The 282,768-nt window shown below is 30.7% G+C and overlaps 3 protein-coding genes and 2 long non-coding RNA genes across 5 annotated transcripts; 3 read left to right on the top strand and 2 right to left on the bottom strand.

Annotated features, from left to right (window-relative positions):
• Positions 1-18,213: 18,213 nt before the first annotated feature.
• Positions 18,214-22,145, top strand: LOC126750642 (uncharacterized). The gene is made up of 2 exons (XR_007665778.1): positions 18,214-18,387; positions 21,913-22,145. It is a non-coding gene; the product is annotated as an uncharacterized LOC126750642 (long non-coding RNA).
• On the bottom strand, positions 21,859-36,653 carry LOC126750641 (uncharacterized). The gene is made up of 3 exons (XM_050460294.1): positions 36,486-36,653; positions 22,226-22,427; positions 21,859-22,057 (listed from the first exon to the last, which is right to left on the bottom strand). The coding sequence occupies exons 1-3, from the start codon at positions 36,501-36,503 to the stop codon at positions 21,900-21,902; spliced, it is 378 nt and encodes a 125-aa protein (XP_050316251.1). The 5' UTR covers positions 36,504-36,653; the 3' UTR covers positions 21,859-21,899.
• A 13,386-nt stretch (positions 36,654-50,039) lies between these two features.
• Positions 50,040-276,500, top strand: LOC126750177 (uncharacterized). Its single transcript, XM_050459707.1, has 6 exons — positions 50,040-50,517; positions 208,846-208,969; positions 228,616-228,851; positions 236,189-236,322; positions 275,697-275,871; positions 275,931-276,500. The coding sequence occupies exons 1-6, from the start codon at positions 50,475-50,477 to the stop codon at positions 276,110-276,112; spliced, it is 894 nt and encodes a 297-aa protein (XP_050315664.1). The 5' UTR covers positions 50,040-50,474; the 3' UTR covers positions 276,113-276,500.
• On the top strand, positions 172,947-173,701 carry LOC126750178 (uncharacterized). The gene is made up of 3 exons (XR_007665632.1): positions 172,947-173,018; positions 173,369-173,434; positions 173,490-173,701. It is a non-coding gene; the product is annotated as an uncharacterized LOC126750178 (long non-coding RNA).
• A 1,329-nt stretch (positions 276,501-277,829) lies between the features above and the next one.
• On the bottom strand, positions 277,830-278,588 carry LOC126750568 (uncharacterized). Its single transcript, XM_050460216.1, has 2 exons — positions 278,059-278,588; positions 277,830-278,004 (listed from the first exon to the last, which is right to left on the bottom strand). Exons 1-2 carry the CDS (start codon positions 278,586-278,588, stop codon positions 277,830-277,832), a joined length of 705 nt encoding a protein of 234 aa, XP_050316173.1.
• Positions 278,589-282,768: the final 4,180 nt, after the last annotated feature.

Below are 282,768 nucleotides of genomic sequence, written 5' to 3'. Positions count from 1 at the left end.
CTCCCACCGATTCTCCGTACCGCTCGCAATGTGAATTTAATTTCGGCTTGCTCGCAGTGATCTTTAGCAAGGGCTTGGAGATGAGTAGGTTAGCCTCGAATCAAGTATTGGAATTTTACGTGAACACGAAAGATAAAAATTTATGTTGTTTTTTAACGTGCTCATAATCGCAAGTCAAAAAACAATTTTAATATGCTCAAATCTTAAAAACCTTTGGTGAAAATGAAATACAATATTCTTAAATAAAATGAAAAATAACTCTTAAACAAAATAATAATTATTCTAATTAAATGGATTATTTAATCTAAGGTGTTCAAATACACCTCCTTGTTGGGCTTCACAGTATTCCAACCTGTCGTAAAGTTCTCTACGTACATTGGCTAACATTTCAGGTGTAATGGACCTAGAAATATTAATAATTCTAAATCGCAATTCGTCCAAATTAACGGCTCTTTCATGTCGGTGTTGGTAAAGAATTTCCGTCAAATAGCCCCATAAGAAGTAGTCGCAAGGCGTTAGATCTGGAGATCGCGGAGGCCATGGTATGGTATCTCTTGTGGAAATAAGCCGTTCAGGAAAAGTGTTTGTTAAATAGTCCTGCACTTGTCTAGCGTTGTGAGCGGGACATCCGTCTTGTTGAAACCAAATTTCCTCAAAATTAACATCCAAGTTTCGTACAGCGGGTATATTTTGTTACACTAAAAGTAAATATCTCTTAAAGTTTAAGGTACCATCAATAAAAAAAGGCCCTACAATGTGATTGGCTAAAATACCAGCCCAAACATTTACCTTTTGCGGGTATTGAGTTCGTAATGGTACACTCAAATGTAGATTTTCCCGAGACCAATATCTCACGACTGAAGAATTATGTCGACCTAGAAGAGAAAAAGATGACTCGTTTGTAAATAAAATATTATTTGTGAAGTCATTTTGATCAATTTTTTCTCTTAAGGTTTCACAAAACTCCAAGCGTTTTATTTGATCTTCTGGAAAAATTTCTTGAGTGTTTTTAATTTTATAGGCTTTGTACTTATTTCTTTTCAAAATATAACGCACTGTACGACTTGGAATATCAAGTTCTTCAGAAATTTGGGAGCTAGCACAAGGTTTACTTACTTCCACAAAAGCACACACCTTGACCTCCTTTTCAATCCTAGCATCAGGTGTTCGACGAGGTTCCTGATTGCCACTAGAACATTTTGCACACCGATTTACACATCCCGACTGCTCAAACTTATGCCAGATATTATAAATTGTTTTAGCAGTAGGGACTTGCTGATCAGGATATGCAAATATAAAACGGCCGACAACTTCTTCTGCACTATCCGCATGACAATACCATTTAATGATATTAATCTTTTGATCAACAGTGAAAACCATTTTTATTTTATTACTGTATCCGTCTTCGTACCAAAGGTTGAAATAAATTGTAAACATGATCGGTTAACACGTACATAGGTATGCGAGGAATTGCAACCAAACTTTAACCGGACTGATAAGCGCAACGACGACGCGATCGCCGCCCAGGATGGAGCCAAGTTTGTTCTCGCTCTACTCCGTCTCGTTCTTACACATTACGCAAAAATCATATTCGAAATTTTTCAACCGCCGAACGTGTATAGATTTCAACTAATGTTAGGTCGCGCGTGTACGAGTGCCTGCGACAGAGCACCGCCCCGGCGATTAGTAAACATCTGACTTTCGTGGGAGCTGGGAGCTGCGTCGTTTGGCGACAAAATGTCCCAAAATATTACGCAAAAATCTAGGCATTTTTAAAATATTTATTCTAATGCTGGTTTTACAGACATGACAATGTGTAAAACCCGCATAGAATTGTAATCTTAAAATGTTTAATATGCTGTGTTTTGCATAATGAAAATTAAAGCGTTATTCTAATAAAAAATAAAATATCAACTCTGATAAAAATATAATAAAAAATCAGAAATAAAAGTCTAATGAACAAACTTAACAACATATCATTTTTTAAATAAAAGGCTCAATTAAACCGCCTTCTTTCGCTTAACAAAAACTTAACCTATCGTAAAAGCTATTTTGCACCTCCAAAAGAGTTTCAGGTAAAATGGAATTGGCACCTTCGACAATTTTATTTCGCAACTCCTCTAAATTTATTGGCCTACTAAATTAATGCTTGTAAATGGTCTGCTTAAGGTAACCCCACAGATAAAAGTAATTTGGAGAAAAATCTGGAGATCTAGGAGGCCATTTAATATCGCCAGTCCCACTAATAAGGTTAGGAAAAGTATTTGTTAAAAATTCTTTTACCCTAGTCGCGTTATGAGCAGGACAGCTGAAAATAAACCGATCCCAGGTCTACATCAAATAGGATTTGAATGGCAGGAAGAACTTGGTTTTGCAGCAACTCAAGGTACTTTGGGGCGTTTAAAGTGCCATCAATAAAAAATGGCCCTATAACATTGTCGCCCAAAATACCTGTCTAAACATTCAAATTCTGAGGATACTGGGTACGAAACTGAAAACTTCTGTGCTCGTTTTTTTGAGACCAATAACGAACAATGGAAGGATTGTGTTTGCCATGTAATGGAAAAGAAGATTCATCAGAAAACAAAATATTTTTTTAAAAATATTCGTTCAAAAAAATTCGTTAAAAATATTCATTTACGTTTTCGTTCGTTTTCAACACAGCCGACTAACTTGCGACAATTCATGACTTTAACAGAAAATAAAGTAAAAAAAAATATTTTTTAAATTTTATGTATTACAAAATTACAAGTTTTGTTGAAACTGCGTTCCCCTGGCTCTTATACATGCCCTACATCGCCGTCGCATTTCTACTGTCGTAAGGCGAAGTCGCATCTCTTCTCTGACGGTTAGAAAAGCGGCATTGATTCTTTGAATTAAGTGGTCTAGATTGTCAATTTCCACCTCGTACACGAGTTCTTTCGCACGTCCCCATACGAAAAAATCGAGAGGGGTTAAATCAGGGGACCGTGGAGGCCATGCGATGGGACCTGCTCTTCCGTTCCACGAATTGGGAAAAGTATTGTCCAGAAATTCTCTAACGGCGACCCGATAGTGTGCAGGACACCCGTCATTCTGAAAGACGATTGGTCTTCATTAAATATGGGTATACCAGCCAATAATTGTGGGAGATCATTTTGTAAAAAATGTAAGTAATTGTCCCCGTTGAGGTTTCTCGGCAAGTAGTGTGGACCGATGAGGTGTCTCCCAATCACACCTGCCCAAACATTAATACTGAATCTTGTTTGGAAAGTCTTGGCTCTGGTCAAATGCGGGTTTACGTTTTTCTTTTCCCAATAATTTAAATTATGTTGGTTAAATATCCCCGCACGTATAAATGTTGATTCATCTGTTCATAAGATGCTTTTTAAAAAGTGTCCATTTTCAACGTCTGCGTGAAGCAAAAAGCGGCAAAATTGTACCCGTCGCTCATAGTCGGCTTGTAGAAGACCTAGAATAGAGTATCACGATGCCAGTAAAAATTGCGGAATTAAGTTGTTGATGTAGTATGAAATTACCTTGCACTGGGGTGTAATGGAAAGGATGCCTTCATTCTGCCTTGACAACTGATCATGCTTTCCATGTAGAAATGTTCAGATCTGTAGCTACTTACCTTGTACTAGTGGTGGGATCCTCATCGAATGCGCGAATTACGTTTTCATCTACAGCAACATCATACTGCCTCCGATTGATCCTCGGTTCTTGAAAATTTAGGTTGCCTGTTTCCCTTAATCGACGAAAAGTGTTGTGGTGGGGCACACGTCCATTGGGGTATTGCTCCTCATAAATTCTTTGTGCTTCTCGCGTATTACCATTGGGTCTTCTATAAGCAAAGACAATATCGGCGTATTCTTCGGTAGTGTATGCAGCCATTGTGGCGATAATGATACGAAAATAAGGAAAGTCACAAAAACAATATAAAAACTCAATTAACAGCAACAATAACAACAGTAATAACAATAACAACTACAGAAACGATACAATACTAAATTAACGACTTGGGTAAGTAAGAAAGCTAAAAAGTTACACCACGACAAATGTCAAATGACAACAACAATATGTAGCACATATTGTTGTTATCACAACAACAATCCCATAGCATGTTCCACGATCTCCTCATTTGACCACTCAAAGAATCGATGCCGCTTTTCAAACTATCAGAAAAGAGATGCGGCTTCGTCTTACGACAGTGGAAATGCGACGGCGACGTAGGGCATGTATTAGAGCCAGGAGAGCGCCGTTTTAATAAAATTTGTAATTTTGAAATAAATACATAAAATAAAAAAAATATTTTTTTTGTCCTTTAAAGTCATGAATTGTGGCAAGTTAGTCGGCTTTGTGTTACACATCGTATATCATTGAAAAGAGTATTAACAGGAGATGTTTTTAAAAGTACCTGAACATCTTGATAGATTTTAGATTTTTTTTGCGTCAAGTTAAAGTTACCTTTCATAACTTTTTTTGCTACTTGTATTAACTTTTTGAGCTCAAAACGAATTATTTCGGTATTATTTGTACTTAATATTGATTTTTTTATATTCAGGATACATTACAGACTAAATACAAATGTAAAAAAAGCGTGAAAAATATGCTGAAAAAATTTAAAGATGTCAAAAGGAATAATTTTTTGAAAATCCTGAAAATAACACAAAAACAATGATATAAAAAAACCCGAGACTTTTAGAACACAAGTTTATTAAGAAAATATCTTCTATCTGAGCCTATCTATATGCCCACCAAGTTTGGCTAACCTTCCGCCAAACACCCTGTATATTATGTCTGTATATTTAAGGACGCAGCAAATTAATAATCACGTTTTCATCCCCTTCCCTCATATAAACTATCTAAATACGTCAGCGGTAGCACGACAGCGAGGGGGTTAATTGCAAAATTCTAAAGCACTGTGTATTTACCATTCGTTATTCTTTGGGACAGCTTAATGGCCATGGAGGAGCCATTGTGAGGTTCCGCACACGCGACTGTTAATGCTCTGTATAAATGGAGCTGGACCGCATCTCACCGTATATATAGTTGTGTATAGTATCCAGTTATCCAGTAGAGAGAGCAAAAGACTAATGGTTTACTTGGAGTGCCGATCCGTGTTTGCTGGCATAGCATGATTCCCTGCTCCTTTATTCTTCTTCCGAGTGTTTTTGGAGCATACGACCAACTTTTAAGTGTTTAAAAAAAAGCAGAAATCTAAAAATAATTTTTATTCATTGATTTAATGAAAATTAGTACAAGTCGGTAATCATATATAGGCTATGCAAATATAGAGCGTGCTACTTTTTACGCGCTTCATTAAGTTATTTTAAACTTTTTTTTTTAACTGGTTTATTCTATATTTTCTTACAATATTTTGTTGTCTTTGTCTCTCATTAATTTAAATTTAATATTTTTTCTATTTTCAATCATTTTATACTAATTTTATTATAACTAGTGGTATATTTAATATTGTTTTTATATCTTAGTGGGATAATAAAGACAATCGTGAAAAAAATCAAAGACAAGTTGTAAGAATTTGTAAATATGGTTTCACACTTTATAGCAACAAAATTGCTGTGTTTTTAGAAATATATCAGTTTTGTTGCGTATGTTGTTATTTTTGTTTTTTGTAATTATAACTTAAAAGGTGTTAAACACGTTAAAAGCGACCACCTTGTATATTAAGTTTAAAAATAAAACAATAACTTAAATGACTAATACTAATCAAAAAATACGAGCAATGCACAAAAAGCAATAAATACAAATATTTTAAATTTTAATACAATTTACAAAGAAGCATTTTCGCCATAAAACATTTCAAAAAAAAAATAAAACAAAACGAATTGATAATTGCTTAATAATTTTTATATAGTTTTCAACAACTTACTTAAAATAAATCAAATAAAATAATCGGATATAATGCACAATGAATATTAAATATTTAAACTAATAATTAAAAGAAAATAGATATAAACTACTACAATTTTTTTTTGAATCCCCTATTGAAATTCTCATTTTTTTCTTATTTGCTTTATTGGTAGTCATTTAAAAATAAATAAAATAAAATTTTAAGTATAGTAAATATTTATGTTTTTTTTTGCAAAAGTTATTATTTTTTGGAGGAAATAAATAATTTGTGCTCATATAAGGGATTGTAATATCAATAAATATCTTTAATACAAAAAAACCAAAAAGCATTAAATTAATTAAAATTTTTGAAGACTGTGTAACTATAAAAATTCAAAGTATGTAATTAAAAATCCAAAATATAAATTGAAAGAATCGAAATTAAATCAAGTTTGTAAATAGAAATTTATGATTTTTTTCCGTAAATTTAGCTTAAATTTAAAGATAAAAAATATTTTAAAAAAACAATAAATAAAAAGGCGAAATGTGTATTATCAAAATTAACATCTGATTTTCAACTCTGAAAAATAAATACAGAAAAGGGCAAACTAATTTAACTTAAACTAGGCATTTACAAAACAATAATATCAATGAGATATCAGAATATTACAAAAAAAATTTAAATAAACTAAAGAAATTATACTATTTAGGGGAAAGGTCCCTATATTGGACCACCTAACAAAATACCTCTGTAAAATGACATTTTGTGAACCAAATTGTAACAAGAAAATTACATACATAACTTTAGGCCTGTTATAAATGTATAGAGCTTACAAAACAGGCTAAAACCTGTTCCTGTGATTAGCAAAAAAATCAAATCAAAATAGAGTCATTGCTCCAATTTAGGATACTGGTTTCCTATTTTGAACCGCAAGTTCCTTAAATTAGACCATGTCTATGTTTTTTTTATTTTTAATGAAAAAACGTTTATTAAACTATTCAAATACAGTACAAAACTAAATGTAATTCTGAGATGAATTTACTAATATACATATAAGCCTAAAATATTGGGTATATAAAAGAAAAAAATCAGTATTGCGACCAGTGGTGCACTTTAAGTGTGCCCACTTTTTGCACAAAACACAGCGTATCCACTCTTCCCCTGGACCAGATTGCAAAAATGGAGATAGGCAAACGAGGCAAAGGCACTCTTCGTCGTCCGATTCCGATTCACTTGATGACTTTTGCGGCAAACGGCGTTTTCCCTTATCAGATTTAGATGCAGAGGACTGTCCCTTGAAGGTCGGCTTTGAAGAAAAAAATACCTTTTTAACGGTTTGAGGAGGTGCCACTTTCTTATGTTGTTTTTCTTCAAGGGCATCCTTGTAGGGGCTACTAGTTATTATTGTCGTAGACTGAAAGCTGCTGTGCGCGATTTTCGCTTTAAAATTGGTAGAGGAGATATTTCAGAAATGGATTTTCTTTTTTGGGGCGATGGCGGTGGCTTGGAGCATGCGAGCTTTACCGATATATCTGAGGATGTGGAGGCATGTTGGGATAGGCTGTTGATGTTAGTAGAAGTAGGGGAGACCGGGGCTGGTTGTTACAATTTGAAGAAAAATACTTGTAATTTTGTTTTATTGAAACTTTATGAACATCTTATAATAGTTTTATTTAGCTTATACTTTTATGTAACTAACAAATAATGCAAAATAAATATATATCAAACACAAAATAAACTGTCAATGGTTATAACAAGTAACGACAAATGTAACAACCAACCCCGTAACGGGGTATATCCTTCGGGTTGGTTGTTACACCATTAAGCATCGTCATCTGAGTCACAGGTTGATACATACAAAGAACAAATCGGCATCTACACTGAGACTATGAGCCCATTGGTGACATTAAAATTTGGTACATCTGATCCATTCTTTAGCCGGCTTTGATTTTGAATAAAGTCCAAAGCAAACCAAGCAAAAGGGGTCATTTTCATCACCACTCGATTCGCCTTCAGCAGGTTTTTTACACTTTTTTATTTGTTTCCTGTAAGATTCTTCTTAACTCTGATAATTTTTAACTCTTATTTCTTTTTTCTGGCATTTCGTTTTTCTTGTTCCAATTCAAGTTCTGTTTTGTTCGGAGTATTGGTTAGAATAGCGGCTTTGCGCCCTTTACGACCTCTGAAATTAGTTTTACGAATTCCAGCTTTTGGAAATGGACGTATATCTGAAGGGCTAAAAAAAAAAGAGCGTATTACTTTTGGTATCCTGTGGACAATCAGGCCTCGGCGATATATCACGTGAATAACCGGGCTTTGGCGATATATCATGTGAAGAACCAGGCTTCGGCGACTCAACTCTAGTTGGTATTTGGAGGATGTTAGATTTGGAATTAGGGGCAAAATACGGCGGGATATTTGAAGTAGTAGGGGATTTTGAAACGGCAACAACTTCAAATTCCTTAGGGTCAGGCGTTTTTAAGCCATCTCTGGAGGTTTCAATATTATTTATTGGCTTCTCTATAACAGTTTCTTCATTTCCGGAAGGATTATTATCATTTTCTTGTGATTCTTGATAATGACAGGATCAGGGCGATCAGTTACAGAACTAGAGAGGAATTCATCATCATTAAAGATGTGCCTATTCAATGGATATATTCCTGCAACTCGAAAACCTGACTGAATATTCTTTGGTGTCGCTACCAATGGTAGAGCATCACGCACAATACCAGGTATGTCGTAGATTGACATGGTTTTGCCGTTTGTTTCTTAACCAGGAGTCGCACAAACTATTTCTTATATTTACTTATTATATTAACATATTTCTTCAGTGGGCCATAGAACCTGTCTAAGGACTGAAGTTTATGGGAACAGTGTGGAGGTAGAGATAAAATTATAACACCATTTTGCCTACAAATATCTATTCCTCTAATTGAAAGATGTGAGTCGTGATTGTCTAGGATTAACAAAACTGGTCGTTCTTTTGAACACCTTTTATGGTTTATGAAATGTTCAAGAAATTTGACGAAGTCTTCTTGGATCATCCAGCCTGATTTGTTTGCAGTTCCAATACATCCGCTTGGGCCATTTGCAACAAAATAACTATTATAATTTTTTCTAGGGAAAACAAATATTGGAGGAACTGTATTTCCACTAGCACTTACAGCCAGGGCTATTGTAACTAAAGCACCTCTTTCGGCAGAAGTCACACTCCCCACTTGTTTTACACCCTTATTCGCTATTATTCTGTCTGGTTTTTGGACCGTAATAATCCCCGTCTCATCCACGTTGTAAATATCTTGGTATTCAAATTTGTACCTATCCATGACTTCCTCCAACAGATCAAAAAATCTGTATACATTTTCCCGATTGAAGCTCGTTGCTCTGCTCAGACTGGTTGCTTCGGGAGTCCGCAAAGATAGCTTTGGATGACGCTTAAGAAATCCAGATAACCAGTCTCCTGAGGCCATTGAGTTTTCTTGCCAAGCTTGACGAACTTCAACGTTGTTCTTAATAGCCAATTCAAATCCCAATCTTCGGACTTCTTTGGTTGACAGACCAAAATACATTTTAGAACACTCTATTAAGTACTTCTCTAGCTCAGCTTCCATCGCATCAGATAAAATTTGACGGTTCCTTGTATAGCTAACCGTAGAATCCGGATCATTTAGCTCTATAAATTAAAAAAAATCTCATCCTGACGGTGTTTAAACCAACTGTAAAAGTAGTTCATTTTTTTGGAATATCTCTGTAGGGTCATGAAATTTACACCATATTGTTTAGCAACCGTCTTAAGAGATCTTTTATTTTTCAATACTTCTTTTGCAGCACTACGAAAGGTGTCTAGTGGTATACGTCCCCTTTCCGTTTTTCTTTTGAAGTGTCTCATATTATCGCCTATCAAACAAGATAAAATGGTCAAAGAATTGTAGTTGAAACAAATTCGGGGTTGGTTATTACAATGTAACAAATTACCCCGTTGACGATGTAACAACCAACCCCGTTCGTATATTTTAGCAAACGAAGCATCTCAAACCCAACCTTATTATTAATCCGAAGAAATGACCGGACATTAATATTACTTATATTTAGATGTATTTTCTTACGATATAGCAAATCTATTCCACTTACACAGGAAAATTGATAAAATAAATTCGCGGTAAACTAATAATTGCTTTTAAGGCTAGAAAACACATACACTGCATTTATCGAATAAATATGAGCAATGGAACAGCAGAACTACACTGGTCGGTTTACCGGCGCACAACGAATTGACAATTGATGTGATGGCGCTGCATCGATGTTGGCGCGCGATTTAAACTAAGTGTAACAACCAGCCCCTGTAACAACCAACCCCGGTCTCCCCTACTCTGGGACATTTCGTTTACTGAAGAGGTAATGTTGTCTTTTGGCGCATTTGTAGGCTCGATGTTCACATTGGAAAGGCAAACGAAATCACTGTCATCAAACACATTTTGATCTAAAGGCCATATGCCGCATTTTCGCAAATCCGCTTATAGCATTTCCCACCGATGCGATGTAGCTTTTGCATATGCTTCTCCCAGTAATCTTGATACCTGAAATTGCGTAATATTTTGGGTAGAGTGCGCACGAAGCCATTTATCTCCTGCTTGATTGTAATATGAACTAAGGGGCTTAAAGAATGAGACGTTATAGGGTTGCAACCTGTGGGTAGTGTGTGCTGGTAGTGACAACATGATGATTCCATTATCCCTTGCTAAAGTTATGGCTTCTAAATTTTTTGTATGGGTGGTATGTCCATCCGTTATCAAAAGTACTTTCTTATTTTTAGATGGCTTCGCAAAATTAATGAAATGCCTTGGACATTTTGCGAATAATTCAGTCGTTATCCAGCCCGATTCTGAGCAAGCAAATTCTGTTTCTGGAGGTGCGCCTTCTAGAAGTTCATCTTTGAATCTTATTCGCTTGAATATAAGCATCGGTGGGACATACATACTAGCAGCATTAATGCAGCAAATACATGTCGTGTTTACTCCACGTTCTCCACTTGTAAGAGATCCTATTTGATGCTTACCCTTCTGTCCAATTATTTTTTGCGGTAAAACTGTAGAAAAGCCGGTCTCATCGATATTATATATCTCCGACGGACCAAACTTATGTTTATCGTAAAGAGCAGTGAGGCAATTAAAAAAAGCTTCAACTTTTTCCTTGCTGAACCCTACAGCACTCGCCGCTGAAGTTGCCTCCGGCTGGCGAAGCGATAGCTCTTTGTGTCTAGACATAAAACAATAATACCACTTTTTGCCCGCTCGGCCATTTTTAAACCTGAGCGGAATTCCATTCGCTTTGGCGACATCGTATGCGAGTTTCCTTAAATCACTACGAGTGATTCCAAACAGACTTCTTTCAAGCTCTAGAACATGCTTTACTGTTTCTTCCTCAATTTCTGGTGAAAGATCTGCGGCTCGTCCAAATTTTTTTCACTTCCATGAACATGCGTTTTAAAGTTGCCTTTGGTATTTTATACCTTCTAGCTATTTCGTTTAAACCTATACCTCCATTTTCATGGGCAATTAAGGCTTGTTTCATATCTTCCTCGTTCCATTTTCTATATTTTCCACGTGGTGACATATTTACCTTGAAGAAAAAAAAAAGTTGATTAATTTGGACCGGTCCAAAATAAGAATTATTAAGTGGTTCAATTTAGGATATTATAACTTCACTTTAAAATATTCGTTTTTAAAACGGTTTTGTTGTGAAAAACAAGTAAACAGAGAAAGACTAAAAATTATTTTTACAAAAATTATTAGAAATTATAAGAAAAAAAGCTAATAGCATGATATTACAAATAATACAAACATTGCTTTAAGGGTAATAATTTTTAACCATAATTTATTCTAAAATGCATCGCAATCAAAACTCAATCATTCAGGACTAAAATAGGTATGTTTTTTCATTTTATTATGTATTAATTTTGTATGTAAGTCTTTTTAAATAGAAGCAAACATACTTTTTTCATACGTAAATACTAATAATGACGGGACACGTATATAGTGTTACACACTCTGAAAATTAATAAAATTACAGTTACAAAGCGATTTTAAATAAAAATATTTTAAAAATTTTAATTGAAAAAATAGTCTTATTAAAAAGTTTTAATGAACGACAAAAACGGTACAAAACAAAAATAAAACCAAAAAGTTTGAAAGTATAAGTTTCTAGGAATAAAATTAGCATAGCTATTGCAATACACTTTTTTGTACTAAAAGACAAATTAATTTATTCTATGTATCTTAATATTATATCTAGCTATTTCGTCACTATTAAAACTCAACAATTTAGGTTTAACAAATATAAAAAATAAATATATAAAAGGTTCTCCGGTGAATAATACAAAAAAAGCAATACAGTTCAGATATAATATATTCGAATTATAAAAACTGGAAAAAATGCAATTGTTATAAAAATGAAAAGAGTGAGAAATAACAAAAGTGGCAAAAAAAATGAATAAAGTTTCTTTAATAATAGAAAATAGTGTCTTTTCTAAATCCAGATACTTATAAGGGACGAGTACATAACAATATATACACTCCGAAGTAACCGAAATATCCCGGATTCGGATAGTTAGAATTCCAAGTTGGACCGTCTCCAAGAATACTTAATTTAGGATTAAAGTGCACTGAGGTTTAACAATTCGACAGTAAAATATACGGACTTTATTTCACCCCAGAATCGCTGTTTTATTTACCCGCCAACTTAAATATGAGTTATAGGAGGAAAGTCATAAAAAAAGACTTAATGCGAAATTTGTCAACCCCTTAAAACCATCCAGTTCAGCAAATACAGTGTATGGGAATATATCTATATATATATTTATAATTTAAGGAATCTGCTAATATATAGTAGAGGCATAACGTAGAAATTAGATTTTCAAAGGGTTTAGTAATTTCGCATAAATTGGGGAAACTTCGGTTGGTCGTACATAGCAAACTCAAAACAGGGACTAATGAAATTAATCAAACTACTTAAGGGAACCATGTCGCTTAATGACCTTTAAATAGAAATATTAAAGATGACATTTTTGATATGTAGCCTTGACCGTCTATCGTGGGTAAACTAAATTATTTTCGTGTGGAAATTTGACAACGTTAAAGTCTATATATTTTAGTTTGAAATATATTGGGTAAAGCGGCCATTTGGCAAAATGGCGCTTTTCCACATTAAGAATTTGACCAATTGTTATATGATCATCATTTCGAACTTTTACTGTCCACGGTTGAATAACATCCTCTCTCAAATTTTGCTAAGAATTTTGATCTTGTGCAGATTGGATCCAGTGTTAATCCTCTTTAATGCTGGTTCCAGAAAATTCGGATTTTGTTTGCCATTCTATAATCTTTTTTCGTCCATCTACCATCTCTCATTCTGGTTATGTGACCTGCCCAGATCCGTTTCGGATCTAGAATAATTTCATCGTCGGCTTATACTCCTGATTTGTTTGATTTGTACCATAACACCATCATTTTTAGTTCCATCGCCTGTATTTTCTGAGCATTATTCTTTGTTAATATTAGAGTTTCTGTGCGCTATGTGTCAGTACAGGAATGACTTACTGGAAGTCTTTTCTCTTGCTAGATATTAGTAGCTTGGACTTTGGTACGGTGCTTAAATTACCAAAAACCGCCCATATTAAACCTATCCTTCGTCGAATGTCATGTGTTTGGTTATCTCGTTCAATGTTAATTTTGTGTCCTAAATGCTTCTATACATATGTTTGTTCTACACTTTGGTTTTTAATTTTTAATGTGTCACTTAATTAGAATATTAAAAGGCTAGAATTAGTAAACAAAAACTTAGTTTGAGTTCAACATGTGCACAGGAGCAAGAGGGGCATTTTGTTTACAAACATATTCATCGCTTCCCTGTTGCCAAGTTTACACGGATTTTTAAAAGAGGAAGTTTTCAGCTATATATGAACACATATAATAATGTTAATTTAACTTATTGATATCAGATTTTGGTTATGATGTTAGATTTAAAAAAAAATTAACATTCTTATTTCTAAAACCACTTCTAAAAAATTTGAAATGCCAATACCGCAGGCAAAAGCTGATGTCATTTTGCAAAATGTCATCTTGACAAACGGCTTTGTGTTTACATTTGGCATTCGGCAGTTGCAAGTTCTGTGTTTTTTCTTTAGTTTTAGGTTGAAAGAAGAAAAGGGTCGAGTCATTTCAGTATTTTTGTGAACTGTTACGCTAGTAAAAACTTGTGCTGTTTGTTTCGCACCATGGGAAAAAGGCGATTTAAGCCAATCTTTTTACAAGTAAATATCGATATTGTCATAACATCATATCAAGGGACAACCGTCGTCATAAACGTAGAATAATAAAACTTTATTAAGAAATCTGTAATAATTACAAAATATTTAGTTTACATAAAAATGCTTTTTATTAGATAAATACCTTTACTCTAATGAAGTACGTTAAAAAATACATAAGCAGTTAATAAACGGTAATATTATTTATAATTTAAAGCATCATCTATTAATAATAAATATTTATTATGTAAATATTTTTTGACGACGTCACTGGTAAAGATTACTTGTGTCGGTGCAATCAACAATGCGTTTGAGCGGTGTTGCGATGTTGTTTCGTTTTTTCTCTAATATACGTTATCTACATTTATTTAAATTTGAATGTTGGCTTCTTTATACATCTTATCATATTTTATGAAAAAAACGCTTCATATTTTATTAAAGAGGAATAGTATTGTTTTGCGCCTGTCAATAAGTGACAAATTCGCCATTTCTACATAAGCATTTGGCATCATTGCATCAGAGATGTTGAAAGCAAACAAAGGGCCCATATATAGTTCCATGGCACTGCCTTTCAATGTTCTAAGGTCACTTAGTACCAGATTTGTCATAAACTGTACTTTTGTTTGCTTCGTTGTCTAGCTTTTCTAGCATTAATCTTGAATATTATCTGATATCAACATGATGTCATATATCTGCAGAGAATAGTTGATTAAGTCTTTCTGCATCTATGTTGATCTGTTATTGATCTGACTCCACAACAAACTGATCTTTTTGTTTTCGAATTGTAAGTTCTTAAAAACGCTGCTAAATATACAGGTCAGCAATAAATGGGCCATAAAGCATTTTTGGGTTAAACTCATGAAAATATCGAGCCAAATAGGCCTTAGTAAAATATCGCTCATGAAGAAAAAAAATGTACTGTATTAACAAAAATTACAAATTTACAGAAAAACCAATACATTATAAAATGTTTTAAAAACGCTTCAAAAAATACCAGAAGAGACTTAAAAATAAAAAGATCTGCTACCAAAAACAGAAATTACAGGAAATAAATTAAACAGTAATAGAATAAAATAAAGTGTATTCCAAAATAGGAAAATGACGTTAGGTTAAAAGGTAATAACAGTAATTTTAACTTGCCCTTGAACTTTTTAAAATCTACTATTTGCCTGATACGTACGAAATTTGAAGCATATCACCCCGATAAAACATTAATTCTTCAAAACCTAAGCTTTAATGTAATCAGAATACTTATGATTCAATAATATGGTAGTGTCATCCACAAACTACATCACTTTGCCCTGCAGTCTCAATTAGCCTAAATAATTTATCTACAGCAAAAATAATAGTGATCCCATAACACTCAACAACACTTAGGCCGGTCGCACACTGCACGCGTTTTCGTACGAAGTTTACTCTAATAATTTTTAAGTGCATCCCTGATGTTGTGGGCTCTCGTTGTGGTTCTATTCTCTCCTGCAGTCATAAATCTGTTTTTAATTTTATTTTGTGGCAGTGGTGTTTCCATAGGCAAATCATAAAAACGTTCCTTATCGATTATAACGTTATGAAGTAAACACATACATTTTATTATGACATCAGCACGATCGGGATTTACTTCAATTACTTTTAATAATAATCTCCATTTGCTGCTCAGAATACCAAAGGCACACTCAACAACTTGCCTTGCATTTGTTAAGCGTTTGTTAAATATTTCTTCTTACGGTCCCAAATTTCTTTGGGGATAGGGACGCATGAGATATGTCTTTAACGGGTAAGCTTCATCACCAACTAAGAAGTGAGGCAAAGTTATGTTAGTGCCTGGTAATACTTTTTCCTGGCTTGCATTGAGAGCACCATTTTCCAATTGTCTTGAGAGATTTGAATGAGATTTGAATATTCCACCGTCACTCTCTTTGCCATAGGCTCCCACATCTATAGTAATAAATCTGAAGTTTGCATCTACAACAGCTTGCAATACAATTGAGAAAAGTGATTTATAATTACGAAACATGCTGCCAGAGTGCGCTGGCGCGTTTATCCGTATACGTTTACCGTCAATGCTCCCAGAACAATTAGGAAACCTCTATTTTGTCCAAAAATCATTAGATATATTAACCATGTTTTCATTTGATGGAAACTTTATATGAATTTCGGAAAGATTTTCCCAAATAACGTTACAAGTTTCATGTACAATACAACTAACAGTATTGTCTGAAATTCTAAATGAATATCCAAGAGTCTTGAAAGATGAATCTGTCACTAGGTACCTGTAATAAAAGACAAATTTTATTTTATTTTTCAGTTGATAAGCTAAAAAAGAAATGGCGAGGTCTACGAGATACTTTTGAGAAGGAGCTCAAAAAAGTCAGCAACAAAAAATCTGGCCAAGCAAGTACTTCAGATCCCGATTCCAAATGGCCATATTTTCAGCTTCTGCTATTTCTTCGAAGTACAATGTGTAAAAGGGAGCTTAAAAGTAGCATGCCAGACACTTGCAACAGTTCGGATGGAGAAGATAGTTCAAATACAAGTAGCAGTTATATGCTTTCGCCGTCCCCCGGTCAATCTTCGGAACCGAGTAGCGAACAAATTCCAAAGAACTTTTAAATCTCCAATTAGAAAAAAAATTAAAATACGTCAGGCAGATGAAATCGATTCAAGACTATTACAAATTGAAGAGGAAAAGTTAAAGTGCCTTCAAGAGACTGCAAATCATCCTGATGCCCAATTTCTAATGAGCCTTCTGCCGTTTTTAAAAGATATCCCAAATCTTCGCAAATTATGGTAAGATCAAAATTGCAACAAGTTCTTATAGACGAACAAAATGCTGTACCTCCTATGGTAGTGCTTGATCAATCTAGTGACTCGACCCAGTTTAAAGTTGATCTCAGTATGTCACAAAATAATTCAGCACAAGGACTATCGCAAGAATATATTTGTCCACAATTCTCAACAGGTGCTCTCCCTCAGTATGCAATTTAATCCAAACACCAGTAATTAATATAATATGTAAGTTATGTTTTGAATAAAGAAGTATGAATAAAAGAACTATATTCTACTTCCTTACCTCAAAGTTACAATCAATCGTTCTTCAGGTGATATTGTGTCGCAAAAGTTACTGTATTTAGTCACATTAGGTCTGATAATGTTCAGAATATATTCAAAAGTTTCTTTCTTCATATGTACGTGTATAACCATGATACAGTAATTGGTCATTAGATAAGTCTTTCATAATATGATGAAATTCACCAAATTCCTCTCTTTTCAAATATATTTCACGCATCCACTCGGTTCTTCGATAGTGACGACGTCTCCGCAGTCTCCGAATTAGAAGAGAATTATCTTGAAGGTTACAAATTCCAAACAAAACAAATAAAAAGTAAGAGGGTTTAATGAATACAATGTCACCGAAACACTGCTTATCCCCTATCTTATTTGACGGAGAAAAACGTATTCAGTGTGCGCACTTAATTCGTACGACTAGCATCGTACGTTTACGTACGATACAAATTCGTATCTAATGTGCGACCGGCCTTATGAGATCTAGGAATCATACAAACACCCAGATACTGTAAGCCTGTGAGCACGATTTGATATATAGGATTCCAGGCATTGTGTTACAGGCAACAATCAAATGCCTTGGATAAATCACAAAACACTGCCGCTGCTGACTCTTCAAAATTCAAGGACACATAGACATATAAATAAGATGACAGATACAGACACGGATACTACGGATTACAAATTAAAGTAGTCATGGATACTTAACAATCATTAAGCTAATGTCCGGCATATTGACATTACCTTTGATACTTACTAATTTTCAAGTCTTATAACGTTAGTAGTAATAGTGAACTGGGAGATATAATTTGCATCTAAATTGAAGTAAATTTTGACAGTCGTAGAGCATCAAGACCATACCGGTAACAATATCCAAATAGAAGGCACCTGAATCGAAGTATTTTTCAAAGACTCATCAGGCGCGCTTCCTTTTGTCCATATTTGCTTCAAAATCACAATCACAGTCTCACATTTAATTATGAAATCCTTTTTATAAATAAAGAGACCTTCATCAGTCGAGGTGTGCTTAGTTGCCAAAATAATCATACGTGGTAATTGGAAAACCTTCACTTAACCAGAGAACACCATTTTCAGCAGGAATTTTCTATTAATATCTGGTGTGGAGTCATTTTATTAATAGACCAATGGTTGGTGATTTGATTATTGGACCCTTTGAGTTACCCGCAAGGTAACCAGTATTAACAGTTTTTACAAAATGATTTGCCGAATCTACTGGATAATGATGTTCCTTTAAATTTATGACCAAACATGTGGTATATGTACGATGGAGCGCCACCGCATTATTCGGTTGCAGTTCGCAATGCTTTAGATAAATGATTGCCTCACAGATGGTTTGGTCATGGCAGCACATTTTTATGGCCTCCGCATAGCTCGGATTTTAATCATTTGGTTTTTTCTTCTGGGTTATATTAAATTCTTAGTTTATACAGGAGAAATCCTTATACGAAAGTAACTATTAGGTAAAATTCATGATTCCATCAATGATATAAGTAATGAACAAGGAACTTTATTCCAAGTAAGGGACTATTTGATGAAAAGGTTAAGAAAACGCTTGAAAGTGAATGCCCATTTTGGCCTTTATTAAAGTGGTGTTTTCCACAATCTTCTTCATTATATATTATCCATTTAGTGTATTTTTTTGACTATGCAACAGAGTATTAATTATTGAAAATATCGAAATAAATGTAGTACACTTTTTTTCTTAAAAATTATCATTCTATTAGTTACTTTACTAAAAAAAAACAATACTACTTACTAGTAAGAAAATTATGGCATGAAACACGTGTGAATATGGTATTACCTGAATATGGTATTATTGACCTTATGTTAAAAAATAGAATAAATGTATATTTCTTATCTATTGATATATATCTATTCAGATATCTCAATAACAACTTGAGATATAGAGAAAAAACAGATTCGAAACCTACATTTTAACACCCTGTATCCTAATTATGAGCAATATTTTACTAAGGCATATTTGGCACAACATCGATACTTTCACAAGTTTAATCTAGAATTTCTTTTTGGCGCATTTTTTTTACTGACCTTTCTTTATACGCTAATTGGTAAACTTTTTGACACAAACTTACCAACACTCGCTAACCAAAATACCACATGGTACCGTTGACCGATAGACATTATTTGTAATTAGAATATTATTAATAGTTTTCTCACAATATACTGTAGCGTTTTTCGCAAGTGTGAATTTAAACAATCGAAAATAGTCGACTAATTTATTTACACACATCACTACGAAAGCACGATCACTCACTACTACTAGAAATATTTATTTTTACTGGATTTATGTACGACTATTTAAATCTCGCGCCAATATTCCGAAGTTTAATTGAATGAACTGAACTTACGGCTCCTTATATATCAGCTGAACTATATTTCAGACTATTTTCGCCAACATTCTAGATATCGTGCGGTATGTCACTTCTCTTTCCTGAATGACGGTCTATCAACTGGTTTCTCGGTATTTACAATATCTTTACAATACGTTATTTTAACGGATTCACTATTCAGGGTGTCCCGTAACTTAGTGGACATATAGCAACAGCATATTCTTTGACTGAAAATATTACGATTTGACTAAATTTGTCTAGTCCGAAAATTAAAAGTAGCCGGGATACAAAATCTTAAAGTTTTAATTTTATTTTCATTATTTCTTAATAATTTATATAAAAAGAATCAACACAAAATAGGCAGTAGAGAGTTTTTCGTGTCGAGAAATTCGAATTCAATATTAATTCATGTGTGAATCCTAGAGGCCGCTCTCGGCGACACTCCGCTTAGATAAAAACGTGTCTAACTTCTTTGTGCCTTAGTGTACATGAATTTATCATAAAAATCTTAAAATTTCCATCAATAAAACTTAAGAAAGGTATAACTTTGTCGAGTAGCTCAGAGGAACCGTTTTTGAGATAATTGAATTTTAAATTTCCAATGCTTCAATTTTTTATTTTGTTCAATTAATGAAAAGTATTCAAATAAGGTGTCCAGCATAGTTATGTGTTTTGTAAAGACATAATATTTTAATTTATTTGTTAAATACAATAATTTATTATAAAATAAATAATATTATTTATTATAATATCAATCAATACATAGAAGAATATGCAAAAAAGACAAAAGGGTAATATCAACAGCAATGAAAATTTAATTTTTTTTCTCTTACAGCAAAGGCTCAAAGTGGTCTTCGTTACCTTCAATACCCTTAGCTACCCGTTTATTAAAATATTAAAGAATGTGCTGTTGTCTCAAAATAAGTTCGAATTTTTTTCCCATAGCTCTTTCCGAGTATTGATTGTGTCTTGATAAACAACTGATTTCATGTATTCTCATATTGCAAACTCAAGGAGGTTGAAATCAGGGCTGCACGGCGGCTAACGCATTTGGTTTAAACGAACGATATAGCAGTGGTTAGAATAATCTAAATAGAGTTTACCGTTTTTAATTCGGTGGTAACTTTATTGAGCCCAGAAATTAAATACCAATACTGCACACCAAACATTTATTTTGAATTCATGCTGGAAGTGCTGCATGCTGATTATTTCTGAAATTGAAAACTCCTTTTCTGGTAAAAGTCGCTTTATCATTGAATAAAATCATATTTAAGAAAAATGAATCTGCAGTTTGCTAGTTGTGACAGAACCGAATAAATTCAAGTCTCCTTTGTAGGTCGGATAGTGGCAAACTTTGAATAAGAGTAAAGTGGTAAGGATGCAGTTTTTTTAGAAAATATTCGAGTTGTTGATTTAGGAACTGTGGTGTGGTGAATCACATGTCTCGTACTAGTTTTCAGATTTTCAGCAAAACGAACTAGTATTATTTCTTCTTGCTCGGGTGTGATAATTTTTTGTAGCCCTCTTAATTTTCGTGAAGAAGTAAAAGAACCATTTTCTCCAAATTATCTGATTTCGTACAGATTTTTGAAAGTTTTGAAATTAGGATGCCTTCTATTTGCAAACATGTATCGCCATCAATAACGTGTGGTGTTCGGCACCAAGAAGTGGTGTTTTCTTATAATTTTTGTTAGTTTCGATTAGCACTGCTTATAGATAGCTTGTAAATCTTTTTGAATAATTTACTTCTTAATAACAAAAAAACTTTGAGATTTGTATTTTTTCCAGAGACATTCGAGAAAAAAATGAAAATCGTAAAAAAACATAATTTTTTTATTTAAGCCGCATAAAAACTTAAAGACTCAATTATGTCTGGACAAATGTATAACTTTTTAAAGTAATAATAATTGAAAAGCTGAGATTTTCATGACAAACTCATATATATTGAAGCACAAAAAAGTTGTACACGTTTTTATCATCGTATCACTGACAACGCCTTCTATGTTCACACAAAATTGACCATTGAATTCGAATATCTCGCCCTCATAAGCCGCAAACTTATTAAACTAATGAAAATAACATTGAAACTTTAACACTCTGTATATTATATTGTTAAATAGTTTTTAAATCGAATGATTTATTTTAAACACTCGAATCCAAAAAGCGACTTTTTCAAAAGCTAACTATTGCTCACAGGTCTTCATTTAATATCGGTTTACTAGCTGCGGCATAAACCTATTATTATATTATAGGTCTTTGTTCTAGTCAAAGTTATAAAAAAAATGCAATTTTTCTTACAAAATCATGTATTTACAAAAAAAAAATTAAATTACTTTCCGTAGCCTCCTCCGAAACCACCTCCAAAACCGAAACCGCCTCCAAAACCACCACCGCCTCCGCCGCCACCACCGCCACCACCTCCGAATCCACCTCCATAGCCGCCTCCTCCTCCATAGCCACCTCCTCCGTAGTGACCTCCACTATATCCTAAAAGAAAACAATATATAAAATAAGTTTTGACACAATTAAATATTTAAATAATTTTTTGATTTTGATTAAACATTTTTTATGCAGATTTGTTATTTTTTAATTTTAGCAGCTATAAAATATGGAAACCAATACCAAATAAAATCAAATTTTGCTTTTTCTACTAACCTGGATGATATCCTCCTCCATAACCGCCACTATACACCTTTTTCACAACAAGCACCGTAGCAGGTCGTTGGTAATATCCTCCACCGTACCCTCCACCATAACCGCCTCCATAGCCTCCACCATAACCGCCTCCAAAGAACTTCTTTTTAAATGTAGGCGTTGCATGGGATAATGCCACTACCAGAAGTAGTAACGTTAACACCTGAAAGAAATTTAAAGAGGTCAAAGGATGTTTTGTTTGTTCAATAAATAATGTTTTCTCATAAGTTTGTTTAGGTTTGTTATGTAATAAGATCGGAACATTTTGTATGTACTATTGATTTTGAAAATGGTGTTATATTAATATGTTTAAATCAGTGTGACATTGAAGACAACATGTATTTTGATTATGTGAAGAACAGGAAAATCTGAAAAAAAATTTTTTTAATCTTTTGGGAAGTGTTGTTATATTCAACACGTTTAGCTTCAAAATGTAGTATCGTGGCGTAAAAAATAATAAATGTATAAAAAAAACCATAAAATTATTAGATCTTATTTAAACGAAACCACATTTAATTTGTTGACTTAAAAAAACGTAACGACGAATTTGACAAAGAGTAATTTATTTTGAATTTCAGTTAGAACGTTTCGGCAGAACATTATACTTTTTTGTTAATTGTGACTCCTTCTGGTTTGTTTACTACCTCTAGATGATGAGGTTTTGCTATACATATGTAAAGTATGATTCTTATGGTTCTAGATTGCTACACTCGAATCCAAAAATAAAATGGCGGCATATTGAAAGTAGTCATATGACAATTTTAAAACACCGCAATTTTGATAATGATACATGTCAAGAAAATAAGAATGTGACTTTGTCACTCATTTTAAGAGTAGTTTTTATTGATAAAGTTAGTTTTTCCTAGCTCTAAAGCTTGGACGATTGATTAATCTTGTCTACTTCGGAATGCTTAAATTTGAAAAGTCGCGTAAAATATTCCAAATAAAAAAGGCAATAATTATGCTAATTAATATATGAGTAAAAGCTCTAAATGAGTTCAAATCTAGAGACATCACATTATCAAGAGTTATTAAATTAGATTAGATTAAATAGTTTATTAGTAATAATATAAAAACAAGTACTTTTACAAGGCAAATAAAATTTGTAATGAAACTTAGAAATTAGGGATTAAATATTTAAAAAAAAAGTTTCTACATAGTATTTGTACATATACATATAAAAATATAAAATAGAAATAACAAAAGTTTAAAATTTAAATCGATTTTAAATTTAAGTATTATTAGAGATAAAATTCAATTAAAATACACTTTCAAAACACATTAAAAGAACTAAGACAAATTAAAATTTGATTCAATATACTTCCCAAATGAAAAAAAAAGGTTTTTCTAATTTCTTCGCGAAAAACTGCTGTTAACGGTAAATATTCATAATAATAGCGATTTAGGAACTTTTTATATAAAAAAAACAAATACCAATTTAGGTAAAGAGTAGCCAATTTTTCGAATGTCCAATGCCGCCAACCTACTATTTCATTTTGACATATTTTATGAACCATTTGGGAAATATAAAAAAAATATATCTAATGTAGAATATTTTTAAGTTTTTTTTTTTTTTTTTTTTTAAGTTACCTAATGTGTTATCTGGGGGGCGGAGAATTTATTTTTTTAAATTTTGTAATATGTAGTGCTTACTTATTGTGCTTATTAGCCATTAAGGACCAATTGTAAGCATTTAATGGACTTTATGTCTGTAGATTGCATAAATGAATAAATAAATAACCAGGAAGGAAAAAAAAAGAAAAGGAAAGGAAAAAAAGAGAATTATACAAATTAGGTTCAGATTTTGCTTGATGTGCAACAGACACTGCATAATGTACACACAGGGTAGAGTCATTATTAGGTTCAAATTTTGCTTGATGTGCCACAGACACTGCATAATGTACACACAGGGTAGAATCATTATTTTTAAAGATTTAAAAGAATTTCGACATTCATTCCTATAGCCAAGACCAGACATGATGCGTATGCATTTTCTTTCTGGTTCAAAAGCTTTTTTCATATGGCAGAAATAACCCCACGACAGACTGGCATCCGTTAAATGGGAATGGAAATTGCTGTGGTAAGCTGTTAAAAGGGTTTCTCTAGAAGTTACCTGAACAAGGTTTCTAAAGAGCAAAAGTTGTTGTAATAATTTTTTTGACAGATTAATTAGATGTTCTTCCCATGTTAAGCCCTTATCCAAGAATACACCAAGAAACTTCCTATTCTATTCACATTGAGCTAAAGCAAATCACTAACTTATGTTGTTATTAGAATGGCGTTTAATTTTTTTTCTTATTATTGAATTTAATTTGAAATAAATTGAATTAAGAACACTCAGAAACACATACAATGTGAACAAATACCAACCTATTTTTTTACATTTTTCATATTTATCAGTTTAGTTTTACAAAATCTTTTATTTTTATTTTTTATTATTTATCGCCTTGAAAAAAAGTTCTAATTTTATACTTAAATTTAGAGGCTAGAAAAATACCAACATAAGATGGCGATTAAATTTCCCGTTTATTTTCTGCTTGCTTCTTTAATGTGATTCAATATTCTCTAATCACAACTTTCCTTCCTTTCAAAGAGTATAAATCTAAACTTCTTCTAATCCATTTATATTTATATTCCTCCCTTTGATAACGAGATTTAAACGCGATCAATCATTTTTCTGGACTCTCTCCTAAATCTTTTGCACACAACCAGATGAAGAGGACCAGCTAAAAAATCAGTATTTCAGAATGGGTCAGACAAGAGAACAATATGGAATCTTAAAAATGTGCGATCTATGAATAAAGGCAAGTACCTTTATAGCTCTAGATGCAATTTGATTATTGTAACTGGAGAATGTAATTCTAGAATTTATAATTAATCCAAGATCAAAAATACCGATTTTGGAATCGTCTGTTAATTTCGTATATAAAGTTAGTAGGGTCTCTTTGCCATATAAATATAATTTTGTAACACTTGTTTATATCACACTAATTTCATTCTCCACACACCAATTAAAAAAATAATTCCAATTGTTGTGATGGCAAAGAGAATCCGACACGGTCCCAATTTCCATAAAAACCTTACATCATATGCAAATCTCAATGCTTTACTATATCTTAATCTAATAATCAAATGTAACAAAAATTTAAAAAATAACGCAGAACCATAGTAAGAGCTCTGGGATACTCCAAACAATGATTTCACATATTTAGATGTATACTATCCATTTCTAATTGTTGTTGTAGTTTCCAAACAGATATCAGATAACAGACTTATTTTATCATGAAAGAAAGATAATAGACCTGGTCAAAGGCTTTAAAAAAATCGGTATAAACCAAGTCAACTTAAAAGCCCCTTTTCTTGCAACCAAAATTAAATTTCAGACAAATCTTAATCAAGCTTGCCAGTTAGTATTTCGTTAATGAATATAAGCCCAATAATCCCTTAGCATTTCAAAAAACACCTGGCTAAGTATCCACGTCTTGAATTAGACTTACAGAGTTCCTGGATTCATAAGCAATTTTATTTCCTTCATGTCATTATCATCATGAAAAACTGGACTTAGGATGCAGCTTATTTAATTTGAAGACCCGTACAGTTTCATGAGACTCTCCACTTTACGTGTACTCACTATACGAAATGAGGTGATTTGTATTTGCAATAATGGTGATTAAAACGTCTAATTGTGCTGTTTTTGGTAAATTTTTTCTTTCTTGTCTGCAATAGATCTATCAATCGTAGTTAATAATTCTAGGGCGTATTTATGATTTAAATTCATTCCCGGATATCTTTCATTAAAAATGTATCTGTTTTTCAAACGTGTTTTTTCAACTCAATTCAGTTTCTTTTTCCAAAAAGTTGCAGAGAAATTTCAGAATAGATTATATTAATGCCACTACACATTGGAACCACTATACATTATCAATAATGACAATGTATACTCATCATGTACGTGGGTATGCCCTTAGAACTTTATGGAATCGATTCATTTATCATTAAACCTCTTCTCACATCGAGTGCAATTGTTATGACATGTGATTTATGCCATTGGCTCTGATGAACCTATCGAGTTTTCGAGAAAATTCGAGATGTTGAGGACTGCGTACAGGATGGGGACTGATAATGAGAATCTGGGAAATAATTACAGTTTGCTAAGTAACATACAGTTCCTTAGACCAGAGCAGCTCATTGATTTTTAGGCTAGCTATTGGCTTTTAGGCTAGTGGCTGGGTAAAAATTGGTTATAGAGACATGGAAGGAAGTTGGAGAGGCGACTGCTCAGGAGTGCATAAGCAAGAGGAAGAAGGAGAAAATTAATTGGTCTTTAATAACCAGTGGGGCGGGATTGGATAATCAGGCTCGTCAGACCTATATGCAAAAAAATGCCCATTGTTCCTTCAATTAAATTTATAATAAACAATATTTTAATAACGTATAAATTAAAATGTTCTAATAACAATACACTCACCTTATACCTATGCCAAATGGTAAGGACATTTTTGTTGTACTAAATTGAATACTATTAAATTTATTCATTTATGTGTAGTTTCAAAAAAACGATGAAAACAGAAACGAAGATAAGAAATATCATGAAATATCAAAAATGTATTTGTTATTCTTGCATATTTAATATTTTATTAGAATTTTCTTAAATTTACATTATTAACAGATTCGCTTATACAATATAACATAGCTATTTTAAAAATAAACTCTATTATTATCTAAATCGCTATCAATATTTGTAAGCAGTTGTTATAACTGTGCAAAAAATATAAATAATTTTATAAATTCAACATAAAAGTAATCCACTAGGTACATTAAAAAATCTTAAGAAAAATATTAAATGCTGTCTTAATATTCTAGATGGTTTAGCAAGAGATTTCTTGGGTAAATTAGTCGGAAAAGTAAGATTATTCTAGTAGTAGTACATTTATTATTGAGTGAACCGTTAAAATGATCAAAATTTCCTGAACCGATTTATCTAGAAAAACAGTTTTTGTAAAAAATCCTATTTAACCCAATAAGCAGTTTTAAAGTTTAATAAACAAATCTGATTAAATACAATATTTATTCTATATAAATAAACGACGTAAAAAAACCCATACGTGTAATACATACGTAAAACAAAATCTCTGCGAAGAATGGGTATCTTGATGGTACTAGACTTCCATAACCTTGAGACAACATTAATGGTCATCATGTTGATAAATTGTTAACACTTAAAATGTTTACTCATAAAAAAAAGTAGTTTTCTTTTTTGTATGTTGAGGTGGGCAGTACCATACAAGTAATAATTAAATGATTTAGCACTTTTTGATGAAGCGGTTTTTTTATTTCATTATATTCTGTAGTCATATAATCATCATTATTTCTTTATCCTAGGCAACTTTTTACTTTAAATTTTTTTGTTTATTTTTTCTAGAAAAGAATTACCACTTTTTTAAATAAATACCCTGCAACCTTATTCAAGGGCTGAACAATAAAGTTTTCCAATTACAATTTATTTAATATCAACTTAAAGATATATGTTTGTTATAAAAAACCTCCGGATAATCTTATTTTTAAATCTTTATATTTTCACAAGTAAATCCTGTTTAACCCAACAATCATTCTTATTAAATAAATAAATAAAAAAACCCACAAAATTATATAAAATTAACTAAAAAAACCCATGTGTGTATAAATGACGTAAAAAATATAAAATCTCTATCATGAATGGGTACTTAATGGTACTCTACTCCAATCACCTTGAGACCATGACAATGGTCATTATTCTGATAAATTGTTAACACGTTAAGAGTTTTATTTTATGAACGAGACATATGGAATTTTTTTGTGTTTATGGGCAAACAGCCAATGTAAGTGATAATTACATGATTTAGCATTTTGTGATGAAGTGTTTTTTTTATATAATTCTACTTGAAAGAAAATCTCAGAAAAGCTTATAACTGCTGAATAATTGTGGTAAACAAAATATGTGTGATGTAATTGCATGGCTTTAAAATTCCAATAATAATAAAATGTTGTGTTTTATAACAGTGTCGTGCTTATAAATTATATTATTACATCTTAATTAGAAATAAAATGCAATTATTACTTTTTTATTGTTGACTTAATTTTTGCTTTCTAGCGCTAATTAAATAAGAGAAAAGGAAATTTTAAATTGTTTTGTCAGATTTGATTTAGGAAAACGTAGTTTCTTATTATTTTTTATTATTAATAATTTTTTTTTTCTTTTGTATTTAAAGCCTTAATGTTAATCGCGTTATATTGCCCCTAAAAATTGGGGATAAAATATAATTTATTGCAATCTAGTTTCAAAAAAAAAATCACATATTTCCGGAGCAATTTTATTAAAAGTAATCTCTATAAATCTTTTTTTTAATAATTTTCATGGCTGCTTTTTTCGCCATATATGTTAGTTGGTTCAAATTTATCATAGCAGATTAAAATAGTCATTTGAGTTGGTTTTTCAACAATGAATCAAACTTACGGGACATACAACTCCTAGTGTGTTCTAATATTTTTTGTTTCTCTTTTGGTCATAAATAAATAAATAAAAATTAGACCGAATAAATTCAACTAACTTTTTTGATTTTAAGAGCTACGAAAAAACGATATTTGAAAATGAGATATATGAGTCTGGAAGTAGAATTTAGAAAACGCAAATTCTCAAAGCTTTCATATCATATGCAACTACATCTTATCAGTTTCCAAATATTAAGATTTCAGAAAAAATCCTCTCGTCTATTTGTTTTAGGCAAATTTGAAAATAGTTTTACCACTACCCAAAACTCTTTATTTCGTTCTCAGCATCAAACTGAGTTTTAATCTTCTTCCGACTTTTCATTCTCTCAAATAAAGATACAAAATTTTGTGATTTATGAAAATAAAATTTCAAATATTGGTTAATAGTAGCGATTTAATCGAAAGAATATTGTTTTATTTATTTAAATTAAAAAAATAAATAAAATAATTACGTAAGTGATTTTTTAATATTTTTTTTTTGGAGAGGGCAATTTTTTAATAATTTTTTTTGAAATTTTGCAAAAATTTGTAAAATTTACTTAATAGTGACAATTTTTAAAAAAGGATAATAATTATTTCATTATTCCTTTCAATTGAACTAAAACTGTGTTTTAATTTTCCTGAAGATATATAGAAGAAGATTGTTAATGTTTACTACAAGCATATCGGAAACTATAGAAGATACAAAAAAGTTTAAACAACCAAAGAACTATAGTACTCACGAAATTAATACTCTAGTGAGTATTAATTAAAAATAATTTTTTTAAATGCAAATATTAAAAAACTGATTTATTGCATTTTTTAAAATAATATTGCATGCCTTCGTAAGGGTTATTCCTTTAAAAGAAAGAGCTTTATAGAAAACTGATAAGGAATTTCAATTTATAATAGACATATAATTTTATTTCAATTTTCACTCCATGTACTAACTATATTATAGGGTTTAATTTTTTAAGGGGCAATTGAAATAATTCTTCTGATGTACGTTGGAAGCCATCGTTATTAATAGGAATAATTTTATATCAGTTTTTTTAAGGATCTATTACTCACAATACCAATTCTTTGTCTATTTAAACTTATTTGTGAACTCTTTTAAAGTCTTTTTAAAGTTTTCGAGATCTCTGTACGCAATTTTAAAGAAACATTCTTTATCCTAATAATATTGGTTTTTTTTCATAAGTGACTAAATAAATAAAAAAATTAATTTATGACATAATTTTCCATTTTGTATTAAGTCAATCATAGTATATTGTATACCTAGTAAGAAAAGCTTAACATTTCCGGGCGATCGTAAAAATTACGGAGTCCGGGAATGTGGCTTTTCCTACGAGGTCTACATACTATTTTTCCGAAAATCGGGAATCATTAAAATTACGGTAAATTATTACTAATCATGTTAAAAATTTCAAATCAACATTATTATTTTTCCCTTAAATAAAAGAACCCATGAAACATTGTTTCGTAACTACGGAAACGAAGTACATAATTTTAAATTGTCAAACTTGACGAGTGAAAAGTTTATTTGTAAGTAAGTAAGAGTGTAAGAGTGATGTAAGTAAGTGTGATGATGACTGTTCCATTTCTGGAACCCCCCCAGAACTCACGGAGGCAGTGAATGCTGCATCATTGGAATTGTTACCGGTAAAATCTAGAAAGAAGTATAACTATGCATACAACCGCTTGATGGACTACCGTACGAATAAAAATGTAACTTCTTTCTCGGAAAATGTTGTAATGGCATACTTCTTGGAGCTTGGTTCCAAGATGAAATCTTCAACTTTATGGGCCAATTATTCAATGCTGAAGGCAACCCTTGCAATTAGACATGATGTGGATATATCTAAATATTCAAAACTTCGGACATTCCTGAAACGGCAAGCATTGCCTATAAGCCAAAAAAATCCAAGATTTTAACTAAAGAAGAAATAAACACATTTATTCAGGAAGCTCCAGATAAGGAATATTTAATGATTAAGGTAACTTACAAAACTTCAAATTATATTTGGATTCTTTACATGCTTATTTATTTTTGTAGGTAGCTGTAATATTTGGAATTTCCGGAGCTTGCAGAATGGACGAGCTGGTTAAAATGACCGTACAAGATATACAAGACCTACTATCTAAACTTTTAGTTACCATACCGGATTCAAAAACCAATACATCAAGATCATTTATAGTAAACGAAATGTACTTAAATCTATACCGCAAGTATGTCTCTTTAAGACCAAGAGACATGAATACCACTCGGTTTTTTTTAAGTACCAAAATGAAAAAGGTTGTAGACAAGTAGTAGGAATTCACCAATTTAGAAATATGCCTAAATTAGTGGCCAGTTATTTGAATTTGCCAAACTCAAAAGAATATACCGGCCACTGTTTTCGTCGGTTTTCTGCCACAATGCTTGTTGATTCTGGTGGAGATATTACTAGTTTAAAGAGACTGGGTGGATGGAAATCAACAAACGTCGCTGAAGGATATATAGAAGAGTCTCTTACTAATAAGGAAGAAGTGGCAAATAAAATTTTCACAGCAGAAAAAAATGAAGAAAGTAAATCTAATATTTCTAATACTGCAGTAACGCCCAATATTAGTTATTGTCATACAAATAAAATTATTAGTTTGGAAAATATTCAACAAAAGAATGCTATTAGTTCCCAAGTTCTTCCAGTTTTCAATACTTGTACTAATTGTCAAATAACAGTAAATATAACAAATAATAAGTAATATTTTTAAAATATAATGTTAACCTTGTTTGTGCTGAAAGTTTTAAAAATAAAATTGTTTAGGAAAAACCTGTTCGCATTTATGTTCTAAAGTTTACTGTATGGAAATAACATTTCCTTACAGTACAGAAATGAATATTTCCTTACTGTTATTTTCGGTTGCCAGGCAACAATCAAGTTGGAGGAAATATTGACTTTTTCTTTCAAATATGTTGTCAAAAATGTTATTATTTCTTATCGATTTTCGGAAAAATACATAGTCAAAAGTTTACTGAATAAAATAAATTTTATTGAAATTATTCATTTGGGTGTAGGTAGGTAGGTAGCTGTGGTAAAGACTTTGAAAACATAAAATTCTTACAATAAATTGTAAATAATTATGAAGCTTGGTAATGTACAATATAATAATAATTTACATAGTTACAGACATAAGAAGGTAAAGAAATTTGTGTCGTATATTTGTTTATGACATATTGTAATATTAAGTACATATTTTAAATACTAAAATTTTTCGTTGTATGTCTTGTTAATTTGTAGACTTTCTGTGCATACTGGGTTAAAAATAAAAAAAAATATAAATAAAAGAAAATCTGGATTTTTTGATACAGATTTTATTATAGATTTACAGTCTAGGACTTGTAAAATAAAACTAAGGCTTCAAATCAGCGTTTTAATAAAAAATTTGCAGCTCGCAGCAGAAATGAGATAATGGAATGAATCAAAAATCGAAATGTTTAGAATATATCAAAGATTACAAGGAACAGTATGTAAACAGAATTATCCACCATAATTTTCCTACAGGGTCTTTTGAAATTACGAGAAAAAACAACAGTTTGTTTTACTCCTGTATAATATAGCCTAATCGAAAAATACTACTTTACAAAATGATTTTAAAAAATCACAAAAAATGTATCTAAAAACTGATGACAAAATCGTGAGAATCTGATAAAAAATAAAAAATTTATAAAACATCAAACTTGGCCAATATTTCAGGGTGGCGGAATTTTGTGCCGGCGAGTGTATATTAAACTCGAGGCAAAAGTAAAAACTAAACTATTTTTAAATTAGATTATTTACAATTTGTTTTTCTTATCAATTTGTAGATTTGTATATTTGGAAAGACAAATTGAAATAAATAAAATTAAAATTAAAATATACAAAAGTAATATCTATGTTTTATTAAAATAGTATATTTACTAAAAAATTTAAAATAAAATTTAGGAATTTTAAAAAACTTATATAAAACAAATTTATAATTACATTTTTTAAACAAATTATTTAAAATACATAGGATGCGACTAATATAAGAAAAAATTAAAAAAGTTCCACGCTACTTTTGATCACCTTGTGTATGCAGCAACATGTAATTTTTTTTTATTTAGAAATAATTAATTCTAGCAACTTTTACCAATAGTATATTTTTTTCAATTGTTCAAGTGAGTAATTTATTTATAAACATTGAGAAAAATATTGATGTAATTTTTTTTAAATGAGATGAAAACATTAATAAAGCTTTTGACTTTTCTTAATTTTCTAAACAAAAGTTGTTATAATAAATAATCAAATTAATTCAAAAGTGGTAATGAAAGTTTACGTAAAAAAGGATCCAAGATATAATTATATAACCTCTTTAGTCCACACGACCAGCCCGCTGTACATTTTTCAAATTATATTAGTACGGGCTCACGACGACTTAACGTGATTTGGAGCCCGCCGTGCAGCGGACTGGACGTGCATACAGTTTTGTTTTGACGGAACAGGTGTTGTCTTGTAAATCATGGCGTCGTATTAGAAACTAGGTAATATTTGCATTATTTTCGCTTCTTTTGATAAGATACTGATTAAAATCAAATAAATTGACTGCTATTTAGTAAATCAACAAATATACGTACAGAAAATGTAACGTCGCTCTACAGAGTGTTCGGCTTTTGATTTTGTGCAGTATTTTGGACGTCAAGACTGTATTTGGTTCAAGTTTTTACTTTTAACCCAAAAATTTTAAATTTTATTGTTGTTATTATTTCGTCTTTTTTTTAAGGTGGTATGCAACCACTGACGGATAAAGATCTTGAAGAGATTCTAAATAGCAGTGACTTCTACTTGAGCGATGATGATGAGGAAATCACCGCCGAAAACAGTGAATCAACTGAGGCAAATGATAATGAAGACGACGAGCCGGCGCCGGCAGATTCGGTTTCTGATACCATTGAAGAGGAGTCTGATGACGATAATGTTTCCTTATCCAGAATAAGAGAGCAGGTTCTCAAGGAGCAAACAAAAAATAAAACCGCAGAAGTAAAATGGAAAAGAAATGTTTTTGAAAGTCGAGAAGATGTCTACCTTGATCCGGAATGGCAGTTACAAGATCATCATGACTTTCCAGATTATTTTTCGGAAAATTTATCAGAACAAAGTAATATTCGTGCCATGCAAGCAAATGAAAAAAACCACTAAAGTCAACAGCCAACTGGAATACATATTTTAATGGGCATTTTTGGACTTTCAAGGTTGCGGTTGTATTTTATAAAGGGAATTGAAATATCTTGCATTACTCAGCTACCTAGAGACCGTATTTTTAAATTAAGAAATTTTCTACATGTTGTTAACAATCTTAGTGTTTCAAATGAGGTAAAGCAGTCAAATCGGCTATGGAAAGTTCAACCTATCATCGATGCGATTCGTAAAAAGTGTATTACTTTACCAAGGAGTAAAGAAGTGAGCATCGTCGAGCAGATGATCCCCTTCATAGGCAGTACTGCTCTCCGACAGTACGTTTAACAAGGCAAATCCAGTAGGACTCAAAAATTTTGTTTTAGCTACACCTTCCGGACTGGTTTTAGATTTTATGATCTATCAAGGTGCAAAAACTTGGCCAGATGGCTCCCGATCAAAATTTGGGAATAGGTGGATCGGTTGTAAAGAAGTTTTGAGAAGATTTGTCGCCAGGGCACATAATTTATTTTGATCGTTTTGTACTGGATCATTTACTAACAAAAGGAATTTTGGGAACAGGGACAATTATGAACAACAGAATTCCGCGAGATCTTAGGAGCAAAATAAAAAATGATAAAGAGCTCCTCTCGAATGGTCGTGGTTCCTTTGATGAGTTTGTGCGAGAAGACAAAAAAATGACCATTCTGAAATGGATGGACAATAGATCAGTAACAATGGCATCAACGTCTTCAGGCTCTGCGCCAGTAACAGAAGTACTCCGATGGGACAAGAAAAATAATAAGTACCTTCTTGTTTCATGTCCAAACTCTGTCACTAGTTACAACCATTCTATAGGAGGAGTGGACATTTGTGACTAATATCTTACTATCGCATTTGTATACGAACAAAAAAATGGCCGGTAAGAGTTTTCTGGCATTTTGTGGACTCGGCAATTACAAACTCGTGGGTTGAATACCGCCAAGACTGCTTCGCTCGTGGAGATAGAAAAAACTCTATCATGGATTTACTTGAATTCAAACTGTATATCGGGAAATCTCTTGCCCTTGGGGCACAAGCAAAAGGTTTTCAAGATCCAACTTCTTCATTAGATGAAGAAACAAGTCAACCTGCTAAAAAATGCAAGAAGTCGGAGATGCCACCAAGAGATATCAGAACCACTGGTAATGAACATCTACCAATATGCAGTGTTAATAAGAAAAATTCCTATATGCGCTGCCGTTACCTTTTTTTCTGTAGTAATTTTTTTTTAATTTTTTTTTGTTTTTTTTTAATCCTAATAAACCTATTTTATTAAAAGTTTCACAAAAAAAAAAGTAAAACAATTCCTTGGGACTGAAGAGGATATAAAAATAAATTACACTATTAAGGTTTTCGAACATCAGAAATAACGAAGGAGCTAAATAAATAATGTAAGAAAACCCAATTAATGAGAGTTTTAAATATACAGGGATTAAAGAAAATTAAAATTTTTTTCCAACTTTATGCAAGTTAATTCAATATACACAGATAAGTCAGGATTATATAGCAACAAATACAAAAATACAAAACCCACAAATATTTAATTTTCAGTACACATGATTGAAATTTTTTTCTTATTAAAAAAACCTGAATTAAACCTCTTTATGACTTCCATACGTAAATATTTCATTACTGGTTGATTGCAGACGGTCTTTTTATTTAGAATACCCTTGTTATACCTCAAAAGGAGTCAAAAAAAAACACAATCTCTCTATATATCTCATATTGTTGTTGAAACCGAAATGTTTTAAAAAGGTATGTATTATTAAAAACATAAAAAGGGTTTCATAATATATTTTCCCGCATATAATTTAATAAGGTTAAGGTTTGATGTAAAGTTAAGGTTAAAATTTGATTAGGATAGAATATTAAATTTTATTTATTCATGCTCCTCATTCAATTATGATGTTAAACATTTCTTAAATGCTAAAAAACTTAATAGACTTGAAACCTTTTGTTTTCGAAGACTTGTGAATCAACTCTTAGATACAATTTATCAAAAAAGTAAATGATTATTGAATTTTCAAAAATTGGTTATCAATATTAATATAAAATATTTTCTAAATGAAATAAATACCTCATAATAAATCTATTAATTCCTCTTAATAGGATATATTAATGTAAACTTATTTTTTAAATTAGGTAAATATAATAAGAAAATATATATATTTTTATGATTGGTCATAGAACTAAGCTGAATAAATTGAAAATCACAAAACTTTCTAATAATGTTTATTAACTTCTTCGTGGTGTCGCAAGACTAATGAAAATAATTAAAATAAAAGATGATAATAATAAATAAAGTATAGAAGTAAGTAATAATTTAAAAAAGTTTCTAAATATACAAAGTTCTTTGATTTATTAGTTGAATTTTAAGAGTCCAAAGCCAAAATAAGACTTGCATTTAAAATTACTATAATTTTTAAATCGGTGAAAGATTCTTAGCTTATTGAATATAAGAATAATTTAAGAATTATATAAAAATTCTCAAAACTTACGCATTTAAAACTCGCCATGATTCTCACAAAAACTTCACTAAATAATTCAAAAAAGTAATGCCCATCCGATTTTAATTTACTCGCTATTCTCGCCGGTACTGAACTCTACAACCAGGATATTCTGATTCTTATATTAACCGACACCGCACCTCCTTACACGAAGGACAAGACAACGATGGAAAAAAATTACGTCATAAGGAAGATGACCCATCTTGGGGATTTTCGCTAACGGGTATATAATTTTTGATTCCGCGCGCTTTGTTTAACATTGCGGAACGCCGAATGATTATAAATAGAAGATAAATAGGATTTTTTTAACGATTTAAATAAACAGAAGATGATGAAGTTTCATATAGGTAAACCCGCAATGGACATGAAGAAGCTGCTGAATGAATTTTTTAGATGTTAATTTTGTTTGTGTAATCGGGAACCTTGGTGTGGTCTATCGGTTGCAGAATAAACAAAAGATATCGTTTTTGTGGTTTAACACCTTTGTATGTTACTCAATTTTAAACAATATGATTTTTTCTAATCATTGTGTTTGTGGTCCTTCGAACAACTAATTGATCTTTTTACTATTGTTGAAGAATAATTGGGTACATACTACTGAAGAAGGCAATGTCGAGGAATTTTATGATGACTGTGCTGCTTATATAATCATCTTTAATTAATATTGATCATGATAAGAGAAGCTGATCAAAATAAAATTTCATAACAAATAAACAATTCCAAGAAACTTTGTCCAATCCCTGGAATAAAAAACATTTTTTTTTAAATTATTGGAAAACACAAAAAAATAGACAAGTCAATTGGATTTGTTACACTACAACACAAAATTTAATTTTAGAGAATTGATTTAACCGACACATAATTTTATTATTGTAATATAAGTGTTAAAAGGCAATAAAAATATTGCACTGTGTTTTAGGTTCAATTATCGATTTTATTTAAAATCGATAATCAATTTTGTGAAGACATTTAATCCCAAAAACAAACTCATAGGAAGAATCTCTAACAACATAAGAAACGACATTACTGGTTTAATGGGATACTCGAGTGTAATAATAAACTCTGGATATTAAAACAACGGGAATGGTTTCTTACATTATATTAATAAAAAAACAATTTAGAAAGTCTTGAGTCGTATTTTTTTAAAATTTTCTAAACAAGAAATAGAAGTATTACTAGTTACAAATTATAATAAAGGTAAAAAACTTCATGGAGGCTCAACAATTCAAGTATACAATGACTGTCAAAATTTTCTAGTAAAGAAAACAATAGTTGGAGGATAATAAGTTAACTGAAAGCAATTGTAGAAAACAAAAAAATGCACACAAAATCCTAATAATACGATTTACCAACCAATTATAAGTATTGTAAAAATAGACAAACAGGATTAATACAAAAAGTTAAGAAAGAGTATTAGAAACTAGAGGAATAGCTGAGATTTCCCGTAGAAAGTTCAAAAAAATTTAAGAGAGTGGTAGACAGATCTTATTCCTAGTTAACAAAAAGGCATTACATTAGAAGTTAACCTATAACGATGTTTGGGAGGCTTTGTATTCTCTGAAGAAGTCGCTTGTCGAGGTTTTAAGAAGCCTAGCCAACCATAAACTCGCATGTGCAAGGGATGAGGCATTATCATAATATTGGCAACACCGCGATAAAGTTTTTTCACTTACTCCGTAATCAACACGGTAACGTAAGCACACGGCATGACATTTCTTGAGAGGCATGAAAAATTATAGCAAATCTTCTGGAACAGTGGCCTGTCGAGTATATAATGAGCCGCGTTCTCGCTGGGTGGCTAGTTCAAGTTCACTTTGGAATATTGGGGCGAAACTACGATGTAAATAAATATTTCTGGTGGTCTTAAATTATCGTGTTTAATGGCAAATAAATCAGTTTGCTATTTGTATGTATCAATCACCTAACGAACGGGTCAAAAGGCTACAGTATATACTAGAAACCTAAGAAACCATAAAATATTTCTTTTAAATTACTTTAAATCCTAAAGCATGCAAACATAGAACGATATTATAAATACAATAAACTTACAGCAAAGGCCTAGATTAGAATTGAAAAATGTGAAACAATAAAATGCACACAAAATCCAAATAATGCGATTTACAAACCAATTATAATAAGTGCTGTAAAAATAGACAAACAGGATTAATACAAAAAGTTAAGAAAAAGTATTAGAAACTAGAGGAATAGCTGAGATTTCCCGTAGAAAGTTCAAAAAAATTTAAGAGACTGGTAGACAGATCTTATTCCTAGTTAACAAAGAAGCACTACATTAGAAGTTAACCTATAACGATGTTTGGGAGGCTTTGTATTCTCTGAAGAAGTCGCTTGTCGAGGTTTTAAGAAGCCTAGCCAACCATAAACTCGCATGTGCAAGGGATGAGGCATTATCATAATATTGGCAACACCGCGATAAAGTTTTTTCACTTACTCCGTAATCAACACGGTAACGTAAGCACACGGCATGACATTTCTTGAGAGGCATGAAAAATTATAGCAAATCTTCTGGAACAGTGGCCTGTCGAGTATATAATGAGCCGCGTTCTCGCTGGGTGGCTAGTTCAAGTTCACTTTGGAATATTGGGGCGAAACTACGATGTAAATAAATATTTCTGGTGGTCTTAAATTATCGTGTTTAATGGCAAATAAATCAGTTTGCTATTTGTATGTATCAATCACCTAACGAACGGGTCAAAAGGCTACAGTATATACTAGAAACCTAAGAAACCATAAAATATTTCTTTTAAATTACTTTAAATCCTAAAGCATGCAAACATAGAACGATATTATAAATACAATAAACTTACAGCAAAGGCCTAGATTAGAATTGAAAAATGTGAAACAATAAAATGCACACAAAATCCAAATAATGCGATTTACAAACCAATTATAATAAGTGCTGTAAAAATAGACAAACAGGATTAATACAAAAAGTTAAGAAAAAGTATTAGAAACTAGAGGAATAGCTGAGATTTCCCGTAGAAAGTTCAAAAAAATTTAAGAGACTGGTAGACAGATCTTATTCCTAGTTAACAAAGAAGCATTACATTAGAAGTTAACCTATAACGATGTTTGGGAGGCTTTGTATTCTCTGAAGAAGTCGCTTGTCGAGGTTTTAAGAAGCCTAGCCAACCATAAACTCGCATGTGCAAGGGATGAGGCATTATCATAATATTGGCAACACCGCGATAAAGTTTTTTCACTTACTCCGTAATCAACACGGTAACGTAAGCACACGGCATGACATTTCTTGAGAGGCATGAAAAATTATAGCAAATCTTCTGGAACAGTGGCCTGTCGAGTATATAATGAGCCGCGTTCTCGCTGGGTGGCTAGTTCAAGTTCACTTTGGAATATTGGGGCGAAACTACGATGTAAATAAATATTTCTGGTGGTCTTAAATTATCGTGTTTAATGGCAAATAAATCAGTTTGCTATTTGTATGTATCAATCACCTAACGAACGGGTCAAAAGGCTACAGTATATACTAGAAACCTAAGAAACCATGAAATATTTCTTTTAAATTACAAAGTGCCGACGCCCCTCAAAAAGCGTCTACCATTTCCGAAAACACCAGAAAAGAGAATTACGCCTAAAAGAAGTTTCAAAAAAATGTGCCAAAAACAAAAGCCAGAAAACGATAGTTCTTCTGAGTCAGACATTGAAGTTCCCTATGATCACGAAGATAATGACCCAGGTGATACAGAAACAGAAGTCAATTTAAAGGAAGGAAAATATGTTATTGTCAATAACATATTTCAAGAATATGTTATTATTGTATGAGGAAGAATATTACCCAAGCAAGTACTACTTACATTTACACACATTTTATTTCTCAATCCATTTATCATTTTTTACCATAGTGCATCCCATGTAAATGTACTAAAGACAATACTTACCATATTTGCGAGTTGGTTAACATAACTATTTTATTTTAGAAGCGATCTTAAAAAAAGAACCATGCTGATGTAAGATCTATAGTTAGAGCTGGAGTAGGTTCGTGGAAATGGCTAGTAAAGGAAGATGAGATACTATTTCATAGATGATATAAAAGCAATAATCAGCAGCCCAGTGTAAAAATATAGTAGAGGGTATTACAGTGTGCCGGAAATGGCTAATTTTGAATAAAATGTAATGCCTTATATTTTATATTTAAAAATGCAATAAAATTTTATATTTTTCTTAAGTGTCCATTACTGCCCCCAAATAATATCCATTACTTAGTCAATTATGTCCATTATCCTAGCATTTGCCATTACTTTAATTTTTGTTAAAATAATAATAAAAGTTGCTAATAATACTGTATCCTCCAGTTAGTACACTAATAACCGTATCACCTGCTGTATCAAGGCAGCTGATATCTTAATTCATATCTCCATAAAAGGAAATTAAATTATAGGATCTCTTCCTAGTGTCCATTACTCCCTTAACTACGCTACTTTCATAACATCATTCATGGGGGAACCGTCGCCATAAGCGTAGAATAGGGGATCTTAGAAATAAACCTAAATACAAACTTGAATGTGTATGTGAAATACGAGTATAAGTCAAACAAGAATATGTTTTTAAATCTAAATATTTTTTCTTAATACTTAACTATAAATAAACTATAAAGAAAAGAAAACTAAAGTTTTGTCCATGGTTTTACTAATAGGACTTATTTTATTGTTTGTTGTTGTTGTCTTGGCATAAAAATTTACATGTAAATGTGCATAATATCTAAGTACACCTATCTATAGTTATTAGGTATTTTCAATAAAGATATTAGGTAGATTAATTTGTGATACAGCAATACTGCCCCTTTAAAGAAGTCAGCACCCTGTATATATTATCTGATGTGATATAAAATAAGTGATGTAAAACTGATATTTGTTTAATACAATAAAAATAATACAAAATGTAAAAAAAATATCTTAAAACATGAATTATTAAGATAATAGATTTGTATTGTATATCGAATTTACATAAAAAATGATCCTTATAAGGCAGGTACCTTTATTCTAATAAAGTGCGTTAAAAAACACATAAATAATTCATAAACTGTAATATTACTCATATTTAAAGCATATTCTATTACAATAAATATTTATCATAAATATATTTTTTGCCGACGTCACTGGTAGTGTTTACTTGTGTCAGTGGCATTGACAATGAGCGGCGTTGCCATGTCATTTTTATTTAAAATACATCATCTACATCCCTTTAACGTTAAATATTGACTTCGATAAAGATTATCTTATCATAGTTTATTTAAAACAAATGTTGGCATCTTTGGATCAGAGATGTTGCAAGCAAACAAACTGCTCATAGTTCCACAACATGCTACTTCTAGCCTTTCAATATCCAAGACTATATTACGCAAATATTTTAGACAAATATTTTATAGCTAGTTGAATCTGTGCTACTATTAAAACTCTTTATTTTATTATCTACACGTGTTTTGCCAACGGAGTTAGCATCTTCGGGAGAAGATTATTTCTAAAAATCTTAATGAATTTCTTGCATGAACTTTTTTAGGAATAAAACTAAGAAAGTTAATTTTCTCATAAGCGAAACATGTATCGAGAATGAAATAAAAAATTGTGGTTAGTGGTAAAACTGTTTTGTAATTTTAGTCACACCAAAGATTCCAATGCTAGAACTAGATATTTTGGTAGTTGTAAGGCTAGTAAGATGATGTTTATCATAAAGTATTCTTAACTTGATAAGATAAAATAAAAAATAATTTTTTATTCAAACTGTCCAATTTTTATTTATCCACGACCGAAAACCTTATATAGAAGCTGAAGCTTAGCAATGGTCGTCAAACCAATATTTTTACATTTCTCACTGAGCTGAGAAAAATTTTATTTAGCTTAATATTTAGATAAAAATTAAAATATATAATTTATTTAAAACCAAAATTTTAAAATTATTTACTATCAAAATATTGTAATGATATTGTAAACACCTAGAAACCAGCTTCTTCATCATTTTGTAATGGCACTAGTAGCAGCCCCCCACGAAGTTTTGAAGGTTAGCGAGAATCTTCCGGAACAGCGTTCTGCCGAGTATATAAGGAGCCGCATCGCTGATGGAAGTCACTTTAGTGGAGTTCGGAATATTAGCGTGAGATTTAAATCAGACATAAATAGTTGTAAATAAATACAGTAAAAATAAATATTTCTAGTAGCCCCAAAACGTTAATTTCTTTAGTTAGGCTTGCGCAGGATTAAAGTTTAAAGATTTATTTTAATAATTTTTAAACATTTAAAATAAACAAAACTTTTAAATTTCTTAAATAAAACAGAATTACATGTTTGCATAACTTTTGTCGACACATACAGTATTGAAGTAAATAAATTACGTATAAGTAGTGTTTATATTCATTATTAAAGAAAAATAAATAAATTATAGAATGCACTGAGAGATTCATTTAAAACTGAATATTTTGAAAATATTCATAAAGTCTTATTCATCAGTTCCTAGGAAAAAATCACCGACACAATAAATTAAATACAGAATTAATTCACACCAGCAGAGATAGGGAAAACTGGACAGAAAGAATATTTATACACATTGAATAATCATTGTAATAAAATTTTTCACAAGAAATCAAAAGACATTTGCATTTGTAAATATTAGATTTTAACACAGGTAATAAGCACTCACACTAAGTCGGAAGAGTCATTTTGGAAGTAGTTATCAATAAAGTAAAAAGCCTTTAAGTAGCTTTTAACCTTTCAATTAAATTGCCTGGGTTCTAATACCCTTACATTAACACTTTTACCAGAAGAAGACAAAATAAAAACAGCCGATCTTATTAAAGAGAATATGCTAATAAAGAATAAATTCTCTGTATAAGTATTAAATCAGATATTTATAAAAAGTTGGTTATTCAGGTTATTTAAATTTAATATAAGTAATATTTAAGGTTGTACCTTGGATATATTAACAAATCAAGCAAATTAAAAATAATAAGCGCTGAGCCATCTCTTTCATTGTCATCGGGCTTGCTCTTATTCATTTAGACTAACGTAGACAAATAAAGTCCCCCAAGGAAAAGTGGTCTTATTAAGTAAAATACTGCTTTCCGCAATAACTTGCACAACCTTAAAAATTACCACCCATTAGCGCAAAGGCGACTTTCACTTTTTCACCACCTGGATACCCAGTAGGATTCTCCATTTTTTCCACAGCATTGGATGGGGATTATGTTTGGCACTAATCCGGCAATCTTTCAACTCCGCTTTGTTTGATCTGACCGAAAGAGTGCTTTTGTTTACAGAAAAATAAGGGCTGACATTTCGCTCGGTCGGAAAGTAAAAATAAAACGACAAATTTCAAGCTGATGGCGATTTGATTGAACCGGATTTCTTGCTAGAAGTCTTCCTTTGATGTGCTTAAGAGAGTTCACTGCATCTAAGTGGAAAGAGAATTACACAATAACTTCTACCCACTTTAAAGTAATTTTTTAAGAGGATTTTTTCGTTAAACTCACATGACTGTGTAATGGATTTGTTTATTTTTAAGTCAGTTATTTTTATGCGATGGAAGATTTTTATGTACACAATTTTTTACTTACAACTTTTTAAAATGCAATTATTGGTTTACCATTTTATTGAATTAAATAACATTTAAATATGCTAACTTCAATTTTTTAGATAGGCGAAATACACTAAAGAACATCACATACAATTGGCTTCTAATGCAGCCTTGACTTTTTAGAAAATTTTACGGCGGTATGAAATCTCGGCTCTTTTACCATGATTAAAGTAACTGATTATTTAAATTTTTATATATTGGTATTACCAAAGTTTTTATTATAATAATATAAAATAATAATAATAAAATGCTGTTTATTTCAAATGTAATTTTATAAAGCAGTTATAACTGTAATTGGAAACCGTATTTAAACCGTATTATACTTGCACACCAACTTAATAAAAGACCACTACTAGGTGGCCGCCATTTTGCATGATTATGTCCTTTCGATGTGGGTCACTTTGACAAATTTCAGTGGTGCCAATTGAAGGGAAACAGAAAAATTAAAGTTTTTGACAGGTTAAGTTTACAAACACTAAATTAAAACTTACATTTAGTTAAGAATTTAAGATAGATGTATTAGTTATGCTGATATTTTTTGTGCATTTGTATATCTTGTTAAAATTTACAAAGTTTCAATTAACTTACAGGGATAGATGCATGCACTTTAAAATATAGCTTACCAAAATACCATAAAAATGGTGGTCCTTATTTAAGTTTATGAAATTAGAAACAAAGGTTATTAAAACTCTATCACTTGGTTTTTATTATACAATTTCAACAATTTTAATCTCTGTCAATGAAAATGATCAGAGCATGAATGAACGACATAAAATTATGTAACTAAAAAGTATGTACTTTATGGTTCAGATAACAAAAAAAAATGAGGTAAAGAATACATATATACAGGGTGGTCCATTTAACTTGAGACATCGCAATATCTCGAAAACTAAACATGTATCCAGAAAATTTTTCATGCGAAGTTTGAATGGTTTTCAGTGGGCCATATAATGACGTCATTGGTTTGACCTTGAGTGGACGTCTTTAAGGTCAAATGAAGGTCAATTTTACTTTTTTGCATACAAACCTCTATATTTTTAATAGTATCTGACTTAGCGTTAAAAAATAAGTAACTTTCATTTGATACTTTTTTACATGCGACCTCTTCTTTTCAAGATATTAATTCTTGTTTCTTTTACGAATTTTTTCCTTGACAATGATATTTGCCCTTGTAGGTAGTATCTGATGATCTATCAAAAGGAGTGAAAGTATCTTATGATAGAATTTTATTATCAACAGAATCGAAAACTTAAAAATAAAACGTATAAAGTTCAAATAAAAGAAATTGAAACAAAAAAGTCAGAAAATTATTTCAATAAATGTTCAAAGTATTGACCTTCCACTTCTATACATTTTTCGACTCGCTTTCTAAACGATCGATGAACAGAGTGCAGCATTTGTGGAGTTATCCCCCTTAAATCTAAGGGCGTCAAATCAGGTGACGGTGGCGGCCAGTGGACTGCTCCACCACGACCTAACACATATTTAGTCTCACTTCAAAACACACATCTTCCAAAAATATTGGTAGAATCTCCAGCAAAAAATCATGGTATTTTTGGTCTGTAAGGACACCATCAATAAAATAAGGTCCTAAGATTATATCATTGATGATGCCACAACAGACATTCACAGACCATGGCCGCTGATGTTCTATCGCTCGAAACCACCTGGGATTTTCAACTGCCCAATAATGCATGTTATGACTAATACATAATTTAATTTTACCCTATAATTTAGTCTCCATCCGTACATTAATATAATAACATGTAGGTCAAGCTTCTTATTTCATTATAGAATAAAAGCATATAACAACGAAAGTCTAGGTAACAAACACTCATATTAACATTAAAAACATATTTATTCTTTTTTTTTATACAGTAGGTATACCATATAATATAGGTGGACTGAATAATTAATAACAAAAAAATTTTTATTCTATTCTAGCGTTTTGAGAATTAATTTGCGTTAAAACATTTTAAAGTGACACCCCCCATGAGGCATTTACATGCAGCAAAGAAAATTTAAAAATGAAATAAACAATTTTTTCCAATTAACAACTTTCCAATTCAGAAAAAAATTAAATTTCAAAACAAAAAATATTTAAAATTCCAGAACACCCGGTAATTTCCCAACAAACTGATTTTATCAAAAAAATAGTACCTACACACTTGCTATGAAATAATGGACTTACATACAGGGTGTCGGGAAAAAGGAGGCCAATCCGCCGGCCACATATACAGTGGACCAAAATAATGCGACTTTCGTTATGCCAATTTTTAATTGGGCGCTCGGTATTCAATATACAGGGCGTCAAAATGAGAAATATAAAATCGTTTTTTTGAAGTTAGTCGAGTGTTTCATAAGATATTAAATTAAAATTTGGTGTGGGGGTTCTTTGGAACGAGAAATTGAAATCCGTTCACGGATTCGCTATACCTTGCAGAGGGCGCCACCTGCGGTAAATTGCATGTGTTAACAATATCAAAACTTTTTTGTACCCCTGTATAATAAAGTTCTAGTAAAAAATTCTAATTATCTAATCTTTTGTTGTAAAAAAAGTATTCTTAGTAAATGTCGGCCTGAGAATCTGTTTATTAGGCTTCTGACGCTCTGAACGCTTCTGACGCTCTTATCAAGCTATTCAATTACTTCTAAAATAAATCTACATTTTTTAAAAACCTATTTGTATTTGGTGTGTTTTCTTACAACTTAATAAATAAAACCATAATGGCTCATAGACCAAGAAATGTTGCCTTGAAATGACGGATATGGTTTTGATGTTTGGTAAGGTTTAAATATTATTGTAACAGTAAATCAACTTTCAACTAGGAAAATGCTAGTTTAGCACGTAGACGCTATGCCCAGTCATTCCCAAACCGATTTCATCCCAAAACAACAAAAAAATTTAAATTTAATTAACGACCTAAGGGAGACTGGAAGTTTCAGCGAAAGACGGAAGTTCAACCAGCGCAAGAGGAAGAAATTTAAGGAATTGCTGAAGATACTAGTGTTTTGGCTGAACGGGTGGGAAATATTGGGAAAACCGAGACACATAATATTTTATGGAGTCAACAACTTTACCCATTTCATCTTCAAAAAGTATAGGGTCTTTTACCCGACGATTCTGAGGCAAGACTTGCTTTTCGTAGATGGTTATGTGAAATGAATAATACAAGTGTGGATTTTATAAGGGCGATTCTGTTTACTGACGAAGCCACGTTCACGAGAAACGGCATGCCAAATATCCATAACGCACGCATATGGGCTGAAGAGAATCCTAGGGCCATAGTTAAGACACATCATCAAGTAAATTTTAAAGTCAATGTGTGGGCAGGTGTTGTAGATAACTTTCTTTTAGGACCTGTCATTTTACAAGGTTATTTGACTGATGATTCACTTCTGTTGTTTCTACAAGAAATACTGCCCGATTTGCCTCTAAATTTAAAACAAAATCTTTGGTTTCAACTCGACGGTGCTCCGGCTTATTTTGCTATAAATGTTAGTTACTATTTACATTAATTGTTCGCTCAGTTGATTGGTCGGGGTCGAGATACTCCTGTTCCGTGGCCACCCGACGTCCAAAGGTGTATTTGGATTTTTCAGTTTGGGGATGTATGAAAGACTTTGTGTATATGGTTTCGATTTTAAATGAGGATCATTTAAGGGAAATAATCATTGCAGCTGGAGAGCATTTCAGGTTAAAACCAAATATTATTCAAAGCATTAGATTTTCTTTAATAAAGAGGGCTCGTATGTGTATACAAATGAATGGTGAACAGTCACGTAGAACAAATAATTTAGGGTCATTATTCTATGATTTTTATTACAATAAGTAATTTAGCATTAATTAAAAAAAAAAAATTACGTTTATTTCGTTAACTTGTTAAGATGTATTTACATTTTAAAATTAAGATAATCTAATAAACGGATTCTCAGGCCGACATTCACTAAGAATACTTTTTTTACAAGAAAAGATTAGATAATTAGAATTTTTTCATCAATATACTTTTTGAATCAATATACCGCAGATGGCGCCCTCTGCAAGGTATAGCGAATCCGTGAACGGATTTCAATTTCTCGTTCCAAAAAACCCCCTCACACCAAATTTTAATTTCATATCTTATGAAACATTCGACTTAGTTCAAAAAACGATTTCGAAAAACGAGCGCCCAATTAAAAAATGGCATAACGAAAGTCGCATTATTTTGGTCCACTTTATATGTGACCGGCGGATTGGCCTCCTTTTTTCGGACACCCTGTATATGAAACACAATTAAAATATCCTCCATTTTGACGTGTACCCGACACTGGTGTATGGATCACTAAGCACTTTGAACAGAGAACAAAGTGCTGAAAAACTGGGTTCATTTTTATCACATACCTTGAAGGATCATTGATGGGATCAAGTAACACTCGTGGAAATCACAAATCACAAACTACGTTTAAGGCAAATCATTAAACAAACAATTTGAAAAGGAAAATGAGAAGCTATCGAATCGAGCCTAAATGAAATTTACTCGCTTCTGCTATTGGTCGAAGTTCGAAGCAAGTGTTACCACGTGATGTTTCCGTTCTACCTTTAACTGGATCCAAGTATAGCAAATATCGGGTGAAATAATTTGGCATCTTGCAGAGAATGAAGATATAATTTAATTAATCTGTTGTGCATTTCAAGAAAGATAATTTATTCCCGGTAGAAAAAAATGAATTCTTGATTTAAGAAAAATAGATATTTATATGAAAGCACTGAAAATATATTTGTGAGAACATTATATGTAATTGAAATAACAGGAACTTACAGTTGATTTAACTGCAATATTTTCCCTAATGCTAACAATAACTTGTTCTTGAACCATTACAAATTTAATTTGATTTTTTAAATAAGATTTTCTTTAAATATTAAGATAAGCATATATTTGAAAATAAGATTAAGGTGTTCTTATCTCAATGTTGTTACATTAGATTTAAACTTAATTACAGTTATTTCAAGATAATTTTTTCAAAAGTGGCCTTAGTTTTAAATATAGAATAGGATTTTTTTGTGTATAGCAGAGCGAAATTCAAATTTGGCGCCATAATCAAATTTTAAATTACCCGCTATTATGACGGCTAAAACCTATTTTCACTTCTGAATAGTACGACTCCTCGACATTCAGAGGGCGCAACAGTCAATCGGCAGTATTCTATTGGCTGTTGTAGGAGTTTCCTATATAAGAAATATTAATCTTGGCTGATTACAATTCGAACGTGTCCCGGATGTAATTGTACTATTTCTCTATGTGGAGCTAATGTAGTAGACATCAGACGTGACATAAGTGCTGATTTGTGAGGAGATAACGAAATAGAACTGCACACCTACATAAGCCACAATCCACTATCAATCATTACATATTGACTAGAAAAAAGCAAAAGAACCACTTAAAAGCGACTTTCTAGCTGAAAAAAAGTATTCTTTCTGAGGAGTGAAAATCCAAAGTAGTGTTTACTTTGAGGTTGGATCTTTTTGTGTTCTAGTTTATAGTAACCTTTCCATTTTACATTCAAAAAGTGACAAAAACTCGCGAAAACCGTTTACTATCGCCCCCCTTCTCCTTAAAAAATAATTTAAAAAGCTCCGCGGGCAGTGAGCGCTCGTGCTCGCGCTTACGCTTACCCCCGTCTTATAAACGACTCGTAACCGCATAAAAGCCAAATAGAAAACCGAATAAAAAAAAAACCGGCGAGATGATACATTAAAAATTCGCATCTAAACTGCTCGTAAATAAAGTCTCAATTTACAAGTGTATTAGGCTGTCAGACGAACCCTCCCCGGAGCAGGTCCTTCGATCAGCGAAACGAGAAACGAACGTAACGGAAGCCGTCGCGACGCATCCAAGAGAGAGCGCGACCGACCTCCCAGCTACAGAATCCAGAATCCAGTGTAAACGCGACGCTCAACTGGCACGGACCGACGCTGACTTCTGGCTCTGCCGTTTTGCGTGACACGCCCACTAATTCGTTGTTAATATTACTACTTAGCACTATCCGTTTATAATATTATACATTTCTGGATCTCTTTAAAAGATTTTTAAGATCGTGTAAACTATCCAGACGATGACTTCTCAATTGAAGAATTTTTTAGTAACATGAAGAAGCTGATGCCAACAATAAACTTTTAAGTAAAACCGTTGATTAAACAATAACACTCTTAAGAAATTAATTGTTAAGTAGTTAATCTGGAAGGAGCCTGGAAAACCTTGTTGGGATAAGTCTGCAGGTCGATACGTGCCGAAACAATAAAAGGGGCGTGGCGGTCCGTTTTACTGTAACTCGCCTAAAAATCGTGCCGCTAGTGACAAAGTTTCCTTAAAAACGAACTGAACACTATATCCAGAAATAATGTTGGTAAAAGTGTTATCCATCCTACTATTAATTAGTAAAGGTAACTTATTAATAATAATTAGTTTTTGACAGATTCATGAGGTTTCTTTGCAACATCTTAAAAATTTCTCCTCACGTTTCTTAAAAACCCCATTTGTTTTAACAAAGGGTTTCTTAGTTTACACGGCAGACGGAGGTTACGCCCCCTAGGTATATGATAAAAGAGGCGTTGTAATAGGTAAAGTTTTTAATGAATATTAATGCCTCGCAAAAGGGTTAAGCTGGAAGGTGCATTAGTTGTAGTATAAATGCCCAGAAGTTTGCAAGGGTTTTTTGCATGTTAATTTATTCTTTATTACGGTGTGGGGGTAGTTAGGTAATTAAATATAAGGTTGGCTTTTTATGGTTAGGAATGTGCCTTGGGATCACGGTAAAGGTTACGCCCCTTTGGGGAAAATCTGGAAAAAGGAGGAAGGTTGCATTAAGTTTTATGGATACCTTTTGGTTGGCTTTATTCCTAATATAGAAACGTAAATAAAATTTACTATTTACAGACTTATTCATTTATTCATTTGTAAAATTAACATTATCCATATTTTGTCATTAAGAATTGTATTAAGCTTTAATTATGTTTTTACTTAAATTTTAGTTTCTTTTTATTTATTTCCGGAATAAAAATTAGAAAATTTTTGTCAAGATTATTTTTTATCTGGTTAAAAGGTTACTTCTAGGTTAATGATATGTGGGATTAAAATGGTTACGCCCCTTTATGAAAATCTGGAAGAAGTCGGTCTTTTTTCTGAAGACATATTACAACTTACAATTATCACTTTTTTCTACACACCTTAAATTTTGACATACGGCGTAACGATTTGTGTCCCAAACATTTTACTAATTAGGACTATTTTTTATAATAATTATGCCTTTTATTAATCATATCCAGCACCAATTTTATTCAGTAAATTGAGTTGTATAACTTAATGAATAATTCAATGCTATTCAATTAATAAACACACCAGTAGCAATTAACCAAAAACAGGCAGAAAAAAGGATGAATTTAATATATTCAGACTTCTCTAAAGCCTTTTATAAGGTTAATCATCAATCTGCTCACTGAGAATGTCAACCATTTAAGGGTTTAAGGAATACATTACTCATCTTTTACCTCTTGAAAATGACCTTAAATACTATCCTCAAATATCATCTTTTCAGGATTCAGAACTATTGCAACAATATACAGATGCTTTTAATCGGTGGTGTTTTATGAATCGTATAGTTGATACGTGATACTAGAGATATCCAATAGCCTTAAAAAACCCAATTAGGGGCTTTGGTCTTAGAGATTTTATATTGCTGGGCAAGTGAGTATGATTTCTCGTTACCAATATTACCTATGTGAGTAGAGGTTTAATGATAGATAAGCAGATCCAGTGAAGGATCTTAGAGGAACAGACCCCATGTACTACTACAAGCCCTCGTGTACGTAGTAATCGATAAGGGTTATGCCCCTTGGAGTTTTCTAAAGTGTCTAATTGATTTAATATTAACACATATAATTTTATTATAATATATTAATTTTAAACACGTTCTTATTAAAATATTCTTATATTCCAACCTATCTAAGTACAATATTAAACTTATATTATATCTTATATAAGTCTATATTATCATTGTCATAAAATTTGCCATAAAGTACAATAGCTCGTTAATTAACATGACCAATATTGTTTATATTTTTAGTAATTTTTTAAAGGATGTTCTAATTGAATTTTTATATATTATTTTATTCATCTCTATCAATTAAGCTTTTTTTGGAAGGTTACACCCTTTTTAAAGAAGAATGCGAGTAAAAAGCAGGGATTGTTAAAAATTTGAATAGTTCATTTTTCTTTAGAACTTGCCTAAATTTTCCCTGTTTTTTTTACACACAAATTTAATATGATGTTAAGAGTTTAAATCTACACTCAAATATGTAAATATAAATCAAATATGTTTACACTGAAGAAATAAATGCAAATTTTATCGATATAAATTATGCAATATTCTACATTTTGGACTTTTCTAATATAAAACTCAAAATTACATATTTTCTTATAATATTAGACCATATATTGTATAGGTATACACGAAAATCTTGAAAAAAGCTAAAAACTAGGAATAAGTTTTCAGCAATCATATTCATTTAAAAAGAAATAACTATTTATTCTAATTATTATCTTAAACTATAAATAGTATTATTAATAAACTTAAATTATAATTAAAACTTTAAATTTAAAGACAAACATTTAACAATAATATTTTAATTAGTAAATGATATATTGCTAAACTATCTTTTGGCGTAATATGACTAATGTATAAATATAAAAACATACAAAAATACTTAAATATATATGAGACCATCGTGGAAGTACAAATTTTAAAGGTAGTGCCTTTTTTACGGATATTACACATTATCCTCCTTATTATTATTTTTACGAAATATTTAAGTTCTTTTCAGGATGACATTTTCTCATAAGAGGTTTGGACAACGTGTAGTTTAGCTTTAGCAGTAGCAACTCAACATAACTATTTTTTTAAAAGGAATAACATATCATTGGACTATTTGACTATTTTATCTTTATCCTTTTAAAATCTAACCCTTAAAAGTTAAGGAAATTAAACTGGGTCACAAAAGCAATACATAAAATATCTTAATATTAAAATCTAATTTATTATTTTTCAAGTATCTTATATTCTATTAAAAAAAGATATCTATGCATCGTAACCATTTAAGTTATGCGTAATTTTTTCAATTAGCTTAGGCCTATTCGCTTCTTCTTTCGCACTTTTTTAATGAAGTTACTTTTATTACGATAAATTGATTATAATGATAACCGTTATATCTCCTTGCCGAAAATCCAACAAAGACTTATTATATTAAGAACTTACTTATATTTTATTAAACGTTTAATAAATATATATTTTTTAAGAAAAGTTGCACCTAAACCATATCCGCTTATATTACTTTTTTATGCATTGCTTTCTCTTATTTTCAATTGATTTTTTTAGCTGCAATTTTATTTAAATTAAACTGACACTCAAAAGTTAAAGATACGTTTAAAAAAATTGTTGAACTAAAATGTTCGACCTATTGTAAAAAATACCTTGCATTTAATTACTCAGATTTAAGAACCTTAATGTCATTTGTTAACTATTTAATTATAATTTATATTTAAATAGTTAATAAATAACACTTATAATTTATTAACTTATAATTGTTAATAAGTTTTTATTAAGGGTCTTAGCGTAGATATATTTAGCAGCTGTTTTATTTGTAACTATTAGCCCATTTTTCAATTAGACATGAAAATTGAAATAATAGTTGTAGCTCTCTACAGAAAATATTGAAAAAATTAGACATCTTGGATGTTGGTTTCTGGACCACGTAGAGTTTTTTATTTAGGAAAGAACTAATCATAAAGTAGTCTTAACCTGATATTAGGAACTATTTTATAATTTTAAAACTAAACGAAGTTAAAATTTTTACAGTTTTCGTATTTTGACGTTCTCATCTAAACTATGTCTTGTCTTACCGACCGATTAGTCTGACCGATCGATATACAGAAATCTATACAGAAAAGCTTTTTTGTGATTCTTCTGGATGTTTTGAGAAAAACGCTCACATATGTCAACTTTTCGAAAATATCTGTTCAAAGACCTAAAAATTCGATACTGCATTACACTTTAGATTTTTAAATAAAAATCATAATTTTTTTTTATTTTTTAGATTTTCTATAAAGTTTTTAGTAACTTTTGTATGATCATGTTTTTACCTTCGATCTTCAATCGTTGTTTGTTGTAACGAAGCTATTTGATTTAACTTTGTAATGAAATTCTAGAAATGTGATAGTAACAGATTATGTCCACAAAAAATTACAGTCAATATAGTTCCTGTAGTACCAAGACTTTAAAATTAATCAACTCTCCGAATATTAAAATAAAAAGAAAAAACTTCAAGTTTACGCTTAGATTAAAGTTAAAGTAAAAATTAATTTGATTACCATTTAAGGGTTTAAGGAATACATTACTCATTGCGATAGTGCAGTTAATTTCTACCTCTTAAAAATGACCTTAAAACACTATACTCAAATATCATCTTTTCAGTATTCAGAACTATTGCAACAATATACAGATGCTTTTAATCGGTGGTGTCTTATAAATCATATCGTTGATACGTAATACTAGAGATATCCAATAGCCTTCAAAACTCTAATTAGGGGCTTTGGTCTTAGAGATTTTATATTGCTGGGCAAGTCAGTATGATTTCTCGTTACCAATATTACCTATATGAGTAGAGGTTTAATGATAGATAAGCTGATCCAATGAGAAATCTTAGAGAAACAGACCCCATGTACTACTACAAGACCTCCTGTACGTAGTAATCGATAAGGGTTACGCCCCTTGGAGTTTTCTAAAGTGTCTAATTAATTTAATATTAACACATATAATTTTATTATAATATATTAATTTTAAACACGTTCTCATTAAAATATTCTTTTATTCTAGCCTATCTAAGTACTACAATATTAAACCTATATTATATCTTATATAAGACTATATTATCATTGTCATAAAATTTGCTATATTTTTTAAAACTTCATAAGTATAATAGCTTATAGTATTAACATGACCAATATCTACACTCAAATATGTAAATATAAAACAAATATGTTTACACTAAAGAAATAAATGCAAATTTTATCGATATAAATTATGCAATATTCTACTTTTTCTTATCTAGCGCAGATCCATAATTTCATTAATTATTATCAAAAAAAAATAAATACAGAGTTCCGAAAGATTTTGAGTTTTATATTAGAAAAGTCTAAAATGCTTAAATTGCTTTTTAGACTTTTCTAATATAAAACTCAAAATTACACATTTTCTTGTAATATTAGACTATATATTTTATACACGAATATCTTGAAAAAAGCTAAAAACTAGGAATACGTTTTCAGCAATCATATTCTTTTAAAAAGAAATTACTATTTAATATAATTATTATCTTAAACTAAAAATAGTGTTTTTAAGAAACTAAAATCATAATTAAAATTATAAATTTAAAAACTAATATTCAACAATAATATTTTAATTAGTAAATGATATATTGCTAAACTATCTTTTGGCGTAATATGACTAATGTATAAATATAAAACCATACAAAAATACTTAAATATATATGAGACTATCGTGGAAGTATAAATTTTAAAGGTAGTGGCTTTTTTACGGATATTACACATTATCCTCCTTATTATTGTTTTTACGAAATATTTAAGTTCTTTTCAGGATGACATTTTCTCACAAGAGGTTTGTACAACGTGTAGTTTAGCTTTAGCAGAAGCATCTCAACATAACTATTTTTTTAAAAGGAATAACATATCATTGGAGTATTTGACTATTTTATCTTTATCCTTTTCCAACCTAACCCTTAAAAGTTAAGAAAATTAAACTGGGTCACAAAAACAATACACAAAATATCTTAATTTTAAAATCTAATTTATTATTTCATAGGTATCTTATAATTCTATTAAAAAAAAGATATCTACGCATCGTAACCATTTAAGTTATGCATAATTTTTTTAATTAGCTTAGGCCTATTTGCTTCTCCTTTCGCCATTTTTTATTTAAGTTACTTTTATTAGGATAAATTGATTTTAATGATAACCGTTATATCTCCTTACCGAAAATCTGGAAGAAACCTTAATTAACTAATTCAAAAAAAATCTATAATTAATATTTTTCATCGCACAAAGACTTATGATATTAGGAACCTACTTATATTTTATTAAACGTATTATAAATATATATTTTTATATATTATTATCCGTTTAAATTAATTTTTTATGCAATGCTTTCTCTTTTTTTTCAATTGATTGTTGAGCTAAAATATTCGATATATTGTAAATAATACCTTGCATTTAATTACACAGATTTAAGACCTTAATTTAATTTATTTAATGTTTAATTTATGTAATTGAAATAATAGTTACAGCGCTCTAAAGAAAATGTTAAAAAAATTTTGAAAAAAAGCTTCGATGTTGTTTTCTGGACCACGTAGAGTTTTTTATTAAAGAAAGCACTAATTATTAGAATATTTGTCTTATAAAGTAGTCTAAGCCTAATATTAGGAGGTATTTTAAAATTTTTAAAACTAAATTTAAATTGTAACAGTTTTCGTATTTTGACGTTCTCATGTAAACTATATCTTGTCGTAAAGGTCAATTAGTCTGGCCGATCGATATATAGAAATCTATACAGAAAAGCTTGTACCCCTATTTGTTATTCTTCTGGTATGCTTTGAGAAAAACGCTTATATACGTCAAATTTTCAGAGATATTTGTTCAAAGACCCAAAAATTAGATATTGCGTTACACTTTAGATTTTTAAATAGAAATTACCCTTTTTTTTAATTTTTAGATTTTTATAAAGTTTTATATAAAACTTTTGTATAATCATGTTTTTACCTTCGATCTTCAATCTTTGTAAAGCTATTTGATTTGTAATGAGATTCTAGAAAAGTGATAATAACAGATTATACAGGGTGTTACTTAAAGGTATGTCATAATTTAAAAGGGACATTCCTGGACCGATTTTAAGTCAAAAAGTTTATATAAATATGGGTCCTAAAATGCTTAGTTTTTAAGATACAGGGTGTTAAAGTTTTATTTTTTTTTTGTTTTAATAAATTTTTCAAATACGGTTTAAAATATTGAACTGAATTTTGGCACAGGATATTATGGCATTTTTTAGATGTTCACCTACTTTTTTTTAGCAACTAGTGGCGTAGCTATGATGAATTTTTAATACAATTTTACAAAAAAAAATACTACGCCATTGACTTACGAAAAAAATTATGATTTTATCTTAATTACCAATAAACAAAAAATTCCTCTATAACTTTTGCCGTCAATCTTACCGTTTGGGTGTAATCGTTAATTAAAAAAACCTTTTTTATGCATAAAATGCATCTTTAACAATTATGAAAATAAATCAAGTTAGCTTTGCTCGTTGCCAGCAACTGTTTTTTTGTTGTTGTAGACATTATGATACTGACATTAATGATTATTTTTGATTGTGTTAAGTTTGATTTTATTTTCAGTTTTTATTAGGTACATTTTTCAAATATTTATTTTCAAGCTATTTTTTACAAACTGGTGAACAAAAAGCAACAACAATTAAATACAATACATATATACATAATTTGCAACAAATGTTGGAAATGAACACCTCTTGCCTCTATGCAGGCTTCTGCTTTTCTTCTCATAGAATCACGAACTCTTTCGAAAATTCCAGGCGTGTTTCGTATAGTTTCACGTCCGTCAATAATTCTATTTCTTAGTTCTTCTAATGTCACAATTGGTGTCTGATAAACCAATGTTTTTAGGTGTCCCTACAAAAAAAATCTAGGCTATTTAAGTCAGGTGATCTAGGTGGCCAAAACTGTGGTCCTCCACAGCCTATCCATTTATTTCGGTAGACTCTATTTAAATGCTCACGAGCCAATATGCTAAAGTGGGCTGGAGCACCATCATGCATAAACCAAAGTTGTTGCCGTAACTAAAGAGGAACATCTTCGAGAAGCAAAGGCAAATCATTTTGGAGAAAATTACAATAATTCTGTCCGTTAAGGCGTCTTGGTAAAAAAGATGGTCCAATTAAATAATCGGATACGATACCGATCCAAACGTTTATTGAAAATTGTTCCTGAAAATGTGTCTCTGTAATCGCATGAGGGTTTTAGCCCAGTAATGATTGTTATGGAAATTGATTATTGCATTTCTGGAGAAATTAGCTTCGTCCGTAAACAAGTGAGTTGCTACGCTTAGATTTAAGTCAAAATAAAAATTAATTTTCTATAAAGAGGCAGGTCCCTGTGGTAATAAATGATAAAAGTGGTGTCCAATAATAAATCTTTATTATTCATTCAATAATAAAGATTGTGTTCAACTTTATTCCTCACATTTTCAAGCATATATTGAGTTAATTATCTTTAATTATCCGTAATCCGCCCCCGAAGGTCTTAAAGAAATCTCGCTTTGTATTAAAAACATTACTTTTGAAATGAGTAATCAAAAAGTTTAAAGAAAGTGATCTAAAGGACTTAAGTCGGGAGATCTCGGCGGCCACTCAATTGGGCCTTGTTTGCCAATCGACTAGTTCAGGAAAAGGAGGTTTAAAAACTGTCGTACTGGAGCAACATAGTACAATGTTCCACCACCTTGTTGTAAGTTACGTAATTTTTTACTACTATGTTAAACTGCCAGGAAAGGATGATTAACATAGTAGTAAAAAAAGTAAGGAAATAGAATACTATTTCCGAAAATGCCAGACCACATATTTTTTGAGGATATTGCAAGTGAACATTTCAGAACAAATGTCGATTCGAGTCACTCCAATATCGACAGTTATTTCAACAAATATTAAATACCAGATTTAAATTGTTGATTATACATTGGGACATTAGCTTGCAAAACTCCAACCTATACTTCTATTAATATCGGCTTCATAAAACTCAAAGACAAGGTGTATCTCATATGGTTGAAATATATAATTTTTTAAAAATCTTTATATTGTTTAGCGTGTATATCCTGAAGAAATAGCAAGTCCACGAGTACTTCAGGTGTTGTGCTTGCAATATTTCGATAACACTGACTCAAGCTAAATGTGCTTACTGGTATCCATAGCTATTATTTTTTACAATCTATTATCAGTATTAATTTAAGTTAATTTTACTAATCCAGGTATACACAAAAAAAAATATAAAATAAGTTAAAACTTCATGAAAAACCTAAAAATTAATTAAAAAATCCATTAAGAAATTTAAAGTGTAATGCAATGCATATAATGAAGGGCGTCATATTCTAAATAAAAAATTAAAGGGAAGTGACATTTTCATGCATATTACGCCTTATCTTATTTTTTTAATTATAAATTACTTTTATAATATTTAAAGCTAATTTATAATTTACTTCATATTTTACATTGCTAATATCATTAAAAAATATATAAATTGGATTCTTTTAAGTTATGCATAAATTTTTTAAATTTTCCTAAAAGTATGATTTTCTCCTGTAGCTTTTTTTTAATTAAATTATTTGGAAAATTCTTCCCCTTATCAGATCGGTTAAGGACAATGACAAGGGTTATGCCTTTCGTCCAATAATCTGGAGGATACCTTAATTAATTAATTTAAAAAAAACATATTATTTTTTACAATACAGGAATTTAATTTATTAATAGAAGGTGATTCTCTGTTAATTAAGCCGATACCTTTTGAAAACCTAAACAACTTTTTTATATGAAAACAGTTGTTGCATTGTCGACTAAAAAACAGCATACTAATTTGTAAAAATTGATGTATTGTAAATGTATTTTTTATGCTTTTCTTGGTATATATTTAATTATAATACACATTTATGTTAAGAAAATTTATTTAAATCTTACAACTATCAATTTATCATTATTTATGGAATTTTTATTTATTTCTTTAATTGGCTCAAATTCTTGAAATAATTTTTTTTGTACTTTTTTACATATATTCAATGTAAAATTAATTTGTCTAAAATTTTTTGCATATTTTATAGTTTTATTTGTAGGATTAAACGATTCGAAATGTACTAAATATCAATTTTTAAATATATATATGTTTTTACTTGTGTATTAAATTCGTTACAACGTTACCAGTAAAATTTTATTATTTTCCAGAAAATTTTTAAATTTATTTATATTATAACAGCCGTCTTACATTTTAATAGTACATTTTCTAAATAAAATATTTTCATTTATTTAGTATTTGTTCCTATATTTTTGTGGGTAATTAGGATGTGGTATTAGGATATGTAGAAATATTAAATAACTATTTTTTTTTCTTAGCAATAACTTGTAGTTATCAGTTTTTACTTCTTAAAAATTTGTAATGTTATTAGAAAATCGTTTATAATTTAGCAAGAATTTTACAAATATATTTATATCAAATAAGGATGCATATCCTACATCACATGTGAATATGGCTGTATAGAGATAATGAAATGCATGCAATTTTCTATATGTTTTTATTTTTTATAAAATTTATCCATCGATTGATTTTCCAGATTGCTATTAAATAGGTATCTCTCAGAAAGTCTTAAGAATGTTTTGATATCCTTTTTTAAAAATGATTGCCCTGGAATACTGAGCAATTTGTATTTCATGGAAAAAGTTTTTTAAATAGAGAAGAGCTTTAGAGAACTCCTCTATCATAAAGCCGGTTACTAATTCAATAAAATAGAAAAATGTTAACAACAAACTTTTAAAATCACATTTTAAATAAGAAAGAAAAACCGAATTTTCCTGATTATTGCAGACATTTCAATTATATAATTAAACGATCTTTGATCATATTTAAATTTCAGTCAATAATTATCTAATACCCTGCCACAATCTTGTTTTAATTAAGTTGAAATTTGTAATTTTTTCTAAAATATATTGATTTAATTTGATGACGATCCAATTTAATGATGATCGTTTAATATTTATTTTATTAGGAGATATATATTTTTCTGTTTATTCAATATTTGCTAAATTCTTACCAATCACCTTTTTTATTTAAGTGTGTCTCTTCAAGTTACGTCAATTGGGATTCTATAAAGGTTATGACCCTTTTTGATTATCTCAAAATAAGTATTTTTTTTGCTTTGTTTTAGTTTAGATTTTATAGATAATTTTGGGTACAATATTTATAGTTATACAAATATAATTACATTTATTTCAAAAGAAAATGCAAAATATATCAAAAAGTTGTGCATACGGAACCGCACAAAAACTATTTTAGAAAATCGTATATGAGAAGGATCAGCTTAATAAAGGGCTTAATTTTAAATTTTCCAATATTTTGTTTTATTTAGAAACTTCTTCAAGATACTATAAACATGCATTTTTATATCCCTCCTTTTCCTCTAAATTGTGATGCATAAAACATGTAGGTAACTAACTAAATTTTACATATTATTTTTTTTAAACTTTTTTTTAAGAATATATTTAATATTAAAGAAAAAAGGTAAGAAATAAAGAATCACATTATATTAAATTTCTTACTATATTTTAAGAAGTCTTTAAAATAAAAAAAAGGAAGTAATTTCGTTCATGTGCATCAGTGAGGAAATATGTATCTTGGAATGTGATTTTGTATTAAAACTAAAATATTTACATAATATACCTCACTTTACTTATTAGTTTTAATGTTTAGGTTTTATTTTATGAATACTTTAAATATTCTAATAAAATATTCAAAACACTTCAATGGATTGAAAATATAAAAAAAATATTAATAATATGTTGAAAATCTGAAATGACTAAGGATTCGAATGTATTTTAATTTTCAGAGGTTTTTAAATGAAAATAATTAATTGTTGTTACCTAACAAAGGTAAATGTATTTATATATTAACAATCAAAACTTATATTTTGTAATGATGGAAAATCTGAATATTTTTGTTTAATTTCTTACTTAATTTTGGTACATCTCTGCACCAAAAGTTTTTTACTTGCTATTACTTTCATTGCTAATGAAAAAATGCCGTAAATGTTAATACCAAGATATTCAATAGATTTAAAATTTAAAGTTGTGGTGGCTGCAAGTTTTTTTCAACATTAAACTAAGAGGGGCAAGAATGACTGACATGTTGACAAGTAAGTGCAGAAATTTAAAACAGATAAATATCTCACTGGGAGAGTTGTACTACTATGAAGTTGATCAGTTGAAAATATTTAAACCCTTTTAAAAATAATCATAAGAACATAATTTTATACCGTTTTCAGTAGAGTTTTAATGCGCTTTCATATAAACTTCCTATAATACAAACATACAGCATATCTCAGTATAAGAGCTCTATAAACACAGATTGAAATAGGTTCATTTAACATCTCTCTAATTTTCTACATATCATTAACTTATTTTTGAAGTCTACTTTAACGTTCTCAAAACTGGGCTAATTTGCCATTTTTAGCAAGAACGCTACGTACCTTTGTCAACATTGAAAGTGCTTTTAAATGTGTAAACCTATTTTTTTATTTTATTTAGGCCATGAGAGGCGCTTGTTTTAACTTTTTCCCATGTTGTTTCTAAAAAAATTATAGGAGTATTAACCACATAGGATATCACCATACTACTTTTAGCTCGAATATTAGTCGATGTGCAAAGAAAAAAACAAGGGAACTGTTAACTGTGTCTCGTAACTCTTTAACTAACTAAGTAACTCTTCGGAGGTTCTAATTGACATTAGTACATTAGATTAATTAATACATTATTGATCTTTATGATTTGCTGGAAAGTCTTCCGACACAATACCACGTAACGTTTTACATCAAGAACAGTGTCATGAGACACCGTGTCCATTTGCAAGGTACTTGACCTTATTAAACATTTTTTACCTATAACAAGGTGTCTTGTGACTGTTCTTGTTAGTTTCAGAATAGCGTCAGCTGCGCTAATGCCGCCACGCAACCCAAATTGGTTCTTAGGCAGGATAACAGGAATATAAATTAGATTTTGTCTATTTCTGGAAATTCAAATACCACAGCACTATAGTAAACTGCTCTGTCATAAAGCCATTCTACATAAATATCATTATAAAAAATGAACATTTTATAATTTAAACAATTAATATTAATTATAACGGTTCTTCAAATTTTAATATGGAAATAACAAAGGATTAAATTCAAATTATTGAAATTGCCGAATATATTGGCTTTTCCGGAAAAGCAAGCCAATTATACTATTTAATGTTTTTTGATTATAATAATTATATTCAAGCCAATAAATATACTAAAGAGGTTTTCCCGTTCGTTAGGTGTGAATTAAAATAATTGAAAATAGTCAAATAATTTATCTGCACAATTACACTATGAAACACGAGTACTAAGAAGACTACAAGAAAAATTAATTATTACTGCATTCATTTACATTTATGTCTGATTTAAATCTCGCGCCAATACTCTGAACTTTACTGCACTGAATTGACAACTGACTCGCAGCAACGACGCAGCTCCTTATATATTCGGCTGACCACTCCGGAAGATTCGCTGACCTTCGAGACGTCGTGCGGTGAAAGACAATCAGCTGTTCATTGTGTATACAATAAAATATAAGCATTAGAAGCCCTTCTCCACACTAACTTTTAATATAGTGGTTTTTCTGACTTTAGTTTGAAAAAATGCTGAAGAATATTTGGATTTTTACGTATTTACTAATATATAAAAACATGAAAAATTTTCAAAACTGACTGGTAAGATACTGTTTTAAAAATCCAAAGAGTTTCTCAATAGGAAACCCATAATAAACCGATCGCAGCGTTTCATCCGAACCGTAAAAGATAAAGGCGGGGCGAGTGTAAAAAGGGCGAAAAAACTACACATAAAAGGGCGCGCATTGATCACATGTGGCCTGGAAGCTTACACCTAGTAAGTTTAAGAAATTCGCTGAATAGATACGACTAATATTTTCCAATTCGGGAATTCGGGCGACGTCATCGCTCGCAGGGCCATTTGCCGTAAAATACGTATATATCTGGAAGTTGGGACGCGATTTGTTTGTTCGAACTTAAAGTGCCGTTAGGGAAAAGTGGATTTCATGTTTGCTTATACGTTTTCAATTTTCGATATTTGCGTGACGAAAGAGTTCGGTGAGGCGGTTTAAAAATTTGCAGATAGGGCACGCTTTTTAATTTTATAAAGTTTGCACATTCTCAATCACGTTAATGCGAAAACGTTAATAGCACAAAACGCAAAACTGTAGAAAAGCGGCGGGTGTATACAAACTGATAAATCTGCTAGCGTCCTCTTGCTTGTTAACGGAAACTGTTTTAACTAACTTGACGGATTGAGATGTCTGATTGAACCAATCAAAATGGCAGAAAGGCGTAACCAAATTAAGGCGGGAAAATCAAATTTCACTTAATAAGAAACCTCGTCGCATATCAAATATGTTACTGATGGGATATAGGGCCTTTTTGATTAGGTGTTAGCATCAGATATTGATTAGGATGAAATGAAACTAAAACAAAACTCTTCAGCTTTACCTTAGATAGCTAAACAAATTAATGTACTGCAATAATCATTTTCTAACAGTGTACTGCATATCATGAATTTTAAAGTGGAAATAAAATAATATTTTTCGAGGGTTTTGTGTGATGCTATAATGATCTCCTGGTCATGCAATAGACAGCCAGGTATATTAAAAGAGTTCTTTCATCTTTGAGTAATTTATTGGTTACAAAAGTGAAGGTCCATCTCCGATCACCTTTTACAAAATTAACCTACTTAGTTACCTGTAAAGGCATTGGTTTTGTGCCGAGGTTGTTTACACACTCATAGTTGCAACGAAACAGATAGATCAACGCTCTATCTTTTTCCAAAAACCGAACAAACAATAGTCCGCTGCAAGCGTACCATTGTCATGTTTTGACAGGGGTCTAAAATAGTACGCGAGCTTAATTAAAGACTACATATTGTGGTTAGACAACAAGCTTCGCAAATACATTTACAACTTCTAACAGGTTTAAATAATTTTCCTGAAGCATAATTACTTAAAATTATATACAATAATTTGTTATAACAGATAATATATAAATTGGAATTAACTTGAAACTGCTTAAAATTATTTTGTTTTGTAGTGAACTACCTTAACCGAAACAGATTAGAAAATGTTATGAAGATTTTTGTGCTAATTAATTATTACACATCTAAAGACATTACTATTAGGCATTAAGTTAGTAATAATAAAATAAGTTTCTGTTTTCGAAAGAAAAATTACACACATTTTAAAAACAAATTAAAAGTTCTTTGACAGATAATTATCTGAAAAAAATAATATAACTGCTACACAAAATACACTCTTTAAAAATGATAACATCTTATTGTATGCAAATTCAAAAAATGATATTGAAAAAGTGAAAACATTTATAAAAAGTGTATTATACCCTCATTTACAAAGTTGAAAGAGAAGAAATATAGAAACTAACTATAGAAATAAAAAATGATAAAATCATTACAGAAAACCGATAAAAAAATAATAAAATTAATTTACCAAGGCAAACAAATGTTAAAGAAGAGTATATTGTAAATTAAACGAGTTACTATAAATATTATGAAAAAGTAGACAAGTATGATTTTAATATACTAAAGGCCAGTGATTGCATATTTAGATTCCCTCATACATGATTGAATCTTTTTGTCTTGGGGACTCATCGACCCAAGTTAGAATAAAATAAATAAATCTATATTATAATTAAATCTTATTGTATGCATGTGCATTAAAAAAACCTAATTCCAAGACAAATATCTACACAAAATAAAAATAAATATCGTCATTCTGATCCACTCTAGGTACTCAGTTTTTTTAGTATCTATAGCTCTGCCTTGTCGCAGTAAACACAGGAAGTGATACGAGTATAAAATAAAGTCGAAATATAGGTAGTGCACAATTATAAATAAATTTGCTAAATATTTCATGAAAAATAATGACAAAACCAATGTTTAAATAAATATGTATTATAGTGTAAAGCCAGCAGTATGAACGTTATTACAATTTATTGGTGAGAAGTGATCAGAACAAATTTTATAGCTCTAAGTCTTATGAAAATTTACATTGGACATATCACTCAAAATTTCATTGTAATGGGGTCTAAAGAAAATGTTTGTCAAAATCATATTTTAAAATGTACATACTCTTAGATAAATATAAACAATTTAAAATAGCATTCTTGTACTTTAAAGGACCTTTAAAAACCGAAGGAAAAATCAAAAGAAGAGAGAATATCTACTTATGTATAGCAGAGAGCGGCATAGATAGATATACACTGAACAACCCCTAGAAGTTTGATCCCATAGTCCTGAAACACCCTGTATGTTGTTAAGGAAACCGTCACAAAAGGTTGTCAGAAAAAAAGATTACTATTATTGAAGCTTTTTCTAAAAATAGTTAATTAATTTTGTAAGGACTAAGAGTAGACTTAATATATTAAAAGCAACAACTCTCTCAACTACTTTCACACATTTCCTGATTTCATTCTAGCAAAATATGCGACTCACTATTGGGTTATTTACCACTCGACCAGTTTAGAATACTGTCAGATTTACTTTGATATGCCTATAGGATTTTTTGCTACAAATAAGACAAAAGTTTGTAAAAAAAAGGCGACGCAATATTGTAGTAAAAAATACAAAGCCATTTTTTACAGGGTAGGTGCCCCTCTTTATAAAAGGATCACAAAAATTTAATCAAATGGTTTTATTAAAACCTTGCTTATTATAATTAGATGAGGTAGATAAAATATAAATATACTCACAAATTCGTTGTTAACATGTTTCGAGCATAAAGATCATCACTCTCAGGGGTTCTAAAAGGAAGTATAATGAAAGAATCGTTTAATTTTTCTAATTTTTCTTTGGTAATGTTTTTATTATTCCTAGACCTTTTTGGGATTTGGTTTTTGCATTTTATATTGCGTTTCCATTAAAAATTGTATTTGTATCATATGCACGTGAAACAATTTTACCGTCAAACGTAAGCGAGCTTATAGGATTTATATAAGCGTAAAAAAAGGCTTTGACGAACATTGTTCATAATGTTATTTTAGCGATATATTGCATTATATTAAATAAATAGCTTTTAATAAGATTAAGAACCTTACATTTTACGCAATTTTTTTAAAAAAATTAGCAAACTATATTTGGTGCAACCAGGGTCGAACGCTTTTAACAAATCGAGAAAAGCTTTTGCCCTCTATCAAGATTAAATACATTCTAGATAGAATATATTGAGCTTAAGCCAAAAGTAAAACTAGCCTGATTTGATAATTTATCATGTTTAATTTGCTACAATATCAAATGAAATGAGACACTTAAAGTTTGAGAAGACGTTACCCTAATAACAATATTATGAACTGAATATACTGTACCTTGAGAAGAGAACAAAACTTAAATGGACTATCTACAATATTTAGAATATCTTTTTTTTACCTTTACAAACCCTCTTTAAAACGTTTTCATATTAGGATTAATGCGATTTATAAATCCTTCTTCACAAAGCCTTTGGACTTTTAAGGTATTACATAATGCCAGTTCATATAATAGAATGAAAATAGCTTTTTCTCGAAAACCCGTTCTTTTTATCGATATTGATCAAGAGTGCCTTTTTTCGGTTAGGTTTGAATTATTTAAAAACATTTTTTAAAATTTTTATTATATAGGATATAAAAAAAATTGGAAGAATATATTAAAGGTCCGTTCCTGCAAAAAAAAAAATTTAAATATATTTCTATGATTTTTTTATGGAGATTTGTTTACTAAAGATTAAAAATTCATGAAGTTTTAAGTATTTTAAAAAAGTTAATTAAGCCTTTAAATTTAAATAAAAAAACATATTTTTCTAGAGGTGTGCATTAAAGATATAATTTCATGAGAAGGAAAGAAAGCTTCCAACTAAATTTTGCAACTGTATGTTAAACTAAGAAAAGAGGAATTTAAATTCAAACATGTAAATTACTCCCAAATTATTAAGGAATTACTATCTAAATATCTATGTTCGTTGTATGAAGTTCAAAGAACTCCTAAAGTACACGGGAGCTCGCGTTGTTTATATAATTAAATTCTTTATCTTCTTATTTTAGAATCTTTAGATGTTGTTTAAGAAACATAAAAATAAAAAAAAACATCATTATATCTTTTAAAAGGGAAAAGTTTAAAGAGAAAATGGATAATATTAAATTGTAATTTATAAACAATTGATGTACAAAATTAATGGCCTCATAACATAAGTAATTTAATCTTTTTTAAACAAATGTACCATAAATATTTTAAATTTTCTTTCTCAAAACTTTATTTTCTTGGATATATAATATTTGGAAATTTTAATAACAGCATTTAATCATTTTTGCTAACAATGTTTGATTTAATCGGTCTTTTCAAATTTCCTATTGCTTAAACTATTAGTTGAGAATTAATTTTTTTAATTATAATCGTGAAATTAACGATCTTTAAAATCAAGTTCTCACTTTCCTAGATAATATTGTTCTGTTGCTATTTACAACTGTTTATAATAATTACAGATTTTTTGAACTTCTACGGCTTTTAACTTACTAAATAAAGCAGATTCGGTTATATACCTTTAAGGCAATTTTGAAACAAATAAAAATAAGTCGGTTTTTTGATTAATTTATGCAGTAAATTTTCTTGCAAAACTTTGAAATGCAGTCAGACTTCCTTAATTTTTACGTTTCTCTTAATTTTCATATCTAATATTTTCTCCAGTAATATTCATTTTCAATATTACATTTTGATAAATACCAACGGTTAAGTAATGAGCAGTTGCTTCTTTCGGAGGTCAGATGATGTCCAAATAAAATAAAGTTATAAATTACAGGTTTCTTTTTATGAAGAAATCAATTTATTTCTAGATACACAATTTTCATATATTTTATTGCTATCCATAATTGCTTTGAAAGTATATAGACGTGTCTGCTCTATTATGTAAATTAAAAGCTATAAAGCAACGTTCAAAAATTAAATAACTAAATAAATATTATCTTTATTTAGCAAAAGCTATTTTGAATTCTTTCTAGTTGGTCAATTCTATACTGTGGCAAGTTAAACAATAATGTTGAACAGAACTGTAAATGAGGAAGAGCAATGGCGTTTTAAAGTTTTAATATGATATACATTGACAAATTTTTGCTAATTCTTGTGATAAATCCAAGTTTTTTTGAAAATTTTCTCATTACATAATCTGCATGAGCATGGAAATTCAGATTGGCATCGAGAATTGTTCCCAAATATTTAATTTCTTTGGCATACAAAATACTTGTTGCAGTTATATAATGAATATCTTTACACACCACATATAACATTGTATCGTCCGCAAATAACACCACATTACACCCCCGCACTACCTCGTTGACATACAATAAAAATAGTCCATATCGTTGACATACAATAAAAATAGCAAGGGGCCCAAGACCGTTCCCTGCAGCACACCATGCTTTACATTAACACTTTCAGATGAACTATTTTTGTACATGACTCGCTGAACTCTACCACTTCAATACATTATGTTTAAGGCCTAACCGTTCTAATTTCCTAATTAACATTTCTCTACTCCCGGTTTCAAACGCTCTCTTAAAATCCAAAAACACAGCAAGTACTAGATTATCAGAGTCAAGGGCCCTGAGAAAATTATCAACTATATTAATAATGACAGACTCACATGAATGACCCTCACGGAACCCCGATTGGTTAGGTACAACTATTTTATTTATATTACAATGTTCGAGTAGCTGTTCCTTAACACATACTTCAAGGAGCTTCTCATAAATAGGTACGGTGTTAATTGGCATCATCGCAAAGAACCTGCTTAGAGATGCCACTCTCCCCACCACCAACGTTTTTTAGATTTTTAAGTATTTCCTTCATTTTAGTCATCGAAACTTTATTAAATTGTGTCAAGGTTTTCGGGACTGAAGGTGGTTCAATGAAATATGTTTGACCATTTGCTGCTGGTGAAATATCTGCAAGAATAACACCAATACTATTCACGAAATAAATATTAAATCTATGTGCAATATCATCCTCCTGTGTAATGATTTCATTTTCAAACTTTATTTTATAAGGCATGTTTAGGTTTTTTCCTGGCAAAAGCGTCTTCAGATTTTTCCAGAGGTCTTTTTGATTATTTTTATTTAGATCTATGGTATTCGCAAAAAATCTATCCTTTTCTACTTTTATCTTGCTTACTATGTTATTTCTTATAGCTTTATATTCATTCCAAATGTTGTCGTTATTTTCTATGGCAGTCCTTTTATATAATCGATCCCTTTCCTGCATTTGCTTCCTTATATCTTGAGTTATCCATTTTTTATCGGCATATTTCTGTTTTTGTACAATTTTAATCCTTGGGCACATACTGTCAAGAATTGTTCTAATATCTGTGACAAAAGTATTAGCTAGTGAGTCAACATCTGAACTATTTCTATTCCAGTTGCATGTAAGCAGTTCTTCCTGAAGTTTATGGCATTTGTAGGTTTTAAAAGAGTATAACTAACTATATCCATTGGCTGTTCCTTCGATTGATCCATAGAAATTGATATAATAGAATGGCCACTAATTTTAGGAGTTTGATGGACTTTATGCAAAAGAGATTTGTCATTTGAAATTAAATAATCGATCAGAGTCTGACTTCTTTGGACTATTCTAGTTGGAGTCTTAATTATTTGACTAAACCCATAAATCAAAATTAAAATCCCCAAGGATAATGTTGGTGCCATTAAATCCACTAACTTGCTCTAAATATCCCCAAAAAAAAACTCAATGGCGAATGGTACAAAACAGAGCACAAATATTTACCACCACCCATAGATAGCTCAAAAGACAACAACCAGACATAATCATCAATAGACAATACAGACCCCACCTTATATCTAATATCGTTTCTAATAAGGGCCAACGCCCCACCTGTTCTACTGTTGTTACTAGTGCATTGCTCCAAATTGTACCCATCAATAATCAACTCACATGGTTCAATAACCGGGGTTACGTGAGTCTCACTCAAAAGCAAGATCTTAGGCCTCCAGTCATTTACTAGTAAAATAATGTTATCTTTGTTGTTTAGATAACCTTGGCAATTAAAATAAACAATGTTGGTGTTAAGTGCAATATTTAAGTCTAATTGCTACTTAATATATTTATTCCTTTGTAACTCTTTATTTCGCTTATAGAAATCACAACTAATTACATCCTAAGCAACGTGATTGACGTTTAGCCTAAGACCATACTACACAATTGATACACTTAACGCTACTTACATTATATTCTTTAACATCATGGGATCCACTACACTTTGCACACACTTTATTTTCTTTATACTCTTTCAGTAAATGACCATACCGATAGCACTTGAAACACCTTCGGATACCATATTCGTTGAAGACAGGACAACGGTTCCAACTAATGTTCATCTTCTCCTTTTCAATAAACACTGCATACGTGGTAGCATCAACTTCCAAGATCATATTGAACTTTTTGTTTACGATTTTAGTTTTTCTCACAATTTGAATTTTTCGGTTTGGAGATTCTGGAACATTATTTTGACTCTTTATTTTGGCCAATATTTCATTATCTGATAGGTTGTACTCAGACTCATTAATCCCTACCACCTTAATCCTGTGCTCTAAAAGTTTTGGTACCTCAACACTGTAGTTGTCACACATGTTGTTCTGGATCTGCGACTGAATCGAATTTAGCTCCTTCTCATTACCACCCGCCGCCACTTTTAGTTACTTTACCTAGCGATAAACCGGCTCCAATAACAGTAGGATTGACTTTCTTTCTCAAATCCTCCTTCACTTGCTTTACGTCTTTCTCCGGACACTTTTGCTTTACAACCAAAACTTTGCTGTCATTTTTGGTGCCTATTGCTGCAGCATATGGCAACTTGGAGTTCACACTTGATGGGGCTATTGACGACTTACATTCCTTCAGGCTGACAATTTCACGTTTCAAATTCTGGTTTTCGTTTAACAGGAGATCGACTTTTTGATTTAACTTGTTAGTTTTACTGACTAAAAGCTGCAAGGTAGCCATAATATCTCCTACATCATCTAAATCAATAACAATATCATCTGTGCGGCTTCTTTTCCTAGCGCGTTCTGTTTTGTATGCACCATCACTAGATGCAGAGGGATCACACGATTCACATTTCCATGTCGATTTTCTCAAATGAAAACCGCGCATGTCAACATTAACACACTTTCCATGATAATACTTAGCACATATTGTATTATCGACTTAATGTCATCAAATACTAAATTACATTTAGCACAATTACTATCTGGATCACCGTCATTCCTAGTACTTCCTCCAGCCATTATTACATTAGTTAATCACAATTTCAAAATCACCCCGTATATAAAATAAATTTAAGTTAATTCAGACAAATACTGTTTACAATAGAAAACCCGTTAATGTAAACACTGTAATTATCACGTACGTGCACTATATTTATGTTATACTTATTACATCAATTAGAGAAATAAAAATTAAATTTTACTGATTTATGGCAACCGTGATTATAAAATAAGTCAATACTTAGCTTGAAAGATGCAAAATTTTAAAAGACTTCTTTTGATATAAATTATTAATCAAAAACTGTACTTTAACCCTTTGAAACACGCGAAAAACTGTGAATCGCCTATCATACGTGTTAACTGCTTGGACTACTACGAACTACCAATAATGGGAACAAAACCAGAAAAACATTAACTATGAATATTTTAAATAAAGACATTAAACCAGTATAATTGTTTAAAATAGTTTATTCACAAATGGCGATTTTTTTTGTCAAATAATGCCTAATTTATAAAAAAACAAGAATATGATAATAATTGGAAAAAAAATCTTTTTTTTTTCATTTTTTTAAATATCGATAGTTCACGAAAAATTGGCGAAAATTTAATTTACCTTGTTATTCATCCTTAATTTTTGCAATATTTTATAGGAACATTCACTTTTCTGGCACAATGTTCTACACATTATTTCAAATGAGCGTACATATTTTTGGGACGCTTTTAACTATTTTGGAATTAACTGATTGACTATACTATAATTAGCTTATTGTTTGGAAAAAATTGCACGATGTAAAAGAAATAAGTGCAAACTTCCAAAATTCTCAGTACTTACATAAAGCTGCCCTGGACTATTTCTAAACCACCAAATTAATGTTAAGAAGAATAATGTGGTAGTTTTATGTAGATATGTGGTAGTTTAAATAAATAGTAATTCATCATAGTTAATCGATATAATCTTCCTCAAAAATGGGAGATTGAGAAATTTAAATGACAATAATTACCTTGAAAATGGCAAACGTTGTCATGAAAAAGACCCTTTTTAGCAATATGCATTACCTATACCGAAATGTCTTGACATACAGGGTGTTTCACTAAGCGTGGATTGCGGCTTTATATCGACAACTGTTAATTTGACATTATTCATTTTTTTTACAATATAAAAGTGACATAATTATATAGGAAAAAATACAGGAAATTATTAATATTAAAATATTAAGTTCGCAATTTGACCACTATGGGAAGTAATGAAAAGATCAATAATTAAATTCTAATTTTCTCTGGAAAATGTCAGCATAAATTGGTTTATTTTTTAACATAAATATAAACCATCCATCATATTGTTCAAAAATTCATTATACATAATATAATACCGACCTCTTTATTATAGGGAAGGTAGTGAAACTGAAGTTGTTTAAATTGCTATAATTTTTAAAAGTCTTATACGATTTTGTGTAATCAGGTTTGTTTAAAAGTAAAATGTAAGTACTTCTAAATATTATATCTAGTAGTACGCGAAAGTTCTTAAAAAAATTGCTAGGAGGCGTCATTTCAATTAAAAACTTAAAAAAAACTTAAAAAATTAAAAACTTTGATTTTTCCAAAAAAATTTAAATGGCATGATATTATTTTAATAGCAGAATCGAAAAGTGGATTAAATTTACTAGAAAGAAGCCTAAAAACTGTAGTCGTCTATCTTCCGTGTTGCACTTAATATTTTTTATATATTTACCACAGCCTTTTGCAGTTTATCTAGGAAACGGATTAATCCAAATGACATCAAAATAGGAAACTTAAAAACGATAAATTAACGATAAATTTTAAAGTTATCAAAAGATAGTTTAATTTAAACATCATAAACTTATCTAATTTAAAGCAATTTAAAAGGTTAAATAAAATACAAGAACAAAAACTTTAATAAAAAACCAAACCCTACCTTAAGTGTTCGTCATTTTGGAAAATACATTTGTAAATATTTTCCATACGAACGGGAACAGCTCAGTGAAACTAAAACGGTATCATATATCTCTCGTTATGGGTTGTGTCTTGTGTAGAACGTCGTTTCCATAAATAATAGTCTAACACGGTTAGATCGGTAGATCTAGGTGGCCATGGGAAAAACAACCCCTTTCAATCCAGCGATCTGGGTAACTGTTACTTAGAAAATTACGTACTGAAAATGTTCTGAGCAGCTACTATGTTGATACCACATATTTATACTTAGGTCAATGGAAACATCTTCAGTATTAGCAAGGTATTTCGTAAAAAGATAAAATATGATTCAACATTTAAATATTCACCAATAATAAAATGCCCCATAAGTTTATTTTTCAAAACTCTGCACCAGACATTGGATTGTACACCTGTTTTTATCATCTACTTTTCGGTAGTGAGGGTTTATCCGGGATACATGTTACGCATATTAACATTATCTCAACTAGAGAAACTAGTTTCATGAGTCCATATAATGTAAAAGGGAAACTGAAGGAATGCACGCCTCCCATTGTCCTTAAATATATTGCTAGTCGTCAAAATACTTCGCAGCATATTCACGTGTCGCAATAGGAGCATTTACATTGCACAAAACACTCAAAAAATATACGACAAGCATGTGGTAAGCCTCGGCACTGGTGTTATTTTCACAATATAATATCCTGAATTATTATTGATCATAATTCAAGGTATAAATAACATTTAGCCACGTCATATTAATTAAAGTGGATAGAAGTTTGGCGCCCAGCATCTTTTTAAACGGACCATATTTCATAAATATGGCAACTAAGAAAAGAATATTGAATTTTTAGTATTAAAACAATGGGCGATAAACTCTCCTCTATATTTATACCTTTTCTGACAAAAATTTCAATTGAACAAAACTGGGTGGAACATGGGCGCCCAACATCTGAGGATCTTCCAAGGATGATATTTTCATTCTCCATCTTCATATGAGACAAGAATATTCAACTTTTAATATTTAAACAATAAGCCACCTCTACATTACTACCCCCGGGTATTGAATATCTTCAGTACCGTACATTGAAGGAAAGAAATTATGAACTATTGGTTGGTTCATTCAAGTCACTACATATATAACCATCATCGACTTATGACTACACACTCTTTCCTAGTTCATATAATTATCCAATCCTATGATGTATACATCTATAGACCAAACATGCCCAACCTAAATACCATTTTCCTTGAAATTCATATTATTTAATAACAATTAACGAGTACGAAATCCGAAAACATTTAAATATTCACCAATAATAAATGGCCTAATAAGTCTATTTTTCAAAAATCCGCACCAGACATTGGATTGTACACCTGTTTTTATCATCTACTTTCGGCATGTAGTGAGAGTTTACCCTGGATACATGTTACGCATATTAACATTATCTCAACTAGAGAAACTAGCTTTATGAGTCCATATAATTTAAAAGGGAAACTGAAGGAATGCACGCCTCCCATTGTCCTTAAATATATTGCTAGTCGTCAAAATACTTCGCAGCATATTCACATGTCGCAATAGGAGCATTTACATTGCCCAAAACACTGAAAATATACGACAAGCATGTGGTAAGCCTCGGCACTGGTGTTATTTTCACAATATAATATCCTGAATTATTGTTGATCATAATTCAAGGTATAAATAACATTTAGCCACGTCATATTAATTAAAGTGGACAAGACTTTGGCGCCCAACATGTTCTCAAACGGACCATATTTCATAAATATGGCAACTAAGAAAAGAATATTAAATTTTTAGTATTAAAACACTAGGCGATAAACTCTCCTCTATATTTATACCATTTCTGTCAAAAATTTCAATTGAACAAAACTGGGTGCATCACATCTTTATATGAGACAAGAATATTTAACTTTTAATATTTAAACAATAAGTCGCCTCTACTCTACTACCCCCGGGTATTGAATATCTTCAGTACCGTACATTAAAAGAAAGAAATTATGAACTATTGGTTGGTTCATTCAGGTCCATGATATGATATCGATATGATATCATATCATGTCGATATGACATATGACCATATGATAATCGGCACTGGCGTTATTTTCACAATATAATATTCCGAATTATTATTGATAATAATTAAAGGTATAAATGACATTTAGCCACGTTATATTAATTAAAGTAGACAGAACTTTGGCGCCCAACATGTTCTCAAACGGACCATGTTTCATAAATATGGCAACTAAGAAAAGAATATTGAATTTTTAGTATTGAAACAATAGGCGATAAACTCTCCTCTGTATTTATACCTTTTCTGACAAAAATTTAAATTTTGGCGCCCAACATCTAAGGATCTTCCAAGGATGATATTTTCATTCTCCATCTTTATATGAGACAAGAATATTTAACTTTTAATATTTAAACAATAAGTCGCCTCTACTCTACTACCCCCGGGTATTGAATATCTTCAGAACCGTACATTGAAGGAAAGAAATTATGAACTATTAGTTAATAACGGTGTTATTTACTATAGTGTTATTTAATGGTAATGGTATTATTTACCTTCTTCTTCTTCCTCAAATACAATGGACTCGCGTCATTTCGACGGCCGCCCAATCTTGTTGTTTATTATGAACCTACAGTTTAATGTGGGTTCCGAACCACGAGTGTTTTTTGCATGACAAACACAAATAGCCATGCCCAAAATTGCCCATGCCAGGATTCGAACCTGAGACCACATGATCGGATCGTGAACGCTTTGCTTACGGTGCTACCGGGGTCGGCTATTCTTTACCTATTTAAATTTAAAACGTTTAGTCAAAATTACATTAAAATTTATAGTATGAAATAAATATACTGTACAACATAAAACAAGAACTTCTCTGGTCCATGCGTATCATGTTGAAAAAGAAGGATTTTTCAGAGGAATTTTTTACTAAGTAAGTTGTTTCCGGTGGGTAGGGTGTGAGAGTAGTGTTTATAAAAAATGTTTTTATTGCATAAAATAATTGCTTTAAAAGAAAAAAAATAATTTAATACAATACAATTTAATAATGTACTCTTTCAGGTTACAGAAAATTAACTATCATTTATATTATTGTATATTATTCTTTATTATTGTATATTTTTTATTAAATCAAGCTTTTTGAATGGTATTTTTTTAACTTTCCTTAGTATGTGACTTATGATCAAATGCTTTAGGAAAGTTAGTTTGTGGCATCTACTTGCTTATGTTCTTCTATTAGGAGCAAAAGATCAGATTGATAAGATAAGAAATTGTTGCAGCGGATCTTTTATAGTAGAAACCATACTGAAAAATTGATTCAGGTCACTACATATACAACTATCATCGACTTACGACTACACACTCTTTCTTAGTTCAACTAATTACCCAATCCTATGATGTATACATCTATAGACCAAACATGCCCAACCTAAATACCATTTTCCTTGAAATTCATATTATTTAATAAGAATTAACGAGTACGAAATCCGAAAGTTACCTAAGATGCTTGGAACAAAAGATACCCTAGAGATTTAGCAATAACTATTTTAATCACAGAAATATTTAATTTATCAGCTAATTTTTGGCATTGTAGAAAATTATTTCTGATCTCGATTTTCGATACAACTGCTAGTATTTTAAAAATCAGTACCGTATATTTTTAATATTACCATATACGTTTATTAGGTAGGCACTAATGGTTCTTACAAAAAATGAAAAATATACCTTTGTTGCCAAAGAAATATTCACAACTATAAAAAATTAAACTTATAAAATCTATCAATTTGTTGTCAAATTATTTGAAACACTGATGTCTCGATAAATTTAGTTTAGAGGGGAGTCTTATTTGGCTTCCTTATTTTAATTATTTTTTTTCATTAAATATATGTGATAATTATAGGAAAATTGTTAAATATAACAAAATGAAGTGCCCTAATATTGTTAAAAGGTAAAACAATTAAATAAGAGAACTATTTACAGGCCACTTGAAAAAAGTCGAGAAGAAACCAATGGTAATCGCCCTGGACACTCAAGAAAATTAACAACAGATTAAAATCTTAAATCAATAAAAAAATGATTCTTGGTCAAACATCACTATAGATATAGCCATTTTTTTAAATTTCCATTACTACAATTGTTCAAGACTAAAAACTACAATTCGTCCAAGAAAAATCTCTTTTCTTAGTTGCCATATTTATGAAATATGGTTCATTTGAGAAGATGTTGGGCGCCAAAGTTCTGTTCACTTTAAAAAGATAAATTAATTAATATGATGTGGCTAAATGTGATTTATACCTTGAATTATTATTATCCAGTATAGATTTTAAAAATAGACATGCATTAGTTTGAGCGATTTAAGATATGTAAGCAACACTAGTTTATCTCTTGAGTCTTTTTAACAATAAAAACACACTCCAACAATACAACAACAAAAGTGAATTAAAATAATGAATTTGAATAATGCAAAACTAATTTAAAAGGTCAACTGTCAAACATTAATTATTTGTCATTTTAGTTTTTCATCTCCATAAAAACCTGCCAATAAGTTTCCATATCTCTCAAGAATTACCTCAGATAATTGTAATTAGATTAGGATTATAATGTTTCAATGCTATTTTTTTTTACATAATTTGGATTACTTTTCGATTGTGCTATCAAAATTATACCATGCCGTTTATATTTTTATAGAAATATTACAATAATAGTTTTTAATGCAAATATCGTCTTGTATCAATTTTGCTTTCGCGTACTACTCCCAGGCCTAAATTGAACAGAATCGGATACATCTCTTAAAAGTTTACTTACACTACCTTCTCTATTTTATGAATGCCAATGAGTGTTTGAAAAATTGATGGAAAATATTCCCAGGGTTCTAACTATGTTCAAAAAAAAGGTACCTTGGACTGACATTTTCCGGAGAATCATCACTATAAAATGTTTTGTAGTCTAGAAATACACGAGATATTTCTTCAACTTTAAAATAATTCTTGAATCAGCCTTATTTACTCTTTTGTAAAGGGGCAGCGAGACGGTTAATATAGTAACATTTGCCATTAGCTAGAGTGTTTACTCTGGTCACAGATTTTAGGATATTCAGGTCAAAAAGTCACGAACATAATTACTTGCCATGTCTTCAGTCGAATTGTAAAAACATCCTAAAGTAAACGCCAGTATATATAAACATCTGACGTTTCAAATTGAAAATGTAATAATCATGTTACGCACGTCAGTTAAATTAAAGAGCGACAAAACGTTTTCATTAATCGGGAACTGGCAACTATCTATTTAACAACATTTTCAAACAATTCAGTTTTTAATTTCCGCTTTCGAACGATTATCGCACGAATTTTAACATGTTTGATGAACTGGTGAAACAGATTAATATTTGATAGCGGTTAAAACGTTTGAAAAAAAAAGTTTTAAAATTACACTGATGAATTTTCAATTTATAAGCTCGACAAGCACTATAGGTTATTGAGAGATTTTTTTAAAGCTGATTGCAGATATGCTTGTTTTTTATCATGTGTAGAACAGAGACAGGGGAGCGAAACATGGTAATTACCTAAGAATAATTACTATTTTTGTGTTTAATTAAGCAATTCCTGTATGCTCATTTAAGCAAAAAAAAACAATACTTTACTAAAAATATCAAAAGACCAAACAATTTTGTTGGTTATTCTTTTGTTGAAGCTTGTTTATTATTCTGCAGCACACCTCATCTCAATATTATTAATTCCCGTATCAAAAAGGATCAAATTCCAGTCTTATGGAAATGGACAATCGTTTAATCGATGACAAAGGTTTTAAATATGAAAGCAGCTAAAGATAATAAGTAATTTACTCATTTTTTTTAATTACATCTGAATTTTAATCCAGTTTTTGAAAACAGTTTAGTACAATAACTTGTCTTGTAAATTTTATGAATAATATTAGGCATTATGCACGAAAATAAGCTGACTTGACTAAATCGATGGATTATGGGAAAAAAATATAATTAAGAAAATATTGTGTGATTGGCAACAAGTCAATGTTCTTGGGAACCACACAAATTAAGTAAAATCTGTATTGTTGTGACGAATTCATAATGAGTTATTTATTTTATTAATTAAACTGGAATACTCCCTCAATTTTAGTAAAGGAACCAATTTCAAAATTACATAAACTAAAGAAAAGTGCATTTATAATGTTACATGAAGATAAATGCTTAGCTACTTGTTCGGTTGATTTTAATAATATATGCATTCCTTTGCTAAAATGAGAGGTAGAACAGGGTACTCTCAAAACTAATTAATAATTTAAAATATTTGATATTCATATATTTTCAATCATTAATTTACATTAAAATCACACCCTTTTAATTTTAAAGAAGTTACCTTTGAATTTTTTGTTATCTTTCAAAACAGTTTGTCAAACTATTAATAAACAGTGAAATTATATAAAAAAAGTATTTAAAGTATTGTCGAATTAGGAAGGAGTTTTGAAGGAGGTATTATATAGCAGGAGAATTGAAAGATAAGTATATTTTGTTTATATTTTTAATTTAATTTAATTTTACTTTAATTACCTTGATAACGGGAGTATATATAACTAACAAAACGTTGGTTCAAATTAGGTATTTTTGAAAAAAAAAAGAAACGAGCTCAAAGATTAATAGATTAAACCTCAGTTCCCTAGGTATATAAAAAAATCTATTATACCTCAAGTAAATTATTGTATTTAAAACTTATTGAACTTAAATTAAGTATATCGAACGGTCTCATTATTTGAGTTCATATTTCTTTTAAATACGTAAATAAGTCTATTTTCTTCTTTTTAATATTTTTGAGCGTGTGAGATAGTAATTTCTAATTTGATTTTGAAGTGACGTAATACTTAATAAAATAAGTAACTCACACAAATTAAGTATATCGATTTTGATATTTTCGATTATGCCAAAGTAGACTTTGTTAATTAAAAAAAAAAAATACCCCATATATTATTAAATTTTTTGATTCTGCGTGAAAACATAATTTTTTTTTGTATAATGTCCTGTAATCAAGAAGATATTTTAAATTTTAAATTATAATTGATGATCCCCTTTGAGTGGACCTCAGAATACTAGTGCAAAAGCTTGCAAGATATGGGTTAGTTTAAATCCCACCTTGATGGTCGACAGCTTTAAAGATTTTAATTCAGCTTAATTTCAAATGATCTTGAAGTGGTCAAAGAGTGGTTCGCTTAAAACCATTTTTCATAAAACATAAGTAAGACACACATTGTCACAGCAAAATGCTTATGACTAAATCAAAACTTTGAATGATATTTCAGTAACGATTAATGAATCTTGGTCACAGAGTGGTTATTCGAGAGCTTCGATTATATGTTGAGACCTTTCGTCTATTACTGAACAAAAAGTGAAAATAATATGGGAGTTGATTCAGTCAGTATAACTACGAATCAATATTATCAGGTTTTAAGGAAAATCAATTTAAATTATCGCGAGTCTAGTAAATTCTGAAAAATCCTTCTCTTCAATGCCTATTAAAATTGAAATTTACAGGGCTATGTATCCTTGGCTTCAGTCTTTTATATTCCAGTAACTTATTGTAATTAACTTCTTGGCAATGTATAATATTAAATAAATATTGGAAGCACTTTAGCGGTGGTGTTTGGTTATCAATCTAAAACATTTGATTGGACGTAGTATGGAATACTATTATTATTCATTAAACGTAACTAAAAACCACATGGTTGGTTTTAGATATAAGAACCAGAAGCTATGTTTAAGTTTAAATGCTGAATTGTTTTCGATAGACCATCTCATATTTAGGAATAAATATCTTTTATATTATATAAATTAATTAGTCTAATTGCCTATCTACATGCACACGCAAGATATTTTGTATGTGAGGTTGGAAAAAATAGTTTGTTGAAAACTTGATATCTAAGATATTTCACAACTTATCCACATCCATGTTTCATATAATATAAAAAAACTAGATGTAATCATTATATTACATCTAATATATCTATTACATTTAATTCATTAAATATAGTAAACGGAGTAGTAATTAAATAGATGTGGGTAATAATACGAATAAGATAAGCCATGTTCTGTTTTTTTGTCTCAAAATTTACAAATAATTCAATTCAATTTAATTTAATTTAATTTAATCAAATTAAATTGAATTTGCAAAGAAAAAAATAGAGTGTTACTCACTAAATTAAAATGTTATTTTTTTAATAAATAGATACGCATCTCGATTTAAAACAAGCCGATACACATGCCCACTTTAAATAAAGATAATGTTTGTGATGCGTCCTTAAATATATTTTTAACTTCATTGTTCGAGGATTATGACAACTCGGAATATACTATCTTACTAATAAATAAATTTGCCAGTTCTTTTGTGTATTACCAACGTAGGCATTTATTTTATACGTTTATAACATATTATTACATTCTTCGTTGCTTTTATCCTGTCTTTACCCTTAAATATAAAGGGGTGTCCGAAACAAAACAGTCCAACCTGAAAATCTTAAAAAATACATTGTTTAGCCAAAAAAGGTCGAAGACGTCAAATTTAATATTCAGGGAGCCATTTATTGACAAAATCCTCATCCCTTAGAGTGAGAATTTTATTCTCTACATAGCGCTATTTTTATTTTATCAATTCGTGCTTAAGAAATATGACTAAACGTGGCTGAGATTCTTCAAAAGTTTAAATCTTGCAATTTTATTACCCATCAATTTTCCTTTTTTTTCAATTATCCAGGTGTTTCCTATAATCAAAAAAATATATATTTCGAAAATTCGAATTATTTTAACACGTCAAAATATGCAGTAAAGACATGCATATATCGACGCTTTTGTTGGTTTAGTTATTTTTATTTTAGTATGGGTGTTTTGTTGAAGTGAACAGAGAATTAGTATTTGTTTAATCTAGTTCTGGTAATATTGATAGTATTGATAACCATGGTTTATACGCTGCAAAAAAGAATTGAGTTGGTGGGTCTTAATTATAAACAAAATACCAGCAGAACGTGCTTTTAATTTTAATTCTTTAAATAAAAGGATAAACTATCCTTATATAATGCATTTTTTTAACAAAGTTTCAAGAAACGAGGTCGGTATAAAACAGCAAAAATTAGGTTTAGCATCCAGTGAGAAATCAAATGGTAAAAATTGCATTGCAATTACAATACATACATCTGTACATAATAATACATCTGTTCTACCGTTCACAAAAAGTAAACGTTACACTTATATCATGCTTAGAACATCAATCTATCACATCAGGTAAATAAAAATGATTTTGATTAGCGTGTACAATTTTATGAGTAGTAATAAGTTCAGTCGTGAGAGAAATTTACTGTACAATGTCTGTTTGTTGGACAAATTCTCCTTATATTTACATGGTAAAGTCAATAGACACAACTGTCCTTATTTAATTCAATAATCCTCATTTATTTCGAGAAACACATACGCAGCGACCTTAAAAACCTAATGTATCTTGGAAAAAATCATATTGCTTGGAGTTTTTTTTACTAATAAATGCTGAAAAATACTTGGAATTTTTGCAGGACGTCATCTACCCCAGATTTACTTGAATAAGATGATAACCTTCTAGAATATGATTTAATCTTTTAAACAAGATGGAATATTACCACATTATATTACTGCCGCTCGTCATTTTTTAAACGACGCATTTCCTGGACGATGGATTAGTCAGAGAGGTACCGTACAATGGCCTGCTAGATCTCCCGATCTTACCCCTTGGGATTTTTTTATGAGGCCATCTAAAAACTAAAGTTTTTGCCACAATATGCGACGTTTTGAACAATAATTGCCTCCTTGTATGGAGGTCAACGAAGATCATTTTCAACATTTTTAATAAAACTTGTGTTAGATATTTTATTTTCATAATTTGAAATAAGGTTTATTTTTTAAAGTTTAAATTATTTGAAATTTGAATGAACACAAAACTGAAATATCGATGATACACGGCTATACGATTTTGGTCTCTTCAGGTAAGGTTGGCACCCAGTTTTGATTATGCGATAAATAAAAATATCCTCAAATGTTGAATTTAAAAAGCAATTTTCCATTATAATATTGATAAATAATACTCGTATGCAAATATTTACATCAATAATTCAAAATTTATTGAATCCCTTGTCAAAGAAAAAGGGAATTTTCTATTACACATTGAAAGTATAAAGGCGGGCAGATTTGCTTTATTTCTCGCAGATGCTTGTTATGCGATAAATAATTCATGTTTACAGATTATGGATACAATTTACCTGTCATAACATCTTTTAATATGATTTACGCTGAACCTTTAATATATTTTGAAGTATTCAGTGGTTCTTTATTGACGCATAATTTATACATTTTCAGTTTAGTTTAGTGAAATATTTTTCTATAATAATATGATTTTTTTTCTGTTTCTTTTTTCTAATAATATTAATAATTTTTATTTAGCGTGTCATAGTTGACACAACTAGTTCCCTGATACTTATAAATATTATCCATGGATATATCCATATATATCTACTGTGCTATCCTACGATCACTTACTTGTGGTGTGTGTTTTAAAAATAACGAAAAAAATTTGCTCCCTTACATTTTGAAAAAAAAATGGATTTTTCACCTGCTTTCTAAGGATTTAAATTCTGTCGATTGGAAAAAGGTACATACATTAAATACAGTTGATATGGTAGAATTTTGGTATACTAATATTTTACGGTTATTTGAAGTACATGCTCCTATTAACTACTGTTAGGCTAACAAAAGCACCACCTGACGACGACTTCATACTGCATACTCATTGATTGTAGTAATATCAAAAATTTAAGTTTTCGTTACAAAGTATTCGTTACTTAAGATGTACTTATAGTAACGAATACAAAAGCTAATTTTTATTCGTTATTTGGTTTTTTTCGTTTCTGACTGATTTTTTCTACTTTAACCACAAACAACGAATCACGAAAAGCCAAATTTATGCGAACCGAACAGCGACTATTGATTGATTTGGGGTGGACGACGGACGGCGACGCGCGTTATTAATACGTCACAGTTACATTATTTAAGTCTAAAGTTAGATAGCATAGCGTCACTATTATTATTGTTTTTAAGCCTTTTTCTATTATTGTCCAATAACTAAAGTTGTGCGGGTCACAACACCAACCCTTGATTCATCGGTAAAAAAATCATTTGCCCATTTTGATGTTCTTACCTACTCCTAATCTACTTGCGCGATTTCTACAGGAGGTTTGGCGTAAATATTAGTTTTAATTCCTTATTATTTGAGTAGTGAAACTAACGCTATGAACATTTAGAAGCTCAGTTCTTAGCTGGCTCGCAGTAATATTGAGATTTCGTAATGTCTGAAGGCGAATAAACCTATCATGTATGAATTCTGTTGTTCGCTCTTTCTTTCTTATCACCAGTCTATTCAAATTTCTGACATATTCTTCCTATAGTATTATAGGTAGAATCTACAGCTCCTGTGAAATCGCGGATGTCTATAGCACCCTGTATCATCAACAGCTCGTAAATGTTTCACGATTAAGATGTTGCCTTTGCATATTAACTATATTGCACATAGAATTAAAACAAATTCTCACTATACTAACAAACATTGTACTTAAAGAGTTAAAACTATTTATTTATTATCAACAAGAATAACTTAATATGATAAGGCATGTGTAAAGAAATGTCCAATAAGTAACGAACACAATTTGTGTTTTGAAAACAAATTTTTTCGTCCAAAAATAAAACAGCTCTTTTCCTTATCCTCTACAGCATTTTGTTGTATATATTGTAGCCACAAAAAAGCTCAGTAGAAATAGAAAGATACGAGGTAATAATGATAAATAAACGAATTCTGAGATTGAATTTAGTTTGCTCTTGAACTGCAAGTAAACAGTGACGGATCTAAAAAATATTTTTGGGGCACCCTTCCCCCTATCAAAAATTTCGAAATCATTCTCTTAACTGATTAAAATGCGATGATTATTATCAAGACCAATGTCCTTAATAATAATCAACGATGGATCTGAGTTGTTACTTCTGACCTAATTTTTATTGGATTTTTATTGGTAGGTTTAGTACCTTTTAGTCTTTTATTCATTATTTTATGTTCAATATTTTTTTAATATTCCATTTTTATAACCGCGTTTCTTATTCTATAACTTCAAAAATCTGTTTGCAAACTATCCGTTCTTAAAAATTCATGATCTTTATACTTCACGAACTCTCTGCTGAGTGATCTTTCTATTTATATAGTAAACAAAAATTGATTAAGGTAAAAAAAAATCCTGCAGTCTCCCTCCAGTTATTTATTAAACATGATTTAGTTTTTTTAAATCTCAACATGTTTCGGACACAGCGGTGTCTATCATCAGGATTTGATTCCATGTCAAAAACCCTCTATTTAGTATTATTTTTTTTATAATTTTTAATTGTTTATATTTTATTGTTGACAAGGACCAATAGATTTTTGTCCCCTGATAGACATTGAGAACTAAATACTTCTAAACAATCGAAATTCAATCATTTTAATCAGCTATGTATCATACTACATAATAATTTAACATTACATTTATCGAAATAAACTATCTTCAATGCAAATTCATAATTCCGACTCATAATTTATAGGCTTTGTAACAAAAAGTTGGATGTTCTTAAGTGTACTAATAATCAAGATACAAACCTATTTACGTCAACTGAATAGCTATAATAAAATTTAAGATATAAACACAATGCAATGATCCGTAAAAATTTGTACTTAAGAAAACCAGTTGAGCATTTACAGTGTAATATCTTTCCTTCTTTTTTCTTCGCAAGAATATCTAGTATTTTATCACTAGCCACTGTAATATCACGATGAATATTAAGTAGCGCTAACTTATTTAGTGGTTCCTTTCCAGTTTTGTACTCAAATACGTCTTAATTATCCGTATTATGTTGATAATGACTGTTCCTTCGGGACTACCTCTCTGGATCCGCCCCTGCAAGTAGAATACGAATTTGAGTTAAAGAAAAGAACATAAAATATTGTATATTATGAACATTTTCTGTGACCCTAATTAACTATTTATACCATAAAAGAAAATGAAAAGAATTCATGAATAAAATTTAATATTCAGATAAATGCCAGAACATTAAAACAAAATGTTTCAAGAGAACATACAGTCCGCATAAATTCTTGTGTTTTCGCAAAAATAATTTATAATTTATCCGACTATAAACCTTACATTTTTACATATTCCCCATCCGCATCATATTTTTAGGTTTCGGATTTTATTTGTTTTCCCAAATACTGATTTATTTATCCAAAAATGTAAAAGCGACGGAAATTTTCATTTCAAATGTAGTATTTTGGACGAATTTTAAATTTAAATTTATTTTTATAAAGTTCAATTAGTTTTATATTATAACAATGTATTTTTAAATAATATAATAATTTTTAAATAACATATGTATATTGAAGCGGATTTTATCGAAATCCATGCATTAATTAATTACATTTAATTGTCGATAGCTAATTTCTAAAATGTTAGTAAACTTTTAATTATTTAAGCCCAAAATTGAAATAATTTGAAAACAGAAATATTATAAAATAATAATTGTTGAGTTTCAGAGAGAATTTTATTTAAAAATGCGGCTTTAAATTAAATTAGGAGAAATATACTGGTTTTAAAATATAAATAAGTTAATTATCCTCATAGTTTTTGTATAGGTCGCTTAGGTATAAGTTCATTTAGTGTTTAATTTACGATCAGCTTAATAGTTTTACCTAGTCTAGTTTTTAGTTGTTTATATTGCTTAAGAGCCCTGCCCCATCTAAGCCCCTATATAGGTTATTTACGTTACTGTATTGTAAATCCTGGTAGTTACTCAGTGTTCTCTTAAATGTATAGGTCTGAAACGGCAGAAACAATGTGGAAACTTTCCAGTTTTGTAATTTGCCGTTGACAATAAAAAGAGTGTGTTCCGAATTTAAAGGTTAATTTCTGGTATAAGTATGTTCCTGAGTTCCGTTAAAGTTCAATATAATTTAGAAAAGAAAAGAAACACATTTAGTCATATTTGATGTGTTAGTTTATTACTGAATTTAGGGTATACAATTGCGAGATATTAATAATTTCTTAATACTAAAACAAGAATAGTCTAGATTTCAATTACAATAGCAAATTTTGTCAATGATATTTTTTGTTTACCCAATAATAATCACTGTCTTGATCAGATTCTAGTAAATCTAAGTCATTTGATTTTCTTAATCACGAAGTATTTATAGCATTGCTACATTATACGAGATTTTAAAATCATGCAGAAACATTAATTAGATTATTTTTAATTAATAGATCTCAATGCGATAAAATAGATACACATTTTTCAAGAGGTCTTTGGTGCGTAATAGTGCTCCTCAAGAAAGCACATTAGTTCCATTTAGATGTATTATTTTCTTCTCTTCTAATTGCTATAAACCACATAAATGTTGATTTTACAGGAGTTCTTAGAATCTCAAACAAACGTATGTTAAAAATAATCCTAAAAAATGTGTAATTTTTAGAAAGAATAATTTTTCTCTATCTGTTGGGAATCAAGCACTTCAAGTCGTTTAAAAAAAAATCGGAGTTTAGATTAATTCATTAACAATTAAAATTTTCTGGGTCATATATCAAAATAGACATTACCTCGATCAAAATCGCCAGTTATGCGATTCTCTGATATTGTCACATTTTGATCATTGTGATATGAGGTATGTGTCCTGATATCTGGATGGTAAAGACTTGTATAGGGTACAGCTAATGCAAAACTCGTGTATTTGTTTTGTTTATGGTATTAATGTATCATGCCCATGTAGCACATAAGCTTAAAGAGCTCGAATGGCTTACTATGTTTAATTGTCAAAAATTGCATGCCAGTTCTATAAAATATTAAATATAGGACTCTTATATATACTAGAAATTGACTTTTCGTACACACTTTCAACCTTTATAAATTGAAATTTACAAAAAAAATTGCCTAACGATACGTAAGTACAAGTTAATCAATTTTCTCAAAAAATGTTTTTCTTTAATTAATTAATTTAAAAAATAATTAAAATGGCTATATACAAGATATTCTTTTAACCTTCCTTATTAATTAATTTTTAGCTTTGACTTGTTCCCATGGTTTTTTTATATGTTTATATGCATTTACCAGTTTTTACCAATACGTTTATATATGTATATAAATTATTTTTTAATATTGCTTACCATTTTTTCTTATGGCGATAATTTAAATAAAAATTGATAAGAATATTTACTTAGATTTAAATTTCGATATGTAGGTGGAAAATACATACCTTGTGCAAAAGTCTGATACACTGGCTTTTATTTACCTTAATAATTAACTCCACTTGCAAATTTTGTATGTAGATTTTTGTTTTTGTATAGTAAATAATAAACGGTATTATTCATATACTTAGGGAAAAATAAAAAAGGATTTTATTTTGTTTTCATTTGTTAAATTCAAAAATTTTTATGTCGCTGGTACGTCAATTAAAACCACAATTAAAATAATTTTTATTAATTTTTGACTTTCAGTAAAACTCATGTTTAAATATCAGCACAATAAAAACTTTTTAAAATAGTTCATATTAAATTTTCAAAGGATAAACAAATTAATAAAATAGGGTTTTTATAAAGCGCAACAAAATGAGAAAAAATTTAATGATAAATTAATTCTATCGAATATCTGTCTGCTACATAAAACTTTAAAATGAAAAAAGTGTTTATGATAGCGCTTAATTTTCTTGCTAAAAGCTTGACGAAAAAATTGATTTTTTCGTCAAGCTTTATACATTTTCACCTGCAGATTGTTACTAAAAAGCTGTCCAAGGAGTTTTGTTTCTTCCTCCCTTTCAGAATATTGTGGAAATGACTTAGGCAAGTTTCGTTGAACAACTCCGAGGCACGACCAGTTGCAACTTTCTCGAGCTGATTTTTACTTACGAACTCTACAACTTTCTCTTAAGTTCCTAAGATCCCAATTTTGAATGATGGACCTCCGTAATCTGCTGCGTATGTAGATCGTGTAACTTCTCAGTTGTCAACTCATAATTGAGGAGGAACACGATTGAAGAATAGTCTTAGGAGCTTCTAAGGCTGTTCCTGAACAAATTTCATCACATTTCTCTCATCCACCGCCAGAGCCATGGATTTTCCCTTCTCTACTACTAACACTTCGGGTTCTTATCTTTCTAAGACCCTTTCAGCTTCAGACTCAGGTCCCACATGCTCGTTGTTCTAGCCAGATAGGCGTGACGAATAATTCTTAGGCATATCACTATGTTAAAGTCGTTCTTCCAGAAAGCCCGAAGAGTAAATTTGTGTTTTCCATCTTCTCCAAGCAGCACAGAAAAATGTGGTTGGTGTATAACTTCTTAAAACAGAAATTGCCGGCTGATCCATGGGGTGCACGATATCAGTAGTATTGTGAGGTAAAGAGAGAACGTTTATAAAATACAAGTTTTTTTTTAAGTAAATTATTTTCGAGATTTGGAGGGTGAGAAGAGCTTGCACAGGTCGGTTGTTTTACTGTAGATATTTTTTAAACAGTAAATAACTTGACCAGAAGGATCAAACTCTTCCCAAAGAATTTCCTGATGACCTACGGCTTCGGATTTGCTCTTGATGTATGATGTATGATATGAAGTTTGGCAACCTTGGTAATTACATGTCAGTGTAAAGATAAAACTTCATGATATTTTTTATAAAAAGTTCTCTTATATCAATATTGGGACTTATGTTTTAATTGATTTGCAGCAAGCAATTCCAGGTTTCTGGTAAGAAAATCTAATTTTATTTATTACTATTATGTTTTTGTATTGTCAATCTTTAGTCTTTAATAAAATCAAATTCAGTTGATTTTAATGAAGACGTTTCACTTTTTAACTTGAATATTATAAATACATATTACAAAATGTCTGGCCTCTCATTTTCTATTTAACGATTAAAAATTGATTAAAATTTTCCTAAAAATTTTCTTGATGTAAGAGTATGTATATTTTAAATAAAATATTTTTTTAATTTCCTTCAGTTTCTATTACAAGAAAAACATGGAGAGTGACATGCAATATAAATTTTATTAAGACTTTAGAGAGCTATAGAATTTCTTCTTATCAGTTCTCTCCATAAATTTAAATAATGCTGATACTGCTGGCTTTACACTATAATACATTTTTATTTAAACATTTATTTTGGCTTTTTTTTTCATATGAATCATTTAGTAAATTTGCTTCTTCGTTTGCTTTACATATTACGATTAAATGATAAGATTGTCTGCTTGAATTAAATTTGATTTCCCGCCTTAATTTGGCTACGCCTTTCCACCATTTTGATTGGTCCAATTAAGCATGTCAAACTGTCGAGTTAGTTACAACAGTTTCCGTTACCAAGCGAGAGGACGCTAGCTTTGACTTGTCAAAAAATTTCTATCAATTTGTATGCAACCACCACTTCTCTATATTTTTGGGTTTTGTGACCTAACCTAGTGAGGTACGTAATAACGTAATATGTAGTCGTAGTGATACCTCATAAATCTTGTCAAGTCTAGTTAATGTCTTTTGTACTGAATAAACGATTAATAATCGTACTTGTTTTATTTCAGTCATAAATTATACATACTATATGTATACTAATCAAGCATATTAATTAATATTTTTAATTTGGCTTCTTTAAATGGCCAAATTTCCACACAGAATAGCAACGCTGTAAAGATCATACGGAGATATTAACTCGATAAACGTATTTGGCAACTGCGCTCGTTGTTTACGTTTGGATGTGTTCCTTTCCTATAGTATTAGTCTATAGTACTATATTGTATAGTATTGTATAGTATTGTATAGTACTATATTTGTGTTCTGTAAGTATTAGTATTAAAAGAACATTTCGAGTGATTTCAGTGAGTTTTTTTATTAATAAAATTGACAACTTTTACTGAAAAATGATGAAGTCTGAAGTGAGTCATTGGGAATAAGGAAATTCAAATCGGGCCTTTCGCAGGAAAGTTAGCTATCATCCTTATAGGTTATAATATTATAAAAGGCAAACAATGTATCAACCTCTGAACTACTTTTGGTCCAGCTATTAACAATGACTAACTAAATCGATTTATGGTGGTACAAACCTCTACAAATTACATTTTTTTTGTGAAAATTATATAAATAATCAAATGTTAGAGAAATGAAAAAGTAGAAAAATGCTGTTGGATTTGGATAAAACTGTTTTCTATAATAGATAATAAATATCTAAATCAATTTGAGATGGTTGTTAACTTCTACAAACGAAGGTTCTTTGGTAAAAAATTATTGAATTGTTAGATGTTTAAAAAATTAATCAACTAAACGACTACATTTTATGTGATTTTGTAATCATAAAGAAAATTTCAGAGCATTGTTGCTCTGAAATTTTCTTAATGGTATACTCCCAGAGACTTGATTTGTCAAGGCACTTTGAGGTAGTCACCACTCGCATTGGTGCAAAGTGATAGAGTTAATCTATCCTTCCAGAAATATTAAAAAAAAAATTGGAGGATAATCAGGATACTGTATTAGAGTTGAAAATCAACATTAGTTCTAATAGATCAGGTGTAGTCAACGTTTTTTGTGCCGGTATTATTGTAAGTATGGTAAAATCAGAAAGAATATCTTCTGGAGCTGTCCACGTAGTACATAAAGAATTTTTCTTATAATTTAAAAGTGAAATTGAAAGAAATATAAAACGGGATACATATTATTAAGTATACTTATTACGTTTACTTTTTTTTGTTAAGATGACATTTTTTTATTTAGAGTCTTACATCCATTTTCGCTGTTTGTCGACCCGCATAACAGATATGAAGCATATGGAGTTGATACTGGCACAGCGCCTTATCTGTCAGTTTTCGCACCAACATTTTAAATAACAATGATACTTGTGATACAGTATTAGACGCCAAAGCTTTTTCTCTTGGTTTCTTTAGACTTCTTATTTTTAATTTGTAATAATCTCTAGTCTCTAGCGTTCTTTTAAGTCTAATGCTCATTTTAAGTCTGCCGTATATTGGAAGAAACATCACCAAGTAAAAACCAATTTTTTTATGAAAAGCTTAATTACCATCTCATAAATATGTAATTTATCTTATTTTCACTTTTTCTGATGACCTGTAAACTTTTAAAATACTTTATATTTTGATGAATTTTTGTATGTTGAGTACTGGTAAGTTTTCTTAAAATGAACCGATCTAAAACTTGTTGAACTGGATAACTTTGTTTTTCGGAAATTGATTATCTTTACCTACATTTTACACTTATTTAAATCCTATATAATAGAAATAAAAGTGTCGTAGCCTTTTTGCTATGAATAAACTGAGAAAAAAAAGATTTTTAATTTTTTTCTACTACTGTAATAAAAACTCTTTGTTATTAAAAATTATTTTCTACTTTTTAGTTCGATTAGCAAGAAAACCGTTTTTTTATTTTTTTAAATTTATTATTCATTTAATTCATATTCGTTTATTGTACTTTAATCAGCAAAACTTTATGAATTAGAATAGTTTGATCACGATAATTTTTTTATTTACTTAAAACAGATCATGTATCAAATCAGATGGTCGTCATGTAGAACACTTAATGTAAACGTGTTGTTATTATTGCTGTTGTTACTGTATTTTTTTTTTAAATAAAATAAGGATTTTCTATTTAGCTTAAAGTGTATAATAATTTTAAACAGTAAAATTTAGTGTCCAGAAGTTTTTAATTTATTAGGAATTTACATAACATAACATGATGTAAAAATTCTTTATGGGTTCAACCAGGTTAATTACTAATTATATTTAAAAAGGTTCATTCAAAATTACAAAGTATTTAAAAATTTATAATACAGAAGATATTATAAAATAAATAGATAGAACTTTTATTAGGTAGATAACTAAAGTAATATTTCTCTAAGAAATGTGAATGGCAATTATAAATAGATATAAACTGAATTTTTCAATAATTTTTAAATGTTTAGGATAAAATAATACAGAAAAAAACCAAATGTATTTATACAGGGTGTTCGAAAAATAGACGGAGATATTTCAATGGGTGATTCCTTGTAAAAAAATATGATAAAAAGTTTCTATAAACATAAGTCTGGAAATGCACAGTTTTCAAGATACAGGAGGTTTGACATTGACAAGTGTCAGTTCTCCTAGAAAAATAATTAATATTAATAAAAAATTAATGTTAAAAAAGAAAATTATCACCCTGTATTTTGAAAACTGTGCATTTCCGGACCCATGTTTATAGCAACTTTTTCTCATATTTTTTTACAAGATATCACCTATTGAAATATCTATATCTATTTTTCGAACACCCTATATAAATTTTGCAACAAGCGTGGTATATGCATTACTTAAAGAAATGTAATTAACGATAATAAATTTATATAATAAAAAAACTGAGAGACAAATTATAATTATTTGGTCTTAAAAGTGAAGATTTAACAAATGCCATGACAATAAATTATAATATTTTACTGAATTCAATCAACTTCACGTACATACCTTCATTTAAAAGCCTAAAGAACAAATTATCACAAATTTTTTATTAATTTTTTATGACCGTACGAAAGGGAATTCATATTTGCAACGGGAGTTAAAATTTCAAACGTTACAATTTAAATTTAAAATATTTATTTATTGTTCGGCGAAATAATATTATTTGGATGGCAAATAAATAAAATTAAATCTACCAAACGTGCAAACAGTTTATTGCTCTGCAAAACCAAATATCCGAGAATAATATCGACATCCCATATATTTTAATTAATGTAAACTTTTAGAAGATTAAAAATTATAAACAAACATTAATTTTTATTGCACTCTCTTCGATTCTTGTCGTTTGATTGGGATAATTTGGAATCAAATCAAATCAGTTATTAGCAACAATAAAAGTATATAAAGCCTTTAAGTTTAATGAACATTAATACTTTTTTTTATGCTTAATATACAGCCTTTTATGGATAATTATAGTAACGACTCTCCAGGCACTGCATCGATCGATTGTGAGAAAAGTGTAGGTAATTAGGATAAAGCTGAAAAGCCGGAATGATAGCCGAATTGATACCTACAATTTCGTTTTTTTCAAGAAATACCCTATATAGTAAGGCATTATTCAGTTAGTAGAATCTACATACCTTTTGTGTATAATGTCTTATATCTAAGTCTAACCGTTTTCGACATATTTAAGTATTACTGTCAAACATAACTTTTTTCTAAAAGGAAACCTTTCTCATTATGTTTTGTTAGGGTTTTTTGTAGAGAAAAACCAATTTTATTAGACACGTGAAATTTCGATAATCATTAATGCAGAGTGGTTATAAAACAAGAATATGAAGATGAAATTTAATAAACCGTCAAAAGTGACTTTTTTAAATGAAACCCCCAATTTTCATAATTTAATCATATTAGTGTGTAAATAGATATGTAGAAAATTATCTATTTTTTGCTAACATTTGGAATAGCTTGGGTATAACTATATAATAATTATATTTCTTGTTTGTTGTCTAATTTAGTAAATCAGGATCGCTCAAACCCTAAAATAAATAAAAATAAAATTCTATGTGTGCTATTGTACAGATGTACGAAATATCAGCAGTGAAATTTCCCCAGCAAAATATAATATTAGTATACATTTTTAAGAAATACCTACTTTTAAAAAAAACAACCTAGAAAAAATTAATTATTTTAATTTTTTTTTAACTAAAAGTACCTATACTCTTACTAAATATCGTTTAGCAATATATCCAATCTATTAAAAATGAAATTAATGAACTTCTTATACTCGTAAAAGAGGTAAAACATACAGATGTTTTATTTTGTGAATATTGGTTTATTAAGTAATGGTGTTCAAATATGTTGCACGGAGAGAGTTGAGAATTTGTTAAGAGAGTTAGTTTTGTGAAAGTAAATATGTTTGAGTATTTGGCTAAAGAGAGGGTGTTTGAACTTTCAATTATATATATTAGCTCTATTGATTTATATGTTATATGTTTACATAGAGCTCTTGCTGCGACTCTCTGTGACTTTATTTAGATTAGAAGTGTTTTATGATTTAAATTTTTATTGAAAAGTAACTTTGTGCAAATATTTCAATAATTACTTGTCTAATAATCCAGATCAATTAACTTATCTTTTAAGGTTTGGTGGCTCAAATGTTGGGGTTAATGGTCGAACTAGAATAACTTCCGACTCTTCCACTCAAATTGACTATGTATGCCCCAACGTAAACAATGATTTTAAGCGTAATATTATATATTTGTTGTTTTTTTACCATGAGGCTTTTTGCATAAGTAACAAATGTCGAGTGAGGGTCAGGAAGAAGGGTAGAATTTATTTTAGAAATAACTACAATAGCTTCTTGTAACTGGGTAGATTGGAAAACTGGCAGCGTGTTTTGTCTGCTCCAAATCCTTAGGAGTCATTTGATGCAATTATTTGCAAAAATTTCAGCAAATATGTTCCAATAAAAACTGTAAAAAAGGAAAGCAAAAAAATTGGATTACACAGGGTCTTAAGGTACCGGCTGCAAAAGATCACTGCACTATATTTGGAATTTTTTTGTAAATAACATTGCTTTTATTACTTATTTTGGCAGATATAAGGTAATATTCAGGCTACCAATTAAATTTAAATCTAATAGACTAAATAACTTTTACTTTAGAATAGGTTGTTGAAAAGCAGGTCAAATTCAAGGATTTGGAACTATGATGATATTTTCAGTATAGGGCTGGACCAGGTTTATTCTTTGTTTAGCGAACTGATCTACTAAAGCATAAGTCTGCTTTAGTGAATATAAGGAGAAAAAATACTTCTGGCTATAATGTACGGTTATTTTGTAGTTCACCCAGCCACTGGAGGTTCTGTTATGGGCAATTAATCATGTTTTCAATACTGGCTAATTTTCCAATTGTCTAGGTGGTTAGAACCCTTTAGAATCGCCTTCTTCTTATAGATAAATAAAAGTTTTTTAAAAATCAATGAGAAATTGAATAAAAAGCGACTTATTTAACCGAAAAGTAAATTATCAGGTCGGAGATTTTTAACGTTAAACAATGGTGATATTGCTGCAGAAGTATTTTGTGACTTTACCAAGGCATTTACGAAGTAAAAGACATGCACGGCAATACTCTTAAGGACATAAAAGATATCATGCTAAGATGGAGGGAACACTATTGCACAGTACTTAATCAATCAAACGAAGTTGACCTCAAAGTGATAGACATGATTCCACAATATGAAATGGCACACGAACTGGATGGTCCAATATCTGTGGAAGAAATTCGATCAGCTATCAAAAAATTAAAAAATAATAAAGCTGCGTGGCCCGACGGCTTACCAGCTGAGATCTACAAGGCGGCCGGTGATGATATTATTGTACCGTTGAAATCTATCTTAGACAAAATCTGGCTCAGCGAAAAAACCCCGCAAGACTTTAAAGACGCCAATATCATAAACATTTACAAGAATAAAGGCTTCGCGTATGACTGTAACAACTATCGCGGCATTTCATTACTGTCGATAGCGGGAAAGATTCTATCAAAGATCTTAGCGGATAGACTACAACCAGTAGTGGAAAAACTTATTCCAGAAACCCAGAGCGGCTTTCGGCCAAACAGAGGAACCAACGATCTGATCTTTGCACTTCGCCAACTTCAAGAAAAGGCGAGAGAACATCAGACTCAATTACATGTCGCATTCATAGATCTGGCGAAGGCCTTTGATTCGGTTAACAGAAAGGTCCTCTGGTGAATTTTAAAACGTTTTGAAATCCCAAATAAATTCGTCTCAGTGGTCGAAAATTTACATACAAGTAATCAAGCACAAGTGCTAGTAAACGGTGAGCTTTCCGAACCGTTCTCCACTGAGACGGGAGTTAGGCAGGGCTGCGTCCTGGCTCCTATTTTGTTCAATGTTTTCCTTGCGGCGCTATCGATCATTGTTGTTATCGATTGGAATCAGATATAGATATGATGGAGAGCTTTTCAATTTAAAACGTCTTAGAGCTAGAACAAGAGTGCGTTTTATCACGGATCTTCAATATGCAGATGACTGTGCGCTGATTGCGTACGAAGCAGAAACTCTTCAGGAAATTCTTGCTTCTTATGCCTGGGCATACCAAGCCTTAGGTCTAAAACTAAACACGTCAAAAACCATAATCTTCAGCTCATACAGGTCAATGGCGAGACTTTGGAGCAAGTTGAACGCTTTAACTACCTAGGTAGCGTATTTAGTACAAAACTAAACATAGATGACGAAATAGCAAACAGAATTAGCTCTGCATCAAAAGCGTATTGGAGTCTTAAGGATCGAGTGTTTTACAATCATAATCTGAGTCTTAAAACGAAAACGGCAGTATATAGAGCAATAATTGTACCAACGCTATTGTATGGCTGCGAATCATGGATCCCATACAGACGACATATAAAGCTCTTGAACAATTTCAGCAATGGCAACTGCGACAAATGATGAAAATCAGATGGTTTCATAAAGTTGCTAATAATGAGGTTCTGCAAAGATTAAAATGTATAAATATTGACACTATGGTACGAAGGGCAAGAATGAGATGGCTGGGTCATGTATACAGAATGGACGAACGGCGCTTACCAAAATCTCTTTTGTATGGAGAACTAACAGAAGGTGCAGGGAGGCCGGGAGGCCAATACAAACGCTTCAAAGATGTCGTCCACGATGATTTAAAGCTATTGGGAATTGAAAACAACTGTGAAGAGATAGTCAACAATCGTGACCAATGGAGAAGATTCTCCTCAACCGACTAGAAGAACCCAAAGACCGGCTCTGCAGGAATTTCCGTGTGATGTTTGTGACCGGATTTGCAAATCTCGCATAGGATTGCTTAGCCATAGTAAAACTCACCAAAGACTGTAGCTTTATCTTTAGTTTAGATTTATCTTTTATAATGTAATTATTTTTTAATTTTTTTACTCTGTAATCGAGCTCGGCAATATATATATATATTGCGACTTTAGTATGTCGAAGATTTAGACTGTATTAGTAACGAAATATTACTATGAATTTAAGGGTTTTGCTCTTGACAGTTTTGAGTCTTATTTACATAATAGCGCGTAGAGAAAAGCACAAGAGGAATAATATTGAGAATCTACAAGCCATCGCAAGAACCATAAATACAAAAGGAAAGGTAAATTCTTAGGTAAATTTTAGTAGATTCTTAGATTTGGCAAACAAAATGGGAGCATCAGAAAAACGAGTTTGAATATTTATTAATTTATCAGTTCGCAGGGTAAAAATCCAATGTTCAATTCAATCCTCAACATCTAAGGGAAGTGCAGCACTTAATGTTACACTACGTAGAACCGCGTAACTGATTGTATTATTGAATTCGAAGGACCACAACCATAGGTTGAATTTTATCCCAGGAAAGGCAAAAGTCACGCAAAAGTTACATTAAAACACATATAAAGGTTACTTCTTTACATCCCTTAATAATTATTGTAAAAAAAACGGTTTTTTACACATCACTACTTCGAATGTATAATACTTCACACTTATTTACCCAACACTTACATTTAAAGGTACAGCAAACTTGTAATACTAAAATTACTTCCACTTTAAACAAAACTTGGAGTACAGAGAAAAACTGCTAATAAAAAAGACAATATTTAAACTTTTTACTATTTTTAGAAATTTCGGGAAATATTTCTTATACAGAGATCGAGCGCATCATCAGTGTGAGCGAAGAGGAGCTACTAACACAGTAAACAGCTTCTCTAGAAGCTAGAGAAGCTCTAGAAGCTGTTTACTGTGGCTACTAAAGACTTCTTTCGCGTCTGGAGCTGCTTACGTAATCGTTAGACGCGATTCGTACTTATTAGTGAATAGCGTATTTGGTTCAAATATTTAATTATGACATTGACAGTGTTGTGGTTTTCACAACAATAGTAAAAAACTCTTTTATTAGAAACTTATTAGAGTAGCTGGAAACGTCAGCTCTTAGTTGTGAAAGGGTATTATAAAATAACTAAATTTTTGACAATTCAATACTTTTGCCTTTCTTCTTTTGCATTATGTCATTTTACCTAATTGATTTGTGTAATTTATTTTTGTTTTAATTTTACATTAAATAGAATCGTACAGATGTATTAATGTGTATTATGTATTTTCTCTTGTTACAGCTTTGTCAGCAAATTTACTTTTAAGACTATGTAGCGTTTACTGATCGACTAATTAATTATTTCGTACATTTTTATTATTTGAAATATTAACCATTTAATAATATCGTAAGAATACTATACGGTTTCTAAATTGCATTATGAAATGGAATTAGAAGACAATCAAATAATAGAATAATGGCACTACTTGCCATTTACTATATGTTAATAAGAAATGATGCCGGAACGATTAGATTATTACAATTTATATATTATTTATGGAAAATGTGTTGAAGTTATTTTAACTACAAGACCTTTTAAGGGGCTTAATTCAAATTACATCCACTCACACAACATTAAAGCCGATGCCCATGATTATTTTATTAATTAAAGTTTACTAATATTTTTTCAAAATATGTGCTTATTATGATTTACTCAAGGTATTTCTTCAATAATCGCACATTTCATATAATTTTCAATCGTTTATAATAATTTAAATTTAAAAAAGTTTTAATTTTTAAATATTTTATTAAAAATTTTATATTATTTGTAATGCACGGTGTGAAAGCTTTATTTTTTAATTTGTATGAAAGTCATGCTTATTTTTGTGATTTTATGTGTTTTCATAATTTAAAAGGATATATAATAAAAATTGTTGACAGTAATATCGAGCATAATATTTAATTAAAAAAATAATTTGTAGTAAAATACAAAATTCATTAAATTTCACGAGCGTCATTACTTTATTTGGCAAAAACTGCAACGCCGCCATTAACGATCCTGGACATGTTCACCCGATTTCGAATCTGTACGATAATTAAAAATAATAAAAATATATATATACTTCTGCGAAACGTCATTGCCGCCGTAATAAAAATTATGCAAAGTTGAAATGGTTGAATTTTGCACCATAAAAGTAGGTTAAAGAATAAAAGAGCATCGGTAAAACGAGTTTGAATATTTATTAATTTATCAGTTCACAGATTAAGGGTAAAATCCAATGTTTCTTGGATCGTAAATATTGAATCTCAATAATAATCTCAGTAATTAGTTCACCTATCCAGGTGACAATGACGTCAGTGTAACAGCCCAGGGATAATTCTGTGGAGATTTTGAATAAATATACCCAGTAACACTCACTTCCCACGAAAATCTTTATGTAAGAATGGAATAGATCTAAGACTTCTACTACCGGAGAGAGTTACTATTTTTTATTTCAGCAGTAAAAAAATAACGTTTTAAAATAGAATAGATTGTTAAGATACATTTTAGTTCTCTTAAAATAGTGCTTTAAGGATGAACCAGAAGAAGGTCGGCAGAACAATACTATTTTGTACTAGAAGGCCTAACCTCTGACTTATCGTTCATACGAAGTCTGATTTGTCACTAAGTCTCCAAGAGAGTTAATTCCATAAAAGAGTTGGTAGAGAAAGAATGACTTAGTTCTAATTTGGCTATGTATTTAGCTACTCAAGACCTTGGGGTTGTAAGCCTGATTCAGTTACTTACATCAGGTTGTTTGTCCTTACTTTATTAAATTTATTGCTATCGCCAATAGTACTGCTTACTAGTGATAATCTTATAATAACTGGATTTAAACGTAGAGCGGAGATTTCGATGTTTAGCTAGTACTAAAGCTCTACCTGACTTAAAGCTTACTATGCTGGATACCTTCTTTCAGTCTGAGTCCAAGATATTTTATAAATGGTAATATAATAACATTTTTCTTATAAAATTCGTTAAACTTTGTCAGGAAAACAGAGTTTTTAAAATATCCAGACAGTAATAAAAAAAGAAAACCTAGTACTAGAGATACCTAGAATTTTTAGACTGACCAAAATTCTCACATTGTAGGAAATGGAATTTTAGGCCTTATGTCAGATGACAAAATAGAGTATCTCCTTAATGATAAATCCCTAAATACTAAGAAAAAACCCTTTAAATTAAAAGCTACAACTGAATCTGCAAATATACGGATTTAGTCAACGATCGCTATTATAAACGTAGTTAAAAAACTAAAGAACCTAAAGACCTAACTTTTCTACCTTCTTGCCTACTTAGAGCACCTTATAATTTAACAAATTGGTCGCATAAGAATCTATGCTAAATGTGTTTATATTACTATGATAGGGCTTATCACCGAAAGACTTAGACACTAAAATCATTCAAAAATTAAAGTATATATGTGACACAATCTAAATATTTAATATATTCAAGATACTAGGCTCAAGGGTCTACTAGTCTCAAGGCTTAACTAAAAAGTAAACAAATTTAAAATAGTTGATTTTATTCTATAATGAAAAACCACCTATGGATAAGGCTTAAAGCTGAATAGGCCCAAGAGTTTTACCTAAATGACTATACTTTCAAGAAAAATTGATAGAGCATTCTTTCCCCAATCCAGTGAAATTTATATCATAGTTTCGATATCATTGAAATATTAACTGGGTTCAGAGGCAAAAGCAACAAAACTTATTGGATATACCACCGAAAACTTATTGAGAAAAGGAAAGGAATTAGAAGAAATAATATGTTAGGACTGCGTAGCATCAGACAAAGAATCAATGGAAAAAGTTATCAAAAGCATCCACTAGTAGATATGCATTGAAAGAAGAAGTACTTTCCAGTCTAACATACTTTTGCAGAGTAATCTTTCCGTAAACCAACGTAATTTGCCGTATAGTTCTGTCGTTAATGAGACATATTTGAATTTTATAAAGAGTAAATTGGTTAAATGTTCCATAGGCTATCAACCGGCATCAGAGTAGTGTAACTCAAAATTCTAGTATAAATTTTTTTGTAATCGCCTCACTAGGCTCAAGCCTCACACAGTGGCTCGGTTAACTGTGTATGCTACCTCAAGATGTGAATAGTAGATAATTGGTCGAATCCACTTAAGTTATGCATTTTTAGAAAATAAAATTGCTTATTGGAAAATGTCAAAATACGTGATTTTTAAATTTTACGAATTGCAATTAGTTCAAGAATTAAAAAACTATGTGGTGTAGGAAATAAAATAGGAAATATCTAAAGTGAAGTTGAAATCCAGAAAGTGATTAAAACAGGTAGGGCCTGGTGGGAAAATATAGGGTGTTTCAGAGCTATGGGATCAAACTTCTTGGGGTTGTTCGGTGCAACAGTAGAATCCATTTGAGTATAGGATCCCATGTCCGGAAATGCGTCACTACGCCACTACGGCCCTAAGACGCGTTAACATTTATAAAAAACATTAATTACTTAATAGGATCTGCTGCATTTATTTTTACCTTTTATACATGATACCATAACAATAATTGTTTAAAATCAACGCTTATCAGTGTCAATTCTCAATGTCAATACTTAAAAATTTTATAGTTTACAATTTTTAAACATTTATTGCAAATGGAAAACTTTACCAATCAAGAATTTGCGGATATGCATTTGGCATACGGAGCACCAAACTGCAATGCACGAGCAGTATCGCGGTATCATGAACGTTATCCCGAACGACAGCATCCTGGATACAAAAAGTTTATTGCGGTTCATAAGCGGCTCGCTGCGACAGGCATGTTTAAGACCAAGATGCATGACGCTGGTGTTGCTCGAACTGTAAGAACGGTCGAATTTGAAGAAGAGGTGATTCAGCGAGTTGCCGATGAACCATCAAATAGCACACGTGACGTTGCTAAGAATATGAATACGAGTAACGCTTCTGTCTGGCAGGTACTACACGAGCAACAACTCCATCCTTACCACTTCCAGAAAGTTCAAGGTATGACTGCAGCCGATTATTATCCTAGAGTTTAATTTTGTCGATGGCTTCTGGATCACATCATTGCACAACCAAATTTTTTACGATATGATTTGTCGACCGATGAAGCCTCTTTCACAAGAGACGGTATTTTTAATAGAAGGAATAGCCATGTTTGGGACGAAGAAAATCCTTATGCAATTTTTCCAAGAAAACATCAGAATCGTTGGTCTGTCAACGTATGAGCAGGCATTGTTGATGGTTATTTAATTGGGCCATACCTTTCACCGGAACGGTTAATAGGACCTATTTATCTGCGTTTCTTGGAGGTTCTGCCAGAACTCCTTGAAAATGTTCCACTAAACGTTAGACAGCAAATGTGGTTTCAGCATGATGGAGCGCCGGCTGACTTTGCTGTTCAAGTACACGAGTATTTGGCTCAGCGGTTTGGGCATCGTTGGATTGCCAGAGGTGGAGCAGTTTCTTGGCCTCCTAGGTCACCCGATTTAACGTCGCTCGATTTTTTCTTGTGGGGACATGTAAAGTCTTTAGTCTACGAAACTCCAGTAGAATCAGAGCCTTAATCGGATGAATAACAGCAGCATTTGAAATCATTCAAAACGAGGATCAAATTTTTAGTGTTGTCCGTCGAAATCATGTGCGGCGTTTAAATCGGCGATTTGAGGTTGGAGAAAGAAATTTGGAACAATTGTTTTGATGGTATCATATACAAAAGTTAAAAATAAATGCATCAGATCCTATTTAGGTATTTAATATTTTTTTTAAAATTAAACGCGTCTTAGGGCCGTATTTCCGGCCCATTTCCGGACATGGGTTCCTATACTCAAATGGATTTTACTGTTGCACTGAACAACCCCTAGAAGTTTGATCTCATAGTTCTAAAACACCCTGTATAAGACAATAATACTAATATAACAATTTTTTTTTTGTTTTAAGCCAAATATAATAACGGATATAAAAATTCAAAAATCATCATTTTAAAAGCTCTGATATTAAAAATTGCATCGTTTTTAACTAGAATTTCAAATTATGTTCTCATATGCATGCTTTTAGCCATATTAACACCTACATCTAAGCCCCTCGTTTCTCTCAGTTTTCCAAAAGTATATAGAGATATAGGTTGAACTTTCGCTTGTGTGTTGCTCGGGTAATTTCGTGTTTCCGGAACCTCCGGTTGCAGTTTTGTCATCCTCCGGGCGTAGCTGTGATGTGTTCTTTGTTAAAACGGCGACTTTATCGCACAAAGGATGTCGCTATTTTTCCAGTATTGTTGGTCTTAACCAATGTTTGGATAAGGGAGACAAAAGGGAGAGGGCAGTAGGGTGGCGATGAGCTGTTCTTTTTGTGGTTTGTTAAGAATGAAAGGTTTTTTGTCTAACGATCTAAAGGTAGTTGCTATTATTTTAAGGATTATTTAAGCCAATTAAAAGTATTAAATTCAAATAATTTATTAAATGTATTTGAAAACTTCATTCAAGTATCCATTTAAGTTATGCCGAACATGTTTATTTTATATACTTAATTAGATAAAGTTTAAAATAGTTAAAGTAATTAAAATTAAGTACATTTTTTAATTACTTAATCATATCAAATCTGGTAAATTTTAAAGCTTAAATAGGGTTCGAATTTTAGTCTAATTTTATATCAAATCAAATCAAATTAATCAAATATTTATTAGTATCAATACATAAAAAATATGTATACACGTCAACAAATCAGATTTATTTAAAATTTACTTTTATAGAGTTTCACATGATTGACAATGAGAAGGTATTGTTAAATATGCATACAAAAACACAATATATCTTACTTCTAGACATTAATACAGATATTATCACACTAAGTCTAAGAAGTCATTTTGGAAGTAGTCCTCAATGGATTAAAAGGCCTTCGCCATTAAGTAAGCCTTAACTTTTCCACCAAATTGCCCAAATTACAGTAGCCTCCCATTAACTGGTATGGCATTAAAGAAATTTATACAAAAATAGTCAGTGCCCCTCCGACTTCCTGATAATCTAAATATATTAGTATCATAAATTCTACACTAGTATCCAAAAGAAATGGCAAATTTTCAAAAAATTCCTTTGGAAAATCTGAAAGTCGGACTAGTGCCTTGTCTTGATATACTCTTATCTTAAAATGTCAAGTGGGCTTTATCTTCAAAAAGCAACATACAAAAGTTTAGAAATAAATCATTGACACTACAATCTATAAGTGAAAAGTATCTTTAAAGTTAAACTTTACCTAACTAAAAGACGAATCATCTTCGTTATCTGACTTTTTAATAGATTCTTCAATGGTATTATTTCTTATGAATCATTATTATCTTAAATCAACTTTGCTATCCTACAAAGAAATCGACGTCAATATAGGGTGTTTTTAAACTTGAGTTATTTACTTTAGCTGCTTGTGGGACTTGTTAAAAGGAGTTGATATACCAAAGATTTTTAAGATTTAATTTTTCAGTAAAAATTAATTTCAATGTCACTAAATACATTTTTTGATATTCTAGGCGAATGTGGTATAAATTTTTACCGCTTTTTATTTACTGGTCTTACCGTTTATCAAAATTTGGGTTATTGTATGGTTTATACCATTGGTTTGATTAGTTGTATGAGTGTTTTAATAGGGAGTATCTTATTTTTCTGATTATTTTTTACAGAAAAATGGCACAAGTTTACGAAAACAATAAACTTTCTTGAAAAAAACCTTCAATAGAACGTATCTTTTCTACTAAACAACAAACTTGTTGGAAAATCATTTGATTTTAAATTATTTAGGCATTGAAATCCGGTACAGAATTTTAAATACCTATTTACACGCCTAATTTAATTAACAATATTTTGGAATAATTCAGAAATTTTGATCGATTTCTTCTAACAACAGTTTGATTTTTGTTTTATTTTTTGAAAGCTTTATATATTTGATCCCTATGAGCAGTAATATATAATGTCAGATGATAAACAGTGTATGAAACGAATATGAAAGTGAAGCATAAATAAAAATGAGCGAAATTTTCCTTTTTTTAATGTGTTCGGAAAGATTTGAATGCTAATTTTAGTCCAATATGCACATATTTTCTTTAAATATAACCTTTTCCGTGAATATAATAACTTGCGAGATATATTGGTCATGAATGTGTGCCTTATATTTAAATTTCCCGCCTTATGCTGAATTCGAATATATTGCGTCTTTTTTGACATGATTCAGTTGGTATTGTAAGTACCTACAATATAGATTATTGTAGGTACTATTGAAACTATACAAAATACTATTGAAATTTGTACTACATTGAAACTATCTATTTCTTAAATAGTTTTAGTGGCTCAGAAGTGCACGTGCACATGCAGTCGCGTCGTAGACGTGAGGACCTCTAGTATACATGATTCCTCTTCTTATTTTACTTTCTCTATGCTTGGAACCAATGAAAATCGACCTACAAGTTTTGTGGTTTTATGTTATAAAATTAAATCTAATTTATGCTCGCAAAATTTCAACCTAACTATATGAAAAACCATGTATATAAATTAAATATAAGTGAATTTACAAATTAATATACTCTTATCTTATTAAGAAGAATTCGGACTGTTTTTATTTTTAATACTGTTTACTCTAGGTTGAATATTCTATTGATTTACTGGAATATTAAAACACTAAGCCGAAATAATTAATTTTATTGGAAAGGCTTTACATGTTAAACTGAGTTGAAACTAAAATAGTGAACATTCTATATATAATAAATGCTGTATTAAATAGTTGGGAAAATCTCTGGCGTATATCGACAGGAAAATTATTTTAAGGTATCTGCTTTGAAGGGTAACGTTGAATTTTGCATAATCAAAATGAATATTGTGAAATCTTGAAGATATACATAACACACTTGCGGAACATCCCATCAATTACCTAGGAAATTTGTCGTGTCTAGGGCATGTTCTACGGGAAAATTTCAGTTATGGCATAATTTTGCAATTTTAATAAATACTCGTTGACATACTTTATATTAAGATATCACTTGCTATTAAAAAAAAAAAAAAATTTTTATATTTTTCTCTTTAACTCAATTTAATATTTTTAAAGTAGAAGAAAGAACAATGCCCGAATGTATTTGATAAGGCCCTTGGGCGTTGTTCTGCAATAGACATTTTACAGAAACAGTTGCAGCAATAATATCAATTAATGTTGGTATGCGTAAACATGTTCTACTTTTTGAAATTTTTAAATTAAATTAAAGTAATTTTAGGAAATAGTAGGAAAAACTCTGATACATTGTGTGATGTATATCATCTGGAAAATTATTTAAATTTATTTAGGTTGTGCTTTTAGAAGGCAACACTAGGAATGCTTTAAAACGTATAGTCTAGTAACAGAGGGATATTCCAGCAATTTCTGTTTTTCTATTGTGTGGGAGTGAAATAGCGAGAGATTCCATAATAAACATAAGTATTCAATCAGTAAAATTAAATTAAATTTAAAATTTAATAAAATTAAACGAAGGGCTATTTAAAGCAAAATTAATACTCTTTTATATTAGTATATTATATTTGAAAAAACAAGCGATTGAATCTATATACTTTGCTGAACTGCTTTAGATGGACGTATTTTCTATCTTATTTTATTATATTTAAGACATTAGGTGACTGTTGTAAAATGAATAAAAAGTTTCTTAGAATAAACATTCGAGGATTCTATTTTGCACAGAAATTTTGAATTATTTATTAAATAAAATAGTACCGTTTAAAAGTAACCTAATTAATTAATTTAAATTACAATTGTTAAGTAATATTTAAAGTATATTTTCTATTTAAAAAAAACATAAACATGTAATTTTATTTATATGTAATTAGCAAAATTTAAAGGTCATGACTAAGTTTATGCATAAAACAGAGTACAAAGGAATACACAAGTTTATTGGGCTATAAAGAATTACACTAAGAAATTTAATCTTAACGCTTTCTTCATATCCATTTAGATTATGCTAAAGGTTAACGTTTAAAGCAAATACTCTCAAAATTGAAATAATTAAATAACGTTGATAACATATATACCAGAGGCTCATTTATACTATTTAAAACCGCATTAATTTTTAGCTTGTTTAATTAGAAACAAATTGTATAATATTTTATATTTTTATTGTAATATCTAAATACGTAAAACAGAAATACATTATTTAAGTTTATTGCAGTATTTGAATACCAGCTAATTGTGAATTCTTTTGTGCCCTAGACATTGTACATTGTTATAAAAATTAACTGGTCCGTAAGGCTTTAAATTACTCATTACTAAAATATCTTTTATGAAATTTTTTATATATTTTTGTAATAAACTTTACGTTATTCGCAACAAAAAAAAATTAATTGAGAATTGAATAAAACATATTGCAATTGAAAGAAAAGTTCCCGGTTAGTACCTTTGTCTTGTTATATCTACGATAAAAGACGGCTTGTTAAAATTTAATTCAAGCATATTATATTTTAAAGATAATAGGTAACATTTTTAACTCGAGAGAAAAGGTGAAATATATTTAGAAATCATACATTTTAAATTATTTTCCCAGAGTATTCCGTTAAAAGTTTGTGCCACTTAAATAGACTTTCCTAGAATATTTCATTTTAAAACATAAGGATAATTTCAAATCATTTTTTTAAATAAACAAATAGCAAGCTTATTTAAAAATAAATTTTTGTCAGAGAAAGGTTGTCATGGGTTGCAAAAATATCTAAGCTTAATAATTTAATGTTTAGAGGAATACAAAATAATTCAAATTAAACTAGTCAGTAAGAGCTTTGTATAATATCTTAGTTACATTTAATTCAGTAATATGGAAATGCTGATAATTAACTTTAATAAATTATTCCAGTTATTATTTCAAAGACAAAAAGCAATATCAAAAATAAAATAATTAGGTACATTTATTAATAGTGTTTTATTTTGATTCATAATTCATATAACTCTATATTTTGCAATCTATCTCCCTGGAATATTTCAGTAAATGTTTGTGTCATTAAAACAGACAATCTGGGCATATAACTTGCACTGGACATTAAATATCCATAAGAATTTGCTAAAATATCCCAGGAGTGTTTAATGTTAATAAGGAGTGTATATATTAAAGCGTTCTTCATATCGACTTAAATTATGCAAATTTTAACTTTAGACGCAAATATCTTTGATGAAAACTTTTAAAGCAAAAGTTGATTAGCTCTTTGATTTTCTTTTGAATTTATTATGCGCAATTTTATTCAATTTTACTATACGCGAATCTAAAACAATGCGCATTTGGTTTTTGACCAGTTCAAAAGATACTAGAACAGAAGCCAGTCAAGTTTAAATTTTTTTTTCCAATATGCGTGTTACAAAAAAATTATTTGTTTTAATTTATTGTATCAATTTAAAATCTTAATACCTTATTATAAATCCCTTTGTATTTGGTTTATATACAGGGTGTTAATTTGAAAACTTCCCACCACGGATTTATCGAAAACCACTGTTTAAAAAAAAATGCCGAAATACGTCAAAAGGTTTGTCAAGGGGGACAACTTTCTAACCTAAAATGACTTCTCCCCCTTTCACCCTCTGCCCCCCAGGGTCATCCCCTTAAAAATTTTGAATAGCAAGGGGTATCGAGTAATAGCTTGTTTAAAAGGTCTTTCGAAGTCTTTTATTAAGACATTTGATTTTTTTAAATCGGTCAATTCGTTTTCGAGAAAATTAGAAAAATCTTTGTTTATCTTAATTTGTTCAGATAGAAAACAAAAACATGAAAATATCAGTTTTTATTTCAATAAGTGTTCAAAATGTTGCCCGTTTTTGGCCAAACAATGATATAGGCGATATTCAAATTCCTGCCGGACATTTTCAAAAACATGTTGTGGGATATCATGGCAGCTGCCGATGATGCGTTGACGAAGTTCATCCAAACTTTCAGGTTGGGGACTAAACACAATAGATTTCAAAGACCTCATAGAAAAAAGTCTTACGGCGATATATCAGGAGATCTAACAGGCCATTCTATAGGCCTCCTTCGCCCTATCCATTTATCTGGAAACTAGTAGTCTAGCCATTGCCGAACGGGAAGAACATAGTGAGGAGGAGCGCCGTCTTGCTGGAAATATATTTCAGACGACGAGTCTGAAAAGGCTTGTTGGGATATTCTAGCAAGAAAATCTCTTATAAACTGAAGCCTAAAAAATTTTCTTAATTTTATATTAAAAAAAAACAATATTTTGATGTATTCTATATGATATTTTTGAGTTAAATTTCATTTTATTGGCAGAGAAGTAGTCTTTTTACATTTACCTAATTAAAAAAAAAAGTTCTCCAAAATCACCGATATATAGGGCAAAAAAGTAATTATAAAGAAGTATTTGCATCTATTATTGTAATTAATTTAAGTTTTTTTATAATTTCATCTCATTTAAAAAAAGATTCATTGTAATTTTAAAAAACATCGAAGTAGGCGACTTTATCCTATAAAACCGTTTTTATATCTTATATAGTTTCTCAATACTCCTCCTTGTATTTGGGATCCTCTGCACATACAAAAAATATTAAATAATAAGTAGGTTTTCTAACATATGCCACAAAAGACTTCAAAAGTTCCTGAGCATCACAGGACCTTATGTTTAAATAGGAAAAACAAGAAGAAATAAGGAGGGATCCAATAGTAAATCGGCATTATTGGCTAATCCTATACGAGTGATTTGGAACTGTCTATATGACCTACATATGCAGTTAAAAGTTGAAAATGTTAAATTTGGAAATGATACGTGGTATTTGATTAAAAAATAAACTTTACTTTTTGCATAATTTAATTAGATATGGTCAACGCTTTAATATATACATATGTAAAGTCGGTAATATCATTACACATGTCTAAGATATTCTAGCAAATTCGTTAGTTGATTTTAATGACACAAACACATTTACTGAAATATTCCTGAAACATACATTACAAAATATGCAGTTATGTTAGACTGTACCAAAATAAAACAGTAACGCTTAACTAACAAAACACAAGTCCAATAGAAAAGTTGAATATCTGATCTGTCATACTTACAAACTATTTACAAGATAACTTGTTGGCAATGAACTCCTTTTTTAACAAAGAATCTAGGTATGGTTCAGTTTAGATGGTCGGACTAAAATCGAAATCGACTTCTCTATAACTGATCAAAAAGAAATAGCAAACGACGTGTCTTTGCTCGACAGGTTTTTAACTGGAAGCGATCATTGAATGATAAGAACAAAAGTGGTCATATACAATATATTAGGGAACTAAGAGAACATGTATAATAAAATAGTTAATACTTTAAAAAAGAAGAAGAAAAACTGAGCGTGGGTGCAAGAGAACTTATTAACTACTTCACAAATGTGGAAAAAATTTCGATACCTTTAGGCAGCTAAATAAAAGAATTTCAAATTCTGTTAGAGTTAACACAAGAAGCACAGAGAACAACGGCAGTTTGAAGGTACTAAGACAGAAGTTTTCACAAGGATATATACAAATATTAGCCCTAACTATTAGAGAAAAACACGGAAAATAAACACTAAAGAAAAAATTCTATAAGTAATCGAATATTTTTCTGCAGAACTATATAGAAAAATAAACCAGAACACAGAAGCAAAAATACCGCAAATTATAAATTAAGACTCAAAAAAAATTTGGTTTATCTCTCTCTATATATATCTCTTCATAAAATTGACAAAGCACTCTCGGAAATAAAAAATAACAAATCACCTGGGCCAGGCGAGGTCGACGTCATAAAAATAGGGAAAAAAGAACTGCCAACAGCACTGAAGTTATTAATTAATGAGTGCTAGTCAAGAGGCGTAACACCTGGAACCCTAAGAATAGGGCAACAATTATTTTCGTTCCCCAAAAAAGCGGCTCAACCGAGGCAAAAATCCTAATAAAAAAAACGGTAGAGAAATCAATAAACCTTTAGTTTTGATATTCGTAGGGTACAAAAAATTATTCAGTACAATCAACCAGCAGAACATGTTAAAATTACTAGCTGATTCCAATATAGATCACCGATTAACATGACATTAACATGATTAAAAACATATATGTGAATGCTAATATCAGACTTTATGAAGATGTAACTCTATTATCTCCAAAGGTATCTAGCAACTTACTCCAGTATATATGCAAACAAATAGATTTTGAGGAACTAGGTATAAACATAAATGATAAAAATCTATGTCACCTGCAATTTTCGATTAAGATTGTCTTGATATCCGACTCTATAAATAAAGCCTAAGGAATGTTACTAAGACTGAATGCTAATGACAAACTTATAGTAATTGGCAGCGAAATATATGTTTACGAAAAATCAATTGAGGAAACAACTACCTAAAAATATCTTAGTCTTATAATACGTATACGTTGCAACCACCACATATGCGAACTTGCCAAATGCAAATGCCTATGGACGACTTGGACATATTTTTAAAAGTGCACTTTCGCTTTCTATGAACAAAAAGGTGTTCAATCAATGTGTACGGCCTGTTCGAACATATAGTACGAAGATATTACCATTAACATTAGGAAAACAGCGAACAAGGTAAGAACTAAGTACCAAGAAGTGCATCCTCTGACCATATGGCATGACGACTTAAGACATATCCACATTAACTGGGTGCAGATTGCTCAGGAAAGAGAATTGTGGAAGCAAACAAGAGAGATCAATGTCCAGAAGTGGGCGTTAGCAGCTAGTTGAAGATGATGATTAATAGAATTACGTAATTGATATGTGAGTTAATTTTTTTATCGTCATTAAATAAAAAAAGATCAAATAAAGTGAGTATTAAAACTACGAATTTTATTCTGCTCATGAGTAGTCCACATGATTTTTTACAATACTATATTAGTGCGCTATTAAAATATAAGAGTCGAGCGGCTGTCTCGGCACATCTCCAACCATTAAACTTTTTCTACAGTGTTTAATTACCTAAAGAGAAATAAATAATTTTAGATGAAGAAAATGCAAGAATAAGTACCCGCAGACCCACTGCTGCAATTAATTTTCTACAGTCCTCTGTTTGTAGAAAGCTAAAGCAAAACTAACTCTGCCATTTTAACATTCAATAAATGCAACGACTTGATCAGGATATTATATTTATCTGGGAAATTTTAGCCGTTGCACTTTACCAAATAGAAGGAACCTAATCAAGATATTATTTACGGATGAGAAGAAGAAGACTTACAAAAAAAAATTGTTTAGTCAAGGAGATTGTTAGCGAGGAGCAGTTATTTGCAAGGATGAAAGACCGAACTGAATATCAGGAAATAAAGACAAAGCAGCTAAAATTAGTTATGTAGTAAACAGTTTACCTAAAAAAACCAGAATGCGTATAAACAGACACGGTAGTCATTCTGACCAATTACTGCATATAGTCTGTGCCAAATAAACTTCGATGCACGTTACGTGTGACATAATTTAACTGCCAACCGTATAAATTTGGAGCGCAGTTAACTGACCTATAAATTTAAATTTCCCGCCCCGCGATTTTGTTGGTAACGAATAACGTACTAAGTTTATGTTTGTGCCAGATTTGATTTATTTATTTGTGTTTTGTCATTTATAGAAATTTTAAATGATATGTTTTCTTAGGGTTTAAACTCTACTGGTAATTGATAACCTTTGTTTCTATTAATTTTTAAATAAATAAATAAAAAGGGAAAATATATTAGACTCAGCGACGTTGTACATGTTACGGTTGGTCATGTATTTGTAAATTTTATTTGATATGATCCATATGATGTATTTCTTAACATATTTTAATTTAACAGTTAAAACAGTCAAAACCGGTTTTTGATTAACAATAATTTGACATATTTACCAATCGCATGTAAATAAGTGCAATAAAGTGTTTTGTGCAAATTTTAATATAGGCCAATTATTATAAAATGTTCAGTACTTCAAAGTATCATGTAAGAAATTAAATAACTTTTATAACTCAATAGCAACTAAGCTTCCTGATAATATTTTAAATACAACTAATAATTAAAGGAAGTATTAATTAGATTTGAATGAATATTAGAGAATCACTTTATCTCTCACCGATATGCGGGTAAGAAGTTAAAAATTAATATATGACATAAAAGGTCCCATGGATAAGATGGCTTAGCGATAATGATAGCATATTTTGTCTTGAGCCATAAATATGTCTTTTGTTGTTAAATGATTTACAAAATGTCTTGTGTGTACCTAAACTTGGCAACCATTGTAATTCTTAAAAAGGAAGACAAAATTCAGCGACAAAAAATCGAATGGTGGTTCTCTTGCCAACATTGTAAATGATAGTGGAGAGGTTAGTGAATATTAATAGTATTATTTTTTTTAGTGAAATGATGTTTTAAAATCAGAAAAGTTCTGGTTTTAGGATTACTGAATATACCATTTTTCAAGAGTCATCAGTAGTTTTAAGTTATTAAAACAATTCTCAATTAATTAATACCTGTTTTGAGCAATTGATTTAATGTTAATCCACGGCAACCTCTCAAGCTGTTCCGAGAGGTTCTTGTCCTTCCCTATCTCATTTTCCCTCAATTTTTCTCTGTATTATTTTTGGAGCAGCACAAATTTCGGGCCTGTTAATACATAGCCAAAGTATTCAAGTTTTCCCTTTTTTCTTAAGTGTTTATTATTTTTCCCCTTTTTAAATTCCCAGGCGCAACTCAACGTTAGAACTTTTCAATATGCGTCAAGTGTGTCTTTGTCAACAACCATTCCTCAGTAGCATAGAACAATGTTTAAAATACGTAGCATTCTGATTTAGAGTTTTAAGTTATTGTTCTTATTAAAGAGAAATTTTTGGATTGGTTCTCGCTTTATTAATTCGTGCTTTATTTTCTCGACATTGCTCTAGTGATTTTGTTATTCAAATTAAAATTTCTTTTCAATTTAAATTATTCAAATTAAGTTATTCAAATTAAAATTTAGACCTTTTCCATCTTTAGTTGTGACCATAAATTAAAATTTTTTTGGTTCTTTTCTAAACTATGCATGCGTTAATATAAGTTCAGTTTTTGTGCAAGCAATTGTAAATCCTTAAGTTTGCCTCTTTTTGACGATTATATAATCTGCAATTTACATGTTATTTAAAACTTGCCCATTAATTGGTATTCCTTCTTTCCTGAGCCTCTTAAAAGATTTATTTACTGTATAGATTCAACGAGAATAAGGAAATGTATAGCCCTCGTCAATACCCTATAAAATACCTAATTCTTTCGAAAAGTGTGCATCAGTTTTAACTTTTGCTGTCTGTCTCCAGTAAAGATTCGGCATAATTCTAATATATCATTTGTGACCATTTCAATAAGTTATTCTCTATAACTCTAAGGAATGCGTCTTCTTAAAATCAGTAAAACAGACACAGAGATCCTGGTTTATATATACCTGTGAGCCACTACGGTCACACCGAACAGAGCTCCCAAATACTCATACTTCATCTATAAATAACTGATAATTAAGGCCTACTTAATTGTTAGTTATTTTTGTGACCCCTTTATCACAAAGTCGGCTCATAATTGCAATTGTTCGTTGCATGTGTTTATGCGTTTTATCTTTTTCGTTACAAATATTGATTATAGCCATTCTTTTGGGATAATGCCTATTAAATAGAAAACATTAAAAAAGTATACTAAAATTTGTATGTGATCATCGTCTAAGTTTCCGCTAGTTTTACCTTCCTTTCTTTGCTTGATTGCGTAGAGAATTTCTTCCCGCATAATTGGTTGGTCAGTTTTTTGGCCTGCATGTCGCGTGTACAGGCCTCTCTGCGAATGACCACTCGCGCCTTACGCGCATTAAAATCAAAACACTGAAAATCCTTCACAACGGCTGTAATTAAAACTTTGATCAACTGACCGCTATGAGGGAGTCCATCGTGGCATTAAAAGTGGAGCTTTTAGACAAAATCGATATATTGAACACTAAAATCAGTCATCTTGAGACTCAAATGAGGACTCCAAGTGCTGTTTTGGAGCCAAAAACGTTAGAACTAGTTACTGCCGAAGCGGTTGAAAGAATAAGTAGATCCAAAAACGTCTTAATTAAAGGGATTCCAGAATCTCTTGATGACGTCACAACTCGTAAACAAAAGGATACTACGGAGGTCATAAAAACATTAACTGTCATAGATGAGCACCTACCAGCTCCAATTTCCGTTTTGAGATTAGGCCAAGTACCAAAACACGGAGGACGCCCTGGCTACATTAAAGTTACCTTTACTGATGCTAGCACGGTAAAGAAACTGTTACGTCACAAAATAAACTCCTGGATCATGACCTTACCCGCTCTATCAAAATATCAGATGATAAAACCAAAAATCAACTATTTAACCAAATTACGAGAAGAACTTGAACGTAAAAATGTTAGTGGTGAAGATAATCTTACCATCAAGTCCATAAAAGGGGTACCAGAAATTGTGTCTGTTGACACAAAAAACGATTAGATACATCTTTTTTCCAATAGAAAACCTTATATACAAATAGGTAGTTTATTGGCTAAACACAACCAGTTTGTCTACATAATTCAACTAACAAACCCAAATCTTATTTTTGTAACCGAAACATGGCTTTCAAATAAAATACCTGACTCCTTGGTTGACTTACCCGGGTATACTTTATTTAGAACAGATAGAACAAATAAACCTGAGGGCGGAGTTTGCGCCTATGTAAGCAATCAAATTTTAATTGATTTTTCTTTACAAAAGTTACCATTTTCTTCTGAGAATATAGACACTCTAATATTAAAAATAGCAAGCAAATATATTTCTTTTACTTTTATGTGTGACTGTCGGCCTCCCGCAAATAATACCAGTTTGGAAAACAACAGAAAGCTTTTTGAAAAGATGTAAGACTTGTCAAGGACATGTGAACATTTAGTAATAGTCGGTGACTTTAATTTTCCTAGTTTAAAATGGCCGCTTACGTTATTTCCTGAACCATATAATTCTGAAACCTATTTTAGTGACTTAATATTAAATAGTAATCTGTCCCAACTCATCACTGAACTAACTAGATACAGACAAAACAAGGAACCATAAACCCTCGACTTATTACTAACAAACGAAGAATCTATTGTTTGCAATATTAAAATCGAGGACCCTATTGAAAAATCAGATCATAATATAATCAATGCAGAACTTGCATTTTTTACAAAATCCTACAATGGAAAACAGAGCACTAGTCAAAATAAATACTTGGTGACAAATTTCGTCAAATTTAACATGTCTGTAATGCCCTAGGAAAGTTAGACTGGGACCAAATGTTTATATCCTGTGAATCCTCATCTGAAATGTGGTCAGTTTTTTATAATATTCTTTGCGACTCTATTACCCTGAATTCTCAAGAAAAACCAATGCGACAGAAGGCAAAGAAACTTTGGATAAATAAAAATCTTTTTAACATGGTGAAACGGAAGAAATATCTTTGGACAAAATATAAGCGCTCGATAAATGACATTGACCTGTTGAATCATCGTAGTTTTTCGAAAATGCTTACAAACTTAATTAAAATGTTCGTCCAAATTTTGAAATTAATTTAGCAAACGATAAAAACCCCAAAAAACTATTTAAATATATTCGCTCCTCAATTCGTCTGCAGATTTGGACAAATTAACGGCAACTATTCTAAAAAAGGCAACTGTAGGCCGATAAGCTTAGTATCGATTGTTTGCAAAATTATGGAGTTCATTGTTCGAGATGAAGTGCAAACATTCTTTACTGAAAATTATGTAATACCCAATATCTAACACGGATTTGCAAGGGATCGCTCTACGATTACTAACCTGCTTCAATGCCTTAACCAGTGGATAACAGCCTTAGACAAAAACCAACCAACAGATGTCATCTACCTCGACTTTGCTAAGGCATTTGATAGAGTTCTCACGAAACAGTTGTTACATAAGCTAGAACATCTTGGCATTAGAGGAGAATTGTTAATTGGACGTCCTCGACCCTCTCCTGTTTCTGGCTTACACGTGTGATTTACCTTCAGAACTAAAATGTTGGGTATCAATGTTTGCTGACGACACAAAAATATATGCAGTTCCCTCATCAACAATTGCAAACCGATCTGGATACTATTTGAAAGTGGTGCAGTAAATAGTTATTTCCTCTTAACGCGGACAAGTGTGTGGTGTTATATTTAGGAAAAATAATCTCCAGCTACCCTACCAAATAAATAACATTAAACTTAAAAAAGTGAAATCTTATTGTGATCTCGGAATAATAGTAACTAAGGATCTCTCTTGGTCCCAGCATATTGCCACAATTGTGAAACGTGCAAATTCTATGTTGTATCTGCTACAAAAAGCTTTTGTTAAAATTATATTTCACAACTTTATGAAGTTGTATACTACGTTTGTCCGGCCTTTTATTGAATATGCAAGTCCTGTCTGGTGCGCGGACTTGGTGCGCGACAAAAATTTACTTGAATTGTTGCAGCGACGCGCTACACGATCTACGTATGGCTTGCGTATGCCGAGACCTACCTACAGCGAGAGACTTTCAAATGCAAACTTGCTAACTTTTGATAAACGAAAGGTTCGTGGTGATTTAATTTTTACATTAAGAATTCTGTACAATTATTTGTGATCTAAACGAACTATTTAAAAAAAATCGGGATATTAGACTTGACTAATAATAATAAATATGGAGACGCGGTCACACTTTAAAATAAAAAAAACAGATGTATAAATATGCAAAAACACGTCAAATGTTTTTGCCTAATAGAGTATTTGATGTTTCAAATTCGTTACCCGTAGATATTATAGCTGCTCCTTCTGTAAACTGTTTCAAGAATCGTCTGGATAAATTGGACATGTTTAGTATTTAAATTTGGATAACACTAATGTAACACAAATTTAGAAAGTTAAGAAAAAAAGTTGCAAATCTGTTCTAGATCACATAATTCATTGGGATTTCAACTGTCTTATTGGATGATATATTTAATTTTTTAGCATTTTCCCATAAATCTTTTCCTTTTCTTGAAAAAAATTGGTTAAAATAAGTAGTTTTCTCCCGTGTAATAGCATGTTTTCTAAATTTCTTAACTGTCTATAATATTCTTACCCGATGTTTTGTTTTTTAAATATTTCTTGTATGCCTTATTCACAGATGTAAATAGCTCCGCACGGAGCTATTTACATCTGTGCTTTATCCCTTAAACGCATTAAAAGTTTTATGTTATCAGTTATCCAAGGCATAACATTTTTCTCTTTAACTAATTTTTGTTGAAGTGGAGCGTGTTTATTTATTAAATTTAATATATTTTTATTAAAAATATCTAGTTTTGTATCAATATTGTTTGTGAAATAAACTCCGTTCCACTCTATTTGTGCAGCATATCTGCGAAAATCCTCAGAACTAATGTTTTTATAGTTACGGTATTTTAAATGTTTTACTTTGTTTTGTATTTTTGGAAAATTTAATATGGCGTATACTAAATTATGGTCGGTTAGGCTTCTTGACACAGGTGTAGAAACAGCTTTTATCACTTTAAGTTCCTGCCTTGAAATAATCACATCAATAAGACTTGACCTATTTGTCAATAAATTATGGTGTGTAGGTTCAGTTATTAATTGTTTTAACTTGAAGATATTTAAAACATTTTTAAGGTTTCGTATATTCGCATTTTCATTTAGTAAATTAATATTGATATCACCAAGTAACAAAATATAATCGCAAAGCGTCATTGCTTGCGCCAGTACATTTTCTAACGTATAAAAAAAAGTGAAGGTATTTCCAGAAGGTGGTCTATATATAGTAAGGGCCAAAACCCGCTTACCACTTACTTCAAAGCCAACACTTATATGTTCCAAATCTGGAGAATTGACATTGTCAAATATTATTCGAGAAAATTGTAAAGATTTTTTCATATAAAACCCAACTCCACCTTCAATGCCAACTCTATCCTCTCTCACGAAATTATAGCCCGGTATATTATTAAAATTACTGTCACAATTTGAAGACAACGAAGTTTCCGAAAGGCCTAGAATATCAAACGTATAAGAAAATACATAATTTTTAAATTCATCAAGGCCTGTGTTTAAGGACCTTACGTTCAAATGAGCAGCAACAAATTATTTATCCTGATAAAATTATCATCAACAGGGTGCTACGCATGTCGTCATCCCACGAAATATCGCGGTCATCCATCAGGAATCCCCATCAGCATCCCCCTGCCTCCCCCGCACATCGCCACATACCCCAAAATCCACCACAGAGACTTATCCATCAAAAATATTAATTATATATAAATAATAATAATGAACACTAAAAATTCTATATCACAAGTAATAAAATACATATGTAGAATTAACAGAGAACGCAATATGTCCGTCACAGTGCATCTGATAAAAAACTTACGGTATATATATATATCTAAATGTATTAAACAATACCTAAATTAGCCTTTTTTATTGCATATTCTAGCCCATATATATTTTAATAATGAAAAATAAATCTTAGATTATACAGACAAAAAAAAAGAATAAAAAAATTTTAAATAATAAAAGCCCAACATTTATTTTAGGTTAATCAAATATACTATGCAATATTATCCAACCCTTTTTATTTTTTCAGAAACCATGCGAAAAGGAAATAGAAACAAAACAAAAAAAAATTGAAATAAAGTACCAAACATTCATTATTCCAATAATACTGCCTAAAACTAATGACTTACTAATTCTTTAAATATGTCCAAAATAAAGTATTAACCATCCGTTTTGAAGTCGGCAAGCTCAGACTTATACATACCTTATGTATACCTTTAGATTATGCAAAATCTAGGCAAATAACCTGAAATTAAATTATTTTCCAGTTGTTAGTATCAAATAAACGGCACAGTATCTTCGTTCATCTGATATATCCAATATTTTAAAACAATTTTTTATTATTATTTTAGTTTAAAAGTAGAAAGAAACTACGTTACAAAGCAAGCAAATTATTATTCCTAGAATGTTTTTCTTTCCTCTTTTCGCAGAAGAATTCCCAATAGCCTTTTAAAATGGTTTAACCCTTAATTGCGTTGAAGTAATATGAAAAAAGTTTTTCTCTGTTTTAATAAATTTACAAGAAACTTAAATATGAGTTTGCTAAGTAGTATTCATTAAAAAAAATATAAAATATAATTCAAAATTAAATTAAAAGAATAAACGTTTGGAATATAGGACATGTTAATGGGAATATGAATATACCTAAATTTAATTATATAAAAAAGATTTGTTAGTATTAAACTTAAATTCAAAAAGACATACAACTTAAATTCATAAATTCAAGTCTTGTTTTTGATAACCAATTACCAGCAGCTAAATTGAAGAATCCTTATAACAATCTTATTTTTCTTTCTTATTTTGTTGCATTTTATCTATTGTGATTCCATGTATGGTTGTTCTTTGAATTAGGAAAGTAGACCGCATATCCAAGAAGTTTAGAATGTATCTGTTAGATTTATATACGGATTTACAAAAATGTCATTCTGCGTGTATTCTAATAATTAATTGGCTCAAAATAGATAAGCGTAACTACTTACATTTTTACATCCATTTAACGAGAATAATTATCATTACTCCAGCTCCAAATTTTCTTAAGGAAAGGCTTATTTTCCCAGCAAGTGTTTATAATTTGAATCCTAGATGCCTGAATTAGATAGCAATCCCAATTCATCAGAGAGCCACGTTTCAAAGATGTTTCTCTTATAATGAAATAAAGCTATTTAGCAAATTAACAGCAAGCCTTCTTAATTTATTACTTCAAAGGTTTAGAATTAAGTTTAAGAAAGAATTATTTAGGTTGTAATTGAATTATTAATATGTTTAAATTTTTTTCCTTCATTTTTATGTTTTAAGTACATTATATATAAGCAAACTCTATTAATAATCTCTTTTATTTTATCGGTGTTTTAAAAATTTGTAGTATTTTGTATAAGTTTATACTGTCGATTTAAAGGTAAGATGTATGGTTAAGTAGAGCAGCTGTAAAGCTACACTATGCCATTGTATCTTTCTTATGTATACTTTATCTGTATAGCTGCTCTGTTCAAATTGACTTTCCTTCTTAATAAAAGCCTTTTATTATTATTATTATTATTATTATTATTATTATTATTATTATTATTATTATTATTATTATTATTTATATTACTATTATATTCCAGAAGTTATGTTATGTATTACAGATAATTGTATACCGTAAAATAACAATAAATTCAAATAATTGTCCAGGCATTATCAGCCGGAGATTTTTACTATTTACCATAACTTTTATTAAATATATATGTTTATTTCAATTTGCAAAATGTAAAAACGTTTTCAATAAAATAATTATTGGGCTTATTGTAGTATTTTAATATTATCATAGCAGATTATTGTATTTAATTATTATGTTGCATATAATTTAATTTATTATTCGATCCAAACTAAACGGTAACAAGAATTAATTTTAAAAAATTAATATTAAAAGTATTGTATTTCGGTGTCGAAGACGGATTCTGGCAAAAATAAACTTTTTTTAAATGCGCACTGAGTTATACCGATGAAATGAAGATACTCTAGAAGAATATAAAATTAGATGAAAAGGCAACAAAGAATTTGCTTTTAAATTAATATATTATATAAAATTATTATAAAAAGGAAATGAATAAAGTATTAATTAAAATGCATATGAAAAACGTTGGCACAATATATACATGGTTGTAATTTAATAATGGATAAATTCTATAAAAAGGATAATATTTTTAAAATTCTCGGTCAATTTTATTTTTGAATTAGGCATATTTTTATATCAAATATAAATAAATATAAATCTTCAACTGTTCAGTATTTCATTTAAATTATAATTATAACTCTATTACAACATGAATTGAAAAAATATATTAATATTTATTTTATCAACTAGTTTAATATTTGTTTTATCAAACCCCCTTACAGCATTTCAAACCAGTTTTGACCATTTATAACCAGTAAGTATAATTCGTACATCTCTGTTTGTAAATATTTCACATTAGGTAAGTGTTAATTATTGTACATTGGTAATTGAAGTATTTACAATGCGTTTGACTGAGACATAGAGAAGTTTTCAGTCAAAGTATGTAAATAAAATAGAGATTAAATGCAGATAGAAAATGAACTGTTTTGATGATGTAGGTACTGTTGAATATTTTAGTTGAATTTTGAGAGCTACTGGAAGATATTTTAGATCGAAACGACTTTTTCCAGACTATGAGCGTTAAAAGAATTGATATGCTTTTTAGACTAGACAACTTTTTGTTTAAATGAACAAGTAATAGGTATAATTTTAGGTACTGCTCATCTGAAAAACCTACACTGGATTATCGAGTCATTTTTAGAAATATGAAAAGGTAAATGTACGAACAGGAGTTATTAAAAACAGAGTAATAAAACTATATTTCTTTGAAAAAACTTTGAAGGGACAGCGTTATCATGGCTTTTAAGTAACCGACTTGATTTCAGCACTGGCTATACTGTATCCTAGTAAAAATAACCGGATATATCAAACGAAGCATTAGGGTTGCAACAAAAATGGGGCCTTTCCACTATGCTGCAATTGTTAGAAAATTCCTAGATAATGTTTTTCAAAAGCGGAAGATCGGCAGATGTGGATAAATAGACTGGCCACCTAAATCACCCGATCTTAATCCATTGGACTACTTTCTTTGGGCCTATATAAAAGATTAGGTACACAGTTTACAAAGAGAAGACATGCGCCTAATTACATTGCTGATTACATTTCTAATTACATTAGGAAGACAGTCTTTGATATACTCACAGGTTGCATTCGTAATGTAATTATTAATATGTTTTTAGACACAGAATTTATCGATCATATGCAGAGATGTCAATGGCGGCCACAACATATGATAAAATAAATTTAAAGAATTTGGAATGTAATTTATCGATTTATTAATTCTAGGATTATAATCATTATTTAAACGTATTTATTTCGTTAACTGATAGGACACTATGCATAAAATACGAGAAAAACATGTTTTTTTCTGTCAAACTAGGCCGATCCTAAAATAAAATTGACGTGTCCAAATATTTAAAAAAATCCTCCTCTTACTAAATTTATCTGTTATTAAATCGCAACTTTATATAATAAATCTTTTAACCAATAATTTTTATAGATTTAAATAAAGATTAATATTTATTTTCTGTTATGATAGAAATATTTTATTTTAAGTATTCGTTACATTAACTGAATATCAACTTATATTGTGATGGAAGGAGTGCTTGTTTTTATAAAGAGATTTATATCTTAAAAAGCGTTCCTCATGTCCATTTGGATTATGCAAAACTTAAAGTTTCAAAATCAACATAAATTTAAATAGTTTGCAAGTAATGTACAAACATGGCTCTAAGTTATATATAAAATTATATTATTTTGGTTTATTGTAGTATTTTAATATGTTTACTGCTTAAATATTATTATATGTTGTTTACTCGGTCATTTAGCCTTAATTCTCTGATGTTTTAGAATCATCTAACGAATTTTGCTTTTGGCCAAAAAAGCTTTTTATAAAAATTTTATTTTATTTTTAATGAAAAATGCATTATTATTTAACTATACATTTTAATTTAATGTTCATTTAAAAATACTAAATAGCTTGTACAAAGATCTTTAAATCAAAATATTTAATATTTAAGAGTTCAAAATTGTTTGATACTTTTCTACTTTTAGAGGAAATTTCTGACATATCCAAAGAGTATCTTTTACTATTACAAACTGCTGTTTTAAATTTACTTGATTTTATATAGAGACATTCTTTATTATGTAAAGTGAGATTTACTTTTTTAGCCAAACTGGTAATACTAATGAATTGTTAAACTTACTAGCACATACCAATTTTATTAAAAATCACCATTTCACAAATTCCTTTAAAACAAATTATTTAAATATCATAATATTCTTTAAGACAGTTCCCAGAACACCCATTGTACCTTAAATTGTTCATATGAAATTACTTAAATTCCTAGTAATATTTTATGTTATTAGAGACCATTAAAAAATCAGTTTTTTCTTTCAACTTAACCATTCTGTAATTAATATAAGATCTAAGACACTTAGGACTTTTTTGCTTATTTTTTTCCATATATCATAAAATAAAAAATACTATATATCATACAATATTAAAAGACATATACCAGAAGTTTTCCTAGTAGTTCCTACTATTACTTATCATTATCTGCCATGACTTACGTACTGCCATGGCAATATGTAAAAAAATATGTCTATGCCCAAAAAATTTATCGCAAACATATTACAAGTAAATGAGTTGATTCTCCCTGGAATATTTTATCTTTTTCTGTAGAACAAAGGCATTTTGATACTCGTAAAATCAAGCCTATGGTCAATTAGTGTCAAACTAATTGTATATTTTTTTTTAATTGGAAATTATCTTATTTTGCAGAAATTGATATTTTAACTAAAAAGAAAGTATTTCAGACTTCAAGAATATCCATAAAAATTTATACAAAAATCATGTGGCAACTGTATTTTCTTGTGCTTTTATAAATAATTTACAGATTGTTCCTTTACGATCTTTTTTCCTCCTTCTTGCGGTTTGTCAATATTTTACTCTCGAGTGCACCTCAACCTATACTAGATTTATTATACTCATTCTAATGTCATTTATGTATTCGACTCCTCACATTTTCTTACTCTGCTCTGGCCTCTAAAAGTTTTTTGCAACTGTAGTATTTAGTTCTTCTAGCTTAATGGATCCAGTGGATACAAGACAATTTCCTGGACGTATCTACGTATTACCCCTTTGAGGTCGGATTTATTTTTTTTTAACTTTTGGTGAACATTTTTTTTTTGCTCAATTAATTAAAGATTATTTAATATGTTTTTAATATTAAATCTTTTTTTTTTGTATATGAGTTAGTTACAATGAGGTGTGACACTAGGCAGATAAACAAAAAAAATTGGCAAAAACTAATTTTTTATTGCTATAGAAAAATACATTGATTATAAAAAATTTATTTGGTATGATATTAACGGAAACAGTTTTTCTTATCTGAAAGGCACAGGGCAACATCACACCTAAAAAAATAACAATAATTAACTATGTTTATTTATTTATCAATGTAATATCAACAGCTACCTTGTATAATGCTATCTTGATTTGTGAGGTTCCGCCTTGGTACTACAAAAAGCACATCTTCCAGGCTTGCCATATAGAGGCATGTGGGAACAAGAGTCGTACCGAATTTTGTATGGTACAGTACATTTGAAATGATTCAGCGTTGCTGATGGCCGACCCCTTTTCGGTAAACCTTCAGCACCCACAAGTCCTAGGCCCACTGAAAGTCGAAAAAGTTTTAGCGAAAATTGCGCATTGGAATCCGTTCTTTTTTGACACAATATGAATGCATTTACTAAGGATAAATCTATGAAATAGAAAAAAATTCTATGCCACCACTTTTTCGACTTTCGGTCAACCTCATAAAGAGTTTTTAGCATGTCCGTCTTATCCACGTATCCCATATGCGTATTATATTTCTTTAGTTCAGGACAAGTAACATCTTCGGCGGAACCATCTTTTTTTTGCGGGAAACCCATTGATTTTTGCATGGATCCAGATAATTAGTTAAAAAATGGACTGGCCTATTATCCATCCATTTCAAAAATGTCAACCCATCAGTGCTAACTCTCCAATCGAATTCACCCCTTGTTAACTGCTTGTCATCTAGTAGATCTGTTGGTAGATTCTTTCGATCTTTTCTGACGGTACCGCAAGCGTAAATCAACTCAGTTTGCAGTTGTTTTTGCAGCTCGACCAAATTAAAATAATTGTCAAAATATATTTCGTACCCTTTTCCAACTAAGTCTCTCGTAAGGTCTCTAACAACTCTACCACCAAGAGATTTTTCGGTCATTTGACCTATTTTATCAGTCCAAATCTAAAATTGACATACGTATCCTGAATTTTCGGAACGAATCCAAACTTTATAGCTACGTTTTACTGGTTTCTTTGGCATATACTGTTTTAGGGAGCTTCGTCCTTTTAATCGGATCATCGACTTATCAATAGCTTGATGTTGACTTGGTTTCAAAGCATTTTTATACCTATGTATCAGATAATACATCTAACAAAGGCCGTAATTTGTAAAGCTTATCAAAGTTTTGGTGATCACGGCCAGGCTATACAGAGTTGTCGTTTAGGTGTCGTTTATGAATGGATCTCTCATTTCCAATCGTGAGGACCAGTAACTGGGTAGCTTTTTTATGCCCATTATCAAATTTATTGCAATAAAATCCTTTATTTCCTTTACATTAGTAGGCGCAAATGCATGAATATTACCTCCGTTTCTTTGCAAGGCATATAAGTTAGTTTGAAAAGCTATGTGGTCTAACAGATGCTCAGGGAGTATATGCAAAAACATGTTGGTAGGGGTTTCTATATCGGTGGGAATGTTTGGTCCTATTTCTTCTCCAAATTCTTTAAAATTTCGGATACAGTGTAAGTTGGAGTTAGTCCATATAGTTTTTTTTGCGAATTTCCTGGGCTCGTATTAGTGACAAAGGTAGCTCATCCTCACTGCTTCATTCGGCTAAGTCAGCATCAGCGTCTTGGGACAAAGTATCATTCCCAAATATAATAGGCATATTTTCTATATCAAACAAATCAATTGCTGGCGACGCCGCTGCCGTTGGGCCTACTATTTCTGCGTCCCCTTCAATCTCATCTTCACTAACATCTCCTAACTCGCTAATGTTGTCACAAGGAATTTCTTCCAAATAATCATACAGGTCATTGGAGTTGAGATTTATAAGCTTGTTATAAAATTTATCTGTAAATAAAAATTAAATCCTATAAAAAAATTGTTAAAAAAATATTCATGAAATTTTGAGAAAATTTTTTACCTAAGAGACTGGTGTCACCGCCCTGAGCACACCATATATTTTCTATAAAACTAATACCTTTTTCTCGAAATTGCATTCTAGCGATAACATAAATATCATCCTAGATATTTTATTTCTAATATAAAAGCAAATCTTACCTGCTCTAACAAACAAAAATCAGGGAAACTTGTTACCACAACAATACCACGTGCGAACATTAATATGAAAACTGTCCAAATAATACTCGACTCCTACAACCATACTTTAACCATACGTTAACCATACTTTATTCAGCAATTTGCTGCTTACATATCTGCGTTTGAGTATATTGAGCATGTACTGTTACATCAACTTTAAGTGCCTTGCGGCTCTGGTATTATGATTATTTTGTGTTTCAGACTTTTATTTATCTTGGACAATCGCACTATTTCTGCTGAATTTCTTGCTTCTTCTTTTCTTTTTTTGCACATTGACATTAAAGGAGAGTACGACTTATAAGCACTTGATTCCTAATATCTAGCAGCTTCTTGAATGTCTTTAGAGCAGACCATTCGTCTGAAGTATTTTGTTTAAAAATGGTCTATTTTTCCAGGCTTAGATATAAACAGTACCCTGACTGTCTAGCTTATTTATTATATGTCAAAACCAGCAGATTTGTATTTATGCTTCTTATCAAATGTCACGATCTTTTTGGAAAGTTTGTTCTAAGATGACCTTGTCGCCAGATATTTGGTCTGTTAAGATGTTGAATGAAAGTGACCAACCTCTTCCGGAGATTTCAGTATCACAATTTCTATATAATTTTTATATGAGTTTTTAGGGTAAGTTTCTAGAATATAGCATACTCTTGGAGAACTTCTTCCTACTTCTTCCACCAAGAAGCCTCTTTTGCCTTTGTGATCTGAATTTTTTATTCTATGAAGCGTGTTTTATATGTGTCTTACTAAGCAGAACTTTTGTCTTATTGAAATCTGTCTCATGTACTTACCCTTTCAAGGTCTCTGTTTTGACAAGTCCCCGGCTGAGTTCCTTGTGACTTTTGGACAGGGATTCTCGTATCACTTTATGATTGTGCCTGTTGTGAATGTCATATATGATTTGTGCTTTGCAACCTTGAAATGTATAGTACAGATAATTACCTTATAATTTAAGATATTTATTTTATTTAAAATGTCATATAAACAAATAGTTCAAACACATAATCGTAAGAATCCAATCAACACTGTATCTTAAGACAACCCAGTTGGAGTTATTAGTAAAAATAAAAACTAAATTACCCAGTCTAAAAAATGAATATTACAGATAATGGTTTCGAAAATTCCATAAAAAAATAATAATTGGCATATATCCAATACGGGAATGTTTGCAATTTTACAGACTAAGTGGTTGTTTATGAAATGTTTTTCTTTACCATGTTCTTAAAAACTTCTTTGCTATAAAATGTCTTCTCATCCATAGAAGAAATGTTCTTTCTCGGCCAGAAGTGTATACCTATAAGTAGATCTAAAATAGACCTAGACCTTAGTTACTAAGCTTTCCGATTAATGCTTTAATAACATAACAAAAATTATATAGCAATATTTACATTCATATATTTCCAGATTTTAATTAAAACATTTTTCTAGTATATGCATTAAAGTTACAACATGTATAATTTATATAGGGATAAAATAAAATTATATAAGGATAAAATATATAGGGATAATTCAGGTTATATTATGTATGGAAAACTATATATTTTAAAACTTTTCTCATATTTAATGAGATTATGCGAAAGAGACCCTTTTTAATGCAAATTAAGAGATTTTAATGCAAAAAATGCAGTGCTTACTTTAAAATAATAATAAATTTAAATAATTTTCCAGGCGTTATAATGCAAAGTTTTACTACTATTTAGAATAGCTTTTGTTATTTTTATGTAATTATATTATCTTATTAAAAAAAATATTTATAATTTTCTAAATAGAAGGATTAAAATTTAATACCCAATATTGATTTTAGTAAAATAGTCGCATCTATCCACTATTGTTAAATGTAAAGTTTCCCTTTGGGGCTCATTCGTTAGCAAGACTAAGTGGTAGAACCAAAGTGGTCGACGGAGTTATAGAAGATATCAAGCTCGGTATACGGAAGTTACAGTTGGTTAACATTTAATTAGATCAGATTAAATTTTAAAGTTAATTCACGAGGAATTGTATTAGAAATAACCCAGTATAATTTGTATGCTTCGTTTCAGTTTGAAAAATTCTTACGGAACTTAATTAAAGATGAAAAACGCGCTCTAATTCTTTTCGCCAAATAAATTCTTATTTTTAGTCCTTTCTAAGTTGCTCTGTAAATACGTTAAATAAATACAGTCCATTTAAGCTGATCGACCTCGTTTTCTACAATGAAAACTTTTAAAGCCACTTTGAAAAAATAACTTTTGTACATTAATTCAATTTAATTGTACTTGTCGAGAAACATTAATCTAAGAAAGAGACTTTATTTGGGTTCTAAAAATAGCCACAGTTAAATTTTATTTATGTGTTCAACCTTATTAAACCTTAGAAGTAACATATGTAAATTCATATAAAAATTTGGTATGTACCCTTGTACCATGTCTCTTTTCCCTATCGAAAAATTCAATTTCTGTAAAAATATGAAATCACACCCTCCGTACCCATTTAAGTTATGCTTGTTTAAAAAAGTAACTATAGTTTTTAAGTAAAAACGAACTAGATAGATATATTAAAAAAAATATCCTATTAAAAGCCCATGTTTTAACTTACGTTTGAACATAATTTTCACTAACATTGAGACATTCGTCATACTCGCTGTTTTAAGCTCTGCCCCACTAGATACATCTTTAGATATAAAAATAAATATTAGTTACTGGGTGCTAGATCAGGACTGTAAAGATGGTAGTCCAATTTTCATAACCGAAATATTAAAGTAAGCCAAGGTATATTCAATGTGAACAGCTTCTGCATTAGAAGACGTACCTGGCTGCCTACTGCTAGTATAAACTATATGGTATAGTAGAAAAAATATGTAATATGCTCTATATTTTTCAATATTGTATTCAATAAATATTACACAAAGATCTGTAATTGATTGTTTCTGAAAAATATTTTAATAATATTGATTTTTTAAGGAATATGAATGGATCTCAGCAATGATCTGTCCCATTTTTTTTTTCATTAGATTTCTGATATATATTGAGAAAATTTTAAAAAATAGAAAAGCAGCTTAAAATAAATAGTTTTTGTGTGCTCAATCGTATAAATAGATTATTTCCAACAATTTAGATCAGTTATAAGACATTATTATGGAATTATTTTAACCTGCCTGCTTAAATATATTATTTTTTAAATTTATTTTGTGGTAACCCTTAAATAATCAAAAAACAGCTTTCATGGCTTTAAAATTACCATTTTACTTAGAGAATTTGAAAATAAACACAAAAGCATTATTTTAATAAAACAAATAGAAATTAATAAATCTCTTTTGAGTTACAGCATAAAGTGATGAGTTTTGAGCTCCTAATATCATAATGTATTAACTTCTAAAAACTTATGCCGGCTTAAATATATATTTCTTAAATTTATTTACTGGTAACCCTTAAAGAGTCATAAAATTGCTTTCATGACTTTAAAATTACCATTTTACTTTGAGAATTTGAAAATAAACACAAATGCATTATTCTAATAAGACAAATAGCAATTAATAAATCTCTTTCGAGTTACAGCATAAAGCGATGAGTTTTAAGCTCTTAATATCCTAATGTATTAACTTTTAGAAACTTGTTGCGGTTTTTACGTTATGGGTGTGGCATTGTTTGTTTGCATTTGTTTGATTATTAGATTTAATGAAAGAAGTTGGTTGTTAATATTGTTAATGAATTTGATCTCTTTAAATAGTTTAATTTTATTTGGATTTCGAATTTTTATCTGCTGATATCTCTGTTATAATATTTTTTATTTTATAAATAACTTATAACTGCCTTATTTTTAAGTTGAGTTAATCACTGTGAATTAATTTATTTAGCATTTTTATTAAAATATCTTGTGGAGCTTTTGAATCACCAATAAAAACACAATTTTCCTAATAATATTATCAACATGGCAGTTGAAAATTTGGATTAAAGCTAAATTATCAATATAAAAGATTATTTAGCAAGCTTTTGTATTACTCCCAGAAAAAAATAATTTACTGCCTTATGAAATTGTTTTTGAGCAACAAACAATAATTATAGCCAGCTTTCTATAGCAAATAGCTTCAATAAATATTTTATTAAAAGCATAGATGCAGACTCAATAAATATTAACAAAAGGTTTTTTCTAAATATTTCTGAGGTGTCTCCATCTAGGAAATTATTTTCTAATTTTAAAACTTTAAATATGACTAAATTGAAGCAGTTGGTTGGAAAGATGAATAATTTAGAAGCCGGTAATAGCGGCATCTCTACTAAGGTTTTTAGAGATATTTCTAGTATTGTCAGAAAAAGAATGCTTAACATTTTTAATACTTCAGTTTCAAGAGGCTACTTGTCGAAGTCCTGGAAAGCATCTACAGTGATACCAGTACCTAAGGTGCAAAATATCAAAAGCTATGCTAAATAGAGACCTGTCAACACTATTTTAAAAAGACTCAATTATGTGATTCGGTATTTGACAAATAATATAGACATACTATTAGATAAATTAAAAGTTACGATCTTCTGATCTAATTTAAGTAACACAATACAATGTTTAAATTTAAAAATAATGTTTATGACTATATATCTGTTATATATAGGTTTCCGCAAGGTACAGTTTTGGCCCTTCATTATTTTTATTGTATATAAATGATCTTGTTGGTATAGTAGAACATACTAAAATTAAGCTCTTTACGGACGACATAATAAGGAATTTCTCCAAATAAATAGTTTTTACATGTAGAATAAGATATCAAACATCATACATAAAATATCTGTTATATAATAGTGTAGTGATCAACTGTTCAATGAATCACAATCTATTTTCTGTTGAACAAAAGATTGTTTTTATTCATTTTTTAAATTGAAAAATAAATTGTTTCCAAGTTATGTTTGTGTTAGAATCAAAGTACTACATACAATAAAAACATGTGAAACCAATCATTTGTATAACTCAGTATTGCAGAAGGGCCTTTAGAATTTAATAATTTGCCACATTTAAAAAATGTACTAGTTTAGGTATATTTTAAATATCGTTACAGGAATATGTATTAGTTTACCAGTATACTAAGATATTTTATTTATTTATTTTGTTTCTATATGTAGCTTTTAGCCAAAGATTATTTATGTATTTATTATATATTATTTTATTTACTCTTTATAATATTTGATTCTCTGCATATTGTTTTTTTCGTATATTATCTCTTTTTTAATTGTTTTCATTATTTATAAAGCATATCCCTCCGTCTACCTAATTTATATAATCAGTTGTTATTAGGATAGCAAAACAAACCACTTAAATAGCCATAATAAATATTTTATTAAAAAAGAATTATTCATTTTTGAAATTAAATACAGTCGATTTAGATAAATACCATTTTTCTATAAGAGCAAAAGTATATTATTTTAGCGATGATGATTAGCTTAATTAATCTTAATCATATCTACTCTTATACCATACTCATAAACCCGCAGCTAAGATGGGCTCATGAAAATTACGAAAATATTTACATTATTTCTGCTCGATCAATATTAATAAATACTTTAACAATTTAATTAATTTGCACTTGACAAGGGTTTATCTTAATCAAAGTTCATCAAGTTCAGGTCAATAAATTTTCAGAATGATTTTGAAGATTAATTAATCAATTCATCATTGAGAAGGGCTTATTAAGGGTTATAGCAATTATAATATTGATTTTTGGTTAATAAATCCTTATTATTAGCAGATGGTATTTTAGTAATTTGCGTTTAGTATTAAAGTTGTTTCTATTAATTTCGGGTCGATGCACATTAATAATAATTTTAATGATATTCAAATTTATTGGCGCCTAATAAAGTGATATACACAAATAATTTTCCTATGCTTATTAAGTGTAAATAAATACACAGTTTTTTCATAGTATGATACTACATTATACAAAGTGATTGAAAATTTAATGCAAAGATTTCAAGAGTGTATTTACCAGGCAAAAATAAAAAGTTTTTTTTTTTATAAAAACGTATGTCTTAACTTGTTTCGTTTTCTAGATACAGAGTGTAAAAGTTTCAAAAAAAAATGTATCTTTTTTTTTGTTATGAAAAGCTGCTTTTGCATGTATATGTTACTTAGGCTAAGTTGAATTTTAAAAAGAAAGTAAATAAATCTCAATAATCGATGCGAATTTATTATTTGTTTTAATAGGGCCAGGCACAGATTTTGATTTTTTTCTTAGAAACAAAGCTAGATATAAGTAAAGCTCAAGAGGCAAGAAAGTTACATAATTAACCGCTCAATCTAAAAAAACATAAATTATCAAAAAAGCAATGGCGTACCATAATTTTACCTATAAGTATCAAGTAGGTAGCCCCCTGAAACGCCACTGGAATTAATACATTTATTTTATTCCCACCAAAGGAGGACCTTTATGATGACAAATTTTATTTAAATAGGCTAAAAAGATTTTGAATAATTGATAAAAAACCGATTTTATTTAAAACCTTTTATTTTCTGTATCTAGAAAATGAAGCAAGTTAGAACATACGTTTATAGGAAAAAAAGTTCTTATTTTTGACTGGTAAATACGCCCTTGAAATCTTTGTACTCACTTTTGAATCACCCTGTATATACATTTTAATAATTTATGCTGAAATGCAGTACTTGATTCTGGTCAGGAATTTAAGTCATAATCAGAAAAATAACGCAAATCACTAAGATGATTACATTGGTCAATCATGACAAATTTTAGTTTTATTTCTTATTGACCTTCATTGTACAATTACTATATTAATTTTCTCTATAACCACCATTAAGCTTAATAGTTTTACAAAAATGAACTAACAAATATTACATTTTCCATCAAATTTATTGACCTATGTAAAAATACAAATAATATCCTTTATATCTATCAAAATAATGCTAAATTTATTATTACTTGAAATGAAAGTACCGTTTATAACGTATAACAACAAAACAGTACAAACGTTTATTTCTACAATATTATTTTTTTATCCTAAACTTATTTCTAGTTATGCCTTCTAAATATTAAATATTTTTGTAGATGTCTCCTTTTTTTAAAGAAGTTTTTGAGATACACTTTAATAGAAGTAGTTTAAAATTCAAATCGTTAAAGTTTTATTCTATTTACAACTTTAATGTCAAAAATTCCCAACATGACGGTAACAGTACAAAAAATATTCTTCGTATCCATTTAAGTTATGCTCGTTTTAAAATTGTTATATTTTTAATTTTCAAAAATCTGTCCTTTATTTCTAGTAAAAAATTATTTACACCCAAAGCTTTTTCTTGTTTTTTTTTTCGTCCAAACTTTAATATTTTAACAGCCAAAAACTTAAATGTAATTTTAGTACCTAGTAATAAAAATAAATTTTAGTTTAAAAATATTTAAAAATTTTTTTATTTAGTTATCCATCAGTTGTCGTTAGATTCAACCTTTTAGTAAATATATACTTTATCAACAGTAATTTTCTAACGAGATTATGTGATTACGCTAAGTAAAAAAATCCAGAGAGTAAAAAAAAATTGATACACAAAGAGAAAATCGACTAAAACTGCAATTTTCCTATTGCAATCATGGAATATTTGGAAATAACCAGCATTCGGCATAGGGGGCAACAGCGTATTTGATATGTGCAAGGCATCGATTTTAGTATTCTCCAAGGGTCGGGTTTTTAGCCCTTTATTGTTTCTCATTTACCTCAATGACTGTCCATTAGCATTAATGGATCTTTTACATTATTTGCTGATGATACTACTATTTTGTGTCTAGAAACAAATTACACCACATTAAAAGCAATAATAAATAATGACATTAAACTCATTAAAAATAGGTGTGATGCAATAAAGTTTCTCTTAATATAAGGAAAACGAATAATGTGATATTTAAAGAGACAACTACAGATCTTTTATTAAATACGAAACCTATATTAAACTAATAAGATTTCAAATTTGTTGTACTTTGCCCTAATAGAATTAAATTTAGGATATGCGAACGAATTGTTAAGATTCGCTAGCCGAAATCTTGTTTAGTCATACTAATCTACAGTCTATCTAGATAGATACTAATCGAGATAGCACATAAAAAATGCAAAAGTACTAATCAACTGAATATATAAGGTTTGGCAGACAATATGCCAAGCTTTAACGTGTTAGCTAAAACCTCTAATTATTGAAGTTAGACTATTCAAATCAATTTAAGACTTGCAATACTCTTAAGCCTTTTTTGGCTTGTACATGCTCCAATAATGTCATAAAGCATTCAAGATTATCAAAAAACTAATCAATTAATGAATAATTACTAAATTTTAAAATCTGCCGGAATTGCGAAATTCTGATCTATTAGTAAATTTTATATTAATTTTTCCTAATAAATTATTTTCACTTGTATATTAATCTATTTTTTCTTTACTTCATTAATATTTTCTTGATATTCAGCGTTATTATCTATCGGTATTTAATCTAACGAATAATTCATTATGATGACTTATATAACATCTACCCATAGCGCAATATTTCAATGACTTTTAGGAGTAAGGTGTTAGTGACGTCCATTCATGTTTAAATAAAAAAAAATTAAACTATTATTAATAAAAAGTGTACCTTAACTAAGAGCCTAACTTGTGTGGTTAAGGTTCCCCCCTAACGTTGATTGAAGAGGCGATTTTCCCTTTTCAATCAACGCCCCTAATATCCATTAAAGTTTAGCACACCGTATGCCAACCACCCTCTATGTTTAAGTAGATATGCGATATATAATTGCTCAGACCAAAGAACAGCCTTAAAAATATATTAAAGTTTGTTTTAATACCCTGAATTATATATGGCGGTATTAAAATGTATAATCACTTCCTCCTGCAGTGCAAAGCCATAGGTAGCAAGCGGTTCAGCTATTCTGTGAAAAGTTTATTAATAAATAAAGCATTTTACTGCCGAAATGAGTTTTATAGAGGTATTTTGTAACTCTGATTTAAATATTGTTGTGTTCTTTGTTTTATATAATAATCATTGTCTTTTTTTAGTTATTTAGAACTTAATTATATACTAGAGTATTTGTTCGTTTTTTTTTGTTGGCATATTGTTACTTTCGCCTTGTTATACAAGGATTTATATTTATATTAATGATTGTGATTTTTATAATTTGCATTTTGACTAATTATATTAATTAGTTTATTATTTTGAGAGCTTACTAAATTCAACAATCTGTTAGTGTTGGTGTGTTAATATTAAAATTTAGTATTTTTTTTAATTTACTTACTTTTACTAAATATATATTTTCGCCAGCTTAAGTGAGGATTTCACACCTTTTGTGCAATAAAGCAGTTTTTACTTTAACTGCTTCTGTCTAAATTTATCAAAGGCTTATAATTACGCTGACGTTGCGGGAATTGAAAAACTTGGAATTATATAAGGTTACAGGTCATTACCCAAAATAATTTTAGTCACGTATCACAAAAAAAAGTCAAATGATGTTGATGTTCAATTTTCGTGATGTATTAGAAAAAAAATTAGTATAGCCTGTAAGAGTATTGCAGAGAATAAAAATATGTCATGTTTTATTTATGATACAAATTTATTAATTGGTGAATAAAATATAAATGACATGATAGAAAAAGAGTAAAAGTAATCTTATTTGCAATACTAGCAATAGGTTTACTTAAAAAAGCTTCAAAACAAAAAAAAAACATAAATATGGAGAGAAATATGCTGGTCTAGGAGACAAAGGTATTAAAAGATAATTATATATTAAAATTATACATAGCTGAATTGATTTTAAAAACACTTCTGAAAATAGGGTATTTTTAGAAATTAGGGTAATAGGTAAAATAAGTTTTTGAATAGCATGGAATACTAAATCGTAATCGCGACCATTCAGGTTGGCGCATATAGTGATTTTCATTAGTAATTTGATAAATTAGATTTCTTAATTTTGTTAATAAAATTATCTGCGGTTGGCATGAGTGGTGCTCTTGAGTTTAAAGTTTATGAGCTCATATCTTACTAGCTAAACTTTTAACGTATTCACAAAAGACAGAACCTTAGAGATATTTCAAAATAGATCTTCGGCGTCACAAGGATCGCATCCCTTGATACCATCCCTTTAGAACTTCTGTTACCCTATTTACCTATATATAAGTCTTAAAGAATTTGTTTTAATATTTTACTATGATTCAATTATTATAGACATTAACTTTTGCCTTTACTTATGAAAGGACTTTCTTTTGCACTAACAATGTTTCTATATAATATTCTATTTACTTCATATTAAATGCTTTATTTTTATACCATTATATAATGAATGTTATGGTTTAATTACTTAAACCACTTTACTCGAACTTCCAAGTCGTTTTTCAATAAAGAATGATCGATTTATACAGGTTACTTTATAAGGCTTAGGTCTAAAATTAATTACTCGTGATTGTTCGTACCTTATTTATATTTACAATATATTACTATACTTACTTTATTTAAACTTCTGTATATTTTGATAGTGGTAGATGTATTACTTTGCTAAGTATTAGTAATATTAATCCCTTCTACCTAGTTTTGTGAGGTTTTCTCAGTTAATAAGCGATTAAGAAATTATATAACTTTTGACATAATATCGTTGGCTAATAACATGCTCCTTAGTAGAGCTAGGAAGAGAGTTGGGGGTGGTGTAACTAATCAGTAAATTAACAAGCGCAATTATAAATATTACCGAAAATATCGTAAGGTTTCTGCTTTTGAATATTAAAATTGCTTTTTATACATTAACCTTAATTTTAACATACTGTCCTACTAATAAAAAATATCTGAGAATATTAACTTTTTAGGCGAAGTTGTACCTCATGTACTGGTAAATTATGATTACTTTTTTGTTACGGGCGATTTAAACGTCGACATGAGTAAACTTAATTTGCTATTTAATATCCTATTCTCATACGGCTATAGCCAATTGATTAATGAACCCACTAGAATTTCGAAGGTTAGTCGAACTCCATTTATATAAATAATATTTAAATTATTGGTAGCTGCGGATGAGTAAATTCCGATATTAGCGATCAATATAGAAATTCATTTTGTATTTTGATTTTAACAATTTAAACAATTTCACAAAAAAATTATTGCAATTCGTAATATAAAGAATTTCCAGTAAGATCTTTTCAATATTTAATGGAACAATATTTTTATTATTACTAATAGTAACGATAAAATACAATTTCTAAAAGATATCCATAAATAGATATTGTATTTTATCCAGGGGATCTCTATGTATGGATACTTCATTTTAAAATTTAAATTAGTTATCAAACCAAACCGCAAAACAAAAAATCACACACGTCAAAAAGTCCTAGAATCTATAGTTACTATGGAATTATCTCACGTCACGGATGTTTGCCGTCAACGATTTACTCGCACCCTGTACCCTGCTGTGGTAAAAGAATGTATTCGCAAAAATGACGATTTTGAGTTATTTACATAGCCCGATCCTACTTTAACAGACCTATCAGTAGCTTTTTCTCCCATTGTTGTATCATTTTTCATTCTCGAGTTAGCACGGTGGCCAAACAGTCTAATATCACTATTTATTAAGTTAAACTTTGACAAAACAATGTTATCGATAAAATTTTGCCCAATTTACTTTGGTAAAATAGTGTAATGGCGAATACCGTTGTTTTTTGATTTTTTAAGCACGTCTTAAACTATGGAAAATAATGTATTAAATACAATACCCTGTTTTGCCATTGGAGATGTCATTATTATGCGGGAACGCTACAAAGCCTATTTTACTAATACATTATTTCACCGCAGTTAGTAGTGAGTTAAGCCTCTAAAAGTATTTTGCCTTTAATTGCTTTTAAGCAGAAATAATGGCATCCAGATCTAAAAGACTGGTTGAAATGGCGCGGAGTATTCAAGGGGTAAGTTACATAATATAAATAATGCGGAATATTTATTTAATTCCAGAAAATTGGGAAAATATTAACTTAAGTTTTATTATGGTTTAAAACTTTATGGTTATGTATTATACTGAGCTGGGATATCTTAGAGTTGGGTGTTTTCGAAAAAAAAATTTGTATTTACAAAAATAATAATGTAATGTAGTACGCACGATCGTATACTTATATGGATTTAATGTAAGCTTTTAAAGGTTTTGGTGTGGATTAGAGTGTTTCGTTTATTCACTTTGCAATTATTAGATATAAATAAGAGAGAGGGTTCAGAGCTATAAAATTTATTATATCCTTTCGTCGTACCTTCTTTCTATATACTTTTGAGTATTTTCTTTTATTATAGGAGTAAAAATGATTTTCTGACGTTCGAAAAAAAATATATATTTATTTATAATAATATTTGTTTTTGTTTTTAGAATATGTTTTTGTTATTTTTTTTATGAATAAAGGCGTTTATCATTTTTGTTTCTCTTAATATATTTATATTTCATATACCAAATCAGCATTAATATATATTTAGCCATTTGCCAAATAATGTATTATACAATAGCTCAAATAGGTAAGTTTTTATGAATGAAATCAAACTCTTTTACTTTGGCAAAAAGATGTATTGGTTATTACATTATTTTGCCAAAGTTTGAGGATTAATAAAAATTTTGAAATACTTTGGTAAAACAATGTATTGACTTTTTTCAAAAACTAGTAACAATTTAACAAAAATTAGATACTTACCTCTAATGTAGTATAATATTAAATCTTCTGTAAAAATTTGAAGCGTTTTGGATTACAAGAAACAAAAATTCACAACTTTTAACTTAAAACGCGTTTTTCTCAAAACTATATTTTTGCGAGTACATCCTTTTACCATAGCAGGGTACCCCTAGGTATCCATGTCAGCATTTTGTCAGTAATGTCACATATATGAAGCTTGTATGGTGAAAATCAGAATCGTATGTCGGATATCTTGCTTGGCAAAATTGACAGGAGCTAACACAAATGACGTTGACTTTGACTGATAAAACATCATTTGTCATATCATTAGAGTGCGTTTTTAATTTTAATGTATGTTGGAAGCGTGGGTTGGGATTGTTTTAAGGATGCTATTTCAAATCAATAACCTTATTCCTAAAAAGTTATTATTAATTAATATTTTAATTGATTTGCAGCAATTCCAGGTGTCTGGTAGGAAAATGTAATTTAATTTTTTACTTTTATTTTTTTGTATCGTTATTCTGTAGTAAAATCAAATTCAGTTGGTTTGAATCAAGATGTTTCACCTTTCTAATATTTAATTTTTAACTTGATTATTATAAATACATATTACAAAATGTCAGGCCTCTCATTTCCTTTCGACAATTAAAAAATTGATTAAACTTTTCATGTAAATATCCTTCAAGTAAGAGTAGGTAGGTAGTATAAATATAGTAATAAACTATTTTTTAATTTCCTTCAGTACCCATTACAAGTAAAACATGAGGAGAAATATGCAATGTAAATTTTATTAAGACTTTGAGCCACAGAATTTGTTCTGATCTCTCCAACAAATTTTAATAACGCTGATACTGCTAGCTTTACACTACAATACATATTTATTTAAAAATTTGTTTTTTTATTATTTTTCATATGAGTCATTCAGAGAATTTATTTATAAGGTTTGCGCTGCCTATTTTTTCATTTTATTTCATGCTCATATCATACCACTTCCTATATTTAGTGAGACGAGACATAGGTATAGAGAATAACAGAGCTAAGCACTCAGAATGGATCAGAGTGAATGTTGTTGTTATAACTTGTTTTTTTTTTTATTTTCTGTAGGTATTTGTCTTTAAATTAGGTTTCTTTTTTCAATATTATTGTTCCAAGTTATGTTATTAGTATTATCAGAGACCAACAAATATATACTATGTATGTGGTATTGCAGATACATATATTGTTTTTGAGATAATACTCTGTTATAGAATTTTTAATTAGTTTTTAGAATATGTTTAATTTTTCTTATTTAAGAAACAGAAATAAATATATATTAAATAAAAATAATTCATTCAGCAGTAAAATTTAGATTTTTTTTCACAAAGAAGATTATTATACATTTTTAGAGAATATTTAATTTAGGTGTAGTTATATTTTATGTATGTATTTTTTTGTTTTTTTATGTCTGGGTCTGCCATGTTTTCTTTTTAAATCATTTTTAGTAATATAGATTATGTATTCTTTTAACTTGTGTAGGTTTAGTACATGGATGTTAGTACTTATGTCATTAGTCTTAAGTATTGTCCGAAAAGATTACCTTAATTGTCTGCTAGGTGAACTATATACTTTATAAAATGTTCCTTTTTTTCGGGTCACAATGTTGAAGACTAGAATCTGCACTATAGAAATTTGAATTTGTCGGCCTTTTATTTGCATGTATAGTTTTGTACTACACTTATAAATATTTTTCGTATTATACTTGCAAATAAAAAATATTTATTATTAATATATTATTATCCTCTTTAGAATCTGTTTGTGTTAGTAAAATAGGGATATTATTAACCTAATGGTAATGTCTTTATATGTATTATAAGAAAATAACACAAAAATCTTCACAATATTTTTTAATCTGTTTGGGTTGACATAGTTCAGTGCTAACAAAATACTTTTAAACATTTTTAGATTAATTCTAATTTATATAATATCTATTATAATGAATTATTGTATATTATGTATATAATTTTAAGTAATTATTATTTTTCAGGAAAATTAAATAATAAATGTATTAAAGAAAAACATTGCTTTATTTCCATTTTGAAATTGGTGATATGTTGTACACTATTGTTAACTGATTATTGGAGTACATTAACTCATTTAGATATGTAAAATAAAGCTGAAGAATTTTATTTTATCCTGATCAATATCTGATGCACCTTATCAAAAAGCCTAACCTTTATGATTAGGTGTTTGCTATGGATATTGCGATTAAATAATAACATGAGATTTCTTATTAAATGAAATTTGAATTTTCCCGCCTTAATTTGGCACGCCTTTCTACGTCAAACTGTCAAGTTAGTTACAATAGTTTCCGTTGCCAAGCGAGAGGACGCTAGCAGATTTGTCAGAATAATTTCAATCAGTTTGTATGCAACCACCACTTCTCTATATATTTGCGTTTAATGATTAATGTGATTAGTCAACTGTCAAGCATTCCTTTTACATCCTTTTGGAAAACGTGAATGTCATACAAGCTATACTTTTGTTTTTTCTGCTTTTGTGTTTTGTGCGTAGTAATATTAATTTATGCGTGAAAACGACTGAAAATGGAAAAACTGGTACTTAGACCATCAGCAATTTTCTTTAAAGATATTTAGTTTTTCACTAAAATTTATCGACTTGGTGGCGAACTTTGCCAGAAATAATCGGGCGGACCGTAGTATTTCTGATATACCGATAAGTACTTCTTCTTCCCGTAAATATTAAATAAAAAAAACAGTCGGAATCTTTGTATTTACCTGTTTTGTAGTATATTATCCTTGTCTTAATAATGTAATTCAGCAAAGGTTACAACTATGTGAAAAAAGTAAGTAATTTGAAGAAATTTGGTCACGTTTCCATACATATTTACATATTTACAGTAATAAGTAATTTTTATTTAAATTTCATTTTCGAACATTTAAACATCGTCTCTTTCTAAATCACACTGAAATATTTATTTGAAAAATAAGTTTCAAGAAATGAGATATATGGTACAAAAATAAAACATCAAACTTTATAACTTTTCCGCACCATACCACAACTTTCTTTTCACTTAGTTACTCATATATTGCTGTAATACGTAGTTTTAGACTTAAATTCTCAATTTCAATAGTACAATTTAAACATAATTATAAGACTTTATTTTTAGGTGAATAGTTTGAATCGAACATTGATGCTGGTGTTCGATTTGCGCTTGTTTCGCAATAAATATAGTTTAATTTTCGTTTTTGTTTTTAATATATTTGTTTATTTTAATCTGATTGTTAGGTGGCCAATATAAAGATTTGGCCATCTCTTAAACACCTTTGTTACATAAGAGTATGAACAAAACATCTAAAACAAACAGTTTTCGTTCTAACGATAGTATTTTTGCACTCTGCAATTTAACTAGCGTAATTTGTCACTGTCATATCATTGAGTGTGATGCAAAAATACTATCGCTAGAACAGAAACTATTCATTTTTGGTTTTTAGGACAAAGTACTCCATACTCGAATGTAAGAAAAATGTTTGATAAGAAATCCCAAATCTTACACTGAACACAATTCAGTCAGATTAACTATTTTAAAATTTAAAAGAACAGAAAGCATTTCAAATAATAAAAAGAAGAGAACGCCTATCTATGAAGAAGAACATGCTAGTGCTACTATTGCGCTGGATTATGTTCCACATTTTTCCCAAAAATACCACAAACTTAAATCTATATATATAAAGGAGTTTGTCCTGACTGACTGACTCATCATCGCAGAGCCCAAACTACAATAGCTAGAAACGTGAAATTTTGCCAACGGGTTCCTTTTATAATGTAGGCACCGGATAAGAATTTTTCGAAACTCCACCGATAAGGGGTAAAAAATGGGAAAATTGTTACCCGTGATCTCGAGAACTAAGGGGGCGTGGCTTCGGAGTTTAAACGGAGACTGCCCGCACCAACGAGTCGCAGGCATCAACTTAACAAAAAAAAAATTAACTGCAACAATGTTTTTATATAATGTAGGCCCCGGATACCAACGAACTTTTTGAAATTCCACCGATAAGGGGTGTTAGCGATATGATAAATATCGCATAGCAGCAAAAAACTGAATAATAAATACGATTGCAAAAGTGCCTCTGTATTATTTATATTTTGGTAGACATAACAACAAGGCGGGTCCATGCGAGACTGATACCCGAGAGGTGACTCGACTCAGTCTTACCGCTCGCCCTGCATCTAACGAATCATTTTTAAGATTATTTGTGTCTTGGTTTTATAATTATATTATATTAATCGCGCCCCTTAACTTCAAGAAAAACGGCGTGGCAATTGTGGGTTGCATGTACTATTAATGAGGCGAGGCTTCGGATTTTATTTTTGTATATTGTGGGTTGCATGTACAATCATTGAGCCGTGGCTTCGGATTTTATTTTTGTGTATTGTGGGTTGCATTTACTATTATTGGAGGCCTTCTTCGACTTTTATTTTCACGCGAGCAACGCCGCGGGCATTCAGCTAGTTTATTCATATTCATAGAAGCAAATGATAATAAAAAAAGACTTGACGCTTCTCATGTCACTCTACATAGAGTAGCTACTTCTCAAAAATTTGAGTTATTAGCAATTCAAAAATCCTTACTTTCAAATTCTTTGCAAAAGTCTTATTGTTCCAGGAAAGTAAAATTTTGGTGTGCAATTATGTACCACGGAATAAATAAGCACTATTTCTTTGATAAAAAAAATATGAATCATCATATTTAAACATGCTAAATATTTTTTTTGTAATAATTGATGTATCATGCCATTTACTGATAGATCGACTTAAGTAGAAAACAGCAGAGGAAATGGTGTAGTCAGAAGGTTGGATCTTTTGGAAATCCTGGATAAATAACGTCATCAAATCACCGGTTTACACTTGCTTTAATGAGCAAACCCAATTTGAGAACAACACTTTCTTTAATTCCTTAGGTCCTAACAGTAATACTAACATTTGATTTGACTTATTAACTATTTAACACATATTTATTTATAAATTTATTTACACCCTATAACACTACAGGCCGATGGTTCTCTCTCACTCGCTCCCAATACTGAGTAGAATTCTGCTAATCTCAAATTGTTTAATTTTGTTATAATTTTAACTGTTCACTAGATGTCGTACAATAAACCATTCAAGTATCATTTGTTATTGTTTAGAATTTGTGTGTGTGTCAAGTAACTCTGTAAGTATTTTACAGTTTAACAATTTTTTCTGTATTTTTTTATGTCGCTTGTCAGGAAAAAATGTTCGTATATGTTTTTGAACTATTTGTAATATATTTTAGAGTCTGATGATGGCAAGAACACTTGCCGAAATGCATCACTTCTGAAATTAGAGGATTAGCATTTTATTTGTGGAGGAAAGACTTCCCCTACTAACTTTTCAATATTATATTGACTCCACTTCAGAATGGACTTTTTCCTTAATAGAGTAAGTTCCTTAAAGAAGCAGTGCTTAGTTTAGCTTTTGGAATTGTTAAAAAAGTAGTAGAGGAATAGTGCTTGGCGTAATTTTTAGTAGTGCTTGCATTTTTATGAGTAATGGATCGATTCATAAGGACTAATACTTGATTTTAAGGAGTGGACCACCTTATTCACAAAGCATAAGCAACTCATTTGGAAACTAACCTTTAGAGTATGAAAAATAAATTTAGGGATTTAAGGTTGGTGGGGACCCTTAAAGGGTTTTTTGTTGTTCCTGAAATTCCTTTAATTATAAATCCTGTAACGGTTTCAATTTATAGTGTAATAATATTCCCACATGAAATAATTAAAATTAATAAATTCAATAGTCTTTTTTAAAGTGTTGATTTTTTAACCATTTTCTTTCCATTTAGGCATTAGGTCAGAATTTGTTAAATTTGGAATCCAAAAATTACCTCTCATACAATTTTTTGTTGCTGGCTCTTTATTTTATATATTTCCCAATTTTAAACGCATGGTATATAGATTTTATACAATAAGAGCTTTTAGGTCGTTTGAGCACAAGCAGTTTTTAATAAGGACTCAAGCTCATAATAAATTTTCTCTCTTAGGTGCAACCCGTGAACAAACTGTAAGCTTCTTTAATGTACCTTAGTTTATGTCAAGCTTAAGGGCTTATTTTTTGAATGAAGGTTAAGTGATAAAGTATCTTTCAATCAATATCTCTGATATTAATTGAAATTTTAAATTTCTTACCTTATCCTAAATAAATCTTGGATGCATTTAAACGCTTTTAAAACCTATACAGGGTGTTCATTTGAAAACTTCCCACCACGGATTTATCGAAAAACACTGTTTAAAAAAAAACGCCGAAATACGTCAAAAGATTTGTCAAGGGGGACAACTTTCTAACCTAAAATTTCTTCACCCCCTTTCACCATATGCCCCCCAGAGTCATCCCCTTAAAAATTTTAAATGGCAAGGGGTATCGAGTAATGGCTTGTTTAAAAGGCCTTTCGAAGTCTTTTATTTTGACGTTTGATTTTTTTAATCGGTCGATTCGTTTTCGAGAAAAATCTATAATCTTAAATATCTCATCTATCTTAACATGAAAATATCAGTTTTTATTTCAATAAGTGTTCAAAATGTTTCCCGTTTTTGGCCAAACAATGATATAGGCCATGTTCAAATTCCTGACGGACATTTTCAAAAACATGTTGTGGGATATCATGGCAGCTGTCGATGATGCGTTAACGAAGTTCATCCAAACTTTCAGGTTAGGGAGTAAACACAATAGATTTCAAATGACCCCATAGAAAAAAATCTAACGGCGTTATATCAGCTGCTGGAAATATATTTTAAACGACGAGTTTCCAAATAAATGGATAGGGCGAAGAGGGCCTATAGAATGGCCTGCTAGATCTCCTGATATAACGCCATTAGACTTTTTTCTATAAGGTCATTTGAAATCTATTGTGTTTACGTCCCAACCTAAACATTTAGATGAACTTCGTTAACGCATCATCGACAGCTGCCATGATATCCCACAGCATGTTTTTGAAAATGTCCGTCAGGAATTTGAACATCGCCTATATCATTGTTTGGCCAAAAACGGGCAACATTTTGAACACTTATTGAAATAAAAACTAATATTTTCATATTTTTGTTTTCTATCTAAACACATTAAGATAAAAAAAAAATTCTAATTTTCTCGAAAACGAATCGACCGATTTAAAAAAATCAAATGACAAAATTAAAGACTTCGAAAGGCCTTTTAAACAAGCTATTACTCGATACCCCTTGCCATTTAAAATGTTTAAGGGGATGACCCTGGGGGGCAGAGGGTGAAAGGGGGTGAAGTAATTTTAGGTTAGAAAGTTGTCCCCGTTGACAAACCTTTTGACGTATTTCGGCGTTTTTTTTAAACAGTGGTTTTCGATAAATCCGTGGTGGCAAGTTTTCAAATGAACACCCTGTATATTAATTACCTATATAATGAGGTAACTTTGATATATATAAGATTCCTTGTGAATAATTTCTAGGATCAATTTCTTCACAATATTCAACACATTAATGTAGAAATCACTAACTGTTCCCCATTTAATTATCCCTTTAAGTTACATGGGAGTTAACAAGCGAAATATAAATGGCTATTAAACCACGATTGTCTTTATATCTTCTTAATTACCTAAATCTTGGTATCATGCATCGTAACCGTTCCACTAAATACCCCATATCAAAATTCTATCTTAAGGGGCTATGCAATACTAAACAGTGTATTTCTAAAACGTGTCTTGTTTTGATATTGAAAAATGTTAAAAGATCAAAATTAAGAAGTTGATCCTCATATTAGCAAATATGAATACATTTAGTTTTTGAAAAATTGTCAGGAAATTTTAAATCAGTCATATCGAGCTATTAAACATTAATAACAATGTCAATTTGTAATTTTACCAAATCAAATACATTGTTAACAGAAGAGATCCAAGTAGAAATGTGAATAAAAAAAATGTGTTCCTCTCACAGTAAGTTTTATTTGATAAATTTAATACCTCATTACAAGTTTTGCAATGACTCAATGTTAAAGTTAAATATTTAAAGTGGTTTTTGTATAGAATAAATGAAGAAAAAGAATGGAAATTTATCTAATATTCCTATGAATAAACAATAAATTTGTCAGAAACCTTTTAAACAGTGCCTAAATTAATTTATTTAAATTATCATAACAATACACCAATATTTTTCAAGTGATTTAAAATAAAAAGTTGTGGATTTATTTGAAATGGAAAAAAATCATTGATTGCAAAATCTCTAAATATTTTCAAAAGTGCAGTAACAAAAATAATACAAAAAAATGATGATTGTACAGAATATAGTCTTCTTGGTGATGCATGGAATGCCCCCTAGACTAGGCAAACTACAAGTGAAATCTCAGGACAATTTGGTTTTAATGTGATTAGTAGAACCATAGGAAACCATCTACTTGATGAAGGTTTTTATGCATAAAGGAGTTGCTGTTAAAAAATACACTTTTATCTAAGAAAAGAATAAAGAAGTTTGCTGCAGCTCATCTTACTTAATCCAAGAAAAATGGAATACCATTCTGTAAAGTGATGAAAGCACATTTTTAATCACATTTAAGATTTTGGTCCACAAATCGTGATAGGTATGAGGTAACCTCAACATACTGAAAAATTTGCTGTAAATAGCATCGTATCAGCACATAATTTGTGAGATTAAAAAAATGTTATGAGACTGATACTACTTTAGATTGAAATAAAAAAAAATACTACCTATATATTTACTAAAAAATTACAACAAAAAAATATCGGACATAAAACAGTTATGGAACATTTATATCCAAATCCGAAAGTCCATTTGATTATAATACCCACATCAACTCTTTTAACTCACAAAATAATGACCGAAGTCTTAAATAAGGGCTCCATAATCTCAATATCAAAAAAGGGATTTTTATCATACACTGCCATACACGAAAAGTTAATTATTATTACGCCATGCCATGGGCATTGTTTGGAGGATACGTATCCATTTAATAGCCCATATAATGTTTAATGTTTAGAGCCTAGCCCTCTTAATAATGTTAAATTGACCATATAATATTGTACTCGTCGACGAAGATAAACTTGACCAAGGCTGGTAGCTATGCTTGGGGAAGATTTTAACCTAACTTGTCTATTGAATAAATTTAATGTGGTGATTTAAATGTTAGCTATTGTACGTTTCAGGGAAGACAGCTCATTAAATCGTCATTAAGGGTTAAATTTCACATTAACTACGGGTACATGGCTACTACAAGGGGTAATTTTTGAAGTCATTTTAGGATAATAAATCGTTTTAAATATAAGAGATTTTATTACTCTGTTTTTAAGATAATACATGTAAGATCCTGATCATCCAATTTAAATAGGAAGAAATATTTAAAAGAAAAAAAAAAGAAAAAATAAGTTACCAAATCAATCTTCTTCTAGCAATAAAGATCCAATAGCCTACCCGACTTTCGTACTTCCCTATAAAATAATGAGTAGTAGACTTTGAGTTAAGACACATCATACTTTGATTCACTCCTAATAGGTATAAGTAAAGGTATAATTCTTTAGGAGATTTGCTATAAATCTTCTGTGCCGACAGTCACCACATTTTGCTAGCTTTAGGAGGCTGTAATACGGCTTGTCTACTTTTGGTATTGTATGTAAAATTTACCTTAATTTTCTACAGTTATGTATACTAGCTGTGAACTAATTCTTAATACTTGGATACTAAATCTAGAGATACAGTGAGTCAAGAGCTTAATCCTTAAATCTCGTGCAAATTTGTTTCTTTTATTAAATGAGAATTTGTCTTCTTGTTTCAACTGCCATGGACATTGGACAATCCTCAGGCCTTCTAGTCTAGATTCATTAAAACCACCTTTTTTGACCGATTTCATTTAGCCCATTCTTATTTCAAATTCCATTTAAATGCTATAAAACGCTTGGATAACCGCATCCGTCGTGTTGTACTTTCCACCTAAATGATTAGCCCCTACAACGATTTTCATTGACGAAACCCCTGGAAACTTTCTATAGAAATAGGAACAATTCACTTAAATGCAATGAAAAGTAGCTCGGCCGGGTTGTCTTATAAAATGTATGTGTATCTGTTAAAACACCTGGTTTAATAGATCCACTGAATTAGTGAGTTTAACAGATCCACTGATTAATAGTTGAGGCAGGATCTTTAACCTGGGCGTATAACCACATCCGCACTGTGGTACTTTCCACCTGACTAATTAAACCCCTAAAATGATTTTTTTTACAAAACTCTCTTAGGCTGCTATATAAAAGTGTGTCACGAATAAGGATTAAAGAAGTCCGTAACATACTGCCACAGCTCGTCAAAGCTTTCCATAATTATAAGGAGAATCTATTTAAAAGCAATAAAAGGTAATTAGATCGGGTTGTCTTGGAGGGCACTATTAAGAAGCTAAGCCCCTAAGTTACCTATCCTTAGTTTTATCGTTGGAACCTTCGGCGCGACACTCAAATTACGAGACAGTTTTACCACTAACCAAAACTCTTTATTTTTACTCTTGACACGTGTTTCGCTAACGATGTCAGCATCTTCGGGAGAAGATCAAAACTAAACCAAAACTATTTACCATTGGCCTTATATACTGATGATGTTACTTATAGAGCGGCAATTTAAATGAAGCATGGCCGAACCAATCTTAAACATTAAATAGCTTGCGCCGTTAACTTTACAGTAATAATATTTTGCCAAGAGTTTGCTGACGGTAGCTCAGAATTATTGAAGGCTTGGGATTATTCGAAAGTTCACTTATGACTGGCTATTAAAGAATCTAAACTTGATTATAATTATTAAATAAGAAGGCGCCACTTAGTTTGTTTTTTTTTAATGAAAAAAAATTAAGAACAAGACTTGGTATATGGGTTTCAATTAACAATTACATGACCCTGGATAAGGTAGATTTAAAGATGCAAAAAAAAATCTCAACAATAAAACCAAATTATATTTACATTAAAGATATGTACACACCTCATGTTCTAATCTGATAAATGTTAATAATTTGATATGAATTAAAATATGAATAAAATAAGTTTGACAAAAGTAACATTTAAATTATGATTTCGTTACTAGGTAGATTTCAGCACTTGAAAACTTAATTGCAATTATTAAAGTTTTTAGTATATATTGGTATTACGCAGGGAAAAGTTCATGAACCTTTTTACCTAAGGCATATCAGCCTTAACCGTGTTATATCTACTTAACTACCAAAAATTACCAAAAAGGGCACTGTAAAAAAAATTTTAAACAAAAAATAATTAATATTATAGATCAGATATTGACATATTAAATTATGACATTGATTAAATAGTTGTAACATTAAATTGAAATAAAAGGTATATTAATAAAAATTTAAATAAGTGAGACAAATCTATGGTTAGTAATATTTATATAAATGGAATAAACTGACCTGTATATTCCTCCAAGAAATGAACGGCTAGCCTTCAAAACCGAGGTTGTGGATGTATGCCATTTGTAGCTCTGCTATCCGGACTGTGAGTCTCAAATACTAGATCTAACTTTAGCTCCAGCTCTACCGCTTTCAGCAATTTCCTGGGGAAATCAAAAGCCTGCAGCCATCAACAATTGAAGAAGAATAAAGAGGAAAACGGAAAAGTAAAACCCTAAAACAACGGTTGCCATTGTATTCACTGTCGATAAAAAATAAATGGCGTTAAAAATGTGACACACTCACCTTGCTAGGTTTCCTTATCTATCCATCAAAATCTTGGGCATCCTGCACCAGAATTATGAAATAAACGGTTCCCTAAAAGAACAAGATTAATTACCATAAATTATAAACCATACTGGCCACTTCTTGCTTCACAAACTTCGGAAATTAAAAAAAACTGGTCTTTTACGTGCGCTCCTACCTGCAACACGGGAAAAATGGACGCAGTACCGACTAAATCAATAACGACCTCACCTGTCGCCTGAGCTGTCAATATCAGCCAATCAGAGAAAATATTAATTATGACCAGTCAGAGAAGTGACGGACCGTCAACAGAAAGCATGGATAATTAAACCATGAGAGTGATGCGTGACAACAGTAGTAATGTGTCATTGACAGTGTCAATTTAAAGAAATATTAGTAAAAGAAGTTGAAATCAATGAAACGTCAATGGAGCGTTAGTGAACATAAGGAATAGAAAAATAAAACGCTACAAGCTATAATTGAACTAAACTATATAATTGACTATAAGGAACTGGAGCTTTATCCTTGTTGAGAATGTTTTTCTACTCTTACAGAAAGAACGTTTGCCACTATTTTACCAGGTTAAAAGTTTGATAGTAACTTTAGCTAATCTTCGACTTCGTAAGCAATAATAGTGTATTCTATTATTACCTGGTTAAAGACATTTTGAATTGAATTAACTGCATGATGTAATTTTATGACCTAGCTAATCTCTTATTGATTAAATATGAAATCAACCACTATTCTACAACAGATTGTTTACGTTCAGAAAATAAATAATCTGTCACTTTAACGATAGAAACCAGATTTAATTATTATTTAATATTTTATCTTTAAACTTTTTATAAATAAGGCGGAGCTATAAAAATATTTAATTTTTTAAAGAAAATGTTTGGAAACGGGCTTATAACAAATATAAGAGATTTCAGATATAAAAATTATTATTTCTTTAAGCATGACGGTGATAAACGTTAGCCGTCTTCAAGTTATAATAAAACAATATTAAAGCGATAGCCCAAACGGGTTATAAGTAAGCATAACCTAAATGGGTACGGAGGATATTATTTTGTGCTTTTATCTTTTACTAAAATTTATTATTTTTGTTTTTAATTGAACGTAGAAAAAGTAATTAAATTATTTTACTTTGTCTATTTTATTACATTTTTAAGCTGGTGTCACATAAGATATTGCAGATGATGATATGTCAGAATGATTTTAATTATTTTTTTTTTAAATTTTTGTAATTTAGAGTCTACATTTGATATACTCGTATATAAGTAAGGATTGATTATGATATTGAAATTAAAGAGGCTTTAGACCTTACTTTAAGGATATATAGCTTATTTTGGGTTCTGATTTTTGACCAAATTCAAAATTATTTGTTAAAATGATTTTGTGTTCTATTAAAATTATCTAAAGCTTATATTTTCTAAATAAAATTCTTAATAGAAAATATTATTATTATTATAGAATTATTTATACTTTATATCTAAAAACCTACCAACATATTTTTCGCTCATATTTTTTATAGATAAACAGTTTAAGATCGTAATTGCAGTAGAAAACTATTTGATGTTCACATTATTTAGAGCTCGTTTTAAAGGTGAAACAATTGGATTTATATGGGCTATAGAAAATATCTAAAAGGCATCATAAATGGAAAAATTTTAACAACAATTTTATTTCCGTTATGAACGATTTATCTTTTTATTTTTTCAATCAATATTAAATTCCACATAAACCAGCTTGTAAAATGCAGGTTTATGTAAAAAGCGTGTAAAATTTTAAAAAACAAGGCAAAAATTGGATTACTTCACATTTTGCCACACTGATGTTATTTTTGAAAGATGCTTCTTTAACAAAACTCAACAAACAAAAGTTTTATGTTTTTATAAAATCTCGGTGGGACAAAAGTTGGCACAGGCTTGTAGGGCAAAAGTTCGTGCGTTTCGCAGTTTAATTATTGTAAATAATAGTGGCATGCTTACCTTCATATGCAGAGACGAGCATTTATGAGCATTTGATGTTTTCCACTTAAAATCAAGCATTTATATTTGTTATTTATTTTGCGTGCTTTTTCTTCATAGCGAGTGCACTTCCTTCTTCTAATGGGCGGTTTCCCGTTTGTTTAAGAGATTTATATAAGACGGACTTAAGCGTTAAATATTAATTTAAAGTCTTATTGATTTTTGCAATTACTAGAAACATATGAAGGATTCAAGGCTTATTTATTATTAACGGGTTATGTTCTTTGGGTTCCATCGAAATTATCTGCAACTTTAGGTTTGTAAATAAGATTCTGGGTATTCTTTTTTTATTTTTTTAGGTTGTGAGGTTCTGAATATTTAATTTTTTTTTTCAGTTTTAATTTATATTATTAAGAATTAGTAAGAATTCGTCGAATAGCCTTACATCATATTACCAGGGAAAAAACAGAAATAGTACGTGATTTTTACTTTGATTGTTGTCTTGCCTGAAGGGAGGGTCAAGCAACATTAACTAAATTTAAAAAATATATATAATTAAAATTAAAAGCAATTTATAAGCTAGAAGCTAAAAACAATTTAAATTAAAAACAATTTATAGGCACCAGTCAGAAGTTGTGAGCTTTTTTCAAAATATTTCTGCAACGTTTCCGAGTATAAAGATACACAAATATTCATTATACAAAAGAATCTTACATTTTACATATTTACATTACAAAGGTATACTACGGTTTGATTACTAATAAAGGACCCGGTTTTTCTGCTTTCTTTATTAAAGACAGTATATCTCTTATTTAGTACAATTTTATCACTAGGAATTTTTTCTGAAGTATGGAAGATGACACAATACAAAAATCTGATGATAAAAGTAACAATGGTAACTACCGTCCAATATCTCTCTTCAGTAAAATTTTTGAATCTGTAATTTATAATTTCATTTTATGGAACCTCAAATAAGGGTATATGGGGCATATTTGTCAATATTTTAAATACACTAATGTATAGAAAACAACGTGTCATGTTAAATGGAGTTGAATTCTTACACAGTATTCTTGTACAGATCGTGAGCTACGTATTACCCAAAATAATAGCAACACCGCTTGGTTGCGGCTTGCAGGCGGCGGAATTTTTCGTTTTTATTTTTTAAACCGGGAGTCAGCATACCTCACTTTGCTGTGTTACCGCACGTTGCATTAATAATTTTTGAGCGTAATTTTCGTGTTTTTTTCACTATGGCTGTTTATACCCCTTCTGAAAGTTCAATGATTAAATGGTTTTATGCAGGTAATTCGGCAGTACAATGTAGAGATTTGTTTTCAGTGACATTTGAGAATAGACCGATTCCTTGTGCAAAAACGGTTTTAAATGTGGTTACAAATTTTGAGACATCTTTTTGTCTTCAAGATTGTAAAAATGCCCACACAAAACATCAAGAACCACCTGTTGAAGTGGTCCAGGATATAGAACGGCGGGAAGAAATGGTTTGCAATACCGTAGAACTTCATTCGACACGATCCACTAGAAATGTTGGAGAGGAACTGGCAATGAGCAATAAAACTGTTGCTGGTATCTGGAAAAAATATGGGTACAAATGTTTCAAGTATTAAAAAACTCAGGAAATATTTCCTGAAGACCAGTGGCGAAGAATAGAACTTTGTGAAACCATGATGGAAAAGGCAAATGAAAACGAATATTTCTTAAAAAATATTTTGTTTTCTGATGAATCTTCTTTTCCATTACATGGCACACACAATCCTTCCATTGTTCGTTATTGGTCTCAGGAAAACGAGCACAGAAGTTTTCAGTTTCGTACCCAGTATTCTCAGAAATTTAATGTTTAGGCAGGTATTTTGGGCGACAATGTTATAGGGCCAGTTTTTATTGATGGAACTTTAAACGCCCAAAAGTACCTTGAGTTGCTGCAAAACCAAGTTTTCCCTGCGATTCAAATCCTACCTGATGTAGACCTGAGATCGGTTTATTTTCAGCAAGATGGCTTTCCTGCTCATAACGCGGCTAGGGTAAAAGAATTTTTAAGAAATACTTTTCCTAACCGCCTTATTAGTGGGACTGGCGATATTAAATGGCCTCCTAGATCTCCAGATTTGTCTGCAAATGATTTTTATTTGTGGGGTTACCTTAAGCAGACCATTTACAAGCATGAATTTAGTAGGCCAACAAATTTAGAGGAGTTGCGAAATAAAATTGTCGAAGGTGCCAATTCCATTTTACCTGAAACTCTTTTGGAGATGCGAAATAGCTTTTACGAGAGGTTAAGTTTTTGTTCAGCGAAAGAAGGCGGTTTATTTGAGCCTTTTATTTAAAAAATTATATGTTGTTAAGTTTGTTTATTAGAGTTTTATTTCTGATTTTTTATTATATTTTTATCAGAGTTGATATTTAATTTTTTATTAGAATAACGCTTTAATTTTCATTATGCAAAACACAGCATACTAAACATTTTAAGATTACAATTCTATACGGGTTTTACACATTGTCATGTCTGTAAAGCCCGCATTTTGTCGCCAAACGACACGGCTCCCATGAAAGTCAGATGTTTACTAATCCCGTCCTCGGGCCGGCCGGGGCAGTGCTCTGTCGCAGGCACTCGTACACGCGCGACGTTGCAAAATTTCGCCTCTATGCGGTTTCCTATAAGTTTAGTAACGAACGAAAACACGATCTGTATATTAAAGTTACGCCGCCATTCCTCAAGGGTCGCATCATCTGTCATTTTTTATATCAATGTTACTGTGTGCAACGGTAATAAATGCTATTATATTTACAATTATTTGAAAAATAAATGACTTTTGATAAGTTGCAGCTACTATATACTTAAACAATGTATTATTAAAGAGGGTTGTAAAGGATCTGGGAGTAACTGGATTCAGGGATGTTTTTTCACGCCTATAACTAATATTGGAAGTCATGAGGACATTATAGGCTTCTTAATAAGAACATCAATTGGATTTTATAATTTATTGTCTCCTATTTTACTTCACAAGAGTATAATTAGAAGCATCCTCGAATATTTATTAGTCTCCTTGATTCCCATGTATCTTCAGAAAAACTCTTAGGTAAAGAAGATTTGTTAAGATTCCTAACAAAAGGTTTATTAGAGATGCTCACTTTTTTACATATGAGGAGAATTTAAAGTTTTATAAATTGAGTCCTCCTATATCAAAACAGATATGTTTTTTGCATTTAAATGTCTAAATGGTATTATTAATTCTATTTTCTGTACAGCTAATATTGCTTTAAATGGAAGTTCGTATTCGCTTACATTACAGTTGATGACTACTTCTTTATTCCAATTACTAACTCAAACTACCGCGGTTGGTATCATGTCTGCTTACTTTTAATAACTTTCAAATTACAAATATAATAATAATTATTTTGGATCCAACTCATTAACTTTCAAAATACATGTCACCATCATTTTAGGTCTATTTTAAACTTGCATATATTGTATTATTTTCAAGTTATGGTTTATTATAAGAACTATTTATAAATTATTTTGTTGTTCTTAGCTTTATTGCTTTTAAAATATAAGTTTGAAAAATATGTAATTCTGTGTTGTCCTGCTGATGCGTCATTGCTACTTATGTATTTAACTGATTTATTTATCTGCTAGACAACTAGATCTGATTGAATAAATACAAAAATATCGTAATTAAGCAAAAATAAAAAAAATATAATAAAACACTCCATAACATTTTTTTTATTTATAAAATATATAATTTTGTCTTTTTTAGATAAATTTAGACACTCCAAAATATTTTTATGATATTTATACTGTTCAGATATTTTAGGGCTTGTTTTAGGAATAAAACAATAAGGTTTATATAGACTATATAACGTATAAAAATGGCATCATCAATTGAAATACAATTTTTATTTCAGTTATAAATAATTTATCTTTTTAATATTTAAATCAATTATGAATTTCACATAAACTGTTTCTGTAACAGTTTTTCTAAAAGAAAGAGGAAATCTCCATAAAAATATTTCTCAGCCAAAATAAATGCAAATAGGTTTATTTTATATCTAAAAGAGCCTCAGGTTTAAAAGTTATTCTTATTTTTAGCCTGGCAGTAGTATGAGTTAAAGTCAGTTTTACTTAAAGTAGTTATAAAATCCCAATAAAACGAGACTACAGAAAATACTTTGGTATGCAGTTTTCGTTTATATGATTGTTTTTTTTATTGAGTTTAATTAAGGAAAATATGAAAGTGGCATAATAAATTTGGAATTTTCAGATTTTTTTTAATTATTTTTTATTACAAACAATTTAACATTTGAATGTCAATATTTATCTTCTACTTGTAGCGCATCGCCTATTGGAGGTTAACTATTGTTGTAGTAATTCGTTGTTGACTGCAGCTCGGAACAGTTAAACATTACTGCAATCAAACTTTTCTCTTAAGTTTTTTAGCCAGCATAACCGGTGTCTGTAGTTAATAATTTTATCAGTCCAGGGAAAATGCCACATTCTATGGTAGCACCACATGTAAAAGACTTGTAGTATATGTAATTTATGTGGTTTTTCTTGAAGGTTCATGCTTCAACTTCATACGAAATCGTGAAAAAACGTAACATCCTTATCCTAAGCTCTATGTCAATATCTCAACTTGTAAATAAGTTTTTCATTTTTATAAATGTTGATCTGGCTGTCTCTATTCTCGTCCTTATTTCTTTGTCTGATTACACTTGAATATTCTATCCAAGTTCCTTGATAATTATATGTATGCAAATTCTTTATCGTAGTGGTTGCCACCATTATAGTTACATGGTTTAGATCTTGTGAGCAATTTTTAACTACAAATACCTTGATTTTTTTACGTTCATTTTTCTTCCATATTCATCACATCAATCATTTAATTTTTCAACAAGTGTTAGGTATCTTCAAGATTGCTTGTTAACAAGACAATATTATCAGCATACATTAATTATTGCTGCATTTATAAATAATCCCACTAACTCATCCTCAAGAATTTTCCTAAAAATTGCTTCGATATACATAGAGGTTAAATACCAGTGATGATAGGATGCAACCATGTCTCACACTACGACGAATTTACATTTTTTCTGTTGGTCATCTAATGTTATTTATATATGAAGGGTACAGGGAAAAAACCAGATATGTCATTTCTTTTCACATTAGAGTAAATTCAATTTTAATGTTCAAAACCAATTATTTTTATTTCCAAAACGAATATAAACATGTAGTTTACATAAAACAGAAGTTAATATTATTATAAAGTATTATGACTATGGTTTTTTGGTTTAGAAAAACTAAATACGGCTTTATTGGAAAAAAATCTGCATCACTTAGGATTTTGCAGGAATAAAAGCAGCAATGTCACTTGAAACCGACAAAAACGAGCTGCTTTTATTTTTGAAATAAAAAAGAAGATTTAATTTTTTGGAATTTTTAATGTTTATTTAACAACATATTATTATAAAGTAAGTTAGAGATGAGCCAGGTTTTGAAAAAATGTCACGGCTTTTGGACTGCAAAATCTCATGAGGCTCATTAGGTCGTTAAACTTAGCCTTTGGAATTGGTAATAAACCTGTAAAAAAATTACAAAAATTAATACATCTCATTTTTATTCAAAACTTTCTTATAACTTATCATCTTATATTCCGGAACGGGCAGCAAAAATTCTCCGTATCTGAAAGCTGAATTTCGGTCAAAGCGTTTTCGTATTAATCCTGACAAAACTGGTCCATTGTATGTTGATCGGTAGTAGATAAGGCGGCTATGATCAGATAATGCCACTATTTCCTTCAAAATTCTGGATTTAAAATGAGAATTTTTGTAAATATATTGTGTATAAAAATAATTTCCAATCCAGTATCATATTTTGTGACACACTCACTACAACAAGCGGCGATGGTTTGGAGCGGGAATGCCTAATGACTTCTTCAAACTCTTCCGGGACCTCAAGGGGGCTCTTCAAATCCCACAACTCTACATTTTTGTCACTACAAAATGAATAAATCGAAAAATGGTAAAGTTTTTATTTTGTCCTCGGTGATGCAATCTCCTGCAAATCTTCTGTGAATCTGCACAGAAGATTTGCAGTTCTTCAACATCGTCGTCTAAATAATTATTGATAAAATGGAGAAGAAAAGATGCAACTTCGTTTGATCCTTTTTTAGCCTCTCCTTTATAAAAATAGATTGACCCGAAGAGAGGACATGTACATTGAAGGCGTACATAGACAATTGGCGTTTATAATACACGTCGTTAGTGGCAATTTTAGGAATTGAAATATTTTTTGCAAAATCAATGCAAATGGTTTCCTTTTTGTTGTTTTTTTTGTGCAGCTTTTTTGGCTTGCCTTTTCCTTGAATAAAACGCCTCGGCCTTTCTTTTATGCAACTCATTCATAATGGTTTATTCTCTAATTTCATCAGTATTAGTCAAACTTTTAAGCTTAATTTGAAATTCATCACACGTTGCGCATGTGTCACTTCTAGGGTATCCAAAAGCAATATTGCATTCTTTATTAAAGGTTGTTCTGTACGTTTCATATGAGACTTTAGCATTTAGATGCTTTTCCTTAAAGAGGTTAAACATCTTTTTGATTGTAAATTCTTCTGGTAAATAGGTCTTTTTTGTATCTTTTAGACTATAGTGGCTCTGACGACCCTTAAAACTTTTGATGTGGTCACATACCAAACCTTTTGTTAAGTCGTCCACCTTCCTATGAGTTGCACTATGCTTTCCACGTCTGTCCTTAGGAGCTGCACCACTTCATTTGACGCTTTCCTTTATATAATTTATTTTATTTTTTATAATCCCATGAATGGAACAAAAAGCTTTGGTACACACCGGAATATCACCATCGCGAACTCGAACTCGATACGCATAACTTGCATCATGGAAACTGGCAGTATTACCTGCAATTTTTGGTATTATTTATATCCTTCTTTCCTATAACTCGTATTTTTAAATATTTTTTAATTTTAATTTTAATAACTAAAAATGTTAAATGACAAAACGCAAATAAATAAATAAAACTTAACGGCAAACACAGAGCAATATGACATTTGTTACCAACCGAATCAGGAACGGGAAATTTAGATTTATACAGTCAATTACTCGCGTCGAAAATTTATATTGTTGGCAAGTAAATAAGGTCACGTGTGACGTGTATCGAAGTTTATTTGGTGGAAATCATTTTTTTTTCTTGATATTTTTAGATAGAATGCACTAACAGCTCTTTGATATTTTGCGATATTATGGTTTTATGGAATAAGAATTTTATAAAAGTTTGTACTCAATAACTTGAGTTTCTCAATTCCAAATATTTAATTTTAGATGTCGATTTTTGGCGTACGTTTAAACTAACCGATATTAGTTTGCTGGTCACTTCGTGATCATTCGAACACTTACGATTCCTAAATGCGACTAAAAACACCCTTTTTTGTATAGAAATAAAGGATTTAAAATATCGTGATAATATAAAAAGAACTAACTTATTAATAAAAAAACCACCAGAACATAGCTTTGACTATCACTATATATAGAGTTGAAAATCTCAATATTGTATTTTTTGTAATATATTAGTTTCATTTTACAGTTTCATTTTAAAAACGAATGATTTTTAGCTTGATTTATTGATTTTCTTTAAGATTTTATATAAGCCAGCTTCACTTTAATATAATTTTAATATGAAAAAAGTGTATGTGCAAAATGTCTTAAAAGAATATAAGCAAAATATCTCCATACGAATATTTAATTTGCAAAGAAAATAAATGCAAACAGCATTATTTAAATTACAAAAGGCTTCCGTAAAAACTTTTTTATTGTTTTAAGCTTAATGGCAATAAACGTCAGTTTTATTTGAAGTAATAATAAAACAATATTAAAGCGAGCATAAGTTAATTGGGTACGAAGAAGAATTAATTTGAATTTCTTTCACCGAATTAAAATTATTTTATCAAAGTAGGAGTACGATCTAATTTTAGGTATATCGTAGTTTTATTTATATATTTTATTTCTTTACTAATATCACTATGTTTAAAAATGTTTTAAAATATTTGACAGCAATTTTTAAAATTTGCGCAACACAAAAAATGTAATATGAGTAGTATCAATATTTAACGTTTAAATTGATTGATATATTTCATATTTTTTGTTATTTCCTAGTTCAGCGTAAACACATGATTTTGTTTATTAACCGGTATTCACAATATTGTATTTAATTTTTTTCCAATAGAAAATGCTAGAATTTTATTAAAATATTTTGAATCCCTTTATTTTTTATTTACTATTTATCACAATATGAGGATTATATATGAAATATTACAAAAAAATATGATATAATTAACTGTACCTAATATTATAAAATGTAATAATACAAATAATTAAATAATACAAGTATATATATTTACAATACCATAAATAAGTCATTCAAAAGATTTCTTAGCTTAAATAAAAAAACAAAATTAATTAAAAAAATAGTTTTGTTTGTTGTTTGGTAATATACATATGATTGGTTTGTAGATAAATACTTTTCATTCCCAATTGTACATCAAAGAAATTACATCCTAGAATTGTTTATTAAATTAAAGAAACTATGCAATTGTAAATAAATAATAAATTGATTCTTCATATTTTAGTGTTACTTTTGACTTCACCTTAAGATTGAAGCAAGTGAGTATCTATATACGAGTATAAATATAGAATATATTTAATAGATCTTTTCAGCTAAAACTAGTATATGTATACAATGTCAATATTTGAATGTAGTTATAGGGACTTTTTTTCTGTTCATATCAGATTTAAATTACTTCAAAACAAATATAATTTTTTTAAATCACGAATAATGGAAATTGGTGGACTTTTTAGAAAATCAAATCAAACTAAACGACAAAAATAAAATTATTATTTTTGAAAAAAAAAATTTAAGTATTCAATTTACATTAAAATTATTTTCCTGTAAAGCGCCCTCAATTATTCCAGTATTTATATTACGAAATTCAAAATAAGTCCCAACTATTTTTCTGCCTTATTTTAAAAGATTTCTACCCCAGCCTCGAGATTGAAGTATTCCGATACCTCCTATATATATTAGGATATTTGCAAACCATTTATGGAATTTTTTAAAAAACCACAAAATAAGCACATAATGTTAAAAAGGTTAAAAATCATATTTCACATAATATAATAGACAAATATATCTGTTTTTATTATTTATAATAATCAATATACTTTTAAATTTAAACGCTAGCTGTTGTACCGCGTTATAGATATTCTAAACTCCTATATTTTTTCATATAACGAATGAATTGTTTTTTACAAAAAGCACGTTTCCAAATTCTGACCAAGCATAACTTAAATGGGTACGACTAAACTATATTTATTTAAAGTATAAAAATAAAAACTGAAAACTATTATTCAAGTACCAGAGTGTAAAATAATCATTACAGAGCCCCCTACTTACAAGCGATCCATCATCACATCCTCCAACACAATAAATTCGAACCAAATAACACACATTCATGAATTATGGGAAAATTAATCAAAAACACGACCGAGCTACTACCTAATCACATTAATAACATTTTCGCGTCCTAAATAACGAGTCTAATCATCATGATTAAGAAATATGGCGTTTTGCTCCCTTTTCAACCCTTTCAAAGGGACCCCCTCGACAGTCTTTCAGCCAGTTGAAATAATAATTTGGCACATATTTTCGCATTTCAATGGAAAGTCACTTATTATTTAGGAAAATGTTTTATATTATAAAAAAAAAACATTTATTTATAATTCAGATTTATACCGTATTTAGCTGATTATGCTTTGCCATAAAAGTAACCTCAAATATACAAAAGACTAAAACGAATTTAAAAACCTTCAGATTCGAATAATAATTGCAAAAAGCAGTATTTTTTATCTTTTTCAATTACTACTTCTTTTAAATGTTCATTATAACTACTAAGGCGTGCACACTAAGTGACAAATCAATTTTTTTCATATATTCACTTTAATGTTTTCTTTATTCTTGCCTGTTTTTAAATTTTCCTCTGGTCTACATTGATAGTGAAAATAAAGTGTTTTATCTTGGCAATTAGTAAATATAGTCGACAGTCCTAAAAGCTGAAGAGCAGGGATGTACTTAATCTTAATTTAAATTTTTTTTCTTACCTCTTCCTAAATTGGTTTTAAACTAGTTTTTGGTCCCTGGCTTTTTATTTAATAAATAATTATTTTTGGCTTGCCATTTATATTAATAACTATGATTACGCCATGGGTAAGCTTAATTATAATTTTTTCATGTTGCAGTACTTTTTTTACTTTCTATTATTATTATGCCGGTTTTATCGTTCATTACGTGTAAATTAAATACTCGTCTGCACAAAAATAGTCCACTAATTTTTTTACACTTATTGTTCCTTTCTCTTTTTCATGTTTTTTGAGCATAGTCTTTAGTTGCACTCTTTCAAGTACTTAAGTTTGGTCAACAAAGCAGAGGAACATAGTTTGTTAAATTTATAGACTTCTCGATGATTTGTTGGAGTATAAATATAGCGTCGATTGATAATTTATTTTTTGGTTGCGGATAAGGATTGTAATGCTATCTGTCTATTCCTGGGGTACTTTTGTGGATACCATACTATAAAGACTTGGTAGTTCTATCATCAGCTCATCGCCTTCATATTTAAGCATTTCGTTGGTTATTTTATCTGAGTCTGGTGATTTTTTATGTTTCAATTTCTTGATTATTGTTTTGATCTTAATTTTGTTTATAGATATTCTTGGGTATTGTCCATAGATCCGCTTGTTTTTCGGTGTTACGTACTCTTGAGGTGGTTTGTCCATTCGTTAATGGTAATATTGACTGCAATTTGATCGGTAACTGGTTTTTTCTACGGTCTACTGAGGTTCCATATTTTTCGTTGTCCTCCATATAAGTGATGTTGCATGTCAGTGGAGAACTTGTCCCAATAGTCTTAGCATTAGTTCTATTTCTTACAGGGACATATTGCGGACATTGTTCTTCTGTATTTGATGTAGCTGTTGATTTGTTGTTGTTAACTTTCTTTTACCAATCGTTTCTTCTACTGTTGTTATGTTTCGATTTTTCTTGTTCTGAGAAGTAACATCATAGCATTACTTAAAATAATTTTAAATATAGATTTTTATACTTCGTCGTGATGGACAAATGTAAATTTCAGAGGTTCCAATGTAACCCAAATATGTTTTAACTTAGGTTTTTAGCGGGTAATTAATGGTGAAAAGCGTTGGAGAGTAATAGCGGTAAAACTTGTATATGGCGTCTCACAATCAACCACAAAGTCTCTATGTAAAAAACAAGTTATGTTAAACATTAAGATGATTTCACATATAGTAAGAGTTCCTTAAAGTTTGTAATCACTTTTTTTTAGATTTTTGGTTTTTATAAAAATTGACTAATGTTAAAATATGCTAACGGCCGCTTATCAGTCTGGGGAACATTAATTAGTTATGAGTTGGCATAAATTATCCTAGAGATGCTTACCTTTTAAAGTATGGCGCCATCCAGTTTGATGTGTTTATTTAAAGTGTAGTTGAAAGAACCTTTAACTGGCAAATTGGTTCTCATATAAACAAATAGATGTAAAAAATATAACACATAGTAAAACACAAAATAAGTTTTAATTATTTATAATACTATATTATAAAAATTTTGCAAATACTTACCAATGTCCATTATTTAACCTTTTACTTAACTAAATCATTGTTGTAAAAATTATAAGGTAGTTTCTTGTTAAAAGTACCCCTCAAATCAAAACTTTATGCACCAGACTTTCAAAAAATCAATATGCGCTAAAATGTAACTACTCTTTGGCCCAAGGTCAACAATCTACCGTATAGTATACTGAACAACATGTATGTACTAAATCAAATAAAATAAATATATCTTTCAGTGCGGTTGCTTACATATAGTACTGTATGAAACTCAGTATAGTGAAATTAAATGGGATTAAGTAAAATATTATTTCAGTAGATAGGTATACAATTTACGTTACAGTGCAAATTATCATGAAAGAATTTTAGACACAGGCATAAATTAATAAATAAGGAGCCATTAAATCATAGTTTCAAAATCAAAATTACAATATTAAATTAGAAATCATGACATTGCTCACACATTTCTTCTATCTTGTTTGACCTGGTAACCCACTGTGCAGATTCAAGGGCAGCAACTGACTAAGGTCCAATCAATAACGTCATGGAGAGGCAAGCAATCCTGATAAAACTCCAATTTATGAGGAGATATGGGAACAGCACCTGAGATGGCTCGGGATGATCCTTAAGACCAAATACTTCGCTGAAGACCTGACTTAAGACCTGGCTTAAGATCTAACTCAAGATCTAACTTAAGACCTTACCTAAGATGTCACTTAAGACCCTAAAATAGCACGTGAAACTTCAAAAATGGCGGCTTTAATGCCCATGAGAAAACGTTTTACAAAGAATAGGAATTAAGCTTACCTCAAGATGTCACAGGGTCTTTTATAAAGTGTATTAAAGTAATCTTTCACATGCCCTGGCTAGTGTTGCCATGAGGTAACCGTGAGAATCTCAACCTCGACAAATTGAACTTGTTAACCTGATAAAACCACACTATTTCGAAAGAAAGCCAAAACTCAATTTCTGAGTACCTCTTCGATGGATAATCTTACGCAGCCCCAGTTTTACAAGAATTATTCTTAACCCTACAATGCATGATTTTTTAAATTTATTTCAAAAAAATATTTTTGGTTATAAGTATTATGGTATAAGTTTTGGTTATAGGTATTAGTGCTGTGAATGGGTAAAAAATATTTAAAAAAATCTTTTGTTTTTTTATTATATATTTTTTAAATTTTGTTTAAATGTATCACATATGCTACAACACGCACTTATGATACAAAAAAAAGGAAAAATGGTCTTAACAGTTTATTGATGGAAGTTACCAAAACAATTTTTATTCAAACATAGGTGAACTTTGCATTTTTCACAAAAAATAAAAGAAAATCCTTTGCAGCCGGGTATTTTACATCGTTGCCTGGTATTACTCCAGTTCGGAATGTGACCAAAGTTGTCAGTTCTTACATCTTTTGGAGGCATTGCGGTTGAAGATGATTTTTTCTTTTTCTGTTCTAAACTTCGGTCAAGTGAAGAAGATGGCATTCCCCTCTTTTTTGAATCATTCTGCCCAACGTTGCACAGACAATTGGCGATTTCAGCACGAAATTTTTCCATTGACATTGTGGCTGTGGTTCCTATTTGCCTCTCTACCCTCCGATAGAGAAGCCATGCGTTGATGATGGTAATGTCAACTAAATGATAAAAATTCTGCAGTACCATTTTCTGGTTCTCATTGACATTTTGTAACGCCCTAAAATACTATCTAAAAGATCCACTCCGCCCATATGTTTGTTATATTCTAACACTAAGTTTGGACATGGTACTTCCACTCGTTTTTTCTCTTTTTTATCAAACCTATCACTTCTTGAACTGGAGAAGAACCCATGTATGTAGAAAGTAATGTGACTGCTTTATTATCCAGCCATAAAACTGAGGCAAAAGGAGTATTTTGAAAAGAAGTTACCTATTCTTCGAAAGAACCTCGCGTTTTTTTTTTTGAAAACAGTATCACTAGAAAATTTGCAGTTGGGCAAACGATTCCTTCTCACTGTTCCTAGCGAAAGAATGCCATTTGAGAATAAATATGACATCAGAGGAATTCTTATATAATAATTATCAAAATAGACAATGTAATTGCAGTTTTTGGGAATTGACCGGCACAAGCGTATAACAACGTTTGCTGAAGCCCCAAGGTCAGGCTCATTTGGAAAACGATATTTCTCAAAATTTTCTTGGCCCGAGTATATTTCAAATTGGTACGCATATCCCGTAACACCAGATAAAACATATAATTTATAGCCCCACTTGTGAGGCTTTAGTGGCATGTACTGTTTCATGTAGTGTCGGGCCTTTGTTGCACACATTTGCTCATCTATAGATAGACACTTTTCAAATGGAACAGTTTGGAACGTTTTGTTTAAAGAGTCGATAACTGGCCTCAATTTATGCAGACGATCATGATCCGCATGATCTTTAGGAAGCATTTTCGTGTTATCATTGAAGTGAAGCATTTCACGAATTTTTTCAAATCGATTGTTCTCGAATTTTTTCAAATCGATTTATTTCTCCAGTCGTTATATTTGCCGAAATATTTTTTTGATTGCTGTAGAGGTTCGATTCTTCAGTGATTTTCTCAAATAGCTCATCGGTAAAAAAGTATCTGAAAAAAATATCAACAAATTACATACTAAACTGCAAAAGGAATAATTGACTTATTAGTTTTACCTGAAGAACTGATAGGGTGTTGATAACTCCATTATATTTGTTGGAAGATTTTCATCACCTCTAAATGTTGTACCTTAAACATTTTGTTCAAAAGATGCTTGCTTCCAGCAAATAGATTTGAATGCGTCTTTATCCAGTGTAAATATATTTTCTTCTGTACCGTTCGCGTCTTCATTCTCAGGTATTATTTCGTCGACAATATCTGCCTCATTATTATTTTCAACGTTCGAATTGGTTAGTTCTACACCATCTAGTTCATGCTCAAAAATAATTGGAGTATTTTCAATGTCCAAATTGGCGTAATCCACAGGATCTTGAAACTTTTGAGCAGCCAATTCTAAGCAATTATCAACGTTTTCACTTAAATTATCTTCGTCCAATTCTTCCAGATCATCGTCAAGTCCTGGATTGTCAAAGGTTTTCGAAAATCCCTTTTTTTGTCCATCGCCCTGAGATTAAAAAAAAAATCATAAAATGCATGTTGTAGCATATTTGCTACATTTTATTAGAATACCCGGTAATTTATTTTTATGAATTCTGGATACGCACTGATATAACAAATAGTTTGAATACTTACCTAATTTACCAAATTTATCGAGTTTGTCTGCCAAAACCGCTTCAAATGTTCAAAAAAACACAAATTTACTACGTCAGACACACACACCAACCGCCAAAACAACACAGCTGACATTAGAATTAAAATTCTGTACTTGCTGCGCCATCTATTGCCAGCAAAGCGAAACCCGATTTAAAGTGTGTATATAGTATGCTGCACTATGCATTTAGGTGTATCATAAAACATTTAATGAAAATAGAATTCTTCAATATTTTATATGTAGCAGATATGCTACGTGATGCATTGTAGGGTTAATTCAATTCAGAGAAATTAATCTAATCCCAAAAGGGAAAGTATTTAAATTACAGGTGAAACAATGGCAACAACAGCCCGGTATCGAAAACGCGAATACGTAAAAAGTTGATTCTTGAGCATGGCCTACGTGACCAATGACAAAGACAGACAGATAGAAATGTCACGTCAGTCAGAGAGAGAAACAACCTGATTCCAGTATATTGCTTAAATTCAAAGCGAAGAACAACTAACGCCATCTAGAAGTTCTTATTTTTTTACAACGTCATTAACCGACTTTACACTAGATGTCGCGATCAATATATTTTCATACAATATTAAATTATTACATTATAAAGCAACCAATAAAAATAAAACGCTACAAGTTGTAAGAAATTGCGCTACATAGAATTAATAGGTTTCTCAAAAACTAATAAGTTTTTGAATTGCCAAAAAATTATGTTAAAAAAATTATTCCTTCTGAATGTAACACTTATTATTATGTTAGTAAGTATAGTTTTTTTTCTCTAGTCATTCAGTTCTAATTTTGTTAGTTTCATCAAGCCGACTTCAAAAGTAAAGTTTCGGATTTTGTTTGTTAGCTAAAGACCTTGCAGAACTAGATATATTAACTTTTCTCACTTTGCCCCATAATATGAGATACTTTATTTGAAAATCTCTTTATATTAACTTTTTACGATTTTTTTAATGACTTACGTCTAATGTATTTTCGCTATATAAATTTACTCAGATGGAAATTGGTTCTTGTATTGCCTCTTAATTAATTCCCCCAAATTTGATATTGTTTGTTACACGAACATTATAATAAATGTGATATCTATGTATATTCTTGATTTAATCATTTCTTCGACCCAGATTCCCAGTTAAAAGATTATTCAGCACCATCAGCACTTGACAAAGATTTACCAAACACTCCCCTCTTCGCATCTTTTATTTCACAACTCCATGCTTTTAAACGCAAAAAAAAATCTCTAAATAATACTTTTATATTCCAACAGTGGCACACGGGGGCATAGTAAGAAATCGTCTGGATTCCTATACAAGACAATGCGGGCGCCTGGTTTTTAAATAATACATTGTTTAACGGAGACGCCCCTTTATTGTTTTAGGAAATATCGACCTGTAAAAGGAGGACAAAGAGTAGGTGCTGCAGGAAGAGCAAAAGATGTTTCCCGTGCATGTCTCAGAGCTCTCCTTGGGGCATAATCTGAAATTTTCTTGGGGAGGCCCCGCATGAACAACTTTTGGTATATATACGGAGGAGATACACGTACACGGGCCGTTGGATGTCGGTTTTTACGAGCGAGCTTGGGGAACTCTTCTCCCGGTTATTGCAAACTGTTTAAATAAACCGGGAGGGGACAGAGTTGACGCTGGCAGCGGGGGATATTTTTCAATTTTTTCAGAGTTTAGGGCGACACGGCCTAAATTAATTTATTCTTGTTGCAGTAAAATTTTATTTTTATTTTATTATTTTTTTTAGAGTTTTTGATACATGTAATACAATACCGAAGCACTTGCGTCAAAATGCCTGTTTACCAGTGATTATATTTTCAAACATATAACAAGATGATAAAATGCAAAAATAGAAAAATGAAAATTGATCCACAAAATTGATCTCATCCATAAAAGTAGATTTATGACAAAAATAATAAATTAAAGTTCAAATGGTATTCAGACATAAATCATAGCATCTGAACTTAGAAAATTGAATGCCTCGGATCAGCCTAGCTGTAAACCATAGGCGAGGTTGTTTGAGTTCACAATGATGTCATATCGACTTTCCAATTTTTCATTCAATATATCGCTCACCGAGTTCTATAATGGCACAATTCGACAAATCGCTATTTTGGGTTAATAGCAGATTTAAAAATAAAAAGTTTCATTTTATAATTCAATCTAAATAGGCACAAATTTAGTGGCGTTTAAACCCGAGAGATGGCGTTGTGTCACAATAACTTTTTTCTCTGTTTTCCGCTTTTGTACCGACTAAACCGGCACAAGTTTAGTCTAGGTGCAAATTTCGAACTGGCGTGTATAATTGTGAGAGCAAAAGTGACATATTTTATTTGTGATGGTATTTCTGGAGTCGGTAAGTAAGATTTATTTAGTCTGTACTGACACATTTACAAATTGTGCCACTATGATTATAAACTTTGTAAGTTACTTAAAATCAATTATTATGAAAAGTGGCACAAGTTAAGATTGTGTCACTTTAGAATTAATTTGAGTAACTAATAGCTATTTTGTGCCAAAATTCACCTAGGAGTTTTATCATTTATTTAGATTTATATCTACATATTTATAGTTGTGCTAGTATAGAATTTTGTTAAAAAAAATATGATTATTTTCCTTGATCTATAAAGTTATGTCATTATGAGTAAATTTTAAGATTTGTGTCAGTATAAATTAAATTTTTGCTCTAATCTTAACTTGGTTTAGTTTTAGATTTTTGATTGGAATGGCATCCTACCGAGGTGACAAAATGCTTTCTGCTCTTGGTATTCGGTAACAAACTTATATTTATATTTTTATTTAATAAACTATAAAACGTTTTTTATAGTTTAAAGAAGAACAGCTCTGGATCGGAATGGACACTGCTTGATACAATATCCGCGGCAAACGAAAATATAATATGTTCTTATTTTATGTTTGTTATACCTAAATAAATTTTTAGATAACACGCCGGTTACGAATATAGAAAATGATGTTAACACTACTGAAGATAATTTTGATGCGTTTTGCATCAGACAAAGAAAATAAACTTAAAAAAAATATTATATTATATTGTTTTAGTTCATATCTCTAAACGTTTGGTGTCCCCCTTAGTGTCTCCTACCTCTAGGTCGTCATCTAGCCATACTTCATCGGATTCTTCAAGTTTTGATTCTTCCTCCGATGAATCCGAAGATGATTCTGTAAAAGACCCAAACTACAGTCAGTCGGCATCGTCCTCTGATTCCGATAATGAAATTATAGAGGATGAAACCTTACCTGCGTGTAATGAAATAGTAGAGCAGGGATGTAGAAGAAAATCTAGAAAAAGAAAAGCCGAGCCTTTAACATGGACCAAAAATCAACGTATGCATAAATGAGATCTGAGAAATTTCTGGCATAAATGAATAATATGCCAATCATATATTCTGGGAGAAAGAAGATTTGACAAATTTTCTTCGTTTTGTGAATTCTTTGCACCCAAAGATTTCTTTTACCATTGAGGAAGAACAAAATGGCAAACTGCCATTCCTAGACCTCCTTATAGAAAGACTCAATAATAAACTAATATTTGAAATATATCGTAAACCCACAACTACTGATAATGTCATTCAATACGCGTCTATTTCTCCCTATCCATACAAATTTGCCTCCTTCAATTCTTTCTTTTACAGACTTTTTAAAATCGCCCTGTCAAAGGAAGCGTTTGCTAAAGAGCTTAATATTGTAAAACATAAAGCTTTTAATAATGGATTCCCACTTTACTTAATTAACAAATTATACTTTAAGTTCTTAAATAAATATAGGTTGACTTACAACGTTCTTCATGAGAAAGACGACAAAAAGTCCTTTAGATCTTTGTCCTTTTTCGGCTCAATTTCATTAAATTTAGCTAAATTTTTTAAGACCTCTAATATCAAAATCGCTTTCAAAACCGCGAATAATTTAAAAAAACAGTTAGTGAGCATGATAGACAAGGCAAATGTCTTTTCGAAATCAGGGGTTTACTCTTTGAAATGTGAGGATTGTGACGCTGTATATATTGGCCAATCGGGAAGAAAAATTTCTACACGCGTTAAAGAACATGTAGCGTTGTTTGAGAAATTTAAAAATACAGACGTCCGTGATACAAAGTCAGCGTTTGCGAATCACCTGTTAGCTTCCACACATCACTTTTCTCCAGAGGTCGGAGCTGAAATACTTCATGAATGCCCTAAAGGGAAAAAGCTTGACCTTCTGGAGAGGATGGAAATTATTAAAGCCAAGAAGAGTCCTGTTCTTGTCTGTGTTAACGACGTATTTAATTTTGAACCCAACCTTATTTTTAATAATCTTATTTAATCAATTTTATATTTACATAATCTCTTCCAACTGAAATAAGTTTAATATTGTGTTAAAATGCCTTGGCTTAACAACAAATGTTTTGAACTTTTCCTCAGTGTTCCGGTAGCCCATAGGTTATAGTCTCTGGCTTGTAAGCTTGTTGTCGCGGGTTCGATTCCCAATAGGTGTGATATTATTTTAACTCGAAAAACTCATCCACTATCCCAAAGATGCTGGTCATACACTTTTATAAAAGGTAAAAAACACGAAATCTACAGCATCACAAATACATTTAATAAAATAACGAAGGTTACATGTTTCGCTCGACTAGAGCATCATCAGACCTAAACAATAATTAAAATTATGTAACCCGAAAACAGGAGAATTCAACAAAAACTTACCATAACATACACAAAACACCTAATATTTAAGTAAACAAAGATTACAATAAAGTGGCACAATCTATGTACAAAGAACTCAACTAAACAATCAAATCCTTTATACATTTCAGAAATCTAACCATCATTTAAGAGTCTGTGACTTTGTGCTTTTCATTGTTTTTCGTCTGTTGCATCCAATGTCCTATCTGGGAAAATGGCTTAAAACTAAATTATTTTCTGACACTGGTTTTCTTCTGTTAAATCCGGTTGTATAAATTAAAATATGGAAAAAAAAACTGTTTCATAACTTAATGTAAAAGGCAAATTAAAAAAATTAATCACAAAATCCTTACCTAAACATCGATATTAAATAATAATTTGCAAAATTGACAAATCCTAAACATTTTTCAACCGATTTACCCTCTCGGTATTTATAATTACTAATTGCCTTATCTCGATAATCAATTTCCTCCCCGGGCCTCGGGAGTCGAGAGGAGAACCAGGCCTGGATTGAATGATGTTTCCTAATTAATTTTCTGCTTATTGCACGAGGTAAATAAACTGATTCATATCTTCCGATCCCGGTAATTACTTTGCGTCCGATTTCTCTTTTGGGAAATTTGTGTCTGAAAGGTTGTACGGACTTTTCATTTTACTCCTGTCGGCCGAGGAATGATGAAGTTTGCTTTTCGCGAGGTCGTGCTTTTCGAACAGTTATTGGCTTAATTATGAAAAATGCTATGTGGTGACTTAAAAACAAAAAAAGAATCAAAAGGGCGAAAAAAATCTTAATAGGAATATTATTTAGAAATCATTACTCGCAAAATTATATGCTCGGGAATATTCGTTTTAGCTATCACGAAATATGATTACTCAGATGCCTTAACACGAATTAAATGGATTTCCTTCCCTAAAATAAGTAAAAAGGCTGGATAAATCCCCCTCGCGTCGGTCAGATGCGAGCAATCACTTGCCGTGCTATGAAACAAAAGAAAAACTTAATTGAAACCTGCTTAAATGAGTTTTCTGATTACTCCGGGAGATGGGCTACATTTTTTTTGCGGAAGCTCGGTTATAAGCTGAGCCTAATTGGTTTTAAATGGAAGTATCTATTTTCTTTTGTTTGGCATTCGGGAGATAGGCAAGGTCATATTCTTGAGATTAATTTTTTTGGTGATGTATCGAATAAAAAACCAAAAGGATAATATCAATATTTTGTTGTTATAAGTATATGGTTTAATAAGATTGAGTTATGCCTGGATTTTCTTGTATATTTAATATTTATAGGTCATATTTCGCAAATGTAGTTTTTATCCTGTTACCAGATTAACACTCGAATAGAAAAATATAGGAGCTAGTTAAGCTTTAAATAGTTTATATTACATTATTATAATGTACAGGGTGGCCAAATAAGAATGCGAGGTACTGTATCTGGGAAACTATTCATCGTAGAAGCTTGCGATAGAAAAAATTTATTACTAAAATGGCCAAGAGAATGACCTGGAAAATATTTTCAAGTTTCTAAAATGGCCGCTAGGGGGCGCAACTGCAATCTTGAATCTAGAAAACTGATGTTTCTGTAAATTTTGCTGAATTAACCTAACAAAAAAATAGCTGATCATTAAAGATCACCGCTAGAGGGCTTTTTTCGGCTTTCTGACACAAATGACTAATTTTCTCAAAAAACTTAAATGCAATGGTATAAATTTTTTTATACAAAAAAATAGCTTAATGACGCTTAAATATGCTTACGAAAATCGCATCTTAATATCTTCATCCTAACCTAAAATTTAATTGGAAAGAAAATTTTATATGGAAAAAAACTACAAAATAATTTATTTCGAATTTCTTTTATAATGTAAGTTGTGGCCCTATAAAGGACCGATTTTAAAAAGAAAGGGTTTTAATGCCCCCGTAAATGCTCGAAATGCTGACCATCACGCTCTATGCATTGCTGAAGCCTCTCATGGGTAGATAGAACTGCAGCTTCAATTTCGGCTCTCGGTATGGTATGTATTGCATTACGAATGCGGTTTTTCATATCTTCTCTAGTCGTAGGCTGAGTCTGAAATACAATGTCCTTTAACCGCCCCCATAAATAGAAATCAAGACAGGTTAAGTCTAGGGATCGCGGAGGTCATGGAAACAGGCTTCCTCTTCCAGTCCACCGCTGTTGAAAAATGTTATTAATATGCTCTCGCACATTCCTAGCAAAATGTGCTGGACAACCATCCAACTGCAAAAACAAATTTTGCCGGACTTCTAGTAGCACATCTTCCAGCAACAACGGTAATTGATTTACCAAAAAGTCGAAAAAAACACTGCCATTTAGAGATTGCTCAAAAAAATATGGTCCAATAATGTTGCCTCCAAGTATACCACACCACTCCAGCGCCCTTGGTGCTGAACTTCACGCAACCAATGCGGATTTTCTGCAGACGAATAATGCATGTTATGCAGGTTGACTCTACCGTCACTATTAAATGTGGCTTCATCGGTCCAAAGAATTTTAAATAAAAAATCTCTGTCCTCGCGTATCATGCCTAATATCCAATGGCAATAGTCCAACCTACGGTCAAAGTCTACTTTTTCCATTGCCTGATGTAAATTAACATGATATGGGTGCATTTTATAAATATATTAAAAAAAAAGCTGAACTTAAATAAATCCATATATGGCGATGGCTATTAGAATTTACCTATTGGCCTTCAAAATATTTTGATTCGTTGTTCTTGATATGCCTAATTCAAGGGATAATGCTCTTGTGCTAACATGAGGATTTCCTTCAATATATCTCAGTACGCTGTTAATATTGTCCACATTTCTTATAATTTTTGGCCGTTGAAACCTAGGCCGAAAACTACCATTGGCTCGTAAGTTCGCCACTAATCGGGGAAAAAATCTAATATCGCAAGGACGATTTGGATATCGAGCAGCATAAACTCTTTTTGCTACTCCAGCATTTTGAAGACATTCAAAATAAACCGCAAGCATATCAACAGCTTCATCGTTCGTAAAACGCATTTTGCAAAAACAAAAAATGCTCAAGAACGTAAAACTTATGACAACTTACTATTGACAATTTGAGAAATGTTTATAATTTGAGTAGATATTTGTTTTGTTGCATTCCATGGCCTGCTTTCTAATAATTATTTTTTTCGTATTATATCCATAGTGAATATATAACATAAAATAGGTCTGATTTTTGATATAAGCATTATTAATACTTACCTTTTAGTGATATTAGGTAATATTTTCAAAAATGGTAAATTTTGTTTTCAAAAGTAGTGAATTTTAAAAAATTCCAAAATAATTAGTATAAAAAAATTAAAATTTAAGGGTATAAACTATTCTTTGGCCTATATTTTAGGTTAGGAACAAGATATCGAGTTGCGGTTTTCGCAAGATTATTTGGACATCATTTAGCTATTTTTCTATGAAAAAAAAATCATATCAACGCATTTAAGTTTTTTGAGAAAATTAGTCATTTGTGTCAGAAAGCCGAAAAAAGCCCTCTGGCGGCGAGATGTAAAACTAAAAAAACATGAAATATAATAATATTCGTAGCTTAATAATAGCTCTTTTCAACTACCCCAAGTTTGATAAAATCGGCTAAGGCGTTTTTAGTATACAGGGTGTATTTTAAGCCAACTTTTGAACACCCCCCACCACTTTATTCTTAGAGATACAGCAAAACTATTCAAATAAAAAAGGTTCGGATTAGTCTCTACTTTAATAATCAGCTATTTTTTTGTTAGGTTAATTCAGCAAAATTTACAGAAACATCAGTTTTCTAGATTTCAAGATTGCAGTTGCTCCCCCTAGCGGCCATTTTATAAACTTGAAAATATTTTCCAGGTCATTCTCTTGGCCATTTTAGTAATAAATTTTTTTATCGCAAGCTTCTACGATGAATAGTTTCCCAGATACAGTACCTCGCATTCTTATTTGGCCACCCTGTACATATTAGTACAATATTACAATGACCAGAAGCAATTGTAATAATAATACAATTATAGGAACAAAAAAGTATCAAAGAAAAAACACACATATCCAAGTTAAAAAAAATGTTCTATAAGAAATAAAATTAAACATGTATATTATGAATGCGCCTTAACATTATACTAAGCAACGTGCGAAATATAAACGTTCCTTAAGTTTACATCTGTCAGGTTGGACTTGGACTTGCTAGTTTAATGGCTCTGCTACTAGGCTGAAGACTGTTTACTGGGTGAAGGATGACGCGGACGTGTGATCTGTCAGGTTGTCGAGTAAGCGCCTTACACGGCGTTTCAAAACGTTTTGAGTCTCAATTCGATCTAGATCGTAACAAAATACAAATTAATTTCGCCCTGAAAACGTTTATAAAGGGCAGACATTTTCCCAAGAGAAAATACAATAAACAAAAAAGTTACTGAAAACATAATCAAAAATCAATTTAAAAAAAAATCCGTGCAACCTCACCTTTACGTTCTTCACTGTATTTTTTTTTAAATCATTCGCTCTTTTGATAATTTATTCTATATATACCTGGATTGCTAATGCATATGGCCATGATACCCAAAAATGACCACTGCCTGGTGGCCGCCATTTTTATAGTGGTTGTTTTCTTTTAATGTTGGTCACTCTGAACATTTTTAGTGTTGCCAACAAAAAATATAATAAATAACGGTAATGACGCTGACGGCGCTGACGTTTGACGAGTGACCTGTCACGAACTAAATAAATATTTTTTACTGACATTGTTTTTAAACCATCATTGGGATTCTAAAATCACGACTCGACACGATCACTCGTTGGGAAATAATAATTGAATTCATTAAAAATCTCAAAAACTTGTCATGTTCATCCACTTTTGGTTTTAATATGGCAACATGGATGCAATCAATAGGACCTATAACACCAGAGAAATTTGATCTTTCCATAAATGTTAATTTATTAATTTGTCTCTCATCTCTTATATTTGGAAAATTAATGAATCGGTCAGCAAGGTGATTGTCAATAATTTCAGCAATTTTATGGATCCAACGACTGACCTAGGGTCGAATTAGATCTATTAGTTGTTGTGTTTAAGAAAGCTTCTTGATATATAAATGAAAACTATATGGTGTGTCTATTGGTAAACAATCAATGAAACAAATACGTTTAAAAAAGGATACCGACACAATATGCACGTATTAAATAAGGAAGAAGCTATATCATCTGGTGCATACGATATACCCAAGCGTGTCGTCGACAAATCGTTAAAAACTAGGCAATCCGCAAGACACTCACGATTGAAAATTTTATTTAGAATCAGTCAAATCGGGTAATCGTGTCGAATCGTAATTTTAGAATCCCAGTACTAGATTGCTATCATTTTCGTGGTATTAGGATTTATAGGATTTAAGTTTAACTTTAGATTTATAATAAGATTCAAGATTATCAGAATAATAAAACAAATATTTTAAAGTGCATGCATCTATCCCAAGTTAATTAAAACTTTGTCTCATTTCAGGTGAGGATTATTTTCTTTCATAAATTTTAACAAAATTATTAAAGAAGTACAAGAAAAATCACAGATTTAACGCAACTATCTTTAATTCTTAACTTTCAATTTTGTATTCGTAAACATAACCTCTCAAAAACCTTAATTGTGTTGTTTCCCTACAATTGGCACAACTGAAATTTGTCAGAGTGACCAACATCGAAAAGGCAGAATCACGCAAAATGGTGGCCACCTAGTAGTGGTCATTTACTTTTCATTGGATTGGCAGTCCAGGTATATTTATTAAGTTCGTGTGGTTTTGACAAAGAAACAGTATTTATTTAAATATATCACAGAATTTGCGTGTAAAAAGAAAGTGCGAAAAGGGTCATTAGATAAACACATGTCAGATATTGACTCAAAAATCAAAAGTCTAATTTTGTCATTAAAAGAAGACGTTAAAGATGTTTTTGATAACAAATCATGTTTTAGTGAATCAAGTATAGTTCAATCTAAGGGAAGAAGCAAAACTTGTCTTCCATAAAGCATATGATGTGTCATGTCATGTCATGTATAGCATGACGACATATAGTGATCGTGTATAATAATAAACGTCTCTTTTTGTAATTGAGCAATAGTAATTGTCTCAAAGAAAAACAGCTCAGATATTAGGATTTGTGTAGATTGTGAAAAACATAAATTCAGCTTTACATGCCAAACACTGCGGTTTGCCTCTCTCTGAGGAACTTTACGCTTGTTTAAATGGAAATAAATATTTCACTGTTTTTAACCTTAAAAGGTTCAGTAAGAGTGACAACAATTATTTAAGGCCAGTGTGGAGTTTTTAGGTCATGTGATAGAGGTGTTTTATTCTACAGAGAAAAAAATTCAAGGTATACAATCTGCTCATTAAGTTTAGCGATATTGTTATAAATCTAAAATCCTGCTAAGGTCTTCTGAACAATTATATAAATTTTTCTTTATGTTGTCGCCAAGGATTGGTCAGAGAAAAGTGAAGACATTTGATTAAGTAAAGATTTATTAATTTGACACGTTTTTACGTATTATGATTCAAGATCGCCAATTTTTGTTACTTGTGATTCAAGTAGTTATGGAGTTGGAGCAGTATTAAATCATGTCATTATATTATATCATAATGGTGTTAAAAAATCAGTCTTTCAGTTGCCCCAAGTGAAAGATGGCTAATATGACTAATAAGTAAACTTGATATTTATGATAAATTGATTCATTTTCTAAAACATATAATTATCACTGAGCAGCACGGTTTTTTCCCAAGGGATCAATTGATTCCAACTTAGTTGTTTCTTCGGAATATATACTCTGTTTAATAAATTGTCAGATGCAAGTGTACACCGATTGCAGCAAAACCTTTGACAAAGTTGATCATAATACTTTATTACAGAAACTTGTCAGAGTGGGAGTTCATGGAGATCTCCTTCGGTGCTTGGCAATTTTTAATTGATTCCAGTATGTCGCTGCACATGGCCACCAGTCCTGCAGGTATCCAGTTACCTCAAGTTTCCCACTTGTGATCCTTATTTTTTATAATCTATTTAAATATTATAAAATGTTCAACTTTCTCCAAAATATTACTTTATGCAGACTATATTAGGATTTTTGCTTTCATCAAGAATCTTGGTGATTGACCTTGGTGATAAGCTAGTATTGTTGCCAAAAGCTTAGGAAATAATCAGTCTGTAAAAATTCGTTATGAATTATAATATAAAAAAAATAAATTTACTGAATCATCTACCTGACAATCGTGAAATTGATATTAAAGTTCTGATTTCAAATGGTCAAACACTCTTCAGCAGTTTTAATTACTGCTTTATTACAAAATCGGGAGTGGCAAAACTTCCAGTCAATCTTTGAGAGTACTAACATATAGACTTACAGTCTATATGTCGGTACTCCGAATGAAGACTACGATTACGACTGAATAAAGCACATGATGCAGTCTGCGTTTGAAGATATTATTAATCCTTTGCAGTATAAGATCACTTGCGGAAAGAGTAGATGTAAGATCACTGATCCTTCCACCGGGAATCTTAATCTTTTCGTTGGAGAATGGGCATTGAAGTTACGTTCATTGATTTAATGGTAACTGTAAGCGGTAGAATTCACAACATGTATCCCACTAAAAATTTGTATATTATGATTAATGTACATACGTAGATTCAAAAGTTTTGTATCATCTTGTTTTTGTACGAAGAAATTCATTATAGTCAGCAATTTTTTGCGGGCTTATTTATCTTTTGTATCCGTCGCATATTTGTTGGCCGATAAAAATGCTAACCATTTTTTTTCTATTTCTAAGTTCCATTTTAGGTTCGATGATTAAGGTCAAGACAGGTAAATTTTACTAATTAACGTGAAATGATGCCTCGACAAGTCCTAAGTGAGATTGGCCAAGTGCAAGAATAGTGGCTTGACCGTTTCTTAATTAAAATGAATGCGTGTGAAAAACTTTTAAAACTACATGCATAAATTGCAATTACAGCTTGTAAAATAAATTTTGTAACACTGTATTGTCAGATTTACCCATTCTATCGGGGTTTCTTTATTCGCATGTGACTGAATAGTTGTTACTGTTATTAAAGTGCATTCTTTTAAAGGAATTTATTTTAACCAATACGGAATTTTTGAAGTAAAATTAAATGGATGATTCTATTTTTCGTCAATCGTGTTGCTGGCGCTTCTAAAGCTCCATATTTAGTAAAAGAGTGGATTGATTTTTAAAAACTACGTAGCAACGCATAGGAAATTGAAAGTACTTTTTAATGAGGGATTACTCAATCTCCATACCTTGGGCAATGAAACCCATACTTTTGCAGGTTTTGATTATACTATAAATAGAAGTACACAATTTATGACTGACCTAAAAATTTAAATTGAGAGATTCTCCCAATAACTTCAATTTCTAATTAAAAATTAATGTAAAATGGTGAATTTGCTCAAAACCCCGTTTTAAATAGTCTATTTTTCCAGCTTTAATACAATATTCAGCGAGTTTAAAGTCCTTCAGGAAATATTACTTTCTCGTAAAAAGTCTAATTTTAATTTAATCTTCTTTAAATAGAAATCGGATTAAGTTTTAAAATTAAATTCTATTAAAACTTAAAATACGATTGTTTTTAAAGGCACCCTGCATCCTTTATTATAATTTATTAAAATAGATTTTAAATATATGCATTAACCTTAACGGCAGTCATATTGGGTTATATGATTATTTTGTGCTTATTTAGGAATACTAATGTCTTTATTTTTATAATTTAATATTTTATTAATATCTTATTATAAAATATACCTTTTTTTTAAATGGCAAGATGATCTACCAAAAAAAGGAGCTATATTAAAAAATTGAAATATACAAAAAAGGGTTGTTGATTTTTAGTAATAATTAAAACGTTATTTTATAGCTTTGGCTTAATAAACAAGACAATTTAAATTAAATTAATCCTCTAGCGTTTCTTTTGTATATTTATTTTAAAACAGAAAACTCTGCTTTATGAATGGAGTTTAAACAATTTTAATTGATATGCCTTAATTAATATTTTTTATATTAAGTTCAAATAAAATAATGCTGACGGGTTTAATTAAAATAATTAAATGAGTAATAAATTATAGTTTTTTTTTCTTTTCACTTTAAATTACAATACAATAAGAAATTTCATTAATGGCAAAATAGACGTACAAAAAATAATCGGCATATTTATCGAAATATATATTTTCCGACTCAAAATAAAAACTGGTTTGATGGTATCAATTGACTCTCATTAAAATGGAGATAAACTAATTTTGCCTGACAAGGAGACAAATAATTAATGTTAATTTGTGATGACAATAGAACGACGCTGTTACGAATTATCAGTTTATTCGACTAAATTATGCTATTATTTGCAAAAATTAAAAATCAATATTCCGCTAAGCTTATTAAGCATGTCATTTTACGTTTAGGAATTTAAGCGCTATTTATTATATTGCTAAGTTAGGAATCAATAAAAACTATTTTAAACCTTATACGATTTAACTATTATTTGTAACCATTCATATTATTTGTGTCTGGGATGTGAGTAATATATACCTAGAATATTTTTTTATTAAGTTTTTTACCTTACAAATTTCCCTACGTTACTTAGTTAAAGTTGAGTTTTCTCAATAATTACAGCTTTTGATTATAACCAATATATATAATATGAATGAATTTCTTAAAAAAATATTTATGTCAAATGCAGATTCATTATTTTTTCAGCACTAATTTAATATTTAGCAAGTTTACAGCCCTTTAAGGATTATTATTTATTTAAATAAGAACTTTCATGTAAAAAAGTTTACTTTTAATTTTTATTTAAATATCCACGGACTAACTTTTAAATCAATTAAAAATTAAAATACAGTTGCTTTTAGAAGCAATCTGCATCACTTAGTAAAATCTATTTAAATAGCATTTAGCACAACAATTTCAGCTTAATAAAGTTAACCTAAATAATCCACGATGTTTTTTTTGGATTGAGGCTAAAGCCTCAAATCCTTTTTTTATAAAGGGAGCTTAAACAACTTTAACTGACAAGTCTTAATTGATGAGTTCTCTGTATTAAGTTTAAAAAAATTGTATTGGGTTATATTTCAATTTGTTTTTTTTTAACTAATACAATTTAACGGTTATTAAAAAATGTTATTAGTAAGTTAATAAATGGCTTACTTTTTGCATAAAATTATTAGTATCCTTTTACATATATTCATGAAAAAATAAATTTATTCTAATTTAATTTTTTTACTGCAAAGTTTTATTTGAAGCATGTGTTAGTTTCAAATTTCAATTCAAGTTGTTTACTCATGTTCTTTACGTTAAAAATGCTTACATACGTCAATATAAAAAATAGAATAAGACTATGAACCAAAATATAAATTTAGTAATTTTAAAATATAGGCACTAACACAATTTTTGACATTAAGTACGAAAAATGTGAAAAAAACTCTTTAAATGAATAGAATTTGCAGTAATTCAGATTTTTAAGTTCCTGTAGAACTGAGTTGAAAAATTTGATAAATTGATAATCTGGATCCGTTTGACACCTCTTTGGACATCAGTAGATTGGAACAACCCTATTTCGTTTTTGTCGTTGGTGAACTTCTTCATGGATTATGAATTTAAAGATTTATCTTCTTATGATTTTTAAATAAAAGCAAATTATTTGATACTTTGGAAGCAACATAATTTATGTGAGCATCCTGTTGTAGAGGGGGGTCCACAAAAACTTGTGAGTGAGTGAGTGAACTCATGAGTCAGAATTTTCCAGTGCTCTGGTTGGAAAAACTACCCTTTTAGTCTTATTTTTTTTGTAAGTAGATCAATTGATTTAATCTAGGTCTCTGCCCTCTGTTGAACAGTAGAGGACCTCAAAGAGTCAGCACTGATGGATATTGTAGTGTTTTTTACAAGACATATAAGCAGCATAAGCAGAGTATAAGCAGCATCAGGATCAGCTGTCATCAAGCCATTAATATATATTAAGAATAATATAGGAGGTTCGAGTCAACCCTCCTTCCGGTAACGAAGTCTAAATTGACTTTCGTTAAGTAACTTAGTTTCAAAATACTCGACTATTTGTTTTGCCATACATTTTTCTAGATTTTTTGAGATCATTGAAAGGAGAAGAAAAATTGGCCTGTAGCTTTCCGCTGCATTATGACTTCCTTTTTTGCATATAAGTAATAGTAGAGCTTCTGTTAATACAGATAGAAAAATGCCTTTACTCAAACAAAGACATATCAGTTTCGTAAGAGGTACCCATATCATATTTACTACAGATTTTTTGATTTTTATACTAAAACCAAATATGTCTTTGCTACTTGTATTGTGTGGCTAATTTTTTACGGTTATATTCATTTCTGCTGCCTTTTTATGATAAGCCACATGCACTTAGGAGAACGAAAGATGACCGGTTAAGATTATCATTAGCAGTTATTTTAGAAATCGTCATTGCCTTTCCACATTCATGCTTAAACTCTCTATCGATCAATTTATTTTGCGCATTGTTATATTTTTAAAAAACTTCAATAAAAAGGAAAAAAAGTAAATAAATTCTTGGTATTGGCAAGATAGACATAAACTGTGTAAATTTCTGCTCGATATTAAGGATCCCCAACAAATTCCGTGCTATAGGTCAAAAACCCTGCCTTCCTGAACTGACATTACTATAGCACTATTTATTATAATTTCGTTTGTTCTTGTGATCAGAAAGTTCCATTTCCAATACCTCCGCAGAAAGTAAATGGGTGTCAGCAATGACAAAATATTGTCCAGATGCATTTAACCTAAAGATGGTTAGCTGTAAGCCGAAATTTGAAAAAACATCATACAATCTAGTTGACTGCACACCTGCTTTATCGAAATGCACCTTAAAATCTTCAGTTACAGTAACGGTGTCCTTTAAACTAAGTGAATTAAGTGTGCTCTCGATTAGGTCCAAAAAAGTGTCAAAATTGCCTGGTCGAGCTCTACAAATGGTAAAAACTTTAAGACTAAAAGCACATAGGGTAATTCAAAAACAGTCTTTCCGTTTTTCTACATTACCACATTCAACATTTAGAACTTTATAAGCAGTTTTAAGAATATTACAAATAAAGGTTTCTGTTTCCACTCCTTATGAAGCTTTCCTAGGTGCAGGATGAGTGGCTTACCAAAGTGAATGATTCGAGATGAACTCTGTCTCTGACATCCAGTGATTTGTAATACATAGAATATCAAGTTCCTAATCGTTAATGGCTGCTTTTCATGTATGTACTTTATTTCTCAGGGATCTTACATTTATATGTAGAATTCTGAAGAACCCATTAACCATTCTCGGCATTTCCCACCATCCACATATGGCCTCGCTAACTTACATAAGCTGCGATGTTTATCCTTCTTAGTTCTCATTTTCTCACAGTTTTCGCGTTTATGGCCGTTGGTTTCAAGATGATCTAAAATCTTTTCTGGAGTAATTTCCATGTAATGCAAGTCCTGACAGAAATAAACAGAAATTAAAGCTTCGATTCTTGTTGGATTTCATTGCAGTTTTTCAAAATTATGTAGTTTTTCCCTGTTTCTATCGTTTTAAGTAAAAATTCAAAAATTTTTTCCATCGTTAATTTCAAGACGATATACAAAAAAAAAGAGATATTGGCAAAAAATACTTAGGAACCTAAAGAATGTTAGTGGTGGCGAGAGTGGAATTCCAAAACAGATGATCTGTGATGGAGCTGATTTGTTGGCGATCTTTTTTTAGATGTAATTAACACACCTTGGGTAATGCTATTTTTCCTGATTTATAAAAACTCTCTACTACTACTAGTGTACCCAAAGTATAAAAAACGAAGTGTCATATTAAACGCTGATCGATTAATACTATACCTGTTTACGAAAAGCTTCTTGAAGCGTGTGTCTTGATTTTTAGAGAGGGAATAAATCTCTTCCGTATCTTTTCCATTTTAATCTGCTTTTCCACCCAAAAATAAATATCGGTCTTTGTAAAGTTATTTATTTCTTATCTTGAGAAAGAATTACAATGCCACAAATTCTTTACCTGCCAAAGATTTGCGAGGGGCGCTGGAAGAGTTTTTGCGTTGACAAACTCATTCGAGTATACGTTTAACTAAAGTTAGATATCTATTGTTGAAAACTTAATTGCGTTAATAGTCTCTGAACAAGCAAAATAAACCTAAATATAGTGAGAATAGTATCTCTTGGTATTTTGGATTAATAAAAATTGGTCTAAATTTACTTTCCTAAAATAAAATGTCCATTTCTAAAAAGCACTGTGGAAAGTGTAATAATAAAATACTTTTTGTTGGTACCATGTGCGTCCCAGCGCATTGACGTTGTGTTCACTGTAAAGCATACCTCGGCTCTTCTGAATATCGTGGTGGTATCAACGATTTTACCAGTTCCGAATATTGCGTAGCCAAGAGAGTTGTTTTTGTCCTGGTCCTCTTTTTTCCTATGAGTATAGTATCTAATAAATGTCTATAGTAGGAGAGCTAGTGAACCCTCCGACTAACGGTCTTCCTGTAAGGCTAGAAATTTGTGGAGTGATGAGTCATAGTACACCAAGGCCAACAACAATGACCTGGCAGGCATCAGCCCTGCACGCCATTAGCCCTTTTATTTTTTAAAATGTAAAATAAATAAGATAAAAAAACTTACTTCTGTAAGCTTCAAAATTTAATACAATTTAGTTTGTTTATTGATATTTATGGAAAAAAATTGACAGGCGATTTTAGTAAGCCAAGTGCATTTAAAGGTGCATAGTTTAGGGGGTGAAATAAAGTGTCTCCTGTAAAGTTGAAATTTAAGTATGTATTTGAGTAAGTCTTTTTAAATAAATGTGTACAATGACAGGCGGTTCTGAACAGCATAAGACCTTGACAGGCGAGGGGAAAGATGCTGAGAGCGTGCGAGTAAGAGGCGTAACGTGAATGCACATAGTGTGCGTAAGACCGTTTATCTAATGGTAAGCAATTCGGTACATTTTTATTTTAATGGTACAAAGGTCAAATACGATTACTCTTGTCCATTTTCAATATTGTTATATCATAGTCCTGTTGTGTCTAATAGGCTGAAAGATTTTGGAGGTGGATAACACATTTTGCGATGACTTGATTTAAAAAAACAGATATAATCATCTCAATTGCTTAATTCAAATCTTTAGAAAGGATTATTAGAATGGATAGCAAATATTTTAGTTAACATTAAAAAGCTCTTGAAAAAGTTGATTTTAATTAGAGATTAGTGAGCTTGTCTTTTATATTTTATTCTTTTAATAATAGTTTTAGTATTGTTTTACAACAGTCTTGATATGCGAAATAATAACATTATTATTATTGTTTAAAAAAATTAGAATAAGTATAAAAAACTCTAAAAAAAGGAATATTAATATTTTCAGTTAAAGCGGAAACTTTCTTTTACAAATTTAGCTTAACAAACTTAACCTAATTAATCTTTAGAATGCCTTTTATGTAGAAAGCTTAAAGCACCCAAGTTCTTTCTTATGTGGTCAGCTTAAACGATTTTAATTGACAGGTCTTAATTAAAATATTTTCAATATTAAGTTCAAAGGAAATAGTGTCGATGGGTTATATTGTAACTTGTATGTTTAGCTACAATTTTAATTTAATTAATACAGCTTAATGGCTAATAAAATATTATATAAATCAGTGTGTAGTATATAGATTAATTCGTACTGATCCTCATTAAAATAAAAATAAACTAAATTTGCATTTAAAAAAAAATAAATATGATTTGTAGAACGCCGCTGTTACGCATTATCAGTTTATTTTGCTAAATAATAGAATTGATTGCAAAAATACTATTAATAAAAATTAATATTTCGTTAATCTTATTAAGCAAATTATCGTATATTCTTGGTTTATTGTTTGAAAATTGGCTCAATTTATTAAGCTTTTGTCAAGGTAATCAAAAATTTTGTTTTAATATTCCAAATCATATAAGAACTACTCTGAGAATTCGTATTAAATTGACCCATTATGTCGGATGTATTCCATTTATATTTAAATAAAATTCCTTTAATTGAACGTTTTTTACATTTTTATTTATTTAAAAGTAGAGAAAATAGTAATGCAATTTAAAAGTTGTTAATATAAATTTGTAAAAAAAAAGTTTTGTAAAATCCTATGAATAATAATCAGCATGAAAAAATGCAAAGTGGCAGACTTAAAGACATCAATATATATTAATAGTAAGCTTAAAAGAAGAAAATAAACAGACATAAGTAAGAAAGTATAAACAAATAACAACTAGTCTGCACATATTTCGTGTTTTAACAATAATAGTGAGTAATTAAGTTCACTAATTCTGACTACCTATTTTATCAAAGGAAAATTAAGTTGAAATTCAAATTGCAGTCTAGTATTACATACAAATATTTAATTTCTTTTTCATCTATTATTTCACTTTACAGGTACATGTTACATCAAATATTATGACACTGGTGCATATTTGATATTTTTGGTGAACATTAAAATTTAAATTAACCTACATTTATTATGGTCTGGCTTATTGAATATGTGTCATAATAAAATCATATATATACATTTATTTTCTTGTAGCGTATTATATGTATTGAACTCATGTACACATTTTTCTTGTAGCTGTATAAACTATTAGAATTTCCACCTAGTCTAAGCTCTCATGGTCTTAAAGGGAACCGAATAAATTGGAAAAGAAAAGGACAACGACCAGAAAAAGTAAAAGCCATATATTATTTACTATTTTCCTCTAAAGCCATTTGCCAATAAGTACTATTTAAATTATATAAATTATATATTATATATAAATTATAAGATGATAAAAATAACAAGCATTACAAAGTTTATCCAAGATTGTAGAGATATAAGGATCAGCAACACGTTCCAATACATTATTTAACTTCCTAAAATAAACATCACGTGTTTACTCACCATTGGTTTAGGAAAGCAATACTGCAAATGACTAAGCTGACTTCGAAGGCTCAATAAAGGCCTCAAGAAAAAAACAATTCATCTTGAATCATTTTATCTAACACTGCATTAATAAGTTTTTGTTTAAAAGAACAAACAAGCCAATACGTTTCTTTAATGGGTGTTGTTAATATTTGTCGTAATTTAAGTTGAACTACAGAATTGCAGCCAAGTTATTAAGTTCTATTCTATACAAGTTATATAGTTCTATATCTATCAAGTCTCTTATTTTATGAAAATAACCAGACAGTCTGTTATTTAGACGATGCATTTGTTTACCACTCAAGTCTTCTTCATCATGGATGTGATTTTATATATGTCATGCAATCAAATATATAATTATAAAAAATCAACACCTTTTTAAAAAACAATCTACAATTACTATGACATGCTTTCTGCAAACAGCTTTTATCGCTATTATTTATAAACTATATTCGGCCATCTAGGTCTTATTAAAGATAAAAACTATACTAATATTGCGGGATATTAACAAGGGAATAAGGGAACGTTATTGAAAAGATATCTAACATGTATTGAGGTGGATGGATTACATTTTTACCAATTTTATCTTTGTTTTCTTTTATTTTGCTATTGTTGTTGAAAGCCACTACTGAAACTTGCTATTTTCATGTATGTTAAATTGTTTTGTATGAATCAGTCCTTATTCTAATTTATTACTTGGAGACAGTATATGAAACGAAAAATTTCTTTATCTTTAAAGTTAAGTATTTAATAATAATATTAATAAATGTCTTATATTTCGGAATAAGAATGTAGTTCGGGAAATATAAGCATATTATTTATCCAAATATTGCGCAGTCTAGCTTGAGTAGCTACTCTACTAAATCACCTAAACATACTATAGAGCAACAACAACATATATAAAGGTCTTACAATAATAACAATAATAGTACATAAGTAAGCAGAAAAGCATGATTTTAAACCTTCTTGTATGATTGAATATTATTCAAATTAAAAGCCTTAAAGGCTCTACTGGAAGAAGATTAAAACATCTTACAAAATTATAACTAAACGACCGCTGAAACGCGGCACTCTGATGTTGAGGCATTGTAAGGCCATGAGAAAACCTTATGTTAATGTTGTGAACGTCACGTCGAATAACCACTTCATCTCTGAAATATGCATCCCTATCCCTGAAAGTGAAGAAGTCTCTTATAATCCATTTTCAATTAATGACATATGATCGAATTTACGTATTCCAAATATAAGACGTACACAACTATTTTGCACTTTTTGAATGCGATATTTGCAATTTGAATCCAAACAAAAACACCGTATACAGATCGTGTTTTCGTTCGTTACTTATAGGAAACCGCATAGAGGCGAAATTTTGCAAAGTCGCGCGTGTACGAGTGCCTGCAACAGAGCACCGCCCCGGCCGGCCCGAGGACGGGATTACATAGAGAAATGAATATTAAATTACATACTTTTAATTACTCTATGCGGGATTAGTAAACATCTGACTTTTGTGGGAGCTGCGTCGTTCGCGTTTGTCATCGCTGGCGACAAAATGTCCCAAAATATTACGCGAAAATCCAGGCATTTTTTAAATATTTATTCTAATGCGGGTTTTACAGACATGACAATGTGTTGTTGTTTGAAATGAAACAACATGTTTAATGTTTAATATGCTGTATTTTGCATAATGAAAATTAAAGCGTTATTCTAATAAAAAATAAAATATCAACTCTGATAAAAATATAATAAAAAATCTAAAATATAAGAAATAAAACTCTAATAAACAAACTTAATAATATATAATTTTTTTAATAAAAGGCTCAAATAAACCACCTTCTTTCGCTAAACAAAAACTTAACCTATCGTAAAAGCTATTTCGCAACTCCTCTAAATTTGTTGGCCTACTAAATTCATGCTTGTAAATGGTCTGCTTAAGACAACCCCACAGATAAGTCATTTGGAGACAAATCTGGAGATCTAGGAGGCCAAATTATTTGTTAAAAATTCTTTTACCCTAGCCGCATTACGAGCAGGACAGCCATCTTGCTGAAAATAAACCGATCCCAGGTCTACATCAGGTAGGATTTGAATGGCAGAAGAACTTGGTTTTGCAGCAACTCAAGGTACTTTTGGGCGTTTAAAGTGCCATCAATAAAAAATGGCCCTATAACATTGTCGCCCAAAATACCTGCTCAAACATTCAATTTCTGAGGATACTGGGTACGAAACTGAAAACTTCTGTGCTCGTTTTCCTAAGATTAATAACGAACAATGAAAGGATTGTGTTTGCTATGTAATGGAAAAAAAGATTCATCAGAAAAGAAAATATTTTTTAAAAAATATTCGTTTTCATTTGCCTTTTTCATCATGGTTTCACAAAATTCCATTCTTCGCCACTGAGTTTTTGAATACTTGAAATATTTGTACCCATATTTTTTCCCGATACGAGCAACAGTTTTATTGCTCATTCCCAACACTTCTTCACTGCTTTTGATAAGATAGGTAGTCAGAATCAGTTCCTCTCCAACACTTCTAGTGAACCATGTCGAATCAAGTTCTAGGGTACTGCAAACCATTTCTTTCTGCCGTTCTATATCCTGGACCACTTCAACAGGCGGTTTTTGATGTTTTGTGTGGCATTTTTTACAACCTTGAAGACAAAAATATGTCTTAACATTTGTAACCACATTTAAAACAGTTTTTGCACAAGGAATCGGTCTATTCTCAAATGTCACTGAAAACAAATCTCTACATTGTACTGTCGAATTGCCTCTATAAAACCATTTAAATAGTTGAACTCTTTCGGAAGGGGTATAAAGAGCCATAGTAAAAAAAACACGAAAATAACGCTCAAAAATTATTAATGCAACGTGCAGTAACACAGCAAAGTGAGGTCTGCTGACTCCCGGTTCAAAAAATAAAAACGAAAAATTCCGTCGCCTGCAAGCCGCAACCAAGCGGTGTTGCCATTATTTTGGGTAATACGTAGCTCATGATAACACGATCTGTCCATATATAATTAAAATTATAGATAAAATAAGACACTAACAAACATTAAGGTGGCTGATCAAAAATTAATTATCCTTTTTATTCCCAAATAACTTTAAGTGTGAGTTAGTGAGATTCAGTCTTAGATTAAATTTTTCCGACTCTTCACTATAATTGAGCCTGAGTTAACGAAATGTTTCCACTAGGTCCTTACTGTTAAAACAAAAATATACTAGGGTCTCGTCTATAAAAGCTGATATGAGATAAAGCTAAAGCAATAATATTTTAATAATTATGTAACCGGATATAATGTGAAAATAACATTTTTCCAAAGATCTTATTGAACTAGAACGTCACACGAAAGAGGTTCACGGCTAAGTATTAAATAGCGGAGAGTTCTGTTTCATTAAGTGTTCTTTTGAGTTTTTATATTCTATGATCATGATGAGAATAAAATTGTACACGCCACTGGACATTTTATGCATGAAACCAGCTATGCTTGATTTACATTTCAAGACACTTAGAATATGCACCGTCTCATGACAAATCAACTAATAATAAATAAAATGACAATAATAAAACGTTTTTTTTTCTCTTATAAATAAATTGGGTGATTAAAAATTAAATTAACAAAATGAAGAAATTACAGAAATATATTTTTATTAGATGCAAATACCTTAATTTTCCATGCCTTGTTTAATATTGAACCAGTTTAAAGCTCTTAAAGACTGATTGCTTCAGCTAAAAAGTTTAATTTTAATAAATGTTCTTCAAATGGTAACCGGACTAACTTTTAAACGAATTTCTTTATAAAATCAAAATTCATTTGCTTTATAAAGGGAGCTTATATAACATTTTGAATTGACAGGTTGTTTTTTCAATATCCACTTTAAAAGAAACTGTATTGGTTTTGTATCGTGTGTTATTTTTTTATTTAAGACTATTGCTTAATGTAAACAATTTAGGTACAATATTTCATGAGCGATAATTATTAACAATTAAATATACTGCATAATTTATTTCTAGGAACATTCCTTAAATTGAAAATATTCCTTACTAATAAATTTAACTTGGGTCTGATAAAAATTATGTAGCAAATATTTTTAATTACTTTTTTATTCATGTAGGGAAAAGTGTCATGTAAACATGAAGTACAAATAACAACTTCTGTCGTATAAAATTTTGTATTTTATTTTATCACAGTTTTAACTTAGATGGAGTTCTTAAACCTATTAACACCTATACGCTATACAACTATCTAGGCCTTACTTCGAAAAAATAGCTACCCTATCAAATTAATCAATAGAATCTTCAACCGAACACCAAAAAAATTTTTTTTTAATTCCATGAGTTAAAAATTTGGCGGTACTCTTAATAGTCAAATTTTCAAAATTGCCTTTAAATGTGAAAATACAGTTAACAGTAATACAGAAGATAAAAGCTTCAAAACCCAAAGAACTACTTTTGGAGTAGTAAACAGCACTACTTTTAGTGTTTTTTAGAAAATCCTCTGCTCCGACTCTCAAGGTATCTATATGTATCAAGATCGTTGTTTAAAAATTAGGATAACGGAACACCAAAGAAGCATTAAACCCGAAATACTATTAGGATCAAAAAACAAATTTATACCTGTGACATGGATTCCATTGTCAATAATTCTATAATTTAATGATATGCGGATGACAGTTTTTCGAAAGCAAATGCGGACGAACCTGTTCTTCGATTGAATGAGTTTGATTGACACTAACGTGTATAGTCAGTAGCTGAATATTCTAAAAATATTGGGTTGCGATTGAATCCGCGTCGAAGTCGGTCGTAATATACTTTGGTCGTGATCATGGGTAGGCAACGAATAACTTGGCTATTCATGTATCCCAAATCTGAATCCTGAAATGATTATCATCATTTATTTTCATAAATGACCAGCATTTTGCTTGGTAAAAGAATATATTTGGACAGATTGGAATAAATCGGGTAGTTAAGAGAATAACAAATACGTATAATAATTTCACCCGTAACACTAGATTTACAAACACTGGACTGGCATCTTTTTGTAATTAAATATTATCAGAATATAGAATAAAACGTGAACCAAAACGAAATAATATTAGCTCAGTAAGCTAGACCTTTAAAATATTTATACAGTGACCGCCTAAAGTTCCGCATAAATTCGATAAAAATTAGAGACATGATTTTTTGAGAAAACGCTCGGACCCGTCGATTTTTATTTTAAGTTGCGCATTATTTCACATAAATTTTTATATACAGGGTGGAACAAAAAAAAAGATATGACGTCATCGGTCATTTTTTTAAATGGAATGCTATATTTTTTATTGCATTTATGAAATATAGGCGAAATTCCAAGCAAGTTTCGTAAAACACACCTTATCTCTTAAGATAAAATGGGGGATAAAATGTTATAAACTGTGAAAACTCTTATATGATTATTAATGTATCAAGTGTTTAAACTGATCCCCATTTACTTCTTGGCAAAAAGCAAGACGGTTTACAAACTCTATCAATTATTTTCGGGTGATATACGTCTAATTTCATATCTAATTCTATTTTTCAAATCTTCTACGTTGTTTGGCTTCTCAATATAAACTTACTTTTCAGGTACCCCCATAGAAAATAGTCGCAGGCATTTAGGTCTGGTGACCTGGCCAGCCACTCTATTGGCCCTCTTCGTCCTATCCATCTTCCTGGGAACACTGTATCCAAGTAATTACGGACATCTCGATGGCGGTGCGCCGTCTTGCTAAAACCACAAATTTTCTGTCGAGACAGCAGGGTCTTGTTTATCTGGGTATAGGGCAGCCAAAGCAGGGATAAGATCTTCTTGAAGAAAATTCAAATAGCGTTGTCCTGTTAAGTTTTTGTTTAAAAAAGTATGACCCTATTACTTTATTTTTCACGATACCAGCCCAAACATTAATAGATTTACGGTACTGTGTATGAGCCTCAGTTGCCCAGTGTGGATTTGACACTGACCAGTACCGACAATTTTGCCGATTTACGACACCCTTTAAACAAAAAGTTGCTGCATCCGAAAACAAAACTCGTAACACAAACTGACGGTTATTACTGCAAATGTTCATCATTTGCTCGCAAAATTGGTTTCTTCCATCAGGATCGTCCTCATTTATTTCGTGTATTAGTCTAATTTTATAAGGGTGGTATTCATTTGCTTTTAAGATGCGTCTTACTGACGTACTGCTATATTATTATCAACTGAAATTTGTGAAGTTGCATTGTTTGAATTATTTCTTCGACGGAGAGCAGAACGTCTAATTTTGTTTGTTCAGAAATTTTTGGACGACCTGATCTTGGCAAATCCCGAACATGACCTGAAGTTATGAATTTGTGCTTTATTCTACTAACTATTAACTGAGAAATGGATGGTTTGGGTATTTGGCATTAAACAGTTCACTTACTTCTTTTTGCGTGCGCACTCGATCCCCATACCCTAGCATCATCAAAATTTAAATTCGTTGGGTTTCCGTTAAATTAGCCATAATTTATTCTGATAAAAACTATTAATTTTCGAACTGACAGTGACATTCGAAAATGGAGATTCTTTATCAATCAATCAATCAAATGCTTTATTGTCAGAAAATTTACATTTTGTCGACAAAGCTAAAGGAAAAAAAAATACAAATATAAACAAATAAACATAAAAAAAATACTCAGACAAAATACACACAAAGTAAATAGGTACATAACAAAACAAAAATACTGTACAAATTATCAAATTGTACAATTTGGTCGAAATACATAACAACAATAAAATAATTGTTATATACAAATATACACACAATTAGATGTATAAAATTGTCAAAAACCTTAGACTCAAAAAAAAAACATACAATAAAATAGAACATACAATAAAAAGCAGGCAAACATTTTGCAAATAAATACATAGCTAATAACGCCAGTGTGTGTGCTTTAAAAGGAAATATTAAAAAAGTCTTCTACTGTATATAAGGCTTTTTGCAGTAGTAAAGATTTTAGGGCATTGCGAAAACAACTAAAAGTAGTCATCGATTTTATTACGGAAGGCAGATGGTTGTGCATTTTTATTGCTGCATAAAGTATAGAGTTCTTTACTAATTCCGACCGTGGAATTGGCAGATGAAGATTATGATCAATGTTCCTTAGTGAATAGCCGTGGGATGGTCTTTCTGGAATCTGCGACACATGTTTGCGGATAAGGCAGATTTTCAGAGAGATTCAAATGTAAATAACGAGGGAAGAGTAAGGATCTTATATTTTATAAAATTTACTTGACAGTGAGCTCTACTATCAAGTCCTAATAAGTAGCGAAGCGCTCTCTTTTGAAGTTTAAATATACGCTCAAATTGGGTCTTGCAGCATGTACCCCAGAATGGCGTAACGAAGATGTGACTCAAAAAGAGCATAATAAACTGTTTTGGCCGTGAAAAAGCCTAATTCTCTTGAGATTGATCTTATGGCAAAACATGCCGAGCTTAGTTTTTTAGATAACGTATCTATTTGCAATTCCCATTTCAAAGAGCCGTCCACAACAAGACCCAAGAACTTGACAGACTCAACAACTTCCAAACTGGTATTGTTTAGAATAAATGGAGGAATGGTCGTTTTATACGATAAGACTTTAGTTTTTGAGAGATTTAAGCATAAAAGATTGGAATCGCACCACGATTTAATAAAGACCAAGTCGTTGGAAATTGTTGTATGTAGTGCCATTGCATTCGGATTGCTCCAAGTGAAGCTAGTATCATCAGCAAAAAGACAGATTTTTCCGCTTATGTTCAGGCTGGCCAGGTCATTTATAAACAGCAGAAAGAGCATAGGACCCAAAACGGAACCTTGAGGTACCCCAGATTCAATTGGTTTACAAGAAGATCGTACCTTTACAAGTTGACTTGTGTTGCACAAATATGACTTAAACCATTGAAGGGATATACCTCTGAATCCATAGTGCTGCAATTTGTTAATTAAAATAATGTGGTTTACGCAATCGAAAGCCTTTGAAAAGTCACAGAAAATTGTTACTGTTAAGTAATTTTTGTTGATATTTGAATAAACGCTGTTAAATAGGGAGAACATAGCATCGTTGGTGCATTTTTTGCTCAGAAATCAAAACTGATAAGGGGTTAGGATATTATATTTAAACAAAAATGACAAAAACCTTTTTTTTTAGCCAGGCGTTCTATGATCTTTGAGAGGGTTGGAAGAAGTGCAATTGGACGAAAGTTTGAGGCTTGATCTTTATCTCCTCCTTTATGTGATGGAATGATTATTGCAGTTTTAAGGCAGTTTGGAAAGACCCCATTTTGAAATGACATGTTGATTAGGTCTACTAAATGGATTAGAGTACAATCAGGCATATTTGAAAACATTTTAAGAGTAAGCCCATCTGTACCAGCTGATGATTTGTTTTTCATTTCGTTAATTGTACTTTGAAGTTCTGTAAATGATACTGGCGTAAAAAAGAAATTGTGCAAATTTTCATTAGAGAGATATGACAGAGGATCATCAGAAGGTGTTATAGTGGCCATTAGATTTTTTGCCACGTTTACAAAGTAATTGTTTAGGTCCTCGGGTGATAGAGTATTTGTAAATAGACGTACTTATTTATTTTCTTGTTATTTAAATGTAAATATTTCGGAAACAGTTGAGTTTTGAGATGAGGTGTGTTATACGAAACTTGCTTGGAATTTGGTCTATATTTCACAAATGCAATAAAAAATATAGCATTCCATTTAAAAAAATGATCGATGACGTCATATCTTTTTTTTTGTTCCACCCTGTATACAAACATTTATGTGAAATAATGTGCAACTTAAAATGAAAATCGACGGGTTCGAGCGTTTTCTCAAAAAATTATGTCTCTAATTTTTATCGAATTTATGCGGAACTTTAGGCGCTCACTGTATAATTTGAGATATATCGATATTTTTTGTCAACGACATATACCATTACATTTTTTGGTTAGTAAAACATTTAGCCATGAAGCCAAGACGTAATCCTTAGGTATAGTTTTTTCTTTTACAATACTAACAAATTGAAATGAATCTCTGACGTTAAAATGAAATATGGTTGTCAGGGATTTAAGATTTGGTGTATCAGACCTGCTAAATTATAAGATAGAGAGCCAATAGAGCTGATAATTGGTGTCATACCATTTTTATGTTTTTTGTCAAGCAATGCAACTTAGGTGGACGGCGTTATTAATTTTGTATTGCTTATTGTGATTTTCAATAATCACTTTATCCTTATAAGGCTCAGATAATAATTTATTGGCTTTAAGTTGACTAGTGAGTGTAGAGTCTCTGAATTTATTTATAAGTAGTTATCATTTAGCATTTCTGACACTTTACAGTGGCATCATCTTTTTTATACATTATGACTTTGAAGTTACCCTTACCAGAGAGATACCCTATGATTTCTGGATGCTCTTCTTAATATCAACACTAAAAAGATTTTTTTGTAATGTTACTCTTTATAGTTACAATTTAGTAACGAAACGTCACTGAGAAAATAATAGTGTTTCATTGCACGATATACAATCTACTTGTCATATTTTCATTTAATAACTTTCGAACATTGATATTCTTCGATTAATATAGTTGTTATGTAAAAAATAGTCCGGTACGATTAACCGGTTTATAGGGGATATTTGTAGGTAGTTAAGTTTGCTAGGCAGTCTTAATTTCAAAGGTTTAAACAACAAGTTTAATATTCCCTAGATCTGATACGTAACAAAATCCCCGTTGCATTAATTTATGGACAAGAAACCTCTCATGGGTTCTTTGTATGAACAGTTGTCTCAATTATACTCACTCACTCAGTAAGGAGTAAAACACACTAAATCAATTTAAAGGTGTTTATTAAAGTCAATATAATGTGGGAAAACCCAATATACCTGGCAAAAAATGTATGCTTAAAAAAATATTTAACTTGACTTGCAATCAATATTGATGCATTAAAAATAAAAAAAACATACATTCGTTTTTTAGTCAATTTGACAAATAATGTTGTAGCGTATATTCACACTGATTTTCATTATAATACAGATAAATTCATTTTGTATGACAGGTGGACAAATAATTAATTTATAATTTGGGATGACGAATGACGCTAGAATGAAGCTGTTACGGATTTTGAGTTTGTTCCTTTAAATAATGGCATTATATGAAAATTAAAAATCAATTTCAATGAATGATAACCATGGTTAAATAGGATATTATATTCTACTTTTAATCTGAGGAACTTGATTCAGTTTATATGTAACTGAATTACATTACAATAATAGCACCCCGAATAATAAAAGATATTAGAAGCATAACATTTTCGAAGTACTTTGCTGTAACGTTTCTTCATTAGCAGTTCCGCTTAGATAATTAATTTTTTTTTAAGTTTTTGTAAACTTATTAAAATATTTTGACAGAACAATAAAAAATTATGAAATGATTTTTACCCAAGCAGTACTTATAGGAAAAATCGATTAATAAATAATTTTTTTTGTTTAGAATTGTAAAAAAAATCGATAAACATTTTAAATGAGTTCCCTCAAAAAAATTTTTTTTCAAAAATTAATATTGAATGCATAACAAAATATGTTCATTCAATGAATGGAATAATTCGATAGAATAACAATAGACACAATTCAATTTTTTTTATTGTTCCCATAAGAATTACAAACAAAACATAAAGACCATAATAATTAATTCATTTTGCAGAAAAGTTTTATACTCTATTTCAAAAACGTAGAGAGTAATAAAATGTAAAAAAATTCAGAGATATAAACTTAGTACCTAGTTAATGAATAAAGTGAGAAAAAAAGGTAGGATTTTAATGCTTTAAGAAGGTTACAGATAGTTGCGATTTTGATAAGTAACACATATAAGCATATTATTTAATTTACTAATTTGGAAGCTTAGAATTCAATCAAACTATTGAAAGTTGGATTATTTTTAATCCAATATTCCACAACTTCAAGGATCTTTGTAAAAAGTTTAATTTTAATTAATCTCCTCTAAACAGAAACCGTATTTGTTTTTAGAGGCAATCTGTATCCTTTTGTAAAATTCATTTAAATAGCCTTTCAAACATAAATTTTAGCTTAACAAACTTAGCCTAATAAAGCCAATAAGTTTCCTTTTTGTATTGAGCTTAAACCCCTAAATTTCGTTTTTGTAAACGGAGCTTAAACAACTTAACTAACTGACAAGTGTTAATTTATATGTTTTCTATATTCAGTTCAAAGGAAATGGGAAAAGGTTAATTATTCTGCTCGAAATTAATTTAATTGAAAACCTATAACATTAATAATTTAATAACCCCAAAAAGATGTATTAATAAATTGAAATGTAAACAGGATAAGTCTCCATCCACATCTATAGGAAAACTATAATTATGAAAAATCTCAAAAATGTGACAATATACTTAAATCAATAGGGGCTACACTGTTAAAATATTGTGAAGATAATAGCATTTTTGGTTATACCGTAGTTGATGATTTATATTTATTTATTTTATTTATTTCAATATACGGCAGAGCCAGTTTATAAAAACAAAATAGATAATACAAAATACTAGACAATATAACAATATAAATACAATACTAGAATTACAAAAAAAAAGAATACCAAGATAAAACCTCTGAAAAAACAATCATCAACAGGGCTAAAAACTTAACACTATCCAAGGAACGTAGGTTAAAGTGTAAGATTATTTATTTTTGATTTAAATGACCGTAAGCCGTCGGAAAATGGATCCAAACTATTTTCATTAAAGAAACGCAAGGTCCTAGTCAGTGGAGAAAAAACCCATAGTTGGCCAAATGAAAGGGTAAACGAAGCATAGAAGAGTTGATCCTTCTTTGACAGGTGTTAAAAGGAATTGCTTCCAAGATGGTAGGACAATGATATAAACCATTTAAGATCTTATAAAACGTTAAAGCATCAGAATAATGCCGTCTGACTTCAAGATTAGGGATATTAAATTAAACACTGATTATAGTCGATGTAATAATTACGATAAATATTAACTTCAGCTCTATAAGCAAGGGATCTTAAGAATTTTCTTTGTACAGCCTCAAGGCGTTCAATATGAGAATCATAATAAGGGGACCAAATTACAGACGCATACTCAAGCACGGAATCTACCAAAGAGTAATAAAGTAATTTGAAACAATAAGGTGAAAGATGTACACTATTTTTAGTGATAAAACCAAGACCACACATACTCCTGTTAATAATATTCAAAATGTGCGGCAAAAAAGTTAGCTTGGTATCAAAAAGACCACCTAAATCTTTAACTGTATCAACTGACTTGAGTTCGTTATTGTTGATTGTATATTGATAATTAATAATTTTATTAGAACGACCAAACGAAATACATACATACTTCTTTACATTCAGTTCCAGACTATTGCTCAATTCATTATATCATTGCTATTACACCACTCAGCAACATTATTTAAATCCAATTGAAGTAGCTCAGCCTCAAGATATGACTCAATGGCTTTATACAGTTTAAAATCATCAGCAAAAGCAAGATGTTTTGAATTATCAAATTACATCACTCAAATCTCTTATGAACAAATTAAAAAAGACTGGTCCAATATGCGAACCTTGAGGCACGCCTGAAGATACTTCAATACCATTAGAAATATAATTACTTATCCTGACCAACTGTGTGCGACCAGTCAAAAAACTGTGACAAAATTCGATCAAAGTCCTACCAAGGCCCATAGCCCCAAACTTCTGAACCAGATGTTCATGACCAACCCTATCAAAGGCCTTCGAGAAGTCTGTGTACACACTATCGACCTGTACAGACCTCTCAAAAGCACCAATCAAATCATATTGATAAGTCACCGTAGATCTACCCTGACAAAAACCATGCTGATGATCACTAAGCAATCGCCTACAGTGCCACGAAAATCGCACAGAAAACAATCTGTCAAACAGCTTAGGAACTACAGACTGAATACACACACCTCTATAGTTACAAATATCAGTTCTATCGCCATTTTTATGAATTGGTGTTAAAAAGCTTACCTTCCAATAATCAGGAAATTTGCCTGATGTCAAGCGAAGATTAAAAAGGTGATGCAGAGGCTTACTCAGAGTGCACACACAGTTTTTAAGAAAAACAGATGGGATACCATCAGGCCCAAAATAATGTTTATTAGGAAAGAGTAAGATTTTATCAAATATGTCCAATAAAGAAAAAGAGATGCGATTTAAATCCAGACTGTAATCAAATTTATAGTCAGGAGCCTTGCGGACAGGTTGCCTATATGTAGTTTCAAAATACCTAGCAAATAAGTTTACAATATCTTGACCATTACCAGCAACCTCGGCTTCCATATGCATGCTATTGGGGTATGAATTAGACCTACGTAATCTATTGATGTGTTTCCAAAATGAAGAAGGATCATGAGAAATTTCAGTATTTAATCTTTCAATATATGACCTAAAACATTCATCACGAAGAGTTTTACATTTATTCCTCAAATTTGAAAAATTAACATAATCCATGAGATCTTCGCTATTTTTGAATTTTGTGTGAGCAATCTTTTTTTGAATAACAAGATTCTGTAATTTTCTACTAAACCAAGTGGGAAAATTAGATGATTTAAAATGTTTAATTGGAACAAACATCTCAATAGCAAAATAGAGAGCATTGTAAAAAATCATTTATTAATATCCTTCTGATTAAAAGCAGTATCCCAATTCTTGCAAGCAAGGTAATTATTAATGACAACAAAATCACAGTTTACAAAATCATAATAATAAACATCATACTTAAGACTAAAATCACAATTAATAGGAATATTTATTTCATAAGCAGGATGGTGGTTTGATGCCGGTGATAAATTTTCAGTGGCATATATGACTTCAACATTTGACAAACTTGAGAAAAACAGATCAAGAAATGTACCAAACAAATTTGGCAAGCCATTCACCTGCTTAAGATTAAGATAGTTACAACTACTACATAGCACATTTGCAGATGTTATAGAATCAGCCGTCTTAACATGCAGTCCGTTCACAGAGTTCCTCCATACCCGCATGTGACAAATTAAAATCACCACACAATAGAATATCACAACTAGTATGAACACTCACAAGATCCATGGATGTAGAGGCAAATTCAAAATACAAAAGATAAAGGAGAAGCAGGAGGGATGTAGACAGCACCAAAAATGATATTCTTGTCACTGCATGATACAAAAGCACAAAGATGTGTTCCAGGGTTGAATCACTGGTCTGTAATAACCTGGCTTTAAAACATTTACGAACAGCAATCAAAGTGCCACCACCTCTTTGCCTCCCCGTATTTGTGTAACATCGATCCTGACGGAAAATATTGAAGTCAGTGAACCTTAACTCCGAGTCGAGAAAATCTTCATTAAGCCAAGACTTCACCAAAATTACAACATCATATATGCAACTGTTGGCAGCATTTCGCAGATCAGCTATTTTAGTTCGCAAACCACCCGCATTATGAAAGTATACATTTAGTTTTTTGGAGTTTGCTTAATAACATTATTCCTCTTTTGTTAGACCACCTTAGGAATGCCATTAAAATATTGTATGCATAAGTTCTGTTCTGTACGTGAGCGCAAAGTAAGTTCTTCATAAGCATTTTTTACTTGCTTACGTTAAATAGGTGTTAGGTCAGCTTTTATTTTTATTTTTATTTGAAAATTATTAAGTGATTTACGATTTTTTAAAACAGAGGATGCCAGCTCTCAGCTTAAAGGTCTCAATTTGTCTTTGTTCAATTTGCCTAGACGATAGGCTTTAAAACTTGGACAGGTAATATTTAGTCTTAGAAAGCACTCAGTTACATACTTCTTGTCGTGATCTAAACGAACTTTAGATTCTTCGGCATTACTCTCAGGGATATCATAAAAAATATCATTCTTGGATCTGGAAGCTCTTTCATGCATTTCCTCGTAAATCTCTGCAGGGGTCTGCTCAGCAGCCATGTTAGTCTTACTTACCCCCTGAGATTTTAATTGATCCAACTCATACTTAAGGTCTTGGACCTCAGTCTAAGCTCAGATACCACTGAGCCAAGGTCGCCTGTCTGAATAGCCTTAATTTCATCCAACAGATATGTCAACTTAGTGTTCTGATCGTTAATAGCATTAAAAATATTTAGTGATGAAATGATCAAAAAAAAAGATCAAAACGACATCCGACATCTCAATATTCTGTTTGTTTATTAGACGATCTTGAATTTTCTCTCCTAACCTCGAAAAGTCGCCAGCTGTTTCATCGAATTGATCCTGGGCACTGTTCGAAGCATTCTGCTACGAAACACGTTTACAGGCTGTAACGAAATCGCTGTTGGCGATCGCAGGCGACGGCAACAAGTCGGACTGATGACCAGACATTACTCGACCCGACAAAGAGGCCTGCTGATCTTGAACCTGATCCGGGTCACTTAACAGATCGGATGGCGCCAACGATTCACGGCACCTAACCTTAACGGCGGCACATTTTTCACAACACCAATTGTGTGAACCTTCCTAGCTTGTGCGACAACTTTATTAAAACTGGAAACCGAAAGGCCCGTACAGCCCCTATGGAACCAAGAATTACACAAACTACACTCAACTGAACTAGAGTTTGATGAAAACACGCGACGACATTTACAACAACTACTCACGTCGGCCATCTTGGATATTTATATTAGAAGTAGTAATAAATACGAGTTCGTAATCAAATAATTAGGACTTAAATATTTATTTCAAAATTGACTTTCCCGATCCCTGTATATTATGGTTTGTTTAAAGAAAAATAATAAGTAGGCGTTCGTATTAAAATAATTAGATGTTGTTAAGACAATATATTCCATTAAATAACGTGTGGCTTTTATCAACTTTTTTTAATGGAATAGGCCATATAATATTACATTTTAGAAGTTTTCATCAGAATCTAAATACGTAACTAAAAGTTTTTATGTCAAAAATCACGATTGCAAGTCTACAATAATCGTCAATTTTTCCTATAAGCAAACTCCTGTTAAGAAAAACCAATATTAATAGATTTTATAAGAAATTTCAAAAATAATAAGAGTGTGGTCAAAAACAGAATAATAAAAATGAAATTTAATAAATTCTCTAAAGTGACTTTTTGAAAATGAAAACCTCGTATTTTGATGACTTTATCGTATTAAGCATTAAAAATAACTTTGTGTAATGATATCTCTTTCGAAAATTTTTAGCTTTTGAAACGTGCAATTTATATGAAGAATTTTTCTAGTTTATGAAAATGTGATACATTTGACATGACTTGATTTCAGAATCCGATCCGAATAGAGTACTAAAAAATAAACCAGTAAGCAACAATGAAAATATTGAAATTGCAATTTTAATTTTGTGGCAAATCTCCAAGAATATCTACCAGGCAAAAAGTTTCAGGAAATAAAAATTAAAAGTTTTGTTTTATCAATTTACCGGTTTGGTTTCAGATACTTTAATTACTATGAGATGGTGCCACGCTATAAAAATCAAAATGGAATGCATTGTTGATTTGCACCTACTGTGAGAGAAATAAAAAATCGACTGTATTTTTTGGTAAATAAAACATATGACGACGAGTAAGACAACCTTAATAAAAATTGCTGTCGGCTCTTTTTGCTTTTAGTTCAAAACTGTTTCTCTTTCAGGTTTACCTCCAGAGGGTTGTTGAGCTTGAAGGGAGAGATTCCCTCACGTTAATTTATGATGAGAACGACTTATTTGGTTCACAAATTATTAAAAAAGGATAAATATTAATAAAAAATTAATTTTAATGTATTACTACATAATTAATAAAATAATAAAAAGTATTAAAAAGTGTTAATACTAAGAAAGAATAAAAATAAATAAATAAACGAGTATTTTGATTTGAAGGAAGACCCACCTTTTCAGATGCAGTGACTTACTTTCATGTTTAAAAGCTTGATCTTTAAATAGCGCCCCAGCTATTCGGTAAAAAAAAAATCGCAATGCAAATTATAGGTAGTAACTATAAGTGGCATACTTATCATCTTTGCATACTTAATAATGTTTTATTACTCTCTACCTGTTTAAAATGGACTATATACGTATTACTATTTTATTTGACTTAATTACGTTAATACGTAAGAAAAAAATATTTAAAAAGGTCATTATGCTCGCAAACAAGCAGACAACTTCAAAGCACTTCGTTTAATTTGAAACAAATAATTTCAAGAAAATTCCTTGCATAAATTCCCCCTCATTAGTAACGTAAATATTTTCTAGTTAAACTCGACGAAACAACAAGCGGCTACGTGTAATAAGGCAAATCGCTTAATTAATTAAGCACTTAAATGTTTCTTCGAGTGCAATTTGAATTAATTAATTTACATTTAATAGATAATAGACGGAATAGACGTGTAGGGGGAGCAAAGCCTCAATTTAAAATCAATTAAACGAGGCTTACGTTGACGGAGAGAGAAAAACGCCCACCATCTCTGGCAATAATGAGAAAACTCATTTAAGCAGGTTTCAATTAAGTTTTCTTTTGTTCTAGCGAAAGAGAGCGATTGCTTCAGTCTGACCAATATGACGGCGCCACCCGTTCAAGATCCTCGATCGGAAATGAGACTGCATTGCCAGTTTGATATGGGGGGCGAGGAGTTGTATGCTGTCAAATGGTAAGTCGGCTTTCTTTTCTCTTATGTGTGTATTAGCTTTGTTGGCGGTAGTTGTTCCTGACTGAAACCTGATTGATGCACTTCAAATATGAGCATTTGGGCTGCAATAAGTGGCGGATTCTGACAATCTGTTGTTCGCAGACATGCTTAATCGACTCGAAGATTTCTACGGGATCGATCAGAGCAATCAGCGGTTAGATGCCTGGACTTCTTGTCAGGTACATGCGCAATAGTCCGAAATCCAATGCGTTTGTTGACAAAAGCATTTTTCCAGGAGGGCGAATTTCTTAATTATAATATCTGTATTGTACTCGTACTATGTCGTCGTATACAGTATGTCCAAGGCAAAACAGATTACCCTGAAATCTCTTAGTTAGCTAAAAACGGCCGAAGATGTTGTAATGCATAATTATATAAAATGGTTTATGTTAGTGAGTCAAGGTGTTTGCGATGGATTTTAAGCTCACGTTTGTTATAAGTTCGCAATGTCGTAATTGACAAATAGTTAAAATTATAATTCCGTTGCGCATCTTGATTTTTATAATTAACACGAATTGTTATCTTATGATTGATATGAATAGTTGTTAATTTTTGTGAATAAACCAGTATTGAGTTCTACTCCCAGTAGTCTCTCTTTGCTCTGTTATGACAAAAATAATAGTCCGGCAAGACTAACCGGTTCACAGGGACTATTTCTAAGGAGTTGAGTTTGGTCGACAGTCTTGATTTAAAAGTTTTACTTAACAAGAACAACTCCCTAGATCTGATAGGTTCCAGAAACCCTGTTAAATTTTAAATGATAAAAAAAGAACCTATCAGGCCGGCTTCGTGGGTTCTCTGTATGGTCAGTTGTCTCAGTCATACTCACTCACTCAAAAGTAAAACACCTTACTTTAATTTAAATAGGGTGTTTATTAAAATTATAAGGCAAACAAAATCTACATGGAAAGTAAATATACATGATGGTATTAAAAATTTAAACAAAAATAAATAAAAGATATATATCATAAGTTTATAACCTATAGGTGCCTGAATTTGTCAGTGATCACATCGAAAGCATTACATAATAAAGCGTAACATTGAATTATTTTAATTTATATAAATGTAAAATAAATATAATTTCAGTTTTAAAGATTAAAATGAGAAGGTGATAAAATAATAAATTCATGTTAAATCATAGGACAAAGAAATCAAAAGAATATGGTTAAGATCAATTAAAGAGGAAAAGAAAAAGACTAATAAGCTTACGGGTCAAGTTCCATGGTGTTCTTCTTTCGGGGGCGAGAACCCGCGATGGGTTATTTCTCACCACATAGGGCTTAAGGCATGATGTGGGTTGACGGGGCTAAGGGCGGCGAAATTATCTGCTTTTTGGCTTCAGGGCGAAATCCTCATCACTGCTGGGTCATGACTAGCGGTTTACAAATTCATATTTAAGGAGCCCTAAGAGAGATTTCTCAATGGAAACACGGTACACCAAATAAAATGCCACCAACGGTGAAAACTACTTACGAAGTTTCAAGAGGCATCGAACCACTAAGAACCATCCTGCTTCAAAAAATATTTGATTAAAAATAAAGAAGCGCTAATGAATTTTAGTTTTCAGTATTAATTTAGTTAAAAATGTGCTGGCGGAGAGATTTGATACTAGATTTATTTCACGACACAATTAATCTCTCTCCGTTACAGCGGATAGCACGGTTCACCTTTGACAGGCGCAGGAGCTCGAAAAGGCCTCCAGATGCGTCGCGGAACTGCTTAAATACCAGTCCAAAAGACGTCTGGGCGCAAGACCGGAGATTGAGAAACTTCGCTCGTTACTTTATAGGTTTAGCCGCTATGGGCCCAACCAAAACCCATACATAGATCACTAATAAGAAAACCATAGAGTGCCTAGTAGAAACTACAAATACGGGACAAATCATAATAATCCGAAACGCGGCGCCACTGGCGTCCGCTTTAGTAAACCGGTTGACCAATTTAATTGCCGTGAAATCTTTTCCATGCACAGCATATTGTAAACAATAACAAATAATTAAAGTGGTGATAACGTTGATAGTGGTTCAATGAAAAACATTGGCGAATTCCATTAAAAATCGAAGGCAATTGTAATTATGGTGGGTGTCTCAGTCAGTAGGCTCGTACTTATAAAGTTTTGAAAGAAAGATTTATAACAAGGTCATTTTTAAATATTTTAATCAAATGAATAAAAGTTAGGATTCTCCAGATCCCGTCTAAAGCGTAATTAATCCTGTAACAGCTCAACCTACTACGACCAAGCAACTTTGTCTTAAACCTATAGTGAGGCTGGTATAGGGTAGTAGGAAAAAAAGGTTTAGGGAAAAGCCCTATATCTTTTCATGGTCCTTCGAGCAGCCAAGACAAGTCAGGAGTAACCGCCAAAAAGGGCCGTCTCCATCTTCAAATCAAATCAGTCAAAGTAGTCAAGCCAATCAAAGCAGCCAAAGCAGTCGAGCCTAAAGCACTCAAGTTAGTCAAAGCAGACAAGTCAGTCAAGCCAATCAAGCTAGGCAAAGCAGTCAAGCAAGAAAGGCAAATTAAGTCAGAACAGCCGCGTCCATCATCGAGAAAGCAATGAAAGAAACAATCAGTGAAATAGAAGTCAAAATGAAACCGCACTTAAATCGCTTTCAAAAAGAAATAAGCCACAGCATGGAAATTTTTAACAAGATGAAAGGATACAAGCGCATAGCAGACAGCAATGAAGTCAACATCTATATTCGGATAGTATATTCATATTCGATTAGCTGGCATCTAACTTCATCACTAAAATAAGTGGTTACTACCTGAAACTTTTCCAGATACTTTTCGAATAAGGATCGATATTTAACATCCTGTCACTACCTCATGTTCACAATATCCTTCAGAAAGCCAACACCAAGTTAGTATCCTATTTGAAAATACAAGAAGAGGGAAGGCAATTGGTAAAAATATTCACACATTTTGCCATTGAAGATATTTCCAATTTCAACCTCATGAAAGTATATCCAACAGCTCTTCATGTTGAAAACAATTCCTACTGGTCTCTGGAAATACCTAATGACATTCTGGCAGTCGACTACAACAATCAACAGTACTTCGAGCTGTCGCACGATGAATTAACAGCATGCATACGCCGAAGTAACCAATACCTGTGTTCACCGATAACGGTTAGAAATATAGACGCTAGTCCAAATTGTGTCATTGACGAAATATATCAACGACATCAAGGGAAGCCATGCAACATAAAAATACACGAACTGCACAACACCATATGGAAACAGCTTTTCACGCCAAATACACGGATGTTTATTTCGCTAAATCCAATAAATATCGCCATTATCTGCAACGGCATAAGGAAAGAAATATTAGTAAATACCACCGGCATAATTCAACTAACCGAAGCATGCATCTTAAAAACCAAACAAAACAATATAATCGCAAAACGCTTCGATACCGTTCATTTTGTGTCAAGCTAGACGAAAACATCAACATTTGTTAATATCACGGACCTACACCAAGCAAAAACCAATACAGTCAGCAGTTTTTCGAGGGAACCAAGAAAGAATTGAGCTGATTGAGGGTCTTTATTATCAACAAAATAAGTCTGCTAGAGAAGCAGCACATGGTTTCAATAGTAATAAAAGAGTTAGTTATTCTTATGTAATAGATTTGATAAGAAAGTTTCAAGAAACAGGGTTAATAAAAAACAGAAAAATTAAGTTCAGTGAGATGTGATGTGTGGTAGAAGTGGAAGAAATTGTGGGGAAGAATGAAGTGGTAGAAATTGTGTATTTTGAAAATAAATAATCTGACTTGGAGTTTTATAGTTTTAGTAACCGACATATGAGCTGATAGAGCCGATGGTTCTAGACTTAGTGTCTGCAAGAACCACTTATTAAAACCATAGAGTTCCAATTTGGTTTCGGTTCTAATTTTAGTTTTTAAATATTATATTTACATAAATTTCATTTAATATGAACAATTTGTTCTTTTTTAATAACAATTATTCATGCATTAAGAGTGAATTATCATTTTGCTTGTCAATATATATAATTAATATTTCATTAAATTTAGGCATAACTTAAATGCATATGACCTACACTTGTTGACTTACGTTAGTAAAAAATTGACTTTTAATAGCAGAAATCATTTTATTATTTGTTTCACATTTTTTCATATATCGTGAAAACGAACTGATGAAATAAAAAAAAATAAAAATAGAGCTATATAGAGAATAAAATTGCCTTTAACTCAATGTATCACTTAATTTATTAATTACCATTAATAAAAATATTGACACTGAGGCTCTGGAGGGAAAAAGGATGACTTCAGAAAAACGCAATTTCTGTCAGTAAATGTCCTCCTCAATATTAAATTTGACGTGTTCGGCCGTTTTTACCTAAACAATTTATTTTTCCAGATTTTCAGGATGAACCTGTCTCGGACACCTTGTATATTTTATCTGTATAGCAGTGTTTTCATATACCTATTAGAAGTGAACACCTATTTACCTGCTTTTTATATCCACTTCATTTGACTCTATAGCTGTGTTTACAGATACAAAGGTAAATTAGTACTACATGTAAATAAGATAATAAATGAAATAAAATTTTAAAATTTTTCATTTACTGCTGATGACCGATCATTTCTCAACTAGTGACGATGACTTAAATGAAATCAAGATGTAATGAAAACTTGAAAACTCCAAGAAATGAAAATTATTTTGAGGAAACGTTAGAATATTGAAAAGCTAAAATCAGTAAACAACAACTTTGTTTGAGTTCAACATATTCTAAGGGGCAAAGGGTGTTTTGTTTACAAATATAGTTGCCATCCTAACATTTAACATAAATTATTTTATTGGATTTTGGATTATATATGGTCAATTACAATCTGGAAATTTTCCACTTGCTATCTGAAGATTTCCTTCAAGTATTAATGTATCTGTGAATACGATTGACCAATTTTATATAAAAACTGTAATAAAATTGTACACCTAGAAGTATACTTCAGCTACTATTTAAACTTAAAATGTCCATTAATTTTGAGCTAGCTGGTATATTTTTACAGAAATTATGTTTTCTACTTAGTTAATTTATAAAGCCATAAATTCAATATATCTTAAATTATATTATTTCACTATAAAATACATAAAAAAGTATTAATGTAATAAATCTCATGTAGTAAACCTATATGAGATTCCGGATTAGCATACCCCGAGTGTCGTGAATTAATTATTTCTGGAAAAAGGCAATTTAAAAAGGGTTTTTAAAAGTTCGGTATAATGTTAATTTACCTAAAAAAAGTTAATGTAAACTAAAAATAAATCATGTTTTTTAGTGCCCAAATTTAAAAAAATATAAATATTTTTTGCAAGATATATTTATATTTTTTGTCCTTTACATACACTTGATATAAAATAGACATATATTCTTGCTTTTAAAAATGTATGTAGAATATTATAAATAAAATAAATATTATATATCCAATATAATTGTAAATGCTTTTCAATTTTATTGTTAGATTTTTAGAACCGACATTTAATTCCTATAACTTATTGGGAGTTAAGTTCTATTCTATCTGTGGAAGCTCCAAGAAATGTATTGTATTTATTAACAAAAAGACCGAAATCTTCAAGAGAAATTCCATATGTCGAGCTAAGTTGCTCTTTTGACCTGGTTTCATTATTAATACCCTAGTTTGTGTCTGCAGACCTACATCCTTTATATAGAATTGATTTTACCGTTGATGCACAACTCAAACAAGATTTCGCTTTGCCCATTTCCCCAAATAATGATGCTTTTAAGGGTTATTTTTTATATATTTCCTCCATTTATAGTGAATCATTTTGTAAGTAAAATCAATGAATAAAATTCATGAATTTTTGAGGTATTAATGGTGTAAAATGGTGCTTTTTAAAACGATTTTGGTATATCAGGTAATACGTTATCAGTTGATCGGTGAAATGAATATATATACAAGCAGTAACCAACAAATGTAAAATTTTATTATTCCTTTTAAATTAACAAGCAGCAATTATTTAAGGAGTTATTTGTTATATTAATCCTGTGAATAACGACTGTAAAATAAATATTGAATTAATGGGCACTAAATTGTGCATATTTGCTTAACATATATGACTATCAGTAGTAAAATAAATTTTATTTGGATTTTTTGAAATGGCGGTGCCAGGTATACTCTTGCAAATCAACACTTTTTGTGACGAAGTCGATACCGGTTTATATAGCATTTTAAATAAATTTCGATGCACGTCATCAAGCGTAATATATGTACATCGTTGTCAGATTTTACATATTCTCCTTTGAACCAAAATATTCTGGAGGTGAAAAATACATGAAAACGGGTCAATTGTTGCTCTACTTAAATACAATTCTATTAGCAAGTCGAGAATTTAAAGATTAAAGAAATGCAATAATGACTTGACAAAATGCAAGTATTGGTGCTATATGTCATTTGTCACCAAAATAATCAAAAAAAGGGAAATTTAAATTTATACCTATAGATAGCAAGTCAGCCGCTAAATTACGTCATACGTGACGTGCATAGAAATTTATTTTGTATGAACTATAAGTACCTAGGGTATGCTTGTGATTCTAGTACAAACATTTTAAAAAACGGACTCAAGAATGAAATAAAAATTTAAATTGATTGAAAAAATACGTTGATATTGATCGAAAAATAATTTTTCATTAAGTATGCTATATTTAAACTACTCAAAAACAAATATTTCGTAACGCCATATTTAAATCCTATGGAGCTAAATCATATATCGACTTATGCTCTACTTTTTTCCTAATTAATGGGATAATACTAATATTTTTTAAATCAATTTTTTTTCAATAATCCTAGATTCTAATAGAATCTACTGTCCCACTTTCCATGGCCAATTTTCATGCTTTTTTTTTACTATCGTCATGTTTTAACATCCAAAAATTGGAAAATAAGGCACAAAAATAAAAGCATTTAGTTTTGTAAGCTTTTGAATATAAACAGTAAATCTCTTAGTTAGCTTTACTTTAAAAGTTCTTTGAATTTCCCTAAAAGAAACACTTTATTAGCAAAGAAACACTTTAATAATTATTTACATTTATTACAGTAGTAAATTTCTACTAATTTGTATGCTTAAGATTAAAATATTTCTTTTTGGGTTAGTTTAACATTGAGTCGCTAAAATTAAAATATTTACATGTAAAAAAAATTTAGTCAGGATCTGGTTTTAGATTTTCATAGAGAGGATATAGTTATTTAATAGGTTCTCGTGACCATATTTGAACAGAAAATTATGAAAAAATTAATATATTTGTTAATTATTGAAAACTTATAATAAAATGTTCTTAGATGAACATTTATTTATATGTTTATTCGCGTTTCGACCTCTATTAGGTCATCCTCAGACTTTAAAAAAAATATTGTAGTTATTTTAAAAATGCTTGTAAATATTTCGATCTAAGAGATTTGTGTAAAAAATGTTTTGTGCAAATGCATTTTTATTATTAGAATTAGAATTTATTAATAATTTAAAAATAAATACAAACTTTCAGGACTACTAGGCAAAACACACAGATATGTGTATGTTTTACACTAGCTAAAAAATAATTAAAACAAAAAAATACATATTTCTTACATACTACAAGCTTATTTTATTTTTTATTTTATATATATTAACATTTTATTTTTAGTTTTAGTTGTTTCATTTTATTTATACATTTTTAAACAATTATTTTCTAGTCATTTTTGTACATACTTTCTTTTACCGATTTATCCGTCATTTTATCTTTGTTTGTGTAGATGTTGTTTCGTATATATATTTATTTTAGTTTTACAATTCTAACTCGTACTTTGTTTTATTTTGGCAATTTATTTTAGACTCATGTTTTATTTATACTTTTTCTGTAAGTTTTATTTATATATATATCATTCGTTTTACCTTTATTTATATAGTTGTAGTTAGTATGTGTATCTATTTTATTTTTATTTGACAATTTTAACTTGTATTTTGTTTTATTTTTGCTATTTTATTTTAGGCTTAAATTTTATTTATACCTTTTCTGTATGTGAGACTTTTTGTGTTTTTACATATGAAGACCACAGGCAAAGAAGGCGCTATGTCAATTTTTAAGGAAATTAAGTTATCAGTGCCATCTATTAGAAAAATTTCAAAAGTTTAACCCTATCCTATCGTTCAGGCTATAAATGCGCTCAGTCGGGAGTAATTTCAATTTTTAATATTGACGAACAGCCTAAAAAGGCGCTATGTCAGTGCGGTCGGTGCTGGGTAAGAAGGCGCTTAGTCAGACTAAACCTTTGCTTTTTTGTTATTTATTTGCATTTCGTAGTAAATTATGGCTTAGTTTGTTTATTTCAACACGTGGTGCTTGATGTAAAAATAATAATTATGTCGGAATCTAAAAGTAATGATGTAGTAGTGCCTGCCTTGAATTTTTCAACTAAAAAAAGGAAACGGTATGGAAAATTAAGTGATGTTATGAAAAAAATCAACTTAAGAAGCCATGTTATTGGCAAAGATTGTGGTTGCAAACGTTACAAGTGCTTTGAAAATGTGCCCGAAGTAGAAAGGTTACAGGTAATTAGACGGTTTAACGAATTAAATTCGGTTGATGAGCAAAATATCTACTTATGCGGTTTAATCACAGTATTACCAAAATATCTACTTATGCGGTTTAATCACAGTATTACCAATGAAACAGAAAAGGCCTCGCAAAACAGAAGAAACTGCTGTACTTCACGATGCGAAGGGCGTAAGACGCACTATAGCCGAAGAAAAACCAACAAAGTTTATTTGCCTGAAGACTTGAACATCAAAAAAATGTTTAAAATATTTGAAGAGAAGTTTCCCCTAATAAAAGTTTCATATGAAACATATCGAACTATATTTAGTTCAGAATTTAATATAGCTTTCCGCTTTCCAAGGTCAGACCCCTGCAATAAGTGTGATTTGGTGAAAATAAAAGGATTGGAAGCTAGTAAACAAGCAATCCCATTCAGTGTTTTACATGACTCCAGAAATTACTGGAAATAAAGGTAGTGACTCCGTTAGCTCTCTACTCCATCATTTTTTATTTAACTTTCTTGGTGAATATGTTCGACATTTGGAGATTTTTTGTGACACGTGTGGAGGCCAAAATAAAAATTACAGTTTAATACGTGCTCTTCATTACATAGTACATACTGAAAAGAAACAAGATTCATTTAAAATAACATTCGCAATCATAGACCATAGTTACATGGAATGTGACAAAGATTTTGGTCTCATTAACCAAAAAATACGTGCAGAATTACCGACGGACTGGTATGATCACTTCAAATCTGCTAGGGCAAGGCGCCCTTTGAAGTTGTTGAAGCTAAACAAGATCTTTTTAGAAACTGGACGTCCTTTTTGAAGCCCAGATATAGAAGAAAATGTCCTTTTTCATCAAGACCGATAAGAGAACTGAAGATTGTGAGAGAACATCCCCAATTAATCTACTTTAGAAACAGCTACAATGGAATGTGGGAATCAAGCCCCATAACACACAGAAAATTTCGACCTAATAAACTGCTTAAAGCTGGAGAATTTAATCTTCCCGATTTGTTATTTGATAGTGAGTTTAGTGTATGACAAATTTTTAAATAGTTTTACTATTATAGGGAATTTAAAATTTTAGGTCCATTACCATTGAGTCATGCAAAGTAGAAAGATTTACAAGATCTTAAAAAATTTTGCGGACCCGAGGCTCAGCAATACTTTGACAGCATTCCATTTTCAAGAAACTGACACTGGCCACCACAAAAATTAATTATTGCTACTATTAATAATTTTAGACAATTAAGATTTTTTTTATGAAAAAGTTAGGTTAAGAATCATAATGTTTTGTAATAATATGACAAAGTGCGTTTTTACCTTTTTTTCTATAATGAGGTGTCTTTTTCTTCTTTTTGTAGAATTTATTTACTAAATATTTAAATTTTTAAGTTTTTAAATATTTATTATATTATCTATATTATGTATTACCTTTGTAGCTACAGCTAAATTAATACATTATTAATAAAAAACTGAAATTAAAAAAGAAACAGTAAAATCCATATTTTTTTAAAATAACTAGTATGCATATTATATTATACAAAAGTTTGTTAGTTATCATTATATAAACTTATTTCTTTAGATATTTTTGATTTAAATTTCAAATAAATGCATTTCTTCATCAAAACTTTTGTGTTTTAAAACTTGTTTAAAAGCTTTAATTTTTAAAGTTAGAATATTTATCAATTTATATTCAACATACAAAATATCGCGTTCTCTACCAGCAAAGTGCAGAAAAGGATTATATCTTTGAAAACATTTCTTGTTACGATATTACAAACTTTTTAATTTTGATATCACATGTAACTCCCTTAATCCTAGTAATTTTGATTTCTGATAGAATGAATCAGATAGATATACAGGGTGTTCCGTTGATCATGTTACAAACTTCTAGGGCAGATAGAAAACGTCAAAAGAAAAACAAAAGTTCATATAAACATGGGTCCGGAAAAGCTTCCTCAGGGAGCTAGAGCTCTTTGAAAATAACCTTTCAAAACTAGTTTTTTTTTAATAACTCCGGAACTACTTTAGCTACCGCAACCAATTTTGGGAGGTAAATTATTGTTAGTACGTTTATTCTTTAGAACCTACTAAATTAAAAAAAAAATATTTACCAGGGGCTTCAGAATCAGGGGGGTATTTGGTAAATTTAGGCCCTTTCCTTAAGACTTTAATTTCTGCCCGTTTGGACATTAGATTATGATGTTCCTATGCTTTTTACATAAAAAAGGTGCTCTTAGTAAAAGTCGGTAAATATCACCGTTTTTGTGGAAATTGACTAAAACCAAACTAAGATACAGCACTTGAATTAATTATTTTAATAATAATAATAATGCTAATTCATTGCCACTGTCAGTATTCTTTAAATTTGTCACTGTCAGTATTTACATGATATTAATTCCCTTTTTAATACGGTTAAGTAATCAACGGCTCAGGGAGACTGGCTCCGTTAAAATAAAACGCCAAGATAATGGCGCGCAAAGGAATATCCGAATCCCAGATTTTGAGGAAGAAGTGCTTCAGCGATTTGAACATAACCCATCAGTAAGTACTCGAGCAGTAGCTGATGCGATGCATGTAAATCATGTTAGGGTATGGAACGTTGTTAATGAACAGCTTCTTTGGCCCTACCACCTGCAAAAGGTGCAGTCATTAGGACCCAACGATTTTATGCCCCGCGTGAATTTTTGCCAGTGGTTTCTTGATCGGTGTACAGAAGAACCTTAATTTCCAAAATATGTCTTTTTTACTGTCGAGGCTTTATTTACAAAAGAAGGCATTTTTAATTCTAAGAATAATCATGTGTGGAGTGAGGAAAACCCTTATGGTATTCATTTTAGGAGCTATCAACATAAGTTTTCGGTCAATATGTGGGCCGGCATTGTTGGAGAACGCTTAATTGGTCCAATTATGTTGCCTCCTCGTTTAACGGGAAATATTTATTAAAATTTTTTAAGAAATGTACTGCCAGAACTATTAGATGATCTGCCCCTAAATATACGACAGAACTTATGGCTACAACACGATGGAGCGCCAGCTCATTTTTCACTTATTGTTCGCGAGTTTATAAATGAAAATTTTGGAAGGCGCTGGATTGGCCTCCGCGGCCACCGCGGTCACCTGGCCAGCGCGCTCACCAGATTTGACACCCTTAGATTTTTTTCTTTAGGGGCATATGAAAAGTCTCGTATATGAAACTCCAGTTGAGTCAGAAGAAGACCTGGTGGCCAAAATTTCCGCAGCTGCTAAAGTAATCCAAACTACGCCTGATATTTTTAACCACGTCAACCTTAATATGGTGCATTTTGAGCAATTAATATTTTAAGTTTATTTTTGTAATACCAATCTTTAATAAAATTTGTTTACGTTTCTAAAATTGTTAATTTGTTGGTTTTTTATTACTCTTAAAATCATTTAAACATTTTATGCCTCAAGGTAATTAAAGTGACAGTTAATTCATTTGAGTACCAATTTAATAAAGTGGCTATACCTTAACTTTTTTTAAACATTTATTTTTTTTTACTCCAGATTTTTTTTTTAATTGTTTATTAATAATAATAATAAGGTAATTCATTTTTGTAACTCATAACTTGCTTTTCGTCAATTTTCACAAAAACGGTGATATTTACCATTTACCGACTTTTACTAAGAGCACCTTTTTTATGTAAAAAGCATAGGAACATCATAATCTAATGCCCAAACGGACAGAAATTAAAGTCTTAAAGAAATGGGCCTAAATTTACCAAATGCCCCCCTGATTCTGAAGCCCCTGGTAAATATTTTTTTTATTTAGTAGGTTCAAAAGGATAATACACGTCATATCTTTTTTTTTGTTCCACCCTGTATACAAACATTTATGTGAAATAATGCGCAACTTAAAATAAAAATCGACGGGTCCGAGCGTTTTCTCAAAAAAATAGTCTCTAATTTTTATCGAATTTAAGCGGAACATTAGGTTGTCACTGTATTCTGAATACCTTTTGTTTAGCGTACCATTTACCTAAAGTCCGCGGTTTGTCAAATTTGATGTAATAAAGAATACAACATTAAAAACTAAACATATTTATTGCAACTGATGTTCAATTTGTTGTCCATTTACTTCAATGTACTTTTGAAATCGGTAAGTAACTTTTAATTGCAAATTTTCAGTCACTTGTGATCTATTTTCTTATTGAATTCTTTGCTTCAAATCAATAACATTAATTGGTCTCATAGAAAATTGAAGCATAGAATTAGTATTGCCGTGGAACTATGGGCAGTTTGTTCAACATCTCTGATGCAATGATGCCAAATGTTTATGTAGAAATGGCAAAAAAAAATACACTTGATGGTATCATAAAAATTTGTCACTTATTTTGACAGGCGCAAAATGATACTATACCTCTTCAATAAATTATTTTCATAAAATATGATCAGATACTCTATAAAGAAGTCACCATTTAAAGTTAAATTAATGTTGATAATGTCCCTATATTACAGAAAAAGGCAAAAACATGGCAATGCCGCTCGATTGCATTGTTGATTCCATCGACACAAGTCACCTTTACCAGTGAAGTCGTCAAAAAATATTTATATGATATATGAACTCTTCATCCGTTTTTTTTAACGTATACTTTATTAGAGTAAAGGCACTATAATATCTAATAAATCTTTTATCTAATAAAAAGCATTTTTATGGAAATTAAATATTTTATAATTATTATAGATTTCTTAATAAGATTTTAATCTACGCTTATGATGACAGTACCATGATGCTATGACAATATCGGTATTTACTTGTGAAAAGATCGGCTTGAATTCCCGTTTTTCTATGTTGCCGCACAAAGGCACAAGTTTTTACCATCGTAATAGTTCACAAAAACACTCAAATGAGACCTTTTTCCTTTCTTGTTGAAAAAGGTCTCATTAGTCTCATAATTCCTTTCAAGAGAATAAGTCTCATGTCATTCTCTTGAAAGGAAATTCACAAATGCCGAAGGTAAACGCAAAGCCGTTTGACAAGATGACATCAGTTTTTTCTTGCGGTGTTGCCATTCAAAATTTTTTAGAAGCGGTTTTAGAAATAAAAATGTTAATGATTTTTTTTTGCTTTGAAGATGTTAATTTTGCGCTTAGAATAAGATATATCTATTTCTACTTTTTATTTTGAATCCAAAATCTAACACCAATAAGTTAAATCAACATCATTACATGCGTTACTATAAAGCTGAAAATTTCCTTTTTTGAAAGTGTGTGTAAACTTGACAACAGAGGATCAATGAATATGTTTGTAAACAAAACACCCCCGTTGTTCCTGTGCACATTTTCCAGTCAGACAAAGTTGTTGTTTACTAATTCTAGTCAATACTATAAAAAAACTAATTAAAAAATTACACTCACATACATATAAAAATTATGTGCATATAAAAAGAGAGAGCTGTTTAGAATATTATTAATATCGTTAATTAAAAAATTCAATAAGACAGTTGAAATATGTCTGTCCTAAAAACACTCATTGAGATGACTTGGATTAAATTAAAACGGTTCCGATTTAAATTCAATATTTATTTTAAAACAGCGGGCAAGCCAAGTTGATCTACTTCTAATTAATACTGAAACAACTTTTCAGTTTACATTTTTTCCCGAAGATGCTAACATCGTTAGCGAAACACGTGTCGAGAGTAAAGTTGGTTAGTGTTAAAACTGTCTCGTAAATTGAGTGTCACACCAAAGGTTTGAACCATAGGACTTTTAGTGCAGCTAAGATACAGAAATTATATTTTAAGTTAGAGTTTAATTAAAAAAATAAACTCCTTAACAGATCGCCTCAAAAACTTAATGTTTTTTTTCTGCATTTTGAAATATACAATTGAAACGATTATTTTCAATAAAACTATATTTTCATTGTTGATCCCAGAATAAAGTGCTAATAAGAGAAGGAATACTAAACTACTCAAAACGAAAAAGGAGCCACTACTCCATAAGCTTATATTCCACGTATTTTGTAATTAAACATAATACAATCACAATGTATAGGCTTCGGCCTTATAGGCATACTTCTAAACTAATTTTTTTGTGTTGGTATACTCAGCAAAAAAATTTAAGCATTTTAATGTTAATAATTCCTTATCAGCGCATATTAAATTTGCGCCTCTTTTTATCAGTCTCAGTTAAGGATGTTACAGTGAAAACATGAATATTGATGTACTAGGTAGAAGAATTCGCCGTAGAGTGTATCTAAATGAAGTTGAAATCAATAGGAATGTAACGTTAATTGAAGAAGGTTATTCTAGAAGAAGAGTCGTAGAAATTTTGAGTGTGAGTCGGGCCACTATAAACAGAGCATGGACTCGGTATTTAATTTATGGCATTATCAGAAGAAGGCCCTATCCTCAACGTCAAAGGGCTCCATCAGCTCAAGAAGACCGTTTATTAAGTGTGAGGGCGATTAGGGAACGAACCACTACTGCACGAGCGCTTTAAAATCAGTTAGCAACCACAACGGGAACCAGAATTTCTAATCAAACAATACGTAATAGACTTCATCAGTCTCAGTTGCGTGCTAGGAGGCTGGTTATATACTGCCTGTTGTTCCCAGACTAGTCGAATAGAGAAATTGTAAATCATTTGATTTGCACAACTTTAAGTCTTATTAATACTAATTAGGCGGTCATTTTGGCTTGCACTAGTGTTAATGAAAAAGTTTAATTATTATCATCTCATATTCTAACACTCATGCTCAACTTCGAATAGCACGGGTTATTAAGTCTAAGGCATCTTAGGCACTTTAAATATTATGAAAAAAGAATGAAACAGATTATTTTCTACGTATACATAGACAAAAACATTCTTGATTGGGAAGAGTATAAAATAATGCGCAATTTTCTTACACAGCCTACACGTAACGAAAAAAACTTTTATATCGAATTTGTGTCACTATCTCAAAATCAAAAAAACTATTTAGGATACATTAGACCAAATGATTGATAAACAAAAAAAAATAAGATAAGATCACATTAAGAACCATTAAGTTATAGAAGTAGGTCAGATTGCTCCTTCGACCAATGATGCCACTTTGGAATATCGAACATAAAATTGGCAACTATTTTGAGCTAAGGGAATTAACTGAAAAGGAAATTAGATGTGTTCTAAATAGGTCAAAGCCAAATGCTTCTGAAGGCGATAAAATATTTTATAAGATAATTCAGCTTTGCAAATCAGTAATAATGTACTTTCTTGGGTCATACATTTCATTTTTGTACTTTAATATCGGAGTTTCCATCATATTGGAAAAAGGCTATTGTTAAACCATGCACTTCACGCCAAGGTCACATAGCGTAAGTTTGTTTCTGACTTGAAACTTATTAGACTTTTATCTACAATTGGAAAAACTTTAGAAAAGCTTATTTATCAGTAAACAATATCGAGTTTTTGGGTCGAAACAGTCTGATCTATGTCCATCAATCTGAATTTTGAAATTTCTACAGTATAACTACGGCTCTAATTATGTTTTAATATGACATTGTAAAAGCGTACGATAGTAGCAAAAATAGAGTCCTAGTGCTACTAAATTTTATCAAGGCATTTGATACGATTGACTATCGCATGTGGTGTGCAAAACTTCGATCTCAAGCAGTTTAAATGAATAATAAATTATCGCCCTTTCTAGTGCTAATCAGAAGGGTTCCGCAGGGCTCTATTTTTGAACCGCTGTTATTCATTCTATCTTCAAGTGGCAAAATTTGTACAAAAAAAGGGAAATTCTTGGGACAGATTTAAACATAAAATTTATCGACTTAGTTGCGCTATCATACTGGAACTATGATAATATAGTACATTGGCCTTATTATTAGAGAGCATATTAGTCTAAAATACTGTGTAATTCGGTAGCTAAAAATTCTCGATCGTCAAAATTTGCACTTGGGCTCTAGCAAAACGCTTTTTGGATAAAGTTTTTTTAAATATCTGTTTGAAAAACCTGGCATAACAAAAGTTGGCCAACACCAACGTTTTCCGTCTACTGTTTAGCGTTCCTTACTTAATATTTAAAAGAAAATGTAAACAATATTTAAATATCACAATTTAGCTTTTTTTTTTAAATTGTATAATTTCTGCTTGTTCACTTTGGTATCGTTTAATCAATTAAAATATTTTCATTAAGTTGTTTTACCATATAAATGCAAAGAGCTATTTTCTTACGAAGGTTAACTTTTAAACTGTTTTCTAAATAAATATAATTTACTAAAAATATATACAGGCTATAGAATCTACAAAGTTTATCGGCTAGAGGGACATTTTATACGCTTAACTAAAAGTTTTTCAAGAGAAAATTTTTAATTTTTTAACAAATATTGTTTTTTTTTAGGCAGGATATAAAAAATTATACATAACCTAAAGAAATTTTCCTTAATACCTTAATAGATATTATATTTTTTGTGGCTTTACATATCGGAAATTTGAATGAGTAATTTTATGAGTTAGCCAACGTTTCGCAATTTTATTTTTGCATCATGAAACAACACTCATAATGAGAAATTTGCACATTGAGAATGGCTGGCATTACTAACATTAAAAAAAACACACATCCAAAAAGGGAGACTTATAAAAACATATTTTAAAATTTGCAAAACAAACGAATTCCATTCTAAATATTAATAAAGCAGAAATTATTGTGACCAGGGCTGATTAGCTTAATACGATTGTAGTAATGCCTTTAGCGGACTACAATTAAAAAGAATCTCGTATTCTGGGCAATGCGTCAACTTACAATAAAATAAAGAATGGTGCTAATGTTTAGACAAATAAACATTTGTTTTAGACAACTTAGTTGAATAACTAATGAATAACTAAAGTATCTTAAAACATCTAATAATATGACACCTAAAATCAATTTTTTTGCCAAAAATACATAAGAATGAAACTCCACTAAGACCAATAGAGTCATTTGAGGGATCTCTTTATAATGTAACAAAATTCTTGTTAAATTTACTTAAAATAACTGATTTAAGTTTAGAAAATTTCACAATACTTAACTTTTGCACAAACAACAAAATAATTTCCTTGATATCCGTCGATAACATAAGTACGACTATTCCAGAATCCAAGTCGGACGAAATTCTAAATGTCTTTAATCAATTTTACACCCGATTAAAATTTACCATACAGAAGGAGAACGATATGTATATATCATCTTTAGACGTTACAGTAATCCGAGACAAAGAGCTTAATTTAGAAACAGATTGAAATCACAAACCAACCTTTTCAGAAATCTTTTTAAATTTATATTCTAAACATCCTTCACAACAAAAAAATTATATTATGATCTAAAAGATAGGTACATCTAATCAAGATTTTCACAAAAAAACGCCGATTATTTTAGAGAAGTCCTTATAGAGAATAGCTACCCAGTTTCACTAATTAACAAAATCCAAATTATGAAAAACAACAACGTACTTATAAATCTGATAATCTTTCCAAATATAGAATTGATGATTTTGATTTTGATTGATGATTTTCCAATAAGAATATCATTTGTTAACAATCTTTTACAAAATTAAAATGGGTCTACTATCAAACGCAATATATAAAGTGCCTTGTGTAAATTGTAATGGTTGTTATGTGTGTCAAATTGAATGATATCCTAAGCAAACATTATATGAGCACAAGAATGACTGCAAGAACTTTTTGATTCAAAAAAATCTAACGGTCTTGGTGGATTACAGGATCAACACAGGACATAACATTAATTTTAACGCAACGGTAAATGTATGTCTTGTGAAAAATTTATTGTTTTTGTGTTTGACCAAAAAGTCACAGTTAGATGTAAGTATTTTACCGTTTTTATTTGTAATTGCAAAAAACCAATTTTACTTTTTATGTATTTTATTATCTTTCTTTTTTTATTAATTAATTGCGGTTTTTTTTGTATTTTATATGTATTGTGTTTTTTTTGTCTACAGCTTTATTTTATAATTACACATTTAATGAATTTAATTTTTTTTGTGTTTTTCAGAAAAAAACTTTTAACTTTTTTAAATGTTACTACAGCCAGCCATTTTCTATTTCAAAATTTCTCCTTTATGGGTTTTTTTTCTAGGGCCCTGATGATGCAAAAATAAAATTGCGAAACGTTGGCTAGCTGATAAAGTGACTTTCATTTAAAATTCCCATCCCACAAAGAACATAAAACATATAATAATTAATATGTTATTTTAATAATTTAGTATAATTATTTTGCTGTTCTAAGATGCATAGTAAGGGGGCAAATAAACCGCACGTTAATAAGTTAAAATAATTAAGAAAAATCTACGATTTTAGCAAATTATTTGTTTAAACTCATTTTGCTTTAATATTTATAAAAGCTTAAAGGTATTTTCTAGTAAATGTCATATGAAAGTGAGACATTTTTGTTTATTTCTTCTACAAAATTATAAAAAATTACAAATAAAAATATGTTTGAGTTTGAAACAATATGTCACTAGATACAAAAATATACCTAAAAGTCAAAAATATTATTTAGATTTTATAAAATCCTTTTACCTCTACTATTTCTGTCTTCGCCATAATCTTTGCCATTCTCTGGTCATTAGAATATTCCCTCTTCTTCTCCTAATCTTCCTACCGACATAATATCAAATATTTATCACTGAAATTTCTTTTTTACTTGCAGATGATCTTTAAATATTAAGCTCCCTTTGTCTAAATTAGACTGCTGGAATCTAAATAACAAAAATTAAAAGCTGCCATAGCTTCTATCTCTTAATAATAAATTTTTAATTTTAACAATAATACACAAAATAAAAACACTGTTGAATAAAGTCCTGCAGTTTTATTAATGCAAATTTAATTTATTTATAAAATGGCATTGTGCTGAAATAACAACAACAAACAGGTGATCTGACCGAAACAGCAGGGCATAAAATAAATATATTAAAATTAAATAGTATATTTATTTATAAATCTATTTTAAAATAAATACGGTACAACTACTTTTAAAATTGGCGATCCGAATCGGTATGAATTTATTAAAGTATATCCATAAAACCGTTTTATACCATTTCAGGTATAAAGATGACCACGAATTCTTCCGATACACCCCAGCTGGTGAGGAAATGGTCACATTTATGGTGCCCGGAGTGCATATCGAGGAAAAACAGTCAAGATGTAACCAGAATAGGTGCGATTTGTTGCTGATTAAGCTGAGAAAGCCGGAAAGTTCCGGGGCTTATCGATGCGAGGTTTCCAGCGAGGCTCCCGCTTATCGTCTGGCATCTGAGACCCATAACGTTACGGTCGCAGGTAAGATTTTTATTTTATTTTATCTTTTTTTCATCTAAGAAAATCCTAGTTTAAGCACATTTTAGCCTAAAGTTTCTAGCACATTTTAGCTTTTTAAAATAATAAATACATAATGACTTCAGACAAGTATCTGGATATAGTTATCCACGGTATCATTAATTTTTTTAAAATTAAAATTAAGTGATTGTTACGAAAATGCTGTCAAATTTTTCTTTTCTTGAAAATTTTTATTATATTGAGATTTCAGATCGTATTTAATTTTTGTAAACTGTGATTTCACCAAATACTACACTGCGCTCCAAAATTAATGCATAATTTTTAAATAAGTCAAATTTAAAATATTTTTTAATTTTAAAACCATAAATATGGTCACATATTTATGGTTTTATATTTATGGCCCATATAGGTCACCGGATTTAATGCCTTTGGATTTTTTCTTGGAGGGACGCGTTAAATCCGAAGTTTATCTTATTGCACCCACAACTAAGTTCATACACGAGCCTTTTAGATTTATTACGCCTACTACGCTTGTATTTGGAGCAAAACGGTACATTTTGAGCAATTTTTGTGATAGAACTTTTCTTGTATTGTTTTTAGTTAATGTTGTTAATGTTTTTGGTGAATTCTTAATTTAACTGAACTTGATAGGAGTGATATTTATTTTTCTAGAAGCATTCTCCTATAGACGATTTCTGTATTTGTAAGTCCTTACTTATTTGTCTTACTCTAATTTTCGGATTTTCTATGACCGACTTTGGTAATGGACAGTCTCCTCAGGAAGCTAGAATTTGGATTCTATGCACAGGCATACGCGGACCACGGACTAGTGATGGTCACGGGTAAATTCATGAACACAGTCTGTGAGCGGATGCAAGTCGCGTGCGGGATAGTGGAGCAATGGTGTCGGAAGTCAGGGCTGTCGGTCAATCCTGAAAAGACCGAGCTCATTCTCTTTACTAAGAGGCGGAATTTGACAGGCTTTAAACCTCCCATTATGTATTAGACTCGCCTAACTTTGAGGTACCAGGTCAAATACTTGGGAGTTACTTTAGACAGCAAGCTCACGTTTAAAACTCACGTAGAGCAGGCAGTACATAAGGCAACAGCCCTAATATGGCAATTACGGCGAACAATAGGTACAAGATAGCGTCTAAAACCCCACGTTCTACAGTGGCTTTATACTGCAGTCATACGACCAAGGATTTCGTACGGATCCGTGGTATGGTAGCCAGCCGTATTGAAGGTCATTAACGCCCAAAAGCTAACCAGATTGCAAAGACTAGTCTGCTTGGGAATTACTGGAGCTATGAGAACAACACCAAACAAGTGGTTTCCAGGGCTGGTACACAGACAGATCATGGATGAAAAGCACCAATTCAGCCGGAGCCGGAGTATACAGGATGGAAACAAATACAGGAGAATCCTTCCCGCTAGGGAAACACACCACAGTTTTCCAAGCGAAGGTGTTTGCTATACTCGAAGTAGCAAACAAACGAGAGGCATTGGAAGGTAACGGGAGGATTTGCATCTACTCCGATAGTCAAGCTACTCTCAAGGTGATTCAGAAACCCAGGGCCAGCTCAGCGCTAGTCCAGGAACGCAGAAACGCATTGGAAAGGCTTGCAGTACACAGGAAAGTGAGACTGAGGTGAGTCCCAGGACACCGAGGTGTCGAGGGCAATGAGCGGGCCGACGAACTGGCAAGACAAGGTTCCGTTAACCCCTTCGTACGACCCGAATCTTGTCTCGGTCTTAGCATAAAACAAATCTCTCAGGCACTTAATAACCCATAGATATATACCAGACTATAACGGCTCTAAAGCAAGGCGACTGCTAACAAAGACCCAATAGAGTATCAAAGACTGGTGGAAATCCTGACTAGGCACAACAGTCTAAACAGGCATCTACACCTTCTTTGTATAAGAGAAAGCCCACTCTGTCCGAATTGCGGTACAGGGGAGGAAACCTCATACCACATACTAGGTATCTGTGATGGGTGGAGTCGCCTGAGAAGGAAAACTTTCGGAGCAACGACACTCCAACGAGAAGATCTTAAAGATCTGGACTGGGACAACGCGCAAGCCTTTATTAAAAGGACTGAGTGAAGACCGCGCATTGGGAGTGGAGGCGTAGGGGTGGGTGATTCTGGGGTTGGTGAAAAGGAATTATTACTAGTACTACTTCTATAACCGACTTGGTGAATGCCATTTTGATTTTTTCTTCTGAAAACTGTTTTTGGTTCTAGTTTGTTTTCGTACTCTACGCTCATATTATGTTCTAATCATTCTCAAGTAAAAATAAACATTGTAATGCCTATGAAAAAACGTGAGAAAAGTTCACTCTTTTTATTTTAAAAAGGAAATACCCACCCTAGACAAAATTTTAATGGAGCTTGGCCGAGATGACAGTATTCCGTTGATAAGTAGAAAACTTTTATGGAAAAGTTTAAAAAATATGGATTTTGCCTGGGAAAAGCATAACCGCAAAGCACTTTTACTGGAGAGCGACGAAATTGTTTGTTGGAGACGACAATACTTGAGAAGTACCAAGCAGTACCGCAGGGAGCAAAAGAAAGTTTTTTATCTTGATGAGACGTGGAGTAACGAAGGTTATATAGTCCAAAAAATGTGGCAAGACAAAAATATAACCAGTGCTCGCCAAGCTTTCATAGAAGGCCTGTCTACGGGTAATAAAGTACCTTCGGGAAAAGGAAAAAGCCTTATAATCACACATATTGGAAGCGAAGAGGGATTTTTAAAAGAAGGTCTGCTAACCTTTGAGTCGACTTGCACAGGAGATTACCATGAAGACATGAACTCAGACGTTTTCGAGGACTATTTTGGTGAAATGATAAAATTTCTTCCGGCTAATTCGGTGGTGGTTATGGATAACGCAAGCTATCATTCACGGCGAATAGAGAAGACGCCAACTTCAAGTTGGAGAAAGCAAGAAATTATCAATTGGCTGACTGCAAAAGGTATTGCGTTTGAAGCAAATTTGATAAAAAAAGAACTGCTGGCAATAGCAAACTTACACAAAACTCGTTTCATGAAATACGCCGTGGAAGATATAGCCGAAAAATATAATATAACTGTACTGTGCTTACCGCCATATCATTGCGAACTAAATCCTATAGAACTGATATGGGCGCAGGTAAAAGGATTTGTAGCAAGACAAAACACGACTTTTAAAATGAAAGATGTTAAGCTACTGTTTGATCAAGCCATTACGGAAGCGACACCAGAGAATTGGCGAAAAGCAGTCCAGCATGTAATTAAGCAAGAGGACAAAATGTGGGATCTTGACAACCTCATCGATCAGACAGTCGATCGTTTAATTATAATGTCAAGAGGTGATAACAGTTCGTCAGATGACGAAGAAGACTACAATCTATTATAATTTAAAATTGTTATACACTGTTCAAAAAGTGCCAGATCCAAAAGTGACATTTTCAACTGTTTTACTCTACATATTATGTTCAATAAATTTGTGAAAAAAATATATTATTCCATTTAAACAAAAGTAACTTTCTAAAATAAAATAGCATTTAAGTACATTAATTATAAGGTAAAAAACAAGTCCCAGTTGCACGCCTTTGGCGAACCGTTTTCAATGTTTATCAGTGGGTAACAATGGGCAAAACTCATAAATTGACCCAAAACCGGGTGGCACTACCTGCAATCAACGAAAAGAAAGAATTTTACATTGAAACTAATACCCAACTAAGGTAGTGGCATAAAATATTGGTGGATCACCAGGTACCACTTTTGCATACCTAATGAGGTTTTATTGCTCTACACACTTCTGAAATAGAGTATAGTTGTTTTTATTTCAAACAACAAAAACACTCACACAAATTAAAAAAAAACCAAAGCATGAACTGGCAGAATCCAACTGAAAATCGCACACGAACTTTCTTTCACATTCGAATGGTAAATACCCATTCGAGTCACTGCTTGCGAAAAAGTGCACATACGAAACGTTCGAAAATACGAAGGTCGATTTTTCGTGCGAAATTCTTCCAATTTCATATACGAATTAGATTCGAAATGTTTCAAAAATACAGGCGCTGGTCCATTACTTACGAGAGAGTATAGGCAACCAATACTACAATTCGGTCGTGAACACGTTGGTTGGGAAAATGAAGATTGGGCACATGTTATGTTTAGCGATGAATCCAGATACTGTCATTTTTTCTGACGATAGATAGAGGACGGCTTACTGCATAGACGCAAATTACAGTCATTTTAGAAAATCATGTGGTCCCAGTCGCCCTCTATGTCTTATATATAATGCTTATGTACGATATTGCGCGGCCACACATGAAAAGTGTAGTAGAAGAGTACCTGGAAGAGGTCCAATTCGTTTTAGCCACATAGAAGCCCGGATATGAAAATAAAGAATGAAATGAAAATATTAAAAAGTAAATCAAATAAATAACGATGAAAATATGATGATAAAGCACATGTAAAGGGATATTATGAGCACATGACTGCGAATGTTGCTAAGATCCCCAAGCAACTCGAATAAGCTTTATTTGAGATTTATAGAAATTTGGGGTCAAACAGTCCTATCAAAAAAGGCTCCTAATTATTAGTATAAGGTTCAAGCCGGTATAAATGCTAGAGGGAGAAATACCCGTTATCGATTTTTTTTGGATGTCACAATTTATATCTTTGTAACAGAATTATTTGATTTATTTTTTGGTATAAAATTTCGAGAACACATTGTGTATTAGTTAAGAAATGGTCCAGACTTGATGATTCAGTTTTTATAATTCTCATATAGATCAGGAGGTAAGAAGTTTAAAATTGTTCTAAGTTATACACACCAGGGTTTAAGTCCATGTCAAAAAAATCTTGTTATTCTAAAGGGATTTGCCAGCATTATCATATAAGTATCGTATGGTCATCCAAGATTGAATCTAGATAATTTTTGAACCAATAACTAGTATTATCACCACATATTAGGCTGAACAAGAATACTACACGCTAGAGATCTCAACATCAAGTAGACAAGTATAGTCCTGGAATAAGAAGATCTAGTATAAAGCTAATTTCTTTAAATATGTCACAAAGAAATAATTAAATTTGGAGTAAATCTGGATCATAATTGCGAGGATTTTTATATTAAAAAAAACAGGAAAAAGATAAACGGATAATAAACTTTTTGATACATTTTAGTATTTTGGCAATGGGGATTTCCAGTCTTAAAAAATATAGTTCCACAGAAAATAGATAATCAGTAGAAATTATTTTTTAACCCCAGGTAACCGTGATTAAAATATTTTAAAAACTAAACCTATAAACTCGCATTCTGGTTGAGAAAATATATGGAAAAAGTCTTATTGTCATTATTGATCATATTTAAGAAACATAAGGATCACCAGGCTAAGAAATCATGGATTAGAAAGAATAGAATGTAAAACAGGGCATACTAATATTGAAGGTGATAAAATAATTGTTCTTAAAAGCTTAACAGTCAAGTAAGTCAGAAACTTTTTGTTATTAATCACAGCAAAAGAAAAAAAGGAATGTGTGGCCTATAAAACCAGATGAACCCTATATATACCTAGAAAATCTTTTTGTTACCTATAATCAAATTTTGAGACATTGTGGATCAAAAATCCAGAGAATATTGTATTAATGAAAACTGATAAAATAGGAGTAGCAACATTTCTAGAAGACAAGCAGCTATTTAAGAAAAAACAATAATATATATTTAACATTCTCCTGGTAAATTTCTGGGTATTTGAAGTATAAAATTTTGGAGAGCAAGAAAAACAAATAGTAAAATAAATTATGTAAAAAAACTTATCCTTGATTATCTATAATCAAATATAAGGAAATTCTGAGTCATTTGTCTAAGCTATCCTGTAAACATACCCAAACATAAGTATATTCCCAGAACAAAAAGATTTATGATAAAACCAAATTTTAAGAAAATAATGAAATTTAGAGAAAATTTCGAGGTTTTTGGTTTATCATTTCGACGGTTCTTATATAAAAAGGAGGAAAAAAAATTAAAGCAATAATAAACTTGTTCATAAAGTTCCACATTTTGGCAACGGGATCTCCAAAGTTATGTAAATGTTATTATAATATTTTAGAAACAAAATATATAAACTCGCAATTTGTATAAGAAAATATCTGATTGTTTCTTCTTGAATCTTCAGGACATCATTGATCATATTTAAGAAACATCAGGATAACCACATTAGGAAATCATGGATTAGAAAGAATAGAATGTAAAATAATAAAAGGCATTTAGAGATAACATCTGTTTTATTGAAAGTGTTAAAATAATTGTTCCTAAAAGTTTATTAGTCAAATGAGTCAGAAACTTACGCTTTTTGTTATTGAGGACAATAGAAATTGAGGAATTGCTGAGCTTAAAAAGAAAATAATAAATCAGGTGCCCTCTTCTAACATTCAATAACAAATAATAAAACCTACATGTCCCTAAAAACTTATTCTTGATCATCAAAGATCAAATATGAGGTAATTCTGGATCTTTAGTCCAAGCTAATCTGGATCAACTGCAGGTAATACAGTAGTTATTTCTTAAAGATTTAACTAATAGGTCTTAATCTGCTCCCTTTTAGAGCATTACAATATGTAAAATTTTTTTTTTATAAAACAAATAAGAAAGCAAAACCAGTTGTATTTGTAACCAATTTCTATTAAATTATTAAAAAAGCAACCATTTAGGATTTTAGGATTTAGTAACATTATACAGACCGATGCTTAACACGAATTCTCAAATAAGCCGTTGAATAAACATTGCTGATATTTACGTATATTTTGCATTCACTAACAATATTATTTGACATTTTAATTGGTAATCTAACACAACAGATTAATTTACATCACATTATCTTTAATTGAGATTTTTCAACAGTTATAACAAAAAATCTAAAGAGAGAAAAACATTGTTACAATTTTTAATTGGAACTTAATGAAGCTAGCTTACCCGCATATACCAAACGTAAACATTCTGAATAAATAGTATTTATAATCTTTTATTCAAGATTGCATCTAATTCCACAGACTTTTCAGTGATATGCTAGAATACGACGCTAAAATAACATTTAAACTAAGGCTAATTATTCTAAGTTGCAGCCACACTATTAAAGTTTTATAATTGCATTTTAACATAGAAGTGTATGTATACTCATTTGAAATGCCTACCTGTACTCTCGAGACTTTAAATCAAATTTAAATTCTAAGTGATTTAGGCTAGACATTTTGAGATTGAATTTGATTATCTTGGCTAGTTTTCTATTATTTTTAGGATGTTTTTAGGTACGTTATAAAAAAATTAATTGGGTTTTCTAGCTCTACCTGAAGAACCACCTATGATCGATGGTTTGAAAAGCACATACACTTTGGGAGAATCTATGGTAGCTACGTGCACCTCTGGACTAGGAGATCCTAAGCCACATCTTAAGTTTTATATGAACAAACTGCCAGTAAGTAAACATTAATTAACATTAATAAAAAAACAATAAACATTAAACATTAATCAACCGCTGTTTTTGTTTTTTGTTTTTTTTGTTTTTGTTTTAAAGTAACTAGAATATTTGGTTTGGTACCAAAGACGGATGATAAATTTTTTTAAATTTATATATATTTTTCGTATTCTTAGCTTTAAAGATATGAAAGGCTTTTTATACATCTTTAAATTTTAACTGCTATATTATTATTATAAACACTAAAAGGTATAAAATATATTTTCAGTTGTTAGTAATATAAAAATAAATGGTGAAAAGCTTTAATTCTGCGAAGAGGCACGTAATTTAGGGGTAGTAATATATACCGAATTAAATGTTAAAAGCCATATTAAAAACCTTATTCAAAAAGTATATATTTCATTAAAACAATTATATAATTGTCCTCAAATTTTAAGCGTCGAATTAAAAAGAAAGCTATGTGAAACCCTTGTTTTGTCTCACTTTAATTATGCAGACATAGTTTATGGCCCGTGCTTCAGACAGAGTGACAAGTTTCGAATACAAAAAATCCAAAATATGTGTTGCCGTTTAATATTTAATATTGGAAAATATGATAGCATATCTTATAAAATTAATAAAACTAAATGGTTAAATATGACAAATCGAAGGCTATTAAATCTTGGAATCTTTTTTCATGGACTTATAAATAAACGCAAATATATTTCAACATACTTCATAGAAAAAATCAAGACCAATGACAGTGTATACTCTAAAAATACTAGAAATCAAACAAAGTTCGTGATTCCTAAACATAAAACAGCATTTTTTCAAACAAGTTCTTTCTATACCTCTATTCATCTTTATAATTCTTTGCCCGATTATATGAAAGTATATACAACAAAAAAATTTAAATCTGTGTTAAAGTCTATAATAATGAGTAAGCAAGTACAGGACTATAATTTGACCCACCCCTAGTCTGTCGCCTGCTGCCCGGAGCGTGAAATTTTCTCAGTAAAGTGACTATTTCTTTTTGATGTTATTGTTTATTTATTTATTTTTTGTTGGGTATATTACAAAAAAAATATCAGGTTCCTTTATATTTCCTTTTTTGTACATTTTTTTTTCTTTAATTACTGTTAACTACAAGTTAAGACTACATTATTTAAAGTGTGTTTCAAGTGCATAATTATTTGGCACATGTGTGTTATTTAGCATTTAATGAAATCTGTTAGAGTTGAGTTTGAATAGCCCTAGGCCAGACTTCGCCAACTGATAGGTTAAGAAACATATTATAATATTATGTAATGAATTTTTGCAAATAAAAGTGGTTTATTATTATTATTATTATTATTATTATTATTATTATTATTATTATTATTATTATTACTATTATTATTGTTTTATAAATGATTTCTTATTATAGAAAAAAAAACTTAAATTACTTATATTAAACAAATATCTTATGATAACCAAACAAATGAATTTTGAGTTGAAAAACCAACACGAATAACTCCTATGATATAAGGAGACTGTCACTCCTCAATTTTCTGTAAGCCTTGTACTAACACATATCTTAAATCTTTATTTAAAGCATCCCCCTTTTTAAGGGTAAGATAATACAGTAATTTAGTTATAATTCTTTATTATGAAATTATTCCAATCTCACCGATAAGGGAAGATATTAAAAGCAGAAGTGTTTCTAATAAAAGAGACTAACAACTTGCTTAGAAAATTATTATTACAAAGCAAATGTTTGGGCATTACTTTGTGCCATCCTCAGTGCGACTATAAAAATAAAGTTGTATGCGATTGACATTAAAATTATTAATCTATTTATGTATTTTTATTAAAATAGAAACTATAAGATGCATATAGACAACCAAAATAATTATTTTAAAATCAACGAACAGTAAAGGATTATTTGTCATACTACTTTATATTATAGAGATTACAATTAAAAAAAATAACATAACATAGTAAGTATATTTATACTGACATTGATTTTAAATGTAATGGGTATATATTTCTTCGCTTAAATTTAAATAAAACTCCATTAAATGAATCCACCCATTTGCTGGACTTGATTCGATAGATTTTAATTCGATACAAAGCAGTACTGGAATCATACTTTTTTAAATTTACTAATAGAATTTATTATTACGAAATGCATTAAAGTAATGAGATGTAAAATTTTATATATTCTTAATCAGGATACTTACAAAGATTTAAAAGGACAGACCTTACTTTTTGCACAAAGTGCAATGTTGTTGTTGCAATGCTGGCCTATACATACAAGCCTACGCTGATGTTCTGGTAATCCTTTGCCCAGGGAAAGACGCCGTCTCAATGCGGGGCCCTATGATTAGAGCCCTGCGTATGGTAGACATATGATGCCTCTCGGGAGGTCTCAGGATTAACCCCAAAAAAGCAGAGCTCCTACTATTCACAAGGAGTTGTAACTTTGGCACGCCCTCTGTTATATCTCTAGGTGGCGTGCAGCTGCATTACTCCAGGACAGTTCGATTTCTGGGAATCAAGTTAGATCCCAAACTCTCCTGGCACGATCATGCAGATACCAGAATGAAGAAGGCCACCTGCGCACTATGGGCCTGCAGGCGGGCTTTCGGCAATACCTGGGCTCTGTCTCCTAAGATCCTCCACTGGATCTACTCACGCATTGTGAGACCTCTTCTCACATACGGGGCTATCGTTCGGTGGCCATGTACGGAGAAAGCGAAAATTCGTGCTTAACTGGACAGAGTCCACCGTCTTAGATGTCTCAGCATAACGGGTTCCACGCGGACGGCGCCAACTAGAGCGCTTGAGACTCTGCTGAGCCTTCCGCCTCTGGACCTCGTTGTGCAATTCGAGGCAATGAGGACTGCGTACAGTCTATACGTCCTCGGCGAACTACGTGCTGGCGAGACCGGTCACGCAAAAATTTGGTCACGGGCCATGCAGGAATGTCCTCTCCTTCTGATGGGCAGTGACTGCATGGCTCCAGTGACTGTGAACTGCGAGGGATTCGTGACGCACATTGTAGGCAGAGAGAAGTGGCAGCATTCCAACAGACCTGCATTGCTAAATAGGGGGACCATCTGATACACAGATTGCTCCAGAATGAATTTCAGAGCTGGATCAGGGCTTTGTGGTGGGATCCCACATACCAGTAGGGCATACTCGCGGGGGGAGCACGCCACTGTCTTCCAGGCCGAAGTATTCGCTGTATTAAAATGCGAACAGAAAATCCTAAGCTGCGAACACCGCAATACAGTCGTGTCAATATGCTTGGACAGCAGAGCTACCATTAAAGCTATCACGGCCGTAAAGGTAAGCTCCAAGCTTGTACTAGAGTGCATAAAAGTCCTGAAAAAACTGGTACAGGTTGGATGCACGGTCCAGCTCTTCTGGATACCTGGCCACGCAGGCCATGCAGGTAATGAGGAAGCGGACTCTCTTACCAGACTAGGATCCGCGAATGTGCCGATGGGGCCGGAACCCATAGTTGGTATCGCCAAATGCGTTGCGGTCGCATCAATAAAGGGTCTGCTGGACAAGTGGACCCACCGAAGATGGACTGAGTCCCCTGGTATGAGACAGGCCAAAGCGCACATAGGTGTGCCCTCTGCCGCAGCCCACTGTTTCGACAATTCAATTCAATTCAGTATCTAGCTCATTATTGAACTTCGTGAGTATTTTGTAACATTTTGGCCGAAATATTCCGGTCCATGCATTAATGTTTATTTTCTGTTGAGTAACCTAACGCAACAAATTGATTGTGATGTCCATGAATAAATAAATAAAATATTTTCTATGGATGTTTTATTCTTGCTCAAAAGTAAAATCATTTCTTCACAAAATTCTGTTTGCAACTATTAAAGTTAATACGAATAATTAATAATTAAACTTATTGGGCTTTAAGATATTTCTAATTATTTGAGGTCTCTTTAGAAATTTGTATGCTATTACAGGAACTTCGGCTTAACATGGCTTTCGTGACTTTCCCTTTCCTATTCTAATTATCAGCAAGGTTGTTTCACGTCTACTTGGGCACATTTATCTTGCTATCAGCACGTTAATCTTGTAAGCATCAATATTTTTTAAGCTTATAGATGATTTTCAAAACAAGAGACTACGCAAAATGATAAAAGGGATTGAATAAATAAATATATTTGCTATGTTTGGCGCGTTCATTTTCATACCGGTATACTGTTATGTGATTATTTTTAAAAGACTATAACAGTCAAGTAAGAAACAAACTTAAATATATATTTTTTTTAATAATAAAATCTTCTTGCATAAAAGGTAAAAATATAGAATTACTTAATAGAAATAATTTCAAATACTTCCCTTGTCAATTAGTATGATAGATGACACACTTTCTATAATATCCATAGTAACGAAAAATTCTATTATAATTGAAAAAATCAGACTCAAACTGAAAAGAAATTTAACAAAATGCGAAAAACTCCATATTGCAGTATTTCATAAATAAATTAAATATGAAAGGTGAATTTGTAATAAGTTCGTAACTTTACATCAAAGGAAGCTATTGAAATAGAAATATCGGCATTCTATGGTTCTGTAAATTTTCTCCACCTCAAACGCGTTCTTTATATTATATTATAAAGTATTTCATTAAAATACCTTAACAAAGTATAAATTAATATATTTATGCAGAATACAATGAGTTTTAAAAATCTATTATTTTACTTAGTTAGGACTAAAACTAGTATATTAATAATAACTAAGAATTTACTATTAGGCGTTAGTTGACCGCATTCTTTAAGAAATTATTTTCTGTGGCTGCTAAAACTCGTTTATAGCATATATTAATAAACTTTTTCATGTTAAGTAATCATTAATATATCAATTATTGTGGTAGAAGAATAAATCGAAAAACCTTGAATTTGTTTTCAAAAAAATCATCTTAAAAATGGCTTCATCTTTAGATTTTAACTGATACCTTATCATTGCAATAAAAAATAAATACTTAAAGATATAAGTAATTTTTTTTCTAAATTTCTAAATTTAACTAATAGTTTCAAAATGGGTTGTCAATTGAAGAACTACCACGAATAACTGCTATAATAACATAATAGCCTTTTTTATTACGAAAAGCATTAAATAATACAAGCAAATTGATGAAATTTGAACGTACAAGTCAGTTTTAACATATGGGATTACAGCCTGAGGCGCTTTATGTAAGAGTTTGGTAGGACCTTTATTTATAACACAAAAGTGTATTCTTAAAGTCATTCTATTTCAAAATAAATTGCATCTAATAATATCACTATTTAGAGTGGCGAATCTATATATAAGAATGTTGTTAAATTTAGTTTTAGAAATATAAGTTTTAACATTGTTGTAAATCACCAAACCATTAGAAAAAGGTCGCTTAAAAAGGCCAACTATAATATTCTGACCGTACTATTTGCATCTAGTCAAAGACATATTTCTTTTATACTACCTAAAGTAGTAAACATACTTCCAAATAAAATAAATAATGCACAAAATTATCACAAAATAAAATAGATCTTAATAATAATTAACCTAATGATTAGTTAATAATTTCGATCATCTTTGCAACAAAATAACATGTTTTAATAATATATAAATGTAAATTTATTAGATAATCATTGTACAATTGTTGCTCACCTAGCGTAGGATTAAATTTGCAAATTTTGTCACTAAAACTAACATTCTCTAAAAATTAAATAGAATTTTTAATTCAGGGTGTATACATAAACTTTGGTCTATTGTGCTCCAGAACTGTAATTAATTTGTACTTTTTGGGAAATAAATACCTTGATTTGATAAAAGGGATGGAATACTTATATTTCGTATATTCGCTTCTTTCATTTCCATTCCGGTATATTATTATGTGGTTATTTTTAAAAGACTATAAGAGTCAAGTAGGTCACAAACTTTCTGTTCAATATATTTTTTAAATATATTTGGTAAAAATATAAGGTCAATGAATAGGAATAATTTTCGTAAAAGAATTTATTTGTCAAATAGTATAGTCACATATATTCTACTATAGCAGTCAAGGAAAAGCAGTTAAAGTTTCTGAACAAAAAAAGAAGTTGAAATTTATATATACACAGTAATCAAAAATTGTAATATAATTGAAAAAAAAATTAATAAAAAATGCACAAAATTATCACAAAAAAAGAATTAAACACATCTTCGGTTAGTTAATAATTTCGAATATATTTGCAAACAAATAACATGTTTTAATAATATATAAATGTAAATTTACTAGGTAATCATTGTATCACGTAAATCAGGTAATCACGTAGCGTAGGATTAACTTTGCAAATTTTGTCACTAAAATAACATTCTCTAAAAATTAGGTAGATGTGATAATTTCTAGGCCAGAATTTTTATTTGATAAAAGGGATGGAATACTTATATTTCTTATATTCGCTTCTTTCATTTCCATACCGGTATATTATTATGTGGTTATTTTTCAAAAGACTATAACAGTCAAGTAGGTCACAAACTTTCTGTTCAATATATTTTTTTAATATATTTGGTAAAAATATAAGGTCAATGAATAGGAATAATTTTCGTTAAAGACTTTATTTATCAAATAGTATTATTAATATAGTATATTATTATAGTATATATTCTACTATAGTAGTTAACTCTTTCAGGCACAAGAGTTTTCCCCGTTTCTAGTCCCATGTTGCACAGATACTAAAAGTTCTAATTTTTTAAATTTTCTCAATCATAATTGAACTAATTCATAAAAATGTAAAGATTCTTATATTATATATTTTTTTAAATGTAATGTCAGTTTGACAGATAATTGGTGGTACGAAATGTGTACCACCGTGCAACTTGAACTAAGGCTAGGAGGCAATTATGAAAAATAAAAAAACGATTATTCTACAGAAAACCAGAAGTATTTTACTAATTGATAATCAAAATTAATAATATCTACTTTGTTTTGTGATATTCTTGAAAACAGCCTTTCGATTTGCCTAAGCATAACGGAACTTTACACAAGTACGAACTTGGTGGATTCTGGTAATACATCTGGCACATCTTCGTCTTGTAGTCCTTACAGGCTGATGATCTGATGAGGTGAAACGCACTTCGTCTGATACTACTCTTTTTATTTTCTTGAAAGCTTCCGATTGCGTTTCATGATCTGCACTAATTTGGACGTATCATTCTGCCAATAACCCATCAACAACTCTTCGACGGAAATCTTTTAGGGGTAACCCTTTTAGACCTCTTAGTCAATAGAGAGTGAACGAATTGACGACGCAGCAATCAATGAAATGGAAAAAAATTCTCATCCACCATTTTTTACTTTTACGATCTAGCTCAAAGATGATTTCATTTTGTCGAAACGGTCTACAAAGTTCATGTTACTATTGTAGTCCAGCAGTGCCACAGGACAAGAAACAGGGATTTTACTATCATCCTTTTGTTTTCGTTGCACAAAGCTTTTTACCGTTGGATCATGATAATTGGTCAAAATACGGACTGCTTTTTTGTCTTTCTATTTAATCAAACTTATCCAATCAGAACTTATTGAATAATCATATTCACCTTGCTTCAAAAGTTTATCTTCAGTAATTTTTGGAAGATGTTTGTTCGAATGAACTGTACCACATGCATGAATGCCCTATTCTTGCCCCGTTCTTTGAGAATTTTCAATAACATATACGAGTTGAAAAAATTATCAAAGAAAAGCAGGTGATTTTTTTGTTGGAGATCCTCGGTAAGTCCGAGTATTACCTTTTCCCCTAACTAATTATGTTCCACGTAGTCATCGGTTTTACCGGTATAAATATCAAAGTCATATAAATATGCATTTGAGTCAGCCAAAGTCCAAATTTTGTAGCCTCGTTTTATAGGCTTTTTCGGCATATATTGCTTCAACGTACTTCGCCCCTTAAATTTTACCATTTATTCATCGATTGCGATGTTTTTTGTACAATCATAATATTTCTTAAAATTCTCTTTAATTTTATCTATCAAGGGCTTAACTTTATACAGTTTATCGAATCCTGCATCCTCTTTTTTGGCATTGCGCTATTGTCATTGAGGTGAACGTGGCTAAGCAACCAACCGAATCTATTTATAGCCATAAACTGGGAAATGTAATTATCGTGCATGTCTTCGCCGACACTCCAATAGTCTCTATAACTAGGTAGTGGTTTGATTCCCATGAGAATTTTAAGACCAATGAAAACCTTCATTTCTTTTGTATTTGTAGGAATATATTTTTTGTTATATTTTTGAAATTCTTGTTCAGCATAGAGGTTTGTTTGAAAATCAATGTCTTCTATAAACTCGTCACTTATAAACAAATTACAAAAAAAATTAAAGGTGGCAACAGGTGATCTTCCTTTTGTAGTAACTTAAGACATAAACCTTGATTCTCAGTCTCAGTAAATGGCTGATCCGGGTTTAATAGATGTAAATTTTGAGTAGACCATGAAACTTTGGGTGGTTGATTATTTGATTTTTGTAAATACCTTGAAAGTGGGACGTCATCATCGCTGTAGTCATCATCACTACTGATCATAATATGATTAGGCTGTATTTCACAGAAATCATTTTCATTCTCGGACTCTTCTGAAATAATTGATTCCTGATCACTTGGAACTTTATCTATCATTTCTAATTCATCGTAGAACTCTTTTTCAGTCATATCGACCAATTTTAAGTCCATAGGATATTTACTGCTGCCAGCGAAAGCCATAGCCTGAAAAAAGAAAATACCCTTATTGCATAGTGGTACAAATTAGGGACTCATCAAAATTATGTTTTTTACCATAATCCTTAATTTTTATTGCATTTATGTTTTTTACATAAATATATACATCATAAAACGCAAATAAAATATAGAATAATCCGAAATGCTTAACTTATCAAAATAAAAACAACACTTAATATTTATAAACAAAAACACGTGCTTCTTGCAACATCTAATGCGTTTGACCAGTCAAGACAGGCAATATTTATGCAGTATAGTAAAAATCCACATCCATGTTCATTAAATATATGGTAGGGATATGTGGTACAGAATATATGGCGCTGTGCCGAACAGGAAAATGAATTTGAAAGGTGGTTTATTTTTTGTATCATTATGCATCTTTTAGGTATTTATTTGTGGTACGATTTATGTACCACACTGCCGAAAAGAGTTAAGGAAAAGCAGTTAAAGTTTCTGGCAAAAAAAAACAAGTTAAACTTTATATATCCACAGTAATCAAAAATTGTATTATAATTAAAAAAAAAACTGATTCAAGCTGAATATGATTCAAGATGATGAATATTCTTTTAAAATATGATCATTTTAATAGGTGTATGGTAGATGCTTTATTAATTAAACTGGAATCACAATAAAGTGCTTATTGAGAATATTGGATATTTCAATAAGAGTTTTAACAAGCTTTTCTGTTTTACTATATTTTAATTTAACCTACTTCTGAATTAGTTTTTTGCATTAAAAATGACTTATAATTTACTATTAAAAATGCTGTTATAACAAAAAAATCACACTTAAAATTTAAAAAATAATATACATTTTTGGGTCGAGTTAATAAATTTAATAAAATATTTAAATTTACTAAAATCGTTTCATTCGTAGGTATTCAGCGTTTCGGTTCTCTGGCCTCATGCTGCCAATTCTAATTACAAATAGCAAAAAGGTTTTCGATGTTACAAGGTGGGCCCACTAAAATCTTTTATATTTATAATAATTTTAGAGGATTGAGAATTTCAATTTAAATTTGTTGAAATCATTTGTAATCGAATAATTCGATTATTGAATTAAAGCGATTTTTCTCATTACTAAGTATACGTTAAAACTGAATATTGTTTGGGGTCAATTTATGACAGAATAGGTCTTAAAGCACAGATGTAAATAGCTCCGCACGCGGAGCTATATACATACAGACAGCTATATACATACATACAGAGCTATATAGTGCGGAGCTATTTACATCTGTGCTTAAAGGTTTATAATTTTTAAGTGATTTAGGTAGTTATAACCATTTTTCTGTATAAAAAGAGATCCCAGGATTGATAGACCCAATGATTTTATAAATGTTCATTACAAATATAAAATGTTGAAATAAAAACTTACCTCACCTTGAAGCACTTTTATTATAGTATTGAAGAATTAGTATAGATTGCATTGTTGTAATAGAAACAACAAAAATTGAAAACAAGGACATATTATATTATAAATATGGTTAAATATAATTTTACTTACAATCATAATATGAGTTAATTATCACAACGTGATCTCAATATTTGCGATGGGATATAAGAAGTTTTTATAAGTAAATAAAAAAGTTGGGTTAAAAAAATCTTATTAATATTATTAAAACTTAGTTCTCTTGGCTTTTTAATGAAGAAACTTGATGTTCTTGATAAGGGTCTTGCACCAGCTTCCAACTGCAAAAACAACCTAGATGAGATTTTAATAGAGTAGAAGATTATAATAAAAACATAGACTTGAATTATCAATTCAATACTTTCCAGAGCTTTTAAAAGACTTACTAGAAAAAAGATTAGCAATCAAATATCAAGAAATCTGGCACAATCAAAGAACACATTACATTCTAAATTTATTAAAGCATTAACAGAAAAAGATTCCTTCTATTTAACAGCTGATAAAGGATTGATAAACAAGGTTGTTATTTTAGGTAATGTAAACTATTTTATACTAGTTTATGATCTTCTTTTAGAATACCGATTCAAAAATTTGTTTCAAAATTCAATAATATTAAGAAAAAAAAAATTTTTATTTGTTTTGAAATATCTTCATTGTTTCATATTTCTATTTCTGTTTCATATTCTTCATATTTATAACATTTCATATTATAGCAAAGCTCTTCATGAACCTTTTTGAGTTAATTGCAAAAATACATTCTAATTCTTGCTCCGAATTTGGTAAAGATATATTAACGATATTTTTGCCGTGTTCGATAAATGCAATATTGATAATTTTATAGAACTCAATACTGAGAACTATTTTTATCCATTAAATTGACCTTCGAATAAGAAACAAATAACTAACTTCCATTCTTCAAGATTCTTCGGCTATTAAAATTATACAGTGCTTTCATTTCAAAACGATCCACCCTTAATAACATTCTTAAAAAAAAAAAAAAAAAAAAAAAAACACGTCAAATTAGATATACAGAGGGACGTTTAATTATGCATTTACTGAAGTTTTGTCAATCACCTCCTCACCTCCAGCTAAACTCACTTTAATATGTCAAATGGGAACCCCATCGTGTGATACATCATAATAAGCAGCGTAAAATTCTCTATTTAACGGTACCAAAAAAAAATGAAATCGGTGAATTTGTAAGCAAATAGTTAGCACAAATGTCTAGAAATAATGAATATTTTATTTACGCCAAACTTTGGTATGTCAAATGGCTACCCCATGGTGTGATATATTATTTTAAAGGGTATTCATTATGCTATCAATGGTTGTAAAAAAAAGTAAAATTGATTAACCAAGAAGCAATTAAAGTATAAATCGGTAGGGTAGAAAAACAAATTTAATTAGTTTAGCAAATTTATTTTATTAAATGTTCAAAATGCGCGCCGTTATTAGCAAGACAATAAAAAAGCCTATTTTCAAACTCCTTACGAACATTGGCAATGGGCCAATGGAACAACGGGCTTAAGTCCGGGGAACAAAGAGGCCATTGAATAGCTCTTCTTCCAATCCATTGTCCTGGAAACGTTTGGTCCAAATATTGACGAACCCTTGCAGCATAGTGGGGTGGCGTCCCATCTTGCTGAAAAACTAGACGATTTTCCAAGTACTCGTTAATGCTGGATGAATTGTATTTTCTAATAATATAGGTACATCTCTCCTGTTAAATTGCCAGGTAAAAAAAGGGGCCTACGATATGTTTACCAAAAATGCCAGCCCAAACATTTAATTTTTCAGGATGTTGTGTATGCACCTCACGAAATATTCTGGGATTTAAATCAGCCCAATAGCGACAGTTGTGACGATTCACAGTACCGTTTAGGAAAAAGGAGCATTCGTCAGAAAAACATACATTAAATAGAAAGTGTGGATCATTGGCGGCTTGTTTAGATATAGTTTCACAAAATTGTACTCGCCTATCAAAATCATCTTCGTTTAGTTCTTGTACGAGATGTATTTTGTACGGATGAAACTTGTTTTTTTTTAATATCTTCTGAATGCTGCTTCTCTTAATACCAGACACGGTTGATAACTTCCTTGTGCTCAGTGTAGGATCTTGCACAATATGGCCTAAAATAGCTACTTCTAAAGCTTCGTTCACCACTGGATTATCCATTTCGCGCTTTTTATTAGCCACAGACCCAGTTTCCCTAAATTTTTGAACCAATTCCAAAATGTACTTGCGATGGATCTGTCGATTAGGGTGTTGTAGTGTATTAAAGAGCTGGGTAGTTCTATTAGCATTTTCATTGTTCGCAAAGAAAAGAGAAATTATTTCAACTCTTTCAGCAAGTGAATAAACCATTATCACACTCAATGTTGTAACTAACTAACTTTAAAGAGCTATTTGTTTAACACACTATGATCTGACAGCAGTAATTGACCACCACTATTAAACTTCAAAATGTTGCTATAATAACAGTTTCAACAATAACCAAGAGTTCCCTTGCAGAATTGGCATAGATACCTACGGGTATTAAAAAAAAAACAACAGAAAGTACGGTTCACAATGTAGGAGAACAAAATTTTTTGTATTTATTTAACTGCTAAATTTACAAGCATTTTTTTTCATAAACAATGTTGACATGTTTTTGTAACTTTTATTACAGGGGCTAATAAATCGACTAGACAAATAGTAACGATTTAAAACTTTAGGGTTATAATCCACATAAAAGTACCTTCAAAATAAAGTATCACTCGACCCCCGTTCTATTTAAAATTTTGGTGGCCCTTGTCACCCCCGCTAGGGCTTTGCCCTCAGGGGGGCGAAACTAGCAAAAAAATGGTTCCCCCTTAAATCAAAAATTGACGGGTCCGAGGATTTTTTCGCAAATGTTCTGAGGGACCCAAAATAGGCTCTGTTTCGTTTTCAAATGGCCACCCTGTATAGTTAGTATTACTATATAGCTTATAACTTCATTTTCTAAATAGAATTTAGATCACTTGCAAATTGTATTTTTCTCCTTTAATTTGTCAAATTAAACCCAAAAAACGTCACTTCATTCCCATACTCTTCTAATTTTTAAACTGTGATAGGGATATAAAATAAGAATTCGACTTTTCCACCTTTTTCTATACTTTACTATCATTTCATTTCCTTAATAAGAATTGGATCGCCTGCAAATGATGTTTTTCTCCTTTAATTTGTCAAATTAAACCGAAAAAAACATCACTCATTCAACAAACTCATTCCCCTAAACTGTATCGTTAATTAATATTTATTATTATTTAATTATTCAGCTATGCTTTTCCACTCAAATAACTATATCTTTAGTATATAAGGCTACTTGTAACTCATTTTAGTTAAGTTTTAATGTGCTCCCAAAGATGATAATATTGTTTGCGAAATACTTAGTCGATAATAAAATAAACTTTATTATATTTTATACTTATCGATCACCAACATTCGGTATTTAGGAATTTAATATAGAGGTTTCTGGAATCTGGAGTATGGAAACTATATTACAGTACATATATTCATGAAAAATAATAAACTTAATTGTAATAAAACCACATTTTTATTACCAGACCATAAAGAAATATAGAACAGCACAAAAAATAAAGTCGCAAGAAGCTTCAGGTCTAGAACGATGCAAGTGGAAATATAAGTGATGCATACTGAGGTATTTCCAATAGCACTTAATAAAATGGTAAAAATTATACGATTCTTGTAAATAATTACAGGTCGATTTTAATATTCTTCTGCATTTCAAAAATTGCAAAAAAATATTAAAGAAAAGGATTATCTTAAATACGACAAAACACAAAGTAATAAATGAAAGACAGTTCTGCTTTCAAAGTAATTCAACAAAGCGTTTGAAAATGATAAGCATCGTGTTGTTGCTTAAAATGCTTATAATATATATTGGATGACATAAGATTTAAAAATACTAAGTTTATATTGAAAAAAGTTATTTAATAGATAAAGAGCCGTGTATTAAAATTGAGGGCAGTTTTGAAGAAGTACTTTTGTCAATACAAGCTATGTAGTTCCTCATGGAACAATTTTGGCCTCTTGGCTTTTGTTATTTATGTAAACAGTATTTTGTAATATAGATGTAAAATGTTGATGTAAGAGTTTTTTGATTTTAAGGAATATGCAAGACTGAGGAAATCTAAAAAATATAGCAGCAACTGTTTTCGTTTATATTACTAATAATAAATTAAAACCTAAGTATATTGTTTATGGTCTAGTCCCTACTAACCCTACTGATAAAATATATTTTTGAAATAATCTTTGATTCTGATTTTATATATATTATTTAATATTATACTGGGATACAACAGTTTTGACGCACACTAGAATACAATAGACCAGATATGATCATTGTAGCGAAAGATAAACGAAGAGTTACAATTATACATTTTTCCTCTGGACGATAATATTACGCGAGCCTACCGAGAGAAAATAATTAAATATCAAGATCTGGCACAAAAATTAAACAACTGTAGGACATGACCGAGGACCAGATCAAACCCTTGGTTATATCAGCAAACGGAATAGTTCACAAAAAGTGTACATTACATTTAGTAGAATTAAATCTACTCAATAACCTTATTTGCTTGATGCAAAAAGCAGTTATCTTGGCAACGACAGGGATAATACGCCGCACTCTTTCTATAAACTAAGTGAGAGAGAGAGAGAGCAACAAACAAAAAAAAAACTTTAGAGCCTTGTCACTGTGACACGGCAAATAATCATTCCCACTTATAATAATAATAATAATAATAATACTCCTTTATTTGCTCATATACATCCAACAGCTTAGCATCGTCAGAAAGTATAGACTGTCAAACGCCAATAATACTTATAATAATATTATTTTCTAAATAAAAAATCAGATAACCTAATGAAGACCACAGGGGAAAAACGTGTTAAGGCAAGAAATTTGTGAAATCGAACTAATCAAAAAAAAGGTATATTATCTATATACACGGCCATACAAGGAAATAACGTGACCAGTCACCAGTTTTAACAAGAATAAATATTGGTGTACTAGGAAAGAACGTGTTAAGTCCACGTGGTACAATGAAAAAACGTGTTAAGTCACTTTTGTCGTTATCTTGTGCGTATACAGGGTGTCCCAAAAGTAGACGTCCAAACGAAAGAAGGTGATAGAGGAGGTCAGTAGCAATCAAAAAAACCCCATATACTATTATTCGATTGTTGATGGTTTAAAAGTTATTACCGTTTTTCTGTTTTTTATAAAAATAGTGTCATGAATTCTGTAAAGAACTCATAGAAAGAATATCCTCACGTATTTGCGTGGTATTTGTTATGAATGTTGCCTTAAATAGTGTACTTTTTCATAAGTAATAATTGCATGCAAAACAATTGCTTCTGTCACTACTTAGAAAATGATAATTTCCCAATGTCTTTAAGTTTTACATACACATTTTTGCATTTGAATTGATGCTGCTACAAAGCACGTGTTCGACCAAAAATAAACAGCTATTAGAAAAAGTTGCTTTATTAATGCAGATTCTTTACGGTCAAATATTTATGATAAGAAAACTAAACATTCTTTTTCAAATAATTTTTAAGATCAACATACCGTTTCCCTGTCGCGAATGTAGTTAGTTTCTTTCTGGTTTTTCAACAAATTAGGCTTTATTTCTTATACTTAGACTGTTTGCTGTTTCTATTTTCGGAGTTTTTCGTGTCTTAACTCGAATACTGCTAAAGCTTGAAAGGAATAAAAAAATTTAGAAGGCCTGTGGATCAAGTTCTTAAGAAATTTTAACTTAATGAAATAAAGGAGACTTGGGATAATGATAAAAATGTTAAGATACAAAATATAAATATTTTATTATAAAAAATGTTAAAAGACATTAACGTCCAAATAAGTCAGAAACTTTACATCAAGTGAAATTAGCGAATAACTATGAATTTCAACGGATGTCTATGATTTTCAAATGTTTGGACAAGTTAAAATGAGTTAACATTAAATGTATATTTGGATGTTAAATTAAAAAGTATTTTATAAAGGAACTTGGATAAACTATAATACGACAAATCTATACGTGCATAGACCAACACAAATTTTTCACAAATTTTCAGAGTTCTTTTCTTTAGAGCTTTTTAAGGTATTTTTTTTTGTATATAAAGAAAAAATAACTAAAATATAATAATAAATTACTAAATCTTTTTTTGTTTTAATATACACAAATTTTCTTAGTTAAGATACTTTAGTTCTGTACCTCAAAGATCCATTCGATATTATATAGTATTAAAAGGTCACAAGTCTTGGCTAATATATTTTTATTTAAATTGTATTATCTGTATTATCTAACTATCTTTTGAAAAACCTTGTGGGGGTAATTGAGTAAAGCACACCTTGAAAGAAAATTATTTTTCTGACAATTTTGCTATAGTTCATGTTTGTATAAGGTGTAAAACTGTAGTCACTGTTTCATAGTTTCATACAGTGCTTTCATTACAGAAAAAAATACTAATTTGTAAAGCTCATTTCTGTATTATACTAGAATAATGGCTTAAAGGCTACCTATACTGCTCTGATAGGTTTAGCCTAGGCTAAAGACACTGCAACCCTTAAATCAAGTTTCATTTATAAGTTTATCATCTGTAGAGCTGGTACTAGGAATTAGTAAACATTTACTACCAGAATTTCAAAAGGTTAGTAAGATTTATTCATTTATGTGAACTAGCCAATGCCTATGGAAAAATTAAATGGAAGAAATTAAAGAGTAATTCTGAAAATTATATTGAGAGACTGGGCGGGTGGAAACATATTACTGTTGCCGAGGGATACGTAGAAGATTCCAAAATTTACAAATGGAATCTATGCAATAAAATTTAAACTATAAACGAGCTCCAGATAGCTCCTGCTCCAACATTCAGTACAGACTCAAACAAATTCCAACAAACAATTTATACTTTTATTATTTTACAAAATGCACTAATTTATACTTTTAATATTCGTATTGATTGTAAAAAAACTATAGTAGAGAATACACTATAAGTCATTCTCCATCTATTTATTATTCTTTAAATTAATATCCATCAGTTTCGAACATAGATGTTCGGGGATTAATGTAAGATCATTGCGGTTTTAATATAATTTGTCCTAAATCATTTTATTTAAATCATTTTTGCTACATAATAGGTTGCAGAGATGACCAGAATCTTAGTATAATTATTTTTTTTTAATAAAAATTCAAATTCTTTTTATTGTTTATGTTTGTATGTATGAATATGAGTTATTAAACAATTTATATTTACTTAGATAATATATATTGTAATAATTTTGTACCTTTATTTGTAAATATTTTAAAATTTGTTGATAATTATAAACTTGAAAGCATGAAATTATTAGTACGAAAAATTACTATATTCTTGCCAGTTAATTAAGGATTTATGGGAATTTTTTAGGTTTTGCTAAATTTTTTAGATACAATATTGGAGAGGTGTCATCACAGTTTAATAGTCTTCAACAAAATATAAATTCAAGGGAGAACTACTGACGGGCTTTTTCCTTAAATAGAGGGGGACACGATTGCTTAACTGTGTCACTAAAGACTATTACTAGAATGTAACAATGTACTATTTATTTTCATCAAAGAACTACAGCTTACGTAGCTGAACCCATTAAGGTAATAAATGAAACAAACTTATACAATATAAAGTATTCCCGGTTATTAGCAACAAAGATAAAAATATGGAACTATTTGACAAGCGTAAACTATAGACTACTTTTATGTATAATTAATTTCATCTTATTTACATTCGTTTTTCCATTTTAGCAGATAACTTCATTCACTTCTTGCTTCTTACTTTAGGTCACTAGGAATGTAAAGGTAGAGACTCATTCAGTGAGCAACTTCTAATTTTTACCGTGACTACTACTCGACTCACACAAGATTTCTTTACTCTTTATTCACTTACGATTCTATTGGGTCAGTATCATCAGTGAATCTGAGATTATGACTTGCTATGTATGAGTCTAAGTATATTGCAAAAGAGAATAGAAAATAGTTATTTGCGATGGGTACTCTCGACCAATTTGTAGAACATGATGTAGAATCTAAACCACTACAGACTCGCGTGTCATGTTGTAGCACATGTATTCTGTGGTGCCCAAGCATTATGTTATTCTCCTTGTAGGAAAAGAATATAACTAAGATTAAGATCAGCGACAAGTGAAATAACATAATCTAAAAAAACTACTTAATATTATTTTTCAATGTTTTCAATTTACACGTCAATTTTTTCAATAGCAGTAGTTCCCCTACTACTATTGAAAATGTCAAAGAATAATGTACAATGAAAGAAAAATGAGGTAAAAGAATCTTATGATATTTAACTGGTTGGAATCTATGGAATATCAACAATATGGTGCGTGATGTGGTCTGAAATTGCTGTCCCAAGCAACCCCTTGATGCTGGGAGCTTTTATGCTTTAAGCTGATAATAAGTGTTGACCCATTAAAGTGTTATGCACTTCTACTGATGTTGCTTCGACCTTGATAAAATTTTCCTAGTTTTTGACGGTTTGTAAACGACCCTTGGGTATGTCATCTGCAACAGACGATATGCTTCCTCCTTATTTAATACGTAGATAATGTATCACCATCCTTATTTAAACTTATTTGGTTCAGTGTTTCTCAAAATCGAATTATTGTGAATTGTCTATCTGTGTTTATGATATAATAATATATTATATGAGTTGTTTATTTTTACTATATAAACCCTTGGTAATTACAAACCCTCATAAAATCATCCTGAATTTGTTAAATAAATACAAGCAAAAATTTAAATGAAGATCATCATTTTCATGGTATTAGGATTTATAAGATTCAAGATTATCACAATATTAAAACAAATATTTTAAAGTGCATGCATCTATCTCAAGTTAGTTGAAACATTGTCTCAATTTAGGTGAGGATTACTTTCTTTCATAAATTTTAAGGAAATTCTTAAAGAAGTACAAGAAAAATTACAGATCTAACGCAACTATCTTAAATTCTTAACAAAATGTAACTTTCTATTTTGTATTTGTAGACATAACCTCTCAAAAACTTTAATTGTTTTGTTTCCCTACAATCGGCACAACTGAAATTTGTCAGAGTGACCAACATCGAAAGGACACAACCACGCAAAATCCCGGCCCTAGTAGTGGTCATTTACTTTTCATTGAATTGGTAGTCCAGGTATATTTTTTTAAGTTTGTGCTCACAGATGATAAGACTCCAAATCAATTACAACTGCATAGGAATCTCAGGAAGCAGTTGCATGACCGACTTGAAGCTGGCGAGGAGAGCCTGAGAATTGTTTATAGCAACGGCGTTTCAGAAATTGTGCCTGGCCATAGATAACTTTTAAACTAAGTGGTTTGTCTAACAGGAGACTTTCTATATTGTATCAGAATGTTCGACGTCTTAACAGTAAGACTCGTGCTTTTTAAAAATCTATGTGTGGGGGCGAGTTTCTTGGTGTTGCAGTATCTGAAACTTGGCTGCAGGTGGTGTCTACAACAGGGAGATGTTCTACAGTTATTACAACACACATATGGGAGGCTCATGGGTGGATGTTGCTTACTACAAGATTAATGTGAACTCACCGTATTCTCCAAATAGAGATTACAGGTTTTTGTTTGACTATATTTCTGTTCTTAACTGTATAAACGAGAAAGTTTTAATCATGAGTGATTTTAATATCAATCTTAAGATTCTAGAGCCATCTGTTGACATCAAGATGGCATTACTGCATGAGATTTTGGCATTTTCTGATCTGTGCAATTTAATAACATTAGTAAGGTACCAGGTAATATCCTCGATTTGATACTTGCTAATATGCCATGCACTATTTATGAAAGTGCTTCACCTGAAAGATGATTACCATCCTTCTATTGCTATATCATGGAGAGCAAAAACCAATAGGGAATATAACTTTAAATCAAGTTGTCAAAGTTTCAACTATAATTTTAGAAAGGCTAACTTTTCCATGCAATATCAGCTTATATCTGAGGTTCAGTAAAACCTCTTTAATGAATTTGGTTATGTTAATGAGGCGGTTTCCACTTTTTATGGTGTTTTGGATGATGTTTTTACGAGAGTTTTTTAATATAAACGTTGAAAAAATAAATATCACTATCCCAGCTAATATACTGTCTAAATTGTGGCAGCTCATTTTGTGGAAGAGAACTAAATCGTTAGGTAACTATAATATTTATCAAGCCCATACATCCAGGTGGGGTATTGGATATATTAAACAAATACTGAAAATTCTATACATTATTATACCAAGAAATTTTGGAAATTTATACAATAAGCCAGAAGCATATTTATGAACCCCAATATTTTGAACTACAATAACAGTTGTCTGTCTAATCATTTGCCAATTGTGAATACGTTTACAAATTTATTTTGATGAAGTTTAAAGAATTTAATGAAGGTTAGTTTTTTAGCTTGACAGTCCGTGTAGTCTCAAGGAGGTAATTTTGCTCTCTTACCGCCATCTATATGTCAAGGAGTAGAAGCTTTTTCAGTGTTCCATAAATCGTCTAAGCTTTCAAGGCCCATTTTTTTTTACTCTGAAAACAAACTATGATTGTCTCCAGTTATCTATAGTTACCTACAGTTTTCTACGGTTATACGGACGGCCAGTACATAAGACATATATTATGTCCATAAAAACTGCAATTTTTGCCTGATTTCATCCAAGAAACATGATGTAGAATGTTAGCGCATTATAAAAAAAAATTGTATCTGTATAAAATTTTATCGCATTTTAATACTAGAGATGAAAAACCCATTAATTCAGTATGCATTTGCCCAATATGTAAAATTTAATATCTACAATAAATTTTTGTCATAAACACAATGGTGTAATGATCGATCTCAATATAAAACACGAGTTCTGCTGGCCGAAATATCGCTCGTGTATTGTTTTATGTGCGGATATTCCGGTCGTTTTTGGTTTTTGGCCTTACCCACCGAACAGGATATTGATATTGTCGAACGTCAGCTTATGAAAAGCTAAATAGAAAAGAGCAATCCGTTTGACCCTATCGAAAGTCGTTCGGTGTTCACGGCGATTCTCGTAAACATTTTATTTTCCGGTTTTTGGGCCGTGATTTTTTTGTCAATTTAATCATAATACAACTTTATTTACATTAGGTTTTCAATTTCTTAAGCCATATCGATGTTTGTTTTTAACTAGTATATGACAGAGATGAAAGAATAAGAATATTATGAGTTATAAACGAATAATATTGTCTAAATAAAAGAATAAGAATGAATGTAATAAGAGACATCACAGAGATACAAGATTTCATCCTACCAACTGCGCCATATTGTATAAAGTAAATTATTTGCTATCGTTAAAATGACAGGCAATTTCAAAATAATGGATGAAAAGAATTTTGAAAAAAAATTGTGCATTGTGCGCTGAACCCAATCAAGTTCAAGATTGCATATCTCGAACCAACAGTTATTAGTATTGTGTAAGCTGCTACTCTCTTAAAAATAAATGTAATTAAAATATAGTTACCAACCTCACCATCTTGAATAAATTTGTTCGTAATTCATATAAACAAATAAGCAAAAAGTATAAAACCGATTCTTCTTAGGTACACTCTGTAGCAATCAAGGGCGAATGATTCCTCTCACGAGAACACCTTATTTGCATTTCGCTTTTTAAATAGACTATGTTGAACTAGGCTCATGTTGAAAAATTGAAACGACGTTTCAAATGCGACAAAATGTGAAAGTTATGGACGTTCGGCGACTTCAAATATTAAGTGCAGGGTGTGTAACAATTTACCATGCCGCGTATGTCGTACGAGTAAAGAGAGTACGAGTTGTATGGTTGTACTTGTTGTGTGGGTTTTTACGAACTTACCTGTCAGGATTGTGATTCGCATGCAGACGAGAGCGACCTTACCTCACTAAAGAAGCGCTGTGAGAAATTCAAGATAAGAACTATCTCTTAATTAAAAATAAGCACCTTGTAAAAAAAAGTTATTTTCCTTGAAGAAAAACTATAACGTTTGGAAAAACCTAATTCATGGCGAGAAGCATGCTCTGAAGACATAAATAAAGATCAGCTGCTCTTGATAAGTCATTGACAGATGGCATTGCCTCCTATTCTTTTGTAGGTTTTGTAGTCACCAGACGGGAGATCCTATACTCCTAAACACCAAAATAATACACTCGTTAACGGGTAACAATACTTTATTGTACCAATCGTACAATAAAACGGCTATATAGCTTAGACACGTGGAAGTCAACGCTTTTACAACCAGTCTCTGTCACGACTCAGGTGCAACCTAATCCGCCATAATGGATCGAATACCTCCTGACAATTGACAGCCTCCCCTCCACTCTCGGAGTGAGTGAGAGAGCGATACAAGTCTCCACACTTTTTCTTAGGGAACACGGGTTGGCAACTCCAAGGAATAAAGAAGTAACTGAGATCCTAACATTTCGGATTTGAATGTTAACGCGGCAGCCAGATCGCCGCACGAAGCTATCACAAAAACACCTAGGAAAAAGAAACACTTCATTATAGGTACTGGAACATTATCTAATAACTTAGGAACTGAGGTAAAAAGAAAACCCACTTCAGATAAAGCCTTTATATATATTAGTAACACTAAACCTGGTGTTTCACCAGAATTTGTTTATGACCACGTTCGAAGCCTCCAATCGTTGTTTCAAAGTTGGAATCATTTCAGCAGCTGGTTAATTCTGGTGTCTATGATGTTATGGCTTTTAGTGAATCCTGGCTGAATGATGATGTCTCAGATGAAGAGCAAGTCAACCGCAGCTCGAACAGTTCCACTAAGAAACGAGGGGATAGAGTTCCAATAGTCATAAGAAAATGCTTAGAAGCTAGAAATGGAGCTGAAGGAAAAAGGCGTCGAACAAGTATTTGTCATGATATAACATAGCGCAGAATGAAACAAAAGAACAAATCACACAAATGAATGATGTGTAAATTGGCATGAATTATTCAAAGGTGCAGGTGTTGTCGATGCTTGTGCTGCATTTTATGATATGTTAAATACCTTGGTTTATTTCTATGTCCCTTAGAAGAGAATCAAATATTATTATTTTCTAAGGTGGTTTGATGCACACTTAAAACACCTTATCTTTGAGAAAAAGATAACTCATAATAGATACAAAAGTCACAAGTCAGATGTGTTGTATAGCTAATTTTCTGACCTAAGGCAGCAATGTAAGGTCTAGCGCCAGGAGTGTTAAAAGAGGTATCTTAGCAGACTGGAGGCAAATTTTCATGAAAACGAAAAAGTACTTCTGATCTTTTGTCCGTGACCATCCGTCTATGCACCAAACAGTGCAGTTCTGATACCGTCTTACAATTTCCAAAATAAGTAGAATGCAATACTTATCATATTGAGTTGGTCGAGATTTTTGATGCAATTGTTAAATTCCCAAACAAGTACAGTTTTAGTCCAGATGGTATTCCCGCCATTCTTTTAAAAAACTGTACCTTAATTAAGCCACTTTGAATATTATTCAACTTATCTGTTTCAACATCCACTTTCCCTATTTATTGGAAATCTAGCCGAAAAGTGGCCGAAGAGATTGTGTGGAGAACTACAGGGCAGTATCTCTACAATCGGATATTCCCAAGCTGTTCCCAAGATTCTCTGATTAGTCATGCGCTAGCCTGGGATGTAAGAGAAATAGTATATATTGAACAATATGGAACAACATATCATAATAATTATTAATCTTAAGCACCACAATCAGGTTGACTGTTCATACGGACTTTTCAAAGACGTTTGACAGAGTCAATCATGATTTGCTTCTGGCAAAACTTAAGGCTCTTGATTTTGGTGCTGCTCTATTAGTATACTTTTAAGAGGTAAAACTTAATATGTAAAATTGAGCGATTAATTGTATCTCAGATCCAATTAAAGTTACGTCTGGTGTTCCGCAGGGGATCTCATTCAGGACCAATTTTATTTATATTATATTTGCTGGATCTTCTGCTGTGCATTGCCAGGAGCAAAGTATTTATGTTTGCTGATGCCATAAAGTTCTTTTACCCAATAGAAGATGGCGATTGTTTAGTTTTGCGAGCAGATCAAGACAGCGAGTGGTGCATCTTAAACAGAATGGATCTGAAGGTCTCTAGATGAAGCATTTTGCCTTTTTGTAGAGGAACATTTATTGCAAATGGCTACAATGTAAATAGCATTTTTTTCCCAAAACCAGACAAAGTTAAGAATCTTTGTCTAATTATTGATTCCAAACTTTTTTAGGCAGCGTTATGCTTTATTTAGCGCCTTATAGTGAGTCTTTCAGTAAATTTAATATTATAACGATTTTGTATTGCTCTTTGGTTAACCCTATAGTAGAATCCTGTTCTGTGGTATGGTCTCCATCCTATCAGGTGCGTGTTCAATATATTGAAAGGGTACGCGGTCTAGATTGGGTTTAGTTAGAGAGAATTTTACTCATGAGAAATTTTTGTTCATACTCAACCTAAACAGATTGCAAAATAGGCGGGATAAGCTAGACATATGGTGTTCTCAATACTCGTATAGATTGTCCTGAGATTTTTTTTTATTCAGTCAATATACGGGAAACCCCATTTTACAAAAGATTTGGTTAAAATATTAAATAAAGTAAAAGATGTATAATTAACATAATAAAAGTACTATCACCAACATAATCAGACAGTCTTCAAAACATATACACAAGAAATAAACACAATAAGAAAACAATAAATTAAAATATTTGACCCAGTTGACCAATAAATCCAGAGAGTGAGCTTGCAAATGGATCAAGTTCAGGGTGAGAGTTTAAATAGGCAAGACTACGACAGATTAGAGAATGTAAAGAATAGTTGGAGTGACAGATTGGTAAAGCAAACAGTTCATGTCTCCTTAGGGTGCGTGCAGGGACCTTTAAATTAAAGCTGTTGATGAGAGCAGGGCAATCAATAAGCCCATGAATAACCTTATACATAAAGCTGAGGTCACTTTGAATCCCTCTAGATTCCAACGATTGAAGTCCCAATATTGCCTCCATGTCAAGTAGGTTATCCTGCATATTCAACTTGTAGGAACAGTACCGGGTAAACTTTTTTTTTTTAAGACTCTTTCAAGTTACATTTTGTGACAAATATAAAAAGGATACCAAATGATCGAGGCATACTCTAAATGGCTTCTAACTAATGAGCAATAAAGTATCTTCAAAGTAGATATAGACATGTCACGACAAGTTCGTAAAATTTTGGGCAACTTAAACTTTAATATTGTGATCAGCCATAATCCTCACAAAATGAGTCTCTTATAAGGATTCTGCATATAACTATAGAAGATAAATTTTGCCTTTTTGATTCATCCCTTTGCCGTCTTAAGTGTATATTAAAAAATAACTTGTTATGTTTTGCGTACTATTTGATATTTAACCTCTTCTTTTAATCTAGGTAGTTGAAGTGTTTATGTGTATATGTTGTTTTAGAATTTTAAATGCACTTGTGTGTATTTATAATTTTAGGGTAGAAATAAGCTAGCTATATTTGATAACCTTATATTGTAAATAGTTAAACTGTAAATAAATAAATAAATAAATAAATAAAATAAATAAACCTGGCGACAGCAGCAACTTACATTTGTATTTAGTACCAGAATATTAAAGGAATATATACGAAATAAAAATCTTTTTATAATCTAGTTTTAATCTACAATTTCAATATTATTGCTTTAACTGAGATGCGGTTAAACGATAGTATTTCTAAAACAGTAACAATATCATGGAGATAATCATGGAGGACGTATAATAGTCGCTATCAAAGAGACTTTTACAATAGCTAATTCAATACTAATGATTCCTCAGTTAATTTATAATGCTGTCGACATCATAGGAGTAAGGATAGTAACTGGCACTAGCAGCGAATACATTATTCTTATATACCCTGAAGGCAAAATCTTAAAACGTCTTTGAATATCTTTTGTCTCTTACATATCTTTATTAAGCTAAGATAATATTGTTTGATGGTTTTAAGTTACGCGAGTATACTACCTCAGAAATTTAAGGTAGGAAGATAAATTTAACTATAAACTTTTTAGAGTTTTTTTGACTGGCAGCAGCGAAGTTTTACTTAATTTTCAACAACTTTACTGGATTTAGTTAACTCGTCAAATTCAGAGCTTAGTTCCGTTGAAAAATATATATTTTTTTCATTAATGAAGGATGTTTTTGATCCCTTTTTCTTGTAAAACTTAAAACAGTTTCTAACAAGTAATTTCATTAATATCCTAAAGTAGAAAATATCTTCTATATTGTCAAAAGGGCTAATCTTAGAACACTCGACCCTGACTTTCTTGAAATAAATTGCGACATACTTAAAGCTGTTAAGAAACTCAATATTTCTGTTTTGTTCAATCTGTATTTAAACTTTATTTTTATCTAGATAAGTATATTTTTAAAACTTCTAAGAGAAAGCGTATATCTCCGCTATAATTTATTTTTTAGAATAAAACTAATAAAAGAAAAATAAAGGACATTTATAAACATTTTGCAAAACAACAGGACCTAAATAAGGAGTTCTGCAAGTCGATTTAAAGTTCGCAACAAAACAGTTTAATTTCACGTAATTAATATAATCAGTGTTCCCTTCTGCCTGACCCTCAAACAATACTAGACCTTTCCACCAATTTTTTTAAATTCTACTCTCTCAGTTTGTTTTTTCTTCTTAGGGATATAATCTTCTCATGTGTTAAGTAGTTCAGCTTATGGCCGTCTGTCACAGTTCTCTATTTTGAACTAACTGGCTAACTTCTTATAATGTTTGTTCTGTTCTCATCTTCATCTAGTCTATCTATCTCAATTAACGTAATATAACAAACAAACTTATACAATATAAATTATGCCTATTTATTAGCACCAAAGATAAGAACATAAAACAGTTTTATAATTTTACAAATGTAAATTATGGTCAGTTTTTACGTATACTTAATTTTTTAAACTCACTTTTGGTTCTTAGCAGCTAACTTCACTCAATTTTTACCACAAAGATTATACTAATTATAATGGGTTAACTACTTTATCATATTGTATCAACCTACGATAACCAAATTCAGTTAACTACAGATATTTATATTCATAAAGGTAGGTTCCCAGCAGATGGCGACGTCATTTTTATGTCATGCTCATTGGTCATTTTAGGTCAATTAGCGTCTACTTTTTGGTCTTTAAAATGAGTTTCTTTTAACAGGAAAATATTGATTTCATTAACAAAGTCAATATTTTAAAGTAAAAAAAATAAAAAAGCAGAGACAATGTCGAGAATTGAACCCGGAATCACCTGCACTAAATTCGCTGTACAACAAACATACACTAAAGCGGCTGGCTTTGTTAAAGGGAATCATCATTTTCACGTTTTCTTAGTTAGTAGTAGATTTAATTTAATTGGAAGTTAAAGAATTTTAAGTTAAGAAATAAAAGCATTAATTTCAATTAGTATGCCTTGTTATATATTTTATGTTACGTATGATTTAATATATAAGTTTATGTAAAAAACTACATTGTTTATAAAAAGCTGTTATGTTTACTAATCAGGAGGTAATGTTTGCCTGAAATATTATAAAGATTAAAAGTTGTTCGGTACAAATATACTTTTTGTACTATCTATTGTTTCCTTAAGAAAATTAACGAAAGAGTGTTTGTATTATTTTGGTATACTTGCAAATGAATAAATAAATATATATTTTGATTTCAAGTAAGAATGTTTTTTTTTTATATTCAAGAAATCCTCAAAGTCTTTAAACGTCTCCCTATATAAATATTTGACATCTTCCGGGGGTTTTTTTCCATTCCAGTTAAGACGTCATTTAGCCTTTATTTAGGACGTTTCAGCGACGTCTCTTAAGACATTTGTACGTTACTTAAATGTCGTAAGGACGTTAAAATGACTCGTCATATAGACCAAAAAGTGCGAAAAACGATGTCCTCAAGACGTCATTTTGCTACTTGGGTTTTAACTAGGTTTAGGATATAACGGCATTTACAGACATTTGTTAGGTTACACTACATTCTTTGTAAGAATAGAGAACCATTTTTGGGCTATGTGGTGTTCTGTGCCTCACACACTACATATTAATCACAGTGGTTCGATCGACTTTAGGCACTAAACTTTAACGGTAAGACTTCTTACCATTTGTTTCTTTAGTCGCATCAAAAGAGCTTATTTAGTGCATATTTCAACAAAAAAGAAAGTAAGAAAGAGCCTAACAGGCAAGAACATAACAATTTCAAGGGAATGCGCGGATTTATACTTATGGTATTAGCGTTTAAGTGTTGCCACTTGGAACTGATCTTTGGGAACCTTTTAGGGATCGGTTATATCCTTAAAATTGTGGATAGAAATTATCACATCTTGATGGCAGAAAAAAATGTTGCTAGGTTATTTTTTAACAGTATATATTTAGTTGCTTTATATTTAGTTTGTATAATTTTCAAATTAATTTTACACCTATTTCAGAGAAAAGATAATTCTATAATTATTTAAATAAATATTTTCAACAAGTGATAAAAAAATCACTTGAAGCCAGAGGAAATAAGTAAATCTTTTTTTATAGAAAAAAATTAAATTTTTAAAATAAGGTGAATGTCACCTCCTCTAAAGGATTAAACATTAAATTATAAAATCTCCCTTTGAAGATAAAAGTAAACGGATTCAAAAATTTCTTTTAATATTCACACTTAAAGCCGTAAACCTCGACGGACTATTTTTAACGGGCCACTCTGTATAAATTTTTTTCAGTGTTTTGAACAATATTATACATACTAATAATATATAAATTTTTAAACAAAACATCCTCATTAAGAAGACAAAATTTGTTTTATCTGCTTTAGATAATAGTAATTTGGCTCATAATTATAATAAAATATTTAAAATTTTCCTTTTACTGATATACAAACTTGGGTAAAAACTATTTATCCTAATTTTTTAAAGGTTTTCTTTTAGATATGAGTTAAAAATAATTAATATCTAAATAAGTAAACTAAGAGTGTTTTTCGTTTTTACATAATAAAATTGTACGAATTTAGGTTAAGATATAAAAAAGCTAGTAAGCTACAAAAAGTGACAAAGACAGGGCAAACTATGCTTATCCAATAAGTGGTTTTTTTTTTGTTATAAGCTGTTTAACGTATACAGATAAAATATATTCTTTCTTATTATATATGTTTTTAATAACTGTATATATACCGATGAAGGACGAGAATTCTCAAACAGAGCCTCAAATTTATCGGGGTAATAAAATGTGTTTTAAGACATTTTGATGTTTGCCATTTTGTAACTTTATCTATGAATATTTAAAAGTTTTATATTACCTATAAACTTGAGTGAAAATGGAATTTTTGGAATGCCGCAATAAACTTTGGCTTTGTCCTAGTTTTCGAGGTCCCGTGTAATACAAGATTAAAAATAATTTTGAAACTTTTTTGATTAAAGGTTTCGTATTTTAGTAGTTTTGTGTATAATTTTGTTAAAAAATGCTGCATTTCAATAAGATAAACAAGTAGTTTTTTATGGCCTTGAGTAAAGTCTCAACAGAACCGAATAACAAGTTAATTGAAAGTTCACAAAAAAATAGTTTAATGCTATGTAATAAAAAGCATCAATTCTCGTTGGGGTCATATGGCGTCATAAGTTACATATTTCAGTTAATGGTCATCTTGCAGAATCTTCATCTTGATATGAATGAATAGCTTCTTGTAATGTTTGTCCTGTTATCATTTTTATTAACTCTATCCTTCTCATCAGCAAGCTGCTCCTTGAACGGTCTCTCTATTTTCCTTTGAAATAACAAAAAACATGAAAACATAAAATAACGGTCTCATAACATATAATTACTGGATGAACGTGTTTCGCACTAGCTATAGCATAATAAAGCACTTAAAAGCCATACACAAACTTCATACTTTATGAAGGCCTGATGATGCTTTAGCTAAAGCAAAACACGTGCAGCCTGTGATTATACAGGGTGTTTCAGAACTATGGGATCAAACTTCTAGGGGTTGTTCAGTACAGTACAATCCATTTGAGTATAGGAACCCATGTCCGAAAATGTGTCACTACGCCACTACGGCCCTAAGACGCGTTTAAATTTAGAGAAAATATTAATTACCTAAATAGGATCTGATGCATTTATTTTTACCTTTTGTATATGATACCATCACAACAATTGTTCAAAATGTCTTCCTCCAACCTCAATACACCGATTTAAACGCCGCACATGATTTCGGCGGACTACACTAAAAATTTGATCCTCGTTTTGAATGATTTCAAATGCTGCTGTTATTCGTCCAATTAAGTCTAGCTCTGATTCTACTGGAGTTTCGTAAACTAAAGACTTTACTACATGTCCCACAAGAAAAAATCGAGCGACGGTAAATCGGATGACCTAGGAGGCCAAGAAACTGCTCCACCTCTGGCAATCCAACGGTGCCCAAACCGCTGAGCCAAATACTCGCGTACTTGTACAGGAAAGTGAGCCGGCGCTCCATCATGCTAAAACCAAATTTGCTGTCTAATGTTTAGTAAAACATTTTTAAGGAGTTCTGGGAGAACTTCCTCCAAGAAATGCAGATAAATAGGTTCTGTTAACCGTTTCGGTAGAAGGTATGGCCCAATTAAATAATCATCAACAATGACTGCCCATACGTTGACAGACCAACGATTCTGATGTTTTCTTGGAAATATTGCATAAGGATTTTCTTCGTCCCAAACATGGCTATTCCCACTATTAAAAATATCGTCTCTTAAGAAAGAGGCTTCATCGGTCCACAAAACATATCGTAAAAAATTTGGTTGTGCAATGATGTGATCCAGAAGCCATCGACAAAATTGAACTCTAGGATGATAATCGGCTGCAGTCATACCTTGAACTTTCTGGAAGTGGTAAGGATGGAGTTGTTGCTCGTGTAGTAGCCGCCAGACAGAAGCGTTACTCTTATTCATATTCTTAGCGACGTCACGTGTGCTATTTGATGGTTCATCGGCAACTCGCTAAAGCACCTCTTCTTCAAATTCGACCGTTCTTACGGTTCGAGCAACAATAGTATCATACATCTTGGTCTTAAACATGCCTGTCTCCGCGAGCCGCCGCGCCGATGAACCGCAATAAACTTTTTGTATCCAGGATGCTGTCGTTCGGGATAATGTTCATGATACAACCGCGATGCTGCTCGTGCATTGCAGCTTGTTGCTCCGTATGCCAAATGCATATCCGCCAATTCTTGATTGGTAAAGTTTTCCATTAGCAATAAATTTTTAAAAATTTTAAGCTATAAAATTTTAAACATGACATTGAGAATTGACATTGATAAGCGTTGATTTTAAACAATTGTCATGGTATCATGTACAAAAGGTAAAAATAAATCGTTAATTTTATATATTGGTCTTTTTGAGAAGAATAAGATGAGATTTTTATATTTCTTTAAATTGCCAATTATTTGGATTTCCATTGCATTATCACTAAATGTCCATCTATCTCGCTAAATGTCCAAAGAATCTAAGGTAGGACTGATATTTGGTCGTGATCAGCCTTTGCTTCATGCCAAATTCTCCTATGATTGATTAGTTTGTGCATATCAGTCTATGGTAGCAACTTGCGTCGATATGTTTACGTCGTTTAAACCTCAAAAGCTAAAGCATTATGTTCTTGTCTCCTTTTTTAATCGTCCAAGTCTCAGATGTGTATGTACATTGCTATAGGAAAGATTAGGTTTGTATTAGTATTTGTTCGGTGTTCTTAGTTATGCTTGTGTCTTTACAAAATTCTGTCAGGACGTGGTATTGCTAATCAGCTTCAAATATGCGGTTTGCATTGTTCTGTATGTCTTCTTGATGATCCGAAAAATTAGAATTTTTCTACCAATGTGTATCCCGCGATTTATTGGATCTGCTGTTGGTTAACGATTCATTAATTTTAAGGAAGTACGTTTTTATGATCTATTTCCAATTTTTCCTCATTTGATATTATAATGCCATCCGTGTATCTAAGAGTATTTATACGTCTGCCCCCAATGGTTATTTTGCCTTCTCACTCAATTATTACTATGCGCATTACATGCAATGTAAGGTAGATAGGATACACCCTTGTCTCACTTCCTCCCTTAGTTGTAAAGGCTTCGGAGCCTGCGTTATTGACTTTTACCTTAGCGCTATTGTTCTCATAAAGATTTTCGATGAGTTAAATTAAGTGAAAAGGAGTTTTTATTTCGCTTAGAATTTTTTAGAGTTTATCCAATTTTACTGAATATAACTCCTTGTTATAGTCAACAAAGCATATGTACGTACATCTTTATGTTGAATTCGCATCCTTTATAGTTCTTACATAAACGCAATATAAAAACGACATCTAGAAACAATTACACATACTCTGATACTATGAAATTTGCATCTTTAACAGAAAATAAAGTGCTAATAACTTTAAAATCTATTAAGGCCAATCTATTAAGACTTAATCAGGACCTGCATTTCTTATGTCAGACTGTGCGCATGCTATGAAACCTTTAACAAAATTAAGGACTTTTTTTTTGGTCTATAAAGAAATATAAAATTATTCCTATCCATAAAAAAAATATAAAAATATAATCAAATATTTCCCTCGTATGTTAAATATCCTGTTACAGGAATTATCGAAAAATATAAGGTATAAGAATTTTTCATTTTGGTAAAGAATCAATACTTGAAATGGAACAGACCATTACCAAAAATACTGCATTAAGTAACGACTATGTTTGTTTATTTATTTCTTTTGATAAATAATTGGACTTGGAATTTGATTAATAAATGGACCTCTATTAAAGCGGAAAAATCAGAAAAAAAAGACAAATTGACGAAACATTACTGCAACCGCCGTATTAATACTTGCAAAGAAAGAAGTTAAAGAACAACAGTTAATCAAACTACTTGGACCCTAAAATATGAAGTAAATGGTATTTTAAATTCATGTGGATGAGAACAACCATAAGCTTCTCAGCCGAAAGACGTTTTCGCTTGTTAACTGCATAAGTATAATATAATAATAATATATAATCGACTTTAGAGCAAAATATTGCTATTGACAATAATTGTGCTTTTTATTGTAATTATTTTAGTTTTAAGCCATTTTATTCTGCAAATATTTTCCATTTAATTTACAAGTTAAATTTGCTTCATTCGACTCCTCAATTAATTCGAGAAATATTCAAATAAATTAGTAGGTTTCTCACTTTTTAGACAAAGTCCTTCATTCAACATTGTACTTTGATATGAAATATCTAATTGACACTCGATAGTAATAGTTTATGAGTGATAGATCTACTACTTCTAATCTTATTACGAAATTCAAATTAAAATTACTAAATTATTTCATAGTCTATTAATACACATATTTAAATTCGAAAGAATGTATCTGGAAATCGACTCCTTAAGATTATCTTCCCCAATCAGAAGAATTTATTTTCTTCTCTCTTTTACTTTTTAATATTTAATAATTTGTTTTGAGTTACGATAATATCATTTCTTTTTCGACTCTATTACAGGATAATCTCTGTTGAGGAATGCGAAATAAAATACAAATAAGTGAAATAATCGGACATTTTAAAATTATCAAAATATGTTAGTTGTTTGTAATGTACTTGTTATTGGTCTGCCGAAGAACCACCCTGTATTCATAAATAAGGATTTAGAATTGTCATACCTAAAATGCCAAAATGTGTCAAGACACGGCTCTTAAAGATCTTGCTTTATTTAAGTATTAATGCCCTTTATCGCTCTATATACTAGTGTTCAAACACATACATATTAACACTATATCTTTGTTTCAAAATCATTTATTAGAATTGAATTTTGGATATAAACTATAAATCAAATATTTTGCTAAAAAATTCACTGTTTTTAACATATGAGTATGGAATTTACATTTTTAAAAGTAAAATTTATTAGAAGCCCTTGTGTATATGCAGACAGTTTTTTTCGTTAATAGGATATACCTGTATGAAGTATATTACCATATGTCTTTCATAAATAATGGAACTTTGATAATATGTATCCATTATTCGAACGTATGATATTTATATTAAAAGTCCTGATTTAACTATTTCCATTAGCATATATATGATGCTCTTTCATTACGTTTGTAATGTCGGGATCAATTATAACACATGAGAGCCCTTTTTAAATATCTTTATTCAAAAGACTACTTATGACTGTCTACCCACTTTACATCACTTACACTTATTATTTTATATAATTGCTTACGTTTTTAAACGATGTATTAGAATTCGGGTATCAAAATAATAAAACCTACTTACTAACTAGGTTACCTTGCTTAATCAGGTTAGTATAACAATTCGTACAAAGATAAGTTATGATATTTTAATTGTTATGAAATGAACTTATAAACTTACTTCTACACGTTTAGAAAATCAATAAATAAACCTACACCTGCATACCTTTTAAAGCAAAAAAGCACTCTCATTGTTAAAAATAGAGAGCTTTTAAGGTTTTTTGGGTTCTTACGAGGTGGGCGAATGATGGATAAAATTTCAATATTCTGTATTTTTTTTAATGTACTACTTTTCTAGGTAAATAAACAAACCTAAGCATGTGATATTTTTTATATAAAAAAACCACTGTTTATTTTAATAAAATGTTGCAATTTCAAATTTTGCAAAATTTGTAAAATTGCAACTTTTTTCAAAAGTTGCATATAAAATTACCAAAACTACTAAAATACAAAGCTTTTAATCAAAAAAGTTTATAAATATTTTAAATTTTATATTACACAGGACTTCGAACAGTAGGACGAAGCCAAAGCATCATTCCAAAAATTCCATTTTCACTTAAATTCATAGGTAATATAAAATTTAAATATTTATAAATAAAGTTACAAAATGACAACATCAAAATGTCTTAAAACCCATTTTATTACGCCGGTAAAGTTGAAGCTCCGGTTGAGAAGTCTCGTTCGTCATCAGTCTGTATACTGTTATTAAAAACAAATTATAAGAGAAAATATATTTTTTAAAAATATTTCCATAATTTGTTGCAGTTATATGAATTTAAAAATTATACAAATGGAACATAAAAGACTTAAATATATGGTGTTGCAAAAAAACCTAATAACACCCTTTTCTGTTATAAGATGTGATCATTCTTATTCGGTTTATGTCCTTCATTTTAAGGACATAAGGGTCCCTAAGAAGTTGAGAGAGATCAACAATTAATTTGAAATGGTAACTCTTGGACGCTAATACTATAAGTCTAATCGATAAATTTTCGTAAAACTCTTAATAGCTCTTAGTGTCACATCCTTTTTTGACAAAATTCACATTTAATTAATTTTTGATCCCACTAAATAAACAAATGGAAAACAGTCACACGATCAAAGTTAATTGTTACAGTCGATATTAGTTGCTATTGCAGTCAAGTTTAAATACTCTCGTTGAGAAGCAGTGTGTGAGTCGAGTAGTAGTCACGATAAATTAATATTAGAAGTTGCTTTTGTTTACTGATTAAAGAACGAAGAGTTGTAGTATACAGATGAGTTGATTTGAGTCGCAGTTACAATAAAAAGTTGCTTATAGCGTTTTACCTATTACCCCTAATACGCAAGATACGTTTCAATCTTTTCTCTCTTCACACCTTTAGTGACTACGTTTAGAGTCAGTGACCTAAAGTAAGAAGTAAAAAGTGAATGAAGTTATCTGGTAAAATGGAAAAACGAATGTAAATAAGATGAAATTAATTATACATAAAAGTAGTCTATAGTTTACGCTTGTCAAATAGTTCCATATTTTGATCTTTGTTGCTAATAAACGGGAATACTTTATATTGTATAAGTTTGTTTCATTTATTACGTTAATGGGTTCAGCTACATAATAGTACATAATACATTTCAATAATAGTCTCCACTGGCACTCCAACTGGCAAGAAAATAGTAATTTTTTGTACCAATAATTTCATGCTTTCAAGTTTATAATTATCAACAAATTTTAAAATATTTACGAATAAAGGTACAAAATTATTACAAGTTATATTACCTAAGTAAATATAAATTGTTTAAATACCCATATTCGTTTAGCTCTGTCAAATGTCGTTAAAACATAAACAATATAGAGAATTTTAATTTTTATTAAAAAAAATAATTATAATAAAATTCTGGTCATCTCTGTAGCCTATTCAATATGTAGCAAAAACGATTTAGGATGAATTATATTAAAACCGCAATGATCTTACATTAATCCCCGAGTAGAGACATCTATGTTCGAAACTGGTGGATATTAATTTAAAAAATAATAAATAAATGGAGAATGACTTATAGTGTATTTGCAACATGACAATGATTATTAAAAGTATAAATTAGTGCATTTTGTAAAATAATTGCCGAATTTAGGTGTTACTGGGCCGTCGAACGATTTAAATTATATTTTGGGTTTGTTGGGATTTGTTTGGGTCTTTACTGAATGTTGGAGCAGGAGTTATCTGGAGCTCGTTTTTGGTTAAAACTACCTGAATGCCCGCGGCGTTGCTCGCGTCAAAATAAAAGAAAAGTCGAAGAAGGCCTCCAATAATAGTAAATGCAACCGACAATACACAAAAATAAAATCCGAAGCCTCGCCTCATTGATAGTACATGCAACCCACAATTGCCACGCCGTTTTTTTTGAGGTCAAGGGGCGCGATTAATATAATATAATTATTATAAAACCAAGACACAAATAATCTTAAAAATGATTCGTTAGATGCAGAGCGAGCGGTAAAACTGAGTCGAGTCACCTCTCGAGTATCAGTCTCGCATGGACCCGCCTTGTTGTTATGTCTACCAAAATACAAATAATACAGAGGCACTTTTTCAATCGTATTTATTAATCAGTTTTATGCCGCTATGCGATATTTATCATATCGCTAACACCCCTTATCGGTGGAATTTCAAAAAGTTCATTCGTATCCGGGGCCTACATTATAAAAAAACATTGTTGCAGTTAATTTTTTTTCTTAAGTTGATGCCTGCGACTCGTTGGTGCAGGCAGTCTCCGTTCAAACTCCGAAACCACGTCCCCTTAGTTCTCGGGGTCATGGGTAACAATTTTCCCATTTTTTACCCCTTATTGGTGGAATTTCGAAAAATCCGTTCTTTTCCGGTGCCTACATTATAAAAGGAACCCGTTGGCAAAATTTCACGTTTCTAGCTATTGTAGTTTAGGCTCTGCGATGATGAGTCAGTCAGTCAGGACAAACTCTTTTATATATATATATAGATCAGACGACAGTAAAAAATACAATTGTACTAAAAAATATTATAATAACAACTCAACAGCCACAGTTCAAAAATAGATCAAGGAATTTAGCAGACACACCATATTTGTCAATTTGTCTGAGCAATGGGGTCAACAATGGAAAAGAATTTTAGTACAATATATATTTTAATGATTTATCAAGCTTTTTCTGTGAATATTATGGAGCACAGAGGCACAATTTGTTAATCAACACATCCACTAGAACTGCCGACTTTCAAATTTTCCAATGGTGTAAGACTTATGCATTAAAACTATGACGGCAGGCAAAGCACAAAATATGGAGAGCAAAATATACATTATCTGGGGTTCTTTACATTATCTTTAATAAAATATATTTAACATATTAGTTAATAAAACATATTGTAGATATTTTTACATTTTCCTTTGTATATCGGAAAAAATGCATACCTTTTTTCTAATTTAACCGACATCGTATCTTTTATTGTCTCATAGTGTTGGTAACGCCTAAGTAAATGCGTAAATCTGGCTGAAAAAATACAAACAATGCTGCGTTCCGAGAATGAAGATTTATACTTATCTGATCAAGAGGCTGATGTTAGGAATAATTCGGACGAAGATTTGGATTATGGTATTCAGGAAAGTGAACACACCAAAGATAAAGAATTGCGTACAGTCAGTGAACTTTCGAAACTAGATAAATCTCTGAATAATCAACAGCAAACTAGAAAACTGGCAAGCGAAGGAGCTTCCCAGAAACACAAAAACTCGAAAACATAACATTATGAAACGCTTCCAGGTCTAACGGCATATGGCAGGAGTGGGAAATAACACGACTAAATCAGACATTTGGAGTTTTTTAGTAGATAATAAAATGATTCAAGAAATTGTAATTTAGACAAATATAAAAATTACTTTTATGAGAGAAAATTTGTGCAATTTCAATCTCAAGTTATAGAAACACTAAGATAGTCGAGCTAAAGGCTTTGCTTGGACTTTTCATGCTATCTTTAATCAAGAAATCTTCCCATGAAAATATACTTTAACTATTTTATGATGATCCTTTAGGTCGCCCAATATTTAGAATGATAATTTCTTTGAAACTTGAAGTAATTTTTTTTTTCAATTTTTAGGTGTCCTGGTCCAATAGACCATTATGTTTCGAATTATGTTCACAAATTTTCACATTACGGGTTAAGGGTTAAAACGGACAATGCGCATATAGTATTAGAAAATTTAGTTCTATTAGTTATAAATTAAGAGGTGCTAAATAGTTGAATCTGGAACATGGAGGGTAAGAATGCATGATTAATTTATTGTCGCTTTAATAATAAATAATAAAACGCCCCTTATATACCTGTACAACAAAATTAAATTTAGAAAGGACGTTCACTCTCTAAACTTACGGTTTAGAGGGTTAATTCCGCCACATTCTTACCGCAATTCAAAATTTGATATACGAGGTCATTAATATACATATTTAGCTCGTATAACAGACACATCCTCACGGTTAATAAATTTGGGTCTTTTAATTTGCGAAATTCCTATAATAATGGTGTCCTTTGGAGAGATAGATTGTAATTTCTATCACTTATAAAGAGTTTAAAAGAGTAAATTGAAAAATACTTAAATATAAGATCTGACTATGAACTAAATAAAAAAAATTTAAAAATAAACACAAAATTTGATTTTTAAAAGTTTATATTAAAAAAAAACTTTACATACAATAAATCAAAATCTAATGATAAAAATTAATTAAATTTAATAATTTTTGGTCACTTACCTAAGGAGTCTTAGGTTTAACTTTATGACTCTCGCGAAAACACATTTAAAATAAATATTTAAATGAGCAGTTTTGTACATGACATGGCCCACTCACAGCAGCCTTCCCCTTACAAAAATAATTAACAAACATTTCTCTATTTTCAGGTTTCTCACGCAGTAGTAAGAGACATCAGTCCCGAATCACCTCTTTTCACAGACCCTCAGACCGGCCTGCAACTTAAACGTGGCAAAATCCAGATACGGATGATCCTGGATAAGAAACCCAGCGGAGCTAACATTAACGCTCCCACTGAACTTTCTTGCGTATCATCTACAGAAGGTAATTAATTACCTATTCATGCTAGAAACAATGGCAAAACATTTTTTTTTTATTTGAAGGTCTTGATGCCAACGCTGCTCCTCCAGTAGTCACTACCAGAACGTTCACTTTGGTAGATCAGAAACAGGTGGTGAACAATCAGAAGTTTCGTTGGACCGATGCAATCTCCAGATCTGGAACACTTAGATCTACGCATGCGCTGATAGTGATCGTCAGTAGTCTCGTTTATTATGGCCAATAAGTGAAGCTAACTTAGAAGTCTATATTATAATAGGAAACTGTTATTATTTAGAGGGGTTTATGAATGGTTGACTTTTTGTATTGAGTCAACCGTCTGTAATTCGACTTAGGTCATACTAATATGTTTTTCAAAAAAAAAAAATATATATATATATGAATTAGAAAAGTGTACACACCATATCACCGTATCCTATTAGAACACGTTAGACCAAAGTTTTATATGATGTGATATATGTGGTTCAGTTTCTGGTTTAATTTTTTCTTCAAGTGGTGGAGAAGACTGATTGGTCAGGAGGTGTTCCTAGTAAGGAGTTTAAATTTTAATAAGTGTATACGTCGTGGTTTTTAGTTTTAAAATAAGTTAATATATTAGGGTGAGGCATTTTTCATTTGTTGTCTCTCTCTTTAAATGTCAATATTTTAAAGTTCCAAAAGGCGGTCAGTTCTAAAATAAGACCACTAGAGTAAGTGAAAACCGAGGGCAAACACGTAAAGGCTTTTATTCCAAAATGGGCCTTTAAAAAACAAAAACGCAAAGCGAAATTACGGCGTTCTTAAAATTTAGATATTTTTTTTCTTTTAACGATTTAAATTAATGTAAGGATTATATAGAAAATGAATTACCCTGCGACAACAAATTCTAACAATGCCAGAGTAAAAATTTATGAGTAGAGCTGTGCCAAACATTTGCATCTTATGCTATATTATATTTGAAGTGCATCGTTTTCAAAATTACTAAAATATTGCGCTATATAACTTGATTAAGCATTGAAATTAAAAGTTGCTTTAAATCAACACTATCGTATACTGACATTATAACTTGTCATGTCAAAAGGGAAGCGCTATCTATTGATTCTTTAACTGTAGAAATTGTCGATCCAGGAGCAGATATACAGGGATAATCATCAAATTTTGAGATTAAAACTATTCATTGATTGTTCATATATTAATTTCTTTAAGAAACAATAAGAACTCTCAATTTACGCAAAATTCAATTTGAAAGTGCACAAGTTGGTAATATAGGAACGATTATTAAAATTTAGCCGCTGATTAATGTTATTCACGCTATATATATCATACAAGGTTATGCGGTTATATAGCACATTTAGCAGTATAAGAATACCAACCAATTTTGCTAAATTTGAAATTTGGCATCAACGTTCTATTTGTCTGTAAGACATTTTCTTGAGTGCTGCGTTGCCACTTAAATATACTCCACGAAATGTATTTGTTTAAATGAAATCCCCTCTTTTATATACATATTATATTTCTTTTTATTGTTCTCTATAGTCTCAAGCTATGACTTACATTATCTTTACTATGCATACGATGTGACAATTTAAAGACGTCAATTTGTGTCAAGGAAGTCAGAAAGGCTTCTTCACGAAAATACGTAAACCAATAACCTATATGTATATGTTGCCGGATAAACCCGATTTTAGAATAAACTAGTTTTTCCTAGGCCGAATCAGTGTATCCGAAGATACACTGATGATGAACTAAGTAGTTTATCCTAGTCTAAACTGATTTGTCCTAAAATCAATTAATTGTGATTAGGCAAAACTGATTTTTCCTAGCCTACAAACAGTCTCTTCACAAAAGTAACGTTTTTACTATTAATTAAAGAAAATACTGCTATTACTAACATGTTTACTAATGTTTATTATTACTTGTTATTACATGTCAAACTATTATGGCATTTCGAGTTGCAGAAAAAATTATTTTTCTTGCAAAGGCATCGACTTGACGTACACTTCTTGGCAACTACACTTAAAGAAGCCTTGGCCTGTTCCAACTGAATTTTTGATCGCTGCGGTTCTTAACAAAAGTTCGATGTTTTCGATCACTTTTTCTTCCAATAAAAACTTTTGAGCGCAGATATCAAATTCATTTCTGAAAAGAAAATATTCAATTTAAATAAAATAAAAACCGCAAGAAAATAATTACCTGCAATATAATTTTTGTAAGAGACCATGCTTAGTCCCAATCTTATAAAATCCATCATCAGATGCTTTAAGCACAACTCCAATAACGTTCCGAAGATCTCCTTTAGCCCTGTCTACATCAGGAGTAGGTATGACGATGTTATCTCCAACTTTCGCTGGTAGATGCGACTTCTGAGAGGTTGCTTTCATCTTTTTAGCTTGTTTTTCAAGGCTTTGCGCAGCATTTTTTTGTGAGGTTCCATCCATGTCATCATCATCTCCACTCCTATCTTCGTCTCCATCCTTATCTTCGTACCCATCACTACCTTCATTTTCATGTTCATCAAACAGTTTTCGAAGATCGTCCTCGTCTGCAATGTCCTTTAGCAGTTCCGAAGGCAATGAAGTAGTAGAGAGGCCAACCTTGAGTTCTGCACCAAACATTGCCTTATAAGGCGATTGTTTAATTCCAGAATGAAATGCCCGATTTTTCATAAACTGTATGTACCTTAGTCCTTCTGACCATTTAGTTGTCTGACTGTCTGTTAACATGTTTTCAATATTTTGGTTTGCTCTTTCGACTGATCACTAACTTTGACTATGTCGTGGTTTTCCATGCACGATTTTGAGCTCTGGCCATAAGCTTGTCACTTCTGAAATTACACGATTAACAAATTCTCGGCCATTGTCAGATTGTAGAATGCATAGGGCTCCGAACGTTAAAAATATATCATTTAAATGATAGGCTATTTCTTCGGCTCTCTTACTTTCCAATGAACGAAGCAGAGCAAATTTTGTTAGGTAGTCCTGATACACCAGTATGAATTTAAACTTTCCATCTGGCTGTGTCTGGAAGTCAATAAGATCGACTTGGCATCAGCTATATCGGTCATTTCGAAGTGCAAAATCGGTTTGGAGCCTAATCCTTTCTTTTTTTTTTTTGGTCTTTTTTTGTTGACACACCACGCACATAGATAAAAAAAAGACACCTTATTTCTTTTGTGATATTCGCATAGTTTTTAGCAGTTTCAGCCAACATTCTGTTACGACCACCATGCCCCACTGCTATGTGAGCTGCGTCAATAACGTCATATAACTTATCAGCCGTCAGATAATACTTTATATGATTTGTATTTCCTTCATTTCGTGAAGTAAGTTTCTTTACACCTCCGATTTCCACCACATCAAATCTTTTCAGTCTTCTTTGTTGCAAGGGTGATTTCTTTTCAGTTTTTTTTAGCCTCTTCCACCTTATTTTTAATATTAACTGTATACTTTTTAATAGAAATACTATTTACTACATAGCTTTACAATTGATAGTTTGATTTGTCTTTCTTTATTTCTTAGAAGAGAATAAATCTGAACAAATTAAAGATTCGATTTGTTTCAAACTTAAAGAATATATTTATGACATATACGAGTATTGTTGCACGTTTAATAATTCCTCAGTCTTGGCAATCGAAAACTAGGTTTAATTCATCAGGGTCATCAAGGTATAGTAAAGAATAAAGCTAGAGCCAAGTCTTAAGCTGGCCAGGACTATCCACTAAAATAGAGAATTTAATTTGGAATTGCCCACGTTGCATTGAGTTTAGATCTATCGTAAAAGAAACTTTCTTTAAAGAAAATTTTCAAATTCAAAATCACGCAAGACAAAGAATTGCACTTGACATATTTAAAATATAATGAAACGTGTAGCCTCATTATAACTGATTATTTTTCTTGATTTTTCAAAATGTTTAAACTTCAATCAATCACCGAGAACGTAATTATCACCAAGTTGAAAGAGCTATTTGCTAGATATGGTTTACTACGTTCAGATAATGGAATCCACTTCTAATTTTGCTAAACATTTTGACTTTGTGCATATAATGAGCCGTTCCAGATATCCGCAGTCTAATAGATCGAAATCGAAGCTGCGATTAAAGTTGCGAAAAATCTTATGAGAAAAATTGCTGATTTATTTATTTCTTTGTTAGTGTCTATAGGTCCACTTGTCACACAACTTTTGTTTAACGAAATAATTGGTTCTACTTTGCCAATTTTACCAAAACTTCTTAATGAAACTATAAGCCCAGTTTTCCAAAGGGAGAGAAAATACATTAAAAAAAATGGAAAAAAGGCCTTATCGTGCAAGAGATATGAGAATGTATGGGTATAAGATCTTAAAATATATGGAAAAGTTATACAAAAACGTAGAGAACCAAGATCATATCTTATAGAAACTAATAGTGGTACCTTTAGAAGAAAGAGATGGTTAATTCCAGCTAAATATCATACATTTCTTCAAATTAAATTACTGCTCAATTTAGTTATGATTCTTGTAATTATAGATCTACGATTACGCATACACCATTATCTCTCAAAATCTTCAGTTTTACTAACACTAGATTAGAAATGTAGAATTTCAGTCTGCTGCACTAGTAGATATTAGTTTTTCCTGGGTCAAATCAGTTTATCCCAAGAACGATAGGATGAACTAGCCTAAACTAGTTTTTCCTGAAATAAACTAAGTATGAAAAACTGATTTGTCCTTGTCTAAACTACTTCACGGTGAGTTTTAGCGAGGTGCGACTTGAGTACCTCTAAAGAGAATCCAATACTAAGTTTGTGTTCGTTAAATAGAGCATAAAAAGTTTAGAAACTGTACCAAATTTTAGTTCAAAATCTTAAAAATATTTACAAAAAATTCTCATAATTTGTTATTCTTTAACACCCTGTATCTTAAAAACTAAGATTTTTGGACCGTACTTTATATTAAATTTTAACCTCATTTTGGGTCATAGAATACGTGATTAAAATATGGTCCTTTCGTTTTTTTAACGGATCTCTCGCTGTCTTCAATTTTGCTGGACCACGTTGCCAAATTTCAAATTACTTATCATGGAAAATGATCCTGAATAATTATATTTTATCTTTGCGAACTAAAATATAAAAAACGTGAAGTAAATTGGAAGAAAGTGACTAACGTAATATGGGTTTCAGTTATTTGTTCCTCATATTATCATTAATATTTACTTTCATCCCTGTATGTCAGCTATAATCAAAATTTTTGTTTTCATTTCTGCTAGTTTTTACATTAACATATTTTTCCCTGTACCTACAGGCCTTACCGGGTGCTGAATTGACCTTACAAACTGTTTTAAAATATGATCATTTTGAGTGCTATATATAAATGCAGGGTGCTACAAATACGATATTAGGTATTCAAATGATAAATTTAAAGTTGCACATTTACTTCCTAATAAAATACCATTTGAATTTTCCAATTTGGGTGAGCTTTTCTTTGTTTTATAACATATTATTGACGTAAGCCTATATTTCTCTAACACATTCTCTTCTGAACACATTAAAATAATAACCGTAAAACGGGGCTACTTTGTGCAGGTTTTGAGGCATTTTTGATTCTAGGCGCTGCATTTATAATCGAATCAACTTGGAAAAAATCAAGAGTTACAATACGGGTCATACTTATAACCTGCCTTAAATTAGGGTTTTTACAATAAACCGTTTTCGAAAAAAAAATTAAAAAGATGGGTGCCAAAGTAGCCCCGTGTTTGGGGTTACATTGGCACCCAAAAGGAAATGTGAATAAACATAATGTAGGCCCATCCTGGGGTTACTTTGGCACCAAATTAGGCTTTTTTTTTAGTTTTTAAAAAAAACATTTAATATTTTTAATGAAATTTCTATATTCTTAAACAAAATAAACAAAACACTTAAAAACTAACAAAAAATATTTTTCTAATATTTGGCACAGTAAAAGAAAAGAACTAAATCAAAATAACATAAATACTAATCATCTTCACATGCCTCACAGGTATAATATTTTTCTTTGGATCCCTCGTTACAAATACCACAGATCCATTTGAAACAACCATTGCTTAGAATCCAGTCTGGTTTAGTATAACCAGACCAATAAGCAGCACAAATTCCGCATTCGTCTTCATTGTGGGTACTTGAGGATGATGGTAGATTGACATCTTTTAATGTCGATTTTTTTAAAATGTTTGCTTTTCCTTTACCTTTCCCTTTTCCCGCAATCTTCTTGTTGTCATTATTTTCATTTTCAATTAGTTTTTCCTTATCTTGCTCCTCTTTGATTTCTTCACAATCGACTTCTTTGCCGGGAATAATTTTTCGTCCCCGCTTTCATTTAGGGTTAGTGCTTAATTGTCCACGTGTCTCCTGAAGAAACTCTAATAAACTATCATTCAAAATATTACACGTAGATGCATCAATTGGAGTTTTTGGCAATTTGGATAAAGGCTGCTGCAGATCATATGGACAAATTCCGGTGGCACGAAATCCGGATTTTAAATTGTCTTCTACTCTTTCCTGTAGAGGTCTCCACAAGCGATCCATAAGATTCGGAAAGTGTTCTTTAGGCAGAGTGCCTTTTACGCGACTGGTCTTTCTCCAATCGTCTAAAATAGCCATCCATTTCTTTTTCATGGGAGCAAAGAAAGCCACGTCCAAAAGCTGCATAAAGTGAATTGAATTGGGGGGTAAAGGAGCCATATAAATATTATTTTCTTTAGCAGCCTTTACCACGGTTGGAGAAAAATGTGAGGCTAGGTTATCACCTAAAAGAACAACTGATTCACCATTACAATTTTCTTTGACGTGGGGCAGCAACAGTTTAAAAAACCATATCTCAAAGAGATTCATATCGAACCATCCACTGCTGCTGTTATCATAAACTGCCCCTAGAGGGCGACCAACAGTCCAA

The sequence above is a fragment of the Anthonomus grandis genome, chromosome 2 (assembly GCF_022605725.1).
Source record: "Anthonomus grandis grandis chromosome 2, icAntGran1.3, whole genome shotgun sequence".
Classification (NCBI taxonomy): Eukaryota; Metazoa; Arthropoda; class Insecta; order Coleoptera; family Curculionidae; genus Anthonomus; species Anthonomus grandis.
Note: the sequence above shows the minus strand (reverse complement) of the source record. Positions and strands in the feature narration are given on the sequence as shown.

What these genes read in the sequence shown, in the direction of transcription:
- LOC126750641 (XM_050460294.1), bottom strand. An exon ending in TGGAGGAGGATATCATCCAG is followed by an intron (nt 22,058 to 22,225) that starts GTTAGTAGAAAA and finishes GTTTTCTTTTAG; the next exon opens with GATATAGTGGAGGTCACTAC.
- LOC126750177 (XM_050459707.1), top strand. Translation starts at nt 50,475, where the DNA reads ATGTTGGTAAAAGTGTTATCCATCCTACTATTAATTAGTAAAG. An exon ending in CCTACTATTAATTAGTAAAG is followed by an intron (nt 50,518 to 208,845) that starts GTAACTTATTAA and finishes CTTTTGTTCTAG; the next exon opens with CGAAAGAGAGCGATTGCTTC. An exon ending in TTTATATGAACAAACTGCCA is followed by an intron (nt 236,323 to 275,696) that starts GTAAGTAAACAT and finishes CTCTATTTTCAG; the next exon opens with GTTTCTCACGCAGTAGTAAG.
- LOC126750568 (XM_050460216.1), bottom strand. Translation starts at nt 278,588, where the DNA reads ATGTTAACAGACAGTCAGACAACTAAATGGTCAGAAGGACTAAGGTAC. An exon ending in TTACAAAAATTATATTGCAG is followed by an intron (nt 278,005 to 278,058) that starts GTAATTATTTTC and finishes TTTTCTTTTCAG; the next exon opens with AAATGAATTTGATATCTGCG.